Below are 288,358 nucleotides of genomic sequence, written 5' to 3' on the forward strand. Positions count from 1 at the left end.
GACCCTTAGTTTTGTATATATTTATATTATTTCATAGTAATTTAATAAAACACCGGCACGAAAGCCCATGCAAATGAACTCGTCCTCCGTAGAGGTCACAGTATCAAACTAAAAAATACAATTAAAAAAAAGTGTTTTAAAATGCCCAGAATGCACAAATATAAATATGAGGTTAATTGGATGGCTTATTAAAATATCACAAAATACTTAAAGTGAACATTACATTATTTTATACATTAACAACAGCCTTTAAAAATCTGTCATCAATTCACGTCAACTCCGTCAGATATTTTTCAAATTCGAAATAAATCAGGCATATTTTGGTCATCTTTAACCCTGAGGACCCCCTTTGACTTCTCTCTGTTGATGGATGCAGCAGTCCAACACATGGTCCCGTAAGTTTTACTTTTTTTTTTTTAAATATTCAGCAAACAAGTTGAAATCCCTGTGGTCACAGCTTATATGTGTCAACACTATCTTCAAAGTAGGGATGATTTAAATCAAGAATTTTGAAATAAAAGTTGGTATTTTGGTTTAGTGGCAGCTGGCAACTGAGGAAAATCCAAATGGCTACCATTTACTAGACATGATTAAGTTGAAAAAACACGTTGTCAACTCTCTCAGATATTTTGTCTGACGGTGTTGACATGTAAGCTGACGGAGTGGAAGATGTCCTTTTGATACTGACGGGGACAGCTCTTCCCCTCTAAGCAAGCCGGACCAGGGAGCTCTTTGCCATATAGCCCCTGATGTTATGGACTTCATAGAGCGCAGGCATGTTCAACACCTCTTGTCCAATGCCCAAGTCCCGCAGGTTAGACAAACTATTATATAAATATCTAATGCTTGGCTCTACACTGAAGGCAGTAATGACAGATACAACTCTCTCTATATATTTACTTACTTGTTGAGAGAAATTGAAGCAAATCATAGAAATGACCTGCCTGAGGCCCTGTAGAACAAAAGATGAATTATCTGTCTGACCCCTGTGTTAAAGTAGAGCTGGAATTACAACAGACATTTCAGTCAATTTAGATTTACAGAAACACTGACATTATGAGTCTGATTGTTCACTTTTCATTTTTTCAGTGAGCCTTGGAAGGAGTCAGGAAATACATGAGGAGAATTCTGGATCCTGTTACACTTCAACATTTGTACACTATTAACACTATTACATAACTAATCTTAGTTAGTTCTCAGCCTAATGTGTCCTCTTGCAAATTAGTTGTTAGATTTACAGTTTAGTTCAAATATAGATGACCAATAGAGGACCTCCAGATACATTTGCCTTTTTATTTTGATACCAGGAACAATTTGACATTTTCATGTGTGCCTTAAAGATCCTGTCACCAGGTACTCTTTGTTTGAAGTTTGATACTCTCTCCCTTTGCCATGTCAAAACTAGGTAAATATCTTTAATCAGTTTGATTCTCGATTAGTTTGTCAATTGTGTGTCAACACTGTTAGTTGTGTGCCAATACCGTAAGATGGAGGTTTTTCATTTTTATAAAAAAATCTATGTTTCTTTTGTTCAATTGAGTTCATTCATTAAAACACCAACTAATCTACATGCATCAGTGTCTTGTGTGCACAAAACCACTGATTGTATATATTAAAAATGAAAACATTTGTAAACGAAATGAAGGTAATTTAAAATGGCTAATTTCTAAAATAATGTAAAATAATATTAAAAGTGTATACAATGCAATTTATCAGTTAACCTTGCTAAAGCACACCATTTCTACACACTTAAAGACTTTACAGTGTTGTTGAACTGATCAAACACACACACACACACACCAAAAACATATTTTAATGTGTCAGAGAGTTGACAAATGTCAAGTTACTAAGTGAGTAAATGTAATTTTTTATAAAAAGTGGTTAAATAAAAAACCTGTTCCTTTTCATGGTATGATAGATGAGACCCGTGTTTATGAAGATCTCCAATTCAAATTAATGTAGTATCGATTTTTTGTTTGTCACTTTTCAAAAGTACTTTTGTCCCTTATCTCAAGAATTAGTGACTTACTAATTCATTAATCAGAGTTTCTTGTTAGTTAATAGTGCATTACTCATTTGTTCCTGTATAGTTATTCATTAATGAAGGAACAGTATTCTAAAGTGTTACCGTTTTTATACTATCAAAAGTACCTTTCAGTTGAAATGATCAAACACAGGGTTCATTACAAAATGAGTGTGGTTTTGAATAATGAAATAAAACAGTTGTGAACAATGTAAGGAGTGAAAATGTAGAAAATTACATTAGTAGTGGAGAAAATAGTGTTCAAAATGTGAGGAAAATTGTGATGCAGAAGATGAGGGATGTAATTCTCACAGCCGTCACCATGGTAACCCGGGACGGAACCACAATCGCCGTCCCCGCGCAACAGGGCCACACCGGGCGGCACGTCACCATGCTTACAGATGGCAAAGAGATGCATTTTTCCTTCCTTTCCAAGTACAGGGATGCAAACAGCGCGCTTTTCGGTGCCTCCCGCTTTTTTCACGTCAGTTTGGGTGACAAATTCATCTGAAGCCTATTTCATAGCTTAATGTGAGGGACAGAAGTCTATTTACATCATTAAAGTATACGGAAACTCGTTTTCCCTCCTCTGCGGCTGTCAATCATTCTCCATTCAGTATTCAAACAGCGCGGGCGCCTCTTCCGGTTACAGCAACATACATGCACGGTAAAACTCTCCAATATGATATTCACATTATAATGCTTGATCTGTAGAGAAAAGGCTGTGGATTGGCATAAAATGACTTTATTTTGTTGGAGTTTGTTGCTGTTTTTAAACGACTCGCTACCGTGTGCCTGTTAGATCACAAATCACAAGGACTAAATCGGCATCAAACGCACAATAACTGGAATTTAAAACTGTGAAGAAACAAATGTTCAATAAACTGTTGTACAGATAGACACTAGGATTTGTGCGCTCGACATTTCCTCGCTTTGTGCCGTGAACTTTTAAATGCGCACTTGTGCAGCGCTGAACACTGTGACTCCATGTTGCTTTGAGCACATCATTCTGCACCCGCGATGCGCATACGCGCTTTGTGCGCTCTGTTTTGAAGCGTTTCATATTTTCATAGTTTTGCGCACTGAAATATTATTAAAAGCCTATATTTTTGTATACCTAGCCTGCACAATACATTTAAAATAAGCATAATTTAATTGTATGTTATTTCTGTATAGTGTAGTGTAGGCTATATAAATATACACACTTCTGAATTCTTGACATTCATATATAAATATAAAATGGTGAAATGTATGATTGCCTGATTGCATTTTATAAGAGTACTAATAGTAATTTGTTTTTATTAACATTTTAGATTTGATAAAATTACTGTGCAGATTTTTTCAAGAATTACTTTTTGCTGCTGATTTATACACTCACTAAGTTTAATAAAAATACATAATAATACATTTATGTAATATTTAAAGGTGTTAACTGTAATCTTACACTGCAAAATGATCACTTACAGAGGATTAAATTCATCACAATTATGTAAGTATCTGGATATTTTTATTGGGTGGGTGAGGGGGGGGGGGGGGGGGGGGGTCTCTCAGTATATTTTCCTGCTTTTTTGTCCTTAGCCAATCACATGCCTGCTTATTGCGAAGTATTGCCAGTTCTCTGCCTTACTAAGCGTTCTACCATTCTCTATGATGACTACAGTTATGACCATTGTTTTGCCTTTTGACTCATGCTTTTGGATTGCTGTTTTTTGGATTTGTCTGCCATTGGATTGTTTTACCTGTGCTTCGACCAAGGCCTGTGACCTGACTACGAGTTGTGACTATTGTTTGGATTTTATGCTCAGATCCTTTAATAAAGACCCGCTTATGGATTCCACTCAGCCTACATCTTCCTTACACTGACAGACTATTCTTTAGGACACATTATAATATATACTATATCTGATTATCTGTAAGTGTGAACTTTTGAAATGTGGATGGATGGATGGATGAGGGAACAGTTTGAAGTTAGTTCAGAAAAGAATAGATGGATGTTCTGGGTGTTTGCTAAAGTGTTGCAAGATGGTTGCTAGGATATGCTGGGTGGTTGCTAGGCTCTTGTTAAGCAGTTGCCGGGGTGCTGCTACAGTATATGGTTGCTAGGGTGTTCTGGCTGACCTTCCATAACATTCATACAGGCATTTCCACTTCTGTTAATAAAAGAAACTCAAACATAATTTGCAAAACTGATCCAGTACTCATAGGCCGCTGTCGGTAGCCTAAAAGAGGCCTAGAAATAGGGTTTTGTTCCACCAAGTGGGGCACTACCTACTTTTTTTATATTTAACATCAGAAATATATAGAGATTCCTTAGGAAAAAGTTCTCCACACACAACCTTGCAGTTTTTGAGAAAAATGATGCTAAAGGTGCCCATTTTGAAAAAAAGGGAAAACATAGGGAATTTTGCACTTTCAAACCTGTTTATCATATAAACCCAAACATGCCGAATTACCACTTGAAGTACAAAATAAACCAGTTTGAAAGGTGTGATATACCTGAAGTTGCTATCTAGGGACAGTAAACATGATAAGATTAGCAAGAAAACTTCTACTGTAGCATTAACATCCCAATTACTTCTCATTATGTTGTTCCAATTCAAAGGTAATATTTGAGGTAAAATCTGAATAACAAATAGAATTAAGCCAAAATATAATAACAGGGCTGCCAAATCTCACGCATTCACCGTGAGATTCACGCAATTGACACTTTTCACACGCTCTCACGCCACACATCCATTTTCTCACGCACAGAAAAATCGCGAAGCAAAGAGGACATGCACCGACAGACTAGACAGAGCAGGTTAGTTATGATATGAAAAGAATCTCAGCTCTCAGATTCTGTCAATTTTATTACGAAATTCAAACAATAAATACCGTTTTGGCGTTTGTAATTGTGACGCGACAGATCCCTAGCGGCACGTGACCCGATCATCTCTACTAGCTAATAGTAGGCTAAATAAACACGAATGAACAATGTTGAAAGAAACAGTACAGCTTACCGAAACGTAGCCTATATTCTTCATACATAATATCGATCAATCAATCAAACAAAGGGGTCAATAAAACAACTGGAGAACAATTATGTCACATAACATTTACCTCAGGAAAGCCATTTAATGACCATAATATAGGCACGTTAGTTGGCTAGAAAAAGAGCTATAGAGAGTATTTTGCTAAATATGTGTACTATATTACATATTTATTATATTTGTACTTAAAGTTGTTATTATAATAAAAAACGCATTATATTTAATTTGAGTTATTTTTAACTTTAAATAATACTACCAGCTGATAGGGCTGTCTAGCCTATGTATTTTTTTTTCTTGAGAAAAATGAACGCCTATCTTGTGTAGGCCTACCTAATATTTATCCAAATGAGTCAATATTAAATCAAATCGCAAGAACTGAATTGAAATCGTGACATTTGTTTCAAGAAATTTGTTTTAACAAAGCAACGTAGCTTACCAGAAATTGTACCATATAAACATTGTAACATGTTGTCACTAAACCTAATAAAATTCAGTTTAGTTACTAAAATGTTTTGACATTTTAACCCCCAAATCCCCCCCCCCCCAAATTTCACTCCAAGTTAAACTCAAAAGTATATAAAAAAAGCACTTTTAAAAATAACACATTTAATGGTGAATTGTTCATTTGCATACACGAGCAGTAACTGCACTACATGTACATATTCACAGGAATGATTATTGTAAACAAGATTTAATTTTGATTTATTTATATTAAATATATGTCCTATATTAATTTTATTATCATATACACATCACTAAATATCAAGATCAATGTCCTCACTATCAGATTCACACACACACTAACCTGACCCCTAAACCTACCCATCTCTCTCTCTCACACACAGACACACACACACACACACACACACTAACCCGACCCCTAAACCTACCCATCTCTCTCTCTCTCTCTCTCACACACACACACACACACACACACTAACCCAACCCCTAAACCTACCCATCTCTCTCTCTCACACACACACACACACACACACACACACACTAACCCGACCCCTAAACCTACCCATCTCTCTCTCTCACACACACACACACACACACACACACACACACACACACACACACACACACACACACACACACTAACCCGACCCCTAAACCTACCCATCTCTCTCTCTCTCTATCTCTCTCTCTCTCACACACACACACACACACACACACACACTAACCCGACCCCTAAACCTACCCATCTCTCTCTCTCACTCTCACTCACACACACACACACACACACACACACACACACACACACACACTAACCCGACCCCTAAACCTACCCATCTCTCTCTCACACACACACACACACACACACACAAACCCGACCCCTAAACCTACCCATCACACACATACACACAAGTCAAGCGTTTTTTGTCTATAAAACGCCGATAGCAGGCCGGGTGAAACCCGTAGTTGTTGGGACATCAGAGACCGGTTTGTCCAGGAGGGCAACATGTTTATTAGCAATAGCTAGCTCCGTAGTGTCCGACGTTTTGAGCCATTCCTACGCACATTGCTTGATTTTTTTTCCATCGGACTTCAGTAAAGGGCTGCGGACCTTTCCCACTATCTTTTCAGACATGAAGAATACACTTTACGGGTGTTAATCGAGCTTGATCGCCGCTATCAGATGAAGATGCGCTGCTTACGTCCTCCTCCATGTTTACATGTGCGTAGTGATATTGGCTTGATTTCGGCTCTGACCTACTTACATTTTCGATGCTGATTGGTTGAAAATCTAGCTCAACAGTTTTCAGTGGCGGAGCCAGAGGGGGGTCCGGGGACACCCCTGACATGCGATTGGCCACCCCGGGTGCCACCCCAAAATTTTATTTGCTACTGGCAGTTGCTGATGCTGATTTTTAAAAAAAATTCCGTTCGCCGGCAGCGCGGCGCCCGCGCAGTTTTCAAACGGACGAGCAGAGGACGAGTGATGGTTGCAAGATACCGAACTTCACAGAATAAGAAAACATCATATTTGAAGTAAGTTTTTAAGGTTTAGCATCAGAGTGGTTTGCTCCGAATAGCCTACATTAGGCCTAATACACGCATATGCAGTACCTTGCCGTGTGTACGTTATAGCAGTGATTCTCAACCGGTGGGCCGCGGCCCACTAGTGGGCCTCGGAGCGCCATCTGGTGGGCCGTGTAGGCAGTGGTATACTACCCACAAATAAATTTTTATTTATTTTTTAATTGACAAATCTTGTTATTTTCTAATTATCTAATTGTTCTTATGAATTTATTTGATCAAAAACACTCAAGTCAAGTCAAGATGCATTATCTAAAAGCTAATTTATGTTTAAATGTCGCAACACCGATCACGTCACAACGTCAGATTGAACGTTCGTTCGATCAGATGCAGTAACATTACGTTACTGTAATATGGATCGTTTTCTGAAAAGAAAAGCAGATGTGGGAGACAGACCTGTACAAGCAAAGGCTTTGAAGTGTGTGGTGAGAAAGTACGACGCTGAAAACATTAAATTTGGTTTTATAAGGGCAGGTACTGAGACTAAGCCGAAGGCGCAGTGTGTTGAATGTGGAGAAATTTTGTCAAATGAGGCGCTAAAACCATCAAAGCTGCAGAGACATTTGAACTCAAAACACCCGGGCTGTGTTGAGAAGCCAAAAGAATATTTTCTAAGGAAAAAAGATGGGCTTCAGGCTCAACAAAAAGTCATAACATCGTTATCAACTCAATCAAAAGTCACATTGAAAGCTAGCTATATGGTTGCCGCTCATGTTGCTCGTAGTAAGAAAGCCTTTACTATCGCTGAGGAAGTTATTTTGCCAAGTGCTGTGGATATGTGTCGAGAGTTACTGGGTGATACAGCTGCAACCAAAATTCGGTCAATACCACTTTCCGATGACACCGTGGCTAGACGAATTGTTGACATGAGCGATGACATTGAGTGCCAACTCGTGGAACGAATAAAGGCAAGCCCTTATTTTGCCATACAGCTGGACGAGTCGACGGACATAAGCAACTCCGCGTTACTGTTAGTTTCTGTCCGATACTGCATGGACAGTAATCTTTGTGAAGATCTGCTATTTTGCAAAGAACTTCCAACGAGAACAGCGGCAGATAATGTTATGCACTGTCTTAATGAGTACTTCACTAAAAAAGGTCTTGATTGGAAATACTGCTCAGGCAGCTATGACCGGAAAACATTGCGGTGTTGTTAAACAAATCCAAGAGCAAGCGCCAGAAGCAAAGTGGACACACTGTTTCTTGCACCGGGAAAGTCTTGCAACAAAGCACATGTCACCAGAACTGCATGAGGTCATGAACATTGCTGTGAAAACTGTAAACTATATTAAGAAAAATGCACTCAACTCAAAGTGTTTTGCAGCTCTGTGTGAACGACTTGATGCTGATCATTTGCAGCTCTTGTACCACAGTGAAATGAGGTGGCTTTCAAGAGGATGTGTGCTTAATCGTCTTTTTGAACTGAGAAAAGAAGTGCACACATTTCTGGAAGAGCAACGCTCCCCTCTTGCTGAGCATTACACCGATGATCAATTCTGTGCAAAACTAGCTTACTTATCTGATATATTTGATCAGTTAAATCAGCTGAATGTATCAATGCAAGGCAGAAACAGCACAGTGTTTTTGGTTTCAGACAAAATTGAGGGATTCAAGAAAAAACTCATTCTTTGGAATAGAAGAGTCAAGGAGGGACGATTTGACATGTTTCCACATTTGAGTGAAACTTTGGAAGCCTCTTCTCATGTGCATGTAAGAATTGATAAATTAGGAAATTCCAAACAGTCTGTTTTGGGGGTGACCAGGCCCTGAGAGGACAAAAGGACCTCTCTGGAGATTAGCATTTGAACTGGCCCTCGTGCACCATCGAGACGAAAGTCTCACCTCCGAGTCATCCTAATCTACATCTCTTTCCCTCTCCCCTCACCCCTCTCTCATGCTCAGACGATCACCTGATTTCACCCAAGAAAATGTATAGTTTAATGTGAATGATTATCACAGAGTATTTTCATGTTTGGTATCATTTAAAATGTCACAGTGCGACTGGTACAAATGTCCTATTTCCAGAATAAGTAAAACACAAGGTAATAAGGTTTTTGAAGGTTTATGGATAACTAGCATACAAGGAGGGGTTGGTCTCTAAGCAAATGGTCCCACACCCCCATGAAGATGCGACCACTGCATGCAAATTTCTATTGTTACATGTTTCCAGGTAAAAGGCTTGTCTATTTAAGGAATTGCAGCAGGGAGATCGAGGCCTTTTCTGTACCTCAGATTGGTCCGTGAGGTTGAGAGTGAGAGCTCTCAGCCTCACGTATTTCTTAATGTTGGGTATGCATCTCTTTTCTTTATTCCAGAGAATTTGATGTTTTGTATCGATTATCTTTGAATTGATTATGAAATTGGCATGATACATTTACCTGACATAATAAATTGTTACATTTGATCATTCTAACTGACTTTGATATTATTTTCATTGAAGAGTTAAACGGAATAGTCAAACTTTCACTCATGATTAATGATCCACAGATATCATTAAAACCTTTCATTTATGGAGTCAGATGAATTAACGAGAGAAAACATAACTAAATGTATTGTAAATTTAACCAACCAATATTTTGCACGAGTAAGGACAGAACACGTGATACCTTCCCCGTGTATTGGCGAACCGGCAATTGGGCCAATTTCACGGGCCTTACAAAATGGTGACCTCGAGACGTGATCTCAAAACAGATCAAAACAGATTCACGAGAAACGTCCTTTCCGGCAAGTATTGGGACTTTAATATCAACAAGAGTCTTGAACATCTTCTCTTTCTTCCGCGGTTGTGGTAAGTCAATTTTCTTTGCATTTTTAGAAGTGTTGAAGAAATGTTTGCATTGTTTACCGGTCGGAATTAAAACCCTTTGTTTAGAAGCGTGATGCAGCAGCCAGATGAAGAATGATTAGATTTTAAAGATCTCCTTGTTTTGCCTAAGCAGCAAGAAACGAAACCTAAAGTGAGAATAACATCATCCAAATAATTAATAACTCGATGAAGAGCTGAAAAAAGTAAAGCCTAAAAAGTTTTAAAATCAGCCGCATGTTTTCCGGCCATTGTTGTATCTGGGCTTGTTAAACAAACCAGCAACACGTGAAGAGAATGAGCAAACTAACAAGAAACAGAGAAAGAAAAATCTACGTTTGTAAACAATCGGAAAACACGTGATTTTATAAATAAAAAGGCAGATCGATGCATTGTTTATGGAAAGAAAATTTTGGGAAAACAGGATGATATGATGTACAGGCTAAAACTCAAATATCAAGGATAATGCTAAATGCTATTGTCCATGTTGCTTTCAAAACGCTCAAGGCTATGCTAAATGCTAAAGCCATGCTGCGCTCAAGGCTAATGCTAAATGCTATTGTCCATGCTGTTTTCAAAACGCTTAAGGCTAATGCTAAATGCTAAAGCCATGCTGTGTTGGTTTGTGTCACTGGCTTACTGATAGGCAATATCCTATACCAAACCAAAACTAATCTTGACAAACTCTATATTGAATTTAAAAGCTTAAACTTTTACATTGATGGAATTAAATTAAGATATTCAATTTAATTTGGTTTATTTCAGTTCCTCTGAAAAGTAAACCTCTAAAGTATTTGATATGCTATCTAGTCAAAAATTCGGGAAAATTAGAAAATTTTGCTTGGTTATCACTGTTAGGTGGTTGGGGATATAGCGAGACTGTAAAAACGATGGCAGAGTAATCTCTAAAATATATCCAACACAACTGACAGGAGCTGTTAAATGTGGCGAGTCTGTAAAAACGATGGCAGAATAAACTCTAAAACATTGTAACACGCTGGGGTAATACAAGTATAAAAAGGCGCCGTTATAACTAGCTATGATCACGCGCATCCTGATTTTGACGTCAAGCTGTTCAAATATTTGAGGATACTATCCTGAGCGATGAATAATTCTGTTTGGATTTTCAAATTTGTAGTTGTGCTTGACACATTGTGCTAGAACACACTTTATAGTTGTTTGTGCTACGAAAATGTGCACATAGGCTAGTTGAGTTTATTCTTTAAAAACACAAGATTGCTTTACTGTAAGTGTTGTAGAAAACACTTAGGTAAAAGGTTGTAGATGCCATGCATGCTAGGCCACGTGTCTTGTGTAAACTGGATTAAATATCAAGTGTGTTTGTTGAATTTGTTTGTCTCCTAACAGGAGCATAGGATTGCCATGTGGCCACAATGTAAATCACAAAACAAAGAAATCTGAAAATCAGAAACAGCGAACGCATCCCATTAATCCTGAAACAAAAACCTTTTCAGATTTAAGGCTTCAGAGAACTAAATATTGTCACGTTTGAACTCATTCTGGATTGCTCTGCAATTATTTTTCCCAAATAGATTACCGGATTCGTATATTTCCACAAGTTTGCGCCAGACATTAGTGACGACTAATACTGGATATCAGATTCAAGTGTACTTGAATGAGGGGGACGAGTTAATTTCCGTCCAGAATCAGCTAATGCTGTTTGATCAACCTGGATTCGGGTGCGTTCCATAACCTCTGTTCTAATTTAATGTTCTTTTAGATAAGTGTACGTGGATATCCCACGGGCTTGACTAAACCAAAGCCATTTTAAGAAAAGTAAGTTGATCGGCTAACGTCTTTTAATGGTGGTCTTGACCTCTACTAATTGAAACGATTGAATTAAGTTCCTGAGGTGGCATTCAAGGGGGCTATTTAAGTGTCTGTTATTTTGTACGTGTGAATACGGCAGATTCCAGATATTTAGCCAATTACCTCTGTTTTGGTAAGTCAGACTGGCGAGATTGTGTCGTGCATCCTTAGGAGAAGGACTGCAAAGCGATATAGTTTCCTTATCTATAAACGGAAAAATCTAAAGGAAGAGTAAATAGAAGAATCAAACATTATAATGGCCATTGAAAAAGACTAAATTAGAAGAAAAGGTATTTGAAACCTAGCAAAGAAAAAAGAGAAATAGCGAATGTACATCTTATCAGCCCAGAGCCAAAAAAGCCTTTTCATATTCAAATGTATTGACATGAGAACAAGCTGAGATTTGACCATGCGTTGTTGTTCCAGAGACTCTTCAGAGACCGAAAACAATATAATTTGACTTGTATTGTTAAAGAATATAATTATATTATAACTTGAATTATAATAAACATTATATTACACTCGCAGAGCATAATAATAATTGGAGAAGTGTGACTTTCGTCATTAAAATTGAATTTCTGAAACAGAATTTTATTTGTGTGCTACCCAGTGCCAAAAAAGGGGAGGGGTATGCCTTTATTTTTCACCGTTAGAAAACACGGCTAGAATTGTGGCACAGGTAATGGCAAACCAAATTGTGCAACAACTAAAATGTAATCTAATCAGAGAAGTAAATTTACAAGGAGGGTGTGAAATGCTAAACAGGAGACAGAAGTACCACAGTTTTTTGCAGGTCAAAAAATATCTGCACTAACTAAAATGTGTGAACGACACCATAAACAGCAAAATGCTAACCAGACAACCCAGAGATCTGGCTGTAATGAGAGAAAGCAATGAGCATTGCACATGCAGCAGACTGAAGGCTGAACTGAAAAAGCAGCTTCAGGTGTCACAACACACTGAGACAACAGCAACAATTCAGACGTGGTCAATGAAACTCGGATTCATGTGACATCTGGAATTAAAATTGCAATTGACATGATAATGGAACAAGTAAAAGAATTCCACACGTCTGAATTTAATGCTTTTGAAATATTGGAATTATCTGTCTGTGGTTCGCTCTCCTCTGTTTTATGTCTCAGGTTTACTTATGCAAATTCCTCGAAGGACGTTAGCCAGGATGGGCCGGACCCCACCTGGATCAAGGCCAGGACAGCGGAATTGTTAGAACATAACCTCGGGAGATGGGTGAAAAGACACTTCAAGAGGCCATTCACACTCACAATAGTACATCACTACGTAAATATGGCCTCCCAGTTTAGAACTGGAACTAAATTTGCAACACAATTGTTATAGATTATTTTCCACCCATCTCCTAGACATGAACACTGAACACACACCTCCCACATTACACATCATAAGAAGATAAAGATGACAGAGTCCAAAAGTGTCACTTCACTAAAAATCTATTGTCCATCTTCACACTAACAGATCCAGATAGCTTCACACACAGAGGATGGTAAAGCTGATCCCATGATCATGGTCTAACAGAGACACAGAGAATAGCATTCGCTATTCACAACAAACTGCCAACTAATGCAACACACATGAACAACTGAATGGCTACAGTCACAAATCAAGACAAATTCTAAGGCAGACCTGCCATTAAATTTCAAACTCTATAATTGTTGGTGGGAGTTGGAAAATCAGAGGGCCCCTGATTTCTCAACATACCACTAATAACAGAAACATAATTAAAATGGATCATTACAAAATTCACAATTCAACTCATCAACTGTGACTTAGCCAGATCAACACACACTCTCAAACACACTCTCTGTCACAGACACACACACACACACACAGACCAAAACACACACTGACATTCTAAAAAACACTCACACAAACACACAAAAAACCATTGATCCTACTATTTATTTGATTGTTTGGTTTACACCGACCTCTTACTGCATTTCTGAAGCTTATTTTGCTTTCTGCATTTCATTTGAATAATTCTGAAACTTATGTTTATTTTAATTTCTGAAACTTATTTTGATTTCCTTTGAGTAGTTCAGAAAAAACATTTCTGAAACTTATTTTGATTTCTGCATTTCCATTGACTAATTCAATGAATGAACAATCTCCATTCTTATATGCTTAAACATGTTCCAAGTCACTTCTTAGATCTGCATAGGTGGCTTGCATTGGAGGATTCATGAACAAAGTGATTATTATATTGAATATTATTATTGCTGTTATTTATTTAGGTTACACCGACCTCTTGCTGCATTTCCTTTGAATAATTCAGATCAAGAATAATTAAATTCCACTACCATTTAACATCACAATGGTAGTGAAGAATTGGATATTTAAAAATGAGACCATCCTACATGAACCTGAGAAACATTTGAGACCAGATGTACCATTCGCACTTGCTGACATGAACATGATATTTTATATAAGGCATGACATGATTTTGTTTTGTTGCATTATGTGTTCCCATGCATTTCCATACGACTTCAAGTTCATAAGTGCTCAATCGTGAAGTGGACATTTAAGATGCTTTTCAGGTGTCTCAAGCTTTTCACACAAAGCAGTGTGAACTAAGGAGAACCCCTTCATCCACTGAGGTCTGCCCAGACAACCGCACCGCTGGAGGTGACAGGATTGGTCAAGAAGGGTCAGATCATCATCGTGGAGAAGGTGCCAGAGAAGCAGAAGTTTCTCCATGGAGGAATGACACATCAACTGAACAAGTTACAAAGGTCCAGATTGACTCTACGAATTTTGCTCGCATCACAGGAAGAGAACCTGAATGCATTCATCCACCTGCTGGACTCAAGCAACATACACCTGGTGAGACCAGGTGTTCTGCAGGTGAACACAGTCCTTTGCAAGCTTCTACAGATGCTAACATTGAAAAGACAATTTTTGGGTGACATCTCAAGAATGACAACAGACGTTTATCAGTGACTCCATAGGAGCTCATTTGAATTTGACCCACGGAGTCAAGGAGGGAAAACTGTAAGAATTGATAAATTAGGAAATTCCAAACAGTCTGTTTTGGGGGTGACCAGGCCCTGAGAGGACAAAAGGACCTCTCTGGAGATAAGCATTTGAACTGGCCCTCGTGCACCATCGAGACGAAAGTCTCACCTCCGAGTCATCCTAATCTACATCTCTTTCCCTCTCCCCTCACCCCTCTCTCATGCTCAGACGATCACCTGATTTCACCCAAGAAAATGTATAGTTTAATGTGAATGATTATCACAGAGTATTTTCATGTTTGGTATCATTTAAAATGTCACAGTGCGACTGGTACAAATGTCCTATTTCCAGAATAAGTAAAACACAAGGTAATAAGGTTTTTGAAGGTTTATGGATAACTAGCATACAAGGAGGGGTTGGTCTCTAAGCAAATGGTCCCACACCCCCATGAAGATGCGACCACTGCATGCAAATTTCTATTGTTACATGTTTCCAGGTAAAAGGCTTGTCTATTTAAGGAATTGCAGCAGGGAGATCGAGGCCTTTTCTGTACCTCAGATTGGTCCGTGAGGTTGAGAGTGAGAGCTCTCAGCCTCACGTATTTCTTAATGTTGGGTATGCATCTCTTTTCTTTATTCCAGAGAATTTGATGTTTTGTATCGATTATCTTTGAATTGATTATGAAATTGGCATGATACATTTACCTGACATAATAAATTGTTACATTTGATCATTCTAACTGACTTTGATATTATTTTCATTGAAGAGTTAAACGGAATAGTCAAACTTTCACTCATGATTAATGATCCACAGATATCATTAAAACCTTTCATTTATGGAGTCAGATGAATTAACGAGAGAAAACATAACTAAATGTATTGTAAATTTAACCAACCAATATTTTGCACGAGTAAGGACAGAACACGTGATACCTTCCCCGTGTATTGGCGAACCGGCAATTGGGCCAATTTCACGGGCCTTACAGCACATTTCAAGTGTTATAACCCAGCACTTGTCTCAATTGTCTCAAAAGTTTGCTGACTACTTCCCAGAGGACCCTCGACATGGAAACCTTTGGATTTTGGACCCATTCTCTGTGGATCCTGCTTCAGAAGACATGGCTCTGTCCACTGTGTTGGAAAATGAACTAATGGAACTATCAGCTGACAGTAGCCTAAAACTCCAACTCACTCAAGTTGACTTTGCTTCATTTTGGTTACTGGCTGCAAGTGAATATCCTTCTCTGTCAAAGCGGGCAATCAAATTTCTATTGCCTTTCACCACCACATACTTATGTGAGTCAGGGTTCTCCACTGTGACTATCACAAAATCAAAAGCAAGGAGCAAACTGAAAGCTACTTTGAATGCTACTCTCCGTGTCAGTCTCTCACCCATTTCACCAAGACTTGATCTTATTATCTCCAAGAAGCAAGCCCAAGTGTCTCACTGAGGGTATGCAGAATATGCATTATGTAGCAAGGTGTCTAAGTATATATTTTTTCTCATGTGAACTACTCCAAAAACCAGCTCATGTAAATACTGTATGTTAATGTGTTGGGATTTATTAATGGTCCTAGACCTAGAGTGATTGTTGATGAAAACTGTTATTGACATGTGACACACCTGTTAGACTTCCTCATTTTGGGGTGGGAAGGAGTATAAGTAACTTGTTCAGTTTTTCTCCAGATGAATTGTAAAAAAAAAAAAAAAAAGTGTATATATATATATATAGGCTATATATATACACACACACACACACACACATATATATAATACATGTAACATTTACGTAATGCTTCAAGTTTGTTTAGTGTGCAAGATTGTTTTAAACACGTTCATATTGCCAATTGTATTTGATAAATTACACTTACAGTATGCAAATTGCAGTGAATGAACTTTGTTGAACATTTCTGCTAATGATTTGAGAGAATGTTCCCCTCTTGTGTGTATGACCTGATGTTACAGGCATGTTAGCCTGGATGTGGGGATGTATTGTTAATTAATTTGTTAAAAGAGTGTTCCCCTGTGTCTGACCCAGTCATTTGTCTGACCTACCCTGTCATTGTTACAGGAATAAATGATTACTGAGTAAACCTGTCAAGTCTTTTTTATACAAGTTTTCATAGTCTATATAGCTGACTTGACCTAGTCTGCTACAGTGGCATAAATAACAGCAGAGTACATCATTGTACTTTTTGAATTTTCTGTTATTCTGTGTTCATCATCATATTTGCAAAGGTGGTCCTCGGAATGTTTTTAAACAGTCATTGGTGGGCCATGAGTTGCAAAAGGTTGAGAACCCCTGCGTTATAGTATACAAATGTTCTAGCTAATGTGAGGATAGGAGATCAAAACGCAGGCAAAGAAGAGCAGAAACAAGTGATATCATAATGCAATCACTATAGGACTATGAAGCTTTATGGGTGTAGGGTGTTGATGGACTCGATCTACTGTGTTTTGATCATCATTATGAATCTGATCTAGATGTAGTCTTTGATAAAAATGCGATTTTCTCAGCTTTTTGCTCATGTTGCTTTTTATGAAACTTGCCAACATTCAAGTGTTGATAAAAAAAGACGCACAAAGCTAGAATAATTTTTTTTTTTGTCTGTTCATTCTTTTGGTATGTTCAGATATTCATACAACAAAATATTCTGGGGTGCCATGAAATTGTGAAAATTACCAAAAACACCTTTTTTTTTTTTTTATAGGCTACTGCGAGAAAGAGTTAAGATAAAAATGTTGGTAATTGGATGATGATTAGAATATAAATATGATTGGAATCATATTTTAAATTTGTAATATTTTTGAACAGGGTCAATTAAACATGAAAAGAAAGGGAGAGATATCAGAGTACTTTTTAAATAAGCACAAACATAGTCCAGTCATTTTATGAAAAAAGGTTGAACAAATTGCAACAGAAGCAAACTCAAATAATTTTGTATCCTCAATATGTCCTGAGTAAGGAAAAAAAGTCCAGAAGAATCCCATTAGGGGAAAGTTTCGATTCACTTTTTATTTTACCTTTTGTCCTTTGCATTCTCCTTACCATTGTCTCCTGTTCTTCCCTCAGACTCGTCCCCCAGAAACAGTCCCACAGACCCAGTCCCAAACCCAATCTCTTGCTTCTGTTGAGTTTGCTTCTGTTGCAATTTGTTCAAGGTTGACCCCCATTTTGGCTTAAAATGACTAACAGGCAGATCAGGTGCAAACAGACCCCAGCCCTTGCATCACCACTGGCTAGTCAGAGTCAGTGTGGTCAGACTTCAGGACCAGCAACAGGTCAGAGCATCTACCAGACACAGGCAGTCAATCACATACCCAATTCAGGAATTTAAGTTGAGATGATTTTGCCAGATTAAAAGGATAGTTCACCCAAAAATGAACACAAAAAAATAATTATAATTAGAAAGAATAATTATAAATTATTATAAAGAAAGAATTATGTTGTATTAAATCTTCCTAGGATAAGATTTTATATTGATGGGCAATACAATTGTTTACATTTTTCAAGTACAATTAAAAAAACAGGTTTTTTTTTTGTAAATGTGAGTTTTTTTGTAAATAAACGCAGCAGTACATAACAGACACATGCTATGGTATCTTATCTCCTTGGTGCTTAAGCTTTGTTTTCTGCAAATATTTTGGATGTTCAACACTTATAGACACAAACAGAGTGACCCAATTCCTTCCATAAGCTTTTCCACTGTGTGTGTGTGTGTGTACTGTGTACCCCTCGAAAGTAGCAGTGGCCACCCCATGTATAAAACTCTAGTTCCACCACTGACAGTTTTATATGTCTCAATACGCAGTCAATATAGTGCGCCAATAAATTACAATTTCTCATTAACTGCAGGATAATGCGTGGATAACTTTTTGCTTGGATACCTTTTATTTACGTTGAACATATTGACCAAAAGAAAAAGTAGTGCCCCGTTTGTCGGAACGAAACTGAACGACACAGCTCACGTACAGCGGCCTATCAGTGCTTTGATATTTTGGTAGGCTGTTTCTTTCTAATGTTAAAGGAGAACTCCGGTCATTTTTTTGTAAATTTGGAGTGCTGTCAATACAGAGAACAACGACAAAAATCGGTGTTGCCTACTCCATGTTATCCTCTTTTTAAAATTTGCACCCTGTTGATTTAAATGGGGCAAGTTTTAAACCTGCTTTTAGCCTCTTAACATCCTGTGATGAAATGATGAAGAGATTCAATTGCAAGTGTAAACAGATATTTATTAAGAAGAGCTGGTCAGAGATGGTGTGAGTGATGAATGATATATTGTCCAGAGATAACACTTGGCAGCACAGGGACGCTGGGGACAGCCCAGAACTCCGGTGGTGAAAGATGGTGATGAAGAAGACCGAACATCAGGTCTTCAGGATAACACGGGAACAGTCAGGAACACCGAACATCCAACAACGCTCTGACAAAGACAAGGTGACAACAGAGAGACTAAATAGGGTGTGTAAATCGGCTGCAGCAGGCGCGTTGATCAGCTGCAGCTGGAAACTGATCAGCGGCAGTGATCAGCGGCTCCGCCCATACACACACACACACACACACACTCAACAACAAGACGAGAGAGGAGACAGCGAATCTATATACCGTGACAGTACCCCTCCCCCTAGGAGCGCCTCCTGGCGCTCCCAGGAGATCTTACCTGTTGATTGTAATCATCAATAAGGGAGTGATCCAGAATGTCCCTAGCAGGAACCCAACTTCTCTCCTCCGGACCGTAACCCTCCCAATCCACCAGGTACTGAAATCCACGTCCCCTCCGTCTCGAGTCCAGAATACGATTGACCGAATACGTAGGTTCCCCGTCTACGAGTCGCGGCGGTGGGGGAACCGGGGCTGGCGGATTAAGGTGAGAACGAAAAACAGGCTTCAATTTGGAGACATGAAAGGCGGGATGAATTCTCCTGTACGCCGGAGGAAGTTTGAGGCGGACTGTCACCGGACTAATGATCTTGGTGACAGTGAACGGGCCGATGAATTTGGGAGCTAGCTTATAAGACACGGAGCGGAGCGGAATGTTCTTGGTAGAAAGCCACACTTTTTGACTGACGACGTATACGGGAGGCTTTGACCGGTGGCGATCGGCCTTAGCCTTAGTGCGCGCCCCCACCTGGAGCAGAGTCTCACGGGCTCTGGTCCATGTGCGGTGACACCTCTGGACGAAGGCGTGAGCGGAGGGGACCACGACTTCGGAATCCAGACTCGAAAAAATTGGTGGCTGGTACCCTAGACTACACTCAAACGGAGAGAGGCCCGTGGATGACACTGGTAACGAGTTATGTGCGTACTCAACCATAGAAAGTTGTTGGCTCCAGGATGAAGGATTCTTGGATGCCAAACATTGCAACACTCTCTCCAAATCTTGGTTGGCTCGCTCGGTCTGACCATTGCTCTGGGGATGGTAACCCGAAGACAGACTGACTGTAGCCCCTAGTAATTTACAGAACTCTTTCCAAAATTTGGACACAAATTGGGACCCCCTGTCGGAGACCACGTCCATCGGGAGGCCATGTAAACGAAAGACGTGGTCTACAACAGTCACCGCTGTCTCCTTGGCTGAAGGTAATTTGGGCAAGGGAATAAAATGTGCCGCCTTCGAGAACCGGTCCACTACGGTTAAAACAACCGTCATGCCATTAGAGGGCGGGAGGGCGGTGACAAAATCTAGCGCTATGTGGGACCAGGGTCTCGAAGGGACAGACAGCGGATGGAGTAACCCATCAGGAGGTCGGTTAGACGTCTTACCAATGGCACAAACTGAGCAAGCCAAAACAAAACTGCGAATGTCGCAAGCCATTAATGGCCACCAGAATCGTTGCTTTACTAAACAGCTAGTCCGGTTTACTCCTGGATGACAAGCAATGTTGGAGCAATGACCCCATCGAATAACTTCGGACCGTAACTCCTCCGGCACAAACAATCGACCCGGTGGGCAACCGGGCGGAGGCGTTACCCCTTCTAAGGCTGACTTGACCTTCGACTCGACCTCCCATGTGAGTGTGGAGATAACTATCTTCTCGGGCAAAATGCACTCGGGAGTAACCGGGCGTTCGGATGGATCAAAAATGCGAGATAAGGAATCGGGTTTGATGTTTTTGGACCCGGGGCGGTACGATAGAGAAAAGTCAAAACGTCTGAAAAAAAGTGCCCATCGAGCCTGCCTGGAGTTGAGTCTCTTAGCAGATCTAATATATTCAAGGTTCTTATGATCGGTCCAAACGATAAAAGGTACCCCCGACCCTTCTAACCAATGACGCCACTCCTCCAATGCTAACTTGACGGCCAACAACTCTCTGTTACCAATGTCATAATTACGTTCGGCAGGTGATAAACGATGGGACAAAAACGCGCAAGGGTGCATCTTGTCGTCTGAGGAAGAACGTTGGGATAGAACTGCACCTACCCCCACCTCTGACGCATCGACCTCCACCACAAACTGACGTGAGGAATCAGGGGCGACTAATATGGGAGCCGAAATGGGAGCCACTCGGCGGCTAAGGTTCAGAAGTCAATAGAGTAATCAGAAACCGAGCGATCACCTTGACGGAGATCGGCAAGTTGACGCGCTGCCTCTCTTCCCGCCACCGCCCGGTCGAAGAGCTGTCTCATCTCCTCCGAGAGTGCCTGGAACGAGGAACAGCAGAGATGTTGGTTTTCCCACACCGCCATTCCCCACAGAGCCGCCCGTCCCGAGAGTAGCGTCAAGACGAAGGCTACCTTTGATTCCTCCGTATTGAAAGTCTGAGGTTGCAAAGCAAAGAACATGGAACATTTCGTCAGAAAAGCTCTACAGTAATTGGGCTCACCAGAGTATAACTCAGGGGTAGGCAGTCGAGGTTCGGGCTGGCGGCTGGCGGCTGGCTGTTGGTGGAGTGGGGGGAATCGGCGGTGGGCTGGGCGCGGTGGGACGAGCGAGTTGTTGAATCTGTTGGGTCAGCTCAGACACCTGTGCTACCAAGGTCTGTACTGCTCGCCCTGTGACAGCCAGATTCTCCTCCTGTTGGTCCATTCTTGAAATGCTGCGTGACAAAAACTCATTGAGATCAGGTGCAGGTCTACTTGCTGCATCCATTCTAGGTCAGAGCGTTCTGTGATGAAATGATGAAGAGATTCAATTGCAAGTGTAAACAGATATTTATTAAGAAGAGCTGGTCAGAGATGGTGTGAGTGATGAATGATATAATGTCCAGAGATAACACTTGGCAGCACAGGGACGCTGGGGACAGCCCAGAACTCCGGTGGTGAAAGATGGTGATGAAGATGCAGAACACAAACCGGAAACCAGGAAATGGCGCGGGTGATCAGAGTGCAGGACGAGGACGACGATGATGACGATGATGACGAACACACAGGCTCAGACGAAGGCAGGAACACACGGGAAACAGGCAGGATAACACGGGAACAGTCAGGAACACACCGAACATCCAACAACGCTCTGACAAAGACAAGGTGACAACAGAGAGACTAAATAGGGTGTGCAAATCGGCTGCAGCAGGCGCGTTGATCAGCTGCAGCTGGAAACTGATCAGCGGCAGTGATCAGCGGCTCCGCCCATACACACACACACACACACACACACACTCAACAACAAGACGAGAGAGGAGACAGCGAATCTATATACCGTGACACATCCTTGATGTGTCATTACAAGTGCACAGCCAATGTGAGTGATTCCTTCAGAGTGAACACGGGTGAATCTGACTGCAGTAGATGTGAAAGATATGAATAAAAATGATGTTATTTCAGCCAGCGCACATACCTGTATTTACATCCTGTTTTCGGTCGAAGTCCATAGTAATCGATTGTCGAGTTCACGCGCATAGGTTTAGTTACCTATGATCATGCGCGTGAACTCGGCAATCAACTACTTTGGACTGATTTTTGTCGTTGTTCTCTGTATTGACAGCACTCCAAATTTACAAAAAAATGAGCTCAATGTTAAAATTTTGGCAGAAAGTTCTCCTTTAACAAATTCACAAGATTTTGTTGCTCTTCATACGATTGTACAATGTCCTACCAGCCTGTCAACTTGTGTATTTTCATACCTCCGCGCACCTGCTAACGCAAACATCAGCCACCTTTTACAGTTCCTCCTGAACCAAAACAGCGAGATTATTCTGCGTTCACGCCATAACTACTGTAATTTTGAAGAGATGGAAACCTGTGACGTTATACTCAGAGTGGTTCGTTTCAATGGCAAGACTATCAACGGCGAAATGAATCTGCAGCAGTCAAGTGGTACAGGTCAGAGCTCTTTAAGTTATGTTCATTATTAATGTGATGTTATGTGCTTTGAGACATCAGGTAGTTTAACACCGTCTCTCATCTCGTGACGCTTTGCAGACTCTGCTGTGTGAGTTCATGTGTTTTGAAGGAGACGTGGCTTTGGAGACGCTCTGAAGGGAGGATGGGATCTTATGCTTTCAAAGCTATACTTGCTATTGCTAGCTCTCTGAATATTGCCTACACTAATAATAATTGCCTTGTCAAAAGCATGGACACGTAATTTGTTTTGAGATTTCTCCCGAACAAATAGAGAGTCTCCGCCACGGGGTTGAGCGACAGATTGAAGTGAAGTCTGTGTGAAGTGCAGGAGCACCAAGAAAACACTGTTGCCCTTCGCCACTGATAACAGCGGCAACAAACACTCAGCATGATTTAAAAACATTGGCCGGTCCAAGGGTTGGGGCTAGAGGGGCACTGGCCCCAACTGAAACCTGATTGGCCCCTGAAGTGCCCCTGCCCTGTCACTCATGATCGCTGATCTACATCAATTCAACCTGTGTAAAGAGCACTCATTCAAGGACGTGCATTTATTGCACAGACGGAGCAAGAGCATTTAACGTAAGGGTCTAAAATGAATGTGCAGTTCAGTTGAATGATAAAGTTTGCGCTCTTTAAATTAATGCTGTTGAACCTATAAACCTTCTCCATGTCCGTGCCGCCACCATATTGCCCGACTGGAAGAAGCTGCCATTTCTGTTGCACATGAGCAACATCAATCATCAAATGAAATGAAAGTAAAACAAAACTGCGCTTGTTAAAATTACAAATGACTTGCTTCTAGCTTTTGACCTGCTCCTCAATACTAGTTTTACTTGATGTTAGTGCTGTCTCCACTGTTATGCTGAAGATAATTAGTTACATTTCATCATCTAGACCAGGCGAAATCTCTATAAATGATCCAAGTTGAGATCTGTGTTAAAGATATAAAATATTTAGAATTTATTATTCTACTAAATTTGACTGAGACTGAGGTACTGTCAGAAACTGCTCTGAGACGTGAAGGTAAAGGATCCAAATGCAGTTTATTAAACAGAGTGTAGCCAAAGACGTGATCCAAATCTAGGCAAGGGTCATACACAGGCCATACAAACAAATCCAGAGGGTGAGACAGGAACGTGAAAACCAGGGCACAGGCAAATATCAAAAACAAGGGAAAAACAAGGGAAAAACAAGGGAAAAAACGCTCAGAATTGTAGATGAAACAAATAACAAGACTTCACAGAAAATGAATAAGTGTACATGGTTTAAACAGGCTGAGACTAACAAGGTAATGAGACACAGGTGGATGCAATCAGGGATGATGAGTCTGGGCAGTGAGTTATGGGAAATCACAGTTGTGAGGGAATCACGATAGTCTGATGTGGAGTGCCCTCTTGTGGCTCTCAAGGGCAATCCAGCTGATGACCGTTACAGGTATTACTTGTTGGACCAAAAACTTGTACACAGAATATCTTAGAATACAATTTGCATCTAGAAGGATGTACTGTTTCTTCATCCTAAACAGTTAAAGTCTGGGTGTTACAGTTGTGGACAATTACATGATCCTCACCCTAGTGTGCTAAAAATGTAAATATTAATGGGAATAATATTTACAACATAAAACAATTCTAGGGGTGCCAATAATTGTGGCCAACGTGTTTTGGAGAAAAACATTTATTTCATAATGTGAATGTTCCCCCTACTTTCAATTCTTTTACTTCAATGAAAGGTTAGATTTTTGCAAATTTTGAATGAAAGATCAAAAGGATAAACAATGCAGATTTATTTTTACAGTTGTAACGCAAAGAAGATGGCCAGATTACCAGCTCTCTCTCTATATATATTTAAATTACTGAAATTACCAACAAACGAACTCTGTCCTTCTTGAACTGTCTACAAACAACAGATGGCATCTATCAGCTCAAGTAACTCATTGATGGCTGTCTATAGACACCTCTTTTATGAGTTTACACGGGAAGCCACGAGCGCAAGGCGCCACAATGTCTGAGATTACGCAGATCCCCTAGGGATATTCTTAGACACTGATTTACACTTAAACACTGATTTATACGTCAGAAAACAACAAGACTTTGTCTGGCCAGATGCGCTGGCTAATGATCTCATCAAACCAAACACACACACACACATAGGCAAGAGAGCAAAAGTTCAGCGGCAGCGTGAACTCTCAGTCCTGGTCACACACACACACACACACACACACACACACAGAAACACACATGGATCCTACCACGTGTGATCAAAATCATTTGGTACAATGTTTAAAATGTATTTTCTTGATGGGTGCATGATCCCTTGTCCCAAACATTATGCCTATATAACTTTATTGGTTTGTAATCAATGTGATGTGACTATAATCGTGTATCTGTGTGTCATTATGTCATAGCAGTGCCATTCATGGTATCGTCTTGTTCCAGAGATCCCAACGGTCTCGAATGTTTAACGCAACATATCAGAGGATGCATTGTTTTATTAATACCAGTGATATTAATGTTACGAACGAATCTATCGTTCCAATTTCTAAGAGGAAGGGGGGTATAGATCTCGAAACGTCAGGAGGTGTGCCCGATCCGTTGTTAAAGACGGTTGGCCCACGTCCATGAGAGGGCGTGAGTTTTGGCCCCTTCAAAATATCATGCTTCCCTTCGCTCTTCTCTGATTCCTGCTCTTCCTTCTTCGATCTCCCTCTTCTCTCATCGATCCCGCTTGACCTCCTCCTCCTCCTTCTCCACGTGCAGCGCAGCGCTGCTCCGGTTGGACAGGCCCTCGCCTCGGCCTCTGGGACACATGGCCCGCGTCATGTAAAAGCCTGCCGTCTTAGAAACCAAGATTTCTAGCCTCTTCCGCACGGAAGACGAACTTTCTCGGTAATGTACATCCAGTGAGCCTTTAAACTTCGCGGCACCTGAAGACGCAACAGAAACAGGACACCATCCGCGCTGTCCTGCCAGTTTCAGCATCACCCGAACAAAAGACAAAATCGCAAGTATATTGAGTTGATAAAACTGCTTTCCAGGTTGTCTCGTGAATTTAGGTTTTCTGTATGTAATTATTATTTTCCCCTTCTCTGCTTTTCTTTCTTTCTTTCTTTCATTTCATGTTATCCTGATCACGTATTTTCTTGTTTGGTTAAATGTGTGTTTGTTTTATTGTTTGCATTTTTACGTACGTTTATATTCGTAGCTCATATAATCTCTAGTTTTGCATTTATTAAAATTCATAAATACTTTTCACTGTCTCTGTATTTGAAAGCCCACCATTCTAAAGTCAATGAAACAAAAGATCTTAAGCTACAAGCTCGATATTAGACTACATTCAGTAGTTTTAATTAATAAACTCAATAAAGTTTAATGTTCGTGGCCAGAACCTAAACTTTAGTGGAGTTTGTGAATACCCCTTCTTAACTGTACTGACCTTACATCTACTCGCTGGCCGAGTTAAAGGTTGGTCAAACCAGTTACAGGACAAGGTATTCTCGATAATTGATAAAATAAATGTACATGCGACTTATGAATTATGACCATGAGTCATAAATATTAATATTCCCAAGATTCCCCATATTCTTGAGCTAATTCATATTTACCCAGAGTCGTATTCGTTACACAGTCATCTATGATCATATTTACCAGGGGTGCCAATGATTCTGACCACAACGTTATATTAGATAACTTGACTTTCGAAAATAATATTTCATACAAAAGCTTTACATCGCTAAGCTCTGAAACGTGTAATCTGTTTCTGACGCAGAAAAATTAGTTCATGCATTCATGACCTTTAGACTGGATTATTGTAATGCATTACTAGCTGGTTGTCCTGCATCCTTAATAAACAAGCTACAGTTAGTCCAAAATGCAGCTGCTAGAAAAAAAAAAAAAGACCATATAACCCCAATTTTATCATCTCTACACTGGTTACCTATTAAGTTCTGTATAGATTAAAAGTATTGCTACTGAAATAAGGCCCTAAGTGGTTTAGCTCCTGTGTATTTAACTGATCTTCTATCACTCTACAATCCATCACTTTCTTTAAGATCACAAAACTCTGGGCTTCTGGTAGTACCTATATCTAAGTCCACTAAAGGAGGGAGAGCGTTTTCACATTTGGCTCCTAAACTCTGGAATAGCCTTCCTGATAATGTTCAGGACTCAGACTCTCTCTCCCAGTTTAAATCTAGATTAAAGACACTTCTCTTTATCCAATCATTCACATAATGCACCTCATAACCTTTTACTCCAGTTATATCAGATCAAAAGCACATGATTATCTATTACTTGAAACAGTAGCTACGCTGATTATTTTTCATTTGCTTTTCTGTTTTTACCTCAGGATCCTGAGTACGCCAGCTCCAGTTTGGATCCAGCCTCTTATGAAGATTTCAGATTATCCAACACTTGTGAAGAGAGGACGCCAACCCCTGCGAGGACATCAGATGATGTCAACTCTGAATCAACATACAAAACTCCCAAATCTTCTATATATTGTTATCATTATGATCACAACTTGTAATAATTGCTTTAACTCTTTCCATTGACGGAATTTTCCAGTTTCCTTTCGTGGTCACTCCGAGTTACGTCGGATGACGACGAATGGGGTTTCGCTTAGAAAGCCTATCACCTTCGAGTATATAAAACGAGCCAATGGCAATGAAATGCCATGGGTCTGCGGAATTTGCATAGCGTATCTCCGCCCCACGCAGGGGGTATATAAGGAAGTATGCCGGCAACATGCAGATATGTTTTCGCTTCGGAGCCGAGAGCTATTCTTCACTCCAAAAGCCAATTCCTGAGTTATTCTTCTCATCTTCATCTTCGAGACAAGCGAACTCTCCGGTGTTGGTGTGACGGCAATTCCCAGCGAGTGCACATTACCCTGCTGATCTGCTCAGTGATCTGACAGATAGTGTGTTTCTCCCTGGTCGCTTCAACATCCGCGGAGTTTTTCCTCTCACAAAAAGAGCATTGCACGCGGCACGTCTTTTTAAAGATGCCTCGCCCGTGCACTTCTGGTTGCGGTCGCAATATGTCTAATTCTGATGGGCACAATCGCTGCTTTGTGTGTTTGGGCACTGATCACGCTAAAGCAGCGCTTGTGGATGACTCATGTTCTCACTGTGGGAACATGACCATCTCCGTGCTGAGGTCGAGACTCAATGAGCTCACTCGAGTGAGAGTCCCCCCACCCACACCCCGATCTACTGTCTCCCCGAGAGGCAGTACTTCGGCTGGTGGCCTGAGGGTTATGGTGTGGAACAAACCGCCGACTCGTCCACGGTCCACACCCCCCTCTACAGCGCTGGTACCCGCGAGTGTCCAGACTGAGATCGCTGGTCCCTCCACGGAGGCCCCGCGAATCTCATTTGGCGCTCCAGAAGAGGATGCAGTGTCGATTGCTGCATCACAAGGTGGGCGTGAGTCCTCGGGAAGTGAGGATTCGGCTGTGTTGCCACCCTCGGGTGTGCCAACATTGTCCGAGTCTGATCCCGAGATGACGGCCATGCTTTCCCGGGCAGCCGCGGCCATTGGGCTCGAGTGGTCCCCGCCACCCGACCCAGTGCGCTCGCGGCTGGACAATTGGTTTTTGGGTGCGGCCGCCGATCCCCGTCGGCATCCAACCCCAATACCTTTTTTCCCGGATGTGCATGAGGAGGTCACGCGGTCCTGGAAGGCACCATTGTCTTCCCGTGATCGTTCGTCGACCTTCTCCGCCTTTCCTCCCCTCGATAAGGCTGATGCTTGTGGGTACACTGGGGTTCCCCCGGTGGAGCGTTCTGTCGCGATGCAGATGTGTCCGGCAAGTGCTTCATCGCGTGGTGACCCTAAGCACCCATCCAAAGCCTGTAGATTTTCGTCCACCCTGGTGGCGAAGTCTTACAGAGCGGCGGGACAGGTAGCTGCCTCTTTGCATGCCATGGCCATCTTGCAGGTCTATCAGGCCCAGATGCTCAGGGACATGCACGAGGGTAGGACTGACCCAGGGCTCTTCGATGAGCTGCGTGCCGCCACCGACCTTGCTCTCCGAGCGACGAAGGTGACCGCACGCTCCCTGGGTCAGTTGATGTCCACAGCTGTGGTCCAGGAGAGACATCTCTGGCTGAACCTGGCTGATATGCGGGAGGCCGAGCGGACTCGTCTGCTCGACACCCCCATATCCCAGGCCGGCCTCTTCGGCGGTGCGGTCGAGGACTTCGCCCAACAGTTCTCGGCCGCTTAGAAGCAGACTGAGGCGATCAAGCACATTCTGCCCCGACGGCCCGCTGCTGCCTCCACCCAGCCGTCGGCACAGAATCCTCAGCCTGCTCGCCGCCGAGGGCGCCCTCCCGCGGCTCCCGCCCCTCCCGCATGGCCCCAGCAGCAGCCTCCACCCGGGCCGCGTCGTGGAGGAAGCCGCAGGAAGGCGCCACAGCCCTCTCCGGCCCCGCGCCCCACTAAACGCCAGGCTAAGCGGCGCCCCTGAGATGGGCTGCTCAGGATTGGTGAACAGTTCTTCACAGGAGATGGTAGCAGGGCCACTCCTTCCCCCGGTGGAGGGCCGGGGGAGAATCTTTTGTTCTCCACTCCCCGCTGCTCGTCCAACGACGAGCAGCACCCTAATGTGGTTAAAGAAATAACTGATTCCCCCAATCCTGAGCACACAGAGTTCTCGGACCATAGTGCGCGCCGCCCACGGGTCCCGCCACTATCGTCCCCCTCTGTCACAGAGTTCTCGGATGACAGCACGCGCCGCCCACGGGCCACGCTCCTCTCATCCCCCTCTGTCGCCAGACCCCTGCCAGAGCACGCCCCCGTGGGACGCTGGTCCTCCCCTGGCCTCCTCTGGCAGGACGCGGCATTTATATCCCGGGAGACCTGAACCAGGCGGCCTACGAGCTGTCTCGGCTTCGGCCTCTCGCTGGAGAATGGAGACTCCATCCCTAATCGGTCCTGCTGATTTGGGATCAGTTCAGGGACGCACAGGTAGACCTGTTTGCCTCCCACGACTCGTCCCACTGCGACCTGTATTATTCCCTGACCGAAGGCACGCTCGGCACGGATGCACTGGCGCACAGCTGGCCGCGGGGCCTACGCAAGTATGCGTTTCCCCCAGTGAGCCTCCTTGCGGAGACCTTGCGCAAGATCAGGGAGGACGAGGAGCAGGTCATTTTGGTTGCCCCATATTGGCACAACCGGACCTGGTTCTCAGAACTGGTACTCCTCGCGACAGCACCTCCCTGGCCAATTCCCCTGAGGAAGGACCTCCTTTCTCAGGGACGGGGCACCCTTTGGCACCCTCGTCCCGATCTTTGGAACCTCCACGTGTGGCTCCTGGACGGGACGAGGCAGGTTTGAGTACCCTACCACCAGCGGTGGTGGCTATCATCACTTCCGCTAGAGCATCGTCCACGAGACATGCCTATGAGTTGAAGTGGAACCTCTTCGTCAACTGGTGTTCTTCAAAACATCAAGAACCCACGAAATGCCCGATCAGTGTCATGCTTTCCTTCCTGCAAGAAGGGTTGGAGCGAAGGCTGTCTCCCTCCACCCTGAAAGTGTATGTTGCCGCACATCACGACGCAGTTGATGGTAAGTCTCTGGGAAAGCACGACCTGATCATCAGGTTCCTGAGGGGAGCGAGGAGACTGAATCCTCCTCGTCCTCCCCTCGTACCCTCTTGGGACCTCTCAGTGGTTCTAACTGCCCTGCAGAGTGCTCCTTTTGAGCCTCTGCAATCAGTGGAGCTTAAGTTTCTGTCAATTAAGACAGCGCTCCTGGTTGCATTGGCCTCCATCAAGAGGGTAGGGGACCTGCAGGCATTTTCGGTTGACGAAGCGTGCCTGGAATTCGGGCCGGCTAACTCTCACGTGATCCTGAGACCCCGGCCTGGATATGTGCCCAAGGTTCCTACCACACCCTTTCGAGACCAGGTAGTGAACCTGCAAGCGCTGCCTTTGGAGGAGGCAGACCCAGCCTTGGCACTGCTCTGTCCAGTACGCGCCCTCCGTGCTTACGTAGACAGAATGCAGTGTTTCAGGACCTCAGACCAGCTCTTTGTCTGTTATGGTGGGAAGCTGAAGGGAAAGGCTCTCTCCAAGCAAAGGTTGTCCCACTGGATAGTGGACACCATTGCTTTGGCATACCAGCAGCAAGGTCGACCATGTCCCCTTGGTGTGACGGCCCACTCCACTCGGAGTGTGGCATCCTCTTGGGCTTTAGCACATGGCGCCTCGCTAACAGACATTTGTAGAGCTGCAGGCTGGGCGACACCTAACACATTCGCAAGATTCTATAACCTCCGAGTGGAGCCAGTTTCTTCTCATGTGCTCGCTTCAACTAGCCGGTACTAGATTCTGCTCAGGTGTCTTCGCTTGCTCGCCATTCCTCTCCACGGACGGGATACATGCGATATTTTCCTCAGGTGAGCCTAATAAGCCCTGAGTCTCCTCCAGCACTGTCGACGTCATCGCCAGAGTTGCCACTGGCAGCTTTCGCGCTTGGCTAGGTGCCTCCATGTGCATGGTTCCCCCTCTGGGAGACCCCCACATGTGTATTTCCACTGTAAGCCTCTCTGAGCATGTGTCTTTCCCTCAGCAAGCCACCTTGCCACCCCTGGGGTTGAAATATTCCACCTGCGGCTGAACACCCCAGAGATACTCCATATGCAGCCCCTCTGGGTCATATGTGTATTCCAAGTCCCCCCCTTCGGGCTGGGCATAATTGCATATTTCCTCTGAGATATGCTTCCCAGTGTACCTTGGTATTCCTGTGTTAAGTAGGACTCCTTCGTCCGTGCTAGTCTCACAACAGGGAGCTCAGACTTACGCAGGGCACTGGAAGACAGCCGAGGTGGCGTGATTAGACTTGGGACCCCATTCGTCGTCATCCGACGTAACTCGGAGTGACCACGAAAGGGAACGTCTCGGTTACGTATGTCCTCGTTCCCTGAGTAGGGAACGGAGACGTTACGTCTCCCTGCCACTTCCGCTGTACCGCTGGGAACGCCTGAGTTCAGTCTCGGCTCCTCAGCGAAGACATATCTGCATGTTGCCGGCGTACTTCCTTATATACCCCTGCGTGGGGCGGAGATACGCTATGCAAATTCCGCAGATCCATGGCATTTCATTGCCATTGGCTCGTTTTATATACTCGAAGGTGATAGGCTTTCTAAGCGAAACCCCATTCGTCGTCATCCGACGTAACGTCTCCGTTCCCTACTCAGGGAACGAGGGTTACATACGTAACCGAGATGTTTTCTGTGTTTTCACTGTTATACGGCAGGGGGCGCTATCACACATCTTCTGAAAGAGTAAAGAATCTCCTGATCAAAACCTTTATTTTACTGTCTATGATCAAAACACAGGCAAAACAAGAAGCAGAAACAAGCGATAAAATCAACACGTTGTAGTCTTTGAAAACAAACACAATTTTCTCAGCTTTTCTTTAGAATGTTGTTGTTTTTATGAAACTTACCCACATTTAAGTGTGGATAAAAAAATAATGACTAAAGCTACAGAGGATCTGTTATTTATTTTGATATATTGTATGTTCAGATATTCATTCAACAAAATATTCTGGGGGCCATGAAAGTTTTGTGAAAATGATTTAAAAGAAAAAAAAACGCTGGCAGTTGCAATTTTTTTAAAGACTCTGGTGGGGAAAGGGTTAATGAGCTCATTGTTTCTGCCTAAATGAATGATGTTAGCTAGCATGATCTGTATTATCTTAGAACTGTACATATAGACATATTGTCATTACTTTGACACAGAATAGAAACATGCATTCGTGAGTAGCCTAAATCTTCACTTGTCATTCATTCACTCGTAATTATGATATTTTCGACTCCACTTGAAGGACACATACAGTAAATACAGCAGTAAAGTGACTCTCCTTGATCAGGAATGAGGAATTAAACTGCTTTACAGACACTCCTGTTTTATACAGGTCACTCAAACACAGAACCAGGAAACTATTTCAACTCCTCAGTTCAGAGAAACAGAAACTGGAGTATTTTTGAGCTGTTGTGTGTTTGTGTCTCTCTGTATTCATGCAGTAAAATGGCAGAAGCCAGAATTTCAGTGGATCAGAATGAGTTCACGTGTCCAGTGTGTCTGGATCTCCTGAAGGAACCAGTGACTATCCTCTGTGGACACAGTTACTGTAAGATCTGTATTACAGACTGCTGGGATCAGGAGGATGAGAAGAGAGTCTACAGCTGCCCTCAGTGCAGACAGACCTTCAGTCCAAGACCTGCTTTAGGCAAAAACACCATTCTGGCTGAAGTGGTGGAGAAACTGAAGAAGACTAAACTTCCTGCTGACTGTTACGCTGGAGCTGGAGACGTGGAGTGTGACGTCTGTACTGGAAGAAAATACAAAGCCGTCAAGTCCTGTCTGGTGTGTCAGGAATCTTACTGTCAAACTCATTTTGACCGTCATGAGGAATTTCACTCTCGTAAACCACACAAAGTGATTGATGCCACTGGACAACTGCAGGACATGATCTGCCGTAAACATGATAAAGAGCTAGAAATGTTCTGTGTCACTGATCAAGAATGCATTTGTGTGCGGTGTAAAGAGTATGAACATAAAAACCACAAAACTGTATCAACTGCAGCACAGAGGACAGAGAAACAGGTATGAACTGAGAGGGATTGATCACGCAGAAATGAAAGTGTCTTCATTTACTCACTCATTTACTCATGTTGTTCCAAACCGATTTGACTCACTTTCTTCTGTAGATTGTAAAGATGATATTTTGAAGAATGTCTTGTCTGTTTTACTCTATACATTGAAAGTCAATGGGGTACAAAAGTGTCAAGCTCCAAAAAGGATAAAAAACATACAATTAATCTTAACCACTAGTAGTTTATAAAATAAGTGTGATTAATTGTATTGACGTGCACTTGTAGTGTACTTCAAATTAAAAGTATATTTAAAAGATAAAACTGTACTTGCAGAAAATATAATATTAATGAAATGAAAGGCCATTTAAGTGCACTTAAAGAGAGTAAATGTTCATGACGGTTTCACTTAATAAATACACTTTTTTAATGTCAAATTAAAGCTTTTACTTTAAAGTACCTTTTAATAATTTTTAATATTTCAATGTGACTGTTGCTCCATGCTTTAAAAAAGTGCACTTATTTTGATGTGTTGACATACTAAAGCACATGTAAAGTACTTGATTATAATTACAACTGTAGTGTGTTATTCAATATATTTAAAGTTAATATATTTTTAATGTACAACTTCATTATTACAGTATATTTTAGTTTATCATAAATGCTTGTCTGATGACAGTTCACTTTAACTATATTTTAAAAAGAATATAAGTAATTATGAAATAATTAGAAATCACTAATAAGTTCAGCTAATTGCTTTATATAAATTTAAACTATAATACATATTCATGTAATGGCAATTAACACGCAACTATGTGTCTGTAAACATTACGTTCAGTTCACACTTAAGTATATTATTTTAAAGTATATTATTTACATGCACTTTTTTAAAGGAATGCTACTTTTAAAAGTACTTTTTTTAAAGGACCAATTTAGGGTGAAGTATTCATATAAAACTAGGCACTGATTAAATACTGATGACATTTCAGTTTCATATTCATTCATAATTTCATTTCAGGAAAGTATGAATCAGTGGTTTGAACCTACAGTATAAACTTGCCATGCTAGATCTTTAACCCTTATTGTGTGACAGTAGATTTATGTGTCATTTGCTGTCATTGGTTTGTCCTCCAGAAACAGCTGAAGGAGACGCAGATGAAGATCCGTCAGAGAATCCAGCAGAGACAGAAAGATCTTCATCAGCTGAGAGAGGCTGTGGAGTCTCATAAGGTGAGTCTGGAGAAGAAGAGAAGTGTGAGACGTCTCAGTTTGGACTCACTGAACTCACTGTGTGATTGTGATGTGTGTGTAACAGCGCTCTGCACACACAGCAGTGGAGGACAGTGAGAAGATCTTCACTGAGATCATCCGCTCCATTGAGAGAAGCCGCTCTGAGGCGACACAGCGGATCAGAGATCAGGAAAAGACTGCAGTGAGTCGAGCTGAAGGACGACTGGAGCGACTGGAGCAGGAGATCAATGATCTGAGGAGGAGAGACGCTGAGCTGGAGCAGCTTTCACACACACACCATCACATCCAGTTCCTGCAGGTACAGAGATCTAGAAGAACTGGATCATAGTGGACTTGAGCAAGAGACTCACAGAGAAACATTTCATGAGAGCAGAATGAGACTAACTTAAGCAGGGCAAAAAAACACTCTAAAGCTCAGCTATTTGCATTTAATAAAAACATTAAACTATTCCACATTCATTTAACTGCAAATAACATGCAATTAATTTTCTGAAAACATTACAGCCAATCTGCACTTATATATTTTTAAAGTATATTATTTTTGTTACAAGTACTTTCTTTTTCACAAGGAGTGTAAGTGTGAAATACTAGAGTTTGTAGCATTAAATTATGAATATGAGAAGAATGTGCTGATTGTGTGAAAGTGCTGGATTGAAGCGAGTCACTGAAGAGAAGTGAAGTCAACAAGAGCCGCTCAGATCTGATATAGTGCAGGTTATTGGCTGAAGTGTGGAGATGATAAGTTTTGATTTCTGTTTTCTGTAGAGTTTCCAGTCTCTCTCAGCACCTCCTGAATCTACAGACGAACCCGACGTTTCCTTCAGTTCTCTCTCCTCTTTTGATGGCGTGAGAGAATCTGTCCGTCAGCTGAGAGACAAACTGGAGGATTTCTGCAAAGAGGAGCTCAAGAAGATCTCAGATAGAGGTAAAGTCCTGCGCCTCCTTTATACAGACGTGCGGAGAATGATCCGAAATGTGAACGTACAACAGTTTCTGAAATGTTCCTATGATTTATAAAACATCCGCACAAATAAAATCCCACTTTATAAATCACAGTTCATCTTTAATTCAAGTGCATCAACTCCACAGAACAGCCACAAACATCCCTTGATAGTTTAGAAGTAATACATACTTTGAATTTAAATTGAAATCCATTGAAATTTAGGATTGAATCCGATACATGTGTTTTATACTGTATATGAGGCATCTGGAGATTCTTCTGTTCTCAGAAATGAGTCCTGCATCATCTAATATCAGATTAGAAACGTCTTAGAAATGGATGTATTTTATCTTGTCATTTCTCTTCACACTGTTCATGTCTGTTTATTTCCACAGTCACATTCACCAACATGAATCCCAAGACCAGGAACGACTTCCTACAATGTAAGTCACTGAGAAACAAGCAGAAAAACTCACTGAATGTGTTCATGTTCTTCCTGTAGAAGGAGAAATAAACATGATAGAAGAGTTTTATAATTGATCATGTAAATGATGATTTGCACAGGATATCTGATCAGCTGCACCGAGACACTGATGATACATTGTTCAGATACATTAAAAGATCAGACAGATTCATAATTCCTGTTTCTGATGTGTTTTCTCTCCATCAGATTCCCATCAGCTGACTCTGGATCTGAACACAGTGTATAAACTCCTCAGTCTGTCTGAGAGGAACAGAGTAATTACTTACACTAAAACACAACAGTCGTATCCTGATCATCCAGACAGATTTGATTGGTGGCCTCAGGTGTTGTGTAGAGAGAGTGTGTGTGGACGCTGTTACTGGGAGATTGAGTGCAGTGGTGAATATGTGTATATATCAGTGTCATATAAGAGCATCAGCCGGAAGGGATCGGGTATTGAGTGTGGATTTGGATGTAATGATCAGTCCTGGAGTTTGTTCTGCTCTTCCTCCAGATACTCATTCTGGCACAATGACATAGAGACTGATCTCCCTGTAAAGTCCATCAGCAGAAGAATAGGAGTGTATGTGGATCACAGTGCAGGAACTCTGTCCTTCTACAGCGTCTCTGACACAATGAGCCTCATCCACACAGTCCAGACCACATTCACTCAGACGCTCTATCCTGGGTTTTATGTTTGGTCTGGATCATCAGTGAAACTGTGTTGATGTTTCAGAACAGACTGTAGAGAGATTTTACCCATAATGCTTTGAGCTGATAAATCAGTAACAGTGAGATGTTACAGAGACTCTTTGAACTTTAGTGTTTTAGAGTCTCTTACATTTTCACATGATTTTTGGAAACCTCAAAATGTGAGTAAACAAGATGCAACAATTAGGCTATTTTGTTCTAATGTTAACAAATTCACAAGATTTTGTTGCTCTTAAGATTTATATAATCCAAGTAGTCAGAATATAATATTATTAAAATAACTTGTCTTTTCTATGAAGTAATGATACAAGCTCAGAGACATTTATAATCTTTTGATGTTTTTGATGTACAGTACACAGAGTGTCTCGACTTGGTGTTCTGGATACTGACATTTTGTTATTTATTCTTAAAGTCCCCCTGTGGTGAAAATCAAGCTTTTAATGTTGTCTATGTGCTGTCTATGTCTATGTGCTGTTTTTAATATGCTTTAAGACAAACCATGTCCAAATTCATAAGTCGACACCATTGCTGAGTATTTTCTCCTTAAAACTGCAGTGCGATTTAAAACCTTAAAATCGCTGGTGTTTCTGACGTCACAAACTACCTTGTAATCAGGGGGGCAGCGTTTCATATTATTTTGAAGCTTCCCCGGGCGCCGCCATTGGCTAGCGGACTCTCACCTGCTGTTAGCATCCCATTGACTCCCATTCATTTTGGCGTCACTTTGACAGCGAATAACTTTACATCTGAGGCGTTTAAAGACTCCATTTGTTCATTATTTATTTCTAAAGAAACACGACAATGTATAAAAGTCTCCATTACCTTGTATCTTACGTTATGGCCCCATAGAAGCAATTTTTGTAAAATTAGGCTAACGATTGCGTCATAACCACGCGACTCTCTGTCGCACAGTAGAGAATTACCGTATGGACAGGAGGAGAAGTTTGCGGGCAATCAGGGGGACGTGGAGGCAAAATGACAAAATAATTAATCAGAATACCTACTAAAAGTTTCTCTTGCTCCAAAAACAGATCCTACTCACACTCTTCGTCTCTGCAAGTTTCGGAAGGGAATGATTCAGATTTCTCTTGGCACAGCTACTAGAAGACAGACGGGTTGCTCACGTCACATCTACGTCGTCAAGCTCAGTTTGAGTCTGCGCAGTACGCTCAGCCATCAGGAAGTGAGAGATTCTAATTGACTTCACTTGTCTCCGTTGAATCCAATGGGGTCGCTGTGTCCAGTTTATATACTGTCTATGCTTGTAACCAATCAGATCAACGTGTGATCGTCAACCAGTGGATCTCTGAGCTGGTGTGAGTGAGTGGAGGTGGGGCTAATTTGCATATTCATAGAACCGCATATACTAAATGAGGCAAGCGTTTAGAGTTACATTCAAGCTATTTTAAGGCATGAATCAGTTTTTTTCCAAGGAAAGAAACATTTAAATGTGTCAATTTGGTGGTCAAAGGTGAGTTTTCAGGGATAAAATGATTGACTACAGGGGGACTTTAACTCTTTTCAGACAGATTACTATGTGATAATGCAGCTATTTTATTCACATATTCATCAAAGTCACCTTTATTTATATAGTGCTTTTTTACGATACAGATTGTTTCAAAGCAACAGTGATAATATTATAAATATATAAATATAATTATAATAAAATAATGCAACAAAGTTTGTTTTGGCTGGACAGCACCCAATACACATTCATGAACATATGAATATGAATATATGTCAGGTCACAAATCCACAATAAAACTATGCATGGGTGTTTGCTTTGGTGTTGCCACCCCTCGCAAGATGTTTCAAAAACACAAACATAAAAGTTAAAATATTTGTGTGTGTGTCAGGGTTTACAGAGGAAGCAGACAAGATGGTAGGTTTAACTCTTTTAATTGCAGAATGAACGGAGAAGCAGGAAGATGGTGAGTAACAGCAACACAGAATAACAGTGAATGCTTAGCTGATTGGTAATGTCTCTCTATTTCTCTCTCTCGTAGTTGACCCAGGATGGAAGGCTGAAGAGGAAGGCGGGCTGGCAGAAGGATGAGGCAGGCTGGCAGAAGGATGAGGCAGGCTGGCAGAAGGATGAGGCAGGCTGGCAGAAGGATGAGGCAGGCTGGCAGAAGGATGAGGCAGGCTGGCAGAAGGATGAGGCAGGCTGGCAGAAGGATGAGGATTCGCGTCAGGTAAGTATCCAGGTAAGTGTGTAGGGAGTCTGTGAGTCATGTAATGACGAGACCAGACAAGTGACTGCAGGGAGAGTGCACCTTATAAAGGGAGTGCTGGTGATGGGACACAGGTGACAGTGATTAGTAGTCCGGGGATAATGAACGGGTGACTGGATGAGAGGGCGGAGAAAGAGAATGAGTGGGCGGAGGTGATGATGAGCGTGGTGGTGGAGATGGAATCCTGACAGTGTGTGTGTGTGTGTGTGTGTGTGTGTATATATATAATAAAAATGTTAAATTAATTAAGTACACAAATACATTTGATCAAAATAATAAATTTTAATTAAATAAGAGGCGATCTAGCGCTGAAATGTGTTGTTTTTGAATTAAAGTGATCAAAGTGCTCGTTGCCGCTGCGATCAGTGGCGCGGATACGGTGTTCTCTTGTGGCTCGCGCACGGTCTTCACTCGGACGCTTCAATCCGTTGTGGAGACTCTATATTCGTTGCGGTGAAATTACAAAACAAAATGCACACAAATGTGTCCCTGCCTGATATACAACCACTGATAAACATAATCGGTTTTGATGAGAAAAGAAAAGAAAACCTATACGAGTGCGGATTAGAACCCAGAACCTCTGACACGCTTGGCAAAAGTTCCGCCACTGGACCATTTAAATTCACGCTTTATTTTGTCGGATCTATGCAACTGTGAATTTTCAGTTTTCAATTACAGCCTAAGGCGTAGTCAGGCTGTATTTGATTGGGCATATTAATTGCCCATAGGGTTTATAGTGCCCTCACCCTACATCTACTTAGTGAAGGAGGAGCTTTGATCGGCTGCTTCGTTTCAGCTCTGAATATTGGCACTGATCATTTATTACAGACATGAACCATTTATTTTATTAACCGTCTGCCATTTCCTAGCTTGTTTATGTCATAAAACAGAAGGATTCACACAGAATAAGTAATCAACAGGTTTATTTACAGAAGTAAATGATCACAACGATGGAAGCAGGCGAGTAACTGATGAATATAGGGTAACACTTTAGAATACTGTATCTTACTTACTGCATAACTAATAAGGAATTATTGAAGAACTAATAGGTAATTCTTCATTAACTACTTCTTTACTACTGTTAACTACTAAGGAAACTAATCAGTATGTAATAGAATTTTATGATTGTGTTAAGTATCAGTTAGTTAATCAATAACTAATGAATTATGTCATATATCCTGAAGAACTACTATTAATTATCTACTAATTAAGGTTCAAGAAAAATAACTTTGAAGTAACTACTAATGAACAGTCATAGTTACCGGTACTACAATAATCCAGGTTTTTTTCAGTGGAGTGGTGGATGAAGTACACAAATCAAGAACTTGAGTAAAAGTATGGATACCCCAATAAAATATGACTTCAGTAAAATTATAATTAGGCCTATTCATTTTCAAATTAACCTTAAAAGTACAAATGTAATTAATTTTTAAAGTACTTAAAAAGTAAAAAGCACTGAACAATATTTTTTAGTTTTTTAGACAGTTTTAGTCATTCAGCACTAATAAGAAAGATAAGTGGAGAACAGAGACCGGGTGATTACACTTGGAATAGTTTTTATCTAAGTTCCAAGAGTTTTCAGATACGCAAAATGAACACACGGATCGATTAACCGTGACAAAAACAAAATAAAATAAGCTGTATTAAGAAATATCCTTATCTGAAATAAAGGAAGATATCATGTACCCTAAACGAGTCATTGTCATGTATTTTACAAAGGTTAAGATGATTACACATGATAGTGTTTTTTTTTAACAGTAAGTTTGATTTGAGTGGGAAGTATGTGGTAATTCTTTATTAATTACTAATGGGTTCCCTATATTTTCACTTTAGAATACTGTTTCAGGTTCTAAGTAATTCCTGAAGAATTATCTAACAATTATTTATTAATTAATAATAAGTTCCCTACATGTTCAGTTTCCCTCAGTCGTTGCCTCAAATACATGAATTTACTCAATGGCATTCTATGCTGAGGAATACAGACACACACAGTACTGTATATACAATATAAAAACTAATCTGAGGTTAGTTAAGGCAAGGCACTTGAGTGGGGTTCCTTTCTGAAGTTTATTTCTTACAGAACACACTCACAAAACCACATAGGCCAAAACATCTTTAACATTTATATGCATTTGTTAAAATTGTATTTTCTTATATTAATAACATTAGTAAATAAGGAAGGTCACAACTCAATGTAGTTTTGTATGACTGTTCAGTAGTTACTTCTTAGTTATTTTTCTTGAACCTTAAATAGTAGATAATTAATAGTAGTTCTTCAGGAGATATGACATAATTCATTAGTTATTGATTAACTAACTGATACTTAACACAATCATAAAATTCTATTACATACTGATTAGTTAGCACATCTTCCTTAGTAGTTAACAGTAGTAAAGAAGTAGTTAATGAAGAATTACCTATTAGTTCTTCAATAATTCCTTATTAGTTATGCAGTAAGTAAGATACAGTATTCTAAAGTGTTACCGAATATAGTGTTCAGGATATCTGGATGAGTAAAGGTCTTATCTGTTGCAGGTTCGGAAATGGAGATCGAGGCAGATGATTAGCAGCAGCAGGTAAGGAGTCAGGTTAGTGTTCTTTGAGGGAACAACGAGACCAGACAATGGTGAACTGCAGTGGGAAGAGTTATATAGTGCTGGGTGAAGATCAGTGAAGATTGGTGACAGGTGACGGTGATCAGTACTCTGGTGACTGGGAACGAGTGGGTGGAGTGTAGAGGTCTGGTGCTGTCAATGTTGTTGACTCTGTGACAGTTTAAACATTTTAATTCTTTACAGATAATTTCAGACTGCCTCAAAGACTCTTTAAAGAATAATGAGGTGGTACAAGCCAAAGTCAGGGACAGATGCGGTTGAAATATCACAAAGTAACCTTTCTGTGACCTTTATTTGCCATTTATTTTCTCTGCTTTAAATTCAGTGACATTCTGTTTGGATGGATTGGTGGATGGTTACAGACACAGAGACACAGACAGAGTGATTTGTCATTAAATAAAATAACTAATGATTTTCTGAAACTGCTCTATGTTATAAAGATATAGTATATTACACTAATATGCCTTTATTACACTATACTGTATCTTTCTTGTCTTTTTTCTCTGGCATTGGGGTCAAGTCTTAATAATTAGTGTATTTACCTGTCAGTTTATTTATTTTATTTTATTTTATTTTATTTTATTGTATTGTATTCTCTTGTCAGTTTATGGAGCACTTTGGTCATAAGTGGCTGTTTTAAACGTGCTTTAGAAATAAAAGTGCCTTGCCTATGTGCAATATCATTATTAATTCCAACAAAGTGTTTTATTAACTCCAGAAAGACAAATAAAACCAGAATCTTGATTTTTGTAATAGTAAAAAATAATTGAACTGTATTCATGGTTTCTGCTGATGGAGAAATGGTCTAGATATTGTCAACAGCATATTAGGCTCAAGTGCTCATGTTATGTTAATAGGCCGCTGTACGTGAGCTGTATCGTTCAGTTTCGTTCCAACAAACGGGGCACTACTTTTTCTTTTGCTCAATATGTTCAACGTTAATAAAAGGTATCCAAGCAAAAAGTTCTCCATGCATTATCCTGCAGTTAATGAGAAATTGTAATTTATTGGCGCACTATATTGACTGCGCATTGAGACATATAAAACTGTTGAGCTAGATTTTCAACCAATCAGCATCGAAAATGTAAGTAGGTCAGAGCCGAAATCAAGCCAATATCACTACGCACATGTAAACATGGAGGAGGACGTACTGTAAGCAGCGCATCTTCATCTGATAGCGGCGATCAAGCTCGATTAACACCCGTAAAGTGTATTCTTCATGTCGGAAAAGATGGTGGGAAAGGTCCGCAGCCCTTTACTGAAGTCCGATGGGAAAAAATCAAGCAATGTGCGTAGGAATGGCTCGAAACGTCGGACACTACGGAGCTAGCTATTGCTAATAAACATGGTGCCCTCCTGGACAAACCGGTCTCTGATGTCCCAACAACTACGGGTTTCACCCGGCCTGCTATCGGCGTTTTATAGACAAAAAACGCTTGACTTGTGTGTATGTGTGTGATGGGTAGGTTTAGGGGTCGGGTTAGTGTGTGTGTGTGTGTGTGTGTGAGAGAGAGAGATGGGTAGGTTTAGGGGTCGGGTTAGTGTGTGTGTGTGTGTGAGAGAGAGAGAGATGGGTAGGTTTAGGGGTCGGGTTAGTGTGTGTGTGTGTGTGTGTGTGAGAGAGAGAGATGGGTAGGTTTAGGGGTCGGGTTAGTGTGTGTGTGAATCTGATAGTGAGGACAGTGATCTTTATATTTAGTGATGTGTATATGATAATAAAATTAATATAGGACATATATTTAATATAAATAAATCAAAATTAAATCTTGTTTACAATAATCATTCCTGTGAATATGTACATGTAGTGCAGTTACTGCTCGTGTATGCAAATTAACAATTCACCATTAAATGTGTTATTTTTAAAAGTGTATTTTAAAAAGGGGGGGGGGGGGTTGCAAAATAAAACATACTCGGTTACTAACGTAACCTCGGTTCTCTCTAGAAGAGGGGACGAGTACTGCGTAAGTAGCTTACGCTAGGGGAAAACCTCTTTTCCACGAGATATTGAAGCCAAAAAATTATCCTATAATTTTGTATTATTGCAAAACGCGTTGCAGCAGCATGCAGACATGGGTGAGACAGCTCGCGCGCCCATTGGCTGCTCTGCGGCAACTGCATCAGCCTATCGAGCGAGGCCTATAGTGACGTCAGACCAATGAGGGCACTTCGCGCCCACTGCATCATGTCCCGCTGAAACGGGCGTGGCTTAGGCCTATAAAAGGAAGCTTGGGGCAGCTGATCCCTGGTTTTTCATCGCCGAAGCGAACCAGAGTGTGTTGCATGCACGGCAAGCTACGCAGTACTCGTTCCCTCTTCTAGAGAGAACCGAGGTTACGTTAGTAACCGAGTACATTCTCTTACGAGAGGTCTCTCGTACTGCGTAAGTAGCTTACGCTAGGGGACCCAATGCAAAACACTGTGCGTGCTGGGATCTAACACCAATAAACCTGAAGGCGAAGCCCAGGATTTACAGTGCATAATCACCAGGGGAACTCACAGAGAGTCCTGGAAAGAGGAGGGGAAACCAATCTATCCATATACAGCAGCGTTCATAGACGCAAGTGCTTATTATAACATCACACAGACAGGGCGGGATCCGTCCTGAACTGATGCGGGAAGATGCGGGTCTTATAGCATATACAGTCGGCAGCGCGCAGCGCTCAGCGACCTCAGTGTCCTGAATCAGCGAAACAGACAGTACTGATTCGTCTACACCGACAACAGCAGGCCTGTAAGGCGGGAACCTCCAGGTTATAAAACCTTATAAATGTAGACGGTGAGGCCCAACCCGCCGCCATACATATGTCTTGCAAGGAAATCCCGCTAGACCAAGCCCACGAAGAGGCCACGCCTCTCGTGGAGTGCACTCTGACACCCAACGGGCACTGTAAGCCCTTGGCAGTGTATGCCAGCGCTATGGCGTCAACTATCCATCTGGATAGGCTCTGTTTCGAAGCAGCCAGTCCCTTGGAACGCCTGCTGAACGAAACAAACAGCTGCTCTGTCTGTCTAAAAGCAGACGAGCGAGACACGTAAGCTCTTAGCGCCCTAACTGGGCAAAGAAAGCTTGCGTCCCCTTCCTCGTCAGAGACCGGTAGGGCGGACAGGGAAATGACCTGAGCCCGAAACGGTGTTGAGGGATTTCGGAACGTAACCATGCCTAGGCTTGAGTATGACTCTCGAGTCATTCAGCCCAAATTCTAAGCACGCCACGCTCACCGAGAGTGCGTGTAGGTCACCTATGCGCTTCACTGAAGCGAGAGCCAATAAAAACACTGTTTTGACAGACAAGTGTTTGAAGTTAATCGTTTGGATAGGCTCGAATGGGTCACCCTTCATGGCTTCCAACACCGTAGAAAGGTCCCACACAGGGACTGAGGGAGGTCTGGGAGGATTCAGCCTCCTAGCCCCCTGAGGAAGCGGATGACCTAATCGTTCCTTCCTATTGACTGACCAAGCGTTGATTTAGAAAACGCTGCTATGGCCGCCACATAGACTTTGAGCGTGGAGGGGGCCCTGCCCTTATCCAGCAGCTCTTGTAGGAAGGAGAGAACCTCCGTCACCCCACAGTTTAAGGGTGAAAAGCCCCGAGCTGTGCACCAGCCGGAAAATACCGACCACTTTGAGGAATAGAGCCGTCTGGTAGACGGAGCTCTAGCCTGACTGATAGTATTTAGCCCTCCCTCTGGGAGGTCAGCGGGTACCCGTTGAGCGCCCATACATGAAGGGACCACAGCTCCGGGTGAGGATGCCAAATCGAACCCCTGGCCTGAGAGAGGAGGTCCCTCCTCATTGGCACTGGCCATGGGGCAGTGTCCGCTAGCTGCATCAGAACTGGGAACCACGGTTGGTTCTTCCAGAGCGGCGCTACGAGCAGCACTGAGCATCTCACTTCCCTGATCCGTTCCATCACCTGAGGCAGGAGAGAGACGGGGGGAAAAGCATAGAGCGGGCAGCACGGCCACGTTTGGGCCAGCACGCTCCTGCTCTTGGAGAAAAATTCCGGGCAGTGAGCGTTTTCGTGAGACGCGAACAGGTCCACTTTCGCTCTGCCGAATCTCTCCCACAACAGTTCAACTGTATGTGGGTGTAGAGACCATTTGCTCGCCGGAAGGTTGTTCCTGGACAGTCTGTCTGGTCCCAAATTCTGTAGCCCAGGCACGTGCACTGCTCTCAGCGAGCGCAGGTTGCGCTGAGCCCATAACAGGAGGCGTTCTGCCAGTCTGTATAAGTTTTGGGATCTGAGACCGCCCTGGCGATTTATGTAGGACACCACTGACACGTTGTCTGAGCGGACTAAGACGTGGTGACCCTTTAGCTGAGGACAGAAGCGCGTCAGCGCGTTGTCCACTGCCAGCATTTCTAGGCAGTTGATATGTTGAAGCTTTTCCCGTTCTGACCACTGGCCAAAGAACGGTCTGCCCTCGAGCAGCGCTCCCCATCCCGAGGTGGAGGCATCCGTCGACACCACTTTCACCCTTGAGGAAGTCCCCAGGCTTACACCTGATTGGTACCAGTTGTTCGCTTTCCAAGGTTTCAGAGCTAAAACGCAAGTCTGATCGACCTTGAGACGAAACCGACCGTATGCCCACGCTCTGCGCGGCACCCGCGCTCTTAACCAGAACTGCAGGGGGCGCATGCGGAGCAAGCCCAGCTGAAGAACTGATGATGCTGAGGCCATGAGACCCAGCATCCTCTGAAATTTCCTGAGCGGGACGGTCGCGCCACAGCGGAAAAAGTTCGCTGCGCGCTGAATGTCTAGTGTGCGCTGTGATGACAGCCACGCTATCATAGACTGCGAGTCCAGTTCTGTGCCCAGAAAAGATATCATCTGACTGGGGATCAGAGAACTCTTCGCCCAATTGACTCTTAGACCTAGATTCTCGAGGTGTTCGAGTAAAACGGTCCTGTGCTCTATGAGCTCTGAGTGAGATTGAGCTAGAATCAGCCAATCGTCCAAATAGTTCAACACTCGCATGCCCCGGAGTCTGAGGGGCGCGAGCGCTGCGTCCATGCACTTCGTAAATGTACGGGGTGCTAGGGACAAGCCGAACGGTAGGACTGTGTACTGATAAGCCTGGCCCTCGAAGGCGAATCTCAAGTATCGCCTGTGACGTGACGCTATCTGTATTTGAAAATACGCGTTCTTCAGATCTATCGACATAAACCAGTCTCCTCGGCGAATCTGCGCGAGGATTTTTCTGGTCGTGAGCATTTTGAATCGGCGTTTCGCCAATGCTTTGTTCAAATGTCTTAGATCTAGTATGGGTCTGAGACCCCCGTCTTTCTTCGGTACCAGAAAGTATCTGCTGTACAGCCCCCCTTCGCTTTGAGCTTGAGATAAAGGCTCTATTGCCCCTTTTCTCAACAGTTTTGATATTTCGGCTCGAAGTAGGTGTGCTACTTCTGTTTTCACCGTGGTTTTGATGCGCGCCGTCACACGGCGAGGGCGTCGACAAAACTGTAGCGAATAGCCTCCTTTTATAATGTCTAGCACCCATTCCGAAACCCTGGGAAGCGCTGCCCACGCATCTGCATGGGTGGCCAGGGGTTGAATGCGAAGCGCGCTTGGCGGCAGAGGCGCTTCGGTGCGCTGTAGCATAGGCGTTATGCCTGTGACATTTGAGGCGGGGAGCGCGCTGATCACAGCGGGCAGAATGCCCACGCTCGACCCCGCTACGGTGTTTAACCGAGTGAGGGAGGGCTGGGCGAGTCCCGTAGGACTTATAATGTCTGTGAGTAAGTGTGGGCACGGGGGAGCGGGCACATTTACTGCTTCGAGCGCACTGTCTGCCTGAGCAGAGTGAATGCGCACAGGTTTCGTTTTTACAGAAACAGTGAGACATGCAGAACATAGTGTTTGTGGGCACTGGGCAGTGGGCAAGTTTACTATGTTGGGTGCGCGATCGACCTGAGTCGATTTTATGAGTGCGGGCCCTGTGTGAAGGGCTGTGCATGTGTGCAGGGATGGGCACTGGGCAGTGGGCATCTTCTCTACACTTATAGCACCATCGGCCGTGGCCGGGACACCAGAAAATACACTCTTATGGGATTTATCTGGGTAGCCGTAAAAGCGGCGTCTGTGTGCAGGCAAGCGGGCTGTGTCACCAACTTGTTTACTGCAGAATACACTGGAACAGTCGCATCTACTGGAACTGAACGAGCGTGAAGTTGCCATAGAAACAGAGAGCGTCAACATGCTGGCGTTTGTTTGCAGGCGTGCGTGTATTACAACAGGCTCGTTCACTGCAATATTGACATTTCCAATCGCCTAAACTTCAGAGGGGAATGAGAAATGCGTGAGAAATGGAGGTTGACCCGGCCGCAGCGGGACTAGAACACTCTCTTTTCTCCTTTCGCCAGTGACGCACGGAAACCATAGAAACAGTGTTTGGGTGCAGGCGAGCGGGTTGAACTATGCGCTCGTTCGTTGCAAAATACACATCTGCAGTCGCCTTTCAGGGAACTGACAGAGCGAAGCATTGGCGGCATAATATAACTGCCGTTAGACCGGGATTCGAACACCGGTCTCTCGTGCGAAAAACCTATGATTCCGCCACTGAGCCACAGGGGGGAACACACAGGCTTTCAGATGCACGAGCATATAAGAGAGCGTCAACATGTTTTCTACGGCGTTTGCTGGCAGGCGTGCGTGTTTTATAACAGGCTCGTTTGCTGCAATATTGATATTTCCAGTCACCTGATCAGGGAACTGAGAAATGTGTGAGAAAAAGAGGTCAGTCCGGCCTTGGCGGGACTAAATCACTTTTTTCTCCTTTCGCCGGTGAGTGACGCGTGAATGGGGCGCAGGGGCAGGGTAGCTTTCTTGTAACGTAAAGAAAAAACTAACCCCGACCATCCGCTTCCAACCTCCCTTGTGAACGGCGTAGTTTGCGCGGCTCGAACAGAGGGAGAGAGAAAACTAGCCCCGTGACTGTCCGCTCCTGACATCCTCTGTGAACGGCGCGGTTTGCGCGGCTCGAACAGAGGGAGAGCAGGTATCATCCCCCAAGCAGGCAAGGCAAGCGGGTGAACCGGCGAGCTTTGCGGGTTGGGGGGGGCGGAGGAGCAGTCTCGGAGAAGGATGCCAGGTGAGTCCTCAGAGTCACCATAGGTAGTAACTGGCTCGCAGTGAGGGCAGTCGCCGTCAGCGAGCGCGAGAGCTGTGTGATCCTCAGGAAAAAGGGGCGTCTTGAAAAAGACAAAACACAGTAGCAGAGAAAGAATATAGGCGCCGGATAGCGCAGCGGGAGCGGCGGTAGAAGGCGGCGTGGCCAGCGGCTTCAGGTGATGGCTCGTCCCGCTGAAAGGCTTCTTCAGACGGCGCGGCTTCTCTCTCGGGATCCAACGACGCGTGAGCTTCGCTGAAGAGATGAAAAATCAGGGATCAGCTGCCCCGTGCTTCCTTTTATAGGCCTAAGCCACGCCCGTTTCGGCGGGACATGACGCAGTGGGCGCGAAGCGCCCTCATTGGTCTGACATCACTATAGGCCTCGCTCGATAGGCTGATGCAGTTGCCGCAGAGCAGCCAATGGGCGCGCGAGCTGTCTCGCCCATGTCTGCATGCTGCTGCAACGCGTTTTGCAATAATACAAAATTATAGGATAATTTTTTGGCTTCAATATCTCGTGGAAAAGAGGTTTTCCCCTAGCGTAAGCTACTTACGCAGTACGAGAGACCTCTCGTAAGAGAACTTGCATCACAATAAGTGTATTGTGATTGTCAAAACATTTTAGTAACTAAACTGAATTTTATTAGGTTTAGTGACATGTTACAATGTTTATATGGTACAATTTCTGGTAAGCTACGTTTTTTGTTTTTTTTAAACAAATTTCTTGAAACAAATTTCACGATTTCAATTCAATTCTTGCGATTTGATTTAATATTGACTCATTTGGATAAATATTAGGTACACAAGATAGGCGTTAATTTTTCTCAAGAAAAAAAAAAATACATAGGCTACCTACATACAGACAGCCCTATCAGCTGGTAGTATTATTTAACCCTTGTGTGGTGTTCATATTTTTGTTACTCAGCCAGTGTTCGTGGGTCTGGTGGACCCGCTGCATTTTTGGGTTTTTAATTCAACACAATCAAAAATGTTATGTTAAAATACTCAACAGATGTTTACTTCATCCCAATTACAAGCAATATAAACAGCATATATGGTTAATATTTTCTCTTTACCTTTGTTATATCACATTTAAGAATTGCAACCTCGTGTGGGAATGGCAGGAGTAGAAACACAAAACTCACTCTTGCACTCTTTCACACTTACACACAATCTCTCTCTCACACGCATGCACACACACACTCATGCACACACATACACACACCCACAACACACACACAAACACACACAAAACACACACCCACACACACACACACATACACATGCACACACACACACACACTCACTTGGATATGTGGTGTACGGTCACTCTCCATAGGCATAATGGTTTTTCTAATGTACAAACTGTATAATCTATCCCCCTACACTAACCCTACCCCTAAACCTACCAATCACAGAAAACTTTTGGCATTTTTTGAATTTCAAAAAACACCATTTAGTATGTTTTAGTATGAGGACACAGATGTCGTCATAAACCATGTTTACGTTGTAATACCCATGTCATTATACACATTTGTGTCCTCATAAACCATATACAAGAACATACACACACTAACAGCAGGCCCTGACAGGAGGAGGACAGAGTAAAGGTACACAGGACCTACAATTTCCACACTTTTATTAGCCCCGGGTCCAGTGGACCCGAACATCCTGTGTGTAATATAAATGTGTAGGGGGGGTGTACAGTGTGTTTTCATTGAAAATGTGTTCTGATATATATTCCTCACAGAAAATGAGCCAAGGCCAATGAGTCTCAGTTTGAAAAAATAATTAATTGTATCATTTTTCTTTTGATAAAAACTGAAAACGGGTCCAACAGACCCGAACACCATACAAGGGTTAAGGTTAAAAATAACTCAAATTAAATATAATGCGTTTTTTTATTGTAATAACAACTTTATTTAATTATATAAGTACAAATATAATAAATATGTAATATAGTACACATAATTAGCTAAATACTCTCTATAGCTCTTTTTCTAGCCAACTAACGTGCCTATATTTTGGTCATTAAATGGCTTTCCTGAGGTAAATGTTATGTGACATAATTGTTCTCCAGCTGTTTTATTGACCCCTTTGTTTGATTGATTGATCGATATTATGTATGAAGAATATAGGCTACATTTCGGTAAGCTGTACTGTTTCTTTCAACAGTGTGCATTCGTGTTTATTTACTATTAGCTAGTAGAGATGATCGGGTCACGTGCCGCTAGGGATCTGTCGCGTCAAATGCCAAAACGGTATTTATTGTTTGAATTTCGTAATAAAATTGACAGAATCTGAGAGCTGAGATTCTTTTCATATCATAACTAACCTGCTCTGTCTAGTCTGTCGGTCTCCATGTCCTCTTTGCTTCGCGATTTTTCTGTGCGTGAGAAAATGGATGTGTGGCGTGAGAGCGTGTGAAAAGTGTCAATTGCGTGAGTTGGCAGCCCTGTTATTATATTTTGGCTTAATTCTATTTGTTATTCAGATTTTACCTCAAATATTACCTTTGAATTGGAACAACATAATGAGAAGTAATTGGGATGTTAATGCTACAGTAGAAGTTTTCTTGATAATCTTATCATGTTTACTGTCCCTAGATAGCAACTTCAGGTATATCACACCTTTCAAACTGGTTTATTTTGTACTTCAAGTGGTAATTCGGCATTTTTGGGTTTATATGATAAAAAGGTTTGAAAGGGCAAAATTCCCTATGTTTTCCCTTTTTTTCAAAATGGGCACCTTTAGCATCATTTTTCTCAAAAACTGCAAGGTTGTGTGTGGATAACTTTTTCCTAAGGAATCTCTATATATTTCTGATGTTAAATATAAAAAAAGTAGGTAGTAAACTGGTAAACTGTCATGTAAAATCATTGTTACATCTGCTGCAAATGTATTATATTTTAGATTGTCTATTGGCATATATTTATTCTTAACCATCTGAGGGACATCAAGCTTAGGTACAAAATGTACAAAAAAAAAAGTGACATTAAATTTGTTAAAATCTCTGGTCAATGTGTGGCTCATATTCCTGCTCATGTAATAGCGGAGTTTTTTATTAATGATTGTGGTGACCTCTTGTGGAAGGAAATGGAAACACATACAAATTTCTCTCCAATATTATCTGGTATCTGTGTGAATGTGACTGTGAATCTCACAGTTAATCATTATGTTGAACAAGATAGGACTGATAACACTCCCCTGAGGAATTCCATTTTCAACAATAAACTCACCAGACACTGCATCACCCAAGCTTTGACCCGGATGGAACGTTGAGATAGAAAGTCAAGTATGTAATTATACATTTTCCCATTAATTCCCAATTTTCCTAATTTAATCAACAAAACTTCTCTCCACATAGTATCATAGGCTTTCTCAATATCCAGGAAAACTGCCGCCATTACTTCTTTCATTATTAAAGACTTTTCAATTTCATTGCATACTTTAACCAGAGCATCAGTTGTTGACTTGCACCTCCTAAATCCAGTTTGATACCCTTTAAGTGGATTTATGTATTCTAGAAAATAATTCAAACGCCCAACTATAATTTTTTCCATTAATTTTCCAAAATGTGAAGTGAGTGCAATAGGCCTATAGTTTTCTGGGTCACTTGAGTCTTTACCAGGCTTAGAAAATGGAAGGATTCTTGCCCATTTCCACATGCTTGGTAATTTACCTTCATTCCATACTTTGTTAAACAGCTTAAGAACTTTCTCCAATATATTATCAGGCAATTTTCTAAACATAGCATAACACAGGTTGTCCGTCCCTGGTGCAGAGTATGCAGTATTACTCAATGCCCTTTTAAGTTCTGACATATTCATTTCAGAATCCATAATAGACATATTTGACTCTTTGTTATTTAAGATATTCCTATTTATTTTCAGTACCTCTTCTTTCCTTTTCTTATACCACTCCTCCAGGTGGCTACCCTTGTGTATGTCTGCAAAAGCTCTAGCAAGCATATTGGCTTTTTCCATATCTGAGATTGCATGGGTCCCATCTTTAATTAAGACAGAAACCTGATCATCTTCTTAATCATCATCCATACTTTATTTAAAGTGGTCTCTCTTCCTATTGTTGAGCAAAACTGTCTCCATGAATCTCTCTTAGCCTCTTTAATAACCTTCCTGGCTAATGCTTTCTTCCTTTGGTAATTAATAAGATTGTCCATTGTTAATGTTCTACGTAGATTCTTAAAAGCTCTATTCCTGTCCTTGATAGCCTCAGAACACTTATCATTCCACCATGGAACACTGGTTTGCTTCTTTTGGTTTTGACTAACAGGAATGCTTTGGCTGGCAGCAACCAATATAAAAGAACTGACACTACTATTCATTTCATCAACTGTCTGATCATTCTTAATTTATATACTTTCCCCATTCCCACAGCTTTCTACAATTTTCTCCCAATCTGCTTTTTTCAAAATACTGTTTTTTTTTTTTTTTAGGGGGGGGGGGGGGGGGTCATTGTACTATACCAGTCATTGTACAATGACTGGTATAGGATACAGTTTATATTATTGCTTGACAAAAATTTCAAGATTTCAATTCCATTCTTGTGATTTGATTCCGATTTTGATTCAATATTGACTATTTTGGATACATGTTTATTTTAAATTTTATTTAAAAAAATAATCTCACCTAATGCTGTAAACATAGAGGGCCCAATCTGCTGGTATTATTAAAGGTTAAAAATAATATTAAATTAAATATAATGCAGTTTTTGTTATAATAACAATTATTTATGACATTAATGACATAAGTAAAAATATAATAAATATGTAATATAGTGCTCAGCAAAATCTCCTCTCTAGCTATTTTTTCTATTTAATTAACATGCTATGGTCGTTAAATGGCTTTCCTGAGGTAAATGTAACGTTATGTGACATAAATAATTGTTCTCCTGCTGTTATATTGACCTCTTTCCGTGGTTGAAAAACACTAATTGGTCGATATTATGTACACTTTCGGTAAGTTGTACTGCATCTTTAAATAAAAAAGTAACAGATGATCGGTTCACGTGCACTTGAACTGAGGCGCTCAGCGATCTGTCACGTCACATTTACAAGCGCCAAACGTATTTTTGTCTGAATTTCGTAATAAAATTGACGGAATCTAAGAGCTGAGAATTAGTTTAATATTAAAAGTACCTCTTTGCTCCACAATTTTTCTGTGCGTGAGAAAATGGATGTGTGGCGTGAGAGCGTGTGAAAAGTGTCAATTGCGTGAGTCTCACGCTCAATGCGTGAGAGTTGGCAGCCCTGCGATAAGAAAAAGTATAAGACATGAACACTGGCCATTGTAACTTTAGATGTCCGGATGGCCAGCCGGCTTCTCACTTTGTTGCTTGTCAATAAAGTTAATTCTTCTGACCTGGAACCTCGACTCTGAGAAACTTCTTTGAGACCTGAACCGAAAAGAACTATGAATTTGCCACAACATAATTGGCGAGCCGAGCCAGGAGGGACAAGGGGTCGAGGAGTGACCACGGTGGGCGTGCTGGCAGAGGCCTCACAAAACAAAGGCGCCATAAAAATAAGGTAAGCAAATTTTGCTTATATTTGTTTTGTGCTGCCCCTGGTAAGCTAACGCCCGGTTGGTGACTGCCTTAAACAAAAGACTCCACCAAAAAGAACCTAAAAGTGATAAAAGATAAGGAGATAAAAGGAGGGTAGGTTCCAGGTTTTGAGAAAAAAAGTGCATGCAGTATCTGTTTGTCTGTCCATATGCAGGTGCATATTCCATTCGCATGAGGTGCATTGTACACGTGTGCGTCACGGTATTTTATGCGAAAAGTGCGTTTGCAAAGTTATATGTTGTATTGTCCCTAAACGCAGAAGGTGCGTTATAACGTGAGAAGCACGTTATTTGTGTACGCGAGAAGCGCGTGCCCACGCGAGAAGCGCGTGTCCCCAACGCAGAAGACACGCTGCACGTGAGAAGCACGTGATCTGTTAGTCTTGTCTGTTGTAAGTATGCGTGCAACGCCCTACGTGAAAAGTGCGTTTGAAATGATAAGCACGTGATCTGTTAGTTTGATCTGTTTTATGTGAGGAGATTTTTCATCTTAAGTAGAGGGAGAGAAATCGTAGTTTGATCTGTTTTATGTGAGGAGAAAAGTGTTTTTTGTTTGTATGTCTAAATGATTTTTCATCTTAAGTAGAAGGAGAGAAATCGTAGTTTGATCTGTTTTATGTGAGGAATAAAGTGTTTTTTTGTTTGTATGTCTAAATGATTTTTCATCTTAAGTAGAAGGAGAGAAATCGTAGGTTGATCTGTTTTATGTGAGGAGATTTTTCATCTTAAGTAGAAGGAGAGAAATCTTAGGTGTTTTTTGTTTGTATGTCTAAATGATTTTTCATCTTAAGTAGAAGGAGAGAAATCGTGTTGGAGAAAATTAGCATTGATAATAATAATGATACCTTTATAATATAATAAAATATAATTTGTTTTTCTAAAAACCCAAAGTGCTAGAAATTAAAAGTTAGAAAATTATATAGCCGTGTTTGAGCAGAATTGATAGAAAGGACGGAGGCGCAGAGAAAGTGCTTTTTAACTGAGCTCTGTGCTCTGCATAAAAGAAAGATTACAGTTGAGCCACTGTCCCGAAATTGTTACAATTGTATTTAAGTGACCTTGGCACAGCTCAGTGAGAAAATTAGGCTGAGAAAGCTGAGACAAAGGCACATAAAATAAAAAACTCTTATAAGAAATAACTTTTGAATCAGTGTTATTTAAAGTTTAATGGATGATAAAACAAAAATTGATGAGAGAAAAAAAAAAAAAAATCAAGGTATCAAGGAACAGAGAATATTCCCTGAAATTGGCTTTGTCGGCTGTTAGGCCATCTTCCGAACTGTAATCGATGTGATCCGGATAGGGAAACACAGCCCATATTGTCAAAAGTTTGATTGGTTGACTTTGTTTTTCATATGTTACAAGAAAAAATAGGAAAATATTAAATAAGTGTGTGTGTGTGCAGCTCTGTGTGTGTGTGTGTGTGTGTGTGTGTGTGTGTGTGTGTGTGTGTGTGTGGCTTTGAAGTGGGTGTGAGAGCGGTTTTGCGTGTAAGAGCAGCTCTGTGTGTGTGTGTGTGACGCTGAGTGTGTGTGTTTCAGAGCGACTCTTCGTGGGTGTGAGTGACTCTGTGCACGGCTGTGTGACAGTGTGTATGAAATCCCGGGTGTATGAGTGTACATTATAGCAGACTGAAAGCGTTTATATTGAGATCAAGAAATAAGGAGGGAGAGAAGTGACAGAGATAGAGTTTTTTCTCACCTTTTGACACCTAAAGAAAAGTACACATGTGGTCTAAAGCGAGAGATCTTTATGAGGCAGAGGAGACTAGATTACAGAAAGGAAGAAAAGATGAGAATGATTTTCAGGAGGCATTAAAACTAACCAAAGGTATTAAGAATCACTTCTGGTCAGAAAAAGAGTTCATAGATAATGAAGGGCAGAGACAGGAGTTAACAGACCAAGGGAAGGGTGAGCTTTTGGAAAAATTGACAAGAATAACAAATTTGAACCAGGTTGAACGAAAGTGGCCCTTAGTGGATTTGCCTGATATGATAAAAAAAAAAATAATATATATATATATAACTCTTGAAGCCCTGAGACCACATTTGAACAAATTTAATCTTCCAAAAACAGTTCTTCTGAACCCACAGCTCACAGCCATCGAAATAAAAATAGATTCAATATGGATTCCATATGTGAAAAGGAAGGAAGGGAAGAATTTGCCTAGAGAATTGAAATTGGCAACCATTCTGAGAAATGTATACATGAAGGTGAGTTCGTGCATTAGGACAGTGAAATGGGAGAGTGACATAATCTTTGAAGTCAAGTAGGGAGGGGAAATTAGGCCAGTCCTTGTAGATAATTGGACATTGGAAAGACTGGCAGTGTTGGTTGTTTTTGAAAAAGATCCAAGAGATATAACTCATTTGTGGGTGTAAATTCACCGAAACAGGCAGGAGATAGAAAGACATCCTGCATCAACCGAGAATGCCGCAGTTCTGGAAGAACAGGAGGGGCGCGAGGGGCAATAGAGGGAGAAGAATTTTAAATAAAAAAGGAAAAAAGACTTTAATTGATTTATTTGAACCATTTGAATCAGACACTTGTAGCAAAGAATTATTTCTTTGAATTAAAGAATTAAACAAAGTATTTCAGTCATCATGTTGAACGGCCATGAAGTGAAATTAGCCCCATCTCTCACTTGTCTATATAGGGCAGGAGAAGTAACTGCACGAGGACGGTGGTTTGAAAAGAACATTATCTGGAGTTTCGAACTGGTGTGCCTGGGGGAGGACATCATTTGGAAACGAAATATACACAACCAGCTAGAAAAAGTGACGCCGAAGCCATTGTCTGAGGTATAAATACAAACCATTTTGAGGTATCTTCAAAAAACTAAACAGATACCAGAATTTTTAAACTTAACAGAAAACTGAGAACACAAAATTATAATTTGATTAATTGAATGAAGAAATAATTGAGACTTGCAGCAATGGCTTCGATGTCACAGCAACAAGAGACCCCTGTAGAGCAGAATATATCACAATATCCGATATGTAGAGATGCTATTGTCACAGTGTGACAAATAGCATATGGAACTTATTCCTGCTGAAGCAGTGTTCCCGGTGGGACACTTTGAGTGTAACCCCGTCCCCAGGCCTGTGTGTGCGTCTGTTGCCATGACAACTCCAAATGACAGATTGGCAACAGGTGTGGGGAATTTATTCTGAGAGTTTGGGTGAGGCCCCGTCAGCATTTGAGAGGATAAAAAGCAAGAGAGAGAGGCTGTTGGTGTGGTTTTTCTCCCCTGTGAGAAGTCGTTTTATTGGGTGGTTGCAGTTATTGGAGTACTGGTGAATGAAGAGGAGAGTGTTGACTTGATGAGGGACTCGAGGGCAACAGAGGGAGAGTGAAATACCCCGTTTGCATTGGAGAAGAGCTAAGTAACCGAGAACTGAGTCTCGTAATTGCATGCATTCGACACTGAATTGGATGTGGTTTGGAGTGTTTGGATCACGATCATAAATATCACTGAGTGGATTGTACTGATTCATTACCGATCTCTTATCTCTTCCTCCATTATAAATGGTGATGTGAACTCTGCCTGTGTCTGTGAAGAAAAACATCCCAAAACATCCTCTGCAGCATTGATGATCGCAGCCCCCTCGGACAGAGACCCAAGGGTGAGTGCTGGCTTTAAATTGCACTTCGTGAAGTGAGTTTGCAGTGCCTAAAATTGACGTTGTTCCCCCACATTATATGCTTGAAGTGGAATTGTTGTGTGTGTGGAAGATGCATTCCTTTTTGCCGTGCACTCTCCATGTGTCATGCTGGTCTACTGTCAATAGTGAGAGTTCTGTGACATTGATCTGTTCTATCTGTCTGGATGTTGAAGAATTATCATCTGGGATTAGAATTTAACCCCTCTGTTTGTGCTAATAGGAGAGGAGATGCCCTGTTGAAATGTTCACTGTCTGTCTCAGTAGAAGCCCCGTGCAGCCTGTCGACTTCGAGTCTGCTGCATCCTTGTAGCCCACCTGTGCTGGGAGAAGTGACTGTCCCTCTGTCATGAACGTGAGGCTGGCACGCTCTGTCTGAAATATCCACTCTGTCTGTGTCAGAAGAAGCCCTGTTCAGCCTGTCGACTTCGAGTCTGCTGTATCCCTGCAACTCATCTATATTGTGAGAAGTGTTCGTTCCTTTCAACGCATGCGAACTGTATACTTTGTCTGAAGCATCCATTCTGTCTGTCTCAGTAGAAGCCCCGTGCAGCCTGTCGACTTCGAGTCTGCTGCATCCTTGTAGCCCACCTGTGCTGGGAGAAGTGACTGTCCCTCTGTCACGAACGTGAGGCTGGCACGCTCTGTCTGGAATATCCACTCTGTCTGTGTCAGAAGAAGCCCCGTTCAGCTTGTCGACTTCGAGTCCGTTACCACCTTGTAACCCACCTGTACTGGAGAAGTGCCCCCCCCCCTCTGCGAGCGAGCGTGGGAACAGTGTGCCGTGTTGGAGTCGCCATTCAGTGTGTCCCCTACCTAATTACTCACCGGCTTGCTGTGTACCTGCTTAAAGCCCTGCTTGGGTGTTACAAAGAAAGTAGAAGAGCCTGACCACCCCTCTCCCAAGGAAGACTCCCCTAGCCACCCCACCTTAAGACCGTGTACCTGCCGTATACGTACCTGACTGATATCCATCCGCACCTGTGAAAGAAGGAAGGAAGGTTGGAATTACCTACTTACCAGAGGAGACTTACCGGACCGCTCACTTGCCAACCGCATCCCCACCTGCGAAAGACCTACTTGACCACCCACCTGTTTGCCGTCCATCTACTGCAGGGTCCGCACGGAGAAAGAGGGCGGGAGAGTCCCCGGCCGCTGCACCGTTCACCTTCGATCCCTGAGGGCAACAAGGAAGAAGATTTTAGATTAGGATTTCCAATTTGCTTTTACTTCAAAATAAAACTTGTTAAATTTATTCTCTGTCTCTGACTCCTCCCTCTGACACGCTCCTCGAGGTGGTCCTGGTTCAGGGGTGGGCGCAGTCTAGCTTGGCCCACCCGACCTGTGACACTATCAAAAACTTATCTCGGAAGTGGGAAAAAATGACCAGAAAGTTAGACACTAAGGGGCCAGCAGAGGGAACATTTGTTTTGGCTATGTGCAGGGAAATGGGAGCACTAATAAAGAATCACAAAGCCCAAGATAAAAGCAAAAAGAGAAGAGAGAAAAAGAGCAGGAAGTGCTGAATCTTTTTAGAGATATGGGGGTAAAATTAATTAAGGGAATTAGGGAGAAGATAGAAAATAAAAGTGATATAATGGCAACCCCACCCCCTTATGCATCCCCCTATGATTCAACTGGTAAACAACTGCCACTAGTGAATGCAACTTTAACAGTTCAAGGTAAAGTGGATCTTGAAGACGAGCCAACCGATGAAGCAAGAGGGGAGGGAGGAGAGGATGACGACAGAAAAGTGAGCCCTGGCCGCAGAGAAAGAAAAACTACAGACATCTTTGAAGTTTAAAAGCAAGACACACTGAACTATGGGGGAAGTCAAGACAGCAACCTAAGCATGAAACATCTGACCAGGGTAACCCCAGACCCCACCCTCTCCAATCCTTATCATCATGCAAGCAAAGCCCTACAAGAACTTGAAGAGAGACTGCAGAAGGAGATGGAAGCTGACACTCAGCAATCCGAGCCTGAACAGGATGAAGTAGAAAGAGACATACTCATCACCAAAGAACAATATGTGAAGAGAACATCGGAGACTTCAGGACTACACAAGAAACAGACCCCATTCAGCCAGCCCTAACAAAGAATACAAGAATGTGTCAGGGACCCTGCTCTTGGAAGAACTCCCCCAAAGCAAACCACACTGGATAAGAGGGGACAATTTGAGAAGAAGGTCAGTGAGTGGAGCATATCTGCATGAACACGGAAGAGACCAACTGAGAGAGGAACAAACACAGTGCCCCATCCTGATTAAAGGACACCAAGGACAGTATGTGCCGTGGGCAGGACAAGATCTGGAAGGACTGATAGCACGCCTCCCTGACATACACGAAGGGGCGGGCAAATGGATTCGACTACTGGAAGAAGAGACAATGGGCAAGATACTAGCCATCAGAGACATCAAGGCCCTGCTGACAAAGTGTGTGGGAGTTGCAAGAACAAATGAAAATCCTTGCTGACTCAGGACTTAACCAGGCAGTCGACTCTACAAGGATGGACGCCATACCACTCGACCATTACAGAACCACAATGTGGCAAACCCTCAGAGGACATTATCCCACCCAGATGGATCCAAAGTTATTAAAAGGGGAACCAATGGGCGAAGAAGAAAACCCAACCACCTACGTTCAGAGACAATCACGAAGATGGAAGCAAGAGCTGGAAAAAGACCCTGAACGAGATCCAGTGATAACAGTGCTGTTCAGGGCTGCTATAATGGAAGCCATGCCTCCAGTTGTAAAAGCCAAGCTGGAAGATGTAGTGGGACTGAATTCAAAAACGACAAGAGAGTTCTGTGACCATGTGACTCATGCAGTAGAACAATAGGCCTTTTTCACGGAAGTTAGAACGCACATCCGGTTCAGCGTTTGTTGTGTAAAGTGACTTCCGGTCGAAACAGCAATGGCTGAAGCAACATCGAGGTGTCACTGTAGCATCCCTCATTGCACAAATAATAATCAGTGACAACCATATTTGAGTTTTAATGCTTTTCCAAGCGATGACTGTCTGACAAAGAAGTGGATGCATGCTATTTGACACGTAGAAGTCCCGACGTTTAAGATCGCTAGAAGTAGCACGTTTGTTAGCCGATGCTAATTACACTGCCGCTACTGGCAGTAGCCTACTAAGTTTATGAAAGTTTATTTTATATATATATAAAATACAAAATACTAGATTTACTTTTTGTTAATAGGCTATCTTCATTAGGTTACCTAGAGATATAAGAGATATAATTAAACAAAGTATTAAACAAGTTTAAACAAGTAGCCTAGTCAAAACACATCTAACAGAACAATGTTTAAATTTTACATTGTGTTCTTATTTTTTATTTTATTTTTTTATTAACGAAATGTCAATTTTCGTCTTACAGAAGATACAATACAAAAATCTTCAAGATAGCCTACAATCTTCAAATGTATAACGGATTGTCACCTTATAAACAGTCCTTTGTGTGGTGGAATATGCAATGATAGGCTATATTGAAATATATGGTTAGCATCTTATTTTAAACTTTATTTTATTAGTTCATTAACAAGGCTATGTCAACTAATGCAATGTAAAGAGCTGGATACTAATTACTAATTAAATAATGTCAACTATTAAATGTAGGCTATTGATAAGAGTTGCCATAGACTAAAGATTTTTTCTAGTAGTCATTCATTAAATTAAGCAATTATCGCACGTTTATATTCAATCATTGGTATAGGCAATAGCACATTATGCGCTCAAGCGCATACATATTGCCGCAAAAGTAGGCTAATGATAATACATTTGTCTGAAAAAATAACGAAGCATTTTAATTGTTTATTAATAAACTGGTGTTTTCTAAATCAGTGTCGACTGAAAACATCTCCATACATCTCCGCTGTAAAGTAGAAGCACCTTTCATCGGACAGGATTACATCATCAAATAATAGCCTACCGTACGTATTTGCTTTTAATTGGATTTTTTTTTCGTTATTGAACATTTCAAGCTTTATAGATATATTTCTCTTGTCTGTGAGGCTAGTGATACGCTGTTTTTTCAGTTCATTTTTGAGACGCGCTCCAATACACAGAGAGATCATGAAAGCGCGTCCTGTTTCTTTTATTTTACAAAAGCAAAACGTTTTCTTGTTGTTGTGAGTTTACACAAATAAAAGTAGTTGTGACTAATGTATTATTGTTTTCTGTATGACCAGAAATGAATGGATTATTTTAAGTTGTTACCGCACTGTTAGGAAAATGCGAGTAATGGCACCGGCGCCTGCAGTGCGCGCTCCGCACTCTGCACAAACACTTGGGTAGGGCGAGCGGCCATGCCAGACGGATAAGTCCGCTTCATGTTTAACAAATTAAATCATGAATTTTCTACGGCGAGTAAGCGCTGTACCCGTGTGCGCTGGGCGGCTGAAACACAACAAGGAAGCTGGTGTTTTTCTTTAAATAAATTCGTTTAGGCTTTAAAATAAATATTGTCACAATAATTTGTTTATTTTATAGGCTATTTATATTTTTCCTTTTTTTGTTTTGCATTGAATAGCCTACCATTTAAAGGATTTGTTGTGCACCGCAATGCCATCATCCCATAGAAAGACACGTTAAGATTTTTCTTTAATAAAGGGTTTCTATGGGAGGAAAACGCTTAACGTGTAATTAAATGCGTTGCGTTCATATTCTAGACTCATCTGACTCATCTTTTCTGTAGTGTGGTTTATTAATAAGGTGTGTACAGAATTTGATATTTTATCATGTCCATTGGGGGCTGCTATATCAGCTTTTTGAACGTAGATGTAAGATAGACATGATAGGATTAGGCTATATCAATTTTATGTGGATAAAGACATATTTTGTACAGTACATAAAATAATGTACAAAATAATAAGGAAATAATGGCAGCAATGTGGCACCGTAGCTTACTCTGACGACGAAATAGTTAGTGATTTTTATTTTTATATATTTTTTTCGAAATAGTTAGTGAGGTAACAGCGCTGGAGCAGATCATGACTAGCAGTCACTCCTTCCAGGTATGTTTATGCATTTCTGAAAACAAATTATTAAGCTACTTTCCCGTCATATTTTATTAAATCTATTATTGAAGCCTTTACATTTATGTCCTTTCACTTTCAAGTCATAATATAATTTTAGTTAATGTTGACACAAATCAAATTACTGTTCCAGGAAGATATCACCATACTTTATCCAAAAAAATGCTCACTAACTATTCCACCACACAAAGGACTGTTTATAAGGTGACAATTCGTTATACATGTGAAGATTGTAGGCTATCTTGAAGATTTTTGTATTGTATCTTCTGTTATAAAGACGAAAATTGACATTTCGTTAATTAAAAATAATAATAATAACAACACAATGTAAAAAATAAACATTGTTCTGTTAGATGTGTTTTGACTAGGCTACTTAACTTGTAGCTAGACTAATTTAACTTGTTTAATACTTTGTTTAATTATAATGAAGATAGAATCATATATATATATATATATATATATATATATATATATATAGGGGAGAGTGGGGTGATTTGTGCAAGGGGGGGAAGTAGTTCCACCCTTGTTTCTGGAAAACCATAGAAGAAATTGGTCATGTGACCACATCATTTTGAAAAGCAATCACTTTTACTCGTCCTCCAAAGAAGAGAGACACATGGCATGAGAGTTAAGCATATTTTAGTGCAAAAAACTGTTTTTTCCCTTTCAAAGTAAAATTTCTATGATTAAGGTTTTTTGATTGTAGTGTCTGAACAATTATAGACAAGTTTGAAAACATTTCACACATGTTTTAGTGCTTTAGTAGGCTACACAATGAGTCTATACAGTTAGCATGATGTTAGCTCTTAACTGCTGGATCATGCTAGTTTTTCAAACTTGTGGGTCCGGGGTGATTTGTGCCAAAGGGCCTGGGTTAAGTTGTGCCAGATCCAGACCACCTAGACCTACATTCTCACAGGGGATAATCTTGAGAAGTGAGGAGATGGGCATGCCTCATCATTGTTTTACTTGGGCCTGACTGTTATTTGTTTAATTTAGCTAACACTGATTTCAGTTTTGAGTTTGCACTATGTTATTAAAGAGAAGTTTTATTCCGTTTTTAAATGGCCTATGTCACAATAGGATGTTTAGAAATGAGCCTAGTCACTTTATTCTTATATGTTACATAATTGACAAACAGCGCTATGTCAACAGGCATCTATTGCCAAAGCCTTTTTGCCTGAAATGATTCACAAATATCATATATTGTGTTGCTATGGTGCTCTAAATGGTTGCTAGGGCGTAGCTTGATAGCTTCACAATGATCCTGAGAGACTTATTGGTCGTCTGAGTAAAATGAGCCCGCCCCCTTGTCTCTATGACACTGTGATCCAGAGTTATGTTCAATACAAAATCCCTATGCAATTGACCATAGTAGGAAAAACGCATGCTATGGTATTCCAGGGTGACAATATCTAAATAAACCTTAAATGAGTAATTTTGTATTGAATTTATCTTGCTTTCATATAGCATTATGGTTCATAACATTAAAATGTTCTGTTTTACTTCAGAAATCACGGGCACAATTTACCCCCATTGTATTCCCCCAAAGGCACAACTTCCCCCGCACCAGGGGCAAGTTGTGCCATGAGACCACTTTTTTTCCAAGAGCTATATTTCTGAAACAATTTATTTCAGATCCAAAGTTATTGTTCTCAGGGATGCACCACATCCTGAAATATATGTACATCCTTAAGTTGAAGGCATTACTGCCATGGCCTCACTTTAAAGTCACTTTGAGTAAAAACTGGCACAACTCACCCCACTCTCCCCTATATATATATATATATATATATACTTAGTAGGCTACTGCCAGTAGCGGCAGTGTAATTAGCATCGGCTAACAAACGTGCTACTTCTAGCGATCTTAAACGTCGGGACTTCTACGTGTCAAATAGCATGCATCCACTTCTTTGTCAGACAGTCATCGCTTGAAAAAGCATTAAAACTCAAATATGGTTGTCACTTATTATTATTTGAGCAATGAGGGATGCTACAGTGACACCTCGATGTTGCTTCAGCCATTGCTGTTTCGACCGGAAGTCGCTTTACACAACAAACGCTGAACCGGATGTGCGTTCTAACTTCCGTGAAAAAGGCCTATACAGGAAGAGTGAACAGAAGCTGAAGAATCAAGAAAGAGAGCTTCAAAGAGGGCTGACCCAATTACAGCTGGATGACCTTATCAACAAAAAGAAGAAAGTCCAAGCTACCATGAAAAATGCTGAAGATCAGTCTGCAGTGATGGCAGCGGTGAACATACCGAACCCAGCTGCACAAGCCATGCCGCAGGCACCAGCCCCTATGGGTCAGAGCACTTCCAACACCCCAGGAAATCAACAACAGCCAAGTGCACCAATTGTGATATACCTGCCTGAACAGCAAAACAACAGAAATGGAGCAATGCCAGGAAGAGGAAGAGGAAGAGGGAGAGGAAGACAATACAACAATCAACAAAGAACATCTGACATGTGTTGGGGGTGCAACCAGCCTGGACATATCAAGAGAAACTGTTGTATTAACCTATGGCCCCAAAATGAACCGCTGCGTGACCAGTGTGCCATAATCTGAGTTTCATTGTACAATGATATATGACCCCCTTAGAAACCCGAGATTAGAAAATGACTGGTTAGAAAAAACGAGGGGACAGAAAGTATATTTGAATTCAAATTATATAATCGTAGGACCAGAAGGGGCAGCATTGCAAATTGAAGAATGTGACTTTACTAAAACATGGTTTAGAGTAGACGATTCAATCCAAAATCCCAAACTCTTTACTTGAATGAAGGGTGTCAAGCGAAAGACTTAGGCCCAATGATGATGAAAGCCACAGAAAAACAGTGGGAAGCCACTGAAAACCCTTTCATTTTTAAAACACCAGATATGACACATCTTAAAATGTTATGCTCGAATAACATGTTAGGGATTCCTAAATTAATATTAGAGACAGAAAAGAAAAATGAATTGAAGTCAAAAATGGAGGAGCTGAAATTGGAGATGGAACAAAAGGTACCGGTAGAGTTGTGGTCTAAGCATGATACAGATGTGGGCCTGGTGAAGTCAGCCAATCCTGTTAGAATTAGAGTAAAATCAGGAATGAAGTTGCCAAGAAAACAATACCCATTGAAGTTCGAAGCAGTAGAAGGAATCAGAACAACAATTGAGGGATTGGTAAAAGCTGGAGTGTTAGTTGAAACTTGTTGTAATACGCCTATTCTCCCAGTTGAAAAGGCCAATAAGTCAAAATGGAGATTAGTCGATGATTTAAGGGCAGTCAATGAGATAGTGGAAGATTGGCCGGCAGAAGTCCCAAATCCACATAGGCTATTGAAAAAATGTTCCACCTGCTGCTCATTATTTCACTGTAATTGATCTCTGTTCTGTAAACAATATACATACACTAGGATACCCCAAGGATTTAAACACTCACCACCAGGGGCGGATTGGCAATCGGGAATACCGGGAACAATCCCGAACGGCCGGTCCATTTCAGGCCGAACCGGCCGGTGGGCAAAACATTTTTTTCAAATGATTAGCTACCGTACCGGCCTGGCCGGCCGCTCAGCGACAGCGGAACGCTGTGTGTCTGTGTGTGTGTTTCAGACCGGGCCAGACCAATACTTCCAATCTTGAGGGGGGATATGAGCGGCCCCTCCCAACTTGGACTGATCCTCGTTTTTCCTGACATCCGATTGGCTCAAAGGCGCGGGCGCCGATCAAAGGAGTTTACTTTTGGTTAGGTTTGGGTTTGTGTGAATACAACAGAGAGACAGACGGTAAGAATGGCGAAAAGAAGGAAAGAAGAGAAAGAAATGGGTGGGGCCGAAAAAATTACTGTCATTGGATTAATATTAGGCTATAACTATTATTATGTAGTAGGTGTAATGTAAATAGACACTGTAACTAAAAGAGGTTTGAATTTTTCTTTGTTTAATTTGCACACTGAATATGGTTTGGAGCTTTTCATTTTGAACTCTCAAAGTGCACCAGATTGATGAATTTAACATTAAAATGCACAAAATTTTCTCACGGGGGGGCATGCCCCCGAACCCCCCTAGAAGGACCAAGGTCCACCCATCACAGTTTTACCAAAAATCCTGTAAGAAACACTTGTATTGCTATGCCAATGCAGATTACAGCTTGTTTTAGTATTCAACACTGTGAAGTATAGTTGGACCATATTAATAAATATCACATTTTTACTTATTTCATCTGTTAACTCTCACTCGTTCCTATACTCACTATTGCCTATTACATGGCATTAGTGGTTTTAATGAATACGAGTTGGTATGCATATAATTAAGGGCGTGCAAAGAAGGGTGGTGTTTATGATCATATTGTGGGCCGGTCTGGGCCAAAATGCCCGGGCCGATTTTTTGTCCCAGTCCAGCCCTGCTCACCACTTGGTCTTGGACCAAGTCCTGAAGCTTGATTTAGAAGATTTAAGACTGGATAAAACATATCGCATATTATAGCACCAAATTGGATAATGTTGCTCAAGGCTACCCACCATGCTATCAACAAGACTTAGACTGATTTAATAGAACAATGACGTTTTGTTTTAACCCAAGCTAGATGTTTGACATACTCCACTTTACTAACATATTCTGATGATACAATAAAGAGATTTACTGCAGCAAACCCAGCTAATTTTGTCCAGCTAGAGGGGGAGAGAACACCTCATGAATGTGTTTCTGCCTCTCTGGCCTTTACTCGTCTGAGACCAGATTTGGAATCAACACCAAATGTTGATGCAGGCGTGGACTATTTTGTAGATGGCTCGTGCTTCAGAGAACATTTAGGTAATCATGCTGGTTTTGCTGTTGTACAAGGAGATGGAGATCATTTCAATTCTGTTGTGATGCAACATTGTGAACAACCTTGCTCAGCACAATTGGCCGAGCTAAAAGCACTTACTGAAGCTTGCATGTTGGCTAAAAACAAAGTAGCCAACATCTATACCGATTCTGCATATGCCAATGACGTATATCATCTCTTTAGTGCAGTATGGAAACAAAGAGGTTTCAAAAAGAGTGATGGCACCCCAATTCTACATGGGGACCAAATTACTAAACTAATCACAGCTATGATGTTTCCAAACAAATTGGCCATAATCAAGTGTCAAGCTCATAAAAAGGCAATGACTTTGTGATTAAAGGTAACAAAGAGGCCGATCTAAAAGCTAAACAAACTTCAGGATGTCAGTTAGCAGTCATGGCCCCATCTGTTCTGATTCAGTCCCTACCTACTGTAAACAGCATTGCTCTAATGCAATCCAGAGCCTCTCGATCTTAAATACATATATGGCAGCAAAGGGCGGCGACAAGAGAGACACTAACAATATAGGGAGATCACATGAAGGCCATATGATAGACCCCACCCCACTGCTTAACATTTGACAGTTGACCATTGCGCAAGGGGGGAGATTAGATTATTAGAAAAATAAAATTAGAAAAATAGAAAAGACAAAGATTCACAAAATAATGTCAGAAAAGGAACAGCAACTCCAATAGGCTCTATCCCAGTTCAAGAAGGACCCTTTAAACATCTAGTGATGGATTAATTTGGACATGATAAAATCAGTAAGAGGAAAAGATACAGAGACAGTTTTCGTAGACAGATTTAGCATATGGGTCGAAGCAGAACCCTCAGCAGACCAAGAAGCATAAACTGATAAAATTTTAACCAAAGAAGTCATCCCAAGATTTGGCATACCATTTCAGATTAGCTCTGACAATCAACAGAACATTTAAGACTAAGATCAAGCAATGGATGCCTTGGGCCATCAGCTAAAATACACCAGCAAAATGACATGGCAAAACAGACAAGCTCTGAATTGGCTACTGGCAGAAAAAGGAGGGGTTTGTGTGATGTTTGGAATTGACTGTTGCACCTTTATTCCGAATAATACAGCCTCTGATGGAGTTTTTACTAGGGCCATGAAGAAGCTGAAGGATCTGAGACAAGAAGTTGCTGAAAATGCGGGGAGAGACAGTGCATGTCCACTGTGAGAGACATAATCTAAAAAAAAAAAATCCAGAAATCACAATGTATGATTTTTTAACTATTTATTTGTATGATACAGCTGCAAATAAGTATTTGAACACCTGAGAAAATCAATGTTAATATTTGGTACAGTAGCCTTTGTTTGCAATTACAGAGGTCAAACGTTTCCTGTAGTTTTTCACCAGGTTTGCACACACTGCAGGAGGGATTTTGGCCCACTCCTCCACACAGATCTTCTCTAGATCAGTCAGGTTTCTGGGCTGTCGCTGAGAAACACGGAGTTTGAGCTCCCTCCAAAGATTCTCTATTGGGTTTAGGTCTGGAGACTGGCTAGGCCACGCCAGAACCTTGATATGCTTCTTACAGAGCCACTCCTTGGTTATCCTGGCTGTGTGCTTCGGGTCATTGTCATGTTGGAAGAACCAGCCTCGACCCATCTTCAATGCTCTAACTGAGGGAAGGAGGTTGTTCCCCAAAATCTCGCAATACATGGCCCCGGTCATCCTCTCCTTAATACAGTGCAGTCGCCCTGTCCCATGTGCAGAAAAACACCCCCAAAGCATGATGCTACCACCCCCATGCTTCACAGTAGGGATGGTGTTCTTGGGATGGTACTCATCATTCTTCTTCCTCCAAACACGTTTAGTGGAATTATGACCAAAAAGTTCTATTTTGGTCTCATCTGACCACATGACTTTCTCCCATGACTCCTCTGGATCATCCAAATGGTCATTGGCAAACTTAAGACGGGCCTTGACATGTGCTGGTTTAAGCAGGGGAACCTTCCGTGCCATGCATGATTTCAAACCATGACGTCTTAGTGTATTACCAACAGTAACCTTGGAAACGGTGGTCCCAGCTCTTTTCAGGTCATTGACCAGCTCCTCCCCTGTAGTTCTGGGCTGATTTCTCACCTTTCTTAGGATCATTGAGACCCCACGAGGTGAGATCTTGCATGGAGCCCCAGTCCGAGGGAGATTGACAGTCATGTTTAGCTTCTTCCATTTTCTAATGATTGCTCCAACAGTGGACCTTTTTTCACCAAGCTGCTTGGCAATTTCCCCGTAGCCCTTTCCAGCCTTGTGGAGGTGTACAATTTTGTCTCTAGTGTCTTTGGACAGCTCTTTGGTCTTGGCCATGTTAGTAGTTGGATTCTTACTGATTGTATGGGGTGGACAGGTGTCTTTATGCAGCTAACGACCTCAAACAGGTGCATCTAATTTAGGATAATAATAAATGGAGTGGAGGTGGACATTTTAAAGGCAGACTAACAGGTCTTTGAGGGTCAGAATTCTAGCTGATAAGACAGGTGTTCAAATACTTATTTCCAGCTGTATCATACAAATAAATAGTTAAAAAATCATATATTGTGATTTCTGGATTTTTTTTTTTAGATTATGTTTCTCACAGTGGACATGCACCTACGATGACAATTTCAGACCCCTCCATGATTTCCAAGTGGGAGAACTTGCAAAATAGCAGGGTGTTCAAATACTTATTTTCCTCACTGTATATTTGGGTCCTGGAAAGAATGGTTCATTAAGGTGGGAATAATAATATCTGTGGCTGTTGTTGTGTTTCTTTTGTTGTTCTGCTGTGTTGTGCCTTTTCTCAGATCCATGCTAGCCAATGTGGCCGCCAAACAGATGATTAATGTGTCAGTCAAAACCATCAGGAGTTGGGTGCACAAACACAAGAGTGCACCAAATTGGGCCAGGACTGGACGAGCTATAGATGACTTCCTGTAAGGAGTTCTGGTGAAGGAGTAAGGAAGAGGGTGCCTTGTTACTTTTGATTTCTGACAGCTTGATTCTATTTTTGATAGAAAGGGAGGTAGTAACACTGTGAATTTTATTTTGGGGTAAAATTAGACAGATCATTAGAACATGAGTAGAATAGGGAGTTAGTTAGAGGGGTTTTAATTGTTTCTTTGATTTTTAATAAAGGACCCCTTCCTGAGTGTTTTCTTTTTTACACTTATAATCATACTGAGAATATTTTTACATATAATCACACTAACTGTCACAAATATGAATATGTGAATGAGAGGGAACGATACAAGGTTTGAAGCAGGTCATTGCCCGTGGTACGAGGTAATGCAACCAGATATAAAGGGAAAAGTTAGGAATGTTTTTACTATTTTTATCACTTACTAATCATTTTACTTTTATAACAGAGTTCTTTTAATATTTTAAAGTTTTTATGAATCAAAAGTGAAGTACATGCATTAGACTACTGTTAGATGTTTCCACGGGGTAAAAAGAGAAATTAATTGCAAGCGCGGTCGCCAATTGCCGGACCAGCAAGGGCAGACTCAACTGGTGTTTTAAAAACCCGCTGTCTGCTCCAACACCAGATAGTGCCCAGGGCACCTCTGGCAACGATGGAGCAACCCAGATAGCACTCCAGGCCACCGGAAGCACCTGTGCAGTTCCTCTGTCACCGTGGGACAATCCTAACTTTAAGTCTGTACACTGAGATATGCTGATTATGCTGAAAACAATCTTAATTTTAAGTCTATACACTGTGATATGTTGATTATGCTGAAAAATCAAATGTTTGAAGTAATCTATCCCTTCAAGACTGATAATAGAAAAGGAAGGTGGGATCTTTTACTCCACTCTAGTCAAGTGGGGGCGGAGATGTTTGGTCTCACTATTCCTCCAGGGTGTACCTTCGTGAGTGAGCTTATTGATAAGAGAGATGGATGGTCTATACTGGCCATGATTGACAGATAACAGAGAGAGGCTTATTCATGTAGATACATTCTGGGACAGAAATGAAGGTGGGACTAGGATTAGTCCCAAAGGGGGGATATGTTGGAGAATTTTCCTTGATTCATTTCTAAGTATGATGCAATGAAAATGACAAGCATGAAAAAATAGGTCTGAAAAGGATGAGAGAATGGAAAAGTACCCAGTATGCATAAGAAATGCAAAGTGTCAAAATACTGTATGAAACAAAGCACCATTATGTGAGGTTTGACCAATAGAGAAGACATGTCTAACTGTGTCAAGGTCACCAGGCGTGACAGAGGGGAAGAGATAGATTTGAGGGTGCCCATTGGGCACCTAGCGATAAGAAAAAGTATAAGACATGAACACTGGCCATTGTAACTTTAGATGTCCGGATGGCCAGCCGGCTTCTCACTTTGTTGCTTGTCAATAAAGTTAATTCTTCTGACCTGGAACCTCGACTCTGAGAAACTTCTTTGAGACCTGAACCGAAAAGAACTATGAATTTGCCACAACACTCTTAACAATACTTTTCAATAACTCACTATTTAATGCTTTACATGGATTATAATGATAGTAAAATTACCACTACCTTTATTAAATATTTCAGTTACCACACTTTCATGATCCTTGGAATTAATAAACCTATACGGTATTCCTAATTTAATAAATGTCATACACCCTCCTCCTCTGCCTTTTCCTCTATCACATCTAATGCCATTCAGAACAAAAGAGCTCCAACAGTAGAGCGTTGGTGCTTGCAACACCAAGGTCATGGGTTTGATTCCCAGGGAAAGCAAGAACTGATAAGAATTTGAAATGTGTACCTTGAAAAGCAATGGAAGTTGTTTGGATAAAAGCGTCTGCCAAATGTAAATGTACATTATGCTCAGTAGGAGCATGAACTTGAAAGTTGTGTATCTAATAGCCGCTTTCCGACCGGAGGAACCTTTTCATAGTTCCTAGAACTATTGGCTAAAGTACCCGGATGTCGGCATGTTCGCACCGCAGGAACTAGGAACGATTTTAGTTCTAGGAACTCCATTTGTAGGAACTAATTTGGGTCCAACTTCAGAGTAGGGTCTAAACCAGCACTATAGGAACTATCCGTGACGTTAGTGTACGCTGATTGACCGAACGCACGCGGAACATCAGCACCCGCCATTTTTAAAACAGCTAGAATGTAAACACACAGATTATAGCCTATATATTTACTCCATAAACTATACAAACATGGAAAACAGTGATAGATGGGTCTCTAAACCTTTATGCTGAAGAGAAAATCCAACGCAACTTTGAGGGGACCAAGCCAAACATGATTATGTTTATCTGCCCAGCTAGCAACACTGGACATCAACCACACGGCATAGGCTAATAACCTTTTTTCATATACTGTCTACTTTCTATAACAGTTCTATCTAATAAGATATTAAACAGTACTGTTAGACAGATTGCTAACTAATAAACACAGAGAATGCGAGCATTGTTTGCTCTGGCGTTCTCAGCGCCGCCAAAATAAAGGTCCGTCGCGCCGTCAAAATAAAAGTCACCGTGCTTGCGTCACTCCCTTACCCCTCCTACCAGTTCCTATGGCCACTTGGCCAGTGCGAACGCAAACAGCAAAACCGAGTTTGGGGGAGAGTAGTTCTTAGAACTGTTTAGAAGTGGACAGTTCCTAGAACTAAGTTCCTATAACTACTTGGTCGGAAAGCGGCTATTGTCTTGTTTTGGACATGTAGAGAACACTTTGTCTTTAGTGATTAAAGTCCTTTGAAAAACAGTGGCGACCACAAATCTTATTACTGAAATAAGCAGAACATTTGATATAGTGATGATGAATTATTACAAATATATACTGATATTCTCTATGGCTAATATTCACATAGGCCTACATCACTAACCTCTTACTCATTTGTCACCTCACATGAATAGCATGACCTTCTCTAAAACAATAGGAAATGCTTCATTGTTTACTTTTTTGCTGACCTCTTTAACAAAATAAATATGACACAATGGTCTATCAGTTTTATAAATCAAATGTAATGGGTGTGGGCCTCTTTTTATGTAATATAAATTTGAATTATGCCAGTTCTCTTCATTTGACTGGTACCATGAATCTCATTAACATATTCTCTTTACTTGTTATTCATCACATCATGTGCTTTCATTGTTGTCGTCTGCTAACCGTTAGGGAACAGATGAAAAGGTCTATAAATTAAGTGTCATTTTTGTTACTGGTGTCATTGTTGTTAGGCCATATACTGCCACAGGAAATTGATGCAATTAAAGTTAGAGAAATCAAAAACTTTGCAGGATAACCAATATCCCGATCGCTGCTCAAGAAAGGAGCGCGATTATATAAAGAGGAGATGTGAAAATTTCACAGTGAAGGGTAAGGGTGTGTTAAATTGGTCTTACTATAAAAAGGTAATACAACTGTGACATTTATTTACTAATATAACATGATAACATTAGACGGAGAGCAGCATATGTCGGTAACCAAACTGTTGATGGGCTCCATTGACTTCCATAGTGTATTTTCCCCTCATACTGCAGAAGTCACTTAGTCTGGTTACTTGTCTGGTTGTACCTGTCTGAATGTTAATTATTGACATTACTTTGACACAGTATATAGACACATGCATTCGTGAGTAGCCTAAATCTTCGCTCAGTCATTCATGAGCTTTGAACTCGTAATTATGATATTTTCAACTCCACTTGAAGGACACATACAGTAAACACAGTAAAGTGACTCTCCTTGATCAGGAATGAGGAATTAAACTGCTTTACAGACACTTCTGTTTTACACACGTCACTCAAACACAGAACCAGGAAACTATTTCAACTCCTCAGTTCAGAGAAACAGAAACTGGAGTATTTTTGAGCTGTTGTGTGTTTGTGTCTCTCTGTATTCATGCAGTAAAATGGCAGAAGCCAGAATTTCAGTGGATCAGAATGAGTTCACGTGTCCAGTGTGTCTGGATCTCCTGAAGGAACCAGTGGCTATTCCCTGTGGACACAGTTACTGTAAGATCTGTATTACAGACTGCTGGGATCAGGAGGATGAGAAGAGAGTCTACAGCTGCCCTCAGTGCAGACAGACCTTCAGTCCAAGACCTGCTTTAGCTAAAAACACCATTCTGGCTGAACTGGTGGAGAAACTGAAGAAGACTAAACTTCCTGCTGACTGTTACGCTGGAGCTGGAGACGTGGAGTGTGACGTCTGTACTGGAAGAAAATACAAAGCCGTCAAGTCCTGTCTGGTGTGTCAGGAATCTTACTGTCAAACTCATTTAGACCGTCATGAGGAATATCACTCTCGTAAACCACACAAAGTGATTGATGCCACTGGACGACTGCAGGACATGATCTGCCGTAAACATGATAAAGAGCTAGAAATGTTCTGTGTCACTGATCAAGAATGCATTTGTTTGCGATGTAAAGAGTATGAACATAAAAACCACAAAACTGTATCAACTGCAGCACAGAGGACAGAGACACAGGTATGAACTGAGAGGGATTGATCACGCAGAAATGAAAGTGTCTTCATTTACTCACTCATTTACTCATGTTGTCCCAAACCGGTTTGACTCACTTTCTTCTGTAGATTGTAAAGATGATATTTTGAAAAATGTCTCGTCTATTTTACTCTATACATTGAAAGTCAATGCGGTACAAAAGTTTCAAGCTCCAAAAAAGGTGAAAAAACATAGAAGTAATCTTAACCACTAGTGGTTTAAAAATGAAGTGTGATTAATTGTATTAACGTGTACTTGTAGTGTACTTCAAATTAAAAGTATATTTAAAAAATAAAACTGTACTTGCAGATAATATAATATTAATGAAATGAAAGGCCATTTAAGTGCACTTAAAGAGAGTAAATGTTCATGACGGTTTCACTTAATAAATACACTTTGTAATGTCAAATTAAAGCTTTTACTTTAAAGTACCTTTTAATAATTTTTTATATTTCAATGTGACTCTTTTGCTCCGTGCTTTAAAGAAGTGCACTTATTTTGCTGTGTTGACATACTAAAGCACATGTAAAGTACTTGATTATAATTACTGTAGTGTGTTATTCAATATATTTAATGTTAATATATTTTTAATGTACAACTTCATTATTACAGTATATTTTAGTTTATCATAAATGCTTGTCTGTACATATGACAGTACACTTTAACTATTTTTAAAAACAATAGAAGTAATTATGAAATTACATATAAAGAAGTACTTCGAAATCACTGTTAAGTTCAGCTAATTGCTTTAAATATACATTTAAACTATAATACATGTTCATTTAATGGAAATTACCATGCAACTACATGTCTGTAAACATTACATTCAGTTCACACTTAAGTATATTCTTTTAAAGTATATTATTTAGATGCACTTTTTTAAAGGAATGCTACTTTTAAAAGCACTTCTTTTTTTAAAGGACCAATTTTGATTCACAAATCAAATCAAATCATTGATCAACTCATGTACGCAGAGCCCAAATCAAAGATGATGACGTCAATAACATCAAACTTCACTGATCTGTGGTTTGAACCTACAGTATAAACTTGTCATGCTAGATCTTTAACCCTTATTGTGTGACAGTAGTTTTATGTGTCATTCCCTGTCATTGGTTTGTCCTCCAGAAACAGCTGAAGGAGACCCAGATGAAGATCCGTCAGAGAATCCAGCAGAGACAGAAAGATCTTCATCAGCTGAGAGAGGCTGTGGAGTCTCATAAGGTGAGTCTGGAGAAGAAGAGAAGTGTGAGACGTCTCAGTTTGGACTCACTGAACTCACTGTGTGATTGTGATGTGTGTGTAACAGCGCTCTGCACACACAGCAGTGGAGGACAGTGAGAAGATCTTCACTGAGATCATCCGCTCCATTGAGAGAAGCCGCTCTGAGGCGACACAGCGGATCAGAGATCAGGAAAAGACTGCAGTGAGTCGAGCTGAAGGACGACTGGAGCGACTGGAGCAGGAGATCAATGATCTGAGGAGGAGAGACGCTGAGCTGGAGCAGCTTTCACACACACACCATCACATCCAGTTCCTGCAGGTAACAGAGATCTAGAAGAACTGGATCATAGTGGACTTGAGCAAGAGACTCACAGAGAAACATTTCATGAGAGCAGAATGAGACTAACTTAAGCAGGGCAAAAAAACACTCTAAAGCTCAGCTATTTGCATTTAATAAAAACATTAAACTAAACCACATTCATTTAACTGCAAATAACATGCAAGTAAGTTTCTAAAACATTACAGCCAATCTGCACTTATATATTTTTAAAGTATATTATTTTTGTTACAAGTACTTTCTTTTTCACAAGGAGTGTAAGTGTGAAATACTAGAGTTTGTAGCATTAAATGATGAATATGAGAAGAATGTGCTGATTGTGTGAAAGTGCTGGATTGAAGCGAGTCACTGAAGAGAAGTGAAGTCAACAAGAGCCGCTCAGATCTGATATAGTGCAGGTTATTGGCTGAAGTGTGGAGATGATGAGTTTTGATTTCTGTTTTCTGTAGAGTTTCCAGTCTCTCTCAGCACCTCCTGAATCTACAGACGAACCCGACGTTTCCTTCAGTTCTCTCTCCTCTTTTGATGGCGTGAGAGAATCTGTCCGTCAGCTGAGAGACAAACTGGAGGATTTCTGCAAAGAGGAGCTCAAGAAGATCTCAGATAGAGGTAAAGTCCTGCGCCTCCTTTATACAGACGTGCAGAGAATGATCCGAAATATGAACGTACAACAGTTTCTGAAATGTTCCTATGATTTATAAAACATACAAATAATTGTCCTAAACGCATCCCACTTTATAAATCACAGTTCATCTTTAATTCAAGTGCATCAACTCTACAGAACAGCCACAAACATCCATTGATGGTTTAGAAGTAATAAATAATTTGAATTTAAATTTAAATCCATTGAAATTTAGGATTGAATCTGATACGTGTGTTTTATATATGAGGCATCTGGAGATTCTTCTGTTCTCAGAAATGAGTCCTGCATCATCTAATATCAGATTAGAAACGTCTTAGAAATGGATGTATTTTATCTTGTCATTTCTCTTCACACTGTTCATGTCTGTTTATTTCCACAGTCACATTCACCAACATGAATCCCAAGACCAGGAACGACTTCCTACAATGTAAGTCACTGAGAAACAAGCAGAAAAACTCACTGAATGTGTTCATGTTCTTCCTGTAGAAGGAGAAATAAACATGATAGAAGAGTTTTATAATTGATCATGTAAATGATGATTTGCACAGGATATCTGATCAGCTGTACTGAGACACTGATGATACATTGTTCAGATACATTAAAAGATCAGACAGATTCATAATTCCTGATTCTGATGTGTTTTCTCTCCATCAGATTCCCATCAGCTGACTCTGGATCTGAACACAGTGAATAAAGACCTCAGTCTGTCTGAGAGGAACAGAGTGATTACTGTCACTGACACACAACAGTCGTATCCTGATCATCCAGACAGATTTGATCAGTGGCTTCAGGTGTTGTGTAGAGAGAGTGTGTGTGGACGCTGTTACTGGGAGATTGAGTGGACTGGGAATGGTGTATTTATATCAGTGTCATATAAGAGCATCAGCAGGAAGGGATCGGGTGATGAGTGTGTGTTTGGACGTAATGATCAGTCCTGGAGTTTGTTCTGCTCTTCCTCCAGATACACATTCATACACAATAACAAACACACTGATCTCCCTGTAAAGTCCATCAGCAGAAGAATAGGAGTGTATGTGGATCACAGTGCAGGAACTCTGTCCTTCTACAGCGTCTCTGACACAATGAGCCTCATCCACACAGTCCAGACCACATTCACTCAGACGCTCTATCCTGGGTTTGGGGTTGGTTATAAATCATCAGTGAAACTGTGTTGATGTTTCAGAATAGACTGTAGAGAGATTTTACCCATAATGCTTTGAGCTGATAAATCAGTAACAGTGAGATGTTACAGAGACTCTTATTTTAATTTTCATTAATATAGCTGAACTTTAGTGTTTTAGAGTCTCTTACATTTTCACATGATTTTTGGAAACCTCAAAATGTGAGTAAACAAGATGCAACAATGTTAGGCTATTTCGTTCTAATGTTATCAAATTCACAAGATTTTGTTGCTCTTAAGATTTATATAATCCAAGTAGTCAGAATATAATACTACTAAAACAACTCGTCTTTTCTATGAAGTAATGATACAAGCTCAGAGACATTTATAATCTTTTGATGTTTTTGATGTACAGTACACAGAGTGTCTTGACTTGGTGTTCTGGATACTGACATTTTATTCATTTTTAAGGTCCCCCTGTGGTGAAAATCAAGCTTTTAATGTTGTTTATATGTCTATGTGGTGTTTTTAATATGCTTTAAGACAAACCATGTGTAAATTCATAAGTCGACACCATTGCTGAGTATTTTCTCCTTAAAACTGCAGTGAACCAAAGACAGTCTCAAAAACACGGTTTGAAATCGCTGGTGTTTCTGACGTCACAAACGACCTTGTAACCAATCAGATCAACGTGTGATCGTCAACCAGTGGATCTCTGAGCTGGTGTGAGTGAGTGGAGGCGGGGCTCATTTGCATATTCATAGAACCGCGTATACTAAATGAGGCAAGCGTGTAGAGTTACATTCAAGCTATTTTAAGGCATGAAGAATTTTTGTCCATGGAAAAAAACGTTTAAATGCGCCAATTTGGTGATCAAATGTGAGTTTTAAGGGATAAAATGATTGACTACAGGGGGACTTTAACTCTTTTCAGACAGATTACTATGTGATAATGCAGATGTTTTATTCACATACTTATCAAATCAAGTCGAGTCACCTTTATTTATATAGTGCTTCTTACGATACAGATTGTTTCAAAGCAGCAGTGATAATATTATAAATATATAAATATAATTATAATAAAATAATGCAACAAAGTTTGTTTTGGCTGGACAGCACCCAATACACATTCATGAACATATGAATATGAATATATGTCAGGCCATAAATCCACAATAAAACTATGCATGGGCGTTTGCTTTGGTGTTGCCACTCCTTGCAAGATGTTTCAAAAACACAAACATAAAAGTTAAAATATTTGTGTGCGTGTGTGTGTACGTTTATACTTTATTAACACATGCATATTTATATATAATTATAAATATGAACATAAAAAGAGAAAAGTGCACAAAAATGTCACGTGCATAAAAAGTAAAAAGCTCAATAAATCTAAAAATTGCATTCATTTAAAAAACAACTGAGTGCAAAAACTTGTAAAGTAAAAGTAAACTTGCGAGTTTTTGCACTCAGCTTCTACGGTTTTTCAGTGCATTTTTGTGTTGTCGTTGTTTTTCTTGAAAGCAAGTCCAGACTCTGTGTGAATGTTCAGATGTCTGCAATAACGACAATAAGCAGCAGATGTCAGCGTTTATCTTTTGTTTCTGTCCGAGTGCACCTGTCAGAGAGGACGTCTCCGAGATGCTTGAAGAAACTTTCCTGCAAAGCTCTCTGAAAAACTATGCGCAAGTGTACCTGGACAAAAGCCTTTTAAACGCAAAGGGTTGTTATACCATATATTATAGTTAATAGAAGTTCAATCATAAATAAATTCAATTTGTGATTTTATTTTTGAAAGCATTCTCACTTTACAGCATTTTAACACAGTACTTTTCACAGTACTGTAGCTTTGCAGGAAGGTTTCTTCAAGCATCTTGGAGACGTTCCCGCAGTTCTTCTGGATTTAGTCTGTCTCAGTTTTTTCTGTTTCTTCATGTAATCACAGACAGACTCGATGATGGTGAGATCAGATCATACCGGCTGTTGTCAGACTCCTTGTGCATACAGAAATCTCACTGGATTATTACAGTTAATGGCAAAAAGAATGTTTGGAAATGTAAACTGATATTTCCTACTGACACACTACAGCAAAAGATATAAATAACTGACTTAAAAACTTTTTTTTTTTTTTTTTGTGGGGATATTAAGATATTAACATGCCTAAGACTTTTGCACAATACTGTATATTATATTATATTATATTATATAATGTTATATAATATTACATTATATTATATAATGTTATATATTATATTATATATTACATTACATTATATTACATTATTTTATATTATATTACATTATATTATATTATATTATATTACCGTATATTATATTATATTACATTATATTATATTACATTATATTATATAACTTTATATGATAATATATAATTTTATATTACATTACATTACATTATATTGTATTTTTTTTATATTTGGCATCCCAAAAATGAAAATTCTGTCATCATTTACTCAACCTCATGTCGTTCCAAACCTGTATGAGTTTCTTTATTCTGCTGAACACAAAAGAAGATATTTTGAAGAATGTCGGTAACCAAACTGTTGATGGGCTCCATTGACTTCCATAGTGTATTTTCCCCCATACTACAGAAGTCACTGGGGTCCATCAACGGTCTGGTTAGTGTCCAGCAGAGGGCGGCAGGCTACAACATATATGAGACTGGAGAGCATATTGACATTAATGTATAGCACACTTCAACTCTTCGTAGTTTAGACACCTTACAGATATTGTGTTTTTATTTATCAATTACAAATAAGTGAAAACAAGGAGCATACCTTATATTAGGCTATATAAGCCATTTAATTGAAAAGAAAGACAGTTAACATATCCTATATTTTTGTTTTGTTTGTAAGTTTTCAGAGATGTTTGAAAATCTTTATCCAGTAAATACAAGCAACTGTAAAAGTTGTGGGCATTTATTGGTCAAAAGGTGTGAGAACCCCAATCTCTATTCTGTGTTTATCACAGCTTGAGTTTCGCAGTCATAAACAGACAGACTGGGATGTGTTCAGTCATGTGTGTGACTATGGTTCCCGGAGTCTTAGCATGCAGCCTGCTGTGTATGTTATTGTGCAGTGTGTGTGTGTGTGCGTTCATCCACTCAGGGACTGTGTTCTGTGAGCACATCTGTGATCTGTTTTGCCACCCAAGCCCAGATAGCAACATTGTTTCGGCCCAGATCCGGCCCACATCTGGCACTTGTGGAATGCGGATCTGGCCCACATGCAGCGTGGAAGGATGGCACTTGGCCGGACCACTCCAGTTTGCCAGATCTGGGCCACAAGCAGGCCATAGCAATGCCACATGTCAGCCAAGAGCAAAGAAATAAACCAGATCTGGACCTTATCTGAGCCACAAAGTCTGTGTATATTAAATATAGAGTCATTTCAGCCTTAATAAGCCTGTTAACAAGCAGAATCACTGAAGGAAAGAAGAGAACAGAAAAAGAGACGAGCAGAAACACAAGAACTACAACTGACTTCAGACACAGCATTAGATGAAATCAGAGAAAAGAAGACATTAAAGGGGTGGTTCAGGATTTTGGACATCGGATCTCATTTCCAAGTTAGCCTGGGTGTTATATCAGTGGAGACAGTTTTCAAAAACTTTCATCCAGTCCTTCAAGTTGCCTAGTTCGCCGGTGCTAGGCTAGCGCAAGTCAACAGTAACTGCTAGCCTGCCATTAAAACAGTTTTACCCACTCCACAGTACACCAAAAGCAAATAAATCATAACGCAGACTATCGATGTAAATGTCTGTTGAGAGAATAATGTTAGAAATCAAACTACCCTTTCATCGCATTGCAATAGTTATACTTTGTTCCCTGTATTTATTTGCTAGTTGCATATATAGAATGTTGCCGACATCCGGTTTGTTTCCGGTAAGCCGTCCCACTTCCACTCGCCTCATTCCTGAAGATGGAGCTGTTTTACACAAGAAGCCTGCAGAATCTACCTAAGTTTACCATCAATGATCTGCACCGGATTACTAACTCTTTTTCATCTGCTCCCAGGAGTAAGAGAGAGAAGGGGTTCAAAATGTATATTTCACAATTCATCGACAACTATGAAGGTACGTTTTTTTTACTGCGTCATATATTCACGGTGACAGCAGAGTTAGCAAACTAACGTTACCGCTGACTAGAACTAGGGCGGGCTAGCAGTAGCTTGATGTTAAGTTACCTCAGCTAACTAAATCACCTATGGGAATTAACGTTACAGGCCATATCTCTCATTATTATAGTAAGTTAGATAGTTTTACCCAGTGACTTTATTTTACATGTACACCTCTTCTTTTTAATGAAGTTCCTAAACGCAAGTTAGGGAGGAGTGAGCCCATCTAATCTTTCAATCAACAGCCTGAGTATATAAGCAGCCGCTTACCTCTCTCTAGCATCAGCTGTTCCAGTATCCCTCCACCTCCCCAAACTCCACCTTCATCTCAGGTACCTTGCCCTTCAATTATCATATCCTACATTTAGCCACTGGGGGGGGGTGGGGTATATCAGAGCTTGAGTTGAAGCTGCTTCATCGAGCCCCTCTTCAGTGGACAGCAAGCCAAATAAGTTTAACCTAATATCTTAAAGATTTTATGGGCAAGCAAACTCGTTAAGTCTGATTGAAAGTCAATCCGTTCACAAGATCTTAACGTAACTAATTTCCTGCTTGATTGGAATAGCGTATCAAATAGATGTGTACATACACATACTACCTCTATCAGTCTGGTTAAGAAATGGATGTTTGATCAGACCCCATCATAATTGGTTTTAAAATAAAAAGGTGTCATGTAAACGGGGCTATTCTGTAAAAAAAAAAAAAAAAAAACTTCTGCATTCTGCAAAAGCCTGTTGGGTTGCCCATGCCTTGACAAGGGGCCCATACTGGTAATTTACCAAGAGGCAAGCAACTGAAAACAGCTGGTCAATAGACCCAGACATAGACAGAGGTATGACCTTTCCAAACAGTTTGTTCTCCTTGACCCTCCTGATGCATCTTTCAACGTGGACTCTGAGGCGGGCAATGGACTGAGTGCGCTGGACATCCTCTTTGGACATCTGGGTGTCCTTTACCAGGAAGGCAGGTCGGTAAACCTTTCCAGCGACAAGGTTGTCCACTAGAAAGCCTTTGTCCACCATAATGGCCATTTCTGGTGTGAGGCATTTGGTTATCCCAGACAATTTAAACATTTCTTTGTCACTCATTGAGCCTGAGTACAGCGGGGAAACAAAGGTGATGGGACCATGGGGTGCGATGCCAATCATAGCTTTGAAGGTAGTATGAGATTTATATGAAGAATAAACCTCGCTTTGCAGAAGGAGAGAGGAGGGGGTCTGACAAAATATCTCTGTGCAGTCCAGGATCACTTGTGTGTCAGGAAATTCAACAAATTCTGGTGGAAGGTATGCTTTGACTTTTACTTGCGAATTGAACCCAGCAGATGATACAAAAAGTGAGTCCATGATGTTATTATCCTGCTGACGGTGGTCTGGTGAATCGAAAAGCGATTGGCCAGATCCCTCAGAGGCAGACCCACAGAAAGATGCATCAGAAATAGCAGCAATTCATCGATGAGTAGCAGTTTTGTAGCTCGGTGTGGGGTGATACCTGAGGCAGCATTGGCAGACCCTTACGAAAAAGAAGTTTATTCAAGTGTTCTATTAGTATACTTTTTTTAAACTAAAAATAAGAAAGTATACTTTCAGTCTACTTTTTATATACTTCTCAGAAATATACTTTATGTACTTCTCAGAAATATACTTCAAATTGCACTTAAGTATACTTGACTTATACTGACAGAAAAGTCTAAGTATATTTAGCCTATGCTTGTTGATCGAGATATACTTAAAAGTATAATTAAGTATTCTAAGTATTCTTGGCTTGTACTTGTGTTTACTATTTTGATTGAGTAGCTTATTAAATACTTTTTTAAAAACATAATATTACACACCGTCTTATAAACTAACATGTTCAGCTTTATATAGTAACAAACTTTCGGGTGGAATAGCTTAATATAGAGTAAATAAAATAAGCATGGAAAATAAGTTTATTCAAGTGTTCTATTATACTTCTTTTCAACTAAAAAGAAGAAAGCATACTTTCAGTCTACATTTTATATACTTCTCAAAAATATACTTAATTACACTTAAGTGTACTTGACTTATACTGAGAGAAAAGTCCAAGTATATTTGGCCTATACTTGTACTCAATCTTTTGATCGAGATATACTTAAAATTTTAATTATTCAAAGTATACTTGGCTTGTAGTTGTGTTAACTCTTTTGATTGAGTAGCCTATTAAATATACATTTTTAACATCGTTTTTCATATACAGTTTTATGAAACTTTGTTTGAAAATATTGATTAAAATATTGATATAAAACAGATATGTTTCTAATTCTGCGTATCTGAATTTTTGTGTAGGCTAGTCCACTGGTAGTGTACATATTTACTTTAATTAAACTTTTCCCCACCATTGACTGAATTTTCCAGCTATCCATGTTTTCACTGTTATACGGTAGGGGGCGCTATGACACATCTTCTAGTACAGATTCCCCGGATCAAAACACAGGAGAAGAAGCTGAAACAAGTGATAGAAGATTGCTCACTCAAATGTAAAATAATGTGATATCAAACATTAAACAGCTTGTAAATCAAAACTGCTTAATGTTTCCAAATGAAATGAAGCGTAGGCCTAACCCATGAAGAGAAAACGACTGTGAAGCTTTGGAGGTGTTGGACTCGATCTACTCCACCTGTGTTTTGATCATCGTTCTGGATCTGATCAAGGCGTAGTCTTTGACAAAAATGTGATTTTCTCAACTATTTTGTTTAAAATGTTGCCTTTTTTTATGAAACTTACTGACATTCAAGTGTTGATAAAAAGGATGCATGAAGCTAATAAAATGTTTTTAAAATTAAAGTAGAGTTAAAGGTATTTTTCAAGTATAAAAAATAACATTTGAACATAGTAGTATAGGCCTACTGCAACTGCAAAATTTGTATATAAATAGTAAACTATAAGTATAATGTTAAGTTCACTTAAAGAAAACTTGTAGAATAAAACTACTAAACTAGTAGTTTACTGAGAGTACACTAAAAGAGTAAAAATAATATATAAATGGTAAACTATAAGTATGATGTTAAGTTCACTTAAAGAAAACTTGTAGAATAAAACTACTAAACTAGTAGTTTACTGAGAGTACACTAAAAGAGTAAAAATAATATATAAATGGTAAACTATAAGTATGATGTTAAGTTCACTTAAAGAAAACTTGTAGAATAAAACTACTAAACTAGTAGTTTACTGAGAGTACACTAAAAGAGTAAAAATAATATATAAATGGTAAACTATAAGTATGATGTTAAGTTCACTTAAAGAAAACTTGTAGAATAAAACTACTAAACTAGTAGTTTACTGAGAGTACACTAAAAGAGTAAAAATAATATATAAATGGTAAACTATAAGTATGATGTTAAGTTCACTTAAAGAAAACTTGTAGAATAAAACTACTAAACTAGTAGTTTACTGAGAGTACACTAAAAGAGTAAAAATAATATATAAATGGTAAACTATAAGTATAATGTTAAGTTCACTTAAAGAAAACTTGTAGAATAAAACTACTAAACTAGTAGTTTACTGAGAGTACACTAAAAGAGTAAAAATAATATATAAATGGTAAACTATAAGTATGATGTTAAGTTCACTTAAAGAAAACTTGTAGAATAAAACTACTAAACTAGTAGTTTACTGAGAGTACACTAAAAGAGTAAAAATAATATATAAATGGTAAACTATAAGTATGATGTTAAGTTCACTTAAAGAAAACTTGTAGTATAAAACTACTAAACTAGTAGTTTACTGAGAGTACATTAAAAGAAAACTTGTAGTATAAAACTACTAAACTAGTAGTTTACTGAGAGTATACTTCAAAGTTGCTACAAGTATTAAAATAGTAAACTACTAGTATACTCATAAGTTCACTTGCAGTACAAATGAGAATCATAATTATGAACTAGTTGTGCACTTAAAGTTTACTACTGTTACACTTATAGTACACTTAAACATATACTTTTATATACTTCAAGTGGGCCAATTTAGTCCCAAGCGGTATTAAAATAGTACACTTACAAGTTTACTACTAGTACATATTGACATTAGTATACTTACTACATAAAGTATACTTAAAAATATACTTGAACATTACTCAAGTATACTTCATAAAATGAACTTGAAGTATACTTTTTTTTCGTAAGGGGAGGCAGCATTTGCTGAGGAGATTCTGACAAATTTTGTGTTTGCAGCTGGCTCCACTTGTTTCCAAAAGGCCAGGAAAGATTTGTAAGATGCAAATCTGAAATAAAATTGAATAACAACAAGACCTTAACCCATTTGGCTTATAATAAACAATGATAATAATAAACAGAAATGAACATTAACAGATCTGTGGACACACACACACAGGGGGCAATCAGTATAATAAACATACCTTGTATAAAAGCGAATATCCTCGTCGGCGATGCGTTGGATTCCAAAAGTAGACCGCAGCTGCACAGATTCTAGCTGGTGTTCAAGCTCCTCAACCCTCCCCCTGAGTTTTTCGTTTTCCCTCATCAGCTCATAAATGACCACGGAGGTGTTGGGAGTGACACAGTAATCATGGTCGGCAACGGTGACTTCCATAGGCTGAACGCTGTCCTCTTCTTCAGACATGTCCGCCGGCAGTAACTCTGGGGTCGGAGGTCTCGGGCGACGTTGCCAGACATTGAGCCTGGGTGCCGGAAGAGAAAAACTGTTCCAGGCGAACAGACATGGGAGTGCACCCTTCTTTAAACGTCTCGGTCCCTCAAAATCCCCAGGTAGAAAATGAACACTACAAGCTCGAGTACCGTTAGTCGGGGAGAAGTTCTCCCGCCGAATCTTTGCTTTCCACACAGAGTTCACCTCCTCATCCGCAGGGAAACGATGGAAACTCAGGACGGAATTATACCGCGATGAATTGTTAACTTACATAGCGGTACACAGCAGTGAAGAGAAGTCTTTTTTACTTGGTGCTGAAGTTTCAAACGTTTACCGGCTTTAATACCAAAAAGACTCATATCATGTTTTCATTGAAGGAAGCAGTGACCTAAGTTACCTAGGCAACCGAGACTACTACTAGCTAGCTAGACGTCCCGACTGTAGTGCGCTTCTGTTCTGTGTTTACTTTTCGGCGCAGTACTACTAACCGGAGCAAAGTAAAATTCCGCCTCTGCTGAGAAACTAGTTCCTGTAAATGTAATGCGATCATTGAGATGCAAGAGTAGTTTGATTTCTAACATTATTCTCTCAACAGACATTTACATCGATAGTCTGCCGTTATGATTTATTTGATTTTGGTGTACTGTGGAGTGGGTAAAACTATTTTTAATGGCAGGCTAGCAGTTACCGTTGACTCGCGCTAGCCTAGCACCGGCGAACTATGCAACTGGAAGGACTGGATGACATTTTTTGAAAACTGTCTCCACTGATAAATAACACCCAGGCTAACTTGGAAATGAGGTCCGATGTCCAAAATCCTGAACCACCCCTTTAAATCTGTGAAGATCTCAGCAGAGGAGGATTAAACAACTCCACAAACAGCATTACCAGCTTCACTTATTACTAACCAGACTGACTTTATTTCTGTCAGACGTCTGTCAGAAGTTTTTATTGAGAATTAACAGGAGTTTAACTCTAACATGTTTCATTTGAAGTCACCATAACAGTGATTAGTGTGTCCATTAGTTGGGCTCCTAGGCATAAATTGCACAGGATGCCACACCAATCTGCACTCTTACCTTCACAGCTGAATGTGTCTGTGATTTTTCCATTCTGTTGTGATCCTTTAAGTCCTGTTCCTGCTCCTGCCGCAAGTCCACCTCCCAGTAATTCTCTGATTACTCCTGCTGTTACTGCTATATCTGCTGTTCTTTTTCTGGCTTCTGCTTCATAGTGATTGTAAAATGCTTATTCTGCTGCTGCTGCAACTATTGCTGATGTTACTGAATCACCTATTACTGCAACTGTGGCAACTGTCAGTGCTAGTATTACTGTTAGTGGTGATTGTAGAGTTGCCCTTTGTTCTCCTGCTTCTTCTCCTGGCACTGCAATATTAAAGAAGAATTGTCTTCATGAAATGTCATCATCACAGAAATACAAACACCTTCAATTATGCTCATGTCAACGCAGTGCTGAAGTGCCAAATAGTCTCTCCCTATGGAGGATCCCTTTACCACTCTACAGATAAAGCGTTGTCAGGAAAATTAGTTCCCTTTCGTGGTCACTCCGAGTTACGTCGGATGACGGCGATTGGGGTTTCGCTTAGAAGCCTATCACCTTCGAGTATATAAAACGAGCCAATGGCAATGAAATGCCATGGGTCTGCGGAATTTGCATAGCGTATCTCCGCCCACCGCAGGGGGTATATAAGGAAGTACGCTGCAACATGCAGATATGTTTTCGCTTCGGAGCCGAGAACTTCTCCACTCCTGCAAGCCAAAAATTCTGAGTTAGTCTTCTCATCCCTTCGAGACGAGCGAACTCTCCGGTGTTGGTGTGACGGCGATTTCAGCGAGTGCTCACTACCCTGCTGATCTGTTCAGTGATCTGACAGATAGTGTGATTTCTCCCTGTTCGCTTCAGCATCCGCAGAGTTTTCCTCTCACAAAAAGAGCATTGCACGTGGCACGTCTTTTTAAAGATGCCTCGCCCGTGCACTTCTGGTTGCGGTCGCGACATATTTTTCTCTGATGGGCACGATCTCTGCTTAGCGTGTTTGGGTGTTGATCACGCTAGAGCAGCGTTTGTGGATGACTCATGTTCTCACTGCGGGAACATGACCATCTCCATGCTGCGGTCGAGACTCAATGAGCTCGTTAGAGTGAGAGTCCCCTCATCCACACCCCGATCTACGGTCTCCCCGCGAGGCTGTACTTCGGCTGGTGGCCAGGGTGACCTGAGGGTAACTGTGTGGGACATACCGCCGACACGTCCACGGTCCACACACCCCTCTTCAGCAGCAGGACCCGCGAGTGTCCAAACTGAGGCCGCTGGTCCCTCTACGGAGGCCCCGCGGGTTTCGTTTGGCGCTCCAGAGGAAGATACGATGTCGATCGCTGCATCACAAGGTGGGCGTGAGTCCTCGGGAAGTGAGGATTCGGCTGTGTTGCCGCCCTCGGGCGCGCCAGCATTGTCCGAGTCTGATCCCGAGCTGACTGCCATGCTTTCCCGGGCAGCCGCGGCCATTGGGCTCGAGTGGTCCCCGCCACCCGATCCAGTGCGCTCGCGGCTGGATGATTGGTTTTTGGGAGCGGCCGCTGACACTCGTCGCCGCCCAACCCCAATACCATTCTTCCCGGAAGTGCATGAGGAAGTCACGCGGTCCTGGAAGGCTCCCATGTCTTCCCGTGATCGTTTGTCGGCTTTCTCCGCCTTTCCTCCCCTCGATAAGGCTGATGCTTGTGGGTACACTGGGATTCCCACGGTTGAACGTTCTGTCGCGATGCAGCTGTGTCCGACAAGTGCTTCTTCACGCGGTGATCCTAAGCACCCGTCCAAAGCCTGTAGATTCTCGTCCACCATGGTGGCGAAGTCTTACAGAGCGGCGGGACAGGCAGCTGCCTCTTTGCATGCCATGGCCATCTTACAGGTCTACCAGGCCAAGGTGCTCCGTGACATGCACGAGGGTAGGACAGACCCAGGGCTCTTCGATGAGCTGCGCACCGCCACCGACCTCGCTCTCCGGGCGACGAAGGTGACCGTGCGCTCCCTGGGTCTGGTGATGTCCACAGCTGTGGTCCAGGAGCGACATCTCTGGCTGAACCTGGCTGATATGCGTGAGCCCGAGCGGACTCGTCTGCTCGACGCTCCCATATCCCAGGCCGGCCTTTTCGGCGGTGCGGTCGAGGATTTCGCCCAACAGTTCTCGACCGCCCAGAAGCAGACTGAGGCGATTAAGCACATTCTGCCCCGACGCTCCGCTGCTCAGCCGTCGGCACAGAATCCTCAGCCTGCTCGCCGCCGAGGGCGCCCTCCCGCGGCTCCCGCCCCTCCCGCACGGCCCCAGCAGCAGCCTTCATCTGGGCCGCGTCGTGGAGGAAGCCGCAGGAAGGCGCCACAGCCCTCTCCAGCCCCGCAGCCCGCTAAACGCCAGGCTAAGCGGCGCTCCTGAGACGGGCCGCTCAGGATTGGCTTTCCCTTCTGTTCAGGAGCTGGTAGCAGGGCCACTCCTTCCCCCGGTGGAGGGCCGGGGGAGAATCTTTTGTTCTCCACTCCCCGCTGCTCGTCCAACGACGAGCAGTACCCTAATGTGGTTAAAGACGAATTCCCCAATCCTGAGCCCACAGAGCCCGAGGGCCGCAGTGCGCGCCACCCTCGGGTCCCGCCACTGCCGCCCTCCTCTGTTCCAGAGGGCCACGCTCCTCTCATCCCCCTCTGTCGCCAGACCCCTGCCAGAGCACGCCCCCGTGGGACGCGCGCCCTCCCCTGGCCTCCTCTGGCAGGACGCGGCTAATGACCGTGCCCCCGCACAGGGTCGCGATGCCACCCTCGCCGGTGCCGGTCATTCCGCCTCGCTGCCCCACCGACGGTACGTCTGTGGTTCGTATGACCCCGCTGGTGCACTTTCTGGAAGCCTGGCTAGAGCTTCCCAGACTGTCCCGCTGGGTCGCGAGAACCATCAGGCTTGGCTACGCGATTCAGTTCGCGCGATCTCCTCCCCGCTTCAGGGGAGTCCGCTTCACTATGGTCGGTGGCAATGCCCCTGTCATGAGAGCGGAGGTCGACACCCTACTGGCGAAGGGTGCGATCGAGATTGTCCCTCCAGCCGAGATGAAGTCCGGCTTCTACAGCCCTTACTTCATTGTACCCAAGAAGTCCGGTGGGTTACGGCCAATCCTCGACCTGCGCGTCTTGAACCGCTCCCTTCACAGGCTGCCGTTCAAGATGCTAACGGCCAAACACATCCTCCAGTGTGTGCGGCCGCAGGATTGGTTTGCAGCGATCGACCTGAAGGACGCCTACTTCCATGTCTCCATTTTACCTCGACACAGACCGTTTCTACGGTTTGCTTTCGAGGGGCAGGCATACCAGTACGCGGTTCTCCCTTTCGGGCTAGCCCTGTCTCCTCGCGTCTTTACGAAGGTCGTCGAGGCAGCCCTTGTTCCCCTCCGAGAACACGGGGTTCGCATCCTGAACTATCTCGACGACTGGCTGATCCTAGCTCACTCTCGAGATCAGGTTTGCGAACACAGGGACCTAGTGCTCCGGCACCTAGCTCGTCTGGGCCTTCGGGTCAACTGGGAGAAGAGCAAACTCTGCCCCATGCAGAGGATCTCTTTTCTCGGTATGGAGATCGACTCGGTCGCCATGTGCGCGCAGCTTACGAGCGAGCGCGCGCAGTCACTGCTGACTTGTCTTCGCCAATTCGAGGGCAAGAGTGCGGTTCCACTGAAATTATTTCAGAGGCTCCTGGGGCATATGGCATCCGCAGCCGCAGTAACGCCGCTGGGATTGCTTCATATGAGACCGCTTCAGCTTTGGCTTCGCGATCGAGTCCCGAGGTGGGCATGGCAACACGGCACGCTCCAAGTCCCAGTGACTTCAGCCTGCCATCAGACCTTCACCCCGTAGACGAACCTCAAGTTTCTACGGGCCGGAGTGCCCCTAGAACGAGTTTCCCGGTATGTTGTTGTATCAACAGATGCCTCCACCACGGGCTGGGGCGCCATGTGCAATGGACAGGACCCCAGCGCCTCTGGCATGTCAATTGCCTCGAGTTGCTGGCTGTACGTCTCGCCCTGCACCGCTTCCATGCGCTGCTCAGGGGTCAGCACGTACTAGTCCGATCAGACAATACCGCGACAGTAGCGTACATCAACCATCAGGGTGGTCTACGCTCCCGCCGTATGTCGCAACTCGCTCGCCACCTCCTCATATGGAGTCAGAAGCATCTGAGGTCGCTTCGAGCCATTTATATCCCGGGACACCTGAACCAGGCGGCCGACGAGCTGTCTCGAGTTCGGCCTCTCGCTGGAGAATGGCGACTCCATCCCCAGACGGTCCAGCTGATTTGGGATCAGTTCGGCGACGCACAGGTAGATCTGTTTGCCTCCCACGACTCGTCCCACTGCGACCTGTATTATTCCCTGACCGAGGGCACGCTCGGCACGGATGCACTGGCGCACAGCTGGCCGCGGGGCCTACGCAAGTATGCGTTTCCCCCAGTGAGCCTTCTTGCGCAGACCTTGCGCAAGATCAGGGAGGACGAGGAGCAGGTCATTTTGGTTGCCCCGTATTGGCACAACCGGACCTGGTTCTCCGAACTAGTACTCCTCGCGACAGCACCTCCCTGGCCAATTCCTCTGAGGAAGGACCTTCTTTCTCAGGGACGGGGCACCCTTTGGCACCCTCGTCCCGATCTTTGGAACCTCCACGTGTGGCTCCTGGACGGGACGAGGCAGGTTTGAGTACCCTACCACCAGCGGTGGTGGCTACTAGTGTTGTTTTTGGCGGCCTGTTTTAATTTTAGTTTTAGTCTAGTCTTTGTGTCAAGCTGTCATTTTAGTTTTTATTAGTTTTAGTCACATTCATACTCTTTTTAGTCTAGTCAAGTTTTAGTCGACGAAAACTGATGACATTTTAGTCTAGTTTTAGTCGACGAAAACTGATGACATTTTAGTCTAGTTTTAGTCAATGAAAATTGTATTTTAGTCTCTTTTTAGTAACGCGATTCTATTTAACCCAGTCAATATAAAATTTCTATTTAAAAAAAAAAAAAAAAAAAAAACTCGTTTTATATTTCCACACAAAGACGCGTGATATACACTCTGCGCTTTGAGAGGGATGTGGGACACGAGCAGGAAAACACGAAGATATCGATCTCCATCGATCTCTTTATGATATCTTCGTGTTTTCTACTTGATGTAAATTGGTTTGAAGAGCGAATTTTATCCTCCACAAGGCGAAATATTTAGGCTATGTTTGAGATTGCGCTGCCAGAGAAAGTGACACTAAAAATCACCCGCGCGTGTGAAACGCGCTTTACAACTAAACTTGACGCGCCTTATGTCTAATATAACAAGCACAAACTGTGTTAAAAAGAATTTGACATGCAAGTACAAATGTAGGCTATCTGTCCTACAGCGTTTTTCTACTTTACCACAGTAAAGAATACGAATATAATAGGCCTAATTAAAAGCGAACCAAGAAACGTTTATAATACCTTTAGAAAATGGGTGAGACGTGACGTGAGTGAAGATTTGGGAAAAGAAACAAGAGATTCCATGCAGGGATGAGTCACGATTTTTGGATATTCGATTAGTTTATTTAATTATAGAATATCGAATAGGTTGTGCGATTATTCTCTAAAATAAAATCTCCATGTTCTGGCGCTGATGCGTTCATGTAACCAGAGACGCTGCCAATAACATACAGCTGTCACAAAGAACCGGCAAAAGTAATGATTATGAATGTGTCAAATATATCAATGAGACATTTTAATAGAATAACTAATGGAGTAATATATTGTTAAATTCGCTGATAATAGGGTGACCAGATCGCAATCCAGAATTTAAAGCCGACAAAGCTATGGGTTCACGCACAACTCTCTCATTCGTCGTGACGTTATAACATTTCGTCTCGTCTCGTTTTGGTCAACGAAAATGAAGAGACATTTTAGCATAGTTTTTATTTTTTAAACCACATTTAGTCTCGTTTTTATTCGTCAACGATATTGCATTATACATGTATTTTAGTCATCGTCACATGACCATGCATTTACGTCTAGTCTCGTCTCGTTTTCGTCAGGTGATAACGGTTCGTTGACGACAATATTTCGTCATAATTTTCGTTGACGAAAGCAACACTAGTGGCTACCATCACTTCCGCTAGAGCATCGTCCACGAGACATGCCTATGCGTTGAAGTGGAACCTCTTCGTCAACTGGTGTTCTTCTAAACATCAAGAACCCACGAAATGCCCCATCAGTGTCGTGCTTTCCTTCCTGCAAGAAGGGTTGGAGCGAAGGCTGTCTCCCTCCACCCTGAAAGTGTATGTTGCCGCCATTGCCGCACATCACGACGCAGTTGATGGTAAGTCTCTGGGAAAGCACGACCTGATCGTCAGGTTCCTGAGGGGAGCAAGAAGACTGAATCCTCCTCGTCCTCCCCTCGTACCCTCTTGGGACCTCTCAGTGGTTCTAACTGCCCTGCAGAGTGCTCCATTTGAGCCTTTGCAATCAGTAGAGCTTAAGTTCCTGTCTATGAAGACAGCGCTCCTGGTTGCATTGGCCTCCATCAAGAGGGTAGGGGACCTGCAGGCATTTTCGGTTGACGAAGCGTGCCTGGAATTCGGGCCAGCTAATTCTCACGTGATCCTGAGACCCCGGCTTGGATACGTGCCCAAGGTTCCTACCACACCCTTTCGAGACCAGGCAGTGAACCTGCAAGCGCTGCCCTTGGAGGAGGCAGACCCAGCCTTGGCACTGCTCTGTCCAGTACGCGCCCTTCGTGCTTACGTAGACAGGACGCAGTGTTTCAGGACCTCAGACCAGCTCTTTGTCTGTTATGGTGGGAAGCTGAAGGGAAAGGCTCTCTCAAAGCAAAGGTTATCTCACTGGATAGTGGATACCATTGCTTTGGCATACCAGCAGCAAGGTCGTCAATGCCCCCTTGGTGTGAAAGCCCACTCCACTCGTAGTGTGGCTTCCTCTTGGGCTCTAGCGCATGGCGCCTCGCTAACAGACATTTGTAGAGCTGCAGGCTGGGCGACACCAAACACATTCGCGAGATTCTATAATCTCCGAGTAGAGCCAGTTTCTTCCCATGTACTCGCTTCAACCAGCCGGTACTAGATTCTGCTCAGGTGTCTTCGCTTGCTCGCCATTCCTCTCCACGGACGGGATACGTGCGATTATCTTCTCAGGTGAGTCTGATAAGCTCTGAGTTTCCTCCAGCACTGGTTACGTCAATGCCTGAGTTATGCCAATCTGCCATAACGCAGCTTTTGCGCTTGACTAGGTGCCTCCATGTGCATGGTCCCCCCTCTGGGCGACCCCCACATGTGTTTTCCACTGTAAGTCTCTTTTGAGCGTGTGTCTTTCCCTTGGCAAGCCACCTTCCCACCCCTGGGGTTTAAATATTCCACCTGCGGCTGGACACCTCAGTGATACTCCATATGCATCCCTCTGGGTCATATGTGTCTCTCAAGTCCCCCCCTTCGGGTTGGGCATAATTGCATATTTCCTCGGAGATATGCTTCCCAGTGTACCTTGGTATTCCTGTGTTAAGTAGGACTCCTTCGTCCGTGCTAGTCTCACGACAGGGAGCTCAGACTTACGCAGGGCACTGGATGACAGCCGAAGTGGCGTGATTAGACTGGAACCCCAATCGTCGTCATCCGACGTAACTCGGAGTGACCACGAAAGGGAACGTCTCGGTTACGGATGTAACCCTCGTTCCCTGAGTAGGGAACGGAGACGTTACGTCTTCCTGCCACTTCCGCTGTTCGCTGAAAAACGCCTGGGTCCAGTCTCGACTCCTCAGCGAAGACATATCTGCATGTTGCAGCGTACTTCCTTATATACCCCCTGCGGTGGGCGGAGATACGCTATGCAAATTCCGCAGACCCATGGCATTTCATTGCCATTGGCTCGTTTTATATATTCGAAGGTGATAGGCTTCTAAGCGAAACCCCAATCGTCGTCATCCGACGTAACGTCTCCGTTCCCTACTCAGGGAACGAGGGTTACATCCGTAACCGAGACGTTTCGCGTATCTACCCCGAAGTGACAAAATAAAATAAAATTCTGTATCATAATGGAAAGGAAAGACCAGTACTTTGTTTAGGCTTGGTCTGTAGGGAATTACAAACCTGCACACATATATTCAAACGCACACAATTCTTAATGCGCATGTGAACGCCATCAGCGTTTATCACAGGTTCGCGTTTAAAGTCGGTGTAGAGAGAATGGTGTCGTCTTAGTGGCCCCTAATTTAATAACAAATGATCGTTGCGACGGAAGTGAATCAATCAAAACTAACTTTAGCTGGAAAATAACTTTATTAAAGAACCGCTATAAAGCCAAAACAATCTCTGTTACCATAAATTATACGTTTATCTCTGTAAAGCTGCTTTGAAACAATCTACATTGTTAAAAGCGCTATATAAATGAAGATGACTTGACTCACTAATGTGTATAGGATATTGATGTTATCCATTTATAATGTACATTTCTTACCCATGTTGATTGATTTTAATTTGCCAGGATCATGACACAGATCTTCCCATAAGTATCCTTGTCAGGTTTACAGCTCCTTTCCCCCTCTTTATTCCCAAACCATTCGCCCGCCTTTAAAGAAACAAATGTTAAAACATTTTTAAAATATTTTATTTATTTTTTTGACATGCAGCAGAAAAAGTCAATGTAGGTATTTAAGCAATAGCACAGTAAGAATGTTCATGTGGGATGATTAACCAAGTCTTTTCCGAAGGATCACAGGTGAACAGGTGAGTATGTGACTTCATTTTCGCTAACATATTTGTGGAAATATGAAGCAAACGTTCAAAATGATAAACAGAACAAATTATTAATCGACAGTAAAATTTAGATACCACATGAAAACATTTTTTCACGCTTTGTCGGCCCGTTCGGCTGCGGCAACAGGAACGGACCGGGTGAGCGACTGGTTGCAATGGCCGAGACCAACCGGCTGTTTATCGGCAACAGTCTGTTCAAAAAGCGCCCTGGTCGCCGATGGACATGGATGTCCCCCAATGGCGAGACAACCAACGAGATCGACTATGTCCTCTGCGGCCACCGCCGCATCCTGCAGGACGTCACTGTCATCGGCCGCAAGTTCTTTGACACGGGCAGCGACCATCGGCCGGTAAGGGCCAAGCTGGTCATCAACGGCAGGACCGAAAAGCGTGCACTGGCAGCCAGCAACCGGGCAAAGCAGCCGGTCACCACTGATCCGGCCGTTTTCCACACTCTGATTGACCACACTAACTGGGCCCAGCTTGAAACGGACATCGACCAGGATTACGACCATTTCATTGGCCTGCTCAAGTCAAGCCGCGATGCAGCCGCAGTGCCGACCAACAGCCGGACCAGCCGAATTTCGGATGCCACCAAGGCCCTGATGCAGAGGCGGCGGCAGATGCGCGCTGACGGACCCACACACGTCGAGTACGGCCTGCTGTGCAAGCAGATCCGGCAGCAGCTCAAGACCGACCTCGATCAATATAGACAGAGGCGCCTGCTGGTAACAGCCGAGGACCGCAAGAGCCTGAAAAAGTGTAGGCGGGCAATGCAACAGCAGCGCGGCCAAATACCAGCACTGAAGACTGTAGACGGGCGGACGATCAGGACTCGGTCCGGTATTGTTACAGTTGTGGACAATTTCATGTTCCTAGTCACCCTGGTGTGCTAAAAATGAAAATATTAATGGAAATATACTTCAGAGACATTTTACTCTTAAACAAATCTAGGGGTGCCAATAATTGTGGCCTTGTTGTGGAGAAAAACATTTATTTCATAATGTGATTTTACCCCTACTTTTAATTATTTTAGGTTAGATTTTTGCAAAAAAATAATAATGAAAGATCAAAAGGATAAACAATGCAGATTAATTTTTACAGCCATCTTTGATCATATTTACCAGGGGTGCCAATAATTCTGACCACAACTGTATATTAGATTATTTGTCTTTCGCAAATCATATTTCATGTTACAAAAGCCTTCTTCCACCTCAGAAACATCACTAAGCTATGCAACATGTAATATGTTTCTGATGCAGAAAAGTTAGTTCATGCATTCATGACCTTTAGACTGGATTACTGTAATGCATTACTAGCTGGTTGTCCTGCATCCTTAATAAACAAGCAACAGTTAGTCCAAAATGCAGCTGCTAGATTTCTTACCAGGTCAAGAAAATATGATCATATAACCCCAATTTTATCATCTCTACACTGGTTACCTATTAAGTTCTGTATAAATTGAAAGTATTGCTACTGACCTATAAGGCCCTAAGTGGTTTAGCTCCTGTGTATTTAACTGGTCTTCTATCACCCTACAATCCATCACTTTCTTTAATATCACAAAACTCTGGGCTTCTGATAGTACCTATAGGGTTTCTAAGTCCACTAAAGGAGGGAGAGCGTTTTCACATTTGGCTCCTAAACTCTGGAATAGCCTTCCTGATAATGTTCAGGACTCAGACTCTTAAAGACTTTAAATCTAGATTAAAGACACTTCTCTTTATCCAATCATTCACATAATGCACCTCAAAACCTTATACTCTAGTTATATCAGATCAAAAGCACATGATTATCTATTACTTGAAACAGCAGCTCCGCTGATTATTTTTAATTTGCTTTTCTGTTTTTACCTCGGGATCCTGAGTACGCCAGCTCCAGTTTGGATCCAGCCTCTTATGAAGATTTCAGATGATCCAACACTTGTGAAGAGAGGACGCCAACCCCTGCGAGGACATCAGATGATGCCAACTCTGAAACAACATACAAAACTGCCAAATCTTCTATATATTGTTATCATTATGATCACAACTTGTAATAATTGCTTTAACCCTTTCCATTGACGGAATTTTCCAGTTTTCCGTGTTTTCACTGTTATACGGTAGGGGGCGCTATCACACATCTTCTGAAAGAGTACAGAATCTCCTGATCAAAACCTTTATTTTACAGTCTATGATCAAAACACAGGCAAAACAAGAAGCAGAAACAAGCGATAAAATCAACACGTTGTAATCTTTGAAAACAAACACAATTTTCTCAGCTTTTATTTAAAATGTTGTTGTTTTTATGAAACTTACCCACATTTAAGTGTTGATAAAAAAGAATGCCTAAAGCTACAGAGGATCTGTTATTTATTTTGATTTATAAAACGGTTAGTTCCAATCCTTGATTCTGATTGGTCAATAGCTGTGCTTTAGTCACGATTAAACACGGCTATGACCGCTTCACCCAACAGTTCTATTTATCACTGCGCCCTTAGCGACACCCTTAGCAACCACACGTATGAACACGTACATTCGAGAAGACTCATAATGAAACGCGTAATGAGACGCGTAATGAAAATAATACCGTGCAGCAAACCCAATGGGCAGTGAAATGCTTTGGTGAAAGGGTTGCAGCATTGATTTTAAACAAATCACCAAGACGGAACTCAACGCACTTCTCCGTGACTTCTACGGAACAGTCAGAAGCTCCAAAGGCGAAAAATATGGGATCAGTAAGTTAGCTATGTAGCGTTACGTGCGGGTCTGAACAGATTCCTGAATGATCCACCTTTGAGTTTGTCCTGGTGTCTGATGAGAGACAGCGAATTCACCTCATCCAATAATGTTTTGGTTGGAGTCGTAAAGACAATGAGAAGAGAGGGTCGTGATAAAACGGAGCATCACACACCGATTTCTACTAAAGATTTCAGCACCGTAAAACTGTCCGATGCGCTTAATCCCAACACACCTGAAGGACTCGTAAACAAAGTATGGTTTGACGTGCAGTTACACTTCGGATGTAGAGGAAAAGAGGGGAACCGAGAACTCATTCCAGACTCATTCCACATTTTAACAAACGAAAATGGTCTAAAGTATGTCATGAGCTTCAATGAAGACACAAAAAACCATAAGGACCCACATGACAGAAATAAGGAGAGCAGGCGTGGCTTCATGTTCCAACAAACTGGGAACCCGCTTTGTCCCGTTGCCTCTCTAGAGAAGTACTTTTCTCTTCTGCTATCTAACCCCCCTGCTTTTTACCTTCACCCCAAAAAGCAAAACCTCTCTAAATGTGTTTGGTACGTAGATCACGCAGCGGCACATAAATCATATTAGCTATTTATAATTTGTGTTAAATCTTGTTGTGTTCAAGTTTTTTCTCGTTTTTGACTGTTGCAGGTACACAAGAGAGCCTATGGGTGTGAACTACCTCGCAACAATGTTGCCGAGAATTTGTAAAGCAGCAGCACCTCCAAGGCTTACACAAATCACTGCCTTCGCAGGGCCATGGTTGTCCGATGCTGGTCTCGAATCGAGGGAAATTACGTCTGTGAGTGGACATAAGTGTGAAAGTTCACTACAGAGCTACTGGAGGCCAAACTTAAAGAAAGCACTGGAGCGACATTCTTGCTGCAACAGAAAACACTGCTGACAGTGCCGAGCCCCAACTAAAGAGAACCGCGTTAAATATCAGTGGAGCCGATTGAAATGAGACAAATATTTAATGCGTGCACAATAAACGGAGATGTTCAAATAAATTTAAATAAACAACAGTAAAAAAAGTATCTCTTGTTAGGCAGCATTTTAGCAACTAAATTAATAACATTAATAAAATAGATTAAAGACCTAACTGTTATCTATCAAAATATGTGCCCTTGTGTTTTTATTTAGGCTATGTAAATATTTAGTTTAGTGCAGAGAGAAAATAACGGAATAAACAAAAAAATAAAAGTTTTCTCATGCTGAGAGATAAGCTATGCCTATTTGTGTACGAGGAAATTTCACAAATATTGTGTTGTAAAAAATAAAAAGAATGAGACAAAGTTTGAGAACGGTTTGTTGTTTTTATTTGAGCTTTCATATTACACATTGGAACGTTGTTGTTCACGGTCAGGGACTATTTTTTTCTAGCCGAAGGAATGCTTTTATTGATTTAACTTCATGAAAGTTGCACTAATACATTTTTTTTTTTTTTACTTTAAAGGGTTAGTTCACCCAAAAATGAAAATTCTGTCAGTAATTACTCACCCTCATGATGTTCCAACCGCGTAAGACCTTCGTTCATCTTCGGAACACAAATTAAGATATTTTTGATTAAATCTGAGCCCTGTCTCACTCCTCCATAGGCTGCTATGTGACCGAAACTTGCTGGCCCAGAAAAGTTATTAAAGAGATCGTTAATATAGTCCAAGTGACTCCAGTGGCTCAATCTTAAGTATATCAAGCGACGAGAATACTTTTTGTGCGCAAAAACAAACAAAAATAACGACTTTATTCCACTTTTCATTTCCTTCTCTCTGGGCCTCGTAGTGTTTTTGCGCTGCGCGTCTGTGTTGCACGTCATCACGCATCACACACATGACCGGCGTCGGCCAATAGTGAGCCTACGTGGTGACGTGTAACACAGACGCGCTGCGCAAAAACACTACGCGAACCAACTAGAGGTCCAGAGAGAAGGAAATGAATAGTGGAATAAAGTTGTTATTTTTGTTTGTTTTGCGCACAAAAAGTATTCTCGTCGCTTGATATACTTAAGATTGAGCCACTGGAGTCACTTGGACTATATTAACGATCTCTTTAATAACTTTTCTGGGCCAGCAAGTTTCGGTCACACAGCAGCCTACGGAGGAGTGAGACAGGGCTCAGTTTTCATCAAAAATATCTTAATTTGTGTTCCGAAGATGAACGAAGGTCTTACGCGGTTGGAACAACATGAGGGTGAGTAATTACTGACAGAATTTTCATTTTTGGGTGAACTAACCCTTTAATATTGTGTGGTAACCGTTTTATAAAAGCAATAAGGTACTCGAGGCAAGTGCTGTATCGTGAATAAGTAACGGCTTAACTCCGCTTTGCGTCGTGCCTAACAACGCCCTTCAGCCGTTACTTATTCACGATACAGCACAGCCTCTCGTACCTTATTGCTTACATATTGTATGTTCAGATATTCATTCAACAAAATATTCTGGGGCCATGAAAGTTTTGTGAAAATTATAAAAAAATAAAAAAACGCTGGCAGTTGCAATTTTTTTTAAAGACTCATAAGGAAAGGGTTAATGAGCTTGTTGTTTCTGCCTAAATGAATACATGATGTTAGCTAGCATGATCTGTATTATCTTAGAACTGTATATTTTGACATATTGACATTACTTTGACACAGTATATAGACACATGCATTCGTGAGTAACCTAAATATTCGCTCAGTCATTCATGAGCTCAGAACTCGTAATTATGATATTTTCAACTCCACTTGAACGACACATACAGTAAACACAGCAGTAAAGTGACTCTCCTTGATCAGGAATGAGGAATTAAACTGCTTTACAGACACTCCTGTTTTACACAAGTCACTCAAACACAGAACCAGGAAACTATTTCAGCTCCTCAGTTCAGAGAAACAGAAACTGAAGTGTTGTTGAGCTGTTGTGTGTTTGTGTCTCTCTGTATTCATGCAGTAAAATGGCTGAAGCCAGATTTTCTCAGGATGAGTTCACGTGTCCAGTGTGTCTGGATCTCCTGAAGGATCCAGTGACTATCCTCTGTGGACACAGTTACTGTAAGATCTGTATTACAGACTGCTGGGATCAGGAGGATGAGAAGAGAGTCTACAGCTGCCCTCAGTGCAGACAGACCTTCAGTCCAAGACCTGCTTTAGCTAAAAACACCATTCTGGCTGAACTGGTGGAGAAACTGAAGAAGACTAAACTTCCTGCTGACTGTTACGCTGGAACTGGAGACGTGGAGTGTGACGTCTGTACTGGAAGAAAATACAAAGCCGTCAAGTCCTGTCTGGTGTGTCAGGAATCTTACTGTCAAACTCATTTAGACCGTCATGAGGAATATCACTCTCGTAAACCACACAAAGTGATTGATGCCACTGGACGACTGCAGGACATGATCTGCCGGAAACATGATAAAGAGCTAGAAATGTTCTGTGTCACTGATCAAGAATGCATTTGTTTCCGGTGTAAAGAGTATGAACATAAAAACCACAAAACTGTATCAACTGCAGCACAGAGGACAGAGAAACAGGTATGAACTGAGAGGGATTGATCACGCAGTGATATGAAATATATATGAATATATATGCAGATATGAAAGGTAAATAGACATAGCCCCACCTACTGGCAACAGAAACTGGCATGGTTTAACACAGTAATGCAGTACTAACCACATAATTATTGTGTACTAAGCATGCTAGAAACATACTAAACATGCTAGCAACACTTAGCTGAGTCATGAAGCATGCTATTATCACCATTATACAAAACATTTTGTAACTGACTTTGACATACTCTTACTATATAGGACAGAGAAACAGGTATGAACTGAGAGGGATTGATCACGCAGAAATGAAAGTGTCTTCATTTACTCACTCATTTACTCATGTTGTCCCAAACCGGTTTGACTCACTTTCTTCTGTAGATTGTAAAGATGATATTTTGAAGAATGTCTATTTTACTCTATACATTGAAAGTCAATGGGGTACAAAAGTTTCAAGCTCCAAAAAGGATAAAAAACATAAAATTAATCTTAACCACTAGTGGTTTAAAAACGAAGTGTGATTAATTGTATTAACGTGCACTTGTAGTGTACTTCAAATTAAAAGTATATTTAAAATAAAAACTGTACATGCAGAAAATATTATATTAACGAAATAAAAGGCCATTTAAGTGCACTTAAAGAGAGTAAATGTTCATGACGGTTTCACTTAATAAATACAATATGAAAGAATGTCAAATTAAAAGTTTTACTTTAAAGTGCATTTTAATATTTAATATTAAATAATATTTAATATTAATTTAATATTTCAATGTGACTCTTTTGTCACGCTATAAAGAAGTGCACTTATTTTGATGTGTTGATTGACATACCAAAGTACCTGATTATAAGCGTTAGTGTGTTATTCGATATATTTAAAGTTAATATGTTTTTAATGTACAACTTCATTATTACAGTATATTTTAGTTTATCATAAATGCTTGTCTGTACAGATGACAGTACACTTTAACTATTTTTTAAAAAGAATAGAATTATGAAATAACATTTGAAGAAGTTCTTAGAAATCACTAATAAGTTCAGCTAATTGCTTTAAATATAAATATAATAGATGTTCATTTAATGGCAATTAACATGCAACTACGTGTCTGTAAACATTACATTCAGTTCACACTTACAGTGAGGAAAATAAGTATTTGAACACCCTGCTATTTTGCAAGTTCTCCCACTTAGAAATCATGGAGGGGTCTGAAATTGTCATCGTAGGTGCATGTCCACTGTGAGAGACATAATCTAAAAAAAAAAATCCAGAAATCACAATGTATGATTTTTTAACTATTTATTTGTATGATACAGCTGCAAATAAGTATTTGAACACCTGAGAAAATCAATGTTAATATTTGGTACAGTAGCCTTTGTTTGCAATTACAGAGGTCAAACGTTTCCTGTAGTTTTTCACCAGGTTTGCACACACTGCAGGAGGGATTTTAGCCCACTCCTCCACACAGATCTTCTCTAGATCAGTCAGGTTTCTGGGCTGTTGCTGAGAAACACGGAGTTTGAGCTCCCTCCAAAGATTTTCTATTGGGTTTAGGTCTGGAGACTGGCTAGGCCACGCCAGAACCTTGATATGCTTCTTACAGAGCCACTCCTTGGTTATCCTGGCTGTGTGCTTCGGGTCATTGTCATGTTGGAAGACCCAGCCTCGACCCATCTTCAATGCTCTAACTGATGCTTGAGTCAATGCTTGAGTCAAGATGGCGCCAGTGTGTAAGGCAAGCCGTCTGACAGCATCACGCTGCGCTTATTATCTGTTTGCTGCTATTTTAATTCTGTGTCTTTGCTGCCGGGATGTAACAAGCCTTCTCGTATATGATCGCCAAAGTTTGTTTGACATTCGAGCGTCATGTGAAGCTTTGGGGCTTTCGAGAGATCGCTTGGGAGAACAGGCTGGAAGCCTACCTCCATGGTTGCATAACATCCCAGACCACCTGCGCTGTTTGCCGTGGGAATTTCCCCGAAAAAAGCGCCACAGGAGACGAGGAAGGCGTGCTGGAGTGCTTGTTCGTCTCAAGGCGTACCTGAGGTCTTCGGATGTGCCCGATCCCCGTTTCCTCTGCGGTGGGGGCTGCGGTCGCCGGCGCTGGTGCTCGGAGGTCGCGCGTCTGCGATGGATCCGCCCCGTCTTCCCCTGCCAGATTGCAGTTGCGTTGCGGCCCGTCGAGGCCCTCTCCAACCTGGAAAATGATGTACTGTGGGCTGACACCGGGCGGAGAAACCCGGTGTCGGCAAGGAAATGTCGGCTTGACTGTCGACTTGGTGTGAGAACGGCTAATCTGCGTGCACTGCAACGAGCCCCAAAGCCAAACAGTTTGGATTTAACTCTTTGTATGGCATTGATTAATGTCAGATCAATGGCCAACAAAACTTTTATACTAAATTACTTTTTTACATCTCATAAATTGGATTTTATGCTGCTGACTGAGACTTGGCTTCATGTTGGTGAGTCTGCATCCTTTTCTGAACTTCTCCCTCCAAACTGTACATTTTTTAACACTCCTCGGACTACTGGTAAAGGTGGAGGACTTGCCACTGTGTTTAAATCGTACTCGGTTACTAACGTAACCTCGGTTCTCTCTAGAAGAGGGAACGAGTACTGCGTTTTATCAAAACGCTACGGGAAAAGTCTCTTTTCACGAAACACTGAAGCAAAAATTATCCTTTAATTTTCATATATGTAAAACGCGTTGCGGCAGCAGCAGACAGCTGAAGCAAGACGGCTTGTCCGCTCATTGGCTGCTCTGCGGCAACTGCATAAGCCTATCGAGCGCAGGCTGATGCAACATCAGACCAATGAGGGCGCTTCGCGCCCTCCTCGTCACTTCCCGCCGAGACGGGCGTGGCTTACCTCTATAAAAGGAGCTCGAGAAGGCTGATTCACTTGATTTTGATCGCCGAAGCGAACCAGAGTGAACCAAACGCACGGCAAGGGAACGCAGTACTCGTTCCCTCTTCTAGAGAGAACCGAGGTTACGTTAGTAACCGAGTACGTTCTCTTACGAGAGTTCTCTCGTACTGCGTTTTATCAAAACGCTACGGGAACCCCTTGCAAAACGCCGTGCGTGCTGGGATAAAAACACTGATCACCGGAAGCTATTTCAGGCATACAGTGCATAATCACCAGATAGACTCACACAGAGTCAGGGAATAAGGGGGGGAGCCTTAATTCCCTATACTGTAGCGTCCGCAGGCTTAACATGACCTCACAGGGAGAGTCTAAAGACAGGAGGGGTTTCCTCCGTCCTTATATAGACATGTCCACAGACGCGAATATGACATCACATAGCCAGGGTAGGGAGCCTGCACTAATGTGGGAAAACGTGGGTCTTACACAGTTCTGCCCAGTATAGTCGGTAGCGCGTTGCGCCTGTAAATAGATTACACCGACAAAAGCTTAGCCTGTAAGGCGGGAACCTCTAGGTATAAAACCTGATAAATGTAGACGGAGAGGCCCAGCCTGCCGCCGTACATATATCCTGTAAGGAAATCCCGCTGGACCAAGTCCACGAGGAGGCAACGCCTCTCGTAGAGTGCGCTCTGACTCCCAACGGGCATTGAATGCCCTTGGCAGTATAAGCCAGCGCTATGGCGTCAACTATCCATCTGGATAGACTCTGTTTCGAAACAGCCGTTCCTTTGGAACGTCCGCTGAACGAGACAAAGAGCTGCTCTGTCTGTCTGAAGGCAGCAGAGCGGAACATATAAGTTCTTAAAGCCCTAACAGGGCAAAGAAAACTCGAGTCCCCTTCCTCACTCGACGCTGGCAGGGCAGCCAGGGAAATAACCTGAGCCCGAAAAGGCGTGTTGAGGGATTTCGGCACATAGCCGTGCTTAGGTTTGAGTATGACTTTAGAGTCATTAGGACCAAACTCCAAGCACGTCAGGCTCACAGAGAGCGCGTGCAGATCGCCTATGCGCTTCACTGAAGCGAGAGCCATCAAAAACACTGTTTTGAAAGACAAATGTTTGAGGCTGATAGACTGGATAGGCTCGAAAGGGGCACCCTTCATGGCCGCCAGGACCGTAGAAAGGTCCCACATAGGGACTGAAGGAGGTCTGGGTGGATTCAGTCTCCTAGCTCCCCTGAGGAAGCGGATGACTAAATCATTCCTTCCCAGTGACTGACCCAGCGTTGAACCGGAGAACGCTGAAACGCTGAAATAGCCACATACACTTTGAGCGTGGAAGGGGATCTGCCCTTATCCAACAGCTCTTGTAGGAAGGAGAGAACCTCCGCTACCTCACATTCGAGGGGTGAAAGGCTCCGAGCTGTACACCAGCTGGAGAAAACCGACCACTTTGAAGCGTAGAGCCGCCTGGTCGACGGCGCTCTAGCCTCAGTGATGGTATTCATGACTCCCTCTGCGAGACCAACGGGTATCCGTTGAGCGCCCACACATGAAGGGACCACAGTTCCGGGTGTGGGTGCCAAATCGAGCCACTGGCCTGCGAGAGGAGATCTCTCCTCAACGGCACTGGCCATGGAGCAATGTCTGCTAACTGCATCAGAACTGGGAACCATGCCTGGTTTTTCCAGAACGGTGCTACAAGCAGCACTGGGCATTTTGTTTTCCTGACCCGTTCCAACACCTGTGGCAGGAGGGAAACGGGGGGAAAAGCGTATAGCGGGCAGCGCGGCCACCTTTGGGACAGCGCGCTGTCGGTCTTTGAAAAGAATGCGGGGCAGTGAGCGTTTTCGTGGGACGCGAATAGGTCCACCTCCGCTTTGCCGAATCTCTCCCACAACAGCCGGACTGTTTGTGGGTGTAGAGACCATTCGCCTGTAGGAACGTTGTTCCTGGACAGTCTGTCCGGGCCCACATTCAGAAGCCCGGGTACATGCACTGCTCTCAGCGAGCGTAAGTTGTGCTGAGCCCATAGTAGGAGGCGTTTCGCCAGCCTGTACAGGGATATGGAATTCAGACCGCCCTGGCGATTTATGTAGGACACCACAGCCATGTTGTCCGAACGGACTATGACGTGTTGGTCCTTGATGTGGGGACAAAAACGCGTCAGCGCATTGTGCACTGCCAGCATTTCTAGGCAGTTTATGTGTTGGAGCTTTTCTCGTTCCGACCATAGGCCGAAGAACGGTCTGCCCTCGAGCAGCGCTCCCCATCCCGAGGTGGATGCGTCCGTCGACACCATCCTAACCCTCGAGGAAGTCCCCAGGCTTACACCTGATTGGTACCAGTCGTTCGCCATCCAAGGCACCAGGGCTGTGACACAGTCCTGATTGACCTTGAGGCGTAATTGACCGGACACCCACGCTCTGCGCGGTACCCGCGCTTTCAACCAGAACTGCAGCGGGCGCATGCGGAGCAAGCCCAGCCGGAGAACTGACGATGCTGAGGCCATGAGACCCAGCATCCTTTGAAATTTCCTGAGCGGGGTGAAAGCGCCGCGGCGGAAAGACTTCGCCGCGCGCTGAATGTTCAGCACACGCTGTGGCGACAGCTGCGCTGTCATAGACTGTGAGTCCAGAACTATACCCAGAAACGAAATCGTTTGACTGGGGTTCAGTGAACTCTTCGCCCAATTGACCGTGATACCAAGATTCTCGAGGTGATCGAGTAAAATGGCTCTGTGCTCTACGAGCTGAGATCGTGATTGGGCTAGGATCAACCAGTCGTCCAAGTAGTTCAGCACTCGCATGCCTCTGAGTCTGAGAGGAGCGAGCGCTGCATCCATGCATTTCGTAAATGTACGAGGTGCCAGGGACAAGCCGAAAGGCAGGACTGTATACTGGTATGTCTGACCCTCGAAGGCGAATCTCAAGAATCACCTGTGATGTGACGCTATCTGTATTTGAAAATACGCGTCCTTCAGATCTATCGACATGAACCAGTCTTCCCGGCGAACATGCGCGAGAATTTTGCTGGTCGTGAGCATTTTGAAACGGCGTTTCACTAACACTCTGTTCAGTCGTCTTAGATCCAGAATGGGTCTGATACCGCCGTCCTTTTTGGGGACTAGAAAGTATCTGCTGTATATCCCCTGTTCGCTTTGATCTCGGGGAATAAGCTCTATCGCCCCTTTGCTTATCAGTTTTGATATTTCGGCGCGAAGTAGGTGTGCTACTTTCAGCGGTACCGAAGTTTCGACGCGCGCTGTGTAGCGCGGAGGGCGTCGAAAAAACTGTAGCGAGAAGCCTCTCTTTATAATGCCTAAGACCCAGTCCGAAACCCATGGAAGCGCTGCCCATGCATCTGCATGGTTGGCTAAGGGCCGGATACAGAGCGCGCTCTGTTCGCCGTGCGACAGAGGTGCTACGGGGCTCACAAACGTAGGCGTTATGCCTGCGGCATTTGAGGCGGGGGGCGCGCTTAATACAGCGGGCGGAGCGCTCGTCCTCGACCTTACAACAGTGCTTGGCTGAGTGAGGGAGGGCTGCGCGAGTCCCGTGGGACTCATGTGTGCGAGTAGATGTGGGCTGGGAGCGGACACATTTACTGCTTTGGGCGCGCTGCCTGTGTAAGCAGCGCGCGCGCTCATAGGTCTCGTTTTTACAGAGAGCCTGTGATCTGATAGACATAGTGTTCGTGGGCACTGAGTAGTGGGCACTTTTACTATGTGGGGAGCGCAATCGACCTGAGTCGATTTTATTTGCGCGAGCCCTAAGTGCAGGGCTGTGCTTGTGTGTAGGGATGGGCACTGAGAAGTGGGCATCGACACTACATTTATAGCACCATCGGCCGTGGCCGGGACACCAGAAATACCGTGAGTAAGTGTGGGCGCGGGAGAGCGGGCACAGTTACTGCAATGAGTGCACTGTCTGTCTGAGCAGAGTGAATGCACACAGGTTTCGTCTTTACAGAAACCACAAGGCATGCAGAACATAGTGTTTGTGGGCACTAGGCAGTGGGCACGTTCACTATGTTGCGTGCGTGATCGACCCGAGTCGAATATATGAGCGCGGGCCCTGTGTGAAGGGCTGTGCTACTGTGTAGGGATGGGCACTAGCAGTGGGCATCTTCTCTACACATATAGCATCATCGGCCGTGCTCGTGGGCAGCAAAAAACACGTCTGCAGTTGTCTCTCGGGGAACAAACAGAGTGATTTGCATTCGGCGGCATAAATATTTTCTGCCGGTCGGCCTGGGGTTCGAACCTCCGATTCCCCGCGCGCAAGTCTAAGAATCTACCACTGGACCACAGTGAAGATACATAGACAAAGTCAGCGCGAGTATTATCCGCACTGGCGTTTGCTTGCAGGCATGTACCACGTGCTCGTGGCCAGCAAAAAACACGTCTGCAGTTGCCTCTCGGGGAACAAACAGAGTGATTTGCATTCGGCGGCATAAATATTTTCTGCCGGCCGGCCTGGGGTTCGAACCTCCGATCGCCCGCGCGCAAGTCTAAGAATCTACCACTGGACCACAGTGAAGATACATAGACAAAGTCAGCGCGAGTATTATCCACACTGGCGTTTGCTTGCAGGCATGTACCACGTGCTCGTGGCCAGCAAAAAACACGTCTGCAGTTGCCTCTCGGGGAACAGACAGAGTGATTTGCATTTTCAGACGCCTGCAAAATGCCAGAATGTGAGAAGAGTGGAAATCGCCCAGTTTCAGCGGGGCTGAAAACACTCCATTCTCCTTTCGCCAGTGACGCGCGGGAACCGTAGAAACGGTGTTCGGTTGCAGGCAAGCGGGTACTACGCGCTCGCTGGCTGCAAAATGCATCTCTGCAGTCGCCTTCAGGGGACTTACAGAGCAAGCATTGGCGGCATAAATATATATGCCGCTAGACCGGGATCCGAACCCCGGTCTCCCGCGTGGAGAACCTATAATTCCACCACTGAGCCACAGGGGGATACAGGGTTTGAAAGCGGCGTCAACATGTATTCTTCGGCGTTTGCTGGCAGGCAAGCGTGTAACAGACTCACTTGCTGCAATAATATTTCCAGTCGCCGAACAGGGAACTGAGAAATGTGAGAGAAAAGAGGTCAGACCGACCAACGGTGGGACTAAGAACACTCTTTTCTCCTTCGCCGGTGAATGACGCGTGCAGAGGCAGGGTAGCTTTTCTTGTAACGTAAAGAAAAACTAATCCCGCCATCCGCTTCCAGGAAGGGCAGCCTCGGAAGGATGCCCGGTGAGTCCTCAGAGTCACCGTAGGCAATTGGCTCGGAGTGAAGGCGTTCGCCGTCAGCGAGCGCGAGCGCTGCATGAGAAGGCATCTTGAAAAAGACGCAGCTCTTTTAGGGGTGTGTGTTGCAAAGCGAACACACACACACACAAACACAAGAACAAGAATGTAAAGGATATGGCGTCGGAAAGCGCAGCAGGTACGGCGGTAGAAGGCGGCGTTGGCCAGCGGCTTCAAGGGCTCGTCCCGCTGAAGTGCTTGCATCAGACGACGCGTGCTTCCTCGTGATCCAGCGATGCGTGCGCTTCGCTGAAGAGATTAAAATCAAGTGAATCAGCCTTCTCGAGCTCCTTTTATAGAGGTAAGCCACGCCCGTCTCGGCGGGAAGTGGCGAGGAGGGCGCGAAGCGCCCTCATTGGTCTGATGTTGCATCAGCCTGCGCTCGATAGGCTTATGCAGTTGCCGCAGAGCAGCCAATGAGCGGACAAGCCGTCTTGCTTCAGCTGTCTGCTGCTGCCGCAACGCGTTTTACATATATGAAAATTAAAGGATAATTTTTGCTTCAGTGTTTCGTGAAAAGAGACTTTTCCCGTAGCGTTTTGATAAAACGCAGTACGAGAGAACTCTCGTAAGAGAACCACCTTGCAGTGTCGGCTGTCTGTATCTGTTAATTACTCAAGCTTTGAGCTGCAGTTATTTGAACTAAACGCCACTTCTCCGATACTGTGTGCAGTTGTGTATCGCCCACCAAAATTCAACAAAACTTTTATGCAAGACTTTGCGGATTTTATAGCAGGTCTAAGGTTGAATTATGATCATTTTATAATTTGTGGTGATTTTAATTTACATGTGTGTTGTGAAAACAAACCCATGGTTAAAGACTTCTTAAATCTTCTAAATGCTTTTAATCTCACTCAGTCAGTGTCCGGCCCGACACATGAAAAGGGTCATACATTAGATCTTGTGCTGTCTCATGGTTTGTGTGTTCATATAAATGAAATATGTAGTGCATGTATTTCGGACCACTTTCCGGTCTTGTTTACGATTACAGTTCCATGTTCTGTAATTAAGTCTCCTATTTCACAGCGCCACCGTGTATTTAACAGTCAAACCCCGGCACAGTTCTCTGCTGTTTTTAAAGACTCTGTGCTTTATAAATTGGATGGAGGTGATGTTAATGGTGCTGATGGACTCATAACTCTTTTTAATTCAACTTGCACAAATATCTTAGACTCTGTAGCTCCTTTGAAGACGAAACGCACTAAACCGCTTTCAGAGCCTTGGTTAAATGACACTACCCGATCAGACGTGCATGTCGGCAAGCTGAGCGAAGGTGGAAGAAAGATAAACTCAGAGTGTCTTATGAAATTTTACAGCAATATCTATCTGATTATCAAAGGGCTGTAAAACTGGCAAAATCTGATTATTTTTCTAAACTGGTTGCAAATAACCGTCACAAGCCACAAGTTCTGTTCAATATGGTTAACAATATTACAAATCCTCGCAAATCTTTTCCTGTTACACCTACACTGGACCTTTGTAATTCTTTTTTAGAATTTTTTGTTGAGAAGATTTCTGTTCTTCGATCTTCTGTAACCACATCCTGTGATCCTGATCCCTCTGCTCCTCCTGTATGCCTCGCGGTACTAGATCAGTTTGAGCCCATATCAATCCTATCCCTATCTGAGGTGGTCCATAAACTGCGGCCTACAAACTGTCCCTCAGATAGCATCCCTTCTTGTTTGATTAGAGAAGTCTTTGATACTGTTGGACCGTGTATTTTATTATTGATAAATACTTGTCTCGTCTCTGGTCAGGTTCCGTCCGCCTTTAAACATGCTTTTGTGCAACCGCTGCTAAAAAAGGAAAATCTTAATCCCGCTATTCTTTCTAACTTCAGGCCCATTTCAAAACTGTGCTTCCTATCTAAAGTCGTGGAGAAAGTAGTTTCTATGCAGCTGCAAACTTTTTTAATTAGTAATAATATTTATGAAAAGTTCCAGTCCGGCTTTAGATCCCGTCATAGTACTGAAACTGCATTGTTGAGAGTTTTTAATGATTTGATTTTAACTGTCGATTCAGGAGCCTCTGCTGTCTTAGTGCTTTTAGACCTTACTGCAGCCTTTGACACTGTGGACCACTCAATTCTCCTGGCACGTTTGGAGAGTTGTGTAGGAATCAAAGGTAGTGCACTAAGGTGGTTTCAATCTTATCTAACTGACAGGAGCTTCTCTGTCCAACTCGGTGATTTTTTATCTGAAACGGCTCCATTTACCTGCGGTGTCCCTCAAGGTTCCGTCTTAGGCCCCATTTTATTTTCTTTGTATATGCTGCCCCTGGCCTCCATTTTTGAAAGGTACGAGGTCTCCTTTCACTGTTATGCAGACGACATTCAAATTTATTTGCCCCTGAATGTAAAAAATCTGCAGCCCCTGTTTGATTGTATGAAAGACATTAAAACATGGATGAATTTAAACTTCTTAAATTTAAATGGAGACAAGACAGAGATTATAGTATTTGGAAACCCTAAACCTCTTGATTTAAATTATCTTGGCCCCTTGGCTTCGAACAGTCGTTCAACTGTGAGGAGTCTTGGTGTTGTGTTAGATAGTGCATTCAAGCTTGATAAACAAATATCCGCCACTGTAAGATCATGTTTTTTCCAGTTGAGAACTATAGCCAAGGTAAAGGCATATCTCCATCCTAAAGATCTGGAAAGGGTGATAAATGCCCTTATAACCTCTCGCCTTGACTACTGTAACTCGTTGTACATAGGCTTAGATAAGTCATCGATTCAGCGTCTGCAGTTAGTCCAGAATGCGGCTGCACGTCTCTTGACAGGAAAGAGGAAGAGGGACCATATCACACCTGTGTTGCGTCACCTCCACTGGCTCCCTGTTCATTTTAGGATCGATTTTAAAATTTTACTACTGACTTTTAAATGCTTAAATGGCCTGGCTCCATTATATTTAACAGAGCTTCTGCACGCTCATATCCCGGCTAGAGCACTAAGATCCGCTAATCTCCTCCTCTTGGATGTACCGAGAAGCAGGCTAAAAACCAGAGGTGATCGAGCATTCAGTGTAGCTGCCCCTCAATTGTGGAACAACTTGCCAGTCCATATCAGAACCTGCCAAACTCTGGAATGTTTTAAATCATTGTTAAAAACTCATTATTTTTCTTTGGCTTTTCTTTCGAGTTAGGGCTGTTAATTTCCTGGTAATTTTAATTTTAATTTTATTTTAATTTTCACTATACCTCGTATACTGTATATTACACATGTTTTATTGTTGTATAAATGTATGAGCAGTAATTTGTTGTTGTTTTAACCTGTGAAGCACCTTGGTCAACCATGGTTGTTTTTAAGTGTGCTATATATAAATAAATTGATTGATTGATTGATTGATTAACTGAGGGAAGGAGGTTGTTCCCCAAAATCTCGCAATACATGGCCCCGGTCATCCTCTCCTTAAAGGGATACTTCACCTCTGGGAAGATGAATGTGTATTTAAAATAGGTCATTTATGTAGAAGAAATGTGAAGAAATTTTTTAATTTGGAGCTTTCTAGACTGAGAAAAGCCAGAAAATGTATTTTTGGCTTATGTGGATGAAAGACAACAACTCCCAGAATGCACTTGCTTCACTGCCCTAGGAGGCCACGCCTACCGGTAAGACAGCGCAGTTGAAAACAAGTTAGGCTACCCTATGAGGCTACCAGTGAGTCTCCGTGACGAGTCTGCCTGGGATTTCGGGATTGCCCAAAATGTCCGGGATTCGGCTTTTGCGTTCTACAGTCGCCATTCATTCATCATGTTTACTGTGGCGAGCAGGACGAGGCTGACGGCCGCGGGAGAACGGCGCGAGGCCGGTGGCGTCATTACTGAGACGCGCCGGTCTCGCAACGGAGGTGCAGGAATTTTCTTAGCAATGTTTAAAACGCACATCAACCGATCACTTGATTAGCGTTCATGTAAACACTACATTCAGACTCACCGGTCGGAATGAATTCAGTTAGATTGAAACAAGAGGTGTGCATGTAAACAATGAATGGCAACCGCAGAAAGCAAAAGCAGAATCCCGGACATTTTGAACGATCTCGCCCGCCGGACAAGTCCGGGAAAAGGAGGATATAACCCCTACTTACTCAGCTTTCTCCAACTATTCAGCATTCTCCACAGAACAAGAGCCTGCTAGCTTAGCTTCCAAAGAAAGACGGCTGACTGTGTGTACATTCTGTGAGTGAGATCCCACCCTCTATGGGCGGGCTGAAAACATGCGGAACAACGCCATCTACTGGCTGTAGTCTTTAGCCTCTGGCCAGAAAATCCTCCGATGACGCAAAATGACGATTTTTGCGTCATCGGAGGATTTTTTCCAGACAAAAAATACATAAATCTCTCCTCTCAGAGGGATATGAGGGTGGAAAGCATGGTAATTCGAAAATACTACAGGTTTTCTACTAATACAAAGCTTAATGCTAAATCCTGAAGTAACCCTTTAATACAGTGCAGTCGCCCTGTCCCATGTGCAGAAAAACACCCCCAAAGCATGATGCTACCACCCCCATGCTTCACAGTAGGGATGGTGTTCTTGGGATGGTACTCATCATTCTTCTTCCTCCAAACACGTTTAGTGGAATTATGACCAAAAAGTTCTATTTTGGTCTCATCTGACCACATTACTTTCTCCCATGACTCCTCTGGATCATCCAAATGGTCATTGGCAAACTTAAGACGGGCCTTGACATGTGCTGGTTTAAGCAGGGGAACCTTCCGTGCCATGCATGATTTCAAACCATGACGTCTTAGTGTATTACCAACAGTAACCTTGGAAACGGTGGTCCCAGCTCTTTTCAGGTCATTGACCAGCTCCTCCCGTGTAGTTCTGGGCTGATTTATCATCTTTCTTAGGATCATTGAGACCCCACGAGGTGAGATCTTGCATGGAGCCCCAGTCCGAGGGAGATTGACAGTCATGTTTAGCTTCTTCCATTTTCTAATGATTGCTCCAACAGTGGACCTTTTTTCACCAAGCTGCTTGGCAATTTCCCCGTAGCCATTTCCAGCCTTGTGGAGCTGTACAATTTTGTCTCTAGTGTCTTTGGACAGCTCTTTGGTCTTGGCCATGTTAGTAGTTGGATTCTTACTGATTGTATGGGGTGGACAGGTGTCTTTATGCAGCTAACGACCTCAAACAGGTGCATCTAATTTAGGATAATAAATGGAGTGGAGGTGGACATTTTAAAGGCAGACTAACAGGTCTTTGAAGGTCAGAATTCTAGCTGATAGACAGGTGTTCAAATACTTATTTGCAGCTGTATCATACAAATAAATAGTTAAAAAATCATATATTGTGATTTCTGGATTTTTTTTTTTTAGATTATGTCTCTCACAGTGGACATGCACCTACGATGACAATTTCAGACCCCTCCATGATTTCCAAGTGGGAGAACTTGCAAAATAGCAGGGTGTTCAAATACTTATTTTCCTCACTGTAAGTATATTCTTTTAAAGTATATTATTTAGATGCACATTTTTAAAGGAATGCTTCTTTTAAAAGTACTTCTTTTTTTAAAGGACCAATTTTGATTCACAAATCAAATCATTGATCAACTCATGTACGCAGAGCCCAAATCAAAGATGATGACGTCAATAACATCAAACTTCACTGATCTGTGGTTTGAACCTACAGTATAAACTTACAATGCTAGATCTTTAACCCTTATTGTGTGATAGTAGTTTTATGTAATTTGCTGTCATTGGTTTGTCCTCCAGAAACAGCTGAAGGAGACGCAGATGAAGATCCGTCAGAGAATCCAGCAGAGACAGAAAGATCTTCATCAGCTGAGAGAGGCTGTGGAGTCTCATAAGGTGAGTCTGGAGAAGAAGAGAAGTTTGAGACGTCTCAGTTTGGACTCACTGAACTCACTGTGTGATTGTGATGTGTGTAACAGCGCTCTGCACACACAGCAGTGGAGGACAGTGAGAAGATCTTCACTGAGATCATCCGCTCCATTGAGAGAAGCCGCTCTGAGGTCACACAGCGGATCAGAGATCAGGAAAAGACTGCAGTGAGTCGAGCTGAAGGACGACTGGAGCGACTGGAGCAGGAGATCAATGATCTGAGGAGGAGAGACGCTGAGCTGGAGCAGCTTTCACACACACACCATCACATCCAGTTCCTGCAGGTAACAGAGATCTAGAAGAACTGGATCATAGTGGACTTGAGCAAGAGACTCACAGAGAAACATTTCATGAGAGCAGAATGAGACTAACTTAAGCAGGGCAAAAAAACACTCTAAAGCTCAGCTATTTGTATTTAATAAAAACATTAAACTAAACCACATTCATTTAACTGCAAATAACATGCAATTAAGTTTCTGAAAACATTACAGCCAATCTGCACTTATACATTTTTAAAGTATATTATTTCTGTTACAAGTACGGTACTTTCTTTTTCACAAGGAGTGTAAGTGTGAAATACTAGAGTTTGTAGCATTAAATGATGAATATGAGAAGAATGTGCTGATTGTGTGAAAGTGCTGGATTGAAGCGAGTCACTGAAGAGAAGTGAAGTCAACAAGAGCCGCTCAGATCTGATATAGTGCAGGTTATTGGCTGAAGTGTGGAGATGATGAGTTTTGATTTCTGTTTTCTGTAGAGTTTCCAGTCTCTCTCAGCACCTCCTGAATCTACAGACGAACCCGACGTTTCCTTCAGTTCTCTCTCCTCTTTTGATGGCGTGAGAGAATCTGTCCGTCAGCTGAGAGACAAACTGGAGGATTTCTGCAAAGAGGAGCTCAAGAAGATCTCTGATAGAGGTAAAGTCCTGCGCCTCGTTTATACAGACGTGCGGAGAATGATCCGAAATGTGAACGTACAACAGTTTCTGAAATGTTCCTATGATTTATAAAACATACGCACAAATAAAGTCCCACTTTATAAATCACAGTTCATCTTTAATTCAAGTGCATCAACTCTACAGAACAGCCACAAACATCCCTTGATGGTTTACAAGTAATAAATACTTATGTATATATATTGAAATTGAAATCCATTGAAATTTAGGATTGAATCCGATACGTGTGTTTTATATATGAGGCATCTGGAGATTCTTCTGTTCTCAGAAATGAGTCCTGCATCATCTAATATCAGATTAGAAACGTCTTAGAAATGGATGTATTTTATCTTGTCATTTCTCTTCACATTGTTCATGTCTGTTTATTTCCACAGTCACATTCACCAACATGAATCCCAAGACCAGGAACGACTTCCTACAATGTAAGTCACTGAGAAACAAGCAGAAAAACTCACTGAATGTGTTCATGTTCTTCCTGGAGAAGGAGAAATAAACATGATAGAAGAGTTTTATAATTGATCATGTAAATGATGATTTGCACAGGATATCTGATCAGCTGCACTGAGACACTGATGATACATTGTTCAGATACATTAAAAGATCAGACAGATTCATAATTCCTGATTCTGATGTGTTTTCTCTCCATCAGATTCCCATCAGCTGACTCTGGATCTGAACACAGTGAATAAACTCCTCAGTCTGTCTGAGAGGAACAGAGTGATTACTGTCACTGGCACACAACAGTCGTATCCTGATCATCCAGACAGATTTGATCGGTGGCGCCAGGTGTTGTGTAGAGAGAGTGTGTGTGGACGCTGTTACTGGGAGATTGAGTGAACTGGGAGTTGTGTGTGTATATCAGTGTCATATAAGAGCATCAGCAGGAAGAGATCGGGTATTGAGTGTGCGTTTGTATGTAATGATCAGTCCTGGAGTTTGTCCTACTCTTCCTCCAGATACACATTCTGGCACAATAAGATAGAGACTGATCTCCCTGTAAAGCCCATCAGCAGAAGAATAGGAGTGTATGTGGATCACAGTGCAGGAACTCTGTCCTTCTACAGCGTCTCTGACACAATGAGCCTCATCCACACAGTCCAGACCACATTCACTCAGACGCTCTATCCTGGGTTTGGGGTTTATTCTGGATCATCAGTGAAACTGTGTTGATGTTTCAGAATAGACTGTAGAGAGATTTTACCCAGAATACATTGAGCTGATAAATCAGTAACAGTGAGATGTTACAGAGACTCATTCAAAATCAGAATTATGGCAAACTGTGCATTTCTGCAGGGATTATATTGAAATATAAAATATTAGCAGAATATTTACAATGAAATTAAATAATAATTATTACAAACAACTAATTTCAGTCCTATTTTTAGTCTGGATCATGGAAACTTGGATCAAGGTGACACATTGGTGAGGAAAGAAGAGTGGCAGAGAGAGGGAGGACTAGAATCCTCACTGTTCTGTACATCCATACATTCATCCGACTATTCCATACATTTTCCAGAAGTGAAGCTTGTCCTGTAGGGTCGTGGAGAAGCTGGAGTCTTTCCCAGCGTCTCGGGTCGTAGGCAGGAAAACACCCTGGACAGAATGGCCGGTCCATCACAGGATGAGACACACACATTCATATTCACACACACACACACACACACACACACACACACACACACACACACACACACCTGCGGGCAAACTTACAGTCTCCACTTCACCTGTCCTGTATGTCTTTGGATTGTGTGGGAATCCCAGAGGAAACCAACATCATCATGGAGAGAACACACAAATTCCACACAGAAAGGCCTCCGGACACAGCTGGACTCCAATACTGCACATACGCCATTACAGTGTGCTAGACATGCTTTTTGATTGTTTTGCTTCAGGATTTTGTTGTTGTTTCAACTTTTATTTTTTTGCATGTTAATGACTATATTTAAAGATATAGGGAAAAAAAAACTTCTGCATTTCTCATTCATTCTTTATGCTGTAATACAGTCAATCAAATGAAAAGGTCTTATTCTTATCATATAATGAATATAATGAAATGAAAATGAATAAAAGTTCAACATTTATGAAATGCTCCCTGTTGTTAGTGATTTTAGGTCAGTCTGTTATGAGTGAAATGTATGTTTTCTGAATGAGAATTGTAGCAACAATGACATCTGCTTTTCACATTAAGTGAATCATGTGGGTGTCGAACACATCGTCTTTGTCCTTAGGAAGACAGCGCTGGTTAGTTATTCCCCACGGGGCAGTTTACCAGCGCCCGTGTGGCTGGACTCCCCCCCAGCTCAGCGTGAACTCCTAGTGACTTTATAGCCTCGTGACATTCCAGACCACACACACAAAACACACTTTGGACTTTGAAACAGATATCCCCACATAACAAGCCACTAAATGTTGATATGTATTCCTGTGTTTCTCAAGTGTCGTCACTTGCCATAACGGAAACACTGACAATTTTATTGTGTGTTTAATCAAACTTTATTTGTGTGTAATTATGCATATAAATGTAACGTTATGTTTCCCCTATATTTACCTGTCATAATTGGTATCTGTCTGACCGTCCTGTTTTAATTCAACCAGTCACACATAGGAGATTACAGTAAGATGTATTGTTCTGTGTGTACAATCTTAAGAGGAAATATGAATTCTTTCTCTCATAAGACATATGGTCAAAGTAGGCGTGTCTTCTTCACACAAAGAAACTTTTTCCCGCTTCAGATCAGAAGACCTGATTTGCTGTTGTCCAAAAAGAGGGCGTAAACAGATGTCTTTTAAAAAGAAGAGACCTCCTCTTATCGCTCTCTCTCATCTCTTGCTCTTGCTCTGACCTCCTCTTCTCCACGCGCAGTGCTTCTCCTCCCAACGGAACCAGCTGGACCAGGCCTTGCCTTGGCTTCTCCTCTGGGACGCATACCCTCGCGTCATGTAGAAGCTGCCGTTCTTTGCAACTAAGTTATATTTTACCTCTTCCTTCACGGGAGATGAATCTTATTTTCCGGTAAACGTTACATTCAGTGAGCCTTTTAAGCTTCCCGTGACACCGGAAGACGCAGCAGAAACAGGACACCGTCCGCGCTTCCTTCCTGTCTCAGCCTCACCCGAACAGAGAACAGACTTGCAAGTATCTTTTGATCTCTCTAAAGCTGATTTCAGGTGTCTGGCTCTTAGGTTTCTGTATGTAATAATTACTAGCTTTTCCCTTCTCTCTATATCCTTCTTCCTTTCTTTCTTTCATTCATTCATCCTGATCACGTATGTTCTTGTTTGGTTAAATGTTTGTTTGTTTTTATTGTTTGCATTTTTACGTACGTTTATATTTGTAGCTCATATAATCTCTCTAGTTTTGCATTTATTAAAATCCATTTATACTTTTCACTGTCTCTGTGTTTGAAAACCCACCTTATAAAGTCAATGAAATTAAAAGATCTAATTAAGCTACAAGCTCGATATTATAGACTACACTGAGTAGTTTTAATTAATAAACTCAGAAAGTTTGATGTTCGTGGCCAGAAGATAAAACTTTCTTGGAGTTTGTAAATAGAGATACCCCTTCCTAACTGTAATAATCTTACATTTATTCGCTGGACGAATGACTGATGACCAGACCAGTTACAGAACAAGGTAATCTCGATAATTGATAAAGTAAATGTACATGCGACTTATGAATTATGACCATGAGTTATGATTATTAATATTTCCAAAATTCCCTATATCCTTGAGCTAATTCGCATTTACCCAGAGTCGTTTATGCTACAGAATTGTTCAGTGTTATGGTGGAACGAGTTTATTTTGAGACATATATGAAGTGAGTTTTGGAGGTGAGATTCACTGTTTGGCCAAGATTCATCTTGATAATGCAGAATGTGTGAAGAGTTTTGAAAATGTGGCTTCAGTTTTGAACAATGCTTGTTAGCAATTGAAAAAAACCCTCTAAATCCTCATGTAGTCAGTAAGAACAGTGTGTGTGTGTGTGTGTGTGTGTGAGAGAGAGAGAGAGTGCGCGCGTGTGTGTTCGTTAAGTAACAATGTGTATCTGTTCTTTTCTCAAGCTCTTTGTGTAATGATTTATATCTGTGTTCCTCTGTCCTGTCCCGTGTTCATCAGTTCCCTGTTATGTTGATTAGTCTCCCCAGGTGTTTCTGATTAGCCACGCCCCCTTGTTATCTTGTTTAGCTTGTCTGTCTGTGTATTTAAGCCCTGTGTTTAGTTCAGTCTTTGTCAGTTCTTGTTTATTGTTGCACCATTGCGGTTGTTCTGTTCCCCGAGTCTTAGTCCTGAGTTTGTGCTTGTATATGTTAAATTTTGAGGTTATTTAATAAAAGACTACTGCATGTGGATCCTGCTTCCTCCTCTGCTTCAACCAAAGATGTAACAGAAGAACTGACCAACACAATGGATCCAGCAGTACGCATCCTTCAGCTCCGTCAAGGTAACCGACCACTCGAGGACCACACCCGAGATTTCCTAGACCTTTTACACCTCATTGACTTTCCAGATTACGCACTCATTGACTTTTATTGTTATGGGCTCAATAAACATTACCAGTCAAAACTTGTTAATGATGGTCCTCGAGGCTCGCTTGCTGGATTTATTAACTTTGCCCTTTTTTGGAGCGGTTCATCAGTTACTGTGGGCTTTACAAATGAGGAGCCACGCAAGCTCACAGTATTACCTAACACTGAGCCAATTCACATCATGCCCACGTTAATATTGGCTACTCCAGTGCTCACATCGCTCGCCAGTGCATCCACGCCAGATCCTGTCATGGCCGCTGCCGAACCTGAGCCTCTTCACGTCATTTCTGCTGATCCAGAGATGGTTCACGTCACTTCTGCCGATCCAGAGACGGTTCACAACACTTCTGCCGATCCAGAGATGGTTCACGTCATTTCTGCTGATCCAGAGATGGTTCACGTCACTTCTGCCGATCCAGAGACGGTTCACAACACTTCTGCCGAGCCAGAGCCAGAGCTTCACGTCAGTCCTGCCGAGCCAGAGCCAGAGCCAGAGCTTCACGTCAGTCCTGCCGAGCCAGAGCCAGAGCCAGAGCTTCACGTCAGTCCTGCCGAGCCAGAGCCAGAGCTTCACGTCAGTCCTGCCGAGCCAGAGCCAGAGCCAGAGCTTCACGTCAGTCCTGCCGAGCCAGAGCCAGAGCCAGAGCTTCACGCCAGTCCTGCCGAGCCTGCACTTCACGCCAGTCCTGCCGAGCCTGCGACTGAGAGTGTCATGCCCGCCGAGCCTGCGACTGAGAGTGTCATGCCTGCCGTGCCTGCGACTGAGAGCGTCATGCCCGCCGAGCCTGCGACTGAGAGCGTCATGCCCGCTGAGACTGAGAGCGTCATGCCCCCCGAGCCAGAGCTTCCTTCGCCCCTAGTTCCGTCCAGCCCAGAGTTTCCTTCGTCGCTGATCCCGTCCATCCCAGAGTTTCCTTCGCCGCTGGTCCCGTCCAGCTCAGAGCCCTCTTCGCCGCTGGTCCCGTCCAGCTCAGAGCCCTCTTCGCCGCTGGTCCCGCCCAGCTCAGAGCCCTCTTCGCCGCTGGTCCCGCCCAGCTCAGAGCCCTCTTCGCCGCTGGTCCTGCCCAGCTCAGAGCCCTCTTCGCCGCTGGTCCTGTCCCGCTCAGAGCCCTCTTCGCCGCTGGTCCCGTCCAGCTCAGAGCCCTCTTCGCCGCTGGTCATGTCCAGCTCAGAGCCCTCTTCGCCGCTGGTCCTGCCCAGCTCAGAGCCCTCTTCGCCGCTGGTCCTGCCCAGCTCAAAGCCCTCTTCATCGCTGGTCCTGTCCAGTCCTGACCTGCCCTCGTCGCAGACCTCGTCCAGCCCTGACCTGCCTTCACCGCCTGTCTCATCCAGCCCTGACACGCCTTCGCCACTGGACTCCTCCTACCCGGAGCCCAAGTCCGTTAACCTCCCCAAGAAAATTTTGGGGGGGGCAATAAGCCTTCACCGCCATGGCCACCCGAAGGGTCCTCACCGCCGTGGCCACCCGAAGGGTCCTCACCGCCGTGGCCACCCGAAGGGTCCTCTCCGCCGTGGCCACCCGAAGGGTCCTCTCCGCCGTGGCCACCCGAAGGGTCTTCTCCGCCGTGGCCACCCGAAGGGTCCTCTCCGCCGTGGCCACCCGAAGGGTCCTCACCGCCGTGGCCACCCGAAGGGTCCTCTCCGCCGTGGCCACCCGAAGGGTCCTCTCCGCCGTGGTCACCTCCACAGCCTGATCCGCCCTGGCCGCCTGCACAGCCGGATCCGCCCTGGCCGCCTGCACAGCCGGATCCGCCCTGGCCGCCTGCACAGCCGGATCCGCCCTGGCCGCCTGCACAGCCGGATCCGCCCTGGCCGCCTGCACAGCCGGATCCGCCCTGGCCGCCTGCACAGCCGGATCCGTCCTGGCCTCCCGTCCTGCCACAGACTACAGGTCTTCTGCCGCTCCACGGGCCGGGCCCTCCATCCCGCCCCCAGGTCCGCCTCCTCTCCACCACCCTCCTGAACTATTGTTTTTGTTTTGATGGGCGTCGGGAGCCGCCCATAGAGGGGGGGTTATGTAATGATTTATATCTGTGTTCCTCTGTCCTGTCCCGTGTTCATCAGTTCCCTGTTATGTTGATTAGTCTCCCCAGGTGTTTCTGATTAGCCACGCCCCCTTGTTATCTTGTTTAGCTTGTCTGTCTGTGTATTTAAGCCCTGTGTTTAGTTCAGTCTTTGTCAGTTCTTGTTTATTGTTGCACCATTGCGGTTGTTCTGTTCCCCGAGTCTTAGTCCTGAGTTTGTGCTTGTATATGTTAAATTTTGAGGTTATTTAATAAAAGACTACTGCACGTGGATCCTGCTTCCTCCTCTGCTTCAACCAAAGATGTAACACTTTGTTTTGATGAAAATTACATTAATTTAGTTTTATTGTAGTGAAACATAAATACATAAATCGTTTTTATGGAAACACTTTAGAATACTGTTCCTTCATTAATGAATAACTACACAGGAACAAATGAGTAATGCACTATTAACATTCTAGTAACTATTATTAACTAACAAGAAACTCTGATTTTCATACCTCCCAGATAACTACTATACACAGGTTCATAATTAACATGAATAATGCATCATTTATAATAAAATGTAACTGTAACCCACTAGTAATGACTTGTTAGTGTTACTACGTCCTTCTAAATGAACTAGTAATTATTTGGATCAGTATTGTAAAGTGAAAAGCTTGATAACTCCCTAATATTGACTGAAGTCACGGTAAGCTTTTGAGATTTTCATAAGATATTGAATAGTAATTACTTCTGAAGTATTTGGTAACACTTTAGTCATTACTAGTGTGTTTCCATGATCTTCACTTTAGATTACTGATCCAAATAATTACTAGTTCATTTAGAAGGATGTATTAACACTTGATTCATTACTAATGGGTTACCATTATATTGTACATTATGCATTATTAATAGTAATAATTAACCTGTATATAGTAGTTCTTAGTAGTCCTCAGTGAGTATGAAAAATATTGATTAGCTAATAGTGAACTACCACATTAAACTGAGCGCTATTACTTCACTGATTCTTGAAATAAGGGAAATAATAATGCCCCCCATCAAAATGTTGCAATTTGCCTTAAAAACAATAAATTATTTCATTTAAAAAGGCTTTAAAAGTTGGATGTGAAAGACTTGTGTATGTTTAGACCCTTAGTTTTGTATATATTTATATTATTTCATAGTAATTTAATTTAAAAAAACGGCACTGTACTATGAAAGCCAATGCAAATGAACTCGTCCTCCGTAGAGGTAACAGTATCAAACTAAAAAAAAAAAAAAAAAAAAAAAAAAAAGCCCAGAATGCACAAATATGAATATGAGGTTAATTGGATGGCTTATTAAAATATCACAAAATACTTACAGTGAACATTGCATTATTTTTTACATTAACAACAGCCTTTCAAAATCTGTCATCAATTCACGTCAACTCCGTCAGATATTTTTCAAATTTGAAATAAATCAGACATATTTTGGTCAGCTTTAACCCTGAGGACCCCCTTTGACTTCTCTCTGTTGATGGATGCAGCAGTCCAACACATGGTCCCGTAAGTTTTACTTTTTTTTTAAATATTCAGCAAACAAGTTGAAATCCCTGTGGTCACAGCTTTTATGTGTCAACACTATCTTCAAAGTAGGGATGATTTAAATCAAGAATTTTGAAATAAAAGTTGGTATTTTGGTTTAGTGGCAGCTGGCAACTGAGGAAAATCCAAATGACTACCATTTACTAGACATGATTAAGTTGAAAAAACATGTTGTCAACTCTCTCAGATATTTTGTCTGACAGTGTTGACATGTAAGCTGACGGAGTGGAAGATGTCCTTTTGATACTGACGGGGACAGCTCTTCCCCTCCAAGCAAGCCGGACCAGAGAGCTCTGCCATAGCCCCTGATGTTATGGACTTCATAGAGCGTAGGCATGTTCAACACCTCTTGTCCAATGCCCAAGTCCCGCAGGTTAGACAAACTATTATATAAATATCTAATGCTTGGCTCTACACCGAAGGCAGTAATGACAGATAAAACTCTCTCTATATATTTACTTACTTGTTGAGAGAAATTGAAGCAAATCATAGAAATGACCTGCCTGAGGCCCTGTAGAGCAAAAGATGAATTACCTGTCTGAACCCCTGTGTTAAAGTAGAGCTGGAATTACAACAGACATTTCAGTCAATTCAGATTTACAGAAACACTGACATTATGAGTCTGATTGTTCACTTTTCATTTTTTCAGTGAGCCTTGGAAGGAGTCAGGAAATACATGAGGAGAATTCTGGATCCTGTTACACTTCAACATTTGTACACTATTAACACTATTACATAACTAATCTTAGTTAGTTCTCAGCCTAATGTGTCCTCTTGCAAATCAGTTGTTAGATTTACAGTTTAGTTCAAATATAGATGACCAATAGAGGACCTCCAGATACATTTGCTTTTTTATTTTGATACCTGGAACATTTTGACATTTTCATGTGTGCCTTAAAGATCCTGTCACCAGGTACTCTTTGTTTGAAGTTTGATACTCTCTCCCTTTGCCATGTCAAAACTTGGTAAATATCTTTAATCAGTTTGATTCTCGATTAGTTTGTCAATTGTGTGTCAACACCGTTAGTTGTGTGTCAATACCGTAAGATGGAGGTTTTTCATTTTTATAAACAATTTATGTTTCTTTTGTTCAATTGAGTTCATACATTAAAGGACAAATCCAGTGAAAAATGAACCTGGGCTTAATTAACACATGGTTACCGAGTCGATCGTTCCCTGCGATGCGTTTTCATGAAAATCGAATGTATAGAGTTTTATCTTTAAAAACAGATTAGCTCATAACACTAGTATATGGGGCACAGAGTAAGTAAAAATAAATCGCTAGTTAATACCACTAACAAGGCTCAAAATAGCCTCACACTAACACGGTAACATAATGAGGGTCCCTACATGCAAACCGAAGCATTGAGAACTTTGTAAGTGTACAGACAGTTTAATAAGAAGATACTTTATAAAGACAGTACATTACGGGTTTACATGCAGGATCCATCTTGGAAAAGCCACGAACGCCGTCGATAGGATAGCTGGTCGATAGGAATTACGTTTGTGAAATCTAACGTAGCACGGCGTTCGTGGCTCGATTAGTCGAGACTGTTTTCCAAGATGGATCCTGCATGTCAACGCGTAATGTACTGTCTTTATAAAGTATCTTCTTATTAAACTGTCTGTACACTTACAAAGTTCTCAATGCTTCGGTTTGCATGTAGGGACCCTCATTATGTTACCGTGTTAGTGTGAGGCTATTTTGAGCCTTGTTAGTGGTATTAACTAGCGATTTATTTTTACTTACTCTGTGCCCCATATACTAGTGTTATGAGCTAAAATGTTTTTAAAGATAAAACTCTTTACATTCGGTTTTCATGAAAACGCATCGCAGGGAACGATCGACTCTGTAACCATGTGTTAATTAACCCCAGGTTCATTTTTCACTGGATTTGTCCTTTAAAACACCAACTTATCTACATGCATCAGTGTCTTGTGTGCACAAAACCACTGATTGTATATATTAAAAATGAAAAAATTAGTAAACTAAATTAAGGTAATTTAAAGGGATACACAAAAGCAGATATTTTGAAGAAAGTCGGTAACCAAACGACTGATGGACCCCATTGACTTCCATAGTAGGAAAAAAAAATACTATGGATGTCAGTGGGGACCAGCAACTGTTTAATTACCAACCTTCTTTAAAATATCTTCTTTTGTGTTTAGCAGAAGAAAGGAAATCATACAGGTTTGGAACAACTTGAGGGAGAGTAAATGATGACATAATTTTCATTTTTGGGTGAACTATCTCTTTAAAATGGCTAATTCCAAAACAATGTAAAATAATATTAAAAGTGTATATAATGCAATTTATCAGTTAGCCTTGCTAAGGCACACCATTTCTACACACTTAAAGATTTTACAGTGTTGTTGAACTGATCAAACACACACACACACACACACACACACACAAAAACATATTTTCATGTGTCAGAGAGTTGACAAATGTCTAGTTACTAAGTGAGTAAATGTAAATTTTTATAAAAAGTGGTTAAATAAAAAACCCTGTTCCTTTTCATGGTATGATAGATGAGACCCGTGTTTATGAAGATATCCAATTCAAATTAATGTAGTATCGATTTTTTGTTTGTCACTTTTCAAAAGTACTTTTGTCCCTTATCTCAAGAATCAGTGACTTACTAATTCATTAATCAAAGTTTCTTGTTAGTAAATAGTAGTTACTAGAATGCTAATAGTGCATTACTCATTTGTTCCTGTGTAGTTATTCATTAATGAAGGAACAGTATTCTAAAGTGTTACCGTTTTTATACTATCAAAAGTACCTTTCAGATGAAATGATCAAACACAGGGTTCATTACAAAATGAACAGATTGAGGATAGTGTGGTTTTGAATAATGAAATAAAACAGTTGTGAACAATGTAAGGAGTGAAAATGTAGAAAACTACATTAGTAGTGGAGAAAATAGTGTTTAAAAATAAAATGTGAGGAAAATTGTGATGCAGAAGATGAGTGATGAAGATGAACTTCCTGAGGTTTCAGATATTGGGTCACAAGGGATGAAAAACATGAACTCTAGAAGAAATAAATGATTTGATTGAATAAATTAGTTTTGCACACTTGAATTACGAGACCGTAGACAAACGTGATGAGATGATGATTGAAACACAAACACGGCACATCTCTCACACACTTGCTGACTGTAACGTTTGATCAGGCACCAGTCCATCAGAGGGAGCCATCACCTGAATATTGAACTCTGTTACTTCCTGTTCCTCCCACATCATTTCCTGTCTTGTCATTTTCTGTCACCCTGTATTTAAGCCATGTGCTATCACTGCCTTATTGCGAAGTATTGCCAGTTCTCTGCCTTACTAAGCGTTCTACCATTCTCTATTGATGACTACCGTTATGACCATTGTTTTGCCTTTTGACTCATGCTTTTGGATTGCTGTTTTTTGGATTTGTCTGCCATTTGATTGTTTTACCTGTGCTTCGACCAAGGCCTGTGACCTGACTACGAGTTGTGACTATTGTTTGGATTTTATGCTCAGATCCTTTAATAAAGACCCGCTAATGGATTCCATACAGCCAACATCTTCCTTACACTGACAGAATATTCTTTAGGACACATTATAATATATACTATATCTGATTATCTGTAAGTGTGAACTTTTGAAATGTGGATGGATGGATGGATGGATGGATGGATGGAGGAAAATAGTTTGAAGTTAGTTCATAATAGATGGATGTTCTGGGTGTTTGCTAAAGTGTTGCAAGATGGTTGCTAGGATATGCTGGGTGGTTGCTAGGCTCTTGTTAAGCAGTTGCCGGGGTGTTGCTACAGTATATGGTTGCTAGGGTGTTCTGGCTGACCTTCCATAACATTCATACAGGTATTTCCACTTATGTTAATAAAAGAAACCCAAACATCATTTGCAAAACTGATCCAGTACTCAGTGCTTTGATATTTTGGTAGGCTATTTCTTTCTAATGTTAACAAATTCACAAGATTTTGTTGCTCTTTATACGATTGTACAATGTCCTACCTGCCTGTCAACATGTGTATTTTCATACCTCCGCGCACCTGCACGCGCAAACATCAGCCACCTTTTACAGTTACTCCTGAACCAAAACAGCGAGATTATTCTGCGTTCACGCCATAACTACTGTAATTTTGAAGAGATGGAAACCTGTGACGTTATACTCAGAGTGGTTCGTTTCAATGGCAAGACTATCAACGGCGAAATGAAACTGCAGCAGTCAAGTGGTACAGGTCAGAGCTCTTTAAGGTGTTTATGTTCATTATTAATGTGATGATATGTGCATTGATACATCAGGTAGTTTAACGTCGTCTCTCATCTTGTGACGCTTTGCAGACTCTGCTGTGTGAGTTCGTGTGTTTTGAAGGAGACGTGGCTTTGGAGACGCTCTGAAGGGAGGGTGGGATCTTATGCTTTCAAAGCTATACTTGCTATTGCTAGCTCTCTGATAATTGCCTTCACTACCTTTAATGGTCTGGTGGTAGATCTTTTGTTGACAAGGGTGTCATATCATATAGTTGTTGTTTTTTCCCATTAAAACCAAAGATGTTCATCAGTGATTGTTTGTCAAAAGCATGGACACGTAATTTGTTTTGAGATTTCACTGGAACGAATAGAGAGTCTGCGCCACGATGTTGAGCGACAGATTGAAGTGAAGTCTGTGTGAAGAGCACGAGCGCCAAGAAAACACTGTTGCCCTTCGCCACTGACAACAGCGGCAACAAACACTCAGCATGATTTAAAAACATTGGCGCGTCTGTGTTGCACGTCACCACGTAGGCTCACTATTGGCCACTAAAACACTTAAACACTACGTGAAAAGACTCGAGGCCCAGAGAGAAGGAAATTAAAAGTGGAATAAAGTCGTTATTTTGGGGGTTTTTTGCGCACAAAAAGTATTCTCGTCGCTTGATAAACTTAAGATTAAGCCACTGTAGTCACTTGGACTATATTAACGATCTCTTTAATAACTTTTCTGGGCCAGCAAGTTTCAATCCCTTAGAAGCCTACGGAGGAGTGAGACAGCGCTCAGATTTAATCAAAAAAATCTTAATTTGTGTTCCGAAGATGAACGAAGGTCTTACGGGGTTGGAACAACATGAGGGTGAGTAATTACTGACAGAATTTTCATTTTTGGGTGAACTAACCCTTTAAAATAAAACGAAACTCGCTTGTTATAATTACAAATGACTTGCTTCTAGCTTCTGACCTGCTCCTCAATACTAGTTTGACTTGATGTTATTCATCAAGTAAACATTGCTCTGTCATTCATGAGCTAGGGACTTGTAATTATGATATTTTCGACTCCACTTGAAGGACACATACAGTAAACACAGCAGTAAAGTGTGTGTGTGAATGAGGAAGCTGCTTTACAGACACGCCTATTTCACACACGTGAACAGCTCAGAACACACAGCTCCTCAGTTCAGAGAAACAGAAACTGAAGTATTGTTGAGCTGTTGTGTGTTTGTGTCTCTCTGTATTCATGCAGTAAAATGGCAGAAGCCAGAATTTCAGTGGATCAGGATGAGTTCACGTGTGCAGTGTGTCTGGATCTCCTGAAGGAACCAGTGGCTATTCCCTGTGGACACAGTTACTGTAAGATCTGTATTACAGACTGCTGGGATCAGGAGGATGAGAAGAGAGTCTACAGCTGCCCTCAGTGCAGACAGACCTTCAGTCCAAGACCTGCTTTAGCTAAAAACACCATTCTGGCTGAACTGGTGGAGAAACTGAAGAAGACTAAACTTCCTGCTGACTGTTACGCTGGAGCTGGAGACATGCAGTGTGACGTCTGTACTGGAAGAAAATACAAAGCCGTCAAGTCCTGTCTGGTGTGTCAGGAATCTTACTGTCAAACTCATTTAGACCGTCATGAGGAATTTCACTCTCGTAAACCACACAAAGTGATTGATGCCACTGGACGACTGCAGGACATGATCTGCCGTAAACATGATAAAGAGCTAGAAATGTTCTGTGTCACTGATCAAGAATGCATTTGTTTGCGGTGTAAAGAGTGTGAACATAAAACCCACAAAACTGTATCAACTGCAGCACAGAGGACAGAGACACAGGTATGAACTGAGAGGGATTGATCACGCAGAAATGAAAGTGTCTTCATTTACTCACTCATTTACTCATGTTGTCCCAAACCGGTTTGACTCACTTTCTTCTGTAGATTGTAAAGATGATATTTTGAAGAAATGTCTATTTTACTCTATACATTGAAAGTCAAAGAGGTTCAAAAGTTTCAAGTTAAAAAAGTTAAAAACGAAGTGTGATTAATTGTATTGACGTGCACTTGTAGTAAAAGTATATTTAAAAGATAAAACTGTACTGATAATATAATATTACTGAAATGAAAGGCCATTTAAGTGCACTTAAAGGGTCATGAAACCCCCCTCTTTCAGCTCAAGTCTAGCTCACAATGGCCCTGTCCCAAATGGCACACTTCATGTGCACTTTCGGTCTTGTGGACTTACAATGGCTGCCGCGTGCGCGTGTCCGTTAAGTCCGTGAGACCGTAGTGTGTCCCATTTCTCATTTTTAGATCTCAGAAGGGTGCTCGCGAGCGCCCCCATGTGGTCGATTTGCGCCCTTGATGCGCACTTTTGCAGAGCCCGCACTGATGCGGACTCCGCAGCAGACCTCTTCCCGACAGTCAAAGCGGCATTACGTTACGAAAGTGCGGACTCAGAGGAAGACCGCGAGTGCTTAGGGTTCCATTTGGGACAGGACCAATCTTTTTGAAAAATGCAACTTAACTGGGCGTTAGATGGCTGTGATAAGAAGGGAGGGGGAGTGGGTGTGGTATGGCACAGCAGGGGAGAGGGGAGGGAAAGGGAGGGGGAGGGGGAGGGGGAGGGAAAGGGAGGGGGAGGGGGAGGGAGAGGGGGAGGGAAAGGGAGGGGGAGGGGGAGGGGGAGGGGGAGGGAGAGGGGGAGGGGGAGGGGGACTGTCATGCCAGTGGCCCATGCATATCGATTGTCACTAAATATCAGTGGTAAAACGCGAGGAAATGCTAGATTTTTTTTTTAGCTGGCAAAGTTAAAGTCTAATGAAATACACGGACACCTTATTTTTGTCCTTTCAAAGGTAACTGAATGCCCTGCTACATATATTAGCCTACAGTAGGCCTAATCATAATTGTATTTAAAACATATAAATTGTTTCTATACACACTAGAAATGCATATATTTGAAAGTAATACATTTTCAGCTTAAAAAAAAACGTTCCGTACATATCCTAGATCTATGCGCCCCCTAAACCCACATAATAAAGATGGACAGTGACAGAAATTTTCACAAATTAAGCATACGTTCCATACACTTGAGGTATTATCGACATATCTAAATTTGAATAACGAGTGATTATTTAAAGGGGTCATATAATGTAATTTTTGTACAAGCTAATATGATTCTTTAGGGTCTAAATTAAAAGTTTGTAATATACTTTAATTAAAATTCTCATTAGTATTGTAAGAAAACACTAATTTTACCTGGTCAAAAACAGCTCTGTTTTCAGCACGCCGTTTGAGTGCATGTGTCTTTAAATGATAATGAGCTTTGTTTCGTTCAAACATTATGGACCATGGCAAGCAGACTTTGGATAAAAAAGGAGAACTAAAACGAGAATCAATACCAGCGCGGTGTTTTCGAGATGCCGAGAGCTCCCATAGACAGTAAGTTATATCCAGAGAGCTCCACGTCCGAGACTTCGACCGCTCCTACATGTACTTTATTAAACAGGTGAGCACATTTACATAAAACTAATCAATGTTATATAGTTCAACAATGATAAAATGTTATAATATGATCTGTATGTTATTCTAATGTTGATCTAGCTTACTGCTAGTCTCATACAGACAAACTAACACAGGCCTACATTTCAACACATTTAAATGCAGTTTAGTGTGATAGTGTAACGTTAGACCAAGTGAAACAGCGCTGCGTTACCTCACAAGTTTAATTTGTCTAAAACTGACCTGTGAGTTGTAATTCTGCTTTGCGTGTAGTTCGGTAGAATGAGATGTCATATTCCTTTTATGTGTAGGGACCCCTTAAAATATGCCTTAAAAATACGCCTTATTTTGAAAATTTCAGAGTATTAAAATATATACTTTTGATATTTTGTTTTTTGTTTATTTGATAATGTGATGTAACAAAATGTACCAACATTCTTTGTTTCTTTATCATTTGTACTGTTTTTCCTTTACTCAAATTAGGTGTTCTGTTGAACTGAAGTGTATTAATGTTGACCAATCAGCATTGAGATTGTTTAAAGTTTACGGACGCACGTTGCGTTAAGTTACGTTATAGAGACTGCACATGGCGAAGAAACGGCAGCACATGTCCTCGTGTTACTGAAAGTGAGCATCATTCTTGGAGACTTCATTACTTATAGTACAGGCCCAAAGTGACAGATAGGACTTTCATCTACTCGATTTTGTTTGTTTCAAGTGTTATTTTTTATTTTACTGTAGTATAATTTCAACCCATTCTGCCGTTGGGTTGCGTCATCTGCTTGGTGCATTAACTGTGAGATATTGAGACGGAGAAATTCGCATCAAGGACGGTAACTGAATCATCGGTGTCACAAGAAGCACTTCCAGACGACTCGTAATAGTGTCTGGGGGACGAGATTCATCGCGAGCTGCTTTGTCGTTGCGGTTGGACTGGACTTTCACCCCGCTCCGAGGCTGCGTGACTGCGTGAGTGTTATATTCGCGGCTCGTGCTGTAAGTGATCACTTTTCATTGCTTCGTCATTTCCCTGGATGGAATGTAAGCAGTGGCGGACTGGCACCAAAAAGAGGCCCTGGCAATTTTAGCAGAGAGGCCACATTTGTTTCCCTCTAAACCTCACTTATCGGGCTTATGCTACTCTGAATAATGCCTGAACTTTGTATCTTGAGCACTTCTTGCTGCTTTTTGTTTTTTTCCTCTTCTTGATGACCTGCTTAATCTAGTCCTACTTGGTAAGTCGCTTTGGATAAAAGCGTCTGCTAAATGACTAAATGTAAATGTAAATGTGGTTACAGTAGCAGGTTGCGCAATAATTTGCTTTTCTCTGCCACTCTGTCAATCACACCATGCATCTATCTCACAATAGAGAGATTACATACATTTAGGCTATTTGTCCTTCACAGGAAAAATAGAAATAAAAAGTCATTATTATTATTATTATTTAGTTCAGAGGCCTATTATTTTTCAGAGATAGGCCATGGTGTTTGTTTGTTTGCTTTTTACCTTGTTTTTTTTTGTGGCCGCCTGCAGCTCCGCTTAATTTATTATTATTTTATTCATATTTACATTTACATTTATGCATTTGGCAGACGCTTTTATCCAAAGCGACTTACATTGCATTCAACGTACACATTTTTACATTTTGTCAGTTCGTAAGTCTGTTGATTTGCGACGGCCTATTTTGCAGACACTCCGCTTTATTTATTTATTTACAGTGTTGGGGCTAGTTACTCAAAAAAGTAATATATTACATATTACATATTACTCTCAAAAATAGTAATGCCTTACTTTACTGTATTACTCCCTGGAGAAAGTAACTAGTTACTAGTTACATTTTTTTTCTTAATTACTCTATAATTGCCTGAGATGCATCAGATGGAGGGAGAACATACAAAGGAGGAGTGTTCTTTAGGGTCTTTATTACGCCAACAACAGACTGGCACTGTCTAGCACAAATAACTACAAACAACTGTACTTGTACTTGCCGTTGTTGACGCTTCCATTTTTCCCCATCTGTCCCAATAATATCTGTCTGCAGAGCCGCAGAGCCACAGTTTCACCCCAGCAGTTTCACCACATCAGTTTTACCAGCGCATGCGCAATTTCAGGTTGTAATTCAAGCCCTATAAATAGTCATTTATATGCAAAATTGTCTATAAAACACAACCGGTCTTCCGACCTTTTACTATATGCGCGAGGGAGAGAGAGCAATACAGCGCTCGTGTTGTTTGAAGGCGGTGAGAGAGAACGGGTTGCGCGCGCGCGTCCGGGGCGCTATATTTTCTTCCCCAGGATGGTAGGGGAAGACTCATGAATATTCATTAGGGAAGTCATCCCTGATTGGCCTTAACTGCCGCGTGTCGACCAATCGGTGATGGTAAATGATACCTCGTGCCAAACCCAGACCAATCACTGTTCCATGCTCTGTGTTGTGTGCATAGACTGTAAAAAAATAGGTTGTGTGCCTTGTGTGTGATGAAGGTGCTACTGGCAAATGTAACGCAAGTAACTAGCTCGGGAAAACTGTAATAATATTACCATTTTCAGACGAGTAATGCCTTACACTACCAGTTACTGAAAAAAGTAATATTATTGCAGTTATTACTTTGTAACGCGTTACACCCAACACTGTTTATTTAGCCTTTTTATATGGTTGTGATGAGCGCCGAGCGAGCCGCTGGCTGTGCTGCCGGTTGCGGGCGGCCAATCCGCCAAAAGGCGGCCGCATCTCCGCTTTATTTATTTATTTAGCCCTTTTTATATGGTTGTGCGCCACAAGTTGTGATGAGCGGCGAGCGAGCCGCTGGTGGTGCTGCCGCTTGCAGCCATTGCGCCAATAGGCGGCCGCTTCCTCGCTTTATTTAGCCTATTTATTTGTTTGTGATGCGGCCACAACAAGTGATGAGACCAGGCGGCCGCAGTGGCATTTGCCCACATTGCCCAATGGCCAGTCCGTCACTGAATGTAAGTGAAATCGTTTCGACAAATTCTCTGGATGTACTGAGTTTTACTCTAATTCATTTCCCTTGAAAGTGCACCAACGATTGGGCCCCAACGGCTAGCCAAAATAGTGTTTTTTTTCCATAAGAGGCTGTGACCAAACTAAATCTATTGTGTTGTTACGGAGTTAATTTTGTGTTAATTCTGTGAAGTGTGTAAATCGATTCAAAGGAGTAATTGTGAGTTTTCAATAATTATCTGGTGTATTTTATTTTTTACTTAAAATAAGAAGGGAGAGTGTATTGTTTTTTTGAGGGTGATAATTTAGAATTCTCAGAGAGATTGAGCATAGGCGGAGGGTATGTAAGGCTGGGGAAGGCTTAGCCTTCCCCTGGCCACGGACTTGAGACTAGCACAATTCGAGTGAAAAAAAAACAAACAATTCGAGTGAAAATTTCTCCCTCAAAAGCAGCCTGCCTGCTACTACTAGTTGCTTTTATAAAGAAAAGCTGCCCATAATTGCTGGTCTAGGATCAGTTTCCTCCACTCCAAAACCAAATGATAAGCGCGGCTGGCTCAGTCAACTGTGGTCTGTGGAAAACGTAAATTGCATGCCGTGCGCACGCGCAGAAATAATTCATTTATGCAGGATTTTTTTTTCGATAAACAATTTTTAAATAAATGAAAGCAATATAATTCATAAATTACAATGTTTTTATTAAATTGTGATCACTTTTCGTTCATTTTAAAAAATAGTTTATGACACCCATATCCGGCACTCGCCTAAAAACGCGGGTTTATGTGCTTTAGAAAAAAAAAGTGATTTAGGCTATTAGGCTAATTTTGAGCTGGCAGCCAATTTAGTTGACATAATGGACATACGAACATTTTTCAAGACAAAGACTTCAAGCTACAACGATCTAAACAACAGCCCTTGCCCATCCAATTCAAGTGTGCAAATATCGGACAAAAACTTAGAAGAAAGCTCGTCTTCACAGATATCAACAGATACAGCCGGTGAGTCTGGCTGCACCAGGCCTTGTGAACGGATCTTTGAGTGTGTTACCAATAAAAGCAGCAGCACACCAGTGGATTTGGGCACAAAGGAAACTGGACCATCACAACCCTACTTGCCCGAATACCCAAAAACATTGTTCGGTAAGCAGAACCGGTCATTTTCGTCCGATTACTATAAGACATATTCATTCATTGAATACAGCAAAGAGGCAGACGCGATTTTCTGCTTCCCATGTAGATTGTTTCAGTGCAGTTCTAGTGGTGCATACAGAGATCCTGCTTTTATTGCAAATGGAGTATGTGACTGGAAGAATATATTAGCAAAGTTACAGAAACACGCAGACGGAGCACCACATCGTCAGTGCAGTGAGCAGTGGCACTGCTTTGAGCAAACCAAAGCTACTGGTTCCATCGCTGCACAGTTAAGTGAATCTCACAGGACCTCAGTGCAGAGCAATAGGGAATATGCAGCATCCATTGTTGACATATTGCTCTATATAGGAAAACAAGGACTTGCACTGAGAGGGCACGATGAGAGAGAAACTTCTGCAAATCGTGGGAACTTTTTGGAGCTGTGTGACTGGTACGCCAGACGTGACGACGCTTTCTGCGCTCGATTAAAGGCCCCGTTCAATCTAACGAGCCCTGACACACAAAATGAAATTTTAGAAATTGCGTCTGGTTTAGTCAAAAACAAAATAATCCGCGGCATCGAAAACAATGTTTTTTTTTACTGTTCTAGTGGACGAAGCACGGAGTTTTAAAGAGGAACAAATGGCCGTGTGTGTGAGGTACACAGAGAAGCTGGAGATAAAGGAAAGATTTCTAGGATTTGTTGACTGTTCTGAAAGAGTTGATGCTACTGGAATTTATGGACACATAAAGCACTTTCTGGATGCGTGTGGAATCTACACTTTACCCATTGTTGCACAAAGTTATGACGGAGCGGCTGTCATGTCCGGTCACGTAAACGGAGTCCAGCAGAAACTCCGTCAAGACCATCCATCTGCGGTGTACATTCACTGTATGGCCCACAAGTTGAATTTGGTTTTGGTCGATGCATGCAAGGTAAATCGTACAGCAGCTACGTTTTTTCACATCCTCGAGAGTCTGTATGTGTTTTTCTCACAACCAGGCACACACCATGCATACCAGCAGCACCAAAAGGAGCTCGGGGTTAAAGGCGAACTGACAGCACTCAGCGACACGCGATGGGCGTGTCGATGGAAAAACATAGCAGCTGTCAAGACTTCAATAAGAGCCCTGCTCTCCACTCTTTCCGAGCTCTCTGTTCCCCCTTATCGTAGGTTTGTTGAGGCATCCGGTCTCTTAAGCCATCTCAAGAAGGCCACGTTCTGTGTGTGTCTTTTGGTGTTTTACCAGGTTTTCAGTATGATCCACGTTGCACACAAGGCACTACAAAAGAAAGACACGACATTATCTCAGGCCTCAAGTGTCATGGAATCTACAATAAACGGCCTTGAGAACATGAGGACCACTGAAAAGTGGGACGAATTATGGATGGAGATTAAAGCATTCTGTAATTCACTTGACATTTCAGTCTGTGAAGATGAACGCGATCTTACGCATAAGCGAACTGTGAAAAGAACTGCTACGTTGGATTCCTCTGTTGTCACAAGTTCCCTTGGACAAAGAGAATACCAAACAAACATCACACAAAGCATGAAAGAGAAATGGGCCCAACAGCTCTATTTTCCTGTTTTGGATACCCTGTTGGGTGAGTGTCAGTCCCGGTTTTCCACTCAGACAATGGGAATAGCAAAGAGTGTGGATGCTGTGCTAAAATGTGACCCAGAAGGCGCGCAGTTTCTTTTAAATAAATATGCGACCACCCTCTCTATCAACCCTAAATTGGCATGTACTGAGATGAATTTACTGAAACTGAACTCACGTCACACATCTCCTGACTTCGTTAAGGAGGCACTCTCGACTGGATTTTATCCAAACTTCGAGAAACTTTTCAAGTTGGCTCTAACATTACCGGTGGGGACCGCAACATGCGAGAGATCTTTTTCAGCTATGCGACGCGTAAAGAATTGGATGCGTTCAACAATGGCCCAGGAGAGACTTTCATCCTTGAGTTTGCTGCATATTGAGAGTGACATTACCACAAAACTAAACAACGAGGACATCATCAACGCATATGATGCCAGGTCTAAACGCAGGATTTTGCTGCATTAGGTAAGGCAGTGTTTATTTATATTGGCTGCCAGCCGTGCCAGGCATACAGTAGCCTACTGCTTGCTTTTTTGCTAAAATGAACAGTTTGTAAACGTGTTCTTTTATTTTCTAAGATGTGCACTGTAGGGTCGTAGTAAGATTTTTACATTGTACCTGATTTGTTTGTATTTGTTTCGTTAAAAAAATAAAAACCTGAAAAAAAAAAAAACAGTTTGTAAACGTATAGTCGCGTTAATAACAAATTAGTTAACGGGAGCGTTTATACCGGGACGTTTAAGTTGTTGCTAGGCGACACGTTGGTTAAAACTTACATGTGATAGGAAATCTATTTTGCATCAAGGGGAAGCGAAGCGCACATAGCCTTACCCTGGAGTTGGTTCACCCTCCGCCTATGAGATTGAGGCTATTGAGTACCTAATGGTGTAAGGAGTGAAAAACTTTTATACAACTGAACAAACCATTTTTTTTTTTTTTCCATTTCTTATTTTACACTTTGAAACACCAGTTGTTATTTTATTTTATTTTAATTTTATTTATTTTTTTCCAACAAAAAGTGTTTCATATTAGTGTTTAAATAATAAATCATTGTTATTCTTTTTCCCTTATTTGGAATTGCTGTATTGATTTATTATTTCAATTAATTGGGGGAAAAACTAACAAGAATTTAAAATTCTGGGGAAGTAAATTATAAGTAAATTATAAGTAAATTTATTTTTGCTTTATTATTCCCTGGTGGAGGCACCGTGCATTATTATTAGTTTGAGAAGAGAAAAAAACTCTGGCCAATTCAACATTCAACTGCCGGGAATCCAGGGTTTTCTTGATTAGGGAAATTTCAAATTAAATTAGTTGAGAAAAGGGTTACATTTTTGGAGGCCCCGCTGGGATCATTTTTTTTTCCCTTTTTACCCGCGTCTATATTTTCTTCTAGAATTTAGTGTAGCGGTAACAGCTGATCTGAAAAACAATTTGTTTAATTTTTGCCATAATACTAGTGACTTGCATTTACTTTCAAAATTATGGATCTGTCGCAGACTGTCGAGTGGAGCAGAGAAGAGAGTGTTGATGTCTCACGTGCTATTGTTTTGAGCAGTGTTCCTTTGGATGCCAGTAATGACACTATTGGAAAAGTGTTAAACACAGTAAAAGTTTTTGGTCGCACTAGAATATGTGGTCGCCGTGGTGATGTAACTGGCAGATGGTTGTTTATTTTAGTGGAGACCAGTGCTGATTTAGATCCTGATGTTATACCTCCTGAGATAGGTATAGAAAATGAAGCTGGACCCTGGAGTGTGAACTTAGTGGGTAGTCTAGTAGCCCATGGTCCTGCCTCCGAAGGTGATGCGTTCCAGTTCAAGCTGCAAGCCTTGTTACAGCAGGAGGGCAAGTCTATGGATGAAGTGAAGGCCATGATTGTGGAAAATCAGCCTCCTAAATCTGACATCAGTGTGGATCTAGTTGATGCCATAGGCAAATTAGTAGATCGGTGTAATCAGGTGTCTAGTGATGGTCCTAGTTACAGAAAATTGAGATTGTTCTCAGGGTTGAAACCTGTCCCTCCAGGTGAGGAAGAGTATGAAGTCTGGATGGAGCAGGCCGCTCAAATGATAAGTGAATAGCAATGCACCGAATCTGCAAAGAAGCAACGCATCGTTGAGAGTTTGCGAGGTCCCGCGGCTGATATTGTCGGGTTTCTTAAAGTGAGTAGCCCATCAGCGACTGCAAATGAGTACTTAGCTGCCCTTGAGACTGTATATGGAACTACTGACCTTATGGCTAGATTTCGCCATACCTACCAGGAAAGTGGAGAGAAACTTTCAGCTTTCTTGTACCGCCTAGATAAACTTCTCCACAGAGCCTTGTTGAAGGGTGGGATTGAGGCAGCCAGTATAAATAGAGCCAGAATGGAGCAGCTGATTAAGGGGGCTCTGACCAATGATATGGTTGCTTTGCGAATGAGAATGACTCACACTCTGCATGATCCCCCTTCTTTCTCACAGTTGATGAAGGAAGTTCGAGAGGAAGAACACTGGGTAGCTGCATGAGAGAAAGTTAAAGCTTCTGTTGCTAATGTTGCCTCTCCCCACGTGCCTGTGCCGCCTGAATTACAAAGCCTGAAGAAGGAGGTTAAAGAATTGTCTACTCAGGTGAGTCAACTGTTGAGCATGGCCACTGTGACCCCTGCCTCTGACTGTGCCCCACAGAAAATGCCCAGTCAGACAAAGGAAGCTATGAACCGAGACAGTGCCTACAAGCCCAAAACTTCCAAGTTAACTCTGCCTGCTATCTTCTGTTATAACTGTGGTGAAGATGGTCATAAGAAGTGGGAGTGCAAAGGACCTGAGGATCTCAGGAAGGTAAATCAGAAGCTGATGAAAATGCACCGCTTACAGGGAAACTTCAGTGGAGCTCAGTGACAGAACGGCACGGAGTTCCAGATAACCTACGTTCCACTCATGTTTCATTTCTGCTTGATGTTGGCCAGCCACAATTGCCTATAGGTTTAGTAGGGCCTGTCTCTGAGGTGCCTGTTCAAATTGAAGGGATTTACGCAAAAGCTCTTCTTGATAGTGGCTCTCAGGTCACTCTATTGTATCAGAGTTTCTATGACACGTACCTGAAGCACTTGCCTCTTCAACCTGTGGAAAATCTTGAGATCTGGGGTCTTAGCTCGCATAAATATCCGTATGATGGATACTTACCCCTCAGACTTGAATTTACTGAAAATGTGGCTGGGGTGCATCAGGTGGTTGACACTCTCGCAATCGTGTGTCCAGACCCTTTGAAAAGAGAGGGGATAGCCATTTTGGTTGGGACCAACACTAGCTTAGTGAGGAAGCTGCTTGAGTCTTGTCGTGAACAGGCTGGAGAGAAGTTCCTGAACGTGTTGACTATGCATCCTGTAATACGAGAAGCATTTGAGTCTATTCAGCAGACGGACGTGTGTCAGGGTGATCCAAACAAACACGGAACAGTTTGGTTTGTGAAGAATTCCCCTGTTGTCTTGAAGCCAGGTCAGGTTATGCAACTCCCAGGTCTACCTAAATTACCGAGTCGGATGACAGAATCTTTGTTGTTAGTAGATAAAGCGGAAGTTGATGATACCTTTACTGTTGACTTGCAAGTGAGACCTGAAGTTCATTCTGCATCCATTGTGTCCAGCCGACGGGTCATGGTGACTGTCAGGAACACGTCTACAAGAGAAGTATGGATAAAGCGAGGAACTCCTCTTGCTCATGTATTTCCTGTGACCATGGTGCCACAACTTTCCTCCAACCAACAGTCGGAACAAAGTAACTTGTCACCTACATGCTTTGATTTTGGAGATTCTCCGATGCCGGAAGAAGCCAAACGGAGTTTGTGTGAGGAGATGATGAAGAGAAAAGAAGTGTTTTCCCTTCATGAGTGGGACGTGGGCTGTGCAAAAAGTACTATGCATGAGATTAGGCTGAATGATTCGCGTCCTTTCAGAGAAAGATCTAGACGTCTCGCCCCAGCTGATTGGGAGGATGTGAGGCAGCATCTACAAGAACTTAAGAATGCTGGCATCATTTCAGAGTCCCGAAGCCCCTACTGCCCCTGCCCATTGTAGTGGTACGTAAAAAGTCAGGGAAGGTCAGAATGTGTGTGGACTATCGGACGCTCAACCAACGGACCATACCAGATCAATATACTGTACCCCGAATTGAAGATGCTCTTCACAGTCTTTCTGGGAGTAAGTGGTTTACTGTTTTAGATCTGAGAAGTGGATATTATCAAATACCAATGAGTGACTCCGACAAGGAAAAGACCGCATTCATCTGCCCTTTGGGTTTTTATGAATTTGAGCGTATGCCCCAGGGTATCTGTGGAGCACCTGCCACTTTCCAGAGGGTCATGGAGAGAACAGTAGGAGACATGAACTTCTTGGAGGTGCTTGTGTACTTAGATGACCTAATTGTTTTTGGGCGGACTCTTGAAGAGCACCAACAGCGGCTGTTGAAGGTTCTGGATAGGTTGAGGGATGAAGGGTTGAAGATCTCCCTTGATAAGTGTCAATTCGGCAGGACATCTGTGAACTACGTGGGACATATCGTTTCACAGGATGGAATATCTACTGACCCTTCAAAGATCGAGGCTGTGGTATCCTGGCCCAAACCACAAACAGTGACAGAGCTTCGAGCATTTTTGGGATTCTGTGGATATTACCGCCGTTTCGTGAAGGATTTCTCAAAGTTGTGTCGGCCCCTAAATGAACTGCTGCAGGGGTACCCATCTTCTAAAAAGAAACATAACTCACCTGTTTGTAATGCCAAGCCGTGCTACAAATTCTCTGAACCTTTTGGCTCCCGATGGACTGCTCAGTGTGACACTGCCTTTCAAACACTCAAAAATTGTCTGACCCAAGCTCCAGTGCTAGCCTTTGCTGATGTACAAAAGCCTTACGTCTTGCATGTGGACGCAAGTCTGGATGGACTTGGAGGGGTGTTGTATCAGGAGCATGATAAAGGTCTCCGCCCGGTTGCTTTCATCAGTCGAAGTCTTTCTCCTTCAGACAGAAATTATCCTGCGCACAAACTGGAATTTCTAGCTCTGAAGTGGGCAATTGTAGACCGACTGCATGACTATCTTTATGGTGTCCAGTTTGAGGTTAGAACTGACAACAACCCTCTAACCTATATCCTGAAGTCAGCAAAACTTGATGCGACTGGTCATCGTTGGTTGTCAGCCCTCACCACCTACAATTTCAGTCTGAAATACAGGCCAGGCCGAAAGAACGTCGACGCTGATGCCTTGTCCAGACGTCCACATACTCACCCAAGTGTTGATGATGAGTGGCAGGAAATTCCAGCAGCGGGTGTCCGAGCTCTTTGTCAGGAAATGTCTCTGGAGAGAAGAGCAGGTTGTGTATCTTATCCATGTGTTGTGCAACAGATAGGGGCCCATATGTCTGCTGTTCCTAAGGCTTATTGTCAAGCTACTACATTGGTTGCTGATCACTTACCTGAGCTTAGTCCAAGTGAGCTCCAAGCTGCCCAAAGAAATGATGCATGCCTGGGAGAGGTGTGGGAAGCTGTCTGTCATAAGAAACCTGCAAGTAGTGTCCATCAAAATCAACCTGAGATGAAGTTGCTGAAACGAGAATGGGAGAAGTTGTCAATAGATAATGGCTTGTTGTACAGAACCATTAGGCTGAGTGACCAAAGAGTAAAGCGACAGCTTGTTCTTCCCAAGCAGTACCACAGCATGGTGTTGAAATCTTTGCATGACGAGATAGGACATCTAGGCTTTGATAAGTCTTACAGTCTGGTCCGTGACCGATTTTATTGGCCACACATGAAGCGTGATGTAGAGGCCTACTGTAAAACATGTGACCGCTGCATAAAGAGGAAAACGCTGCCTCAGAGAGCTGCTCCATTGTCCCACATGCAGAGTTCAGGGCCTATGGATCTTGTATGCATTGATTTTCTTACCATCAAAGCAGATTCTCGCAATGTGTGTAATGTTTTGGTGGTCACAGACCATTGCACCCGTTATGCGCAAGCCTTTCCCACTAGGGACCAAAAAGCTTCTACTGTGGCAAAGACTCTTTGGGAAAAGTATTTCATCCATTATGGCCTTCCAAGTCAAATACACTCAGACCAGGGCAGGGATTTTGAGAGCCGGTTGGTGTCTGACATGTTTACAATGCTGAGTGTGAAGAAGTCAAGAACTTCACCTTATCATCCACAAGGTGACCCTCAGCCGGAGAGGTTCAACCGGACCTTGTTGGACATGCTGGGTACCCTTGAGCCTAGTCAGAAGTGCCAGTGGAGTCAGCATATAGCTCATCTTGTCCATGCATACAATTGTACTGTCAACGAGGCCACTGGTTTCTCACCATATTTTCTTATGTTCGGCATGGAGGCCCGATTACCCGTTGATGTATGCTTTGGAGTTTCCCCTGACAACACCTCGCCTGTGTCATATTTGAAGTATGTGGCCAAAATGAAGCAGGAATTACAGGCAGCTCATCAGTTAGCTCAAGCTACTGCTCAAAAGATGAATCAGAGTAACAAAGAGCGGTATGATCAGAAAGTCCGTTACCATAGTCTGAATGCTGGAGACAGAGTTCTGATTCGAAACCTTGGCCTAAAGGGAAAACAAAAGCTTGCAGACAGGTGGAGTGCTAATCCTTATGTAGTGGAGGGTCAATTCTCTGGCATTCCTGTGTATCGTTTGAAGCCTGTTGATGGTAAGGGGCCAGTCAAAGTCCTGCATCGAAATCATATCCTGCCTTTGGGACAGGCAGTCAGGCTACGTACACAGGCAGACATCATGCCTACTCCACCACCTAGAGCTTTGAGGCGTAGGAGAGCAAAGGAGAAGCGGAAAACTGCTGAGTTAGCAAACTCTCCTTTTGTAGTTGATTCCGTTCCAAAAGAACGCCATTCTTCTGATTCAGAGTCTGAGTTTGGGTTTTATGTTGAGGATATGACAGATATTTCTCCAATGGCAGAGATCCAGATTGAAACCCCTGTACGAGATGTAGAATGCTCAGAGTCTTGTGATTCTCATAGTAGTTCCGAAGCACTTATAGCTCCATGTCAAAGTGAAACTTCTGCTGTTCAGCATGAGCCTGATGTTGAAAGGGTTGATGTGACTGACGATCTAATGGCTGTAGGTCATGACAATGCTATGCAGACTCCAGCTACTAGTGGTGAAGGTACTGAAGTTCAGTCAGATGTGGTACCTCCTGTAGTACGAAGATCCTGTAGGGAGAGGAAGCTTAATACCCGATTTACATATGATACATTAGGAGAGCCACATATTGAGACTTTTGCATCCAAGCGATGTAGTGTTAATGTATCAGCTATCAGTGCGTCGTATTTTTCTAGTGGCTATAAAAGTTCACATGCTTGGTGGTGCAATGCAGATGCATTATGCAATGTGTGTAAAAATATGCCCACACTTGTACCAATTAGTCTTAGCCCTGTCTAAAAACATGGTCACCCTTAAGATGGTCTATGACCAGCATGGGGGCATACTGGACTTTTGGTGGGGGGAGAGTGTAGGGACCCCTTAAAATATGCCTTAAAAATACGCCTTATTTTGAAAATTTCAGAGTATTAAAATATATACTTTTGATATTTTGTTTTTTGTTTATTTGATAATGTGATGTAACAAAATGTACCAACATTCTTTGTTTCTTTATCATTTGTACTGTTTCCTTTACTCAAATGAGGTGTTCTGTTGAACTGAAGTGTATTAATGTTGACCAATCAGCATTGAGATTGTTTGTTTAAAGTTTACGGACGCACGTTGCATTAAGTTACGTTATAGAGACGACATGGCGAAGAGACTGCACATGGCGAAGAAACGGCAGCACATGTCCTCGTGTTACTGAAAGTGAGCGTCATTCTTGGAGACTTCATTACTGATAGTACAGGCCCAAAGTGACAGATAGGACTTTCATCTACTCGATTTTGTTTGTTTCAAGTGTTATTTTTTATTTTACTGTAGTATAATTTCAACCCATTCTGCCGTTGGGTTGCGTCATCTGCTTGGTGCATTAACTGTGAGATATTGAGACGGAGAAATTCGCATCAAGGACGGTAACTGAATCATCGGTGTCACAAGAAGCACTTCCAGACGACTCATAATAGTGTCTGGGGGACGAGATTCATCGCGAGCTGCTTTGTCGTTGCGGTTGGACTGGACTTTCACCCCGCTCCGAGGCTGCGTGACTGCGTGAGTGTTATATTCGCGGCTCGTGCTGTAAGTGATCACTTTTCATTGCTTCGTCATTTCCCTGGATGGAATGTAAGTGAAATCGTTTCGACAAATTCTCTGGATGTACTGAGTTTTACTCTAATTCATTTCCCTTGAAAGTGCACCAACGATTGGGCCCCAACGGCTAGCCAAAATAGTGTTTTTTTTCCATAAGAGACTGTGACCAAACTAAATCTACTGTGTTGTTACGGAGTTAATTTTGTTAATTCTGTGAAGTGTGTAAATCGATTCAAAGGAGTAATTGTGAGTTTTCAATAATTATTTGGTGTATTTTATTTTTCACTTAAAATAAGAAGGGAGAGTGTATTGTTTTTTTGAGGGTGATAATTTAGAATACTCAGAGAGATTGAGGCTATTGAGTACCTAATGGTGTAAGGAGTGCAAAACTTTTATACAACTGAACAAACCAATTTTTTTTTTTCATTTCTTATTTTACGCTTTGAAACACCAGTTGTTATTTTATTTTAATTTTATTTATTTTTTTCCAACAAAAAGTGTTTCATATTAGTGTTTAAATAATAAATCATTGTTATTCTTTTTCCCTTATTTGGAATTGCTGTATTGATTTATTATTTCAATTAATTGGGGGAAAAACTAACAAGAATTTAAAATTCTGGGGAAGTGAATTATAAGTAAATTTATTTTTGCTTTATTATTCCCTGGTGGAGGCACTGTGCATTATTATTAGTTTGAGAAGAGAAAAAAACTCCGGCCAATTCAACATTCAACTGCCGGGAATCCAGGGTTTTCTTGATTAGGGAAATTTCAAATTAAATTAGTTGAGAAAAGGGTTACATATATCCGCGGGAGTCACGTCGCGTGTGGAGCTGATAGCTGTCTCTTAGCAATCCCGAACTGCTTCATATCACAGTCATGATAAAAGCATCGACGTATTCAGTCATCCATAAACATTATTAGATCGGCCGGCGTAGGGTTGCCAACTTTCTGAAATAGAAATACGGAACAGTGAGCGGGGTTTGGGTTGGGTGAACCACCACCACCACCACCACCTGGCACGGCGCCAGGATTCCAGTTTTGGATGGGCCAGACCAATAGTGGGTGGGCCTTAAATTAAAAACGTTAAATTAAAAACGTTATCCAATCACTGTTTAACCTAATAAAAAAATATTGACTAATAAAGCCTACTGTTATATTATCTGTGCGTATACATAATATAGATTTTAATAGCTTGATGCTCTTTAAAATTTTTGTTGCATTGTTAAAAGTTTCGGTGCATAGGACAGACCTATATCCACGATCGCTCTCCATGGTTCTGACCAAAGAAGAGCGCTTTGGAATCTCCATTACGCATCATACCTGGGCTGCGTTTCCGATAACGTTGTCTCTTAAGCGCACTACGAAGACTCTTAAGGTAGGTATAACTTAACTGAAGGTATACTACCACTAAAGGTATACCATTGCTAGGCGTCTTCAGGGCTATCATCCACTCGTGAGGCAGAGGCGCTGAAAGGCAGAGGCGCTGGCGCCCTCCTAGCAACGGCGCTGTTTTTGGTAAAACATGATTTTGACGACTTCATTAAGTTTTGTTTTGTAGAAAACTCTTTTTAACAGATTTTCGTTTTGTATAAATTGTATCTTAATTTTGATCAATGTTTTATCAACAAATTGCCTGTATTTATTAAATAAGAAGCAAATATATAGCAGGCAATGTAATAAGGCGCCAAGCAGCACAACTTGCATTGCACGTGAACTGGAGGGTGCCGAAACTCAGCTTGTGCCTCACAGATTTGAGAAATATAGGCTATCTATTACAGAAAGCTTGAAATGTCTACTTTTAAACGAAAATATTCAAACCAAAATAAATAGGCTACTCTCTGATTATCCATATGAAATGTGCATTTCTCTCTGCAGCGACACAGAAAACACCAGTTTATTACTAAACAAATAAATGTCTCCTTGCTAATTTAGACACATTCATAATCATTACTTTAACCGGTTCTTTGTGGCAAGCTTTATGCGTGCGGTCATAACGCTTATTATCCTGTACCAGCCTATTTAAGTAATTAAATTAATATAAAGGGGCGATTTGTCCACAAATGGCTTAAATGAACAACTACTAGTCCACTAGAAAAAAAAAAAATTAGTCGGAGGCAGCCCTCCACATATTTTCGATCCAGCAGGCCATTCTGGGTTGAGCGAGCGACCCTGCGGAATGAGTGAGCGGAGCGGAATATTCAGAAATGCGCTCTCCACTCACGAGCTCTGATCGAACCCGAACCACCGTCTGCTGAACTTGCGCAGAAACATCAAAATAGACAGCCAGCTTTTTAAAAACTAAACATTTAGACTATTTTAGTACAAATTATGAGCTTATTGACGATATTTTATAATTCTTGACAAAATTAGAATATATTAAGATTTATTTTTTTTTTTTTTTATTTATTTATTTTTTTAGTTTTGGGTGCGCCGAAAACTAACGCCGTGCCTGGCCCCCACGGAAGAAAATTTTGAAAAATAACCCCTGAAATGATGACTTCTGGTGAATATTGTGGAAACTAATTGATACATTTATATAAATATATTTCATACATTATAGCATATTATAATACAACTTATTAGGCCTATATATTTATAGAAAAGCAAAGTAGGCCTAATCAATATACAAGACTGAACCACATAGATGTGAAATATAAAGGCTATCATTTTTACATTTCCCGCTGTTGTCACTTGTCGTCATCGTTGCTACGATACGTGACTCACAATGACTGAAACGACCAATTAAAAGGGGATTCTCTGATGATGTTCCAAGATGTTAAAAACGCTACGCTGATCATAGACAAACGGGGAGAAATTAGTAGCCTATCTGTTACCGCACCGTAGGTTTTTTTTTTTTCCTAGCATACAAATGTCTTCGTTCATATAGTCTGTCTGACATAGACTATATTAGAAGCTATAATGTGTCTGTCATGGATTTGCACTGAATGTATTCTCAAAAATTACGGAACAAAGTGCGTTCCGTATCAGTTCAATATAGAACAAGACTTTTATGTGTCAAATACGGAACGATTCCGTATTATACGGAACGGTTGGCAACCCTAGGCCGGCTTGACGTTGACGACAAGATCCATAGTTCTTAGCAAATGTTACGTCATCAAACTACGCCTTTGTTATTGTAAGAGGTTAGCGACCCCTAGCGGCGAAAAAAATTACATAGTGTACATTTAAAGAGAGTAAATGTTCATGACTGTTTCACTTAATAAATACACTAATGTCAAATTAAAGGTTAAAACAAAGCACCTTTAAATAATTTTTAATATTTCAATGTGACTCTTTTGCTCCGTGCTTTAAAGAACTGCACTTATTTTGATGTGTTGACATACTAAAGCACATGTAAAGTACTTGATTATAATTACAACTGTAGTGTGTTAAATATATTTAATGTTAATTTATTTTTAATGTACAACTTCATTATTACAGTATATTTTAGTTTATCATAAATGCTTGTCTGTACAGATGACAGTACACTTTAACTGTATTTTAAAAAGAATAGAATTATGAAATAACATTTGAAGAAGTACTAAGAAATCACTGTTAAGTTCAGCTAATTGCTTTAAATATAAATTTAAACTATAATACATTTTCATTTAATGGCAATTAACATGCAACTACGTGTCTGTAAACATTACATTCAGTTCACACTTAAGTATATTCTTTTAAAGTATATTATTCACATATACTTTTTTAAAGGAATGCTACTTTTAAAAGTTTTTTTTTTTAAGGACCAATTTTGATTCACAAATCAAATCAAATCATTGATCAACTCATGTACGCAGAGCCCAAATCAAAGATGATGACGTCAATAACATCAAACTTCACTGATCTGTGGTTTGAACCTTCAGTATAAACTTGCCATGCTAGATCTTTAACCCTTATTGTGTGACAGTAGTTTTATGTGTCATTCCCTGTCATTGGTTTGTCCTCCAGAAACAGCTGAAGGAGACGCAGATGAAGATCCGTCAGAGAATCCAGCAGAGACAGAAAGATCTTCATCAGCTGAGAGAGGCTGTGGAGTCTCATAAGGTGAGTCTGGAGAAGAAGAGAAGTGTGAGACGTCTCAGTTTGGACTCACTGAACTCACTGTGTGATTGTGATGTGTGTGTAACAGCGCTCTGCACACACAGCAGTGGAGGACAGTGAGAAGATCTTCACTGAGATCATCCGCTCCATTGAGAGAAGCCGCTCTGAGGCGACACAGCGGATCAGAGATCAGGAAAAGACTGCAGTGAGTCGAGCTGAAGGACGACTGGAGCGACTGGAGCAGGAGATCAATGATCTGAGGAGGAGAGACGCTGAGCTGGAGCAGCTTTCACACACACACCATCACATCCAGTTCCTGCAGGTAACAGAGATCTAGAAGAACTGGATCATAGTGGACTTGAGCAAGAGACTCACAGAGAAACATTTCATGAGAGCAGAATGAGACTAACTTAAGCAGGGCAAAAAAACACTCTAAAGCTCAGCTATTTGCATTTAATAAAAACATTAAACTAAACCACATTCATTTAACTGCAAATAACATGCAATCAAGTTTCTGAAAACATTACAGCCAATCTGCACTTATATATTTTTAAAGTATATTATTTCTGTTACAAGTACTTTCTTTTTCACAAGGAGTGTAAGTGTGAAATACTAGAGTTTGAAGCATTAAATGATGAATATGAGAAGAATGTGCTGATTGTGTGAAAGTGCTGGATTGAAGCGAGTCACTGAAGAGAAGTGAAGTCAACAAGAGCCGCTCAGATCTGATATAGTGCAGGTTATTGGCTGAAGTGTGGAGATGATGAGTTTTGATTTCTGTTTTCTGTAGAGTTTCCAGTCTCTCTCAGCACCTCCTGAATCTACAGACGAACCCGACGTTTCCTTCAGTTCTCTCTCCTCTTTTGATGGCGTGAGAGAATCTGTCCGTCAGCTGAGAGACAAACTGGAGGATTTCTGCAAAGAGGAGCTCAAGAAGATCTCAGATAGAGGTAAAGTCCTGCGCCTCGTTTATACAGACGTGTGAAGAATGATCCGAAATATGAACGTACAACAGTTTCTGAAATGTTCCTATGATTTATAAAACATACGCACAAATAAAATCCCACTTTATAAATCACAGTTCATCTTTAATTCAAGGGCATCAACTCTACAGAACAGCCACAAACATCCCTTGATGGTTTACAAGTAATACATACTTTGAATTTAAATTGAAATCCATTGAAATTTAGGATTGAATCCGATACGTGTGTTTTATATAGGAGGCATCTGGAGATTCTTCTGTTCTCAGAAATGAGTCCTGCATCATCTAATATCAGATTAGAAACGTCTTAGAAATGGATGTATTTTATCTTGTCATTTCTCTTCACACTGTTCATGTCTGTTTATTTCCACAGTCACATTCACCAACATGAATCCCAAGACCAGGAACGACTTCCTACAATGTAAGTCACTGAGAAACGAGCAGAAAAACTCACTGAATGTGTTCATGTTCTTCCTGTAGAAGGAGAAATAAACATGATAGATGAGTTTTATAATTGATCATGTAAATGATGATTTGCACAGGATATCTGATCAGCTGCACTGAGACACTGATGATACATTGTTCAGATACATTAAAAGATCAGACAGATTCATAATTCCTGATTCTGATGTGTTTTCTCTCCGTCAGATTCCCATCAGCTGACTCTGGATCTGAACACAGTGAATGAATACCTCAGTCTGTCTGAGAGGAACAGAGTGATTACTCACACTAACACACAACAGTTGTATCCTGATCATCCAGACAGATTTGATAACAATTTGCAGGTGTTGTGTAGAGAGAGTGTGTGTGGACGCTGTTACTGGGAGATTGAGTGCAGTGAGAATAGTGGTGTGTTTATATCAGTGTCATATAAGAGCATCAGCAGGAAGGGATCGGGTGATGAGTGTGTGTTTGGATTTAATGATCAGTCCTGGAGTTTGTTCTGCTCTTCCTCCAGTTACACATTCATACACAATAACAAACAGACTGATCTCCCTGTAAAGTCCATCAGCAGAAGAATAGGAGTGTATGTGGATCACAGTGCAGGAACTCTGTCCTTCTACAGCGTCTCTGACACAATGAGCCTCATCCACACAGTCCAGACCACATTCACTCAGCCGCTCTATCCTGGGTTTAATATTTGTTATAACTCATCAGTGAAACTTTGTTGATGTTTCAGAATAGACTGTAGAGAGATTTTTCCCATAATACTTTGAGCTGATAAATCAGTAACAGTGAGATGTTACAGAGACTCTTATTATAATTTTCATTAATATAGCTGAACTTCTGCTACTGAAAATAACACATCAGAATAAATGTGTGCATTATTTTTTTTCAATTGTTAACAAGCATCTTCAAAACTCTTCACACATTCAGTGAAACAGAAGTCTATGCCAAACTATGAATATTTTTTCATTGCTTTCACACAAAATGCATTCAATGACCACATTTCCCAAAATCTATGAACACTTTTGTCATTCATATTTCACCTTCTGCAAAACACTATATATTTGGAGAAGATTTTTCCACTGCTTTCAAAACTGATCAAAGCTCATTCAAATCAGAATTATGGCAAACTGTGCATTTCTGCAGGGATTATATTGAAATATAAAATATTAGCAGAATATTTACAATGAAATTAAATAATAATTTCAACTTTTATTTTTTTGCATGTTAATGACTATATGTAAATGCAGCGCCCCCTATGCTCTGAGTGTAACCCAAGCGACGCTCCGGATTCTTAAAATTTGTCTCTCTTTACTTGCAACTATGCAATACTGCTTTTCTTTCCCTTTCTAGTCAAGGAATATGTCTCTACTAATTGACTTCAAGCAACACAATATATCCAAAACAATAATATTTATTTACAACCACAATAAAGTAAATATTAAATAAATGAAAACACTTGTATTGAATATTAAATGATCAATAAACTTCAAATGTAAATCAACACTTGTCTCTTTTTTCTTGTTTTACCTTTCAGAAAGTAACTAAACACTCAATTTACTTTCACTTTAAGTGAATTAAATCACTGTATAGTAAAAGTTCAAATAACAGAATAACCTTTTCAGTTACCTCACATAAATCAGCAATAACACTTCTTAACACTCAATTTTTGTCTTTTTCAAAAAATGAAACGTGAAACAAAAGTACCTTTTGAGTGATCACTCGTACATGCGCGCACACACACACAATGTAAAAGTCACCACCCAACCCATCGTTGCAGGCCTGTACCGTTGCTAGAGTTCGCTGTGACCTAGAAACAACAAATGGCCTCTTCACTCTATTGAGCAAATAAAATAAAACAAGATCACCTGAATTCCTCAGTCAGCAACCCCCACGGTCAGCAGCTCTTCATCCTCCGCGAGCACATACGAACACACTGGCTCTTACATGATCCATCAGCTCACCATCTTCTTCCCCGACAGCAGCAAACGGAATCCAGATCTCACCCGGGGCCTGTTTCAGAAAGGAGGTTAAGTGAAAACTCTGAGTATGTTAACCCTGAAATGAGGGAAACTCTCGGTTTTCTGTTTCAGAATGGGAGGTATGTCAAACCTGAGAAAGAGTAAGTCAAGCCTGTTTCTGAAATAGAGGTAACTTGGGGGGGGGGGGGGAAGAGATAAGAATACCCATTTATACTTAGATTTAAACTTAGATTCTATAGGCTACTCCACATAAAAATGTGAAATAATCAGAATGTGTACACAGACTGTTTGATGTGTAGACACATAATATTAACATTACCTCTGTAGGCCTCTCTGTGGCAGCAGAAAATCTTTATCCCCATCGTCCTGTGAAGATGAGCATTTGGCTGAGTACACTTTATAACACTATTTGTCATAATTGTATTGAGTAGGCGACTTAATGCCTGGGGTTCTGTTGGGACAGGAGGCTCCAAAAGACAGATATTATCATCAGAATCTGTTGGGACAAACAAAAAACCCAACCCAAAGTAAAATAAATGGAAATATCAAAAATAGCCTATATAAAAAAATAACATATATCTAAATCTCTTACATTTTATGAAGGCCCTTGGACCTTCGGGAGTGACTGCTATGCTTATGTCAAATGTTTGTAAAGTCAGGTAGCCTACACCCATGATATGCTCAAGCCTTACTTGATTGAATTATGTTTTTATATTTCATTTTCAGCTGCTGCCATGTTCTTGTAATACCTGCAGGATTGCACCTACATGAAAATTAAAATTAGGTTGAATAACATACTGTTCTTCCAGTTTCACCTCTGATATTATAACAGATGGGTAAGTTACTCTAAAATAGTTATTAATTACTAACTACAAATGACATCTTCAACAGTGTAATTAGATTAATGTAATAATGACTATCTTTAGAAAGTATTGGTCTACTTATTACTAAATCCCATATCGACCTCAACCACTTGAACAATACAAGGAGAGACAAGAAACTGCACTTTTAATGCTTTCAAATAAACAATATACAATTGCATGAATTATTATTGAATTGACCAAAGTGTGTAGAGGGAGAAGGTTACATTAAAATATACCTTTTAAAAATGTAGTATGCAGTATTTAATGCAATTTCATAAGATTTTACTTTAAATTACAGAAGAATTAAGAGTAATCCCTTTAATTAAATTACAGTATTTAGATTACTTGGTAATTAATTACACTCATCACTGTATAACAGTAATTAAAATGTAAACTTACGCATCAAGCAACTATTTTCTCCCTAGTTAAAGGGTTAGTTCACCCAAAAATGAAAATTCTGTCAGTAATTACTCACCCTCATGTTGTTCCAACCCCGTAAGACCTTCGTTCATCTTCGGAACACATATTAAGATATTTTTGATTAAATCTGAGAGCTGGATCACTCCTCCATAGGCTTCTAAGGGATTGAAACTTGCTGGCCCAGAAAAGTTATTAAAGACATCGTTAATATAGTCCAAGTGACTACAGTGGCTCAATCTTAAGTTTATCAAGCGACGAGAATACTTTTTGTGTGCAAAAAAAACAACAAAAAAAACGACTTTATTCCACTATTCATTTCCTTCTCTCTTGGCCTCGAGTTAGTTCACGTAGTGTAATAGTGCAGCGCATCTGTGTTGAAATATATATATATAAAAATATATAGTGAGCTCTGAAGTTCTGGATAAAAAGAAAAGATTCCAGCAGATTCCAGAAAGATTCTAAATGGGTGTGTGGAGAGCCGGATCACAGTTTTTCTCGTTTGCTTAAACACTATAACCAGGCTTTTGAACTAAAATTTCAAAACCATAATGCCATTTATAAAAAAGCACACCCATTTCCCTAAACTATAAACACTATTCCCCTGTTTTGACACATGAGTCAGATTCGCTGAACTGTCACTGCAAAACTCTACACACAAATCCCTTCATTTCTCATTGCTTAGACCATGTTGTCATTTAGAAAGCACTAGCACTCAATATTGTTCACTCAAGTCAGCACAGCTTCAGCTCAGTTAGCACACAATTACCCAAGTGGAAACACTAAGAGTCAAAACTGAACACACATCAATCAGATCCTTCAATAGATAGATAAAAGGGCCCAAATCAGTTTATTGAGTTTTGGAACAATGGATCCAGAAAGACATGAAGGAAGAGATCGAGGAGGGATAAGGAGGAGGAGGAGGAAGGGCAAGAAGACAAAGGGCAAGAAGGTCTCAGATGAAATTCAAGCCACTCTAGTTGCCCATGTCTTTGTCAATGGTATGACTATGAGGGAGGCTGGGCTACGAGTAAGGCCAAATTTGAGTCGCTTTACCGTCGCCTCGAGAACCTTCAGGGAGGTGTGGTGGCAAACAAAATTCTATCACTGAATAAGAGACAAACATTTCCAATAGTCTTTGATGAGGTTTATTTTCTTGTAAGAAAAGGCCAGCAGTCGTACAGTCACACAGAGTGGCTGCAGAGTATGACAGTGAAGGTAGGGCATCCTTTCTCCTTTATAGTCTCGACTCCCAGAATGTTATCTTTCTAGGCAAATTATGGTATTTCAGCCATATGTGGAACATTCTTAGACGTGTTCATCATATTGTCTCCTTGAGTGGAGACCCTCCTGTCACGTCCCAACACTCTTTACCATTCCAATACAATTCCATATCAGAATAAGGTTTGTGTGTGCTCTTTTACTGTCATATGATGGTCACACACATCTTACTGTAAGTAAATATACACATTTTTTTAGAGCAGACAATAAAAAAAAAGTAAAACAGGAAAAAAATGTTTGTTTTGTTGTGTGTGTGTTGTACTGTGTAGTACATGAATGAATAAAAATGTGCCAATGTATCCATTGGTTGTGTCTTTTGTGTTCATCATGTGAAAAGGTTTGTGAGGGGGGAACCACAAGCAACATAACTTACCAGTTTTGGAAATGTTGTTTTGAATTTATTGCACCAGTGTGTTAGACTATGTTGTAGTGTGTGTGATTTTGAGGGCTTGTGTGTGATGTCTGAGGGCAAAGTTTGGTTTTGCACACTTGAATTACAAGACTGTAGAAAAACGTGATGAGATGATGATTGAAACACAAACACGGCACATCTCTCACACACTTGCTGACTGACTATTGTTTAAGACACATTATAATATATACTACTGTATATCTGATTATCTGTAAGTTTTAACTTTTGAAATGTGGTGGATGGATGGATGGATGGATGGATGGATGATGGATGAATGATGGATGGATGATGGATGAATGATGGATGGATGATGGATGAATGATGGATGGATGATGGATGGATGAGGGAAAATAGTTTGAAGTTAGTTCATAATAGATGGATGTTCTGGGTGTTTGCTAAAGTGTTGCAAGATAGTTGCTAGGATATGCTGGGTGGTTGCTAGGCTCTTATTAAGCAGTTGCCGGGGTGTTGCTACAGTATTGGTTGCTAGGGTATTCTGGCTGACCTACCATAACATTCATACAGGCATTTCCACCTCTGTTAATAACAGAAACTCAAACATTGTTTGCAAAACTGATCCAGTACTCAGTGCTTTGATATTTTGGTAGGCTATTTCTTTCTAATGTTAACAAATTCACAAGATTTTGTTGCTCTTCATACGATTGTACAATGTCCTACCTGCCTGTCAACATGTGTATTTTCATACCTCCGTGCACCTGCTCGCGCAAACATCAGCCACCTTTTACAGTTCCTCCTGAACCAAAACAGCGAGATTATTCTGCGTTCACGCCATAACTACTGTAATTTGGAAGAGATGGAAACCTGTGACGTTATACTCAGAGTGGTTCGTTTCAATGGCAAGACTATCAACGGCGAAATGAATCTGCAGCAGTCAAGTGGTACAGGTCAGAGCTCTTTAAGGTGTTTATGTTCATTATTACTGTGATGTTATGTGCTTTGAGACATCAGGTAGTTTAACACCGTCTCTCATCTCGTGACGCTTTGCAGACTCTGCTGTGTGAGTTCGTGTGTTTTGAAGGAGACGTGGCTTTGGAGACGCTCTGAAGGGAGGATGGGATCTTATGCTTTCAAAGCTATACTTGCTATTGCTAGCTCTCTGATAATTGCCTTCACTACCTTTAATGGTCTGGTGGTAGATCTTTTGTTGACTAGGGTGTCAGATCATATAGTCATATTTATAGATATATAGATCATATATTTTTTTTTTTCCCATTAAAACCAAAGATGTTCATCAGTGATTGTTTGTCAAAAGCATGGACACGTAATTTGTTTTGAGATTTCCCCCGAACGAATAGAGAGTCTCTGCCACGGGGTTGAGCGACAGATTGAAGTGAAGTCTGTGTGAAGAGCACGAGCACCAAGAACACACTGTTGCCCTTCGCCACTGATAACAGCGGCAACAAACACTCAGCATGATTTAAAAACATTGGCGGATCCAATGGTTGGGGCCAGAGGGGCATTGGCCTCATCTGAAACCTGATTGGCCCCTGAAGTGCCCCTGCCCTGTCACTCTAAGTGTTCAGGATCAGAGCCGTGCACAGGGGGGTGGCCCGGTGGTAGAGCCACTGCCCCTCTGCCCTCATCGACTGAGGTGCCGCTCCGCTCTAAGCATTCCACTGATTCCGTTAATCCGCTCCAGGTTTTCCCGCTCGCTCCGCAGCATCACTCTTACGCATTACAGTTTTTCTCGATTGTTTACACACATTTTCTGATAGCATGCCTCATATTCTCAGAACTCTACACACAAATCCAAAAAAACACACACAATGGGCAAAACCCCTCAATTCTCCTGCAAAATGAAACTTTACATTCAAAACAATGTTATTTCTTCTCAAAATGGTATTTTGTTTTCAAATGACACACACAAACCATATGAATATACATTTATAAGAACCAGTTGAACACTGATGTGCTCAATGTAAAACACTATGATGAATGGAAAACACTTCTTCTCCATTCATCATAATGACTTAGGCCTTTTTTTGTTCAGTGTTACACTTACTACTGACAGTACATACATAAGTGTGTTGTAAAATATTTGAGAGTATTGTTTTTATACTCAGAACACACAAATACATGGTAACAAATATATTTTATTTTTCCCACAAAAACAATGTACACAGTGTACATCCCAACCAACACAAAGTTGTACATACAGTGGTCTACATACAAAACAACAGAAGAATTTACTGTATACAGTTACAGTAAAAAAAAAAAAAAAAAATCCAATGTTGCCATCCATTGCTCCATTGAAGAGCTCACCTGTTGCCCTTTTATGTTAAAGCTCTGATTGCTAATTGTAAAACTGTGTGATGGGTGTTTGCCCATGTGATGAGTCAGTGTGCATATTTGAATGGCAGTGTGTTCCTTGTGAAAACAAGAGAATTTCTGCATGAAAATTGTGCCAAAAGCAGAGAATTGTGTGTAGTGTTTTGAAAAAGGTATGTTTTAGAACTGTAATTTGAGTGTAAAACAGGAATTGTGCTTGTAGTTTAGCAGAATTGGTTCAGGGGGTTGGTGAATGAGTTACATGTTGTGGTCATTGTGTCTCAAGTACCAGAAAATGTGTGTAAACAATCGAGAAAAACTGTAAAAGGTAGGCTATGCAAGACAGTGGTTGAATCTGCAAAATTAGTCTTTTTTTTTTTTTTTTTGTATTTATGTCGGTAATGTTTTGCTCTTGGTCTTCTACTAGTGCTAACAACTTGTTCAACATATCCATGTTCTTAGAATTAGCTGCTTGTCTAATCAAATTATTGTACTCTCGATCAGATCTAATACTAATAACAAAAAGTTCTGTTGTTGGCACACTTTGTAGACAAGGTAAACTGGGTAAACCAAGCTCTGGGTATTTTTGAGAAAATGAAAGCTCAGATGGGCGAATCTAGAAATCTTCCCCTTATGTCGTCATAAGGGGAAAGGTCACCTCCCCTTTCTCTTCTATGTCTTGGCCAGCCCATGAGAAAATGAGTTATGCGAGCGCGATATTGTTTTTTCCTCGAGAGACATCATGGCTTACAAACGAGCGAAGCATGGCAGTTGATCAGTGTTTGGATGTACAAATGTAATACACAAAAGTATTTTTTTAGTTCCTTCATCCGAGCCTCTGAAGAACCAGTGGGTTATGTGAATTTCTGATGTTTAGTTCAGACAGATAATCTTACTTTCAAAGTCGTTCAATACTGCTTATGCATCAGTAAATCAAGCCAGTGACTAAACGATAAACTTCATGTCATTTCTCTTAGTAGGATGAAAATAATCTTACTTAAACTGTGATTAATATATATAAACAGAAAGCGATCAAAGAACAATACCTTTCCAATCGCCCAAGCTGTCAATCACACAGCGCAAGTTTATCTGGACACTTGCCAAAACTCGTTATGAAATCAATGGCGCTATTACGCTGCACAACGAAGCTCTTACTGGACTTACCTCATGTTTGCATTGGTGAAATCATTAGTGAGAGTGCAGAAACTGTTGCAATGATAAGATCTTCATTCACGCAATCAACAGGCTGTCATCTGCTCAATGCTCATCCCTGCAACCTTTTATGTGTTGGGAATAGATCTAAATACTTAAAAAACTTCTCACGATTCGTTAATCTCGATAGCTGTAATAGTAAAAACGTATAATAGCTGTAATAGTAAAAGTATTCGAGAGAGTTCCACATGTAATGCTAGCTATTTCATATGCAAGCATGTCAGCCAATCACAGCAGTGGGCGTTTACACTGAAGTCTTACAGCCAATCACAGCAGTGGGCATTTACACTGAAGTCTTACAGCCAATCACAGCAGTGGGCGTTTACACTGAAGTCTTACAGCCAATCACAGCAGTGGGCGTTTACACTGAAGTCTTACAGTCAATCACAGCAGTGGGCGTTTACACTGAAGTCTCACAGCCAATCACAGCAGTGAGCGTTTACACTGAAGTCTCACAGCAGCCAATCACAGCAGTGAGCGTTTACACTGAAGTCTTACAGCCAATCACAGCAGTGGGCGTTTACACTGAAGTCTTACAGTCAATCATAGCAGTGGGCGTTTACACTGAAGTCTCACAGCCAATCACAGCAGTGAGCGTTTACACTGAAGTCTCACAGCAGACACGCCCCTTCAAATAGAGCGTTCAAATCAGAGGCTAACATCAGGCTAGGAAATATGCCTTTTATTTCTAAATTATAACAACTTTTGATCTAAAAAACATACTAATATTATAAGGGCACCCCAGGAAACATTATAAAATAATAAAATAATCCATGCAATGGGACCTTTAAGATATTTTAGGACATGGTACCAAAGAGAAAGGTTTTGCTGTAAAAGGAAAAGGTAAATACCAAAATGTAAAACGGTACATAGCTTCTGTTATTATCACCAATGTATAATTGTGAATTATAAAAAATTAGGTTATCAAGATCTTTCAGGACATGGTACCAAATAAAAAAAGTGTTGCTGTAAATGGAACAGGTAAATACCAAAATGTAAAACAGCAAATAGTTTATGTTAATGTGTAATTGTGATGTTCTATCAAAACATTTACAATAAAGTCTAAAATGTATTTGAGTGTGTTCTGTCTTCTCTTTTAATTGTATATTTTGTAATAATTGGATAATTTGTGTTAACAAGCAACCACCCCCTTAGTGCCCCTTTTTTTGGTTTACCACCGATTAAAAACGAATATTTCACCAGTTGTATACACTGGTATGCGAATAAAGCGCTTTATTTTTGCAGTGTAGGCTATATTCCTGCGTATTTGACGCAATTTCAAAGAAGTTTAACATACTTTGTCAAACTCAGAAACCATTAATATGGGGCATTCGGTTTCATTGGATGAACAGACTTGTCCGTGCACTTCAGAAGACATGTAAGAACTTTCTTCTCAACATTAGTGTATCATATTTTCTTAAGTGTGTTGTCATGAGCTCTAATCACAAATAACAACAGATGTACATTAAGTTTTAGCTAGGCTACCTAAAAGAAACATAAATTGCAAAGTAATTTACATTTTTTCAACAAGTTGCATTTATAGATCTGCATATATAGCCTAATTTTATAATGGATCTATTAATTTATATAAACACTTATCAGCTTATTTTACTCTACTGATTATATTAAGATCATTTTTTCGTTTGTACAACTAGCTCTGACGCCTCTGTATCCTTTTCCCTGGACATAAAGCAGCTATATAGGGTCATGAAATTAATTATCTCATGAACTTGTAACATTTTCAACAGATTTATATAAAAAAAAAAAAACAACTCATTTTGACTCTTCTTTCAGAACAAAAGAGCTCAAACAGTAGAGCGTTGGTGCTTGCAACACCAAGGTCATGGGTTCGATTCCCAGGGAAAGCAAGAACTGATAAGAATTTGAAATGTGTACCTTGAAAAGCAATGTAAGTCGCTTTGGATAAAAGCGTCTGCCAAATGTAAATGTACATTATTGTAACGATGCTGAGGAAGACAGGCGAAGACAAGGATCTAAACGCAGGGTTATTTTATAAAGTAACAAGAAACAGGGAACATAGAACTCAAAGGAACAAAACCAGGGGAATCACAGAGGCAACCATTACACATACAACAACTGACAAAGTAACAAGTGAAACACAAGGGCTATAAATACACAGGGACAAACAAGCTAAACAAGATAACAAGGGGGTGTGGCTAATTAGAAACACCTGGGAAGACTAATAAACAAGAACTACAAAACATGGCACAGAACAGGAAATAAGTCCACATAAAACAAGGGGAACACAAGACAGGAATCATGACAGAGCCCCCCCTTTAAGGAGCAGATTCCAGACGCTCCACACACAAAAAAAAAAAAGCTCAAGGAGGGTGGTGGAGCAGAGGTGGAACGGGGGAGGGATGGAGGGCCAGGTCCGTGGAATGGAAGAGGGCCTGCAGACTGCGGCAAGACGGGAGGCCAGGGCAGAGCAGGCAGTGCAGGCGACCAGGGCGGAGCAGGCAGTGCAGGCGGCCAGGGCGGAGCAGGCAGTGCAGGCGGCCAGGGCGGAGCAGGCAGTGCAGGCGGCCAGGGCGGAGACGACCTCTTGAGTGGCCCTGGCGGAGAAGACCCTTCGGGTGGCCACGGTGGAGCCGGCAGTTCAGGAGACCATGGCGGCGCGGCCTCCATGGTCCCATCGTGGGACCTACCGGCCATCTTGTCCGGAGACACTGGCTCGGCGGCGGCCATCTTGTCCGGAGACACTGGCTCGGCGGCCATCTTGTCCGGAGACACTGGCTCGGCGGCCATCTTGTCCGGAGACACTGGCTCGGCGGCCATCTTGTCCGGAGACACTGGCTCGGCGGCGGCCATCTTGTCCGGAGACACTGGCTCGGCGGCGGCCATCTTGTCCGGAGACACTGGCTCGGCGGCGGCCATCTTGTCCGGAGACACTGGAACAGATGAGACGTAATCAGTCTCTGGATCGGCAGACGTGACGTGACTAGTCTCTGGATTGGCAGACGTGACATGAACAGTCCCTGGATCGGCAGACGTGATAACACCCTTCTCCATCTCTCCTACAGTGAAGGGGGACCCACAAAACTGCAGGACAAAGTCAATGTACTGTGCCAGGGTCCAGCTGGGGTCTTCCTCTGGTAAATTTAAGCTAATGTCCTGTTCTAGTCCACTCCAGAAACAGTCCTTTAGCATAGCATTGTCAGCAGGAATGAGGTGACTATAAAAAAGGAACTCCTCCACATAATTTTCAATGCTGCGATCATGCTGATAAATTGAACAAATTTTGCTCATTGGGTTCCGGATAATACCTGCTAGATCCATAGTGGTCAGTTGTTCTGTATGCTGAGGAAGACAGGCGAAGACGAGGATCTAAACGCAGGGTTATTTTATAAAGTAACAAGAAACACGGAACACAGAACTCAAAGATCAAAGGAACAAAACCAGGGGAATCACAGAGGCAACCATTACACATACAACAACTGACAAAGTAACAAGTGAAACACAAGGGCTATAAATACACAGGGACAAACAAGCTAAACAAGATAACAAGGGGGTGTGGCTAATTAGAAACACCTGGGAAGACTAATAAACAAGAAATACAAAACATGGCACAGAACAGGAAATAACAAGTCCACACAAGACAAGGGGAACACAAGACAGGAATCATGACAATTATGCTCAGTAGGAACATGAACTTGAATGTTGTGCATCTAATGTCTTGTATTGGACATGTAGAGAACACTTTGTCTTTAGTGATTAAAGTCCTTTGAAAAACAGTGGCAACCACAAATCTTATTACTGAAATAAGCAGAACATTTGATATAGTGATGACGAATTATTACAAATATATACTGATATTCTGTATGGCTAATATTCACATAGGCCTACATCACTAACCTCTTACTCATTTGTCACCTCACATGAATAGCATGACCCTCTCTAAATCAATAGGAAACCCAGATAGCAACATTGTTTCGGCCCAGAGCCGGCCCACATCTGGCACTTGTGGAATGCGGATCTGGCCCACATGCAGCGTGGAAGGATGGCACTTGGCCGGACCACTCCTGTTTGCCAGATCTGGGCCACAAGCAGGCCATAGTGATGCCACATGTCAGCCAAGAGCAAAGAAATAAACCACAACTGGGCCTTATCTGAGTCACAAAGTCTGTGTATATTCAATATGGAGTCATCTCAGCCTTAATAAACCTGTTAACAAGCAGAATCACTGAAGGAAAGAAGAGAACAGAAAAAGAGACGAGCAGAAACACAAGAATTACAACTGACTTCAGACACAGTCTAAGATGAAATCAACTGAAGATAAAAGAAGACATTAAATCTGTGAAGATCTCAGCAGAGGAGGATTAAATAACTCCACAAACAGCATTACCAGCTTCACTTATTACTAACCAGACTGACTTTATTTCTGTCAGACGTCTACAGAAGTTTTTATTGAGAATTAACAGGGGTTTAACTCTAATCTGTTTCATTTGAAGTCACCATAACAGTGATTAGTGTGTCCATTAGTTGGGCTCCTAGGCATAAATTGCACAGGATGCCACACCAATCTGCACTCTTACCTTCACAGCTGATTGTGTCTGTGATTTTCCATTCTGTTGTGATCCTTTAAGTCCTGTTCCTGCTCCTGCCACAAGTCCACCTCCCAGTAATTCTCTGATTACTCCTGCTGCTCCTCCTGTTCCTGATGCTGATGATCCTGCTCCTGGTGCTAGTGATTCTGATGCTGCTGCTCTTGCCTGTGATACTTCTTTAAATATTGTTGCTATATTCCTGATCCTCCAATTAATGTTTCCGCTGCTTTTACTCTTTTTACTAGGTCTACCACCCATTGTAAGCTATCTATCACCCAATCTATTGTATTTATTGCAGACTGTAATTGTGTTCTTCCTGCTGCAACCATTGCAGCTCCTGCCAGCGCTCCAGATACTGCTGATCCTGTCAGTGATTGTGTTCCTAACAATAAGTGCAATATTGCTGTTGCTGTTCCTGCTAGGCCTCCTGCTACTGCTATATATGCTGTTCTTTTTCTGGCTTCTGCTTCATAGTGATTGTAAAATGCTTATTCCAGCTGCTGCCCCTACTACTGCTGCAACTATTGCTGATGTTACTGAACTACCTATTACTGCAACTGTGGCAACTGTCAGTGCTATTATTACTGTTAGCGGTGATTGCAGAGTTGCACTTTGTTCTCCTGCTTCTTCTCCTGGCACTGCAATATTAAAGAAGAATTGTCTTTGTAGCGACTGAGACAAATCAGACACAATTATTTGCCATATGCCCACACAAATCTTTAAAAACTTCCATCCGAGAGCAGGGTCCCAACCCCCCAGGCGGGGCGAAAGGGGCCTGGTTGCCATGGCCGCGATCAGATAGGATGTTTTTATGACTCTCAGGAATGCTAACAAGTAACTAACTCTGCCACAGATATCAGAACAAACTCTCCTGCATTCATTTATTGATGAACTGACTAACATGAAATGAACAGGCATTCCAGAACATTTTGAGAATGATTTACTGTTGTGTTTTGTCTTTTAATAATTCTGTTGATACTATGATCTCTTTGATACTATGTAGTTATTACAGGACCAACTGTCAATGTAACCCCACTTATACCATGTTTGGTCTCGATAAATTGGTACTTTGAAGATCGAAATGATTGTGTACATGATATGCCAATAGCTGTGCAACACATTAGAATTACTAAGAATCTTCCTTAGTAGTGTCATTAAACACCAATCCAGCATGCCAGTCCGAGTGAGCACGCTTAAGACAAAGGCTTGTAAATCCTGGTGACAGAAGAAACTCCCGCCAGAAATTCTACCCTTCTCATTGGGTGAACCAGCCTGCATAGGGCTGTCCTTTGTCAAGCTTTAAAAGTCACTGACCACAAGATCCGTCCCTCTTAGCTCTTGTCCTCGGACCACAATCTGCAGCTCCAAGTGAATCCTGTGGGGGGGGAGGGGAAACGAAGTCCCTCGCAACTCTCACCATGTGCTCTTCGTGTCCTGCCGGACCAGAGCGTGCAGGCCACAATCTGCACCCCAGCCATGAGAACAACGACAATACAATCAACTCATACAGTGACATTTGACACTCAAGGACCCAGCGACGAATTCAATCTTCAACCACTTCAAGAATTGACCATGCAAGGTATACATTTAATGAGGTGCTCTGAAATAAGCTGATGGTTCTTTCATTTCTTTTCATACTGAAATAGATCTTATTCCATAGTTCTATTTCCTGTTTCCGGTTCCACATAACTCACCCCTTTACCTATGCATGTATGGATGTATGAATGTATTTATGTTTGTTTAGTGTTAGTTATGTTTGTGATTTAGTTAATAAAACTTGTGCACAATTATGAATTTGGTTTCTGATCCTCTGTTTGCATACAAAGTCCCTTTTACGATTTTGATCTTGCTACATGCTAATTGCTGTACATAAGGAATAATTATTTTTCAGCGACCATGAACAATACATTTTCCTTAGAATAAATGAATAATCAAAGAGTTCGTTGGAACTGATTAATTGATTGTAATATTAATTTGGCTTACCTCAAAGTTAATCTAATTAACTGACCCAAATATTAATAATTAATCATAATTGGTAATTATGGATTATTATTAATATTTCCCCTATGAGCCAATATTATTACATATGGTGGAGAATGCGGGCATTGTATTAAACATTGTATGCAAGCAGACATTAATCAATCATATGTTGTCCCATAAGTTTTTATTAACATCTCATACATGCACGTACAAGTTTCTGATAAAATCAGCAAAACTATATCTTGAATATGCCTTCCTACGAATGGCAGAAAGTTTCTCAATGCTATTATGCATGTTTAAATCGTACAAAAAGAAAGTTCTGATTTTAGCGAAGAAATCCTAATTTCAGATATAAATCGTGCGTACGCCTTCTCTGACGAAGAAATCTCAGATTAGCCGTGCGTATAAATGGTTCCTGATATTAGCGAAGCAACCCTAATTTCAGTTCTAAAGTGATCGTAAGCCTTCTCTGACGAAGAAATCTCAGATTAGCCGCACGTATAGATGGTACCAGAACAAATTAGTCTGAGATGGGCGAAGAAATCCCCATTTTCAGCAATTTTTAAGGTGTTTGAGCGATGTTCCTCCTCACCGATTTAAGGCCTTATTATTATTCGTCACGTCATTGTATTCATATTAAACTGCTAAACCGCACATATGAAACAATCGCGTCGATTTAGTGGTATAAATTCTAGCCTAGCTAACTAGGAATTTGCCATTGTCTGTGAAAGAACGGTGCTGTTTGATTTGTGAAAGAATCACTTACATGCAACGTCATGTGTCTAAACTAGACAATCTCTGACTCAGTGCAAACCTTCAGCACAATGCGAACGCTGCTCCGTTCGACTTGTGTTGCTGGTTGGCAGTGGGTCTGAAGTGTGAGCAGACACTTCGGTTTACCTGAGAACAGCACCAATCTCACAGACCCTTGTGTAAACAAGTGAATGCATGTAGCCAAAGCCAGCTCGCTAGCAACCCTACGCGCATACAAGTAAAGCCCCTTTACCTCGAGTGGTAGTTTTAGCACAGACTAAAACTTAGACACGTGCAAGCGTAAAGTGTAACCTTTAAACCAAAGACTATAGACTTTGAACCTTGGCCCTTGAAACAAAGGGGTAGTGATTTGAACAGAAGAGTCAAAGCTCCTCGAGGCTTTGAATCAAAGGAGTCAATTGCGTCACAAATGATTCTTTGTTTTGAAGCGCCCTCTTTGGCGACCCCTGTTGGTCAGAACAGTGTAAGTGTAGAGAACTCAGCGTAATGAAACACCTTTAACAAACCAATCGCAAAGGTTTGATCAAAGGTGTAAGCATGTTATAGCAACGCACAAACTATCTAATACTTTGAGGTGTCTTTCAAGGCACAATAATTTAATAAACTGTAGGGCTTGTTTATGAAAACTTGGTCAATCAGACCAATAAGAGACTATTAAATTCGCCTCTTCCTTTTATCAAATGCGTCATTAAATGTGTACGAATCTATAAAGTGATACAAAATCACATAGAGATCAAATACACACTGGTTCACGAACCGTTGAAATTTATAATGATTTTGCAACAGCTATGACACGCAACAAAGCCCGTTTACTGAAATCCCGTGACTTTAGCAGTCTGATACACGATCAGAATCACTGATTTGAGACAAATGATTTACACTGGTGTCAGAGCTTCATGGAGCATGTCTCAGAGGTGGTTTAAACTCCGTCTTCTCTCTCTCTGTCTCTCTCTTTCTCTCTCGACCCCCTCTCTTTTGGTTTCACTTTTAATTGAAATCCATACCTTGTTTGTTTTTTTTATTTGGTGGTTCATTTATTGCGACTTAATTCTACCCTTATTTTATTTTGTGTATTCACACCTGTTGAGCCTGAATATTCCTATTCAGTTAAGTTGAACTTAATTAAATTTGAAATTTAATTAAATCAATTTGCTTATTCAATTTCCCTCTTTTAGTTACCGGGGCTATGATGACAATCCCTGTTCACTTTTGATTTTGATTTTATTTCAATTTATTTACTTACCTTATTTCAGCCTGAATTTCCATATTCAGCTAAATAAAGTTTAACTAAATTTGAAGTTTAACTAAATCAATTGTTTTTTCCTTTCCTTTAGTTTTGAGCTATAAGGATATTCTACCTTTACTTATACCTTATCTTAGGTACTTCCTATCGACATCTTCCCTCTCTCTCTATAGGATTACAGTAGTTTTAGTAACTGTTGTTTCTGTAACGACCCAGGTCATTAGAATCCTAACCCCTAAGGAAGTACAGTTAACGTAAACGCACAGTAGGCCCAAGACAGAACGGGAGACACTTTCCTCTGTTTCTTCTTCTTTTGACCTTTTTGTCTGATGTTTGATGTGTCCCTGCTAGCTTCGTCTAACAGCAGCTTAACCCATACGTGACACCTGTTTACCTATGTCTCCTAGCTAAACTTAAATAGGTAAAACACTCCTTTCCTTACATTTCCTTTTGGATTTCTATTGTTTCTATTTTGTTTTTGTTTTGTTTTTTTCTCTCTATTTGCTACTCTCGTAGTAAACCATGTAAGAACCATCAGTTTTGAGTAATAGTTCTAGGACATGTAAAAGGCCAGTCATCGGTCGATGCTGCTTAAAGCACATCAACTTGAATACTCAAACCCCTTTGGTTGTGTGCTCACCAACACTAAATTTAATGGCCCACATAGCTGTTCTCCCACAGAGCTCACCACCTCTTTAGAAACTTGCATTGGCCTTTGTCACTCCTCTCTTGTGTTCCCACAAGTATGCCAGCAGGCCTCAGACTTCCAGCCCTGCCACCCACCAGAACCACCTGGAAACCGGCAGAGCAAAGTCCTCAACATCCTCCAGCCTGAAGCAGACAACGACCTGCCGAGGCAGAGAAGGGAACCGTTAGACGACAACGAAAGCGGACGTCTGACACCCAGCCTGAGCCACCAAGAGCTGACCAGCATCATCTTCTCCTTGGCCACACTCCCTCAGGCCTCAAACAGGAGGTAAATGAACTTAAAAAACTGGTCAAGCTCAACGAGAGACACTAAAGCCATCAGTGTCCATCCAGAGCTGAAGTCCAAACACTGACTCAGCAATGCTGCAACATTATAGACAAACGCAATGTGGTCCTGAACAGAACTGAAACAGTCCAACCACCTGCAAACGGACCCCGCAAGGATGATGTATCCTGCTAAACTTCACATCAGTCACGTAAGCTCCCCCAGCCCTGCACAAAGGGGGGAGGAGTCAAACCCTTGGCTCGACAGTCACCCGCCAGTGTCCTGAGAGCCTCTGCAGGCGCAGAGGAAAAGGTTTAATTCAGACAAACCCTGAAACGACACATGAAGTGATACTCCAAGATCTCAAGCGAATGGTCAGAAACACCCCTGCCAATCTATGAGACATTGATTTTCACCTGCAGTCTTCAACCGGTGTGACACACCAAGACAGACTCCATCTGCTCTGGATCACATCCGGAACAAGCCATCATAAAAGGATTCTCAGACTTAAGAGTCTGAATGCAGACTGGGCACTGCCCAGACACCAAACAGACCTAAAAGTGCCTGTGCTACTACCACAGACTCCGAACGAGCTTAACTTGGAACTTGCAACGAACCTGTGACCGAGTCAAACAACAGCTCCAAGAACCTTTTCCTCCAAAACCAGTTAGTCACCATCTCTGGCAGCTTCATGCAATGCCCACTCAACGATGTGTGACTTGACGCAGAATGCCTTTAACACACAAGGCCTCCTCAGAAAGGGTTCCTAAACCCCACTGACTCTGAACTGCAAAAACCAGAAGACACACAGCCCGACCATAATGCAAACCGCTGCTACAAAGTTCATAGTCAGCATAGGACATAGGACTTTTAAAGTAGATGAAAATGTGTGCTCAAAAGAAGCAGGAAGCGGCATTAGTAAAATTAGAATTTTACTGACTTAAAGAAAATCTTGAATGCATACGTAAGCCCAACGCGCCAACAGACTATGCACTGCTTTTGAACCATACAGACATTTGCCACCATCTGGTTGAAATTGGCCCTGCTGCATATTAGTTTACATGACAATGACTCGTTACAGGAAATCCTTACCTCAAATAGGGCATGCGTCACCCCGACGCCAGAAAGTAATCAAACCACATGAGCTGCATAAACTAACCTAGCGTCCCTTCGTTTAACTACTGTTATCCTAAAGTGCGCATTTGATCATTCCGATCCAAATAGGACGCAACATGCGATACGCATCTTGATCACTGGTTACTGGCTTGTTTAAATGCAGATAAAATGATAGCTGAAATTGACATCTCTACTAAAAGTGAAAAAGTCTTAGATTTTTAACTAGTATCGGTAATTCCAGCATTAAAAGCGTAAGTCTGTTTGACTTGTCACATTTTAACTTGTTTAAACATGTATAACTCATTTAAAATGTGCAGACATTCTTCATAGACCGTTGAATTGCTCTGACATGGTTCCCTTGACAACGACGTGTCACAGGAAGTGCAAACGCGTAACGTCATATTGTAAACAAACCAGTCTAGATGGCTAAGCTAACCTAACTAGCGTCCGTTCAGCTTAGACCAAGCTAAATAATAACTGCTATAGTTAGCGGTTAGCATCATTCACTTGAAGCCTTTAACTACAGCTTGTGCTGTGCGCAGTGCAAAGTGATCTAACATACTTTGCCTCTAGCCCAGTTAGGGTTCTGATCTCTCACTTTCTCTTTCCTTACTTTCAATTCTTCCCAGCTGAATTTTACCGCCACTAGTTTAGGAGTAGTCCTTGCTGAGTGCTGTCGGCTAAATTTGCAGTTACCTTGTAAATTAAATCTAAATTTAATTACACTTAAACTGTGTATCTAGAGAAGAATTCTTATAGTCATGAGGATTTTCACCAGCATGTTGACTAAACTTTTGTAAGGACACATACACAGGGATCGTGTGTCTTGAACACACAGCAGCTATGACCCACTATGGAGTCTGGTCCAAACACATCAAAGGTTTAGCCACTCATGCTATTGATTATTTCCAATTTCAGATCATTCCTGCTGTTTTGATCACTTATTTAAGCCCTTTTTATTTTATTTTACTTTGATAATAGCCGTCAGCTATTCACTTGTCTATTCTTTCATTTATTTGATTTATTTACATTTCCCCTCTTGTTCTAATGTGGTTCCAGTCCCCATAGGGCCCAGAAAGGAACCAGAGACACCTTTATTTGTGGTGGCACCTTTACAAGTGCACTCATTTTTATGACCCTGCAAAACAAGTAATCTCAACGATTACTAGGGCATAACTATAGTCCTGAGGATTGATAATAAGCATAATCAGAATAGGAAAACTGTCCTTTTCCTCCTATCATTCACGTCGTCAAGCCCGTAGTGAACCACCAGTTAAGTCCAGAGAAATAATTTAGCCATAAGAACCATCTTAAGTCATTTATTTCCTCTTGGCTTATGCCCTTTTCAAAAAAAAGGTCTTAGCCTACTAACACCCACAGCTAAGATGATAAGGATACAAGACACACTTGACAAGCTACACATAAACACCTAGCTTTATGCTACATACCTAGCTAACCTATCAAACCTTAGCTCTGAACTCTTTAGGGTCATGCATTAGCCTCTCACCCCTAGGGTGTCAAAAATGTCGCAGATCCTCTGTTTAATCTGACCCTAACCAGACAGGAGAACGAAAGAACTGACAAGCCCTCACAAGGAACACTGTTCCACCCAGGCGGCTGACATCCTACAGCACCAGAGCCAAACGTGACTGAACCTTGAGAGAAGAGGACCAACGATCCATGACCCAAGCCAGAGTTATAGCCTCACCAGGCTGATCAAGAGTATCATCTCCTTACCCCACCTTTTGGGTGTGAAACAGAAGGTACACAACCTTCTATAAAGATCACAGCGTCCCACAAGGAGCGGACCTGTGCTCAAAGCCTCACACACCAGCTAGAGACTGAGTTTCAAACCAGATTCAACGCAGCTGGACTGAGCATGCCCAGCACCAGCGCAGAACTGTCACCATGGAAACAACCCAGGTAACAGTCAAGCTCTTGGAGAAGCCATGGAGGACAGCACCCTCCACCTGCAAACACCACAGGATGACCATAGGCTGTCAACGACAACATCCTCCTCCACACCATTCACACAGGTGTCAATCGGAGGCTCCACAACGACAGCTGGATACACCTGACTCAGAGCTACAGGAGCTGCTGACACATGCAAACCAGCTCCCTGAACAGGACTCACCCTAGGAGTCCTGTAAAGTACAAGCATCTGACTCCTTGCCTACCCCAGCTTAGGCAAGCTCACATCAGCACCGCCATAAGGACGGAGCAACACGTCAATTCTTCAGACTACCTTCTGACCTCCTGCCACCAGCACTAGGTCGGCCTGAAAACCTCTCTATGCTACATACAGCCCTAACCCCTTCCTGCAACCACAGGCAAACACCTGCCCCGAAACTAATTGACTTCAGAATGACCGGTGACACCCTGTCAAGGCACCTGCTGCACCAACTCAAAGACCTGAACTTGGCTACTGTCTACAACACCTGGTGGAACGACCACCGCTCCAGGAAACACCAGCAACCAGAGGCCACCATGGCCTTCCAGCCTTGTATGACAGTGTCTGATCTTTCTGCACTTTCAACATCGTTCGTGGTTGTCCTTGAGAGGGACAACAACGACCGAAAGGGGGGAATCTGTAGCGACTGAGACAAATCAGACACAATTATTTGCCATATGCCCACACAAATCTTTAAAAACTTCCATCCGAGAGCAGGGTCCCAACCCCCCAGGCGGGGCGAAAGGGGCCTGGTTGCCATGGCCGCGATCAGATAGGATGTTTTTATGACTCTCAGGAATGCTAATAAGTAACTAACTCTGCCACAGATATCAGAACAAACTCTCCTGCATTCATTTATTGATGAACTGACTAACATGAAATGAACAGGCATTCCAGAACATTGTGAGAATGATTTACTGTTGTGTGTTTTGTCTTTTAATAATTCTGTTGATACTATGATCTCTTTGATACTATGTAGTTATTACAGGACCAACTGTCAATGTAACCCCACTTATACCATGTTTGGTCTCGATAAATTGGTACTTTGAAGATCGAAATGATTGTGTACATGATATGCCAATAGCTGTGCAACACATTAGAATTACTAAGAATCTTCCTTAGTAGTGTCATTAAACACCAATCCAGCATGCCAGTCCGAGTGAGCACGCTTAAGACAAAGGCTTGTAAATCCTGGTGACAGAAGAAACTCCCGCCAGAAATTCTACCCTTCTCATTGGGTGAACCAGCCTGCATAGGGCTGTCCTTTGTCCAGCTTTAAAAGTCACTGACCACAAGATCCGTCCCTCTTAGCTCTTGTCCTCGGACCACAATCTGCAGCTCCAAGTGAATCATGTGGGGGGGAGGGGAAAGGTTAAGGATGCCGTGCGGTACAGCGTGGCCTCAAAAGTCCAGGGCAGGAGGTTTTGAAGCATCCAGGACATGTGCTCACTCCAGCATCAAGGACAACTTCAGGAGTTCAGTGACTACATTCAACATGGACGAAGTCCCTCGCAACTCTCACCATGTGCTCTTCGTGTCCTGCCGGACCAGAGCATGCAGGCCACAATCTGCACCCCAGCAATTATTTTTCAGCGACCATGAACAATACATTTTCCTTAGAATAAATGAATAATCAAAGAGTTCGTTGGAACTGATTAATTGATTGTAATATTAATTTGGCTTACCTCAAAGTTAATCTAATTAACTGACCCAAATATTAATAATTAATCATAATTGGTAATTATGGATTATTATTAATATTTCCCCTATGAGCCAATATTATTACATCTTCATGAAATTTCTTCATCATCACAGAAATTATGCTCACTAATGTGTATAGGATATTGATGTTATCCATTTATAATTTACATTTCTTACCCATGTTGATTGATTTTAATTTGCCAGGATCATGACACAGATCTTCCCATAAGTCAGGTTTACAGCTCTTTTCCCCCTCTTTATTCCCAAACCATTCGCCCGCCTTTAAAGAAACAAATGTTAAAACATTTTTAAAATATTTAATTTTATTTATTTTTTTGACATGCAGCAGAAAAAGACAATGCAGGTAAGCAATAGCACAGTCAGAATGTTCATGGTGGATGATTAACCAAGGCTTTTCCGAAGGATCACAGTAGGTGAACAGGTGAGTATGTGACTTCATTTTCACTAACATATTTGTGGAAATATGTAGCAAACGTTCAAAATGATAAACAGAACAAATTATTAATCGACAGTAAAATTTAGATACCAGATGAAAACATGCGTTGCTTGAAATGTGCAAGATGTGATTTAAAAAGAGAATGAACAGTGTTTGCGGTGGCTGAGATGCAGCTGTGTGTGTGTGTGTGTGTGTGTGTGTGTGTGAGAGCACCGTTCAGCAGCGATTTCGGCCCTTAAGAGGTTTCATAGTGAATTGTGGCGTAAGTTCGTTTTAAAAAGTGTGTGGGACAGGAGTCCTGAAATCAATTTCAATAGTAGGCTTACAATGAGTTTAATTTATCAACATTCATTTATCGAAGTCATGTTTTATCCTTTCATCTATAATACAATATATTATTTGTCCCGAGATTCTTCATGTTAGTGAATAAATATAAAGATTTGCATAAAGCGATCATGTGAAAGCAGGGTAGGTGATTTGTTCCCTCTCTGTGAAGTCTCTTCACATCCTGATAGCAATCACTAAGTTAAGTAGTCTAAATATATGTCTGTATAATATTGTATAGCCTACTGTATATCATCTGTGGAGGGCAGAGGACCATAAAAGAATTGTCAAATCCTTCTTGCTAAAAAATGTATCTGTATGAAAAATCTAATTCAGGATTCAGGCCCCATCATGACTGACTTTCAGCTTCTGACCAAGGCTGCATCTCAATACTAGTTTTACTTGATCTTAGTGCTGTGTTCGACACTAGATCATGGCATACTCTTCAATGGATAACAAAATTACACTGGTATTCAGGGACAGGCATTAAAGTGGTTTAGATCGTACCTGTCTGAATGTTACCATTTTGTTTATTGAAACGGGGAAATATCCAAGTTAACATCAGTAAAATATGGAGTGCCGCAGCCCGCAAGGGTCTGTTTTAGGCCCTCTGCTATTTTCAATACACTATTTTCAATACACTCTGTAATATTATAAGAAAACATGGAATTAGTTTCCACTGTTATGCTGATGATACTTAGTTATATATTTCATCACGACCAGGTGAAATCTCTATAAATTATCCAATTTGACAGATCTGTGTTAAAGATATCCAAAATATTGGAATACCAGTAATTTTCTTCTAATAAATTCTGTATTACTTATTGGACCAAAATTTTGTACACAGAATCTCTTAAAATAAAATAAATAAAATTTGCATATAGAAGGATGTACTGTTACTTCATCCTCAACAGTTAAAGTTCTGGGTGTTACAATTGTGGACAATTTCATGTTCCTCATCACCCTGGTGTGCTGAAAATGAAAATATTAATGGGAATATACTTCAGAGACATTTTACTCCTAAAACAATCTAGGGGTGCCAATAATTGTGGCCAACTTGTTTTGGAGAAAAACATTTATTTCATAATGTGATTTTACCCCTAATATTAATTATTTTAGGTTAGATTTTTGCAAAAAAATAATAACTGAAGATCAAAAGGATAAACAATGCAGATTCATTTTTACAGCCATCTTTGATCATATTTGCCAGGGGTGCCAATAATTCTGACCACAACTGTATATTAGATAACTTGTCTTTCGAAAATCAGCCTTCTTCCACCTCAGAAACATTGCTAAGCTATGAAACATGTAATCTGTTTTTTTTTAATCATCTCTACACTGGTTACCTATTAAGTTCTGTATAGATTAAAAGTATTGCTACTGAACTATAAGGCCCTAAGTGGTTTAGCTCCTGTGTATTTAACTGATCTTCTATCACCCTACAATCCATCACTTTCTTTGGGGCTGTTTACACCTGGCCACTTCATGCGTTTTCTCAGATCGGATTTCTGATTTATCAAAACGATTCAATTTACACCTGGTCACATAAATGTGTTTTTGCGAAACGGATTTAAATCCGATCTTCAAATCCCGCGCTATATGCAGATTTAATGGAGTGCATGTCACCGAAAGCAACAGATATGAGCTGCATTTTATTGATCATCAGCTAAAATTTCAAAGACCGCAATAAGAGAGAGCAGCAACAGCCCTGGTAAGATCATTTCGTTTCTTTACTTTTAATGATGATGATTGTGTGATAAGCGTCTGGGACTTACTTTTACTTTGATTTGCGATAGTTTGCACGTTGGCATGAATAGCTCAGCTGCTCATCTGCGGTGATGCGTGTTCCAGTAGCGTCGTCATATGTGGCTATAACATTACATATAGCCTATAACACGCTCTCACACGTTTATTTTTTTTAGCATTTTTGGGAGGAGTACAATTTACATATGTGGTTTCAACAACCAGATGCATTTACACTTGTCCAGTTTCGTCTGGAATGCGGCCCAGACCTCCTCCTGAAGTGGTTTGAGCGATCGGATTCAAATCCGTCTCGAATGAGTTTCGGAGGGCATTTACACCTGGTCTTTTCACGATCGGATAGTTATCCGATCTGAGAAAACGCATGAAGTGGCCAGGTGTAAACGGCCCCTTTAAGATCACAAAACTCAGGGCTTCTGGTAGTACCTATCTAAGTCCACTAAAGCGTTTTCACATTTGGCTCCTAAACTCTGGAATAGCCTTCCTGATAATGTTCAGGGCTCAGACTCTCTCTCCCAGTTTAAGTCTAGATTAAAGACACTTCTCTTTATCCAATCATTCACATAATGGACCTCATAACCTTATACTCCAGTTATATCAGATCAAATGCACATGATTATCTATTACTTGAAATATTATGAACAGCAGCTACGCTGATTATTTTACATTTGCTTTTCTGTGTTTACCTCGGGATCCTGAGTACGCCAGCTCCAGTTCCAGCCTCTTATGAAGATTTCAGATGATCCAACACTTGTGAAGAGAGGACGCCAACCCCTGCGAGGACATCAGATGATGCCAACTTTGAATCAACATACAAAACTGCTAAATTTTCTGTATATTGTAATCATTATGATCACAACTTGTAATAATTGCTTTAACTCTTTCCCTGCATTTGATGGAATTTTCCAGTTTTCCGTGTTTTCACTGTTATACGGTAGGGGGCGCTATCACATCTTCTGAAAGAGTACAGAATCTCCTGATCAAAACCTTTATTTACTGTCTATGATCAAAACACAGGCAAAACAAGAAGCAAAAACAAGTGATAAAAGCATTACTTATGCACGTTGTAGTCTTTGAAAACAAACACAATTTTCTAAGCTTTTGTTTAAAATGTTGTTGTTTTTATGAAACTTACAGACATTTAAGTGTGGATAAAAATAATAATGCCTAAAGCTAGAGAGGATCTGTTATTTATTTTGATATATTGTATGTTCAGATATTCATTCAACAAAATATTCTGCGGGCCATGAAAGTTTTGTGAAAATTAAAAAAAAAACAAAAAAAAACGCTGGCAGTTTTTTAAAGACAGGGAAAGGGTTAATGAGCTCATTGTTTCTGTCTAAATGAATACATGATGTTAGCTAGCATGATCTGTATTATCTTAGAACTGTACATTTTGACATTGACATTACTTTGACACAGTATATAGACACATGCATTCGTGAGTAGCCTAAATCTTCGCTCTGTCATTCATGAGCTCAGAACTCGTAATTATGATATTTTCAACTCCACTTGAAGGACACATACAGTAAACACAGTAAAGTGACTCTCCTTGATCAGGAATGAGGAATTAAACTACTTTACAGACACGCCTGTTTTACACACGTCACTCAAACACAGAACCAGTAAACTATTTCAACTCCTCAGTTCAGAGAAACAGAAACTGGAGTATTGTTGAGCTGTTGTGTGTTTGTGTCTCTCTGTATTCATGCAGTAAAATGGCAGAAGCCAGAATTTCTCAGGATGAGTTCATGTGTCCAGTGTGTCTGGATCTCCTGAAGGAACAAGTGGCTATTCCCTGTGGACACAGTTACTGTAAGATCTGTATTACAGACTGCTGGGATCAGGAGGATGAGAAGAGAGTCTACAGCTGCCCTCAGTGCAGACAGACCTTCAGTCCAAGACCTGCTTTAGGCAAAAACACCATTCTGGCTGAACTGGTGGAGAAACTGAAGAAGACTAAACTTCCTGCTGACTGTTACGCTGGAGCTGGAGACATGGAGTGTGACATCTGTACCGGAAGAAAATACAAAGCCGTCAAGTCCTGTCTGGTGTGTCAGGAATCTTACTGTCAAACTCATTTAGACCGTCATGAGGAATATCACTCTCGTAAACCACACAAAGTGATTGATGCCACTGGACGACTGCAGGATATGATCTGCCGTAAACATGATAAAGAGCTAGAAATGTTCTGTGTCACTGATCAAGAATGCATTTGTGTTCTGTGTAAAGAGTATGAACATAAAAACCACAACACTGTATCAACTGCAGCACAGAGGACAGAGACACAGGTATGAACTGAGAAGGATTGATCACGCAGAAATGAAAGTGTCTTCATTTACTCACTCATTTACTCATGTTGTCCCAAACCGGTTTGACTCACTTTCTTCTGTAGATTGTAAAAATGCTATTTTGAAGAATGTCTCTTCTATTTTACTCTATACATTGAAAGTCAATGGGGTACAAAAGTTTAAAGCTCCATAAAGGAGAAAAAACATAAAATTAATCTTAACCACTAGTGGTTTAAAAAAGAAGTGTGACTAATTGTATTAACGTGCACTTGTAGTGTACTTCAAATTAAAAGTATATTTAAAATAAAAACTGTACTTGCAGATAACATAATTTTAATAAAATGAAAGGCCATTTAAGTGCACTTAAAGAGAGTAAATTTTCAACTGTTTAACTTAATATAATTTGTAAAAATGTCAAATTAAAAGTTTTACTTTAAAGTGCATTTTAATAATATTTAATATTTCAATTTGACTCTTTTGTACGAAAGCCCTAAGAGGCCATGGATTATAATTTTTTTCTATGTTGTTTTCTCGTGATAACAATTTAATTTTCTCGTGATCTCGAGATAACAAAAGTTGTTTTCTCGTGATCACGACTTAATTTTCTCATGATCTCGAGATAACAAAAGTTGTTTTCTCGTGATCACGACTTGTTTTTTTCTGCGTAGTCGGCAAGAACAGTATAAGCACCAAAAGCAGAATAAAGCAGCATCATGGATGATCGCATTCGCTTTTACTTTGAATAACAGGCTCAAAATGAAATAGCCCTCTGTCAGTGATTGACGACTTCCACATTAGTGTCCGACACTTGAAAAGGAGGCTGTCAGGTCTGCAACTTTATTGTAGAAGACAATATAGCGACCCTGAACGTGTAGTCAGTTTCATTGCCAGCCAACTTCAGGGACCGGGACGTCTGCATGGCTACAGAATGATGTTTGAAAGATGCAGATTAAATGGTTTGCGGCTGACCCGAGAAATGGTCAGAGAGGTGTGACACAGAGAGGTGTGACACTGACACACCTCTCTCTCAACGCAGAGATAAAATCCATCTCTTCTGCGGGCTTTTATGAAGGCGATTTAAAAATTAAAGACGCCAGCTCACACATGGCTACACCATGATATACACAACATTCAGAGGAGCGAGATTTTATAGCGAATCGCGATACACGTGACGTCGTGAGAAAACGGTTTTATGTCGAGATCATACATTGAAAAAATTAAGTCGTGATCACGAGAAAACAAGATAGAAAATTATAACAATCCATGGCCTCTTAGGGCTTCCGTACTTTTGTCAGCTTTAAAGAAGTGCACTTATTTTGATGTACTGACTGACATACCAAAGTACTTGATTATAATTACAACTGTAGTGTGTTGTTCAATATATTTAAAGTTAATATTTTTTTTAATGTACAACATTATTACAGTATATTTTAGTCGATACAAATGACAGTACACTTTAACTATGTTTTAAAAACAATATAAGTTATTATGAAATTACATAAGAAGAAGTACTTAAAAATCACTGTTGAGTTCAGCTAATTGCTTTAAATATACATTTAAACTATAATACATTTTCATATAATGGCAATTAACATGCAACTACATGTCTGTGAACATTACATTCAGTTCACACTGAAGTATATTCTTTTAAAGTATATTATTTACATGCACTTTTTTAAAGGAATGCTACTTTTAAAATGACTTATTTTTTAAAGGACCAATTTTGATTCACAAATCAAATCATTGATCAGCTCATGTAGGCAGAGCCCAAATCGAAGATGATGACGTCAATAACATCAAACTTCACTGATGCTTGTGTGATGACTTCATGATGTTTAGTCATGTGACATGAAAGAACCAATGAGATTGTGTCGTCATATTTTATTTGGCCTCTGTAAACAGCTGAGACATTCTTCTAAATATCTTCTGTTGTGCCTTACAATAGACAGAAAGTCATACAGGTTTAGAACGACATGAGAGAGAGTAAATTATGACAGAATTATTCATATAAAACTGATGAAATACTGCTGACATTTCAGTTTCATATTCATTCATAATCTCATTTCAGGAAAGTATGAATCAGTGGTTTGAACCTACAGTATAAACTTGCCATGCTAGATCTTTAACCCTTATTGTGTGACAGTAGTTTTGTGTGTCATTTCCTGTCATTGGTTTGTCCTCCAGAAACAGCTGAAGGAGACGCAGATGAAGATCCGTCAGATAATCCAGCAGAGACAGAAAGATCTTCATCAGCTGAGAGAGGCTGTGGAGTCTCATAAGGTGAGTCTGGAGAAGAAGAGAAGTGTGAGACGTCTCAGTTTGGAATCACTGAACTCACTGTGTGATTGTGATGTGTGTGTGTAACAGCGCTCTGCACACACAGCAGTGGAGGACAGTGAGAAGATCTTCACTGAGATCATCCGCTCCATTGAGAGAAGCCGCTCTGAGGCGACACAGCGGATCAGAGATCAGGAAAAGACTGCAGTGAGTCGAGCTGAAGGACGACTGGAGCGACTGGAGCAGGAGATCAATGATCTGAGGAGGAGAGACGCTGAGCTGGAGCAGCTTTCACACACACACCATCACATCCAGTTCCTGCAGGTAACAGAGATCTAGAAGAACTGGATCATAGTGGACTTGAGCAAGAGACTCACAGAGAAACATTTCATGAGAGCAGAATGAGACTAACTTAAGCAGGGCAAAAAAACACTCTAAAGCTCAGCTATTTGCATTTAATAAAAACATCAAACTATTCCACATTCAACATGCAATCAAGTTTCTGAAAACATTACAGCCAATCTGCACTTATATATTTTTAAAGTATATTATTTCTGTTACAAGTACGGTACTTTCTTTTTCACAAGGAGTGTAAGTGTGAAATACTAGAGTTTGTAGCATTAAATGATGAATATGAGAAGAATGTGCTGATTGTGTGAAAGTGCTGGATTGAAGCGAGTCACTGAAGAGAAGTGAAGTCAACAAGAGCCGCTCAGATCTGATATAGTGCAGGTTATTGGCTGAAGTGTGGAGATGATGAGTTTTGATTTCTGTTTTCTGTAGAGTTTCCAGTCTCTCTCAGCACCTCCTGAATCTACAGACGAACCCGACGTTTCCTTCAGTTCTCTCTCCTCTTTTGATGGCGTGAGAGAATCTGTCCGTCAGCTGAGAGACAAACTGGAGGATTTCTGCAAAGAGGAGCTCAAGAAGATCTCAGATAGAGGTAAAGTCCTGCGCCTCGTTTATACAGACGTGTGGAGAACGATCCGAAATATGAACGTACAACAGTTTCTGAAATGTTCCTATGATTTATAAAACATGCGCACAAATAAAATCCCACTTTATAAATCACAGTTTATCTTTAATTCAAGTGCATCAACTCTACAGAACAGCCACAAACATCCCTTGATGGTTAAGAAGTAATAAATACTTTGAATTTAAATTGAAATCCATTGAAATTTAGGATTGAATCCGATACGTGTGTTTTATATATGAGGCATCTGGAGATTCTTCTGTTCTCAGAAATGAGTCCTGCATCATCTAATATCAGATTAGAATCGTCTTAGAAATGGATGTATTTTATCTTGTCATTTCTCTTCACACTGTTCATGTCTGTTTATTTCCACAGTCACATTCACCAACATGAATCCCAAGACCAGGAACGACTTCCTACAATGTAAGTCACTGAGAAACAAGCAGAAAAACTCACTGAATGTGTTCATGTTCTTCCTGTAGAAGGAGAAATAAACATGATAGAAGAGTTTTATAATTGATCATGTAAATGATGATTTGCACAGGATATCTGATCAGCTGCACTGAGACACTGATGATACATTGTTCAGATACATTAAAAGATCAGACAGATTCATAATTCCTGATTCTGATGTGTTTTCTCTCCATCAGATTCCCATCAGCTGACTCTGGATCTGAACACAGTGAATAAATACCTCAGTCTGTCTGAGAGGAACAGAGTGATTACTCACACTAACACACAACAGTCGTATCCTGATCATCCAGACAGATTTGATCAGTGGCATCAGGTGTTGTGTAGAGAGAGTGTGTGTGGACGCTGTTACTGGGAGATTGAGTGCAGTGGATGTGTGTATATATCAGTGTCATATAAGAGCATCAGCAGGAAGGGAGGGGGTAATAAGTGTGGATTTGGACGTAATGATCAGTCCTGGAGTTTGTTCTGCTCTTCCTCCAGTTACTCATTCTGGCACAATAACATAGAGACTGTTCTCCCTGTAAAGTCCATCAGCAGAAGAATAGGAGTGTATGTGGATCACAGTGCAGGAACTCTGTCCTTCTACAGCGTCTCTGACACAATGAGCCTCATCCACACAGTCCAGACCACATTCACTCAGACGCTCTATCCTGGGTTTTATGTTTGTTATAAATCATCAGTGAAACTGTGTTAATGTTTCAGAATAGACTGTAGAGAGATTTTACCCAGAATACTTTGAGCTGATAAATCAGTAACAGTGAGATGTTACAGAGACTCTTATTTTAATTTTCATTAATATAGCTGAACTTCTGCTGCTGAAATAACACATCAGAATAAATGTGTGCATTAGTTTTTTTCCAATTGATACTGACGTGGTACCGAAAAGGATCGATCCTCACATAAAAATATCGATCCAAATGTGTGTTTTTTTACCAGTAATTTTTTATTAATTTAGCACGCAATTCAGTGCGTAAAATAAGCTTCTAAGTGGAAAAATAAGCGAATGTTAGCGAATAATTGTTACAACTTTTTCTCCTAGTCATCTGGATACAAGATGAAACCAATCAATCACAGAGAGCGTTGGATGCTGGTGCTTCGCTGAGCTCACAGACCCTGTGCGTTTGGGAAACGAAGCCTTGCTTAGATGACAGAGAAACAATCCGGAGTTATTTCACAATAAACAAACCAAAAGTGTAACGGTTCAAAATGTTGACGTCAGTAAGATTTTTTTAATGAAATTAATATTTTTATTCAACAAGGATCGATGCATTAAATTGATCAAAAGTGACAGTCAAGGGTTTTACACTGTTAATCTAAATTGTTCTTTCAACTTTGTTCATAAAATAATTCAGCATAAAATGTATCATGGTTTCCACAAATATATGAAACTGTTTTCAACATTGATAATAAGAAATGTTTCCTGAGCAGCAAATCAGCATATTAAAATGAATTATCATCATGACTGGAGTAATGATGGCGAAAATTCAGCTTTGATCACATGAATAAATTACAGTTTACTATGGCATAGAAAACAGATAGCCTATGTTAAATTGTAATATTACAGTTTTTACTGTATTTTTGATCAAATAAATGCAGAAGAGAATTAAAAATCTTACAGACCCCAAACTTTTGAACAGTAGGCTAGTGCTATAATTAGGGTAGTTTTGTAAAAGTCACTGACTAATTACAGGCGAGTTGAGGGCACAAATCACAAAATATTTAGTAGTCATGAAAACGTATTCAGATTTAGCATATTAATGATGCATTCACCTCATAAATCATGACACACTGCTCTAGCACAGGAAAGTGCATACAAGTTCAAGTGCATGCTTTTAAAATGAAAAATTATTGGTATCGGTATCGATATCGATATCGGCGATACTGGCCCTGTATTTACTTGGTATCGGATCGATACCGAAATTTGCAGTATCGCTCATCACTAACAAGTTTATTTTGAGACATATACAAAGTGTTTTGTTGTTCTGAGTGAGTTTTGGAGGTGAGATTCACTGTTTGGCCAAGATTCATCTTGATAATGCAGAATGTGTGAAGAGTTTTGAAAATGTGGCTTCAGTTTTGAACAATGCTTGTTAGCAATTGAAAAAAACCCTCTAAATCCTCATGTAGTCAGTAAGAACAGTGTGTGTGTGTGTGTGTGTGTCTGTGTGTTAGTGTGTGTGAGTGTGTGTGTGAGAGAAAGAGAGAGAGAGAGAGAGAGAGAGAGTGTGTGTGTGTGTGTGTGTGTGTGTGTGTGTGTGTGTGTGTGTGTGTGTGTGAGTGTGTGTGTGTGTGTGTGTGTGTGTGTGTGTGTGTGTGTGTGTGTGTGTGTGTGTGTGTGTGTGTGTGTGTGTGTGAGAGAAAGAGAGAGAGAGTGTGTGTGTGTTGTTGTTTTGATGAAAATCACATTAATTTAGTTTTATTGTAGTGAAACATAAATACATAAATCGTTTTTATGGTAACACTTTAGAATACTGTTCCTCCATTAATGAATAACTAAACAGGAACAAATGAGTAATGCACTATTAACATTCTAGTAACTATTACTAACTAACAAGAAACTCAGATTTTCATACCTCCCAGATAATATATACAGGTTCATAATTAACATAAATAATGCAGAATTTATAATAAAATGTAACTGTAACCCACTAGTAATGACTTGTTAGTGTTACTACATCCTTCTAAAGGAACTAGTAATTATTTGGATCAGTATTGTAAAGTGAAAAGCTTGATAACTTCCTAATATTGACTGAAGTCACGATAAGCTTTTGAGATTTTTATAAGATATTATATAGTAATTCCTTCTGATGGATTTGGTAACACTTTAGTCATTACTAGTGTGTTTCCATGATCTTCACTTTAGAAAACTAATCCAAACAATTAGTAACTCATTTAGAAGGATGTATTAACACTTGATTCATTACCAATGGGTTACCATTATATTGTACATTATACATTATTAATAGTAATAATTAACCTGTATATAGTAGTCCTTAGTAGCGCTATTACTTCACTGATTCATGAAATAAGGGAAAAAAAGTCCCCCATCAAAATGTTGCAATTTGCCTCAAAAAACAATAAATTATTTAATTTAAAAAGGCTTTAAAAGTTGTATATGAAAGACTTGTGTATGTTTAGACCCTTAGTTTTGTATATATTTATATTATTTCATAGTAATTTAATAAAACACCGGCACGAAAGCCCATGCAAATGAACTCGTCCTCCGTAGAGGTCACAGTATCAAACTAAAAAATAAAATTAAAAAAAAGTGTTTTAAAATGCCCAGAATGCACAAATATAAATATGAGGTTAATTGGATGGCTTATTAAAATATCACAAAATACTTAAAGTGAACATTACATTATTTTATACATTAACAACAGCCTTTAAAAATCTGTCATCAATTCACGTCAACTCCGTCAGATATTTTTCAAATTCGAAATAAATCAGGCATATTTTGGTCATCTTTAACCCTGAGGACCCCCTTTGACTTCTCTCTGTTGATGGATGCAGCAGTCCAACACATGGTCCCGTAAGTTTTACTTTTTTTTTTTTTTTTATATTCAGCAAACAAGTGGAAATCCCTGTGGTCACAGCTTATATGTGTCAACACTATCTTCAAAGTAGGGATGATTTAAATCAAGAATTCTGAAATAAAAGTTGGTATTTTGGTTTAGTGGCAGCTGGCAACTGAGGAAAATCCAAATGGCTACCATTTACTAGACATGATTAAGTTGAAAAAACACGTTGTCAACTCTCTCAGATATTTTGTCTGACAGTGTTGACATGTAAGCTGACGGAGTGGAAGATGTCCTTTTGATACTGACGGGGACAGCTCTTCCCCTCTAAGCAAGCCGGACCAGGGAGCTCTTTGCCATATAGCCCCTGATGTTATGGACTTCATAGAGCGTAGGCATGTTCAACACCTCTTGTCCAATGCCCAAGTCCCGCAGGTTAGACAAACTATTATATAAATATCTAATGCTTGGCTCTACACTGAAGGCAGTAATGACAGATACAACTCTCTCTATATATTTACTTACTTGTTGAGAGAAATTGAAGCAAATCATAGAAATGACCTGCCTGAGGCCCTGTAGAGCAAAAGATGAATTACCTGTCTGAACCCCTGTGTTAAAGTAGAGCTGGAATTACAACAGACATTTCAGTCAATTTAGATTTACAGAAACACTGACATTATGAGTCTGATTGTTCACTTTTCATTTTTTCAGTGAGCCTTGGAAGGAGTCAGGAAATACATGAGGAGAATTCTGGATCCTGTTACACTTCAACATTTGTACACTATTAACACTATTACATAACTAATCTTAGTTAGTTCTCAGCCTAATGTGTCCTCTTGCAAATTAGTTGTTAGATTTACAGTTTAGTTCAAATATAGATGACCAATAGAGGACCTCCAGATACATTTGCCTTTTTCTTTTGATACCAGGAACATTTTGACATTGTCATGTGTGCCTTAAAGATCCTGTCACCAGGTACTCTTTGTTTGAAGTTTGATACTCTCTCCCTTTGCCATGTCAAAACTAGGTAAATATCTTTAATCAGTTTGATTCTCGATTAGTTTGTCAATTGTGTGTCAACACTGTTAGTTGTGTGCCAATACCGTAAGATGGAGGTTTTTCATTTTTATAAAAAAATCTATGTTTCTTTTGTTCAATTGAGTTCATTCATTAAAACACCAACTAATCTACATGCATCAGTGTCTTGTGTGCACAAAACCACTGATTGTATATATTAAAAATGAAAACATTTGTAAACGAAATGAAGGTAATTTAAAATGGCTAATTTCTAAAATAATGTAAAATAATATTAAAAGTGTATACAATGCAATTTATCAGTTAACCTTGCTAAAGCACACCATTTCTACACACTTAAAGACTTTACAGTGTTGTTGAACTGATCAAACACACACACACACACACACCAAAAACATATTTTAATGTGTCAGAGAGTTGACAAATGTCAAGTTACTAAGTGAGTAAATGTAATTTTTTATAAAAAGTGGTTAAATAAAAAACCTGTTCCTTTTCATGGTATGACAGATGAGACCCGTGTTTATGAAGATCTCCAATTCAAATTAATGTAGTATCGATTTTTTGTTTGTCACTTTTCAAAAGTACTTTTGTCCCTTATCTCAAGAATCAGTGACTTACTAATTCATTAATCAGAGTTTCTTGTTAGTTAATAGTGCATTACTCATTTGTTCCTGTGTAGTTATTCATTAATGAAGGAACAGTATTCTAAAGTGTTACCGTTTTTATACTATCAAAAGTACCTTTCAGTTGAAATGATCAAACACAGGGTTCATTACAAAATGAGTGTGGTTTTGAATAATGAAATAAAACAGTTGTGAACAATGTAGAAAATTACATTAGTAGTGGAGAAAATAGTGTTCAAAATGTGAGGAAAATTGTGATGCAGAAGATGAGGGATGTAATTCTCACAGCCGTCACCATGGTAACCCGGGACGGAACCACAATCGCCGTCCCCGCGCAACAGGGCCACACCGGGCGGCACGTCACCATGCTTACAGATGGCAAAGAGATGCATTTTTCCTTCCTTTCCAAGTACAGGGATGCAAACAGCGCGCTTTTCGGTGCCTCCCGCTTTTTTCACGTCAGTTTGGGTGACAAATTCATCTGAAGCCTATTTCATAGCTTAATGTGAGGGACAGAAGTCTATTTACATCATTAACCCTTGTGTTATGTTGCGGGTCAATTTGACCCATTTAGATTTTATAGTTGCTGGAAATACTGGTTAACCTATGTTTTTTTTCTTGATATTTTGTGACTTTTTCTCATTTATCATCATGAACATGCATGCAAAGTTTCAACATGCTGGTGTTTTTTGACATATACAAACAAAATTACTGTTCCTTTCGTGATGTTCGCGGGTCAATTTGACCCGCATATTTTAACGCTCTAAGGCAACTGTACGGACCCAAAATAATAACATGTCTTGGTTATACTTTGTTATTTTATTTTTTTACTACCTTATGAAGCTAAAAAATTAGGTTTTCCACACTTATTTCAATACAGAAAAATATTTTGTCGGCCACAGATGGTAAAAATTACCTATCATTTATTTTTTCAAGCTACCTGAAATAATATTAAATCTTTTTTTTTTTCTTGATATTTTGTGACTTTTTTGCATTTATCTTCATGAACATGCATGCAAAGTTTCAACATGCTGGTGTTTGTTTTTTTTGACATATACAAACAAAATTACTATTACGTTTGTGATGTTCGCAGGTCAATTTGACCCCCATAGGCTATTCAAAAGCAACTGTACAGACACAACATAAAAACATTTATTTTATGTATCAACTGGGCATCGACTCCAGTTCTAAAGTGTAAGTGTATCTAAAAGTGCTCTAACCCAAACCAAACACACTTGAAAAAGCTACATCATGGTGTTCAGAGTTAATTGCAAATTACAAATGAAAATCTTTGACAGACGCAGATAGTAAAATAAGCTCTCATTTATATATTCAAGATATCTGAAATATCTTGAGACTTCGACATAGACTGCAGGAAAAATGAGCTCAGATTAATTGATTAATTGTTCAGTTATGATGTTCTAAGCAAAAAAAAGAAAAAAAAGTAAAAAAAAAAAAAGTATATTCAAATATATATAAATATAATGTATATTCAAATTTTGTCAAAGCAAAACAGTTTTAAAAAATGGTTAAAAAACATTTTCATTAAATCATATCATCAGATATATATTGTTTGGAATATTTGACAAATGTTGATATTAAAAGTTTACAGTTTGTACCTGAATCTTTGTTGTTTTTCATAGTGTGATTTTTGAGGAATTGTATTGAATCCAATGCGGGTCAATTTGACCCGGACCATAAGGGGAGTGCACAGAATTCCAACATAACACAAGGGTTAAAGTATACGGAAACTCGTTTTCCCTCCTCTGCGGCTGTCAATCATTCTCCATTCAGTATTCAAACAGCGCGGGCGCCTCTTCCGGTTACAGCAACATACATGCACGGTAAAACTCTCCAATATGATATTCACATTATAATGCTTGATCTGTAGAGAAAAGGCTGTGGATTGGCATAAAATGACTTTATTTTGTTGGAGTTTGTTGCTGTTTTTAAACGACTCGCTACCGTGTGCCTGTTAGATCACAAATCACAAGGACTAAATCGGCATCAAACGCACAATAACTGGAATTTAAAACTGTGAAGAAACAAATGTTCAATAAACTGTTGTACAGATAGACACTAGGATTTGTGCGCTCGACATTTCTTCGCTTTGTGCCGTGAACTTTTAAATGCGCACTTGTGCAGCGCTGAACACTGTGACTCCATGTTGCTTTGAGCACATCATTCTGCACCCGCGATGCGCATACGCGCTTTGTGCGCTCTGTTTTGAAGCGTTTCATATTTTCATAGTTTTGCGCACTGAAATATTATTAAAAGCCTATATTTTTGTATACCTAGCCTGCACAATACATTTAAAATAAGCATAATTTAATTGTATGTTATTTCTGTATAGTGTAGTGTAGGCTATATAAATATACACACTTCTGAATTCTTGACATTCATATATAAATATAAAATTGTGAAATGTATGATTGCCTGATTGAATTTTATAAGAGTACTAATAGTAATTTGTTTTTATTAACATTTTAGATTTGATAAAATTACTGTGCAGATTTTTTCAAGAATTACTTTTTGCTGCTGATTTATACACTCACTAAGTTTAATAAAAATACATAATAATACATTTATGTAATATTTAAAGGTGTTAACTGTAATCTTACACTGCAAAATGATCACTTACAGAGGATTAAATTCATCACAATTATGTAAGTATCTGGATATTTTTATTGGGTGGGTGAGGGGGGGGGGGGGGGGGGGTCTCTCAGTATATTTTCCTGCTTTTTTGTCCTTAGCCAATCACATGCCTGCTTATTGCGAAGTATTGCCAGTTCTCTGCCTTACTAAGCATTCTACCATTCTCTATGATGACTACAGTTATGACCATTGTTTTGCCTTTTGACTCATGCTTTTGGATTGCTGTTTTTTGGATTTGTCTGCCATTGGATTGTTTTACCTGTGCTTCGACCAAGGCCTGTGACCTGACTACGAGTTGTGACTATTGTTTGGATTTTATGCTCAGATCCTTTAATAAAGACCCGCTTATGGATTCCACTCAGCCTACATCTTCCTTACACTGACAGACTATTCTTTAGGACACATTATAATATATACTATATCTGATTATCTGTAAGTGTGAACTTTTGAAATGTGGATGGATGGATGGATGAGGGAAAACAGTTTGAAGTTAGTTCAGAAAAGAATAGATGGATGTTCTGGGTGTTTGCTAAAGTGTTGCAAGATGGTTGCTAGGATATGCTGGGTGGTTGCTAGGCTCTTGTTAAGCAGTTGCCGGGGTGCTGCTACAGTATATGGTTGCTAGGGTGTTCTGGCTGACCTTCCATAACATTCATACAGGCATTTCCACTTCTGTTAATAAAAGAAACTCAAACATAATTTGCAAAACTGATCCAGTACTCATAGGCCGCTGTCGGTAGCCTAAAAGAGGCCTAGAAATAGGGTTTTGTTCCACCAAGTGGGGCACTACCTACTTTTTTTATATTTAACATCAGAAATATATAGAGATTCCTTAGGAAAAAGTTCTCCACACACAACCTTGCAGTTTTTGAGAAAAATGATGCTAAATTGCCCATTTTGAAAAAAAGGGAAAACATAGGGAATTTTGCACTTTCAAACCTGTTTATCATATAAACCCAAACATGCCGAATTACCACTTGAAGTACAAAATAAACCAGTTTGAAAGGTGTGATATACCTGAAGTTGCTATCTAGGGACAGTAAACATGATAAGATTATCAAGAAAACTTCTACTGTAGCATTAACATCCCAATTACTTCTCATTATGTTGTTCCAATTCAAAGGTAATATTTGAGGTAAAATCTGAATAACAAATAGAATTAAGCCAAAATATAATAACAGGGCTGCCAAATCTCACGCATTCACCGTGAGACTCACGCAATTGACACTTTTCACACGCTCTCACACCACACATCCATTTTCTCACGCACAGAAAAATCGCGAAGCAAAGAGGACATGGAGACCGACAGACTAGACAGAGCAGGTTAGTTATGATATGAAAAGAATCTCAGCTCTCAGATTCTGTCAATTTTATTACGAAATTCAAACAATAAATACCGTTTTGGCGTTTGTAATTGTGACGCGACAGATCCCTAGCGGCACGTGACCCGATCATCTCTACTAGCTAATAGTAGGCTAAATAAACACGAATGAACAATGTTGAAAGAAACAGTACAGCTTACCGAAACGTAGCCTATATTCTTCATACATAATATCGATCAATCAATCAAACAAAGGGGTCAATAAAACAGCTGGAGAACAATTATGTCACATAACATTTACCTCAGGAAAGCCATTTAATGACCATAATATAGGCACGTTAGTTGGCTAGAAAAAGAGCTATAGAGAGTATTTTGCTAAATATGTGTACTATATTACATATTTATTATATTTGTACTTAAAGTTGTTATTATAATAAAAAACGCATTATATTTAATTTGAGTTATTTTTAACCTTAAATAATACTACCAGCTGATAGGGCTGTTTAGCCTATGTTTTTTTTTTTCTTGAGAAAAATGAACGCCTATCTTGTGTAGGCCTACCTAATATTTATCCAAATGAGTCAATATTAAATCAAATCGCAAGAATTGAATTGAAATCGTGACATTTGTTTCAAGAAATTTGTTTAAAAAAAGCAACGTAGCTTTCCAGAAATTGTACCATATAAACATTGTAACATGTTGTCACTTGTAGGAGCCGTTTTGAGTTTAATCTAAATTGTTGTGCTATTGGAGCACTGGTATATTTTGTTTGATTTAGGGTCCCTTATTTTGTAGGGACTTTTAGTTTGACGGTCGGTGAGAATGTTTGAAGATAAAGATGGCCGCCTCTCACCTTTCTAAAACAAAAAAGAACAAGGAAGCTGTTGGAACGTATTAAGCATACAGTTCTTTACATCGCTACTGAATCTCTATTGAATCGCTACTGAATCTCTATTGAATCACTATTGAACACTATTTGGACATTATTCTTGATATTAAGTTGTGCCTTTCTTAACCACCATTTTTCAACCACTTACCAATCGTTTGTTGGATTACTGGAGTCCATGCTTTGTCTGCTACTACCAACCTACTTACCTGCCTGCTGCCTGCCTTGCACTGCTTACCTGCCTGCTGCCTGCTTTGCCCTGCTTACCGGCTTTGTTTTCCTATCTGCTGGAATCCCATCTCATCCACCTCAAAAAAGGTACAATTTAAGTTTTACTGTGTTGGATAGCTTGTCAAAGAAGCGAAGCAATACGTCCCAGCTAAGAGTGGTCCGCCACTATATTAAGTAAAGAACTGTATGCTTAATACGTTCCAACAGCTTCCTTGTTGTTAACAGATTTCTTTTGTGTATGCTGTCGGAACGTATTAACAGTATGCTTAATACGTTCCGACAGCTTCCTACCAGGCTGTTAACAGATTTCTTTTGCCCCATAGTGCGCAGAAGTATTTGTTGATGTTTCCCATTAGCATTCAAGTTCTTCCTAAGTTGTTCTGAGCAGTGGGTTGGTTTCAATGAAAACAGAGGCACTTGAATGTAGTGATAAACATTGTACACTTGCAATAATACCAGTTCAAGTCAAAATGAGTAATTCAAATCATGTAGTTCAGACATACGCTTTCCTTGACCCAGGGAGTTCCGCAACCTTTTGCACAGAACAACTTAGGAAGAACTTGAATGCTAATGGGAAACATCAACAAATACTTCTGCGCACTATGGGGCAAAAGAAATCTGTTAACAGCCTGGCAGTCAAGGGCCTGGAAGTGTGTAGCTTGGAAGGAAAGGAATTCATAAAATTACCTGAAGTTTACACTCAGCAGGAAATTCCAGTCAACAGGGAACATATCCCCAGACGAGAAGATATTCGAAAATGGCCTTATCTTCAAGATGTTGATATTCCCAACATTAATGCTGGGATTGACCTTCTGATTGGGATTAATGCACCCAAATTGATGGAACCTTGGAGAATTATCAATAGCCAGGGTAATGGACCCTTTGCTGTTAAAACACTGCTAGGTTGGGTGGTGAATGGACTTCTCCATAGTGAGGATGCATGCATCAACAAGCAAGGTCAGAAATATGTTCATGCACATCGGATTTCTGTTGATAACCTGAGTGAACTTTTGATTCAGCAATACAATCATGATTTCCCAGAAAAGAGTTTTGAAGAAAAGAAACAAATGTCGGTGGAAGACCACAAATTCATGCAGATAATGGACAGCTCTGTTGAAATAGTAGATGGACATTATCAATTGCCTTTGCCATTCAAGAAGGATAATCCTATGATGCCAAAAAAACGTCACATGGCAGAGCAACGAGCATTGTCTTTAAAAAGAAAGTTTCAAAGGAATAGTGACTTTCATAATGAGTATAAGGCATTTATGGAAAAGGTCCTATCATGCAGACATGCTGAACTTGTACCCCAAGACCAGTTGATGCAGGAAAATGGGAAAGTGTGGTATATTCCACACCATGGTGTGTTTCACCCAAAGAAGGGGAGCTTGCGTGTGGTATTTGACTGCTCTGCAGCTTATCAGGATGCCTCACTGAACACTGAACTCATTCAAGGTCCCAATCTTACAAACAGCTTAATTGGGGTCTTAGTCCGCTTTCGTCTTGACAGCATTGCTATCATGGCTGATGTGGAGAAAATGTACTATCAAGTAAAGGTCCCATCTCATCATGTGAACTTCTTGCGCTTCCTTTGGTGGCCAAATGGGGACGTCAGTCAGCCACTGAAAGAGTACAGGATGATTGTACATCTTTTTGGCGCAACATCATCAGCTAGCTGTGCAAGTTATGCTTTAAGAAGGACAGCTGAGGATAACAAGGGGTGCTTCTCAGCTGATGCAACTAGCACAGTCAAGAACAACTTCTATGTGGATGATTTGTTGAAGGCGGTGGACACAGAGGGCCATGCCATTGGACTTTGTAAAGAGCTGAAATTACTCTGTGCAACTGGAGGCTTTAACTTGACCAAATGGATTAGTAACAACAAAGCTGTATTGGCCTCCATTCCAGAGCCTGAGAGGGCCAAGGACATAACGAATCTTGACCTTGACATAGAAGATTTGCCAGTTGAAAGAGCTCTCGGTGTGCAATGGTGTGTTAAGGAAGACACTTTCACATTCCAGGTGACCATAAAGGAGCGTCCATGCACCAGACGTGGGATTCTGTCCATGGTCAGTTCTATATATGACCCACTTGGATTCCTTGCACCTCTCACCTTTCCGGCAAAACACATCTTGCAAGAGTTATGCAAGCAGAACATTGGATGGGATGAAGAATTGCCAGAGGTCCACGCTCAAGCATGGAACCAATGGTGGCAAGATCTTCCAAGAGTGAGGGAGTTCAAGGTCAACCGATGCCTTGTACCAAACAACTTTGGAGATGTCAAAACAGCACAGATGCATCACTTCTGTGATGCGAGTGACCTTGGGTATGGAACAGTTACCTATCTCAGGCTGTCTAGCAGCAACAAGGTTCATGTCACCTTTATAATGGGAAAGGCCCGAGTTGCTCCTTTAAAACTGATGACCACACCACGAATGGAGCTCACTGCTGCAGTTTTGGCCGTACGAATGGACAAGATGCTATCTGAGGAGTTGCATATGGAATTGGAAAAGTCTCTGTTTTGGACAGATAGCATGACTGTTCTAAGGTACATCCAGAATGAAAGCAGAAGATTCCTAACTTTTGTGGCAAACCGTGTTAATGTCATCAGAAGTGAGTCCGATGTCTCCCAATGGAAGTATATAGGCACAAAACTTAATCCCGCTGATTACGCCTCCCGGGGACTACATGTCAACACATTCTTGAAAAGAACAACATGGATCAGTGGCCCAGACTTTCTGAAGGAACCATCTCATTGCTGGCCAGAGCTTCCTTCTGAACCCATTCTCTCTCAAGATGACCCTGAATTAAGAAAAGGAGTTGTCACTGTCAATGTTGCTGTGAAGGAAAACTGTGACGCCACTACTTACCTCATGAATTATTTCTCAACTTGGATGAGGCTCAAGAAAGCTGTGGCATGGTTCCTGAGGTTCAAGTCTGTTCTGTTGAAATTATGTAAGAATGACAAGAAAGATCTAAACAGACATACCATGACCACAAGAAAAGGAAAACATGAAAAGACAGGTCCATATATACTATCAATCAGTGATCTAGAGGATGCTGAGGTCGCAATCTTGCAGTTTTGCCAAAGGCAGGGATTCCCACAAGAAATAGCCTGTTTGCAGAAAGGCATGCAAAATGTAAACAGAAACAGCTCCATCTACAGGTTGGATCCTCTTCTGGCCAATGGCATCTTAAGAGTTGGTGGACGTCTGAGTAAAATGGCAATGCCCACTGAGCAGAAACATCCTGCTATTCTCCCTAAGGACCATCACGTTTCCAAACTCTTACACATTCAGCACATCCATCAAGAAGTTGGACACAGTGGAAGAAATTTCATGCTCTCCAAACTCAGACAAAGATATTGGATTCCTTGCGCCAACACTCTGGCCAGAAAGGTAGTTTATGAATGCACCAGATGCAGAAGAGTCAAGTTGAGTGCAGGTGAACAGAAAATGGCAGACTTGCCAGTTGACAGGTTGACCCCTGGCCTTCCGCCCTTCACGCATGTAGGGGTTGATTATTTTGGGCCATTAGAGGTAAAACGAGGCCGCAGCATTGTAAAACGGTACGGCGTGATTTTCACATGTCTTACCAGCCGTGCTATACACTTGGAGGTTGCACATTCACTTGATACTGACTCTTGCATTCATGCATTCAGACGTTTCATTGCCAGAAGAGGACCAGTGTCTGAGTTGCGGTCAGATAATGGAACAAACTTTGTTGCAACTGAAAAGGAACTAAAAGAGTCCTTGAAATCTTGGAACATGCAACAAATTGAAAAAAGTCTGCTCCAAAAGGGAGTGAAATGGACATTTAACCCTCCCCACGGTGCCCATTATGGAGGGATATGGGAGAGGTTGATTCGCATGATCAAAACGACGTTACGGTCAGTCACCAGCCAGCAGTATCTGGATGATGAAGGCCTTCAGACAGTAATGTGTGAATGAACTTGCGCACGTGCACACACTGTCATACAGATACATACACTGAATCGCTGCACTCATTTATTCTTGTAAATAATGCATAATGAGTTTAAGGGAATAATATATGGCTCCTTGGAAAATTACATTTAGTTAGTTATAGCTTGCTTCCTGCAATAGCTATAAGGGGCCGGATATGTAGGAGCCGTTTTGAGTTTAATCTAAATTGTTGTGCTATTGGAGCACTGGTATATTTTGTTTGATTTAGGGTCCCTTATTTTGTAGGGACTTTTAGTTTGACGGTCGGTGAGAATGTTTGAAGATAAAGATGGCCGCCTCTCACCTTTCTAAAACAAAAAAGAACAAGGAAGCTGTTGGAACGTATTAAGCATACAGTTCTTTACATCGCTACTGAATCTCTATTGAATCGCTACTGAATCTCTATTGAATCACTATTGAACACTATTTGGACATTATTCTTGATATTAAGTTGTGCCTTTCTTAACCACCATTTTTCAACCACTTACCAATCGTTTGTTGGATTACTGGAGTCCATGCTTTGTCTGCTACTACCAACCTACTTACCTGCCTGCCTTGCACTGCTTACCTGCCTGCTGCCTGCTTTGCCCTGCTTACCTGCTTTGTTTTCCTATCTGCTGGAATCCCATCTCATCCACCTCAAAAAAGGTACAATTTAAGTTTCACTGTGTTGGATAGCTTGTCAAAGAAGCGAAGCAATACGTCCCAGCTAAGAGTGGTCCGCCACTATATCACTAAACCTAATAAAATTCAGTTTAGTTACTAAAATGTTTTGACATTTTTACCCCCCAAATTTCACTCCAAGTTAAACTCAAAAGTATAAAAAAAAAAAGCACTTTTAAAAATAACACATTTAATGGTGAATTGGTCATTTGCATACACGAGCAGTAACTGCACTACATGTACATATTCACAGGAATGATTATTGTAAACAAGATTTAATTTTGATTTATTTATATTAAATATATGTCCTATATTAATTTTATTATCATATACACATAACTAAATATCAAGATCACTGTCCTCACTATCAGATTCACACACACACACACACACACACTAACCCGACCCCTAAACCTACCCATCTCTCTCTCTCACACACAGACACACACACACACACACACACACACACTAACCCGACCCCTAAACCTACCCATCTCTCTCTCTCTCTCTCTCTCTCTCTCTCTCTCTCTCTCTCTCACACACACACACACACACACACACACACACACACACACACACACACACACACACACTAGCCCGACCCCTAAACCTACCCATCTCTCTCTCACACACACAGACACACACAGTCCGCCTCAAACTTCCTCCGGCGTACAGGAGAATTCAGGAGGACGTAAGCAGCGCATCTTCATCTGATAGCGGCGATCAAGCTCGATTAACACCCGTAAAGTGTATTCTTCATGTCGGAAAAGATGGTGGGAAAGGTCCGCAGCCCTTTACTGACGTCCGATGGAAAAAAAATCAAGCAATGTGCGTAGGAATGGCTCAAAACGTCGGACACTACGGAGCTAGCTATTGCTAATAAACATGTTGCCCTCCTGGACAAACCGGTCTCTGATGTCCCAACAACTACGGGTTTCACCCGGCCTGCTATCGGCGTTTTATAGACAAAAAACGCTTGACTTGTGTGTATGTGTGTGATGGGTAGGTTTAGGGGTCGGGTTCGTGTGTGTGTGTGTGTGTGAGAGAGAGAGATGGGTAGGTTTAGGGGTCGGGTTAGTGTGTGTGTGTGAGTGAGAGTGAGAGAGAGAGATGGGTAGGTTTAGGGGTCGGGTTAGTGTGTGTGTGTGTGTGTGTGTGTGAGAGAGAGAGAGAGAGAGAGAGAGAGATGGGTAGGTTTAGGGGTCGGGTTAGTGTGTGTGTGTGTGTGTGTGTGAGAGAGATGGGTAGGTTTAGGGGTCGGGTTAGTGTGTGTGTGTGTGTGTGTGTGTGTGTGTGTGTGTGTGTGTGTGTGTGTGAGAGAGAGATGGGTAGGTTTAGGGGTCGGGCTAGTGTGTGTGTGTGTGTGTGTGTGTGTGTGTGTGTGAGAGAGAGAGAGAGAGAGAGAGAGAGAGAGAGATGGGTAGGTTTAGGGGTCGGGTTAGTGTGTGTGTGTCACCGGACTAATGATCTTGGTGACAGTGAACGGGCCGATGAATTTGGGAGCTAGCTTATTAGACACGGAGCGGAGCGGAATGTTCTTGGTAGAAAGCCACACTTTTTGACCGACGACGTATACAGGAGGCTTTGACCGGTGGCGATCGGCCTTAGCCTTAGTGCGCGCCCCCACCTGGAGCAGAGTCTCACGGGCTCTGGTCCATGTGCGGTGACACCTCTGGACGAAGGCGTGAGCGGAGGGGACCGCGACTTCGGAATCCAGACTCGAAAAAATTGGTGGCTGGTACCCTAGACTACACTCAAACGGAGAGAGGCCCGTGGATGACACTGGTAACGAGTTATGTGCGTACTCAACCATAGAAAGTTGTTGGCTCCAGGATGAAGGATTCTTGGATACCAAACATTGCAACACTCTCTCCAAATCTTGGTTGGCTCGCTCGGTCTGACCATTGCTCTGGGGATGGTAACCCGAAGACAGACTGACTGTAGCCCCTAGTAATTTACAGAACTCTTTCCAAAATTTGGACACAAATTGGGACCCCCTGTCGGAGACCACGTCCATCGGGAGGCCATGTAAACGAAAGACGTGGTCTACAACAGTCACCGCTGTCTCCTTGGCTGAAGGTAATTTGGGCAAGGGAATAAAATGTGCCGCCTTCGAGAACCGGTCCACTACGGTTAAAACAACCGTCATGCCATTAGAGGGCGGTGACAAAATCTAGCGCTATGTGGGACCAGGGTCTCGAAGGGACAGACAGTGGATGGAGTAACCCATCAGGAGGTCGGTTAGACGTCTTACCAATGGCACAAACTGAGCAAGCCAAAACAAAACTGCGAATGTCGCAAGCCATTAATGGCCACCAGAATCGTTGCTTTACTAAACAGCTAGTCCGGTTTACTCCTGGATGACAAGCAATGTTGGAGCAATGACCCCATCGAATAACTTCGGACCGTAACTCCTCCAGCACAAACAATCGACCCGGTGGGCAACCGGGCGGAGGCGTTAGCCCTTCTAAGGCCGACTTGACCTTCGACTCAACCTCCCATGTGAGTGTGGAGATAACTATCTTCTCGGGCAAAATGCACTCGGGAGTAACCGGGCGTTCGGATGGATCAAAAATGCGAGATAAGGAATCGGGTTTGATGTTTTTGGACCCGGGGCGGTACGATATAGAAAAGTCAAAACATCCAAAAAAAAGTGCCCATCGAGCCTGCCTGGAGTTGAGTCTCTTAGCAGATCTAATATATTCAAGGTTCTTATGATCAGTCCAAACGATAAAAGGTACCCCCGACCCTTCTAACCAATGACGCCTTTCCTCCAACGCTAACTTGACGGCCAACAACTCTCTGTTACCAATGTCATAATTACGTTTGGCAGGTGATAAACGATGGGACAAAAACGCGCAAGGGTGCATCTTGTCGTTTGAGGAAGAACGTTGGGATAGAACTGCACCTACCCCCACCTCTGACGCATCGACCTCCACCACGAACTGACGTGAGGAATCAGGGGCGACTAAGATGGGAGCCGAAATGGGAGCCATTCGGCGGCTAAGGTTCGGAAGTCAATAGAGTAATCAGAAACCGAGCTATCACCTTGACGGAGATCGGCAAGTTGACGCGCTGCCTCTCTTCCCGCCACTGCCCGGTCGAAGACCCGTCTCATCTCCTCCAAGAGTGCCTGGAACGAGGAACAGCAGAGATGTTGGTTTTCCCACACCGCCGTTCCCCACAGAGCCGCCCATCCCGAGAGTAGCGTCAAGACGAAGGCTACCTTTGATTCCTCCGTATTGAAAGTCTGAGGTTGCAAAGCAAAGAACATGGAACATTTTGTCAGAAAAGCTCTACAGTAATTGGGCTCACCAGAGTATAACTCAGGGGTAGGCAGTCGAGGTTCGGGCTGGCGGCTGGCTGCTGGCTGCTGGTGGAGTGGGGGGAATCGGCGGTGGGCTGGGCGCAGTGGGACGAGCGAGTTGTTGAATCTGTTGGGTCAGCTCGGACACCTGTGCTACCAAGGTCTGTACTGCTCGCCCTGGGACAGCCAGATTCTCCTCCTGTTGGTCCATTCTTGAAATGCTGCGTGACAAAAACTCATTGAGATCAGGTGCAGGTCTACTTGCTGAATCCATTCTAGGTCAGAGCGTTCTGTGATGAAATGATGAAGAGATTCAATTGCAAGTGTAAACAGATATTTATTAAGAAGAGCTGGTCAGAGATGGTGTGAGTGATGAATGATATAATGTCCAGAGATAACACTTGGCAGCACAGGGACGCTGGGGACAGCCCAGAACTCCGGTGGTGAAAGATGGTGATGAAGATGCCGAACACAAACCGGAAACCAGGAAATGGCGCGGGTGATCAGAGTGCAGGACGAGGACGACGATGATGACGAACACACAGGCTCAGACGAAGGCAGGAACACACGGGAAACAGGCAGGATAACACGGATTGTCGAGTTCACGCACATAGGTTTAGTTACCTATGATCACGCGCGTGAACTCGACAATCGACTACTTTGGACTTCGACCGAAAACAGGATGTAAATACAGGTATGTGCGCTGGCTGAAATAACATAATTTTTATTCATATCTTTCACATCTACTGCAGTCAGATTCACCCGTGTTCACTCTGAAGGAATCACTCACATTGGCTGTGCACTTGTAATGACACATCAAGGATGTTAAGAGGCTAAAAGCAGGTTTAAAACTTGCCCCATTTAAGTCAACAGGGTGCAAATTTTAAAAAGAGGATAACACGATGTAGGCAACACCGATTTTTGTCGTTGTTCTCTGTATTGACAGCACTCCAAATTTACAAAAAAATGAGCTCAATGTTAAAATTGACCGGAGTTCTCCTTTAACAAATTCACAAGATTTTGTTGCTCTTCATACGATTGTACAATGTCCTACCAGCCTGTCAACTTGTGTATTTTCATACCTCCGCGCACCTGCTAACGCAAACATCAGCCACCTTTTACAGTTCCTACTGAACCAAAACAGCAAGATTATTCTGCGTTCACGCCATAACTACTGTAATTTTGAAGAGATGGAAACCTGTGACGTTATACTCAGAGTGGTTCGTTTCAATGGCAAGACTATCAATGGCAAAATGAATCTGCAGCAGTCAAGTGGTACAGGTCAGAGCTCTTTAAGTTATGTTCATTATTAATGTGATGTTATGTGCTTTGAGACATCAGGTAGTTTAACACCGTCTCTCATCTCGTGACGCTTTGCAGACTCTGCTGTGTGAGTTCATGTGTTTTGAAGGAGACGTGGCTTTGGAGACGCTCTGAAGGGAGTATGGGATCTTATGCTTTCAAAGCTATACTTGCTATTGCTAGCTCTCTGAAAATTACCTACACTAATAATAATTGCCTTGTCAAAAGCATGGACACGTAATTTGTTTTGAGATTTCTCCTGAACAAATAGAGAGTCTCCGCCACGGGGTTGAGCGACAGTTTGAATTGAAGTCTGTGTGAAGTGCAGGAGCGCCAAGAAAACACTGTTGCCCTTCACCACTGATAACAGCGGCAACAAACACTCAGCATGATTTAAAAACATTGGCCGGTCCAAGGGTTGGGCTAGAGGTGCACTGGCCCCAACTGAAACCTGATTGGCCCCTGAAGTGCCCCTGCCCTGTCACTCATGATCGCTGATCTACATCAATTCAACCCGTGTAAAGAGCGCTCATTCAAGGACGTGCATTTATTGCACAGACGGAGTAAGAGCATTTAACGTAAGGGTCTAAAATGAATGTGCAGTTCAGTTGAATGATAAAGTTTGCGCTCTTTAAATTAATGCTGTTGAACCTATAAACCTTCTCCATGTCCGTGCCGCCACCATATTGCCCGACTGGAAGAAGCTGCCATTTCTGTTGCACATGAGCAACATCAATCATCAAATGAAATGAAAGTAAAACAAAACTGCGCTTGTTAAAATTACAAATGACTTGCTTCTAGCTTTTGACCTGCTCCTCAATACTAGTTTTACTGATGTTAGTGCTGTCTCCACTGTTATGCTGATGATAATTAGTTACATTTCATCATCTAGACCAGGCGAAATCTCTATAAATGATCCAAGTTGAGATCTGTGTTAAAGATATAAAATATTTAGAATTTATTATTCTACTAAATTTGAGTGAGACTGAGGTACTGTCAGAAACTGCTCTGAGACGTGAAGGTAAAGGATCCAAATGCAGTTTATTAAACAGAGTGTAGCCAAAGACGTAATCCAAATCTAGGCAAGGGTCATACACAGGCCATACAAACAAATCCAGAGGGTGAGACAGGAACGTGAAAACCAGGGCACAGGAAAATATCAAAAACAAGGGAAAAACAAGGGAAAAAACGCTCAGAATTGCAGATGAAACAAATAACAAGACTTCACAGATAATGAATGAGTGTACATGGTTTAAACAGGCTGAGAATAACAAGGTAATGAGACACAGGTGGATGCAATCAGGGATGATGAGTCTGGGCAGTGAGTTATGGGAAATCACAGTTGTGAGGGAATCACGATAGTCTGATGTGGAGTGCCCTCTGGTGGCTCTCAAGGGCAATCCAGCTGATGACCGTTACAGGTATTACTTGTTGGACCAAAAACTTGTACACAGAATATCTTAGAATACAATTTGCATCTAGAAGGATGTACTGTTTCTTCATCCTAAACAGTTAAAGTCTGGGTGTTACAGTTGTGGACAATTACATGTTCCTCACCCTAGTGTGCTAAAAATGTAAATATTAATGGGAATAATATTTACAACATAAAACAATTCTAGGGGTGCCAATAATTGTGGCCAACGTGTTTTGGAGAAAAACATTTATTTCATAATGTGAATGTTCCCCCTACTTTCAATTCTTTTACTTCAATGAAAGGTTAGATTTTTGCAAATTTTGAATGAAAGATCAAAAGGATAAACAATGCAGATTTATTTTTACAGTCATCTATGATCATATTTACCAGGGGTGCCAATGATTCTGACCACAACGTTATATTAGATAACTTGACTTTCGAAAATAATATTTCATACAAAAGCTTTACATCGCTAAGCTCTGAAACGTGTAATCTGTTTCTGACGCAGAAAAATTAGTTCATGCATTCATGACCTTTAGACTGGATTATTGTAATGCATTACTAGCTGGTTGTCCTGCATCCTTAATAAACAAGCTACAGTTAGTCCCAAATGCAGCTGTTAGAAAAAATGACCATATAACCCCAATTTTATCATCTCTACACTGGTTACCTATTAAGTTCTGTATAGATTAAAAGTATTGCTACTGAAATAAGGCCCTAAGTGGTTTAGCTCCTGTGTATTTAACTGATCTTCTATCACTCTACAATCCATCACTTTCTTTAAGATTACAAAACTCTGGGCTTCTGGTAGTACCTATATCTAAGTCCACTAAAGGAGGGAGAGCATTTTCACATTTGGCTCCTAAACTATAGCCTTCCTGATAATGTTCAGGGCTCAGACTCACTCTCCCAGTTTAAATCTAGATTAAAGACACATCTCTTTATCCAATCATTCACATAATGCACCTCATAACCTTTTACTCCAGTTATATCAGATCAAAAGCACATGATTATCTATTACTTGAAACAGTAGCTACGCTGATTATTTTTAATTTGCTTTTCTGTTTTTACCTCAGGATCCTGAGTATGCCAGCTCCAGTTTGGATCCAGCCTCTTATGAAGATTTCAGATTATCCAACACTTGTGAAGAGAGGACGCCAACCCCTGCGAGGACATCAGATGATGTCAACTCTGAATTGTCATCATTCTGGTACCCTCGGACCTGCTGTCCGAGTCCTGTCCGAGTCCTGTCCGTGTCCTGTCTGAGTCCTGTCTGAGTGCTGTCCGAGTCTACTCTTATGCAAGACCGATCATACATCCAGCCAGGCACAGGTCTATTTCAATCTGTTCGTTTGTAACCTTTTGTTCTGCACTCTGTCCAGCCTGCCAGTTGCTGACGAACACCCAGAACATTCTCCTCTCCAACTGCTTGCCGCTATTTCTCAAAAGAGATCAGAGGACAGTGCCCGCTGGATCCCTTTCTCTGACTGTTTGCTGCTGTCTACTCAGAAAGAGACTTTCTGTTTCATGTTATTAGAGCGTCAGCCTTGATGGCGACATTTCTGTTATTTATCTAAGAAGAGGAAACATATTTCTGTTGGACTGACTTTTCTCTCTCAATTAAAGAGACTGTTCCTGCACTTCGCTTTTGGGTCTTATCTTTCCACATCACAGAATAATCTGGCCAACATGGACCCAGTGAAGGAGAGTCTGATTCACACGGCGGTCGAATTGCAAGGAGCCATGCTCGGTCGACATGATGAGGAGCTGACCGCTGCCCGACACGCGGTTGAGACGCTGGCTGCCCAACTCACCGATCTGTCTTTACAGGTCCACCAGTTCAGGACAGATCCACCAGTTCCTTCCAGGTCATCGGAAGCCCCTGAGCCCAGAATTAACAACCCCCCATGCTACGCCGGTGAGCCCACTCAGTGTCGATCATTTATCACTCAATGTGAGGTTGTGTTCTCCCTTCAGCCTACAACTTACTCGAGGGAGCGAGCCCGGGTGGCTTACGTCATCTCTCTCTTGACTGGACGTGCTCGTGAATGGGGGACCGCCGCCTGGGAGGCCGGTGTAGACTTCACCACCCGTTTTGATTCATTCAAGGAGGAGATGATACGGGTGTTTGACCGCTCTGCTCATGGGGAGGAGGCTTCTCGCATTCTTTCGTCTCTCCGCCAGGGCAGAGGGACTGTAGTGGATTATTCCATTGAATTTCGCACCCTGTCGACCACCTGTGGATGGAATGAGCCAGCCCTAGTCGCACGTTTTTTAGAGGGGCTTAACGCCAACGTCAAAGATGAGGTAATCGCCCGCGAACTACCCACCCGTCTGGATCCTCTTATCGAACTGGCCATCCGTATAGAGAAGCGGTTTGATCTCCGCCGTCGCACCAGAGGTATGGATTCCGCCTCGCAACCTCCTGTGTCAGCTGTCTCCGGTTCCCTTCCTTCCAGCTCTGAGCCTGAGCCTATGCAACTTGGTGGTCTTCGCATTTCCGCCAAGGAGAGGGAACGCCTCTGCATGTATTGCGGGGCACCCAACCATTATGTATCTGCATGCCCAGTAAAAGCCAGCGCTCGCCAGTAGGGGAGGGATTACTGGCGAGCGCTACCTCTCTGATCTCTCCATCAAAGTCATGCACCATCATTCCTGTAACCCTATGCTGGTCTGGTTCCTTCGTTTCATGTAACGCTTTGATTGACTCTGGTGCCGAAGGGAATTTCCTTGACGAGTCTTGGGCACTTAAACAAGGTATTCCCCTGAAGAGACGTGAGGAGACCACTCCCCTTTTTGCCCTAGATGGTAGTTCCCTTCCTAGGGTTCATCTGCAGTCCGTTCCCTTATCGCTCACTGTGTCAGGCAACCACCACGAGACTCTTTCCTTTTTAGTTTTTCACTCCCCTTACTCTCCAGTAGTACTAGGTCAACCTTGGCTAGTTAAGCATAATCCCCACATTAACTGGTCTAATAATTGTATTCTCTCATGGAACTTGTCTTGTCATGTCGAATGTTTATTGTCTGCTAATCCTCCTGTTTCTCTTGTCTCTGTGTCTCAGGAGGAACCGGGTGATTTGACCGGGGTCCCGGAGGAGTATCATGATTTGCGGGCGGTTTTCAGTCGTTCACGGGCCACTTCTCTCCCCCCTCACCGTCCCTACGATTGCGGTATTGATCTCCTTCCCAGTACCACACCTCCCCGCGGAAGGCTTTTCTCCCTGTCTGCTCCCGAGCGCGATGCTTTAGAGAAGTATCTTTCTGAGTCTCTCAACGCTGGTACTATAGTTGCTTCCTCCTCTCCGGCCGGCGCAGGTTTTTTCTTTGTTAAGAAAAAAGACGGCTCTTTGCGCCCTTGTATAGACTATAGGGGGCTCAATGACATAACCATTAAGAATCGTTATCCTTTGCCGCTTATGTCATCTGCCTTTGAGTTGTTACAAGGGGCAAGAGTCTTTACTAAATTGGATCTGCGTAATGCGTACCATCTTATTCGCATCAAGGAGGGGGACGAGTGGAAGACTGCGTTTAATACTCCGTTAGGTCACTTCGAATATCGGGTTCTTCCGTTCGGGCTGGTCAACGCTCCCGCTGTTTTTCAAGCTTTAATCAATGACGTCCTAAGGGACATGCTCAATATTTTTGTCTTTGTATATCTTGACGACATATTGATCTTCTCCCCCTCTCTCCAGGTTCACATACAACATGTACGCCGAGTCCTTCAGCGTCTCTTAGAGAACCGTCTTTTTGTTAAGGCGGAGAAATGCACTTTTCACGCACCGTCGGTCACCTTTCTGGGTTCCGGTATCTCGGCAGAGGGCATTGGAATGGATCCCACTAAAGTACAGGCGGTAACCGATTGGCCAGTTCCTGACTCTCGTGTTGCGCTTCAGCGCTTTCTTGGTTTTGCAAATTTCTATCGCCGTTTTATACCTAACTTTAGTCAAGTAGCTGCGCCTCTTACAGCTCTTACTTCAGTCAAGTCGTGCTTTAAATGGTCAAAGTCTGCCCAGGAGGCTTTCGATCATTTAAAGTCTCTATTTACTTCCGCTCCCATTCTTGTGACACCTGATGTTACAAGACAATTTATAGTCGAGGTTGACGCGTCTGAAGTCGGCGTCGGAGCAGTTCTTTCTCAGCGCTCTTCTACTGACGACAAGGTTCATCCTTGCGCTTTTTTTCCCCACCGCCTCTCGCCCGCGGAACGTAATTATGATGTTGGAAATCAAGAACTGCTCGCCATCCGTTTGGCTTTGGGGTAATGGCAACAGTGGTTAGAGGGGTCTACCGTTCCTTTTGTTGTCTGGACAGACAAATAAAAACCTAGAATACATCCGCTCCGCCAAGCGACTTAACGCTCGTCAAGCTCGCTGGGCTTTGTTCTTTGGTCGTTTCGATTTCACTATCTCTGAACATAAAGCCTGATGCTCTCTCTCGCCTCTTTGATCCCACAGACGCTGTCTCGACTCCCGAGGTGATCGTTTCGCCAGGTCGAGTCATTGGAGCGGCTATCTGGGGAATCGAGAGACTAGTTAAGCGCGCTCTTTCCCGCTCCGTTGTTCCACGTAACGTTCCTAGGAATTTTCTTTTTGTACCAGTTACTACACGTTTAGCGGTGCTTCAGTGGGCTCACTCCTCTAAATTGACTGTCCATCCCGGCGTTAGGGGCACGCTCTCTGTCATTCGTCAACAATTTTGGTGGCCCACTCTCGAACGTGATACGCAACGCTTTATTGCCTCGTGCACCGTTTGCGCTCAGACTAAGTCAAGTAATTCTCCACCGGCCAGTCTTCTTAGACCTCTGCCCGTTCCGTCTCGTCCATGGTCCCATATCGCACTTGACTTTATTACTGGTCTCCCCCAGTCGACCGGTAATACCGTCATCCTGACCGTCGTGGATCGATTTTCTACGGCCCAGATAATGGTTACTCATGTTTTCAAGATTCACGGTCTTCCCTCAGACGTTGTTTCGGATAGGGGACCTTGCGTCACAGTTCTGGAGGGAGTTTTGCTGTCTAATCGGTGCGTCCGTCGGCCTCTCGTCTGGGTTTCATCCCCAGACTAACGGTCAGGCTGAGCGCACCAACCAGATCATCAGTCGACTCCTGCGTAGTTTGGCTTTCCGTAACCCCTCATCTTGGGCAGAACAACTACCCTGGGCCGAGTATGCCCATAATTCCTTGCCTACGTCCGCTACCGGCCTTTCCCCGTTTCACTGCTGCTTAGGGTATCAGTCCCCTCTGTTTTCCTCTCAGGATGCTGAGTCTAATGTACCATCGGTAAAGACTTTTATCCAACGTTGTAAGCGCACCTGGAGAAGAGTTAGGTCGACTCTTTGTCGTTCAAGGGCACGTACTCAAAGAACTGCTAACAAACGTCGTGTCAGGAGCCCTAGATACGCTTGTGGCCAGAGAGTGTGGCTTTCCACACTTAATTTACCTCTCCAGGTCACTTCCCGCAAGCTGGCTCCTCGTTTCATCGGACCTTATCAGATTTCTAAAATCATCAATTTTGATGGGGGTACTGTCATCATTCTGGTATCCTTCTCTGTCTCCCTCTTCTGGTCACACACACACATAACCTTAGCTCACCTTTTACTTATCCCCAGCTGTTTCTAGTTACTACTTGTCATCACGCTCACACCTGTTCTCTGTTCTCTCTAATTGTGTTTGCTACTTCTAGCTTCCCTTTTTCCCTGCTTCTTTGCCAGATTATTTCGTATTCAACTCATGCAAGAGGCTTCACCTTACCTGCTGTCCGAGTCCTGTCCGAGTCCTGTCCGTGTCCTGTCTGAGTCCTGTCCGAGTGCTGTCCGAGTCTACTCTTATGCAAGACCGATCATACATCCAGCCAGGCACAGGTCTATTTAAATCTGTTCGTTTGTAACCTTTTGTTCTGCACTCTGTCCAGCCTGCCAGTTGCTGACGAACACCCAGAACATTCTCCTCTCCAACTGCTTGCCGCTATTTCTCAAAAGAGATCAGAGGACAGTGCCCGCTGGATCCCTTTCTCTGACTGTTTGCTACTGTCTACTCGGAAAGAGACTTTCTTTTTCATGTTATTAGAGCGTCAGCCTTGATGGCGACATTTCTGTTATTTATCTAAGAAGAGGAAACATATTTCTGTTGGACTGACTTTTCTCTCTCAATTAAAGAGACTGTTCCTGCACTTCGCTTGTAACAATTTTCCTTACACTATAACAGTAAGGGAAAAGTACTTCTCGCAAACATAAGGTAACGGGCGGATCTGATACCTGCAGGGATAATTAAAGCCAGTAGCAACTTTCTTTCGTTAAACAAACACTAAAGGAAAAAAAATATACCATTAATCTGCACGTATGTAGACTTGAATTAATTGTATATTAACGAAAAATCAATAAGACACCAGTTCAACAAAATGTATTGAAAGATATATCACATTAATACCCCGTCGGGCAACAGATATTTCAGCGCTGGAGGCACGGCCGCACTCTGATACATCAAACAAACATTTGCAACTTTATCACAATTTCCCACACACATTTAACCCTCAAAACCCCAAAGTCCCAATGTCCTGGTCCGCAAACCAAAAGTTAATTCAAACCACATTAATTGTCCTCCGCGGTGAGAAGGAAAAAATTCCAAACAAAAAATCCCATGGGAAGCGTGGCGAGAAGCCGCAGTCAATATATTCCCCGTGAACTTACGCAATCTCGCCACAGTCTGTTTAGCCGATGGGAAGCTGTAGTAGTCCAGGAAAAATCATCGTGTAATCCACCAAAAAAGAGTTTCTTAGTCCCTTTGATGACTTCCTCAAGCCACTATTACACCGAGCCCCACTAAACTCAGACCGATTCCCCAATTGAACTCCAGGGTCTCTCTTTCACGTCACTTCCCCCTTCTCCTTAAAACATATTGCGTGACAAAACAATAATGAGAGAAAAAAAAAACAAACAAATAAAAGTCCTTATAACAGTCCGTGATTATGCCACAGGCATCTGATATAACAGTTCTCTTCTTTTACACGTGAAGACAAAAAACAATACCACAAAGCATGTTTATCATCACCTCAAAAAGCTGTACAATGAAGGCAGAATAGGAGACTATTACATGCTTTTGTGTCTTATCTTTCCACATCACATGAATCAACATACAAAACTCCCAAATCTTCTATATATTGTTATCATTATGATCACAACTTGTAATAATTGCTTTAACTCTTTCCATTGACGGAATTTTCCAGTTTCCTTTCGTGGTCACTCCGAGTTACGTCGGATGACGACGAATGGGGTTTCGCTTAGAAAGCCTATCACCTTCGAGTATATAAAACGAGCCAATGGCAATGAAATGCCATGGGTCTGCGGAATTTGCATAGCGTATCTCCGCCCCACGCAGGGGGTATATAAGGAAGTATGCCGGCAACATGCAGATATGTTTTCGCTTCGGAGCCGAGAGCTATTCTTCACTCCAAAAGCCAATACCTGAGTTATTCTTCTCATCTTCATCTTCGAGACAAGCGAACTCTCCGGTGTTGGTGTGACGGCTATTCCCAGCGAGTGCACATTACCCTGCTGATCTGCTCAGTGATCTGACAGATAGTGTGTTTCTCCCTAGTCGCTTCAACATCCGCAGAGTTTTTCCTCTCACAAAAAGAGCATTGCACGCGGCACGTCTTTTTAAAGATGCCTCGCCCGTGCACTTCTGGTTGCGGTCGCAATGTGTCTAATTCTGATGGGCACAATCGCTGCTTTGTGTGTTTGGGCATTGATCACGCTAAAGCAGCGCTTGTGGATGACTCATGTTCTCACTGTGGAAACATGACCATCTCCGCGCTGAGGTCGAGACTCAATGAGCTCACTCGAGTGAGAGTCCCCCCACCCACACCCCGATCTACTGTCTCCCCGAGAGGCAGTACTTCGGCTGGTGGCCGGGGTGACCTGAGGGTTATGGTGTGGAACAAACCGCCGACTCGTCCACGGTCCACACCCCCCTCTCCAGCGCTGGTACCCGCGAGTGTCCAGACTGAGATCGCTGGTCCCTCCACGGAGGCCCCGCGAATCTCGTTTGGCGCTCCAGAAGAGGATGCAATGTCAATTGCTGCATCACAAGGTGGGCGTGAGTCCTCGGGAAGTGAGGATTCGGCTGTGTTGCCACCCTCGGGTGTGCCAGCATTGTCCGAGTCTGATCCCGAGATGACGGCCATGCTTTCACGGGCAGCCGCAGCCATTGGGCTCGAGTGGTCCCCGCCACCCGACCCAGTGCGCTCGCGGCTGGACGATTGTTTTTTGGGTGCGGCCGCCGATCCCCGTCGGCGTCCAACCCCAATACCTTTTTTCCCGGATGTGCATGAGGAGGTCACGCGGTCCTGGAAGGCACCATTGTCTTCCCGTGATCGTTCGTCGACCTTCTCTGCCTTTCCTCCCCTCGATAAGGCTGATGCTTGTGGGTACACTGGGGTTCCCCCGGTGGAGCGTTCTGTCACGATGCAGCTGTGTCCAGCAAGCGCTTCATCGCGTGGTGACCCTAAGTACCCATCCAAAGCCTGTAGATTTTCGTCCACCCTGGTGGCGAAGTCTTACAGAGCAGCGGGACAGGCAGCTGCCTCTTTGCATGCCATGGCCATCTTGCAGGTCTATCAGGCCCAGATGCTCAGGGACATGCACAAGGGTAGGACTGACCCAGGGCTCTTCGATGAGCTGCGTGCCGCCACCGACCTTGCTCTCCGAGCGACGAAGGTGACCGCACGCTCCCTGGGTCAGGTGATGTCCACAGATGTGGTCCAGGAGAGACATCTCTGGCTGAACCTGGCTGATATGCGGGAGGCCAAGCGGACTCGTCTGCTCGACACCCCCATATCCCAGGCCGGCCTCTTCGGCGGTGCGGTCGAGGACTTCGCCCAACAGTTCTCGACCGCTCAGAAGCAGACTGAGGCGATCAAGCACATTCTGCCCCGACGGCCCGCTGCTGCCTCCACCCAGCCGTCGGCACAGAATCCTCAGCCTGCTCGCCGCCGAGGGCGCCCTCCCGCGGCTCCCGCCCCTCCCGCACGGCCCCAGCAGCAGCCTCCACCCGGGCCACGTCGTGGAGGAAGCCGCAGGAAGGCGCCACAGCCCTCTCCGGCCCCACGCCCCGCTAAACGCCAGGCTAAGCGGCGCCCCTGAGACGGGCTGCTCAGGATTGGTGACCAGTTCTTCACAGGAGATGGTAGCAGGGCCACTCCTTCCCCCAGTGGAGGGCCGGGGGAGAATCTTTTGTTCTCCACTACCCTAATGTGGTTAAAGAAAGAACTGATTCCCCCAATCCTGAGCACACAGAGTTATCGGACCATAGTGCGCGCCGCCCACGGGTCCCGCCACTATCATCCCCCTCTGTCACAGAGTTCTCGGATGACAGCACGTGCCGCCCACGGGCCACGCTCCTCTCATCCCCCTCTGTCGCCAGACCCCTGCCAGAGCACGCCCCCATGGGACGCTGGTCCTCCCCTGGCCTCCTCTGGCAGGACGCTGCTAATGACCGTGCCCCCGCACAGGGCCGCTATGCCACCCTCGCCTGAGCCGGTCATTCCGCCTCACTGCCCCACCGACGGTACGTCTGTGGTTCGTATGACCCCGCTGGCGCAGTTTCTGGAGGCCTGGCTAGAGCTTCCCAGACTGTCCCGCTGGGTCGCGAGAACCATCAGGCTCGGCTACGCGATTCAGTTCGCGCGGTCTCCTCCCCGCTTCAGGAGAGTCCGCTTCACTATGGTCGGTGGCAATGCCCCTGTCATGAGAGCGGAGGTCAACACCCTACTGGCGAAGGGTGCGATCGAGATTGTCCCTCCAGCCGAAATGAAGTCCGGCTTCTACAGCCCTTACTTCATTGTACCAAAGAAATCCAGTGGGTTACGGCCAATCCTCGACCTGCGCGTCTTGAACCGCTCCCTTCACAGGCTGCCGTTCAAGATGCTCACGGCCAAACGCATCCTCCAGTGCGTGCGGCCGCAGGATTGGTTTGCAGCGATCGACCTGAAGGACACCTACTTCCATGTCTCCATCTTACCTCGACACAGACCATTTCTACGGTTTGCTTTTGAGGGGCGGGCATACCAGTACGCAGTTCTCCCATTCGGGCTAGCCCTATCTCCTCGCGTCTTCACGAAAGTCATCGAGGCAGCCCTTGTTCCCCTCCGGGATCTCGACGACTGGCTGATCCTAGCTCACTCTCGAGATCAGGTTTGCGAACACAGGGACCTAGTGCTCCGGCACCTAGCTAGGCTGGGCCTTCGGGTCAACTGGGAGAAGAGCAAACTCTGCCCCGTGCAGAGGATCTCTTTTCTCGGTATGGAGATTGACTCGGTCGCCATGTGCGCGCAGCTTACGAGCGAGCGTGCGCAGTCACTGCTGACTTGTCTTCGCCAATTCGAGGACAAGAATGCGGTTCCACTGAAATTATTTCAGAGGCTCCTGGGGCATATGGCATCCGCAGCCGCAGTAACGCCGCTCGGATTGCTTCATATGAGACTGCTTCAGCTTTGGCTTCGCGATAGAGTCCCGAGGTGGGCATGGCAATACGGCACGCTCCAAGTCCCAGTGACTCCAGCCTGCCGTCAGACCTTCACCCCGTGGACGAACCTCAGTTTTCTACGGGCCGGAGTGCCCTTAGAACGAGTTTCCCGGCATGTTGTTGTATCAACAGATGTCTCCACCACGGGCTGGGGCGCCATGTGCAATGCTTCCGTGCGTTGCTCAGGGGTCAGCATGTACTAGTCCGATCAGACAATACCGCGACAGTAGCGTACATCAACCATCAAGGTGGTCTACGCTCCCGCCGTATGTCGCAACTCGCTCGCCACCTCCTCATATGGAGTCAGAAGCATCTGAGGTCGCTTCGAGCCATTTATATCCCGGGAGACCTGAACCAGGCGGCCGACGAGCTGTCTCGGCTTCGGCCTCTCGCTGGAGAATGGAGACTCCATCCCCAGTCGGTCCAGCTGATTTGGGATCAGTTCGGGGACGCACAGGTAGACCTGTTTGCCTCCCACGACTCGTCCCATTGTGACCTATATTATTCCCTGACCGAGGGCACGCTCGGCACGGATGCACTGGCGCACAGCTGGCCGCGGGGCCTACGCAAGTATGACCTTGCGCAAGATCAGGGAGGACGAGGAGCAGGGTCATTTTGGTTGCCCCATATTGGCACAACCGGACCCGGTTCTTAGAACTGGTACTCCTCGCGACAGCACCTCCCTGGCCAATTCCCCTGAGGAAGGACCTCCTTTCTCAGGGACGGGGCACCCTTTGGCACCCTCGTCCCGATCTTTGGAACCTCCACGTGTGGCTCCTGGACGGCACGAGGCAGGTTTGAGTACCCTACCACCAGCGGTGGTGGCTACCATCACTTCCGCTAGAGCATCGTCCACGAGACATGCCTATGCGTTGAAGTGGAACCTCTTCATCAACTGGTGTTCTTCAAAACATCAAGAACCCACGAAATGCCCGATCAGTGTCGTGCTTTCCTTCCTGCAAGAAGGGTTGGAGCGAAGGCTGTCTCCCTCCACCCTGAAAGTGTATGTTGCCGCACATCACGACGCAGTTGATGGTAAGTCTCTGGGAAAGCACGACCTGATCATCAGGTTCCTGAGGGGAGCGAGGAGACTGAATCCTCCTCGTCCTCCCCTCGTACCCTCTTGGGACCTCTCAGTGGTTCTAACTGCCCTGCAGAGTGCTCCTTTTGAGCCTCTGCAATCAGTGGAGCTTAAGTTTCTGTCAATTAAGACAGCGCTCCTGGTTGCATTGGCCTCCATCAAGAGGGTAGGGGACCTGCAGGCATTTTCGGTCGACGAAGCGCGCCTGGAATTCGGGCCGGCTAACTCTCACGTGATCCTGAGACCCCGGCCTGGATATGTGCCCAAGGTTCCTACCACACCCTTTCGAGACCAGGTAGTGAACCTGCAAGCGCTGCCTTTGGAGGAGGCAGACCCAGCCTTGGCACTGCTCTGTCCAGTACGCGCCCTCAGTGCTTACGTAGACAGAACGCAGTGTTTCAGGACCTCAGACCAGCTCTTTGTCTGTTATGGTGGGAAGCTGAAGGGAAAGGCTCTCTCCAAGCAAAGGTTGTCCCACTGGATAGTGGACGCCATTGCTTTGGCATACCAGCAGCAAGGTCGACCATGTCCCCTTGGTGTGACGGCCCACTCCACTCGGAGTGTGGCATCCTCTTGGGCTTTAGCACATGGCGCCTCGCTAACAGACATTTGTAGAGCTGCAGGCTGGGCGACACCTAACACATTCGCGAGATTCTATAATCTCCGAGTGGAGCCAGTTTCTTCTCATGTACTCGCTTCAACTAGCCGGTACTAGATTCTGCTCAGGTGTCTTCGTTTGCTCGCCATTCCTCTCCACGGACGGGATACATGCGATATTTTCCTCAGGTGAGCCTAATAAGCCCTGAGTCTCCTCCAGCACTGTCGACGTCATCGCCAGAGTTGCCACTTGCAGCTTTCGCGCCTGGCTAGGTGCCTCCATGTGCATGGTTCCCCCTCTGGGAGACCCCCACATGTGTATTTCCACTGTAAGCCTCTCTGAGCATGTGTCTTTCCCTCGGCAAGCCACCTTGCCACCCCTGGGGTTGAAATATTCCACCTGCGGCTGGACACCCCAGTGATACTCCATATGCAGCCCCTCTGGGTCATATGTGTATTCCAAGTCCCCCCCTTCGGGCTGGGCATAATTGCATATTTCCTCTGAGATATGCTTCCCAGTGTACCTTGGTATTCCTGTGTTAAGTAGGACTCCTTCGTCCGTGCTAGTCTCACAACAGGGAGCTCAGACTTACGCAGGGCACTGGAAGACAGCCGAGGTGGCGTGATTAGACTGGAGACCCCGTTCGTCGTCATCCGACGTAACTCGGAGTGACCACGAAAGGGAACGTCTCGGTTACGTATGTCCTCGTTCCCTGAGTAGGGAACGGAGGCGTTACGTCTCCCTGCCACTTCCGCTGTACCGCTGGGAACGCCTGAGTTCAGTCTCGGCTCCTCAGCGAAGACATATCTGCATGTTGCCGGCGTACTTCCTTATATACCCCTGCGTGGGGCGGAGATACGCTATGCAAATTCCGCAGACCCATGGCATTTCATTGCCATTGGCTCGTTTTATATACTTGAAGGTGATAGGCTTTCTAAGCGAAACCCCATTCGTCGTCATCCGACGTAACGTCTCCGTTCCCTACTCAGGGAACGAGGGTTACATACGTAACCGAGACGTTTTCTGTGTTTTCACTGTTATACGGCAGGGGGCGCTATCACACATCTTCTGAAAGAGTAAAGAATCTCCTGATCAAAACCTTTATTTTACTGTCTATGATCAAAACACAGCCAAAACAAGAAGCAGAAACAAGCAATAAAATCAACACGTTGTAGTCTTTGTAAACAAACACAATTTTCTCAGCTTTTCTTTAGAATGTTGTTGTTTTTATGAAACTTACCCACAATTAAGTGTGGATAAAAAAATAATGACTAAAGCTACAGAGGATCTGTTATTTATTTTGATATATTGTATGTTCAGATATTCATTCAACAAAATATTCTGGGGGCCATGAAAGTTTTGTGAAAATTATTTAAAAAAAAAAAAAAAAAACGCTGGCAGTTGCAATTTTTTTAAAGACTCTGGTGGGGAAAGGGTTAATGAGCTCATTGTTTCTGCCTAAATGAATGATGTTAGCTAGCATGATCTGTATTATCTTAGAACTGTACATATAGACATATTGTCATTACTTTGACACAGAATAGAAACATGCATTCGTGAGTAGCCTAAATCTTCGTCATTCATTCACTCGTAATTATGATATTTTCGACTCCACTTGAAGGACACATACAGTAAATACAGCAGTAAAGTGACTCTCCTTGATCAGGAATGAGGAATTAAACTGCTTTACAGACACTCCTGTTTTACACAGGTCACTCAAACACAGAACCAGGAAACTATTTCAACTCCTCAGTTCAGAGAAACAGAAACTGGAGTATTTTTGAGCTGTTGTGTGTTTGTGTCTCTCTGTATTCATGCAGTAAAATGGCAGAAGCCAGAATTTCAGTGGATCAGAATGAGTTCACGTGTCCAGTGTGTCTGGATCTCCTGAAGGAACCAGTGGCCATTCCCTGTGGACACAGTTACTGTAAGATCTGTATTACAGACTGCTGGGATCAGGAGGATGAGAAGAGAGTCTACAGCTGCCCTCAGTGCAGACAGACCTTCAGTTCAAGACCTGCTTTAGGCAAAAACACCATTCTGGCTGAACTGGTGGAGAAACTGAAGAAGACTAAACTTCCTGCTGACTGTTACGCTGGAGCTGGAGACGTGGAGTGTGACGTCTGTACTGGAAGAAAATACAAAGCCGTCAAGTCCTGTCTGGTGTGTCAGGAATCTTACTGTCAAACTCATTTTGACCGTCATGAGGAATATCACTCTCGTAAACCACACAAAGTGATTGATGCCACTGGACGACTGCAGGACATGATCTGCCGTAAACATGATAAAGAGCTAGAAATGTTCTGTATCACTGATCAAGAATGCATTTGTGTGCGGTGTAAAGAGTATGAACATAAAAACCACAAAACTGTATCGACTGCAGCACAGAGGACAGAGAAACAGGTATGAACTGAGAGAGATTGATCACGCAGAAATGAAAGTGTCTTCATTTACTCACTCATTTACTCATGTTGTTCCAAACCGATTTGACTCACTTTCTTCTGTAAATTGTAAAGATGATATTTTGAAGAATGTCTGTTTTACTCTATACATTGAAAGTCAATGGGGTACAAAAGTTTCAAGCTCCAAAAAGGATAAAAAACATAAAATTAATCTTAACCACTAGTAGTTTATAAAATAAGTGTGATTAATTGTATTAACGTGCACTTGTACATATAATATTAATGAAATGAAAGGCCATTTAAGTGCACTTAAAGAGAGTAAATGTTCATGACGGTTTCACTTAATAAATACACTTTGTAATGTCAAATTAAAGCTTTTACTTTAAAGTACCTTTTAATAATTTTTAATATTTCAATGTGACTCTTTTGCTCCATGCTTTAAAGAAGTGCACTTATTTTGATGTGTTGACATACTAAAGCACATGTAAAGTACTTGATTATAATTACAACTGTAGTGTGTTATTCAATATATTTAAAGTTAATATATTTTTAATGTACAACTTCATTATTACAGTATATTTTAGTTTATCATAAATGCTTGTCTGATGACAGTTCACTTTAACTATATTTTAAAAAGAATATAAGTAATTATGAAATAATTAGAAATCACTAATAAGTTCAGCTAATTGCTTTATATAAATTTAAACTATAATACATTTTCATGTAATGGCAATTAACACGCAACTATGTGTCTGTAAACATTACGTTCAGTTCACACTTAAGTATATTCTTTTAAAGTATATTATTTACATGCACTTTTTTAAAGGAATGCTACTTTTAAAAGTACTTTTTTTAAAGGACCAATTTAGGGTGAAGTATTCATATAAAACTAGGCACTGATTAAATACTGATGACATTTCAGTTTCATATTCATTCATAATCTCATTTCAGGAAAGTATGAATCAGTGGTTTACAGTATAAACTTGCCATGCTAGATCTTTAACCCTTATTGTATGACAGTAGATTTATGTGTCATTTGCTGTCATTGGTTTGTCCTCCAGAAACAGCTGAAGGAGACGCAGATGAAGATCCGTCAGAGAATCCAGCAGAGACAGAAAGATCTTCATCAGCTGAGAGAGGCTGTGGAGTCTCATAAGGTGAGTCTGGAGAAGAAGAGAAGTGTGAGACGTCTCAGTTTGGACTCACTGAACTCACTGTGTGATTGTGATGTGTGTGTAACAGCGCTCTGCACACACAGCAGTGGAGGACAGTGAGAAGATCTTCACTGAGATCATCCGCTCCATTGAGAGAAGCCGCTCTGAGGCGACACAGCGGATCAGAGATCAGGAAAAGACTGCAGTGAGTCGAGCTGAAGGACGACTGGAGCGACTGGAGCAGGAGATCAATGATCTGAGGAGGAGAGACGCTGAGCTGGAGCAGCTTTCACACACACACCATCACATCCAGTTCCTGCAGGTAACAGAGATCTAGAAGAACTGGATCATAGTGGACTTGAGCAAGAGACTCACAGAGAAACATTTCATGAGAGCAGAATGAGACTAACTTAAGCAGGGCAAAAAAACACTCTAAAGCTCAGCTATTTACATTTAATAAAAACATTAAACTAAACCACATTCATTTAACTGCAAATAACATGCAATTAAGTTTCTGTAAACATTACAGCCAATCTGCACTTATATATTTTTAAAGTATATTATTTCTGTTACAAGTACGGTACTTTCTTTTTCACAAGGAGTGTAAGTGTGAAATACTAGAGTTTGTAGCATTAAATGATGAATATTAGAAGAATGTGCTGATTGTGTGAAAGTGCTGGATTGAAGCGAGTCACTGAAGAGAAGTGAAGTCAACAAGAGCCGCTCAGATCTGATATAGTGCAGGTTATTGGCTGAAGTGTGGAGATGATGAGTTTTGATTTCTGTTTTCTGTAGAGTTTCCAGTCTCTCTCAGCACCTCCTGAATCTACAGACGAACCCGATGTTTCCTTCAGTTCTCTCTCCTCTTTTGATGGCGTGAGAGAATCTGTCCGTCAGCTGAGAGACAAACTGGAGGATTTCTGCAAAGAGGAGCTCAAGAAGATCTCAGATAGAGGTAAAGTCCTGCGCCTCGTTTATACAGACGTGTGGAGAATGATCCGAAATGTGAACGTACAACGTTTTCTGAAATGTTCCTATGATTTATAAAACATGCGCACAAATAATTTTCCTAAACGCATCCTACTTTATAAATCACAGTTCATCTTTAATTCAAGTGCATCAACTCTACAGAACAGCCACAAACATCCCTTGATGGTTTAAAAGTAATAAATACTTATGTATATATTGAAATTGAAATTCATTGAAATTTAGGATTGAATCCGATACGTGTGTTTTATATATGAGGCATCTGGAGATTCTTCTGTTCTCAGAAATGAGTCCTGCATCATCTAATATCAGATTAGAAACGTCTTAGAAATGGATGTATTTTATCTTGTCATTTCTCTTCACACTGTTCATGTCTGTTTATTTCCACAGTCACATTCACCAACATGAATCCCAAGACCAGGAACGACTTCCTACAATGTAAGTCACTGAGAAACAAGCAGAAAAACTCACTGAATGTGTTCATGTTCTTCCTGTAGAAGGAGAAATAAACATGATAGAAGAGTTTTATAATTGATCATGTAAATGATGATTTGCACAGGATATCTGATCAGCTGCACTGAGACACTGATGATACATTGTTCAGATACATTAAAAGATCAGACAGATTCATAATTCCTGATTCTGATGTGTTTTCTCTCCATCAGATTCCCATCAGCTGACTCTGGATCTGAACACAGTGAATAAACGCCTCAGTCTGTCTGAGAGGAACAGAGTGATTACTCACACTTACACAGAGCAGTCGTATCCTGATCATCCAGACAGATTTGATCAGTGGTGGCCTCAGGTGTTGTGTAGAGAGAGTGTGTGTGGACGCTGTTACTGGGAGATTGAGTGGACTGGGAGTTGTGTGTATATATCAGTGTCATATAAGAGCATCAGCAGGAAGGGATGGGGTTATGAGTGTGTGTTTGGACGTAATGATCAGTCCTGGAGTTTGTTCTGCTCTTCCTCCAGTTACTCATTCAGACACAATAACATAGAGACTGTTCTCCCTGTAAAGTCCATCAGCAGAAGAATAGGAGTGTATGTGGATCACAGTGCAGGAACTCTGTCCTTCTACAGCGTCTCTGACACAATGAGCCTCATCCACACAGTCCAGACCACATTCAATCAGACGCTCTATCCTGGGTTTTATGTTTATAAATCATCAGTGAAACTGTGTTGATGTTTCAGAATAGACTGTAGAGAGATTTTACCCATAATGCTTTGAGCTGATAAATCAGTAACAGTGAGATGTTACAGAGACTCTTATTATAATTTTCATTAATATAGCTGAACTTTAGTGTTTTAGAGTCTCTTACATTTTCACATGATTTTTGGAAACCTCAAAATGTGAGTAAACAAGATACAACAATGTTAGACTATTTTGTTCTAATGTTAACAAATTCACAAGATTTTGTTGCTCTTAAAATTTATATAATCCAAGTAGCCAGAATATAATACTACTAAAACAACTTGTCTTTTCTATGAAATAATGATACAAGCTCAGAGACATTTATAATCTTTTGATGTATTTGATGTACAGTACACAGAGTGTCTTGACTTGGTGTTCTGGATACTGACATTTTGTTAATTATTTTTAAAGTCCCCCTGTGGTGAAAATCAAGCTTTTAATGTTGTTTATATGTCTATGTGCTGCTTTTTATGGAAGCTTGTTTCCGCCACAGAATAAAACATTTTAAAAGACAATTGCGACTTTTTATCTCACAATTGCGGGTTTACATCTCGCAATTCTGACTTTATTTCTCAGAATTGCGAGATATAAAGTCAGAATTGCGTGAAATAAAGTCGCAATTGCGTCTTATAAAGTCAGAATTCTGACTTTTTTTCTTGCAATTCTGACTTTATAACACACAATTGCGAGTTTATATCTCGCAATTCTGACATCTTTTCTTAGAACTGAGATATAAACTCACAATTGTGAGATATAAAGTCCAATTCTAAGGGGAAAAAAGACGGACAGAATAGTTATCTCACAATTCTGACTTTATAACACGCAATTGCGACTTTATTTCATGCAATTCTGACTTTATATCTCCCAATTGCGTGTTATAAAGTCAGAATTGCGAGATATATAGTCAGAATTGCGTGATATAAAGTCGCAATTGCGAGAAAAAAAGTCAGAATTCTGACTTTATAAGATGCAATTCTGACTTTATAACATGCAATTGCGACTTTATTTAACGCAATTCTGACTTTATATCTCGCAATTGGGAGATATAAAGTCAGAATTGCGTGAAATAAAGTTGCAATTGCGTGTTATAAAGTATATGAATATCCGTCAGGCCACAAATCCACAATAAAACTATGCATGGGCGTTTGCTTTGGTGTTGCCACCCCTCGCAAGATGTTTCAAAAACACAAGCATTAAAGTTAATATTTGTGTGCGTGTGTGTGTACATTTATACTTTATTAACACATGCATATTTATATATAATTATAAATATGAACATAAAAAGAGAAAAGTGCACAAAAATGTCACGTGCATAAAAATTAAAAAGCTCAATAAATCAAAAAATTGCATTCACTTAAAAAAAAAACTGCGTGCAAAAACCTGCGAGTAAGTAAACTTGCGAGTAAGTAAACTTGTGAGTTTTTGCACTCAGCTTCTACGGTTTTTCAGTGCATTTTTGTGTTGTCGTTGTTTTTCTTGAAAGCAAGTACAGACTCTGTGTGAATGTTCAGATGTCTGCAATAACGACAATAAGCAGCAGATGTCAGCATTTATATTTTGTTTCTGTCTGAGTGCACCTGTCAGAGAGGACGTCTTCGAGATGCTTGAAGAAACCTTCCTGCAAAGCTACCTGAAAAACTATGTGCAAGTGTTCCTGGACAAAAGCCTTTTAAACGCAAAGGGTTGTTATACCATATATTGATTTGAATTAATTAATATTAGTTAAATCATAAATAAATTCAATTTGTTATTTTATTTTTGAAAGCATTCTCACTTTACAGCATTTTAACACAAGTGCCAGTGCTTTTCACAGTACTGTAGCTTTGCAGGAAGGTTTCTTCAAGCATCTTGGAGACGTTCCCGCAGTTCTTCTGGATTTAGTCTGTCTCAGTTTTTTCTGTTTCTTCATGTAATCACAGACGGACTCGACGATGGAGAGATCAGATCATCCTGGCTGCTGTCAGACTCCTTGTGCATACACAAATCTCACTGGATTATTACAATTAATGGCAAAAAGAACTTTTGGAAATGTAAATGGGGGGTATTAACATGCCTAAGACTTTTGCTGTTCTTGTAACATATGAAATATGATTTTCAAAAGACAGGTTGCAGTCTAATATAACACCCAGGTCTTTTACTGTAGAGGATAAAGTAACAGGACATCCTACTACTGTTACTGCTCCTGCTGCTGCTGATCCTGCTCCTGGTGCTAGTGATTCTGATGCTGCTGCTCTTGCCTGTGATACTTCTTTAAATATTGTTGCTATTCCTGATCCTCCAATTAATGTTTCCGCAGGTAATGCTGCTTTTACTCTTTTCACTAGGTCTACCGCCCATTGTCTCTATCACCCAATCTATTGTATTTATTGCAGACTGTAATTGTGTTCTTCCTGCTGCAACCATTGCAGCTCCTGCCAGCGCTCCAGTTACTGCTGATCCTGTCAGTGATTGTGTTCCTAACAATAAGTGCAATATTGCTGTTGCTGTTCCTGCTAGGCCTCCTGCTACTGCTATATATGCTGTTCTTTTTCTGGCTTCTGCTTCATAGTGATTGTAAAATGCTTATTCCAGCTGCTGTCCCTACTACTGCTGCAACTATTGTTGATGTTACTGAATCACATATTACTGCAACTGTGGCAACTGTCAGTGCTATTATTACTGTTAGTGGTCATTGCAGAGTTGCCCTTTGTTCTCCTGCTTCTTCTCCTGGCACTGCAATATTAAAGAAGAATTGTCTTCATGAAATGTCATCATCACAGAAATGATGCTCACTAATGTGTATAGGATGTTGATGTTATCCATTTATAATTTACATTTCTTACCCATGTTGATTGATTTTAATTTGCCAGGATCATGACACAGATCTTCCCATAAGTAGGCCTACCCTTGTCAAGTTTACAGCTCTTTTCCCCCTCTTTATTCCCAAGCCATTCGCCCACCTTTAAAGAAACAAATGTTAAAACATTTTAAAAATATTTTATTTTATTTATTTTTTTAACATGCAGCAGAAAAAGACAATGCAGGTAAGCAATAGCACAGTCAGAATGTTCATGGTGGATGATTAACCAAGGCTTTTGCGAAGGATCACAGTAGGTGAACAGGTGAGTATGTGACTTCATTTTCGCTAACATATTTGTGGAAATATGAAGCAAACGTTCAAAATGATAAACATAACAAATTATTAATTGACAGTAAAATTTAGATACCACATGAAAACATGCGTTGCTTGAAATGTGCAAGATGTGATTTAAAAAGAGAATGAACAGTGTTTGCGGTGGCTGAGATGCAGCTGTGTGTGTGTGTGTGTGTGTGTGTGTGTGTGTGTGTGTGTGTGTGTGTGTGTGTGTGTGTGTGTGTGTGTGTGTGTGTGTGTGTGTGTGTGTGTGTGTGTGTGTGTGTGTGTGTGTGAGTCATCAGGGAGGTTAAGAGGTTTAATAGTGAATTGTGGCGCAACTTCGTTTAAAAAAGTGGGTGGGACAGGAGTCCTGAAATCAATTTCAATAGTAAGCCTACACTGAGTTTAATTTATCAACATTAATTTATCAAAGTAATGTTTTATCATTTAATCTATAATACAATATGTTGTTTGTCCCGAGATTCTTCATGTTAGTGGATAAATATAAAGATTTGCATAAAGCGACAATGTGAAAGCAATGTAGGTGATTTGTTCCCTCTCTGTGAAGTCTCTTCACATCTGATAGCAATCACTATGTTGGGCCCTCTATTATTCTCAATATATATGCTGCCACTTGGAAATATTATAAGGAAACATGGAATTAGTTTCCATTGTTATGCTGATGACACTCAAATATATATTTCATCACGGCCGGATGAAAACGCTAAATTATCCAAATTGACAGAGTGTGTTAAAGATATAAAAGATTGGATGACGCGTAATTTTCTATTATTAAATCCAGACAAGACAGAGGTAATACTTATCGGTTCAAAAAACCGCCCACAGAACCTCTCACAATACAACTTTGACATCGTAGGATGTCCTGTTACTTTATCCTCTACAGTAAAAGACCTGGGTGTTATACTCGATTGTAACCTGTCTTTTGAAAATCATATTTCGTATGTTACAAAAACAGCCTTTTTCCACCTTAGAAACATTGCTAAGCTACGTAATATGCTATCAGTTTCTGATGCAGAAAAGTTAGTTCATGCATTCATGACCTCGAGACTAGATTACTGTAATGCTTTATTAGCCGGTTGTCCTGCATCCTCAATAAACAAGCTACAGTTAGTCCAAAATGCAGCCGCTAGAGTTCTTACTAGATCAAGAAAATATGATCATATAACACCGATTTTATCATCACTACATTGGTTACCTATAAAGTTCCGTATTAATTACAAGGTATTGCTACTGACTTATAAAGCCCTAAACGGCTTAGCTCCAGTCTATTTAACGGATCTTCTATCACCCTATAATCCATCGCGCTCTTTAAGATCAATAAATTCAAGGCTTTTGGTCATACCTAGGATATCCAGATCAACCAAAGGAGGGAGAGCATTTTCACATTTGGCTCCAAAACTCTGGAATAGCCTTCCTGATACTGTTCGTTGCTCGGACTCACTCTCCCAGTTTAAAACTAGATTAAAGACGCATCTTTTCAGCCAGGCATTCATATAATATTGTTAATCTCACAGTTTCAAACTACAATCCGGCCTCTAGTTCATAAATGCCAGAGGAGAACTGGCCCCCGACTGAGCCTGGGTTCTCCCAAGGTTTTTTTTTTCTCCATTAGGTCACCTGATGGAGTTTTAGGACACCATTAGGCCGCTTGATGGAGTTTTTTCGGTTCCTTGCCACTGTTGCCTTTGGCTTGCTCAGTTGGGGATATTTTGGGGATATTTAATTTTATTCTATCAATCAATAAATTCCACTAGAAACAAACTTTGTTGTATTATTTTATTTTAATACTGTGAAGCTGCTTTGATACAATCTGTATTGTGAAAAGCGCTATACAAATATACTTGATTTGATTTGATTTGATGTTAAGTAGTCTAAATATATGTATGTATATTATTGTATAGCCTACACTGTAAAAAATGATCGTAATTTTAACGGTAAAAGACTGTAAAAATGCTACAGTGAAAAACTGTTAATTGGTTAACAGAAAGTTTCCGTACTATATACGGTAAATAACTGTGATAGATCTAACGGTACATTTAATGTAATTTTACTGTAACATACCGTTAAATTTACAGTTTTTGAAAGTGAAAAAACAACTCATTGTATAATTTACAGTGAAAAACCGTAAATTGACATTCCCACAATTCCCTGTGACACTTCACATTTGATGTATTTTTGTTGAAATAACTATGTTTGTTTCTTCATAGTTTTCTTCGTTTTTTCTAATCAGTTATGTACATTAGGGGTTTATGTTACATTTAATGTTGTTAAATTAATGTTTATTGCATTTTTAAAATTTCATGTGTTACCATGATGGTGTTTAATGTTTGTGTGAATGACACTGTGCAGCTTCTATATATATTAGTATTAACTTTCTTGTGGAAGAACTGCTTGTGTTGAGCTTTGATTGATCATGTGACTCTCATCACTGCTGTGATTGGTGGTTATCAGTGTACAAAACAGATATTAATACTTCAATAGGACGGTAAATTAACTTTATATCATATTACTGAAATTTACTGTTATATTTACTGGATTATACTGTAAAATTGACATGTTGTTCAGAATAGCACGTACATTTTACAGTTTAAACCAGTAAATATAACAGAACTCCAGTGTGTTATATGCTGGTTTAAACTGTAAAATGTACATGTTATTCGGTAAAAGCAATTACTGTTTTGTTGTATATTTTACGGAATTGTTCTGGTAACCCCAGCTGCCAGTTTTTTTCCGTAAAAACTACGGGATTTTTTTTACAGTGTACTGTATATCATCTGTGGAGGGCAGAGGACCATAAAATGATTCCAAAATCCTTCTTGCTAAAAAATGTATCTACTGTATGAAAAATCTAATTCAGGATTCAGGCCCCATCATGACTGACTTTTAGCTTCTGACCAAGGCTGCATCTCAATACTAGTTTTACTTGATCTTAGTGCTGCATTCGACACTATAAATAGATCATGACATTATCTTAAATGGGTAACACAATTACACTGGTTTTCAGACACAGGCATTAAAGTGGTTTAGATCGTACCTGTCTGAATGTTACCATTTTGTTTATTGAAACGGGGAAATATCCAAGTTAACATCAGTAAAATATGGAGTGCCGCAGCCCGCAAGGGTCTGTTTTAGGCCCTCTGCTATTTTCAATACACATGCTGAACCTCTGTAATATTATAAGAAAACATGGAATTAGTTTCCACTGTTATGCTGATGATACTTAGTTATATATTTCATCACGATCAGGTGACATCTCTATAAATTATCCAATTTGACAGATCTGTGTTAAAGATATCCAAAATATTGGATGACCAGTAATTTTCTTCTAATAAATTCTGTATTACTTATTGGACCTTAAAATAAAATTAATAAAATTTGCATATAGAAGGATGTACTGTTACTTCATCCTATACAGTTAAAGTTCTGGGTGTTACAGTTGTGGACAATTTCATGTTCCTAGTCACCCTGGTGAGCTAAAAATGAATATACTTCAGAGACATTTTACTGCTAAAAATTCTAGGGGTGCCAATAATTGTGGCCAACGTGTTTTGGAGAAAAACATTTATTTCATAATGTGATTTTTCCCCTACTTTGATGAAAGATCAAATGGATAAACAATGCAGATTCATTTTTACAGCCATCTTTGATCATATTTACCAGGGGTGCCAATAAATCTGACCACAACTGTATATTAGATAACTTTTCGAAAATCATATTTCATATGTTACAAAAGCCTTCTTTCACCTCAGAAACATCACTAAGCTACGAAACATGTAATCTGTTTCTGATGCAGAAAATTTAGTTCATGCATTCATGAACTTTAAACTGGATTATTGTAATGCATTACTAGCTGGTTGTCCTGCATCCTTAATAAACAAGCTACAGTTAGTCCAAAATGCAGCTGCTATTCTTACCAGGGCAAGAAAATATGACCATATAACCCCAATTTTATCATCTCTACACTGGTTACCTATTAAGTTCTGTATAGATTTAGGGTGCTTTCACACTTGGTTCGATTGCCTGTTCCGAACCCGGGTTCGATTGCTCCCCCCTCCCCCTGCCCAAATGGACTGTGTTCACATTATATAATTTGTGTCCGAACCGCGGTACGCTTAGCTACATCATCAAACTGCAGCTGCCGCTCGTGTTGCTTGGTAACCGCTATGAAAAGGCGTCAAAATGGATAGAATTGCTCGCTTTTTTGTTCTTCTTTTTTTGAACCTTTGGTTTTGTTTTCAAAGAAAAGATACAGAAACACACTTGCGTCTGTCTGCCGCAAAAGTATTAAAACCGTTCCAAAGACAGCGGGATGTCCGCCCACCCGCAGAAGACAATTTTTGTGGAGGCAAGCAGAAATCATCTTTCTGCTTGCAGTGCGTCAATCCCGCTTTTCGTCAAGGTAAGTGTATATAGACCCTTTTACAGTTGTTAAACACACACGCACGCAGGCACGCACCAGATTATACGTCATCAATAGCGGTTCACTTCCGCGATAATTACTAATTACAGTTTAAAGTTTAAATGTGTACAATAACAATGTACCCATTTTGCTTATTTCCTCTTGTAGCAGAGGCAGAAATAGAAGATGAGGTTGATATTCATATAAGTGATGAGAGGGAAAGTGAAGAATGTGATGAAGGTAGTCAGGAGCAGGAGGACAGAGCTGAAGAGGAAAGAGAAGAGAATGAGAGACTTAGGGATACTGTTGAGGGATTGTCAGAGGACCCAGGATTATGGCCAACAACTCTTACTGATAAGCACAGGAAAACTATTGTTCAAATGCTAGCCAGTGAAGGTGGAGCAAAACCTGGTATTGGAAATATCACACCTAAAGATATGGAGGGCAAACCATTCCCAACTTACCTTCAGTATGCAAAGTCCGCTAATGGCCGTGAGAAAATCAGAAGAGATTGGCTTATATATAGTGAAAGTGCAAAAGCTCTATACTGCATCCCATGCCTGCTCTTCTCTCATGAGCAGAAAACACCATCAAAAAGTGCACTAAATAGCAAAGATGGGCTTAAAACAGCAAACGTCAGATGGAAAAAAAATTATGAAAAGTTTCCAAAACATGAGACACATGCCCCCCATAAGCAGTGCTATTTGAAATGGAAAAGTCTTCAGCACTCCATATTGGCATCAGGAGGTGTGGATAGTCACGTTGAACGACAAATATTGACAGAAATTGAGATGAACACATTATTATTGGAGAGGCTTTTGGATGTGACCATTCATTTGGCTTCAAGAAATCTTGCATTCAGAGGCAAAACCCTGGAACTAGACAATATCCATAATGGAAATTTTCTCGGCACTCTTGAGTTGTTAACACAATTCAATTATTGAAGCATTAGACAGCGTAATTGCCAACTGCAATCTGACCAATGAGGCAAAATATGAGGCAAATGGTCTTAAAGATTATTTTTCAAAGTTTGATGCAGTTCTTCTCCTCACTGTGTGGGTAAAGATTCTGCAGTGCATTGAGAATCGAAATATTATTCTTCAAGCAGGAAATATTTCACTGGATGTGGAGGCAGCAAACATCGCAAGTTTAAAAGAGGAAATGCAAGCACTTCGCAATGAATGGGACAGCCTGCTTGGTGAGGCCACACTGGTTGCTCAGGCAATGGAGATCCCAACTCAGTTCAAAGGTGAAGATAAAAGAAAGAAGAGAAGAAAAGGATGTATGAAGAGACAGAAGGGGATACATCTGAAGAAAATGCAGAACAAGCATTCAAACATAACATATTTTATGTGGCACTGGATTCTATTATAAGTGACTTGACCGGAAGGTTTCAGACCACAGCATCTGTATGTGATACATTTGCAGCTTTTCTTAAGATTACTGACATGAGTCAAGTCAAGTCAAGTCAAGTCAAGTCAAGTCAAGTTTATTTATATAGCGCTTTTCACAACATAGATTGTATCAAAGCAGCTTCACAGTATTAAATTAAAACAATACATCAATGTTTGTTTCTAGCGGAAAACGTCCACGTTTGGTAATGCTGATCAATAGTATTGTTGATTGATTGATTAAATTAAATATCCCCAAATATCCCCAACTGAGCAAGCCAGAGGCAACAGTGGCAAGGAACCGAAAAACTCCATCAGGTGACCTAATGGAGAAAAAAAAAACCTTGGGAGAACCCAGGCTCAGTCGGGGGCCAGTTCTCCTCTGGCGTTTATGAACTAGAGGTCGGATTTAACTGTAAGATTAAAAGTATTATATGAATGCCTGGCTGAAGAGATGCGTCTTTAATCTAGTTTTAAACTGGGAGAGCGAGTCTGAGCAACGAACATTATCAGGAAGACTATTCCAGAGTTTTGGAGCTAAATGTGAAAATGCTCTCCCTCCTTTGGTGGATCTGGATATCCTAGGTATGACCAAAAGCCTCGAATTTAGTTATCTTAAAGAGCGCAATGGATTATAGGGCGATAGAAGATCGGTTAAATAGACTGGAGCTAAGCCGTTTAGGGCTTTATAAGTCAGTAGCAATACCTTGTAATTAATACGGAACTTTATAGGTGTAGTGTGTGGCTGACGTAGACGTCACTCATTGGTTATGTCAAATCCGGAAACGCGTATTTAAGTAGGCTGCGTCTGTGTTGTGATGCGATCGGTTGTAACACCCGCCCTATTGTGTTGTCATTCCGGCTCGACGTGCTGCAGGGAAAAGGTATGTGTAAGAGTTTGCGGTAGATCTATGTTCTTAGGATATGACTATTAAATATTCTCTGTTGGTGCTGGTATAGACTGGGAGGTAGCATCCAAATCAGTTGGACCACTTGATACAGGAGCAGATAGGTTGGAGTTGGCTGGTTGTTTATTCAGGTGAGTGGCGTTCACGTAGGCTTAATGTTGGTGTGCGTGCGTTTATAATGTGTATCATTGCAGCATTTTGTGGCCTGGGTCGTTTAGTGGCGTCTGCGCACCAGCTGCAGTTCACCTAAGTGAACAGAATCATCATTATTGGTATGTATTGAGCGTTTATTCCACTGTGATTGATTTGACCATACTCTGATTCTTGATATCTTCGTGTTGGGTCGTTTAGTGGCGTCTGTGCACCAGCTGCAGTTCACCTAAGTGAACAGAATCATCATTATTGTGGCGTCTGTGCACCAGCTACAGGTCACCTAGGTAAACAGAATCGTCATCGTCGGTTGGGCATGACGTGCTGCAATATTTGGCAGTAGTGCAGGCGGCCCGGCCAGCGCTGTTGTCTCGCTCGGATTTTTGATTTTCTTTTCTTTGTTTCCAGTTTATCTGGTTTGTGTTGTCTGTCTTAAAAGTGCAATGGTGAATTGATGTGTAGTTTCTCCTTGTTCTTGTCTTAATGATGCTTTGTCTGGTTGTTATTGTATGTGTTCGTGACTAAAAGTTGATTTATTTAATATTTTGTTTTTTTGTTAAAGACTAAAAGGAGTTATCCTCCTGTGTTCGTAGATTCATTATTGTGATTATTTCTTTATATCTGATTTTGATGACATTATTGGGGACGCTGGATTTTTGGGCTGTGTAAGTCCAGCTAACTGTTCCATCTTGACCCTATTTATTGTTGTTTTGTATTAGCCTACATTGCTAGTGGTATAAAATTGCTTCTTGTATTTGTATTCATTCCTTTTTTTTTGTTTTTCCATACAGGAGCTGAGGGCCACTTACGTGGGTGTCCTGGGGCTGTGGTAGTGGGGTCTCCCGTTCACTTGAGAGTGCTTTATTTCACTTGTGTGGTGTGGTGAGGTGTGAGTATGGAGTGAGCTTTTCTTTTTGCTTTTCTTGTAGGCCACTTCCAGCCGGGGGTGCCCAAAGTAGATGTCCTCCAGCCCTGTATGGTCATGTCGATGAATGTGTGTTTTTTTGTTTTCTTTGGTAATTTACCGTTGCTGTGATTGACATCTCAACTTTCGATTTATTTCTTTGTCAATTATTGTGTGTATGTTGAATTAGTATTTTGTCTAATGCTCCGTTGAGGGGTGGTTTTATAGTGTGAGGCTTGTTGTAATAAAGTATCTTTTTGTAGAACCCGTGACTCTGCCCAGTTACTTGCTGATAACGAACCTGTGTGCTTTGAATAGATAAAAGCCGGTGGCTTGTAATTCATTCTTAGGGTGCAAGTCCCTAGGTGGCGTAGTCGACAACCAAAAATTATATTAAGAATAATTTATTTAGGTTAGGCTGACTCCCGCCTTGTCAGTAACCGTTCGGTCACATAGGTAACCAATGCAGTGATGATAAAATTGGTGTTATATGATCATATTTTCTTGATCTAGTAAGAACTCTAGCGGCGGCATTTTTGACTAACTGTAGATTGTTTATTAAGGATGCAGGACAACCGGCTAATAAAGCATTACAGTAATCTAGTCTCGAGGTCATGAATGCATGAACTAATTTTTCTGCGTCAGAAACTGATAGCATGTTACGTAGCTTAGCAATGTTTCTAAGGTGGAAAAAGGCTGTTCTTGTAACATATGAAATATGATTTTCAAAAGACAGGTTGCAGTCTAATAAAACACACAGGTATTTTACTGTAGAGGATAAAGTAACAGGACATCCTACTATGTTAAAGTTGTATTGTGAGAGGTTTTGTGGCATGACATGACAGAAGATCAGATGAAGATTTCGTGTCAGACTCTAATAAAAAATACAACAAAGACCTTACAGCAGAATTTGAAAACATGGAGACACATTTCCAAATACTCATTCACCACTGGAGCTGCTGAATGCCATATACAAAATGCAGCTAGAAAGCATTTTTGGAGAAGTTTGCATTGGCTTGAGGATCTTTTGTACACTCCCAGTGACTGTTGCTGGAGGGGAACGTGCTTTCAGTAAACTTAAACTTGTAAAGAACTATTTAAGTTCAACAATGTCCCAGGATAGACTGAACAGCCTTGCCATACTCTCTGTAGAAAGTCAGTTGGCCAAAAAACTGTACTTTAAAGACCTGATCAGCAAATTTGCGCATGCAAAGACCCGTCAATGGGAATTTAGTTATTAGATGCAACAATCTCCTCTCTCAAGTCGTTATACACACGCTCAATGCGTCTGTCCAAATTCTCACAGATGTCATCCTTTATCTTGGTCATTTCACCTCTGAGTGCTGTAATGGCAGCTAGTAGGGCTCGGTTAGGTGGATCCTCCTCATCACCGCTGGACTCTTCGGTCTGCGCACCAGGCAAGGCCGGTGGCTGGTTGAGGCCTAGTTGAGTCGATTTCGGTTTCTTGGGTTTTTGTTTGCTCATGTTGAGATATCCAGTCGAACTTGAAGTCTTAGTGTTTTAGAAGTAAATGCGCTCTGAAAGCATATAATTTACATAGTTGTTGGCCTTTGAAAGTAGTTTTTAGCGGATTTGGCTGACGGAGCTCTTAAAGACGCGTCTTACTCCGTCATCGCTCAGTGGCGCCCCCAATGGGTATTTAGTAAAAACTGACATTATTTAGTTTGTGTTTATTAATGTTCAGACCAAAGTTTTTCTCATTTGGTATGGTCATTGTTCAGAACTGCTTTACAGTATATTTGATTTAGTCCAGGTTTGGACCTGCTAGACCTTTTGTCATCTCAGTAAGTAGTACTTTTGACAATAAAACAAAAATATATTAATCAGAGTGTGGCTTATTTTGTTTACATTTTGAGTGTTTTTATGATAAAAATGCAAAACCCCACCCATTGGTATCACTATGGTATTTGGTACGGGGGCCCAGCAAGATGGTTTGTACCCAGGGCCCAAAATTTGGTGCTACGCCCCTGATTGCTACTGACCTATAAGGCCCTAAGTGGTTTAGCTCCTGTGTATTTAACTGATCTTCTATCACTCTACAATCCATCACTTTCTTTAAGATCACAAAACTCTGGGCTTCTGGTAGTACCTAGTATAAGTTCTAAGTCCACTAAAGGAGGGAGAGCGTTTTCACATTTGGCTCCTATCACACATCTTCTGAAAGATTACAGAATCTCCTGATCAAAACCTTTACTTTACTGTCTATGATCAAAACACAGGCAAAACAAGAAGCAGAAACAAGCGATAAAATCAACACGTTGTAGTCTTTGAAAACAAACACAATTTTCTCAGCTTTTGTTTAAAATGTTGTTGTTTTTATTAAACTTACCCACATTTAAGTGTGGATAAAAAAAAAATGAAAGTTTTTTGAAAATTATCAATAACGTTGGCATTTGCAATTTTTTTTAAAGACTCTGGTGGGGAAAGGGTTAATGAGCTCATTGTTTGAGCCTAAATGAATACATGATGTTAGCTAGCATGATCTGTATTATCTTAGAACTGTACTTGACATATTGACATTACTTTGACACAGTATATAGGTATAGGGGAGAGTGGGGTGATTTGTGCAAGGGGGGGAAGTAGTTCCACCCTTGTTTCTGGAAAACCATAGAAGAAATTGGTCATGTGACCACATCATTTTGAAAAGCAATCACTTTTACTCGTCCTCCAAAGAAGAGAGACACATGGCATGAGAGTTAAGCATATTTTAGTGCAAAAAACTGTTTTTTCCCTTTCAAAGTAAAATTTCTATGATTAAGGTTTTTTGATTGTAGTGTCTGAACAATTATAGACAAGTTTGAAAACATTTCACACATGTTTTAGTGCTTTAGTAGGCTACACAATGAGTCTATACAGTTAGCATGATGTTAGCTCTTAACTGCTGGATCATGCTAGTTTTTCAAACTTGTGGGTCCGGGGTGATTTGTGCCAAAGGGCCTGGGTTAAGTTGTGCCAGATCCAGACCACCTAGACCTACATTCTCACAGGGGATAATCTTGAGAAGTGAGGAGATGGGCATGCCTCATCATTGTTTTACTTGGGCCTGACTGTTATTTGTTTAATTTAGCTAACACTGATTTCAGTTTTGAGTTTGCACTATGTTATTAAAGAGAAGTTTTATTCCGTTTTTAAATGGCCTATGTCACAATAGGATGTTTAGAAATGAGCCTAGTCACTTTATTCTTATATGTTACATAATTGACAAACAGCGCTATGTCAACAGGCATCTATTGCCAAAGCCTTTTTGCCTGAAATGATTCACAAATATCATATATTGTGTTGCTATGGTGCTCTAAATGGTTGCTAGGGCGTAGCTTGATAGCTTCACAATGATCCTGAGAGACTTATTGGTCGTCTGAGTAAAATGAGCCCGCCCCCTTGTCTCTATGACACTGTGATCCAGAGTTATGTTCAATACAAAATCCCTATGCAATTGACCATAGTAGGAAAAACGCATGCTATGGTATTCCAGGGTGACAATATCTAAATAAACCTTAAATGAGTAATTTTGTATTGAATTTATCTTGCTTTTATATAGCATTATGGTTCATAACATTAAAATGTTCTGTTTTACTTCAGAAATCACGGGCACAATTTACCCCCATTGTATTCCCCCAAAGGCACAACTTCCCCCGCACCAGGGGCAAGTTGTGCCATGAGACCACTTTTTTTCCAAGAGCTATATTTCTGAAACAATTTATTTCAGATCCAAAGTTATTGTTCTCAGGGATGCACCACATCCTGAAATATATGTACATCCTTAAGTTGAAGGCATTACTGCCATGGCCTCACTTTAAAGTCACTTTGAGTAAAAACTGGCACAACTCACCCCACTCTCCCCTACAGACATATGCATTTGTGAGTAGCCTAAATCTTCGCTCAGTCATTCATGAGCTTTGAACTCGTAATTATGATATTTTCGACTCCACTTGAAGGACACATACAGTAAACACAGCAGTAAAGTGTGTGTGTGAATGAGGAAGCTGCTTTACAGACACGCCTATTTCACACACGTCACTCAAACACAGAACCAGGAAACTATTTCAGCTCCTCAGTTCAGGGAAACAGAAACTGAAGTGTTGTTGAGCTGTTGTGTGTTTGTGTCTCTCTGTATTCATGCAGTAAAATGGCAGAAGCCAGATTTTCTCAGGATGAGTTCATGTGTCCAGTGTGTCTGGATCTCCTGAAGGATCCAGTGACTATCCTCTGTGGACACAGTTACTGTAAGATCTGTATTACAGACTGCTGGGATCAGGAGGATGAGAAGAGAGTCTACAGCTGCCCTCAGTGCAGACAGACCTTCAGTCCAAGACCTGCTTTAGCTAAAAACACCATTCTGGCTGAACTGGTGGAGAAACTGAAGAAGACTAAACTTCCTGCTGACTGTTACGCTGGATCTGGAGACGTGGAGTGTGACGTCTGTACTGGAAGAAAATACAAAGCCGTCAAGTCCTGTCTGGTGTGTCAGGAATCTTACTGTCAAACTCATTTAGACCGTCATGAGGAATATCACTCTCGTAAACCACACAAAGTGATTGATGCCACTGGACGACTGCAGGACATGATCTGCCGTAAACATGATAAAGAGCTAGAAATGTTCTGTGTCACTGATCAAGAATGCATTTGTTTGCGGTGTAAAGAGTATGAACATAAAAACCACAAAACTGTATCAACTGCAGCACAGAGGACAGAGACACAGGTATGAACTGAGAGGGATTGATCACGCAGAAATGAAAGTGTCTTCATTTACTCACTCATTTACTCATGTTGTCCCAAACCGGTTTGACTGAGTTTCTTCTGTAGATTGTAAATATGATATTTTGAAGAATATCTCATCTATTTTACTCTATACATTGAAAGTCAATGTAGTACAATAGTTTCAAGCTCCAAAAAGGATAAAAAACATAAAATCACGCAGTGATATGAAATATATATGAATATATATGCAGATATGAAAGGTATATAGACATAGCCCCACCTACTGGCAACAGAAACTGGCATGGTTAACACAGTAATGCAGTACTAACCACATAATTATTGTGTACTAAGCATGCTAGAAACATTTAGCTGAGTCATGAAGCATGCTATTATCATCATTATACAAAACATTTTGTAACTGACTTTGACATACTCTTACTATATATACCTCCTTAAATGCACATTGCCCAACCATGCTATGTCTTCCTAAAGCCACCGAGTGACGCTTTCATCGCTGCTTGCAGCTTTAATTCACATATACTTTTTTTGTTGCTGTTTTTATAAGTATTTATGTTTTTTAAAAGGACCAATTTTGATTCACAAATCAAATCATTGATCAACTCATGTACGCAGAGCCCAAATCGAAGATGATGACGTCAATAACATCAAACTTCACTGATCTGTGGTTTGAACCTACAGTATAAACTCGCCATGCTAGATCTTTAACCCTTATTGTGTGATAGTAGTTTTATGTGTCATTTGCACATATTATTGGTTTGTCCTCCAGAAACAGCTGAAGGAGATGCAGATGAAGATCCATCAGAGAATCCAGCAGAGACAGAAAGATCTTCATCAGCTGAGAGAGGCTGTGGAGTCTCATAAGGTGAGTCTGGAGAAGAAGAGAAGTGTGAGACGTCTCAGTTTGGACTCACTGAACTCACTGTGTGATTGTGATGTGTGTGTAACAGCGCTCTGCACACACAGCAGTGGAGGACAGTGAGAAGATCTTCACTGAGATCATCCGCTCCATTGAGAGAAGCCGCTCTGAGGCGACACAGCGGATCAGAGATCAGGAAAAGACTGCAGTGAGTCGAGCTGAAGGACGACTGGAGCGACTGGAGCAGGAGATCAATGATCTGAGGAGGAGAGACGCTGAGCTGGAGCAGCTTTCACACATACACCATCACATCCAGTTCCTGCAGGTAACAGAGATCTAGAAGAACTGGATCATAGTGGACTTGAGCAAGAGACTCACAGAGAAACATTTCATGAGAGCAGAATGAGACTAACTTAAGCAGGGCAAAAAAACACTCTAAAGCTCAGCTATTTACATTTAATAAAAACATTAAACTAAACCACATTCATTTAACTGCAAATAACATGCAATTAAGTTTCTGTAAACATTACAGCCAATCTGCACTTATATATTTTTAAATATATTATTTCTGTTACAAGTACGGTACTTTCTTTTTCACAAGGAGTGTAAGTGTGAAATACTAGAGTTTGTAGCATTAAATGATGAATATGAGAAGAATGTGCTGATTGTGTGAAAGTGCTGGATTGAAGCGAGTCACTGAAGAGAAGTGAAGTCAACAAGAGCCGCTCAGATCTGATATAGTGCAGGTTATTGGCTGAAGTGTGGAGATGATGAGTTTTGATTTCTGTTTTCTGTAGAGTTTCCAGTCTCTCTCAGCACCTCCTGAATCTACAGACGAACCCGACGTTTCCTTCAGTTCTCTCTCCTCTTTTGATGGCGTGAGAGAATCTGTCCGTCAGCTGAGAGACAAACTGGAGGATTTCTGCAAAGAGGAGCTCAAGAAGATCTCTGATAGAGGTAAAGTCCTGCGCCTCGTTTATACAGACGTGCAGAGAATGATCCGAAATGTGAACGTACAACAGTTTCTGAAATGTTCCTATGATTTATAAAACATCCGCACAAATAAAATCCCACTTTATAAATCACAGTTCATCTTTAATTCAAGTGCATCAACTCTACAGAACAGCCACAAACATCCCTTGATGGTTTAGAAGTAATAAAAATACTTATATGTATATATTGAAATTGAAATCCATTGAAATTTAGGATTGAATCCGATACGTGTGTTTTATATATGAGGCATCTGGAGATTCTTCTGTTCTCAGAAATGAGTCCTGCATCATCTAATATCAGATTAGAAACGTCTTAGAAATGGATGTATTTTATCTTGTCATTTCTCTTCACACTGTTCATGTCTGTTTATTTCCACAGTCACATTCACCAACATGAATCCCAAGACCAGGAACGACTTCCTACAATGTAAGTCACTGAGAAACAAGCAGAAAAACTCACTGAATGTGTTCATGTTGTTCCTGTAGAAGGAGAAATAAACATGATAGAAGAGTTTTATAATTGATCATGTAAATGATGATTTGCACAGGATATCTGATCAGCTGCACTGAGACACTGATGATACATTGTTCAGATACATTAAAAGATCAGACAGATTCATAATTCCTGATTCTGATGTGTTTTCTCTCCATCAGATTCCCATCAGCTGACTCTGGATCTGAACACAGTGAATAAACGCCTCCGTCTGTCTGAGAGGAACAGAGTGATTACTCACACTAACACACAACAGTCGTATCCTGATCATCCAGACAGATTTGATAAGTGGCGTCAGGTGTTGTGTAGAGAGAGTGTGTGTGGATGCTGTTATTGGGAGATTGAGTGCAGTGGATATGTGTATATATCAGTGTCATATAAGAGCATCAAGAGGAAGGGAGGGGGTATTAAGTGTGGATTTGGATATAATGATCAGTCCTGGAGTTTGTCCTGCTCTTCCTCCAGTTACACAATCTGGCACAATAACAAACACACTGTTCTCCCTGTAAAGCCCATCAGCAGAAGAATAGGAGTGTATGTGGATCACAGTGCAGGAACTCTGTCCTTCTACAGCGTCTCTGACACAATGAGCCTCATCCACACAGTCCAGACCACATTCACTCAGACGCTCTATCCTGGGTTTACTGTTTGTTATAAATCATCAGTGAAACTGTGTTGATGTTTCAGAATAGACTGTAGAGAGATTTTACCCATAATGCTTTGAGCTGATAAATCAGTAACAGTGAGATGAGATTACAGAGACTCTTATTTTAATTTTCATTAATATAGCTTTAGTGTTTTAGAGTCTCTTACATTTTCACATGATTTTTGGAAACCTCAAAATGTGAGTAAACAAGATGCAACAATGTTAGGCTATTTCGTTCTAATGTTAACAAATTTACAAGATTTTGTTGCTCTTAAGATTTATATAATCCAAGTAGCCAGAATATAATACTACTAAAACAACTTGTCTTTTCTATGAAGTAATGATACAAGCTCAGAGACATTTATAATCTTTTGATGTTTTTGATGTACAGTACACAGAGTGTCTTGACTTGGTGCTCTGGATACTGACATTTTATTCATTTTTAAGGTCCCCCTGTGGTGAAAATCAAGCTTTTAATGTTGTTTGTATGTCTATGTGGTGTTTTTAATATGCTTTAAGACAAACCATGTGTAAATTCATAAAGTCGACACCATTGCTGAGTATTTTCTCCTTAAAACTGCAGTGAACCAAAGACAGTCTCAAAAACACGGTTTGAAATCGCTGGTGTTTCTGACGTCACAAACGACCTTGTAACCAATCAGATCAACGTGTGATCGGGGGAGTCCAAGATGGCATCCTGCTAACATAACTTTTGCCAAGCTCTGCTGACAATCTTTAATAACGGCATAACTCCTTAAAGTTACTTTTACGCAAAATCACCCACATCTATATTTCTGCTTTCTCTGACATTCGAAATATGAAGTCATCCGCTGACAAAAGGAAAGATATGGCGCGTGTTTCGCGGCAATCTGACAAGATGGACTTTCACAACTATGTGTCTGTGGAAGAAACTTTGCCTGGGGCCAAAACACCACTTCCAGATAGCCCAGCTAAACCTCCATCCAAGAAGGGCAAAACAGATGATGATATCTCCTCTGTTGTTTCGACGCTCTCCACCTTGATTAACACTCGCTCTGACACCTTAGAGAAAATGGTGAGTGAAAATGCCCTAAAAATTGAAGGTTTAAAAAAAACAGTGGACTTCGTATGTGCTGAACTAAACGACATCAAAGGCCAAGTCAGTCACGTTGAGAAAAGATTGAACACTGAAGAGAAGAAGATGGGATTCTGTGAACAACGTCTCACTGATTTGGAAAGATACTCCCGTCGCTGGAATCTACGCTTACACGGTGTTACTGAGAAGGAAGGAGAGGATGTAAGAGCGGAATCCATCCGTATCTGTGAAGCCACTTTCCCTGAGGGAAGAAGCAGCCTAGCAGACAAAATCGACACAGTTCACCGCATTGGAAGAAGGCTCCAGAATAGCTCACGACCGCGATCGATCATCATTCAATTTTCTTCGCGAGTTACGAGAGACGGTGTGTGGAAGGCAGCGAGGACGTCGGAGTTTCTTCGCTCCAATCAACTTCGCTTCACTGAGGATCTCATCGCGACTGATCGAGAAAGAAGACAGCTGCTTTGGCCTGCTGTAGATAAGGCTCGAAAGGAGGGAAAGAAAGCTCACTTCATTGGAGGTCGCGCCTTTGTTGATGGATCTGAAATTCATCCACCTTAAGTATGGTTAACCAGTTTATTTTTAGTGGGTGTAACAGATTTCATTTTAAGAAAGCTCACTAACTTGATTGACTGAGTTCATGCCGAAGATTTACCCGACACTATTAGTCAGCTACTGATGCACTTTTTTTTTCCTTGAGGGTTCTACTACTGGTATTTTTGTTATTTCTCTTGTTCTGTTCTTTTGAATGTCTATTTCAATTGTTTCTCTCAATGCCAGGGGGTTGCGTGACAATGTAAAGCGCAAAGCGTTGTTTTTGTATGCTAAATCTTTTAAAACTGACTTTTGTTTTTTCCAGGAGTCTCACTCTGTTTCCAATGACATTTCTTTTTGGAAAAGCCAATGGGGCAATGAGGTTTGGATGGCTCATGGTTCAGAACATTCTGCTGGTGTTATGATAGTGAAAAACCATTTTGCAGGTTCAGTGTTACAGAGTTATTTAGATCCTATGGGACACTTTCTTATTTTGGTAATTTGTATTAATAATATATTTGTTTTATTGGTAAACATTTATGGGTATAATACCTCTAGAGAAAATGACTTGTTACTTGATGAGATAGGAGACAACATTTTATTATGGTCTAATAAATTTCCTGATGCTGTAATTTGTATTGGTGGAGATTTTAATATCACTCCTGATAATAATCTTGATAGATTTCCTCCTAGGCAGTCTACTTCTCCTAATTTAAAATTGAAAATGTTCATGGAGAAGTTGGATTTAGTCGATATTTGGAGGGAGAAGTTTCCAAATACTAAATCTTATACATGGGGTAACAAGAATCGCTCAAGACTTTCTCGTTTAGATTATTGGCTTGTACCATACTCTTTCAAAGATTATAATGTTTCGGTTAGTATTCTTCCCTCTCCCTTAACGGACCACCACACTATTCTTCTTTCTACTCCTCTATCCACAGGACACTCAAATATAAATTCCAGAGCCTCTTATTGGAAAATGAATTCATCTGTACTTAAGCATGATGATTTGAAAAAAAGAATTTCCTTTCTGATTCGATATTACTGGGTGAAAGCTTCTTCTGAAAATAAATTTAGCTTAAATTGGGATTTGTTAAAATATGAAGTAGGAATATGTATTAGACATTTTAGCAGCAATTTGGCAAAACAGAGAAGGTATGAAGAAGAGAAGGTCATATCAAAGATCATAACACTTCAGAGCAAAATTCAGGTAAACTTATCCGAAACTGATTTATCAGAACTTGCAGAGCTCCAATCTAAATTAGACAATATTTATAAATACAAAGCTGAAGGCTCTTATGTTCGTTCAAGGAGGAATTGGCTAGAACAAGGTGAACAGAGCTCTGCTTATTTCTTTAGAATGGAAAAACACAACTCTAGGAATCTTTCTATTAGTTCTCTGCAAATCAATGGCATGTTGACAGATAATTCTAAGGATATTGCATCTTTTTGTAGTAACTTCTATTCAAAACTATATACATCTAATTACTGTAACGACTCAGCCTCCCTTTTTTTCAGTCATTAAAGGAGGTTAAATCTATATCTAAAGATGAGCAGCTTGCCTGTGATAAAACTATAACAATCACTGAAGTAATTGAGGGGATTGAGGGCCTTAATCGTGAATTGGCACCGTTCCTGCTAAATATGTTTTTGGAGAGTATTCAGTCAGAAACTTTGCCTTCTAGCTTAACTCAAGGGCTTTTAACTCTGATACCTAAACCTAAAAAAGATACAACATTGATAGATAATTGGCGACCCATCTGTCTTCTTAATAATGATTATAAAATATTAGCCTGGGCTTTGGCCAAAAGACTTAAGTGTGTTCTGAGTTCAGTTATTGATGAGACTCAATCAGGATTTATGCCAAAAAGACATATAGCAAACAATATCCGACTTGTTCTAGATTTATTAGACTATAGCGAATTAGTTGATGATGACAGTCTTATTCTTTTTGTAGATTTCTACAAAGCTTTTGACTCTCTTGAACACGAGTTTATTTTTCTAGCTCTCCAAAAGCTTGGGTTTGGTGATCCATTCTGCAAGTTTATAAGAACTCTTTATAATAATGCCAACTGTTCCATCAACCTTAAATCAGGTACCTCGCCTAGATTTCAATTGTCAAGAGGAGTTCGTCAGGGCTGCCCTATATCCCCTTATTTATTTCTTGTGGCTGCACAACTTCTCTCCTCCTTTCTTCTGAGTACTCATCTGCAAGGTATTACTATTGCCAACAAACATATTCTTATTAGCCAGCTAGCTGACGACACTACCCTGTTCTTAAAAGATGAATTACAGATTCCGATTGCAATCCAACACATTCAATTTTTCTCCAAAGCTTCCGGTTTAAACTTAAATCTTAATAAATGTGAGTTGTTAGCTATTAAAACCTGTCCTTCTCTTTCTCTTTATGGTATTCCAGTTAAGTCACAGGTGACCTATCTGGGTATATCCATATGTAAGGATGACAAAGTTAGATGCAGACTGAACTTTGACCCAGTTGTTGAGAAAGCTAAAAGGAAATTCAATTCATGGTTACAGAGAGATTTATCTCTGAGAGGACGAACTCTTATTGCTAAAGCTGAGGGTATCTCAAGAATGACTTACCCTGCCCTCTCCTTATATGTGGATAAAGCTGCATGTGCAGATATTGATAGAATGCTATTTGATTTTCTGTGGAAGCATAAGAGGCATTACGTTAAAAAGTCTGTCGTCATTAATAATTATGATTGTGGTGGTCTAAACTTTCTAGATTTTACTTCTTTAAATAATACTTTTAAGATAAATTGGTTAAAACAGTATTTAACTAACCCTGATTCATTCTGGAATACTCTTCCTAGTCTTGTTTTCTCTAAGGTGGGTGGTCTCCCTTTCCTATTGTTATGTAATTACAATATCACCAAATTGCCCCTTAAATTGTCAAATTTTCATAAACAAGCGCTTTTGGCCTGGCACCTAATTTATAAACACAATTTTAGTCCTCACCGGTACTTTATTTGGAATAATTGTGATATTATCTATAAAAATAAGTCGTTGTTTTTCCCAAACTGGGTTAAAAATAATTTTATTTTGGTTTCTCAATTAATCAACTCTGATGGATACCTGTATTCATATTCAGAGTTTTTGAACAAGTACAATATACCTGTCACTCCTCGAGAGTTTGCTATTGTAATGGATGCCATCCCTTATGGAGCAATAACTCTTCTCAGAGATTCAGCTAGATCCCAGATTTCTTTATCAGTTGCTCATCCTTTTGATACAACGATTGGAAATATTTGTTTTTTATCTAACTCTTGTAGCCGGAACAAAAAAATTAGACAGCTATTTCAAAATGAGATTGTTTCTCTCCCATACATTGTGTCGTACTGGAATGGCCAGTTTGTCAATATTTCATGGAAGAAAGTGTGGACTTTGTCATCTAAATATTTAATAACCAATAAGGTTAAGGATGTGTCTTACAAATTACTTCATCTTTTTTATCCTGTGAAGCTTTACTTAAAAAAGATGTTTCCTGATATTGACACTTTATGTTCTTTTTGTGGTGCTGAACACGAATCCATTTCTCATCTCTTCTGGGAATGCACATATACAAGTCTGTTCTGGAAGGATTTTTGTATCTTTGTTCGCACATTTTCATCACAGAGCTTCTCTTTGTTATACAAAGATGTTTTATTTGGTCAGCACAACTTTGATAAAGATGTAAAGGACCAATATTTTCTGATAAACCTATTAATTTTTCTAGCAAAATTCTTTTTACACAAATGTAAATTTCAGGATGCTAAGCCCTACTTTTTTATTTTCTATAAGGAACTTAAATCCTACCTGGACACTCTCAGTACATCCAACAATTCCAAAGCCCTTAAAACTGTCTCACTGTGTCATTTGCATAATATTCTCCAGAATATATAATTTGTAGCTGTACTCGCAATTGTATTTACCCCTGGCATTGATTTTGTATGTTCTTCGCAATTCAATAAAAAAAAAAAAAAAAAAAAAAAAAAATCAACGTGTGATCGTCAACCAGTGGATCTCTGAGCTGGTGCGAGTGAGTGGAGGCGGGACTCATTTGCATATTCATGGACCGCGTATACTAAATGAGGCAATGGTGTAGTTACATTGAAGCTGTTTTAAGGCCATGAAGAATTTTTGTCCATGGAAAAAAACGTTTAAATGTGTCAGTTTGGTGATCAAATGTGAGTTTTAAGGGATAAAATGATCGACTACAGGGAGACTTTAACTCTTTTCAGACAGATTACTATGTGATAACTGACCTATAAAGCCATAAGTGGTTCTCTTTCATCATCTCGTTTCGAGATCCACCTATGGGAAGGGCATCCGTACCTGACCTCTGCAGAAGCATCCAATTGCACCAAGTCTGGCTAGACAGACAGAAGCGCGCAGCCAATGCCAGGTAAGGCCACACCCCTTACCTAGGCATATAACTTCTCCGCGCGCTGCTATTCCTCAGTTGACATTCGCTTCTCGCGATCTCTGCACTGACACAGTTCGGTTGGATTAACGTTACGCTGCTCACTTTCGAGTCTGCAGGAGGACATATCGCCAGATAAGCCTCCGCCAGACGTGAGTGACAGTCGTTTATTCAGCCTATCCGCTGTGTTTTTTGCATCCGGAGCCGCCCGCGCTCTCGCTGTCCTTCACCTGCTCCTCCTTACATGGCTGCCCGCCACGGATTTTTCCGAGTTCTTCACCGCTGGCCCACCCATGGCTATGTGACCGTATAAACCGCCGCTTCTCCGGGGAACAGCCTATCACGACGAGCCTGCCCGGCCGCGTGTGGTGCTCTCATCGCCGCTAAGGACCCTCATTCTGCGCGGTCTGCTTGGGCTTTACACGCTCAAGAAGCTTTGGAGAACCCGGAGAATTGCGGTCATTGTAATTGCTGTCCATGTAACGTTAGCTTTTACTAAACGGCTTTTAGTTACACGACCCAGCGCGCCGTGCTCGGCCTTTCTGACTCGGATGGAGGACACGGTGATGATGACGCGCTACCGGGGGACTCCCGGAGCGCCTCCTCTCTAAAATAAAATATTTGAGCTGACATCAGCCCAATCCGCATTCCCTGAAGAGGACATCTTCGCGGGAAAACCTCACTCTCGTTGACGAACCGGCCGGTTCCGGCGACGGGGATGACGCGGTCCTTTTAACGTTCACTAGGCTAGCGCTCACGCGGCTTTGCCTCAGTAACGTTACATCCTCCTGGAAGTTTGTGAGCGAGCGGCCGTTCGTCTCAACATTGTGTGGCCAGCTCAACAGGAGGAAACAACTCTTAAAAACGTTTTCCAGCGTTCGCGAAGCTCATAAGCACGGCTGGAGCGTCCCGCTAGACTGTTAACACGGTCTCACGGGCCTTGATGTGTTACGATTACGTGTTGAGGCTTTCAATTTATGCCTTCCTAGGAAGGCGGCCCCGAACGCAAGCGGCCTGCCTGTTGTTCGACCGTTGGGAGTATAGAGCCCGCTTTCACGGGCCACGAGCCCTCCGGATTCTCTCCCGGTCCCGGGACCCCTGTCCAAAAGACACAGGGTCTCCCGCGGACGGTCGGTTAATCCCGTCTCGTGGCTGCCCAGCCCGTGTGTTTAGTGATGCTGTCGTGAGGAAAAGTACATAAGCAGTGTTACCACACCGCACGCACTTGGTTCCCCTCACCCAGTTATTAAAGGCTTCGGCCCCAGTGTTTTCCCAACACAAAACACACACATTACTAAACAACACATTTAACAAACGAATCAAATGAATTCGTGCAGATTTATATATCTGCCAACATAGAGAGCAAATCTCTCTGATCCCATGCATGTCGCCCTGAGTCTGTCCACAAGAGGGCGCCATTGCCTCACAAATCAACCAGCTGGGCTCACACAGCTCAGTTGTGGCTGCCCAGCTCATATGTGTTTTTAGTGGACGTTGTGTGTGGAAGGCTTCGGCCCCTGTGTTACCCAACACAACACACACACATTACTAAACAACACATTTAAAAAAACGAATCAAATGAATTCGTGCAGATTTATATATCTGCCAACATAGAGAGCAAATCTCTCTGATCCCATGCATGTCGCCCTGAGTCTGTCCACAAGAGGGCGCCATTGCCTCACAAATCAACCAGCTAGGCTCACACAGCTCAGTTGTGGCTGCCCAGCTCATATGTGTTTTTAGTGGACGTTGTGTATGGAAGGCTTCGGCCCCTGTGTTCCCCAACACAAAACACACACATAACTAAATAACACTTTAAAACAAACGAATTAAATAAATCCGTTACAGAGAGAGTATCTCTCTCCGCAGATATTATTTTTCTGCCTGCACTTGAGACTGCCCAGTTCATGTGTTCAGGAGATGTGTGTATTCCCCCCACTTAAAAATCAGGGGGCACTTTGTGAGGGAAAGTTCAGCACAGTGGACACCACACTATGTTCCCCTCACTCTGTCAATAAAGGCTTTCAGCCCCAGTGTTTGGCCAACACAAAACACACAAAGTTACGAATCAAATGAATACGTTTTGGAAAGAAGACCTCTCTCCGCAGAAAAAACTTCTCACTGCAGAGAGAGGAAATCCCTCCGAACCCCTGCATGTCGCCTCTAGTGTGCCCACTAGATGGCGCCTTTGCATCACAAATGAACCAGCTGGGCCCATACAGCCCCGCTCCGGCCCGAGCGGGGGCGCTCAAGAGTCACGAAGCGGCTTGGCAAGCCGTTTCAGCGCCCGAGTGGGTTTTGCGTACCGTAACCCAGGGTTACAGGCTGCAGTTTGCAATAAAACCTCTGCATTTCAACGGCGTTCTCTCTTCTCACACAGAAGAAAACGCCTCACACATTCTGAAAGAGGAAATTTCCTCCCTCCTAAACAAGGGAGCGATTCAGATGGTGCCACCCAATCTGATAAACCATGGTTTTTATTCCCGGTATTTTCATTATCCAAAAGGCGTGGCGCCCCCCGTCCTATATTGGACCTTCGAGTGTTGAACAAACATTTGAGGAAATACAATTTCAGAATGTGACACAAGGCTCTCTCGCCCGTGCCATAAAGCAGAACGACTGGTTCACATCAGTCGATCAGAAAGATGCTTTCTTTCACATAAGTATCTACCCTCCACACAGGAAATATCTTCGTTTCGCCTACCAAGGCATTTGTTACGAATTCACAGTTCTTCCGTTCGGGCGCAATTTGAGTCCCCGAACTTTCTGTCTGTGTGCGGAGGCGGGCGTGGCGCCCCTGAGACTATCAGGGCTGAGAATTCTGATTTGCATAGAGACGATTGGCTCATCATAGCCAAATCGAAGGAGAAGGTGTCGCTGGTCACTGGTCACCGGCCGGGTGCTCGCGCACATCACATCCCTCGGGTTCAAGGTGAATGCGAGCAAAAGCAATCTGACTCCCAGTCAGAATGTCATTTTCCTGGGCTTGGAATTGAACTCAGTCTCCATGCGAGCGCGTCTCTCTCAAGAGCGCTTTCGCTCGCTGATGGACTGTCTGTCTCAGTTCAGAGAAGGGGCGAGAGTACAATATCGCACATGCCTCAGGCTGCAGGGTCTCATGGCTTCATCTATCCAAGTTGTGCCAATGGGTCTCCTGAGAATGAGAGCGTTCATGAAATGGGTTTTGTCACTACATTTCAGCCCGATTCACAATCTCTGCCGCTCGGTAACGGTGACACGTGCCTGCTCGGCAGCCCTGCGCCATTGGGAGAGCGAGAACTTTTACGCACGGGGAACCCCCCTTGGGACGGTTACGATGCGGAAAGTTGTGACGACAGATGCGTCCTTAACAGGTTGGGGAACCACCCAGGAAAGCAGAATGCTGAACGGTCTGTGGCTGAGCAGACTACGTTCAGCGCACATTAACTATTTAGAGCTTTTACCATTTGGAAAGCTCTGAATAATTTTCTGCCTCGCCTGCAGGGACATCCCGTTCTAGTACGGTGCGATAATACCACGGCAGTGGCTTATATCAACCGTCAGGGCGGCATGCGCTCGTCGAAACTCCACGCTCTAGCTTACAGGCTTTTGATGTGGAGCAGACGGGTTTTTCTGTCATTACGCGTGACTCCTGTTCTGGGCATTCTGAACAGAGGCGCGGATCTGCTATCGAGGGGAAACCCAATCTACGGGGATTGGCGTCTTCACCCGCAGATAGTGAAGATGCTATGGATGAGATTTGGACAGCCAGCCGTAGATCTTTTCGCCTCGCGCGAAAACCACCATTGTCCTATGTTCTTCTCGCTAAAGGACATGGACGCGCCCCTCGGGGCAGACGCACTGGCCCACCCATGGCCCAAAGTACTGCTGTATGCTTTTCCTCCCCTGTGCCTGATAATTTTCACACTGGCCAGGGTGAGAGAGCACGGCCTGTTTCTCATTCTGATAGCACCCAGGTGGCCCAAAGCCCCGTGGCTGGCAGAGATAATCCCTCTGTTATACGCCGAGCCATGGCGTCTCCCCCCTCGCACGGACATACTGTCCCAAGCCAAAGGGGAGATTTACCACCCCCACCCGGACAGGGTGGCTCTCTGGGCCTGGCCCGTGAGAGGATGAACCTAAATGCACTGGGGCTCCCGCCGCGTGTAATCGCCACTACTCAGAATGCCAGGGCCGTTTCCACGCGATCCCTATATGGCTGTAAGTGGCAAGTGTTCTAAGGGTGGTGTGATGGGCGTGGTCTCACATCTTATCAGTGCTCGGTGCCTGATATTTTGTGTTTCGTGCAAGACTTCATGGAAAGAGGCAGGTCCTTTTCCACCATTAAGGTCTACCTGGCTGCGATTTCAGCCTGTCATGTGGGTTTTGTGGGCTCCACCGTCACACCCTCTAACCCACAGTTTTATGAAGGGTGCACGCCGCTCTTTGCCGGTCATCAGGAGATCTGTTCCAGACTGGGACCTCTCCATGGTGCTGGAAGCACGGCCTCTGTATCTTTTGAGCCTCTGGGGAATATTTCCCTTAAGCTGCTGTCCCTCAAGACAGCTTCGCTCTTGGCCTTGGCATCTGCTAAACGGGTCAGTGAGCTACATGCACTCTCGGTTCACCCCTCGTGCCAAATTCTCCCTAAGTGGAGATAGGGTTTCCCTTAAGCCTAACCCGGCCGTCATGCCGAAATGCTTCCCTGCGTTCATTTCGGAGGTTTTGGAGCTATCCGCTTTTCACCCTCCACCTTTTTTGCCTCCCCGGAGGATCAGAGGCTGAATGCTCTGTGTCCCGTCCGTGCTCTGCAAGCATATATGACCAGTGCTTTCCGCAAGAGCTCTTTGTTTCAAGGGCTTCCCCCGCACAAGGGGAGTCCCATTTCAAAGCAATGCCTCTCACATTGGCTTGTGGACGCTATACTATGGCTTATGAAGCAAAGGGAGTGCAGCCCCTAGGGGGCATCAGAGCTCATTCCACAAGGGGCTTAGCCGCCTCTTGGGCTTTGTTCTGGGGAGTGCCACTGCAGGACATCTGCTCCGCGGCCAGTTGGGCCTCTCCTCATACCTTTGAGCGTTACTACCGGTTGGATGTCACCAGAACCTCAATTGGATGCTTCTGCAGAGGTCAGGTACGGATGCCCTTCCCATAGGTGGATCTCTCCACTCGATGTTTCAGAGAACCGGGGTTACGACAGTAACCTATTGTTTTGCTCCTGTGTATTTAACTGATCTTCTATCACCCTACAATCCATCACTTTCTTCAAGATCACAAAACTCTGGGCTTCTGGTAGTACCTAGTATATCTAAGACCACTAAAGGAGGGAGAGCGTTTTCACATTTGGCTCCTAAACTCTGGAATAGCCTTCCTGATAATGTTCAGGACTCAGACTCACTCTCCCAGTTTAAATCTAGATTAAAGACATATCTCTTTATCCAATCATTCACATAATGCACCTCATAACCTTATACTCCAGTTATATCAGATCAAAAGCACATGATTATCTATACTTGAAATATTATGAACAGCAGCTATGCTGATTATTTTACATTTGCTTTTCGCCAGCTCCAGTTTGGATCCAGCCTCTTATGAAGATTTCAGATGATCCAACACTTGTGAAGAGGACGCGGCCAACCCCTGCGAGGACATCAGAAGATGTCAACTCTGAATCAACATACAAAACTGCTAAATTTTCTGTATATTGTAATCATTATGATCACAACTTGTAATAATTGCTTTAACTCTTTCCATTGACGGAATTTTCCAGTTTTCCGTGTTTTCACTGTTATACGGTAGGGGGCGCTATCACACATCTTCTGAAAGAGTACAGAATCTCCTGATCAAAACACAGGCAAAAAAGAGCAGAAAGAAAAAAAAGCAGCAATAAGCGATAAAAGCATTGCTTATGCACGTCTTTGAAAACAAACACAATTTTAAAAATTTTGTTATTTTTATGAAACTGACCCACATTTAAGTGTTGATAAAAAAGAATACCTGAAGTGTAGTTTCTGTTAGTTATTTTGATATATTGTATGTTCAGATATTCATTCAACAAATTATTCTGGGGGCCATGAAAGTTTTGTGAAAATGATCAAAAACACTGGCAGTTGCAATTTTTTTTAAAGACTCTGTATTATCTTAGAACTGTACATTTTGACATATTGTCATTATTTTGACATCATATAGAAACATACATTCGTGAGTAGCCTAAATCTTCACTCTGTTATTCATGAGCTCGGAACTTGTAATTATATTTTCGACTCCACTTGAAGGACACATACAGTAAACACAGCAGTAAAGTGTGTGTGTGTGTGTGTGTGTGTGTGAACGAGGAAGCTGCGTTACAGACACGCCTATTTTACACACGTCACTCAAACACAGAACCAGGAAACTATTTCAACTCCTCAGTTCAGGGAAACCGAAACTGAAGTGTTGTTGAGCTGTTGTGTGTTTGTGTCTCTCTGTATTCATGCAGTAAAATGGCAGATGCCAGAATTTCTCAGGATGAGTTCACGTGTCCAGTGTGTCTGGATCTCCTGAAGGAACCAGTGGCTATTCCCTGTGGACACAGTTACTGTAAGATCTGTATTACAGGCTGCTGGGATCAGGAGGATGAGAGGAGAGTCTACAGCTGCCCTCAGTGCAGACAGACCTTCAGTCCAAGACCTGCTTTAGCTAAAAACACCATTCTGGCTGAACTGGTGGAGAAACTGAAGAAGACTAAACTTCCTGCTGACTGTTACGCTGGATCTGGAGACGTGCAGTGTGACGTCTGTACTGGAAGAAAATACAAAGCCGTCAAGTCCTGTCTGGTGTGTCAGGAATCTTACTGTCAAACTCATTTAGACCGTCATGAGGAATATCACTCTCGTAAACCACACAAAGTGATTGATGCCACTGGACGACTGCAGGACATGATCTGCCGTAAACATGATAAAGAGCTAGAAATGTTCTGTGTCACTGATCAAGAATGCATTTGTTTGCGATGTAAAGAGTATGAACATAAAAACCACAAAACTGTATCAACTGCAGCACAGAGGACAGAGACACAGGTATGAACTGAGAGGGATTGATCACGCAGTGATATGAAATATATATGAATATATATGCAGATATGAAAGGTATATAGACATAGCCCCACCTACTGGCAACAGAAACTGGCATGGTTAACACAGTAATGCAGTACTAACCACATAATTATTGTGTACTAAGCATGCTAGAAACATACTAAACATGCTAGCAACACTTAGCTGAGTCATGAAGCATGCTATTATCATCATTATACAAAACTAACTGACTTTGACATACTCTTACTATATATACCTCCTTAAATGCACATTGCCCAACCATGCTCTGTCTTCCTAAAGCCACCGAGTGACGCTTTCATCGCTGCTTGCAGCTTTAATTCACATATACTTTTTTAAAGGACTGCTACTTTTAAAAGTATTTATTTTTTTAAAGGACCAATTTTGATTCACAAATCAAATCAAATCATTGATCAACTCATGTACGCAGAGCCCAAATCAAAGATGATGACGTCAATAACATCAAACTTCACTGATCTGTGGTTTGAACCTACAGCTACAAACTTGCCATGCTAGATCTTTAACCCTTATTGTGTGATAGTAGTTTTATGTGTCATTTGCTGTTATTGGTTTGTCCTCCAGAAACAGCTGAAGGAGACGCAGATGAAGATCCGTCAGAGAATCCAGCAGAGACAGAAAGATCTTCATCAGCTGAGAGAGGCTGTGGAGTCTCATAAGGTGAGTCTGGAGAAGAAGAGAAGTGTGAGACGTCTCAGTTTGGACTCACTGAACTCACTGTGTGATTGTGATGTGTGTGTAACAGCGCTCTGCACACACAGCAGTGGAGGACAGTGAGAAGATCTTCACTGAGATCATCCGCTCCATTGAGAGAAGCCGCTCTGAGGCGACACAGCGGATCAGAGATCAGGAAAAGACTGCAGTGAGTCGAGCTGAAGGACGACTGGAGCGACTGGAGCAGGAGATCAATGATCTGAGGAGGAGAGACGCTGAGCTGGAGCAGCTTTCACACACACACCATCACATCCAGTTCCTGCAGGTAACAGAGATCTAGAAGAACTGGATCATAGTGGACTTGAGCAAGAGACTCACAGAGAAACATTTCATGAGAGCAGAATGAGACTAACTTAAGCAGGGCAAAAAAACACTCTAAAGCTCAGCTATTTGCATTTAATAACAACATTAAACTAAACCACATTCATTTAACTGCAAATAACATGCAATTAAGTTTCTGAAAACATTACAGCCAATCTGTACTTAAATATTTTTAAAGTATATTATTTCAGTTACAAGTACGGTACTTTCTTTTTCACAAGGAGTGTAAGTGTGAAACACTAGAGTTTGTAGCATTAAATGATGAATATGAGAAGAATGTGCTGATTGTGTGAAAGTGCTGGATTGAAGCGAGTCACTGAAGAGAAGTGAAGTCAACAAGAGCCGCTCAGATCTGATATAGTGCAGGTTATTGGCTGAAGTGTGGAGATGATGAGTTTTGATTTCTGTTTTCTGTAGAGTTTCCAGTCTCTCTCAGCACCTCCTGAATCTACAGACGAACCCGACGTTTCCTTCAGTTCTCTCTCCTCTTTTGATGGCGTGAGAGAATCTGTCCGTCAGCTGAGAGACAAACTGGAGGATTTCTGCAAAGAGGAGCTCAAGAAGATCTCTGATAGAGGTAAAGTCCTGCGCCGCGTTTATACAGACGTGTGGAGAATGATCCGAAATATGAACGTACAACAGTTTCTGAAATGTTCCTATGATTAATAAAACATGCGCACAAATAATTTTCCTAAACGCATCCCACTTTATAAATCACAGTTCATCTTCAATTCAAGTGCATCAACTCTACAGAACAGCCACAAACATCCCTTGATGGTTTAGAAGTAATAAATACTTATGTATATATTGAAATTGAAATCCATTGAAATTTAGGATTGAATCCGATACGTGTGTTTTATATATGAGGCATCTGGAGATTCTTCTGTTCTCAGAAATGAGTCCTGCATCATCTAATATCAGATTAGAAACGTCTTAGAAATGGATGTATTTTATCTTGTCATTTCTCTTCACACTGTTCATGTCTGTTTATTTCCACAGTCACATTCACCAACATGAATCCCAAGACCAGGAACGACTTCCTACAATGTAAGTCACTGAGAAACAAGCAGAAAAACTCACTGAATGTGTTCATGTTCTTCCTGTAGAAGGAGAAATAAACATGATAGAAGAGTTTTATAATTAATCATGTAAATGATGATTTGCACAGGATATTTGATCAGCTGCACTGAGACACTGATGATACATTGTTCAGATACATTAAAAGATCAGACAGATTCATAATTCCTGTTTCTGATGTGTTTTCTCTCCATCAGATTCCCATCAGCTGACTCTGGATCTGAACACAGTGAATGAACGCCTCAGTCTGTCTAAGAGGAACAGAGTGTTTACTTACACTGACACACAACAGTCGTATCCTGATCATACAGACAGATTTGATTGGTGGCGTCAGGTGTTGTGTAGAGAGAGTGTGTGTGGACGCTGTTACTGGGAGATTGAGTGCAGTGGATGTGTGTATATATCAGTGTCATATAAGAGCATCAGCAGGAAGGGAGGGGGTTATGAGTGTGTGTTTGGACGTAATGATCAGTCCTGGAGTTTGATCTGCTCTTCCTCCAGTTACTCATTCAGACACAATAACATAGAGACTGATCTCCCTGTAAAGCCCATCAGCGGAAGAATAGGAGTGTATGTGGATCACAGTGCAGGAACTCTGTCCTTCTACAGCGTCTCTGACACAATGAGCCTCATCCACACAGTCCAGACCACATTCACTCAGACGCTCTATCCTGGGTTTTATGTTAGTTATAAATCATCAGTGAAACTGTGTTGATGTTTCAGAATAGACTGTAGAGAGATTTTACCCAGAATGCTTTGAGCTGATAAATCAGTAACAGTGAGATGTTACAGAGACTCTTATTTTAATTTTCATTAATATAGATGAACTTCTGCTACTGAAATAACACATCAGAATAAATGTGTGCATTAGTTTTTTTCCATTTGATACTGACGTGGTATCGAAAAGGATCGATCCTCACATAAAAATATCGATCCAAATGTGTGTGTTTTTTTTACCAGTAATTTTTTTATTAATTTAGCACGCAGTTCAGTCTGTAAAATAAGCTTCTAAGTGGAAAAATAAGCGAATGTTAGCAGATAATTGTGTAGGATAGAACTTTTTCTCCTAGTCATCTGGATACAAGACGAAACCAATCAATCACAGAGAGCGTTCGATGCTGGTGCTTCGCTGAGCTCACAGACCCAGTGCGTTTGGGAAACGAAGCCTTGCTAAGATGACAGAGAAACAATCCGGAGTTATTTCGCAATAAACAAACCAAAAGTGTATAACGGTTCAAAATGTTGACGTCAGTAAGATTTTTTTTATGAAATTAATATTTTTATTCAACAAGGATCGATGCATTAAATTGATCAAAAGTGACAGTCAAGGGTTTTTCACTGTTAAAAATCTACTTCATATAAATGCTGTTCTTTCAACTTTGTTCAGGAAATAATTCTGCATAAAATGGTTACAAAAATATGAAACTGTTTCCAACATTGATAATAATAAGAAATGTTTCCTGAGCAGCAAATCAGCATATTAAAATGAATTATCATCATGACTGGAGTAATGATGCCAAAAATTCAGCTTTGATCACATGAATAAATTACAGTTTACTATGGCATAGAAAACAGATAGCCTATGTTAAATTGTAATATTACATTATATTTACATTATATTATATTTTTTTTTACTGTATTTTTGATCAAATAAATGCAGAAGAGAATTAAAAATCTTACAGACCCCAAACTTTTGAACAGTAGGCTAGTACTAGTAGGCTAGTAGTAGGCTAGTACTATAATTAGGGTAGTTTTGTAAAAGTCACTGACTAATTACAGGCGAGTTGAGAGCACAAATCACAAAATATTTAGTAGTCATGAAAACATATTAAGATTTAGCATATTAATGATGCATTCACCTCATAAATCATGACACACTGCTCTAGCACAGGAAAGTGCATGCTTTTAAAATGAAAAAGTATTGGTATCGGTATCGATATCAGCGATACTGGCCCTGTGTTTACTTGGTATCGTATCGATACCGAAATTTGCAGTATCGCCCATCTCTACAGTGAACCAAAGACAGTCTCAAAAACACGGTTTGAAATCGCTGGTGTTTCTGACGTCACAAACTACCTTGTAACCAATCAGATCAACGTGTGATCGTCAACCAGTGGATCTCTGAGCTGGTGTGAGTGAGTGGAGGCGGGGCTCATTTGCATATTCATAGAGCCGCATATACTAAATGAGGCAAGGGTTACATTCAAGCTATTTTAAGGCATGAATCAGTTTTTTTCCAAGGAAAGAAACATTTAAATGTTTAAATTTGGTGATCAAAGGTGAGTTTTAAGGGATAAAATGATTGACTACAGGGGGACTTTAACTCTTTTCAGACAGATTACTGTGATAATGCAGCTGTTTTATTCACATATTCATCAAATCAAGTCAAGTCACCTTTATTTATATAGTGCTTTTTTACGATACAGATTGTTTCAAAGCAACAGTGATAATATTACAAATATATAAATATAATTATAATAAAATAATGCAACAAAGTTTGTTTTGGCTGGACAGCACCCAATACACATTCATGAACATATGAATATGAAAATATGTCAGGCCATAAATCCATAATAAAACTATACAAGGGTGTTTGCCTTGGTGTTGCCACCCCTCGCAAGATGTTTCAAAAACACAAACATAAAAGTTAAAATATTTGTGTGTGTGTACAAGGGCGTAGATTTGGTTTGAACATTGGGGGGGGGTTGAAGTTTGGGTATGCCTCCTGATATTGTGATCATGGTATAAATATTGGGGGGGTTGTAATGCATAGATTTAAATATTGGGGGGGTTATCTCCCCCCATCCCCCCCACAAACTACGCCCCTGTGTGTGTATATATATATATAGTAGCCTACAAACTTTAATTGTGATTAATCAATTTGACAGCACTAAACAAAATGAATAAAATTATAATAAAAATGTTAAATGAATTAAGTACACAAATACATTTGATCAAAATATCAATCGAAGGCTAAACATATGCATCCTTTCCTGTTAATCCTTCGTTCGAAAAAATCCCATAAACAGGAAAGGATGCATATGTGTAGCCATCGCGCTCTTAAATCACCCACAATCCTATGCGCGCAGCTTTGCTATCTTGTTAAAAAAATTCAAAATGTTGGACATTAACGGAGTCGGAGCGTTAACGGGTCAATATGCTTTCAAATGTAAATATATTTACGTTACCAAACATTTGTTTTAAAAAATAATTACATCCATTATGTTATGGGTCAAATTGGCCCGCACTGTTTAAACACACTTGACAGTCAAATAATCAATATGATTAAAAAGGAGTTTATTGATTTAAAAACTATTATATTGCCTGAGTGAACAGAACTGCGTCCATAGCAACGCTCTGTTTTTCATTTTCACTGACGTAATGACGCACTGACGTGCACTTGCTAGGCTGTTCCATTTACATGTTCTCCGAATGCTAAAGAGGAGCCTCGCCTCTGAAGGAAGTGACTTGGAAGGACCAGTCCTGCCAAGGAAGTATCCTTGACATTGAGAAACACCTTCTATATTCGTTCCGGTGAAATTACAAAACAAAATGCACACAAATGTGTCCCTGCCTGATATACAACCACTGATAAACATAATCGGTTTTGATGAGAAAAGACAAAAAAAAACTATACGAGTGCGGATTAGAACCCAGAACCTCAGACACGCTTGGCAAAAGTTCCGCCACGGGACCATTTAAATTCACGCTTGATTTTGTCGGATCTATGCAACTGTGAATTTTCAGTTTTCAATTACAGCCTGAGGCGAGTCAGGCTGTATTTGATTGGGCATATTAATCGCCCATAGGGTTTATAGTGCCCTCACCCTACATCTACTTAGTGAAGGAGGAGCTTTGATCGGCTTCTTGGTTTCAGCTCTCATTATGTGACAGTTTAAACATTTTAATTCTTTACAGAGCATTTCAGACTGCCTCAAAGACTCTTTAAAGAATAATGAGGTGGTGCATGCCAAAGTCAGGGACAGATATAACAAAGTATCACAAAATACCACAAAGTAACCTTTCTGTGACCTTTTATCGCCATTTATTTTCTCTGCTTTAAATTCAGTGACATTCTGTTTGGATGGACGGTTGGATGGTTACAGACAGAGTGATTTGTCATTAAATAAAAGAACTTACGATTTTCTGAAACTGTTCTATGAAGTTATAAAGATATAGTATATTACACTATACTGTATCTTGTCTTTTTTCTCTGGCATTGGGATCAATGTAGTCTTAATAATTAGTGTATTTACCTGTCATTTTATTTATTTATTTTATTGCATTTATTGCATTGTATTCTCTTGTCAGTTTATGGAGCACTTTGGTCAGAAGTGGCTGTTTTAAATGTGCTTTAGAAATAAAAGTGCCTTGCCTTGCCTATGTGCAATATCATTATTAAATCCAACAAAGTGTTTTATTAACTCCAGAAAGACAAATAAAACCAGTTGCACGCCTTGATCTTGATCTTGATTTTATGTGATTGTAAAAAATTATTGAACTGTATTCATGGTTTCTGCTGATGGAGAAATGGTCTAGATATTGTCAACAGCAGATTAGGCTCAAGTGCTCATGTTATGTTAATGCTAACACATTATATGTAAACTGAAAGACCGCAAAATTTATAAATAGGCTACTACTGTTATTGTGTCACGAAATGTAGTTTTAAGAGTTTTTAAGTCGAGAATGTAGTTGTTTGAATCTCAAATATGTTGTAGGCTATTAATGTGTTGAATTAAGGGGTTTGATTGATTACATAAAGATTTGTCATTCCGTAATTTAATTATACTGTTCTTTTTTATTTTACAACGGATCAATTGGGGATCATGTTAACTGGGGACGCGCGCGTGCACGCAGATAGTTTTACCCATAGATATCATATAATAAAGGCTAGATGTCTCGTGCGCGCTGCTGGCCAATGGAGGTCGACGTCCGCATGTGGCGGCCATCTTGCCACAGGCAGCTCGCTCACTCGTAACATTGTGTTTTAATGCTGCATGCACTTTTTAAATAACCATAACTTGCTCAATTTTCTGTCTATTGGTTTGTTATTACCGTTACTATCAAACGGTTTGGTTTATGGCAAGCCATTTTAGCTTAAATTGTACCCAGCGTTGCTCGTCGTAATTGCATTTTTACTTGTAAGAATTCAATTAGAGAGCTCAACAATTCAATCCGCATTCGATTGTCGCATTTCGCCCCCTGGTGTCAGTCGCACGGAACTTTGAAATTAGTCATGAAGCAACCTCGGCTATTCACAATGGTAAAATGAATGATTTTAATGAATGTAATGCATGCATGAATATATCCACACAAAACAAATGACCCTCAATACATCTAACATAAAAAATAGTTGATTTTATAGAGCTAATCAATATAAATATTGATTTAATAATGATGAAAAAAAAAATTCAGCCATAATTATTACTAACCGTCATTTTGCAGGAATAGCGTTTACATTAAAGTATTAAAATATTGGTAATTCTAGCTTCGCGCTCATAGTTTTGATTAGAATACATCACATCCGGTCGACCGGTCGCATACGATCTAGCCGCAGAAGTTCAGATATTTCAACGCATCCGAAGCTCAAATTGGATCCGAAATTTCCGCATACACATATGATCGGAACTTTCCTCCATTGACTTCCATTCATTTTTAATTACGGAGCTCTACAATTGAATTGTTACTAGTAAGAATTACAATTAGAGAGCTCTCTATTTCAATTGTTACTAGTAAGAATGCAATTGCAGTGCTCTTTAATTCAATTACAGAGCTCTGCAATTATACATATCTTTAATTCATTTTTTTTACTAGTAATAATTGAATTGTAGAGTTCTTTAATTGGAATTGTTACTAATAATAATTGAATTAGAGGGCTCTCTAATTGTAATTCTTACTAGTAACAATTCAATTGAAGAGCTCTCAAATTGTAATTGCTATTAGTAAGAATTGAATTGTTGAGCTCTCAAATTTTATTCTTACTAGTAAAAATGCAATTACAACGAGTAACGCTGGGTACAATTTAAGCTAAAACGGCTTGCCATATTGGTTTGTTATAAACGTCAGAGATGTCGTTATGACTGCATACATATGAATAATTATAACCATGGACATCAAGCATTCGGAATTATAGCCACATTAATAACGTTTGTAAGAAACCAAACCGTTTGTAAATCCGTCGAGATTTCAGCGAGATAAGAGGATTTGTGTTCGTGCTGATCACTCACCACAGAACCCGCCAGAAAGCCTGCCTGTGACAAGATGGCCGCCGGTGATGCCGTTCCGAGACTCCGCCGTAAGACATCTAGCCTTATATGGATATCTATGGCTTTACCTGGATTTCCAGCAGGTGTTAAATGGCGACAGTCGACAGATTCATGCCCTATTTCACGGATCACCGATTAAAAACAAATATTTCACCAGTTGTATACACTGGTAATAAAGCTCTTTATTTTTGCAGTGTAGGCGACATTCCTGCCTATTTGACGCAATTTCAAAGAAGTTTAACATACTTTATTGTCAAGCTCAGAAATGCCTATGTTAAAGGTGGTATCAGTGATTTCAGGCCCAAAAATATTTTTATCACATTCATCTAATCTTTCCTATATGATAAAAATATTTTTGGGCCTGAAATCACTGATAGGGGAGAACGGGGTAATGTGAGACATCGGGTAATGTGAGACACCCCCTGTATCTAGGCAACGGAACACAATTTTGGTCATTTGACCATTATGTTTTCAAGCCCCTCTCATTTCCCCTTGGCCATGAAGGAGAGGACCTCATGGTGCTGTAGTAAGCATGTTTTTTTCACAAAAATATTTTTTTTGCATGTAAAAGTAAATTTTCTTGCTGTCAACTTAATCAACTGTTGTGCCAAAGCAAATTGATTCAGGTAGAAAAACTTATATCATACATGTTGATGAACTACCAACATATAAAACCATGCGATTATGCTAGCTGAAGATAAGCCTGAATTGCTAAGAGAGATCGTTTTTTTCTAAAATGTGGCGGTGGGGTAAAGTGAGACAAATGCTGTGGGGTAAAGTGAGACATGAGGCACAAGTTAAGTTTAGTCTTAAACATATTTTAACGTAATATTACATGACATATGTTTTATTTTTAATATCATAAACATTGTAGAAAAGCCATCAAAAAGAGAAGGGGGAAGTAAAATCAGCAGCCTGGGGTGCAGTAGCTTAGGCAAAGAGGTGGAGCACCTTCTCGATCTCACCTTGTCCGAATGGAGCGTTTGTCCCCTCCTCGACAAAACCCTCAAGGTCCGTTTTAGGGCCGAGGTCGCTCCGACAGGAGCTCCGCACTCTCCCTGGGAGCCTGCTAGGGAGTAAAGTCGGCATGGGAATCTCATCCATCTGCAACCTCACGGACACTGTCCGTTTTTGTTTTCGGAGGAGGACCTTCCTCCACCGCTTTTTCTGTAGGGGTGTCTCAAGCCCCTGGAGTCGCTTAGCCGTTTACCCAGACCGACCATTCAACAAGCATACGTTTTACCTCGGGATCAACCGAGAAGCCCCGGACAGTGAACCGCGATGCACAGGCTCCCTACACACGGGTCTCGCTCCACTTGGGCCTGGGCTCGAGACGACAAGGGGGCAGGGGCGGGAAAGTGCACATTCTCTGGGCTGGGTCAGTTGGTTTCCCCACCCGGTCTGACCACCACGGTTCTCTGGTCCGTGTTCCTTGTCCAAGCGGAGCATTGTCCCTCCTCCACAAAGACCCAAAGGTCCGTTTTAGGACCGACTTTGCTCCAGACGGAGCTCCAGCAGTGGCAGACAAATCCAAATCTGGCCCAGGACGGGCCACCCTCCCTGGGCTGGCCAGGGGAGGTTTGACTGCATTGAGCTTCCAAATGTATCACAATATTTTGGACATAGTTCTTTTTTTTTTTAGGAGGAATTTCCTCCAGTGTGCCATTCACCCTTAGCACACCAAGGGCGTTGGACATTCACTTGGATGCGCACCGGTGGGTCATCAAAAAAATGTGCTTAATTGACCAATCCCCATGATTCTTTTACTAGTCCGACATTAGTTCTGGAATGTGTGGTTGTCAAACTAGCTGTCAGGATTTTAACTGTTACAACATATGTTGTTATGGAAGTTTCAGAGTGGAAAAAGTAAGTGGATCAGTTTACCCCCAGCTGGTTCACTTTACCCCCTTGATTTCTCTGGTCTGTCTCAGTTTACCCCTAAGCTGGGGTAAAGTGAGACACAAGACCACTTTTTAAAAAACAATCATATTTTCACTGCCCTTCGTCCTGAATACATTCTAATAATTTACATTGCTAGGAAACATCCTGAATTAATGGGAAATGTGTAAATTTGACTGATACATCATTTTAGCTCGCTTAGAGGGGAATAAATGTAAAAAATGTCTCACTTTACCCCACTCTCCCCTACCACCTTTAATATGGGGCATTCGGTTTCATTGGATGAACAGACTTGTCCACGCACTTCAGAAGACGTGTAAGAATTTTCTTCTCAACATTAGTGTATCATATTTTCTTAAATGTACAGTATGGAATTTTTCGCCACGAGGGGTTGCTAACCTCTTTACAATAACAAAGGCGTAGTTTGATGACGCAACATTTGCTGAGAATTATGGATCTTGTCGTCAACGTCAAGCCGACCGATCTAATAATGTTTATGGATGACTGAATAGGGTAGAGTGGGGGAAAACGCCCCCCTTAAGGAAAATGTGACATTACAGTGAAACAAAACATAAATGTGACTAGAATTGCCATCCCGGTTTTGAGTGACTATGGCAGGAGTTATTCACCAAATATTAAAATTGCTCAGCCTTCATAATTAATTAGTATTTCCACTGAAAATATTTTTGTACAAAGGGGGCGTTTTGCCCCAGCGGTGGGGTAAAACGCCCCCCAAGGTGGGGTAAAATGCCCCCTTTCTTACCAACCAGTTTGCTTCATAGATAAACAGCAAAATTAACAGACAATAGTTTTTAATCTCTAAAGGTAAAAGGCAAGTAATGTATCAACATGTATATCTATTAATATTTATTTCAGAAATGTTCAAAATAGGCAAAATTAACTACCTTCCATCAGTGAGCTAACTGTGCTAGCAAGCTAGCTAGTTAATGCTCACTTGAGGTATTTTTTTCATGTTTTGTTCAAATATTTTGATTTTACCACCTAGTTATACTGCATTAAGTGTAAAACAAAGGATTTGATAGACAGAAATATTTTATTATAGTAATTATGATAGAGAAACTATGCCCCCAGGGGGGGCGTTTTACCCCTCAGCGTAGGGGGCGTTTTACCCCACAAGCTATGAGTTTTTTAAAATAATGTTTAATTTTTAAAATATAATTATATTCCTTATAAATAATATATGATCTCAAACTACAGACTTCACTATTCATCTATCATACATCACTGTGATATCCCGCAGAACAATATTCTCTTAAACACTTATTTACTAATATCTGAAAATTATAGCATTTACCATGTGATCCTCTTCTCTTCAAATGTGTCGCTGGTGTCAGCTTCTCCATAGAGATTTGTATATCCCCGTTATCAACGTAGTGCATAGCAACAGTAAAAATGTATCTTGACTACTTTTAGTGGTTATTTTGGGAAAAACAGGTGGGGGGCGTTTTACCCCAGGGGGGCGTTTTCCCCCACTCTACCCTACATCGTTGCTTTTATCATGACTGTGATATGAAGCAGGTCGGGATTGCTAAGAGACAGCTATCAGCTCCACACATGACGCGAGTCCCGCGGATATAAAAGGAATATGGACATTTCATTCTACCGAACTACAGGCGAGTGCAGAATTACTACTCACAGGTCAGTTTATTAGACAAATTAAACTTGTGAGGTAACGCAGCGCTGTTTCACTTGGTCTAACATTACACTAGCACACTAAACTGCATTTGAATGTGTTGAAGTTTATGTGTTAGTCTGTCTGTATGAGACTAGCAGTAAGCTAGATCAACATTAGAATAACATACAGATAATATTCTAACATTTTATCATTGTTGAACTATATAACATTGATTAGTTTTATGTAAATGTGCTCATCTGTTTAATAAAGAAAATGTAAGAGCGGTCGAAGTCTCGGACGTGGAGCTCTCGTTTATATACTGTCTATGGGAGCTCTAGGCATCTCGAAAACACCGCGCTGATATTGATTCTCGTTTTAGTTCTCCTTTTTTATCCAAAATCTGCTTGCCATGGTCCATAATGTTTGAACGAAACAACAACAGTGTGCAAATAGACATTGCGAATTACAAAGTTGTCCGCGTCAGTCTACTATCAGAGGGCTCTGGTTCATAGTTGCCATGGCAGTACGAGCGGAAACCAGGATATGAAGCAATTGACGGCAACAAAAAGGAAATAAAGAAACGGGACGTGTCTTCAATAATCACAAGGATATAGAATGAAAGTTGAGAATGTAAAATGTTGTGCTTATGTTTTTGCCTATTTGTTCTTTATAGCGAAGAAACAAATGTATTTTCACATAACAAAGTTGAATCTCATCTCTTGGTTTGTAAAAATATAACTTCATCATAGCATTTTTTTAACGTTACTGTATGTGTCACTATAATAGATTGCCCCTGTATCTGGATATTTTTAATTAACTGATTTTTACACTGTGCAGTAGTTTTGGCGCTACATTTGTCTTTAAACAGTTTGCCATTAAATATTGGAATATGCTTTCAAAATTGTGCATTCATTGTGCTTTTGTTACATTTATTTGAATATAATTGATATACCTTTGATATACTATACACTGTAAATGTTAGAAGCACTTTAGTACATGTAATTATCTTTAATTAAAATACTGCAAAACTACCCTGCTATAGGTGATTGCTTATAAAAACGTTTCTCTTTCAAATTTATGGATAAGCAAATTTGTGTCATTGACAATGTGAACTCGTTTTTGGATGGTAACCACACAAAGGAGTCTTTTTTTATTTATTTTTATTAGAAGGAGTACATGTTTAACAGCCTAAATATAAAATATTTAAGGTATCTATCCCTGCAGCCGGAACCAGAAGAGATCTGTCTTAATTTACCATAAATGAGCAAGTAAGTGTGACACATCTGTTCAGCTGGGTTGTTATTGGCTGTGACTTTATCGCAAAACTCGCTGTGATTGGACAATCGTTTAACACATATAAAACGGCGCTTCATGTTCCAAAGTATGTTCTGGTGGTATTATTACGTTAGTTATACATTAAGTTAACTATAAAGTGTCTCTATGTTGTGATAAATTACTCCTTTACCGAGATCCTAACCCTAACCCTAAGCATGTCTGCACATTTCAATGAACTACAGCACAATGTTTCCTGTTCCATTGATAGAATGGCAGAGATATGTGGGCAATGTAGTTTAAAATGTTTAGTAATGAACCAATAAATGTTAGATGAATAATATCTTTAATGGACAACTGGATATCTAAATTTGCTCATTGTGCAAACCTGTATGAAATATATGAGGGACAGGCTGAAATTTGATATTTTACTGATATTTGACTTCACCATCCAGCTTGATTCATCATCAATCACCCCATCAAGGTCGGTCAGAAATCTGGGAGTAACGTTTGATGACCAGCTGACCTTCACAGATCACATTTCAAAGACAGCTCGATCATGCAGGTTTGCGCTGCACAACATCAGGAAGATCAGGCCTTTCCTAACTGAGCACGCAACACAACTCCTCGTCCAGGCCCTGGTCATTTCTAGGCTTGACTACTGCAATGCTCTTCTGGCCGGACTTCCAGCATGTGCAACCAAACCTCTTCAGATGATCCAGAATGCTGCAGCTCGTCTTGTCTTCAACGAGCCCAAGAGGGCCCACGTCACTCCTCTGTTAATCTCTCTGCACTGGCTACCTCTCGCTGCTCGCATCAAGTTCAAGGCATTGACGCTTGCTTACAGATCTATCACACGCTCAGCTCCCTCCTACTTTCACTCACTCCTACGAGCCTACATCCCTACCAGACGCCTACGATCGATCAACGAGCGTCGTCTCGTGGTTCCATCACAGAAAGCCACAAAATCACTTTCCAGATCATTCTCATTCACAGCTCCATGCTGGTGGAACACTCTCCCCACCCTCATCCGGAATGCAGAATCCCTGACAACATTCAAAAAACAGCTGAAAACCCATCTCTTCCGTGAGCACCTAAACTCATAAAAAAATAAAAAAATAAAAATAAAATAAAAACTTTTTCCCTTTAAAACCCCACTTATCATGCTTATGCTACTCTGAATAATGCCTGAACTTCGTATTTTGAACACTTCTTGCGTTGTTGTTGTTGTTTTTGCCTCTTCATGATGACTCGCTTAATTTAGTCCTGATTTGTAAGTCGCTTTGGATAAAAGCGTCTGCTAAATGACTAAATGTAAATGTAAATGTACTGTGAGCACTATAAAAAAACCTTTATGCCAACTTTCCATATATGTCTGAAAACTGTGGCCAACATTATTTGTTAAACATAGCATAAGCAGCTGCTGTCCTGCCGATTTTCTCTTTGATACACTAACCAGTCTTTGAGTTACAGCCATTTGAAATGTGCATTTGTTTGCTCTTCTGGGGGCCATTGCTGGGCAGTACAATCTACACAGATCTACACACACTATTATTATTACACAAGGATAATGCACCATTCAGTAAAACAACAAAAAACAGTGCCAACATTTCCTTTTCATCCCCTCTGATTGCTGCTTATATGCCTGACATCAGTAATGTCTATGCTTTCATTTGAAATGCAGTTGTAGATGTGCTAGAATGATCAACATGGATCATCTTCAATTATGCTTGGTGTTTATAGCAAGATAGTCCACTGCAGCCTCTTGTTATTTAAAGTGTCCCTTTATTTTACTGAAAACTGACATACATGCAAGTATAATAATAATAATTCATTACATTTATATAGCACTTTTCTCTGCATTTAAATCGCTGTACATAGAAGGGGGAATCTCCTCAACCACCACCAATGTGCAGCATCCACTTGGATGATGCGACAGCAGCCATATTGCGCCAGAACGCCCACCACACACCATCTTACTGGTGGAGAGGAGACAGAGTGATGAAGCCAAGTATGTGCAACTTAAATTGCATTATTGTCCCAAATATAATTAATCAGATAAAATGTGTTATGTCCTAAGAGAATCATGGTCATTAATTATATGTAATTGTTTTTAAATTATGAACTAAAGAAATAAGAAATTAAAATTTCTCAAATAAAAATGTATATTTACTGTACCAAACACCACTTTCAATACACAATATTCACCATACACTTTATTGGAGGACAAAGCATAAAGTTGATAAAGTAGCATAAAGAAAAATGAGATTCAAGATAAATAAAAATGTGTCTTCAAAAATACATTAACATCATATGAATCCATTCACAGCTGCTGAAGCCACAAAACGAGTGCCAAATAATCATATTCAGTCACCTATGATACAGAAAACAGATTTGATATTGTGTTGGAAAATAATGATTCATTATCACAGCTAAACTGGTTTCTTGCTCTTCCCTTTATCATGTTCATGTTTTTCTTCTTCGTCTAAACAGTTTGTTCAGTTGAAGAACAGAAGATGTGGTGTAGCTTTTTCTCAACCAGAGGAAGAAGTCTCAAAATCCCATTGTCAGGCGTTCTCCAGTCCTGGTCTGAAAGTAAAACAAAAAACACAAACCATTCAAATGAATTTGTTTAATGGACAGTCGGGTCAGCTTATGTTCTGCGTTATTTAAAGCAGTGATGGTTTACTCTGGCCCTCAGCGTCCACTGTCCTGCAGATTTAGCTCCGACCTCAAACCCTCCTGCCTATTGTCTAGAAATAAACCTGAATGCTTTGGTTAAAATTTTCAGATGTGCTCGATTAGGGTTGGAGGTTAACTCTCAACTTCAAAAAGTAGAATGCAATGGGCCAGAGTTGCCTCACTGTTCCTTATTTAAATTTACAAAGCAGCAGTCAGTACATTATATATGATATACACATTGAAGTATTATATACTGTATATATATATATGTAAATATATAAAATATTGCAGCACATAATATAAGCTAAGTACTGAACAAACAAAAACAGTTTTACCCATATCAACAGCAACCTATTTTAAAAGATAGAAGGCTACTTTAAAAGAAGGCATGGTCTCTTTTGAAACTTTGCTAGTGATGCTTGATACTTTGCAGACAACATACCCCTCTGTCACTTGTTTCAAGACCTTCACTTGGTCAAAAACCAAAAATTGTCAACATCAAATTATGTAGGCCTACTACATTTTACAGCATTGTTTCAATACAAGACATACCAATGGACTCGCACACCTTTCTGTCTTCTTTGGGCACCAGATGTTCCTTCCTCACCCGAAACAAAATAATTATTCGATTAGCTTGTGTTGTTATAAGGACTGGTCTTCCTTCTCTGCTCTAAAACAAGAAAGTCCCACCTGTTCTAGTCTTCTATCACCCTCCATCACTTTCTTTAAAGGGGTCATATAATGGTACATGCACTTTTACAAGTTGATTGTACTGAAATGTGTGTTGGCAGTGCCTGTACACAACCATAATAAAATGATAAAAATCCATCCAGTGTTTTTTTTTTAAATCTTCTTATATGTTTCCTCCTGTCTCAAATCAAGCTGTTCGATATTGTGACGTCACAAAATCGACGCCCCTCCCACGATGGCTGATTGACAGCAGCGTTTCAAACACAGACCCGCCCTCGTGAGCGAGCTGTCAATCATAGCACGCGCCGACCGGCGCGTTCAGTGTTGATAGCTGGAGTGCTGAGCAGAATGGCGTCTAACGATTGTGGTGTTCTGTTCTTGGGTGTAATAAGGAACACAGCAGTCATTTTGATGATGTTTCTAAATCCGAACCGCTGAAGACGCAGTGGCTGAGTTTGTTTTCGAAGGGAATATTCCCCACGATCAACGTCAATGCTTTCATGTTTGCGCGAATCATTTCACCAGACTGCTTTACAAACGAGGATCAGTAAAAAGCTGTTTTTTTGCTAAGAAGCAGTGGTGGAGGAAGTACTGAATCTCAGTACTTAAGTAAAAGTACAAATAACCAGAGACATATTTACTTTAGTAAAAGTAAAAGTACCACAATGAAAACCTTACTTAAGTAAAAAGTAAAAAGTACCTGATTTTAAATTTACTTTAAGTATTAAAAGTAAAAGTACTTTCATAACAATTTATTCTCTTAATGTCTATATTCTAATAATTAGTGCTGTAACAATATGCAATATGAAACCGAAATCGCGACACTTGGATCCACAAACCTGTGTCGCGGTGTGAGTGTGAGAAGGCAGAATCGCGACACACCCCTTATTTGAAGTTAACATTATACAATACGTAGACCTGGATAAATTCTTTAAAATTGGGCAATCCCAGCGTTATAGACGTGACAATTGCAGTAAAAACTTGAAATGTAAAACTTGAAATCTAAATTCTCAAATACCAATTGAAACTGTTTATATATCCATCCCCATATACTCCCTTAATAAAGAAGTCCAGACATTAGAAAAATACTAGTCTACAGACACATGCGTTTTATATTTAATATGAGGGAAATATAAAACCGTAACGGACGTGACACACAAAAAAAAAATCTTTAACTTTTAGGGTGCAAAATATTTTTTTGTAATTCTGTGAATTTCACTGCGCAAACCAAAAGTAATATATACCCACCGGATGAAGAAGGGTTGGCTCTCCACAGAACATAAAATATTCATTTTATTTTTTGTGTTCACATTTATGAGGAAAAAACAATGTTACGGACGTGCCAGTTCTCCGTTACGCACGTGAGCGCTCTGAAAGCAGCACTAAAATACTGCTTTAAAACGTTCACAGAGACCTCAAAAGTTCTTCTTTAAAGTGAATTTCGTTTCGTATTAATTGTATCTTAATTTTAGTCAATATTTCATCAACAAATTGCCTGGATTTAAAAAAAAGTAAATATAGCAGAAAATAGATCATGACACGGAGGCGCGGGCGCGTGAACTGGTGAAACTCATGGACCGAAACGTACTCGGTTACTAACGTAACCTCGGTTCTCTCTAGAGAGGGAATGAGTACTGCGTAAGAACTTACACTTGGGGGAAAGTCTCTTTCCGTGAGATATTGAAGCCAAAATTTTTCCTTTAATTTTTATATAATACAAAACGCGTTGCAGCAGCATACAGACATAGGCGAGGCACCTTTGCGCGCCTATTGGCTGCTCTGCGGCAACTGCAGCAGCCTATCGAGAGAGGCCCTGTTGACGCTGACCAATGGGGGTGCTTCGCGCCCATCTGCGCAGCGTCCCGCCGAAATAGGCGTGGCCTAGGGCTATAAATATAGCGTCAAGAGGCTGGTTCACTGGTTTTCATCGCCGGAGCGAACCAGAGCGAACTGCAGGCACGGCAAGGATACGCAGTACTCGTTCCCTCTCTAGAGAGAACCGAGGTTACGTTAGTAACCGAGTACGTTCTCTTACGAGAGGTTCTCTCGTACTGCGTAAGAACTTACGCTTGGGGAACACAATGTAAAACGCCGTGCGTGCTTGAGATCCAATACCAAAGTCCCAAGGGCATGTGCCCGGGGCCCATATGGTACATGATCATCAGGGACTCTCAGAGAGTCCAGGAAGAGAGGCTAAAGCATCATTCCTGAATAGGGAGCATCCCACCAGGGAGCATTATAATAATAGTGTTCCACGCAGTCAGGGCAAAGTTATTGGCCTGATCTGATGAAAAATATGGGTCTTACAGTTGCCCTCAGGGCTGCATGATCGATCCGTGAGCATTGCTCAAACAGTTTCCAGCATCTGAGCCGACCTCGGGGCAGATAGTACTGGCTTATTAGACCGACAACAGCTTAGCTTGCAAAGCGGGAACTTCCATTTTATAAAACCTGATAAATGTAGACGGGGAGGCCCAGCCTGCCGCCATACAGATATCGTGTAGAGAAATCCCACTGGACCAAGCCCACGAAGAGGCCATGCCTCTTGTGGAGTGCGCTCTGACACCTAATGGGCACTGTAGGCCCTTAGAGATGTATGCCAGCGCTATGGCATCCACTATCCATCTGGATAGGGTCTGTTTCGTTACAGCTAGACCCTTAGAGCGTCCGTAGAACGAAACGAATAGCTGCTCTGTCTGTCTGAAGACAGACGAGCGAGACACATAGGCTCTTAATGCCCTGACAGGGCAGAGCAAAGCGGCGTCCTTCTCTTCCTCAGGGACCGGTAAGGCCGACAGGGAAATTACCTGGGACCTGAACGGTGTGTTGAGGGATTTAGGAACATACCCGTGTCTCGGCTTGAGCCTGACAATTGAGTCATTTGGCCCAAACTCCATACATGTCGCGCTTACTGAAAGCGCTTGTAAGTCCCCCACACGCTTAACTGAAGCGAGAGCCAAAAGAAACGCTGTCTTGAAGGACAAGTGTTTGATATCCACAGATTGGATTGGCTCAAATGGGGCACCTTTCATGGCCTCCAAGACCGTGGAAAGGTCCCATATGGGAACTGAAGGGGGTCTGGGAGGGTTTAACCTCTTCGCTCCTCTTAGGAAGCGAATGACCAGATCGTTCTTCCCTAGTGACTGGCTTAGCGTTGGTTTAACAAACGCTGCTATAGACGCCACATAGACCTTGAGCGTGGAAGGGGTTCTGCCCTTTTCCAGAAGCTCTTGTAGGAAGGAAAGAACGTTCGTCACCCCACAGTCCTGGGGTGACGCCACGGGCTGTGCACCAGCTAGAAAACACAGACCATTTTGAGGAATAGAGCCGTCTCGTAGAGGGAGCTCTAGCCTGCGTAATCGTGTTTAGCACTCCCGTAGGGAGGTGAGCGGGTACCCATTGATGGCCCATATGTGTAGGGCCCAAAGCTCCGGGCGAGGATGCCAAATCGAACCCTTGGCCTGGGTGAGGAGGTCTCTCCTCAGTGGTATCGGCCATGGGGCAGAGCTCGCTAGTTGCATCAGAACTGGGAACCAGACATGGTTTTTCCAGAACGGAGCTACTAGTAGCACCGAGCATCCACTTTCCCTGATCCGCTCTATTACCTGAGGTATGAGCGTAATGGGGGGAAAGGCATAGAGCGGGCAGCGGGGCCATACGTGGGCCAGCGCGTTCGTGCTCTTGGAGAAGTATATCGGGCAGTGAGCGTTTTCTTGAGACGCAAACAGGTCTACTTTCGCTTTGCCGAACTTCTTCCACAGCAATTGGACTGTCTGTGGGTGTAGGGACCATTCTCCTGCCGGAACGTTGTTCCTGGACAGTCTGTCTGGTCCCAAATTCAAGTGGCCGGGCACATGAACTGCTCTCAGTGAGCGCAAATTGTGCTGGGCCCAAACCAGGAGGTGTTCCGTCAGCCTGTGAAGGATTCTGGATCTGAGGCCTCCCTGGTGATTTATAAAGGCCACCACCGCCATGTTGTCCGAACGGACTAGAACGTGGTGTCCTGCTATCTGGGGATAGAAGCGCCTGAGCGCATTGTCGACTGCCATCATTTCCAAGCAGTTGATGTGTAGGAGCTTTTCTCGTTCTGACCATAGGCCAAAGAACGGTCTGCCCTCGAGCAGCGCTCCCCATCCCGAGGTGGAGGCGTCCGTGGACACCACCTTCACACTCGAGGAAGTCCCCAGGCTTACTCCTGACCAGTACCAGTCGGTCGCCGTCCAAGGTTTCAGAGCTGAAATGCATTTCTGATCGACCTTGAGGCGAAAAAGACCGGAAGTCCACGCTCGGCGCGGTACACGCGCTTGCAGCCAGAACTGAAGTGGGCGCATCCGAAGGAGCCCCAGCTGAAGTACTGGTGATGCTGCGGCCATGAGACCCAGCATCCTTTGAAACTGTTTGAGCGGGACCACAGCGCCGCGGCGGAAGCTTTCCGTCATGCGCTGAATGGCCAGTGTGCGTCGTGGCGATAACTGAGCTGTCATTGACAGCGAGTTCAGATCTGTGCCCAGAAAGGATATTTCCTGACTGGGAGACAGAGAGCTCTTCGCCCAATTGACTGTGAGACCTAATTTCTCGAGGTGCTCGAGCAAAATGGTCATGTGTTCCATAAGCTCTGTACGAGACTGAGCCAGAACTAGCCAATCGTCCAAGTAGTTCAAAACTCGCATTCCCCGAATTTTCAGGGGAGCGAGGGCCACGTCCATGCACTTCGTGAATGTACGGGGTGCTAAAGACAGGCCGAACGGTAGGACTGTATACTGATATGCCTGGCCCTCGAAGGCGAATCTCAAAAATCGCCTGTGACGAGACGCTATTTGTATCTGGAAATACGCGTCTTTCGACGCAAACCAGTCCCCCTGGCGAACTTGCGAGAGGATTAGTCTGGTCGTGATCATTCTGAACGGGCGCTTTGAAAGCGCTTTGTTCAGCCGTCTTAGATCTAAGATGGGTCTGAGACCCCCGTCTTTCTTTGGCACCAGGAAATATCTGCTGTACAGGCCCCCTTCGCTCTGAGCTAGAGATAGGGGTTCTATGGCCCCTTTGCTCAGTAGTTTCGCTATTTCGGCTCGAAGTAGATGAGCTACTTCCGTTTTCACCGTAGTTTCGACTCACGCCTCGCAGCGGCCAGGGCGTCGAGCAAACTGTAGCGAATAGCCTCTTTTTATAATGTTCAGCACCCATTCTGACACCCCGGGAAGCTGTGCCCATGCAGTCGCATGAATAGCTAGTGGTTGAATGAAGTCTGTGCTCTGGCCGTGACAGTGTGGCGGCTGAAGAGCTTCTATGTGCTGAAACATAGATGCCGTGTTTGCGGCGGACGAGGCGGGGGGCGCGCTGATGACAGCGGGCAGCCTGCCCACGCTCAACTCTGTTACAGCGGGTAGCTGAGAGGAGGCGAGTGGGCGAGACCCTTCGGGGTTTGACATGTCTGTGAGTGCATGAGGGCGCGCTACAGCGGGCACATGGGAAGCACTGAACACAACCTGGGTCTGTGACCGTGTGTGTTTTGGTTTAGTTTTTACAGAAACCGGGAGACATGCAGTGTGCAGTGGATGTGGGCACTGGGCTGTGGGCACATTCACTACATTTAACGCGCAATCGACCTGAGTCGATTTTATGAGTGCGAGCTCTGTGTGAAGAGCTGTGTTTGTGTGTAGGAATGAGCACGTTGCAGTGGGCATTTTTTCTACACTCGTAACACCATCGGCCGTGGCCGGAATACCAGAAATTACACTCTTTGAGGGATATATCTGGGTCGCCGTGACAACGGCGTTTGTAAGCAGGCAAGCGGGCCGTGTTACCGACTTGTTTACTGCTAAATAAGCTGGAACAGTCACATTTTCTGGAACTGAGCGAGCTGGTAGTTTTGGTGGAAGTCTGGCCGCAGCGGGACTTGAACACCGTCGTTTTCCTAGAAGGGCTAGGACGACTTCGAGGCCTCGGGCTTGATGTCAATCTTTGGCCGGGGACCACGTTGTGGGCGGCGGGCAGCAGAGCGAGAGCGCGGTCTCGAGCTTCGGGCCTGCTTCCTCTGTGAGGCGGCGGCGGCGGGCGGTGGCTGCGGCTGTGAGCTTCGAGCGGACGGCTGTTTAGAGCGACCTGTCGCGGAGCTAGCGCGCTTAGGCAGTAAATGTTTCATGGCCTGCGATGTCTTCTGTACCTCAGCGAATCTGTCCGCAAAATCCTTGACGGACGATCCAAAGAGCCCAGCAGATGAGACGGGAGCGTCGAGGAACGCGGCGCGCTCTGAGTCCGGCATCTCAGACAGTGTTAGCCACAAATGTCTCTCAGCAACGGTGAGAGAGGCCATAATTCGCCCCACGGCCTGTGCAGCGGATTTTGTAGCGCGAAGAGCGAGGTCTGTGGCGCTTCTTAAATCCGTGACGCTTACAGCTTCCAGTCCTTCCTCATCAAGTTTGCAGAGAAGGTTGGCTTGGAAAACTTGTAGCGTGGCCATTGTATGCAACGCAGCTGCAGCCTGTCCAGCGGCGGTGTAAGCGCGGCCGTGCAGTGCTGAGGTGGTGCGGCAGGCTTTCGAGGGAAGTGCAGTCTTAGCGCGCCGTCCAGCGGAGGGTGGGCAAAGATGATCCGCAACAGCTTCCTCTACAACCGGAAGGGACTGGTATCCTCTGTTTTTAGCATCATCAACAACGGAGAATGCAGCAGAAACAGAAGTTTTTACACGGGCTGAAAAGGGTGCAGACCAGGATTTCGCGAGTTCTTCGTGAAGCTCAGGAAGAAAAGGTGTAGCAACACGGTCCCCTTTCAGAAAGCAGCCATTCAGTCGGTTGCGTGCTGGCTCTACAGGCGTCGACCACTCGAGGCCGAGGCTCTCAACGGCCTGAGAGAGCAGACGCGTCAGCTCTGACTCAATGCTGGCCCGTTTCCCAGACGTTTCGCGAGCAGGGGGTGCGAGATCAACAGAGTTCGGATAATCCTCACTGCCTGACGCTAGGATAGAGCAGCTGTCCTCCTCCGCTATTTCCACATCATCAGACTCATCCGCGACGGAAACGGCGGCAGACAGCGGCCGTTGTCCGGGGGTGATAGACTCGAGTGAAGCGGGCGGTGAAGCTGGCGGGCGAACCGGCGAGCTTGCCTCGGTGGGAGGAGGTTCAGGGCCTCGCTGAGCGCTTCTTACGGCGCGGCAGCGCGGCGGGCAGGGGTGCAGACTCGTGAAAGCGTGCCATGCGAGTCCGCAGAGTCGCCATTGACATCAGCTCGCAATGAGGGCATCCGCCGTCGGCGAGCACGAGAGCTGCATGATCTTCTCCCAGGCAGGAAACGCAGATAACATGGCGGTCCCCGTCGCTGAGAGGGGCTCTGCACGAGCCACAAAGAGTGCGAGACATCTTAAAAAAGACGCTCAGCTCTTTTAGAGAGAAAAGGTGTGTGATTCGCGGGGCGAAAACACACTGCAGTAAAGGATATAGTGCACCTGTTACTGATAAAAATTCTACGCAGGACCCATATGTGCATTCCCAGTTCAAACCCATGCCCACTTGGCTCATAAATATGCCATTCAAGACCCATATGTGTTCCCAGATCAAACCCATGCCCACTTTGCCCATAAATATGCCATTCAAGACCCATATATGTGTTCCCAGATCAAACCCATGCCCACTTGGCCCATAAATATGTCATGCAAGACCCATATATGTGTTCCCAGTTCAAACCCATGCCCACTTGGCCCATAAAAATTCTATGCAGGACCCATATGTGCATTCCCAGTTCAAACCCATGCCCACTTGGCCCATAAATATGCCATTCAAGACCCATATATGTGTTCCCAGATCAAACCCATGCCCACTTGGCCCATAAATATGTCATGCAAGACCCATATATGTGTTCCCAGTTCAAACCCATGCCCACTTGGCCCATAAAAATTCTACGCAGGACCCATATGTGCATTCCCAGTTCAAACCCATGCCCACTTGGCTCATAAATATGCCATTCAAGACCCATATGTGTTCCCAGATCAAACCCATGCCCACTTGGCCCATAAATATGTCATGCAAGACCCATATATGTGTTCCCAGTTCAAACCCATGCCCACTTTGCCCATAAATATGCCATTCAAGACCCATATATGTGTTCCCAGATCAAACCCATGCCCACTTGGCCCATAAATATGTCATGCAAGACCCATATATGTGTTCCCAGTTCAAACCCATGCCCACTTGGCCCATAAAAATTCTATGCAGGACCCATATGTGCATTCCCAGTTCAAACCCATGCCCACTTGGCCCATAAATATGCCATTCAAGACCCATATATGTGTTCCCAGATCAAACCCATGCCCACTTGGCCCATAAATATGTCATGCAAGACCCATATATGTGTTCCCAGTTCAAACCCATGCCCACTTGGCCCATGCCTGTCCCTTATGGGGCCCATGTAATCAGCTCATATGGGCTTCCTATGTGGGACTCGTACTACAAAACCTACATGGGACCCGCTGATTTCACCCAGCCAAAGCCCATGCCCACACAGTACCCATGGAACCCGTAGTTAACCCATCTGGGCCCCACGTGTCATTGCTGGCTGAGCTGGTATTGGCTAGGAGTTTTAACACATGTAAGCAATTCCGAGCCTGGAAATATGTGCATGAATATGAATATACACGGTATGAAAATAAATAAAACTCGCGTGCAAATTAATGTAACAGTTAATGTGGAACTACTTTATACGCGGGTTCTTTAGGGACATAATCTGAGATTGCAAGGCTGGAATGTGTGTGTGTGTGCGTCAGTCTGTGTCTGTGTGTGTGAGTGAGAGAGAGAGAGAGTCGCGGGCGCGATCGAACAGTGGAAACAATGTTGTTTTTGTATGTTAATACCTCATCATTTTGTACATACAGGACATCATTCAAACTGCAAAGTGTTAACTTATATTTGTGTACACTCGCAATAAAAAACAACAAATTCTTGCGTGTTTTGAGGGAGTTTCTTTCCTGTTTATCCTCGCCAGCCATAACCTCCATCGTTGTTCTGACAAAAGCTTTGTCTTGTCACATTCATGAAGTCTAATGACGGGTATACTGTAAAATCCAAATTTAACTGAACCTCCGGCACAATTTGAACATCCATTGACCCAGCAGGAGATGACCATTTTCACTTTTTATCACGAAATTAACTCGTTTCAGCTTCTTCGTCTAATGTTCTGCCCACAGCATGCCCACAGAAATGGCGCCGGGTCGGCAAATGCCCGTATGTTGTGACGTCATGTGGGAACTATGTATTGTCAGAGAATGTCTAATATGGCGAGAAGTTTCACTCTCACTACACTTCCGGCTTCTGAACTGGTTGCAGTTCCACTCTGATTCCATATGAGGGCGCTCACAGGACGAGTGCAGAATGAATGGAGGTCAATGGCGGTATACCCCTCAAAATCCACTTTTCTCAGGATATAATTTTTTGTCTAGTAATTTGAATGTTGTATTCGAAAGGAGATGCAAAGAAATTACACATTGCTGGGTGTTAGATTTTTTAGAGTCACTTATTTGCTTTAAAAAGTCTTTCAAAATGTCAATGACGTCAGAATGCTGACGTCATTAGCAGAATGCTAGCGTGTTATGGGCAACAACAACTCAACCTGTAAGAAATCAAAACGACATAAGTACTCGTTCATTCAACTTTCGAGCTAAAACCCATGTTGAACTTGGAAAATCTACAATCAGATCTGAGATTTCTCAACGGCAATCAGGTGAAAGAGACAAATTTAGCTGTCTAGCCCCATTGACTCCCATTCATCTTGCACTCATGGCGATCGCCCCCAGTGGAACTCTGGTGGTACTACAACCAAAATTCGGTACAATAGGGCTTAATAGGGAGTGGCTCTGGTATTGTGTTAGAAACGGTGTATGCACAGAACAGAGGGGCGGGGTGAGCAAAGCTCATTATCATTTAAAGACACATGCACTGAAACGGCATGCTGAAAACAGCTGTTTTTGACCAGGTAAAATGAGTGTTTTCTTACAATACTAATGAGAATTTTTAATTAAAGTATATTACAAACTTTTAATTTAGACCCTAAATAATCATATTAGCTTGTACAAAAATGACATTATATGACCCCTTTAAAATTTTGTTGTTTTTATGAAACTTAGGCTACCCACATTTAAGTGTTGATAAAAAAATAATGCCTAAAGCTACAGAGGATCTGTTATTTATTTTGATATATTGTATGTTCAGATATTCATTCAACAAAATATTCTGGGGGCCATGAAAGTTTTTTGAAAATTATCAATAACGTTGGCAGTTGCAATTTTTTTTAAAGACTCTGGTGGGGAAAGGGTTAATTGCGCATTGTTTGTGCCTAAATGAATACATGATGTTAGCTAGCTTGATCTGTATTATCTTAGAACTGTACATTTTGACATATTGACATTACTTTGACACAGTATATAGGTATATAGACACATGCATTCGTGAGTAGCCTAAATCTTCGCTCAGTCATTTATGAGCTTTGAACTCGTAATTATGATATTTTCGACTCCACTTGAAGGACACATACAGTAAACACAGCAGTAAAGTGTGTGTGTGAACGAGGAAGCTGCTTTACAGACACGCCTATTTTACACACGTCACTCAAACACAGAACCAGGAAACTATTTCAGCTCCTCAGTTCAGAGAAACAGAAACTGAAGTGTTGTTGAGCTGTTGTGTGTTTGTGTCTCTCTGTATTCATGCAGTAAAATGGCAGAAGCCAGATTTTCTCAGGAAGAGTTCACGTGTGCAGTGTGTCTGGATCTCCTGAAAGAACCAGTGGCTATTCCCTGTGGACACAGTTACTGTAAGATCTGTATTACAGACTGCTGGGATCAGGAGGATGAGAAGAGAGTCTACAGCTGCCCTCAGTGCAGACAGACCTTCAGTCCAAGACCTGCTTTAGCTAAAAACACCATTCTGGCTGAACTGGTGGAGAAACTGAAGAAGACTAAACTTCCTGCTGACTGTTACGCTGGATCTGGAGACGTGGAGTGTGACGTCTGTACTGGAAGAAAATACAAAGCCGTCAAGTCCTGTCTGGTGTGTCAGGAATCTTACTGTCAAACTCATTTAGACCGCCATGAGGAATATCACTCTCGTAAACCACACAAAGTGATTGATGCCACTGGACGACTGCAGGACATGATCTGCCGTAAACATGATAAAGAGCTAGAAATGTTCTGTATCTCTGATCAACAGTGCATCTGTGTGTGGTGTAAGGAAAGTGAACATAAAAACCACAAAACTGTATCAACTGCAGCACAGAGGACAGAGAAACAGGTATGAACTGAGAGAGATTGATCACGCAGTGATATGAAATATATATGAATATATATGCAGATATGAAAGGTATATAGACATAGCCCCACCTACTGGCAACAGAAACTGGCATGGTTAACACAGTAATGCAGTACTAACCACATAATTATTGTGTACTAAGCATGCTAGAAACATACTAAACATGCTAGCAACACTTAGCTGAGTCATGAAGCATGCTATTATCACCATTATACAAAACATTTTGTAACTGACTTTGACATACTCTTACTATATACACTCTTAGAAAGAATGTGTTAAAAATGACACAACCTGTGTTAAATTTTGACACATCCGTGGGTGAGCTCCAGGACTACTAGTTTTGTGTTAATTTTAACTCATTCACTGTGTAAGTCATTTTAACACACAAATTGTGTCCTTTTAAAAAATAAAGCGAAAGCGCCAGATGCAAAAATATTAACCGTTTAATCAATAGTCGAGTACAGAATGCATGTGAACACAAAGTACAACACAATGTTTCAAGCTCAATGACTGGACAGACTCACTGTACTGGACATTAATCAGTTATTCACACTTCAACCCCTAATTGATAATGCTGCTTTTGACAAAAGTTCATGAAGAGATAACAGTTAACAGAGTTTGCACTTTGAATTTAATTAAAATGTAGCAACTGACAAAATATTGTATATAAATAACTTGTATTTACACTGGCCTGTTTGTTTGAGAACATAGCAAACACTGCATACCATTCACAGTGATGGTGAGTGTCGGCGCTCAAAATGATGAGTTGAAAACAACACAACCTGTAAAAAGAGATGTTAAAAATTACACATGTTGTGTAGATTTTAACACATGTAGTGTGTGTGCTCAAGGACAACACATGTTGTGTAGATTTTAACACATGTAGTGTGTGTGCTCAAGGACAACACATGTTGTGTAGATTTTAACACATGTTGTGTGTGTGCTCAGGGACAACACATGTTGTGTAGATTTTAACACATGTAGTGTGTGTGCTCAAGGACAACACATGTTGTGTAGATTTTAACACATGTTGTGTAGATTTTAACACATGTAGTGTGTGTGCTCAGGGACAACACATGTTGTGTCAAATTTAACACACAACCTGTGTCGATTCTTAACACATCTCTGTGTTTATAAGGACTACACATTTTGTATTACCTTTAACACAACTAATGTGTTATTCCTCTTACACAGAAGTGTGTTGAAACCTTTTACACACTAATGTGTTATAGTTACACAACTTGTGTCAGATATGTGTCACATGTGACTGTAGTCGGTGTGTATTTGCCAGAGTTACTTCCTGTGTTTTTACAACTGAGTGTTTGGATGAACACTGAAACGTATTGTTAACTTGTGTTTATGGAGTCCAGTGACGTTTAATAAAGAGTTAGTTTGAACATTTGGATGGTTTAGACATCATGAATCTACATAGACAAGCTCTTATTGAGAATTAACTGAGTGTTAGATGTTGATGTTTCATTGAATGTTTTATTTGAAGTCACCAGAATCGTGATTAATGGCTCCTTTATTTGAGCTCTTGAACCTTTAATCTTCTTTTAGTTTTTCTCTGGCTGCGTTAACTGTATTTTAATAAAATACATTTGTTATGGTGAGAGAAAATATGATCAGATGTTTCTTGATGATGTTATAATCAGCAAGTGCTGATCTTATCAAGTTTATGAGTGTATGGATGGTTTGCATTTATTTTATTTATGTGCTGTTAGTTATAACAATCTTGTGACACTACATCATTCTGTCCAGCAGTGCAGAATAAAAAAAAAAATAATGTTTTCGGAAAATTTGAATCTGCAGCAGAAACTAGTCAAACACAGACCTCAAGAATCAGCGTATGAATCTCAACAATGGTGACAAACGAAAAGCTTCATGCCGCAATGCATGCTGGGAGTCATGGATGAGATTTGTACTATGGTGGCACCCAGCATGCATTGCGGCATGAAGCTTTATGTTTGTCACCATTGTTGAGATTCATGTGCTGATTCTTGAGGTCTGTTTGAAACCATAGTCTGTAAGGTTTTGTACGAACTGCGTATTAAATTATAATTTTAAGTTAATTGCAATGTGCTAATCTTATTAAAAATTATCTTTAATTTATAATACTTCATCTTTCTAATATTAAACTCTTGATGAACTTAACAATCTTACATGTTCATAATGATAATTTTATCATCTGAGCATATTTTTTCTCATGATTATTTCTGCTGTTTCAAATGTGTTAAAATAAATACACATTTACAACACTCAGAGAAAACTAATGTTGAAGAGTCAAGGGTCAAGAGCCCAAATAAAGCTGACACTAATCACGATTCTGGTGACTTTAAATGAAACATTCAATGAATCGTCAACACCAAAACCTGTTAATTCTCAATAAGAGCTTCTGTAGAGTCTGACAGAAATAAAGTCAATCTGGTTATTAATAACAAGAGAAAGCAGCATTTGAAAAATACATTGAAAAAGAGGCATGATGTGATTGGCTGCCAAAAAACACCCGTTAATCTTTAAGTTTTCATGAATTAAGATTTAATTTATTTATTTGAATGTATTGCTTTATTTATTTTATAGCATTTTATGGGATACCATATAAAATATACCTATAATTTTTTCATAAACACAAACTCTCCTCCACCCAGTGCTATTCTAGAGTTACATTTTAACACACATTGTGTGTTAAAATATACACAACGTGTCAAATACCATCAACACATGATGTGTGTTGTTTTTTAACACATCTCTTTTTAGAGTGTATACCTCCTTAAATGCACATTGCCCAACCATGCTCTGTCTTCCTAAAGCCACCGAGTGACGCTTTCATCGCTGCTTGCAGCTTTAATTTACATATACTTTTTTTGTTGCTGTTTTTAAAAGTTTTTTTTTTTTTTAAGGACCAATTTTGATTCACAAATCAAATCATTGATAAACTCATGTACGCAGAGCCCAAATCAAAGATGACGTCAATAACATCAAACTTCACTGATCTGTGGTTTGAACCTACAGGATAAACTTGCCATGCTAGATCTTTAACCCTTATTGTGTGATAGTAGTTTTATGTGTCATTCCCTGTTATTGGTTTGTCCTCCAGAAACAGCTGAAGGAGACGCAGATGAAGATCCGTCAGAGAATCCAGCAGAGACAGAAAGATCTTCATCAGCTGAGAGAGGCTGTGGAGTCTCATAAGGTGAGTCTGGAGAAGAAGAGAAGTGTGAGACGTCTCAGTTTGGACTCACTGAACTCACTGTGTGATTGTGATGTGTGTGTGTAACAGCGCTCTGCACACACAGCAGTGGAGGACAGTGAGAAGATCTTCACTGAGATCATCCGCTCCATTGAGAGAAGCCGCTCTGAGGCGACACAGCGGATCAGAGATCAGGAAAAGACTGCAGTGAGTCGAGCTGAAGGACGACTGGAGCGACTGGAGCAGGAGATCAATGATCTGAGGAGGAGAGACGCTGAGCTGGAGCAGCTTTCACACACACACCATCACATCCAGTTCCTGCAGGTAACAGAGATCTAGAAGAACTGGATCATAGTGGACTTGAGCAAGAGACTCACAGAGAAACATTTCATGAGAGCAGAATGAGACTAACTTAAGCAGGGCAAAAAAACACTCTAAAGCTCAGCTATTTGCATTTAATAAAAACATTAAACTAAACCACATTCATACGGTACTTTCTTTTTCACAAGGAGTGTAAGTGTGAAATACTAGAGTTTGTAGCATTAAATGATGAATATGAGGAGAATGTGCTGATTGTGTGAAAGTGCTGGATTGAAGCGAGTCACTGAAGAGAAGTGAAGTCAACAAGAGCCGCTCAGATCTGATATAGTGCAGGTTATTGGCTGAAGTGTGGAGATGATGAGTTTTGATTTCTGTTTTCTGTAGAGTTTCCAGTCTCTCTCAGCACCTCCTGAATCTACAGACGAACCCGACGTTTCCTTCAGTTCTCTCTCCTCTTTTGATGGCGTGAGAGAATCTGTCCGTCAGCTGAGAGACAAACTGGAGGATTTCTGCAAAGAGGAGCTCAAGAAGATCTCTGATAGAGGTAAAGTCCTGCGCCTCGTTTATACAGACGTGTGGAGAATGATCCGAAATATGAACGTACAACAGTTTCTGAAATGTTCCTAAGATTTATAAAACATGCGCACAAATATTTTTCCTAAACGCATCCCACTTTATAAATCACAGTTCATCTTTAATTCAAGTGCATTAACTCTACAGAACAGCCACAAACATCCCTTGATGGTTTAGAAGTAATAAATACTTATGTATATATTGAAATTGAAATCCATTGAAATTTAGGATTGAATCCGATACGTGTGTTTTATATATAAGGCATCTGGAGATTCTTCTGTTCTCAGAAATGAGTCCTGCATCATCTAATATCAGATTAGAAACGTCTTAGAAATGGATGTATTTTATCTTGTCATTTCTCTTCACACTGTTCATGTCTGTTTATTTCCACAGTCACATTCACCAACATGAATCCCAAGACCAGGAACGACTTCCTACAATGTAAGTCACTGAGAAACAAGCAGAAAAACTCACTGAATGTGTTCATGTTCTTCCTGTAGAAGGAGAAATAAACATGATAGAAGAGTTTTATAATTGATCATGTAAATGATGATTTGCACAGGATATCTGATCAGCTGTACTGAGACACTGATGATACATTGTTCAGATACATTAAAAGATCAGACAGATTCATAATTCCTGTTTCTGATGTGTTTTCTCTCCATCAGATTCCCATC

The 288,358-nt window shown here is 41.7% G+C and overlaps 10 protein-coding genes across 11 annotated transcripts in view; all 10 read left to right on the plus strand.

The window, feature by feature from the left end:
- The first annotated feature begins 32,132 nt into the window (after positions 1 to 32,132).
- LOC311086838 (tripartite motif-containing protein 16-like protein) lies at positions 32,133 to 38,570 on the plus strand. The gene is made up of 6 exons (XM_084119995.1): positions 32,133 to 33,627; positions 34,749 to 34,844; positions 34,930 to 35,163; positions 35,631 to 35,790; positions 36,201 to 36,248; positions 36,476 to 38,570. Exons 1-6 carry the CDS (start codon positions 33,049 to 33,051, stop codon positions 36,994 to 36,996), a joined length of 1,638 nt encoding a protein of 545 aa, XP_083976121.1. The 5' UTR covers positions 32,133 to 33,048; the 3' UTR covers positions 36,997 to 38,570.
- A 36,261-nt stretch (positions 38,571 to 74,831) lies between these two features.
- Positions 74,832 to 79,904, plus strand: LOC311086683 (tripartite motif-containing protein 16-like). Its single transcript, XM_084119683.1, has 6 exons — positions 74,832 to 75,472; positions 76,613 to 76,708; positions 76,794 to 77,027; positions 77,495 to 77,654; positions 78,068 to 78,115; positions 78,343 to 79,904. Exons 1-6 carry the CDS (start codon positions 74,894 to 74,896, stop codon positions 78,861 to 78,863), a joined length of 1,638 nt encoding a protein of 545 aa, XP_083975809.1. The 5' UTR covers positions 74,832 to 74,893; the 3' UTR covers positions 78,864 to 79,904.
- A 23,065-nt stretch (positions 79,905 to 102,969) lies between these two features.
- Positions 102,970 to 120,672, plus strand: LOC311086785 (tripartite motif-containing protein 16-like). Its single transcript, XM_084119846.1, has 6 exons — positions 102,970 to 103,615; positions 117,509 to 117,604; positions 117,688 to 117,921; positions 118,395 to 118,554; positions 118,967 to 119,014; positions 119,242 to 120,672. Exons 1-6 carry the CDS (start codon positions 103,043 to 103,045, stop codon positions 119,427 to 119,429), a joined length of 1,299 nt encoding a protein of 432 aa, XP_083975972.1. The 5' UTR covers positions 102,970 to 103,042; the 3' UTR covers positions 119,430 to 120,672.
- Positions 102,981 to 224,485, plus strand: LOC311086663 (tripartite motif-containing protein 16-like). Of its 2 annotated transcripts, XM_084119651.1 has the most exons (7): positions 102,981 to 103,086; positions 220,150 to 220,679; positions 221,740 to 221,835; positions 221,921 to 222,154; positions 222,628 to 222,787; positions 223,210 to 223,257; positions 223,485 to 224,485. In XM_084119651.1, exons 1-7 carry the CDS (start codon positions 103,068 to 103,070, stop codon positions 224,003 to 224,005), a joined length of 1,608 nt encoding a protein of 535 aa, XP_083975777.1. In that variant the 5' UTR covers positions 102,981 to 103,067; the 3' UTR covers positions 224,006 to 224,485. The 2 variants fall into 2 exon arrangements, with proteins under 2 accessions (XP_083975777.1, XP_083975776.1); XM_084119650.1 differs by lacking the exon at positions 102,981 to 103,086 and having other exon boundaries at positions 220,005 to 220,679.
- On the plus strand, positions 132,160 to 132,873 carry LOC311086817 (E3 ubiquitin/ISG15 ligase TRIM25-like). The gene has a single exon (XM_084119944.1). The coding sequence runs from the start codon at positions 132,215 to 132,217 to the stop codon at positions 132,797 to 132,799; it is 585 nt and encodes a 194-aa protein (XP_083976070.1). The 5' UTR covers positions 132,160 to 132,214; the 3' UTR covers positions 132,800 to 132,873.
- On the plus strand, positions 147,943 to 155,343 carry LOC311086799 (tripartite motif-containing protein 16-like). The gene is made up of 6 exons (XM_084119870.1): positions 147,943 to 148,359; positions 152,320 to 152,415; positions 152,501 to 152,734; positions 153,203 to 153,362; positions 153,768 to 153,815; positions 154,043 to 155,343. Exons 2-6 carry the CDS (start codon positions 152,341 to 152,343, stop codon positions 154,564 to 154,566), a joined length of 1,041 nt encoding a protein of 346 aa, XP_083975996.1. The 5' UTR covers positions 147,943 to 148,359; positions 152,320 to 152,340; the 3' UTR covers positions 154,567 to 155,343.
- Positions 180,807 to 186,450, plus strand: LOC311086761 (tripartite motif-containing protein 16-like protein). The gene is made up of 6 exons (XM_084119813.1): positions 180,807 to 181,436; positions 183,621 to 183,716; positions 183,804 to 184,037; positions 184,497 to 184,656; positions 185,062 to 185,109; positions 185,337 to 186,450. Exons 1-6 carry the CDS (start codon positions 180,864 to 180,866, stop codon positions 185,852 to 185,854), a joined length of 1,629 nt encoding a protein of 542 aa, XP_083975939.1. The 5' UTR covers positions 180,807 to 180,863; the 3' UTR covers positions 185,855 to 186,450.
- Positions 224,486 to 238,975: 14,490 nt separating the features above from the next.
- LOC311086752 (tripartite motif-containing protein 16-like) lies at positions 238,976 to 248,201 on the plus strand. The gene is made up of 6 exons (XM_084119802.1): positions 238,976 to 239,622; positions 240,409 to 240,504; positions 240,590 to 240,823; positions 241,296 to 241,455; positions 241,870 to 241,917; positions 242,145 to 248,201. The coding sequence occupies exons 1-6, from the start codon at positions 239,050 to 239,052 to the stop codon at positions 242,660 to 242,662; spliced, it is 1,629 nt and encodes a 542-aa protein (XP_083975928.1). The 5' UTR covers positions 238,976 to 239,049; the 3' UTR covers positions 242,663 to 248,201.
- Positions 248,202 to 255,026: 6,825 nt separating this feature from the next.
- LOC311086745 (tripartite motif-containing protein 16-like) lies at positions 255,027 to 260,143 on the plus strand. Its single transcript, XM_084119788.1, has 6 exons — positions 255,027 to 255,698; positions 256,314 to 256,409; positions 256,495 to 256,728; positions 257,202 to 257,361; positions 257,784 to 257,831; positions 258,059 to 260,143. Exons 1-6 carry the CDS (start codon positions 255,126 to 255,128, stop codon positions 258,574 to 258,576), a joined length of 1,629 nt encoding a protein of 542 aa, XP_083975914.1. The 5' UTR covers positions 255,027 to 255,125; the 3' UTR covers positions 258,577 to 260,143.
- Positions 260,144 to 282,920: 22,777 nt separating this feature from the next.
- The window catches only part of LOC311086729 (E3 ubiquitin/ISG15 ligase TRIM25-like), an 8,318-nt gene continuing 2,880 nt past the window's right edge, over positions 282,921 to 288,358 (plus strand). Inside the window, exons 1-6 of the mRNA XM_084119751.1 lie at positions 282,921 to 283,579; positions 286,695 to 286,790; positions 286,878 to 287,111; positions 287,493 to 287,652; positions 288,075 to 288,122; positions 288,350 to 288,358. The exon at positions 288,350 to 288,358 is cut by the window's right edge and continues 2,880 nt beyond it. Coding sequence (XP_083975877.1) covers positions 283,007 to 283,579; positions 286,695 to 286,790; positions 286,878 to 287,111; positions 287,493 to 287,652; positions 288,075 to 288,122; positions 288,350 to 288,358 — 1,120 coding nt within the window. The 5' untranslated portion in view covers positions 282,921 to 283,006. The remainder of the gene's footprint in view (positions 283,580 to 286,694; positions 286,791 to 286,877; positions 287,112 to 287,492; positions 287,653 to 288,074; positions 288,123 to 288,349) is intronic.

Source organism: Abramis brama, assembly GCF_963993115.1.
Source record: "Abramis brama genome assembly, chromosome: 1".
NCBI classification, from domain to species: Eukaryota; Metazoa; Chordata; class Actinopteri; order Cypriniformes; family Leuciscidae; genus Abramis; species Abramis brama.

Excerpts from the sequence above, each read along its gene's own strand:
- LOC311086745 (XM_084119788.1), top strand. The coding sequence starts at position 255,126 with ATGGCAGATGCCAGAATTTCTCAGGATGAGTTCACGTGTCCAGTGTGT. Across the intron at positions 257,362-257,783 it reads CAAGAAGATCTCTGATAGAG|TCACATTCACCAACATGAAT; the intron begins GTAAAGTCCTGC and ends TTATTTCCACAG. Across the intron at positions 257,832-258,058 it reads CAGGAACGACTTCCTACAAT|ATTCCCATCAGCTGACTCTG; the intron begins GTAAGTCACTGA and ends TCTCTCCATCAG.
- LOC311086817 (XM_084119944.1), top strand. The coding sequence starts at position 132,215 with ATGGCAGAAGCCAGAATTTCAGTGGATCAGGATGAGTTCACGTGTGCA.
- LOC311086663 (XM_084119650.1), top strand. The coding sequence starts at position 220,101 with ATGGCAGAAGCCAGAATTTCAGTGGATCAGAATGAGTTCACGTGTCCA. Across the intron at positions 221,836-221,920 it reads AGGCTGTGGAGTCTCATAAG|CGCTCTGCACACACAGCAGT; the intron begins GTGAGTCTGGAG and ends TGTGTGTAACAG. Across the intron at positions 223,258-223,484 it reads CAGGAACGACTTCCTACAAT|ATTCCCATCAGCTGACTCTG; the intron begins GTAAGTCACTGA and ends TCTCTCCATCAG.
- LOC311086683 (XM_084119683.1), top strand. The coding sequence starts at position 74,894 with ATGGCAGAAGCCAGAATTTCAGTGGATCAGAATGAGTTCACGTGTCCA. Across the intron at positions 75,473-76,612 it reads CACAGAGGACAGAGACACAG|AAACAGCTGAAGGAGACCCA; the intron begins GTATGAACTGAG and ends TTTGTCCTCCAG. Across the intron at positions 76,709-76,793 it reads AGGCTGTGGAGTCTCATAAG|CGCTCTGCACACACAGCAGT; the intron begins GTGAGTCTGGAG and ends TGTGTGTAACAG.
- LOC311086785 (XM_084119846.1), top strand. The coding sequence starts at position 103,043 with ATGGCTGAAGCCAGATTTTCTCAGGATGAGTTCACGTGTCCAGTGTGT. Across the intron at positions 117,605-117,687 it reads AGGCTGTGGAGTCTCATAAG|CGCTCTGCACACACAGCAGT; the intron begins GTGAGTCTGGAG and ends TGTGTGTAACAG. Across the intron at positions 119,015-119,241 it reads CAGGAACGACTTCCTACAAT|ATTCCCATCAGCTGACTCTG; the intron begins GTAAGTCACTGA and ends TCTCTCCATCAG.
- LOC311086752 (XM_084119802.1), top strand. The coding sequence starts at position 239,050 with ATGGCAGAAGCCAGATTTTCTCAGGATGAGTTCATGTGTCCAGTGTGT. Across the intron at positions 240,824-241,295 it reads ATCACATCCAGTTCCTGCAG|AGTTTCCAGTCTCTCTCAGC; the intron begins GTAACAGAGATC and ends TGTTTTCTGTAG. Across the intron at positions 241,456-241,869 it reads CAAGAAGATCTCTGATAGAG|TCACATTCACCAACATGAAT; the intron begins GTAAAGTCCTGC and ends TTATTTCCACAG.
- LOC311086838 (XM_084119995.1), top strand. The coding sequence starts at position 33,049 with ATGGCAGAAGCCAGAATTTCAGTGGATCAGAATGAGTTCACGTGTCCA. Across the intron at positions 33,628-34,748 it reads CACAGAGGACAGAGAAACAG|AAACAGCTGAAGGAGACGCA; the intron begins GTATGAACTGAG and ends TTTGTCCTCCAG. Across the intron at positions 34,845-34,929 it reads AGGCTGTGGAGTCTCATAAG|CGCTCTGCACACACAGCAGT; the intron begins GTGAGTCTGGAG and ends TGTGTGTAACAG.
- LOC311086761 (XM_084119813.1), top strand. The coding sequence starts at position 180,864 with ATGGCAGAAGCCAGAATTTCTCAGGATGAGTTCATGTGTCCAGTGTGT. Across the intron at positions 181,437-183,620 it reads CACAGAGGACAGAGACACAG|AAACAGCTGAAGGAGACGCA; the intron begins GTATGAACTGAG and ends TTTGTCCTCCAG. Across the intron at positions 185,110-185,336 it reads CAGGAACGACTTCCTACAAT|ATTCCCATCAGCTGACTCTG; the intron begins GTAAGTCACTGA and ends TCTCTCCATCAG.
- LOC311086799 (XM_084119870.1), top strand. The coding sequence starts at position 152,341 with ATGAAGATCCGTCAGAGAATCCAGCAGAGACAGAAAGATCTTCATCAG. Across the intron at positions 152,735-153,202 it reads ATCACATCCAGTTCCTGCAG|AGTTTCCAGTCTCTCTCAGC; the intron begins GTAACAGAGATC and ends TGTTTTCTGTAG. Across the intron at positions 153,816-154,042 it reads CAGGAACGACTTCCTACAAT|ATTCCCATCAGCTGACTCTG; the intron begins GTAAGTCACTGA and ends TCTCTCCGTCAG.